The sequence below is a fragment of the Callorhinus ursinus genome, unplaced genomic scaffold, assembly GCF_003265705.2.
Source record: "Callorhinus ursinus isolate GAN/ISIS: 27379988/994484 unplaced genomic scaffold, GSC_fseal_2.0 scaffold46, whole genome shotgun sequence".
Lineage (NCBI taxonomy): Eukaryota > Metazoa > Chordata > Mammalia > Carnivora > Otariidae > Callorhinus > Callorhinus ursinus.
Genome location: NW_027397108.1, coordinates 4,765,090 through 4,978,146, shown reverse-complemented (window position 1 = coordinate 4,978,146; position 213,057 = coordinate 4,765,090). Strand labels below are relative to the sequence as shown.

General features: G+C 44.5%; 7 protein-coding genes across 17 annotated transcripts; 4 read left to right on the top strand and 3 right to left on the bottom strand.

The window, feature by feature from the left end:
* Positions 1-6,365: 6,365 nt before the first annotated feature.
* Positions 6,366-137,865, bottom strand: BCO1 (beta-carotene oxygenase 1). Its single transcript, XM_025860387.2, is given in 25 exon segments — positions 6,366-7,162; positions 9,083-9,163; positions 9,166-9,193; positions 10,385-10,479; positions 13,593-13,698; positions 21,400-21,657; positions 24,066-24,286; positions 26,668-26,833; positions 27,743-27,761; positions 28,411-28,557; positions 30,154-30,283; positions 39,074-39,121; positions 39,124-39,189; positions 43,080-43,345; positions 47,413-47,686; positions 49,681-49,989; positions 50,221-50,329; positions 57,152-57,351; positions 63,426-63,522; positions 67,707-67,875; positions 76,935-77,173; positions 78,339-78,484; positions 89,123-89,201; positions 119,500-119,771; positions 137,772-137,865. Coding segments are annotated over 14 exon segments (1,749 nt in total). The 5' UTR covers positions 43,144-43,345; positions 47,413-47,686; positions 49,681-49,989; positions 50,221-50,329; positions 57,152-57,351; positions 63,426-63,522; positions 67,707-67,875; positions 76,935-77,173; positions 78,339-78,484; positions 89,123-89,201; positions 119,500-119,771; positions 137,772-137,865; the 3' UTR covers positions 6,366-6,842.
* Positions 56,094-114,735, top strand: LOC112814720 (polycystin-1-like protein 2). The gene is given in 27 exon segments (XM_073882297.1): positions 56,094-56,394; positions 58,667-58,831; positions 61,278-61,457; positions 64,586-64,696; positions 67,093-67,236; positions 75,943-76,167; positions 77,956-78,360; positions 80,685-80,762; positions 85,910-85,959; positions 87,667-87,784; positions 89,340-89,547; positions 91,389-91,506; positions 92,195-92,336; positions 93,288-93,464; positions 95,802-95,871; positions 95,873-96,028; positions 96,452-96,661; positions 98,394-98,485; positions 101,429-101,566; positions 101,895-101,986; positions 102,894-103,041; positions 104,587-104,714; positions 107,023-107,183; positions 110,955-111,165; positions 112,690-112,791; positions 113,326-113,457; positions 114,625-114,735. Coding segments are annotated over 27 exon segments (4,173 nt in total).
* On the top strand, positions 119,141-133,090 carry GCSH (glycine cleavage system protein H). 2 transcript variants are annotated; one of them, XM_025860402.2, is made up of 5 exons: positions 119,141-119,413; positions 123,006-123,085; positions 124,292-124,355; positions 129,896-129,967; positions 132,217-133,090. In XM_025860402.2, the coding sequence occupies exons 1-5, from the start codon at positions 119,266-119,268 to the stop codon at positions 132,312-132,314; spliced, it is 462 nt and encodes a 153-aa protein (XP_025716187.1). In that variant the 5' UTR covers positions 119,141-119,265; the 3' UTR covers positions 132,315-133,090. The 2 variants fall into 2 exon arrangements, with proteins under 2 accessions (XP_025716187.1, XP_025716186.1); XM_025860401.2 differs by having other exon boundaries at positions 129,836-129,967.
* Positions 137,866-137,981: 116 nt separating the features above from the next.
* CUNH16orf46 (chromosome unknown C16orf46 homolog) lies at positions 137,982-149,619 on the top strand. Of its 4 annotated transcripts, none has more exons than XM_073882329.1 (6): positions 137,982-138,195; positions 140,487-140,659; positions 140,978-141,064; positions 141,690-141,759; positions 143,229-143,476; positions 147,339-149,619. In XM_073882329.1, exons 5-6 carry the CDS (start codon positions 143,267-143,269, stop codon positions 148,332-148,334), a joined length of 1,206 nt encoding a protein of 401 aa, XP_073738430.1. In that variant the 5' UTR covers positions 137,982-138,195; positions 140,487-140,659; positions 140,978-141,064; positions 141,690-141,759; positions 143,229-143,266; the 3' UTR covers positions 148,335-149,619. The 4 variants fall into 4 exon arrangements, with proteins under 4 accessions (XP_073738430.1, XP_025716130.1, XP_025716131.1 ...); XM_073882330.1 differs by lacking the exon at positions 137,982-138,195 and adding an exon at positions 138,320-138,380; XM_025860345.2 differs by lacking the exon at positions 140,487-140,659 and having other exon boundaries at positions 137,983-138,195.
* Positions 149,620-155,303: 5,684 nt separating this feature from the next.
* Positions 155,304-169,784, bottom strand: ATMIN (ATM interactor). Of its 2 annotated transcripts, none has more exons than XM_025860342.2 (4): positions 169,444-169,784; positions 160,650-160,775; positions 159,669-159,868; positions 155,304-159,007 (listed from the first exon to the last, which is right to left on the bottom strand). In XM_025860342.2, the coding sequence occupies exons 1-4, from the start codon at positions 169,771-169,773 to the stop codon at positions 157,195-157,197; spliced, it is 2,469 nt and encodes an 822-aa protein (XP_025716127.1). In that variant the 5' UTR covers positions 169,774-169,784; the 3' UTR covers positions 155,304-157,194. The 2 variants fall into 2 exon arrangements, with proteins under 2 accessions (XP_025716127.1, XP_073738428.1); XM_073882327.1 differs by lacking the exon at positions 169,444-169,784 and adding an exon at positions 161,857-165,152.
* A 2,754-nt stretch (positions 169,785-172,538) lies between these two features.
* Positions 172,539-194,383, bottom strand: CENPN (centromere protein N). Of its 3 annotated transcripts, none has more exons than XM_025860461.2 (11): positions 194,022-194,383; positions 190,138-190,318; positions 189,458-189,503; positions 187,019-187,078; positions 186,521-186,597; positions 179,519-179,695; positions 179,108-179,209; positions 177,788-177,851; positions 176,256-176,368; positions 173,427-173,553; positions 172,539-173,188 (listed from the first exon to the last, which is right to left on the bottom strand). In XM_025860461.2, exons 2-11 carry the CDS (start codon positions 190,306-190,308, stop codon positions 173,106-173,108), a joined length of 1,020 nt encoding a protein of 339 aa, XP_025716246.1. In that variant the 5' UTR covers positions 190,309-190,318; positions 194,022-194,383; the 3' UTR covers positions 172,539-173,105. The 3 variants fall into 3 exon arrangements, with proteins under 3 accessions (XP_025716246.1, XP_025716247.1, XP_025716248.1); XM_025860462.2 differs by having other exon boundaries at positions 194,135-194,383; XM_025860463.2 differs by lacking the exon at positions 187,019-187,078.
* Positions 194,384-194,504: 121 nt separating this feature from the next.
* On the top strand, positions 194,505-211,568 carry CMC2 (C-X9-C motif containing 2). Of its 4 annotated transcripts, XM_025860553.2 has the most exons (5): positions 194,505-194,669; positions 199,917-199,952; positions 201,592-201,704; positions 205,897-205,968; positions 210,058-211,568. In XM_025860553.2, the coding sequence occupies exons 3-5, from the start codon at positions 201,624-201,626 to the stop codon at positions 210,142-210,144; spliced, it is 240 nt and encodes a 79-aa protein (XP_025716338.1). In that variant the 5' UTR covers positions 194,505-194,669; positions 199,917-199,952; positions 201,592-201,623; the 3' UTR covers positions 210,145-211,568. The 4 variants fall into 4 exon arrangements, with proteins under 4 accessions (XP_025716338.1, XP_025716337.1, XP_025716336.1 ...); XM_025860552.2 differs by lacking the exon at positions 199,917-199,952 and having other exon boundaries at positions 194,508-194,669; XM_025860551.2 differs by lacking the exons at positions 194,505-194,669; positions 199,917-199,952 and adding an exon at positions 198,321-198,387.
* Positions 211,569-213,057: the final 1,489 nt, after the last annotated feature.

The following is a 213,057-nucleotide window of genomic DNA, read 5'->3' as shown; positions in this document are numbered from 1 at the left end:
TAGACTTACCTGGAACTTTGCCAGGGCCCAGTAATGAAGGTGGAGGAAGGCATTAAATTTCCACTGCAGAGAAGCCATGCACTACTGACTGAGTCTTCCATCCTGGTTTCCTTGTTGGTGAACCAAGGCCTTGCTGGGATCAGCCAAGAGCTGCCTACGGTTTCTTCTTGTTGATTGAAGGAAACATCTTCTAGGGAATGATGGAGGAAAAGTTGATACATTTTTTTTTCCTGCCTGGAAGATTTATCAACCCTAAAAAGTGACTTTTATGCTGGGACAACTGGATATCCATATGTAAGAGTGAAGGAGGACCCTTACCTCACACTGTAAGCAAAAATTAACCCAAAATGGATCATAGACCTAAATGTAAGTGCTAAAACCATAATATTCATAGAAGCAAACATAGGAGTAGATCTTTGGGACTGTAGATTAGTAATGGTTTCTTGGATATGACACCAAAAGTAGAAGAAATTAAAAAAATTACATAAGTTGGACTTCATCAAAATTTTAAAACCTTTGTACTTCAAAGGGCGCCATCAAGAAAATAAAGACTACCTACAAAATGAGAGAAGATATTATAAATCATATATTTGATAAGGGATTTACATCTATAATATATAAAAAACCCTTACAACTCAACGATAAAAAGACAAATACCCCAGTTTAAAAGTGGCAAAAGAGGGGTGTCGGTGGCTCAGTTGGGTAAGCATCCGACTCTTGATCTCAGCTCAAGTCTTGGTCTCAGGGTTGTGAGTTCAAGCCCCCGTTGGTCTCCATGCTGGACATGGAGCCTATTTTTAAAAAAAAAAAAAGGTGGCAAAAGATTGGAGTAGGTATTTCTCCAAAGAAGACATACACATGGCCAGTAAGCACATGGAAGGATGCTCAACATCATTAGTTATTAGGGAAATGTAAATGAAAACCACAAGATACCACTTCATTATATCTAGGATGGCTAATATAAAAACAGGAGACAATAACAGGTTAGGAAGGATGTGGACAGATGGAAAACCTCATATATTTCTGGTGGAATGTAAAATGGTGCAGCCACTTTGAAAAGCAGCTTGGCAGTTCCTCAAAATGTTAAACACAGAGTGATCATATGACACAACAATTTCACTCCTAGGAATATACTTAAGAGGAATGAAAACATATGTCCACATGATGTCCGTAGCAGCATTATTCACCATAGCGAAAGAGAAGAAACAACCCAGATGTCTATCACCTGATGAACAGATAGACAAAATGTGGGGTATTCATACAATGGAATATTATTTGGCCACAAAACGAATGAAGTGTTGATTCATGCAACAGCATAAACAAACCTTGAAAACATTATGCTATGTGAAAGAAGTCAGTCACAAAAACTCCAAACCTTGTGTTATTCAATTTATATGAAATATCCAGAAGAGGCAAATCCACAGAGATAGAAAACGGACTTGTGAGGGGCGCCTGGGTGGCTCAGTTGTTAAGTGTCTGCCTTCAGCTCAGGTCACGGTCCCAGGATCCTGGGATCGAGCCCCGCATGGGGCTCCCTCCTCAGCAGGAAGCCTGCTTCTCCCTCTCCCCATCCCCCTGTTTGTGTTCCCTCTCTCGCCGTGCCTCTCTCTGTCAAATAAATAAAATCTTAAAAAAAAAAGAAAAGAAAACGGACTTGTGGTTGTCTAGAATTGGGGGTGGGGGTGCAGAAGGAGAAACTGCTAATGGGGACAGGGTTTCTTTTGGGGGTGATGAAAATGTTCTAAAGCTAGTGGTGATTGTTACACCACACTGAATATACTAAAAACCATTGAATTGTATACTTTATATGGGTGAATTTTATGGTATGTGCATTAGATCTCAAAAAAGTATTATTGGGGTGCCTGGGTGGCTTAGTCAGTTAAGCGCCCGGCTCTTGATTTCGGTTCAGTCATGATCTCAGGGTCATGAAACTGAGCCCTGCATCAGGCTCTGTGCTGAGGGCAGAGTCTGCTAGAGATTCTCTCTCCCTCTGCCCCCACCCACCTCTTTCTAAATAAATAAAGTCTTAAAAAAAATAGAATAAAAAGAAGAATGACTATCAGTCCTTGATTGTCCTTGAAGAGGCCACTGGAGATTTCTCTTGATTTAGTGCCAATTCCACTTCTTACCTGAGTACAGATAAATTGGGGATCTGGCTGAAACTTGCCTTTCCCGCCCAGCTTCTACCTCACAGTTGAAGTTTTCTAAATTTCCCAATACCCTGATTCCAGGCCTCAGCAATGGAATCGCCCATTTTCCCTAGTTCCCTGCTGCCATCTTTCCCATAGCAGCCATCCCTGGTTTTCAAGACAGCACTGGGTGTCCCCTGGGGTGTTCCTGTTTCTTATCACCACTCCACTGAATGGTGTCGGTCCGTCTCCCCAATGCTGTGTCCTTCACGACACCGCACGTTCCCTGAGGACAGCTGAGGTGCTAACTGTGCTCACCATTAAATGCCAACACAGTCTTGGTTATCACTGAATGGATGAATGAGTGCCTGAAGTGAATGTATACCTGGAAAAGAGCATGTGTCCGCACGGAGTGGAAAGATGTGGAGGAGGTGGAATAGGGAAGAAGAGGAAGGGAGGATTTGGACGAAAGTTATATTACCATGTACCCCCTTCTTTTTCTGTGACCTCCAGCCACTTTGACCATGTGAGCCTCTTGGATTCTGTAATGGCTTCTCAGTTTCCTCTGAATCAAGCCAAAACCCTAGGCCTTTCAAAGAACACGCAAAACCTTGTTTATCTACTCTTTGGCTCCGAAATACCAAGTGGGGAATCTAGCCAAAGAAAATCGCAATAATAACCACTTAAATACAGAGCTGGGGGAGGGGTCAGCTCTAGAAACGTGTGTGCAGTTACTCATCTGGCATTATTTATAATAGTCAAAAATTGGAAACAGCCTAAATGTCCAGCAGTAGGATAGTGTACATCATGCCATGTCCCAAAGATGAAGTAACGTGCTCCCATTAGAAGAATTTAGTACTTTAAGAAAATACCTGTATTGTATGTTTGGTGAAAGAAGCAGGTTATAAACTAGTGGGTAGGTTACAAACCCATTGCTACTATATATGCTGTGCACAAAAATATTTTAAATACTGAAAAAAACCCCACACTAGAATGATTTCAGGGGTTTTCTCTTGATAGTGGGACTATGGGTGTCTTTCTCATTTCTTTTTTAATGTAACCAGGTGCTCTATGATGAACATACATGATTTTTATAATCAGACACACAAAAAAATTTGCCTAATTCTGTAACTCTTTCAACTGCTCTTTCCTGGGGAAGTCACTCTCCTCCTGCTTTGTTCAGTCAAACCACACCCATCCCCAAATGCTTTTCCTGAGCTACACTATCAGCCTGTAAGGACCAGCACTTTGCCAGGTGCTCCCTCCAAACACTCAGGCAGCTCCTGAAGGCACACGCTTCTGGGAAGCCTTTCCTGATCACCAAGAGGAAAGAAGACTGGCTCATGCCCACTCTGCTCAACACGGTGCTCGCCTTGTCCAAGAAAATCCCCAGCCTCTTTGCTGGTGCTTGACCTCAAGGGACTGTTTCCTGATGTGGCCCAGCAGCTGGTGCAGCCGACTGTGTGTGCGTGTGTGTCTGCACCTGGTGGCCGGGCCAAACACCTAGAAGGAAGTTGAGCTGTAGAGGCCACAGGTCTCATCCCTGTTGATGAGGAAGCTGGGAATGACTCTTCTGTCTGCGTGTCCTGATTTGCCACAGGAAAGACTTCTCTTGGCCATTTAAAAACCACCCAAACAGTCTTTAAACAACTTAAGAAGTGATCAAAGGTGTTTGTACTTAACCTGGACCAGCCACCTTCTTAATGGAGTCAGCCCGACGCTCCGTAATTTTGGGAGGAAGTGAGTGTGAACCAGTAATGCGGATGTAGCTCGAAAGCACTTAGATGTTTTGTGAGTTGATTTGTCCAAGAATACATCCAGCTTATTCCTGAACGGGAATCAAATGAGAAAGACCTTTGAAGGAAAAAGTTAGTGGGTCAGCAAACATTTGAGGGCTTACGGAGTAGCTGACACATCTCAGAGCACTTGTGAAATTCTTTGGCTTTATCAAAGCAATAAACAAATCTGAGTGATTGTTCCTGCAGAACTTCCTGGTCATGTGTTACACCCACATGAAGCAGAACAAGGAAGGCTCGGAGAGGAAGATGCACAGTCTTGTGGTGCCTTCAAGAAAGGCGCATGTGTCTTAGCTCCTGTGGCCTTTTGAGCTAATTACCCTGGCCTGTGTGTGATGAAACACGATGGCGTTAAGGATCAAGATAAATCGGGTATCCTGTCATCAACCTTTGGTGTTTTTGAAACCGAGAAAAAAAGATTTGGTGTGCCAGGCTTCCTCATCAGTCTGGTATCTCACCTGTCATCATAAACAAGGTAAACAAACCACAGGCATATTTTTCTTCCCCGCAGAACTGCACCCTTTCTCGTGAGTGGGTCTGGATACTGTTTGGCAATTGGAATTGAGTAGAATGGGGGTGGGGGAAGCATTTCTTAATTCTACCCTCTTCTCAAATGTCTGAAGCAGAATAATGAGTAGGCGAGTGTCACATTTGTTGCCTCTTTTCCACTCCTGCTCTCTGAATGCAGACCTCAGTCACGTTTTTCTTAAGCCACCGTAGCTGGCATTTCCTCCCAGTTGATCTCATGAAGGCCAGAGGTGCTGGGATCCCCAAAGGAAGCAGAGATGGTCTTCATTCTGCCATTTCCAGGGGTCAGGTTTTGTTTAATGTGATATAGAAGCCAAGGGTGAAATGGAAATGCTGGGACGGGAGAGGGGTTTTGAGGAACTGACAGGGAAAGAGAGAGAGGAGGGATCAGGGATGGCAGGGAGAGGAACCTGAGTGGGGAGTCTTGGGTGCTGTCATTGGGTTCCCTGTGAATTGTCTTCTTCGTCGTCCCAAGAGATCATTAGGAAAATATCCATTTCTTGTTGGTACACTATCAACCAACAACCTGTTTGTTGAAGGAATTCACTCATGCATTCACTCAACAAATATTTATTGAGAGGCTGTCATGCACCAAGCAGTGTTCTAGGTGCTGAGGATACAGTAGTGAACAAAAACATACCCAACACAGAACAACATGGATGAATCTTCAAGCAATTCTGCTAGGAAACGTCAATCCTCAAAGGTTAATACTGGTGATTCCATTTATATAACAGTTTTGAAAGGACAGAATTTTAGAAATGGTGCTTGCCAGGGGCTAGGGATGGGGTGGGAGGGTCATGGTGGGAGAAAGTTGGTATAGTGGTAAAAAAAAATCACCACATGAATCCTTGTGTTGATGTGCCATCCAACATCTTGACTGTGGTGGTGGATATAGGAATTTACACATATGATAAAATTGCATAGAGCTAAACACACATAGTAATGTGTACAAGTAAAACTGGGAGATCTGAAAAAGATCTGTGGATTGAATCAATGTCAGGATCCTCCTGGTTGCAATACTGTACTATAATGCTACTATTGGGAAAACCAGGTAAAGTCCATGCAGGATCTCTTTTGTATTATTTCTTAGAACTGTACATGAATCTACAATTATTCCAATAAAAATGTCCAAAAAAACACCCCCCAAACAAAACCCAACCTCCAGAGCTGATGGAGCCTCCATTTGAGTGGGAGCTAAGTGTGGCTTCATGGTGGCCAGAGGGCAAAAGTCAAGGCCATCCTTGAGAGGTCTGCCCTCTGGGGTACTCCATGCAGTGTCACCAGAGATTCCTTCCTGTCTTCGAGACATGTCATTGAATCCCTACCAATAACCGAATGAAATCCAGATTTAGGGCAGGAGGCAGGTGCGGAATGAGGGTGGACTCCCAGCTCCCCCGACCCTATGACATGGGCATGTTGGAATTATTCAGCCTGCCTTTGGGTTGCTAAATCAGGCACCCACTAGACTACAAAGGTGAGACTCAACTATCCATGGGGGTTCCCAGTGCTCATGTGGGACCCTTCTTGGCTTGTTCCCAGCTTCCACCATTGCCACCACCAACCTCCTTTCATCTCTGTGCAAACACCTATCCCATCCTGGCAGCACATTCATTTTGGGGAATCTACTTTCCTTGGGAAACCACAGATACTGGCATGGCTCACTCCCCCAGTTCTCAGCAAGAACTCCTCATACCAGCCCAGGCCTGGGCCTCAATCCTTGATTCTAGCCCCCTGACCATGGCTAGTTGGGTCAGCGTCCAGCCCCCCACCCCCTCATGCAAAGGGGGATGCCCACACCAATCTGCTGTCCCACTGGGTGTACAATGAGGCATCTAACAGGCTACAAACTGGCCAGCCCCTCTATTTTATTGCCATAGAAGAACTTGAGGAAAGAAGCCATGCAAAAATTAAATAACGTTGGAACAGACTTTGAAGTTTTTATTATTTTAAATTATGCCATGCCTTGCATGGAATGACCACAAAGCAACATGCCTTCCTGATCACACAATTTACTAACAGGGCATGGTGGAGAAAGTTAGAACTCCTAGATGCACAAGCTAGTTTACTGGAAAGAGGGAGAGAAGGGGTGGCAGGAAGGAGCAGCGATAAATATTTACTTGTCTCTTCTCTGAGATGTCAGTAGTTGCCCATTCTAAGAAGGATGATTATGTGACTTAATACAATTTCTGGTCACCATCGTTATAATAAAGGAAAAGGGCTTTCTTAGAAGTGCTTGAGCTAATCAATAAACATTTGATCCACTTTCAAATAAGGTTTTTATAGCCAAAGTAAGTTGAAAGAAAAGATACTGACAAGCACTATTTCCATACCTTTGTCTCAAAGCAGTCACACAAAGAATAAGTGCAAAGCGAAATGAAGGACCTCCCCTTCACTCAGAGAGGGAGCAAGCCTGGAGCCCTGTGGGAGCCTGCCAGTGGCGCCATTCTGCCCAGGGCCCAGGGCCCAGGCCCCAACCCAGTCGTCTCTGAGGGGCCACGAGGCAGTCTGGAGCCCCGTCCCGCTCTTCCTGGGAAGGGGCCTGCTTCCTCTTGTCCCAGTCTGTGTCCAGGATGAATAACCCATGGAGATCCAGGTGCATCTCTACATCAATGGATGCACGAGCCAATTCTGTAAAACTTTTGGCATCCAGAATAAGCAGAAAAGGCAGCCTTTGGGGATCGGTAGAGACGATGGCTGACAGGATAATCCCTTTGGGGAAACAAAAAGAGGCACTTTGTAAAAGTGCGGACTTGAACTTCCTGCAGCTGGAGGGATAGGTTTCTCAGCTATATCTCCCTGTCCTCTTTGAAGTAAGTATGGAATCAAAACAAAAGGAACACGACTTTGAGATTCTGTGGGAGCAGAAGGGAAAGGTCAGGGAAGTAGGAATCAGAAGACCTGGTTCCAGCCCTGCCGGGGCCAGTCCTTTTACCTCTCCGAACCTTAGTCTGTTCATCTGCAGAGTAAAGAGAATCCTCCCTGCCCTCCCAGGGTTGCTCAGAGAATCTCTTGCATGGTGAATAATGAAAGCATTTTGTAAAGTATTGCATGCATTGGAGAAAGGCTATTTGCCTACTATTTAGAAAGTCTGATTACAGAGAATCAGTTTTGATGCTGCATTTAGGCTAATCTATGGCACTTAGCTAAACTCAGACTAGCTGCATTCAACAACATTCGAATGAGCCCAACCCACTTTATGCACAGGCAGCACGTTGGTAGCCTCAGCCTTTCCCTCTGTAAAATGGACATACTCTAAGTACTCACTCTCAAGGGATATAGGATTAAATGAAATAATGCCCCTAAACTTCCAGCAACTACTTGTGATTCCTCCCAAGGTCTCCTGGGTCTCAGGGTGGTTGAGCGTAGTTGGAGTCAGATTGGCTTAGATTAAAATCCTAACTCTGTAGGCACTGGGTGTGTGGCCTTAGGTAAGTTGCATCATTCTCTCCTTTGGTGAAATGAAGACATTGCTACTCCCTGCCCACAAGAGAAAGTAGGGGAAGCCCTGGGCCTGCCCAGTAGGAGGCCAACTTTAGCAGGAGGTGCCACCAACAATCCCCCACCTCAGAGGTGACGGTAATGTGGGGTCCTGGTGTGCCATGCCATGCAGGATCAGTAGGAAGTCACGGCCCAGGCAGAAAACCACTCCTTCTCACCTAAGGGAAACAGTTGGCAGCTCAGGGGAGCAGCCCCACCCATGGTTCTGGTCGCCCTACTTAGCATCCCCAGGAGTACGGGCAGGGATTTCTGGGGCAAAGGCAGAGTCAAGGAGGGAAAGGACCATTTGGTCATATGGAAATCTAGAAAAGAGAGGTGGGCCACAAATACACACTTACAGGTGCTCCGTACAGAAGATACATGCTTAAATAGGGTTAAGAATTCTGTCCCAGCCATTGCAATGAATTTTAAAGTGGAAAAGAAGTGGGCTTTTGTGTAGTAAACAATTTAATGTCCCCCAAAAGGAGATCTGATCTTTGCTCCTGGGAGGTGACTCTAAGCCCTTGTAATGTCCTGCCTCATAAGAGTGTCTTTATTTATCTGGGGCCAGCCTGATGATCTATCCTAGCAAAGTGAATTAGATGTCAGCTTGACCTCCGGAGGGGCTGAAGGCTAAAGGTCAACCACATAACCAACCAACCATGTCTACATGACCAAGCCCCTAAAAAGCTCTGACACAAAGGCTTGGGTGAGCTTCCCTGGTTGGTGACATTCCATGGGTATTAGAGGAGTTGGGGTGGGCTGTGACCTCCTGGGACAACCAGATACTCCGGGAATGGAATTCTCCTGGATTCTGTCCCATGAGTGTGTTTTCTTTCAATCTGCAACCTTTTACTATGATAAAGCATAACCATGAATAGAACAGATTTCAGTGTATTCTGTGAGTCCTGTCGAAACAGAGGGTGGTCTTGGGGACCCCTCAACTTGCAGTTTGTGTCAGAAGTGAGGGTGTTTTGAGGGACTCCTTAACCTCACCGCTTTGGACTCAGACAGACCTGGGTTTCCAAGCCTGGTTCTACCAGCTCTGTCTTGTGGGGGTTGTAGAGGGAGGGTCGCTGCCCCCAAACAATGTCTCTGAGGGGTGATCACAAACAGAGTGCGGCAAGCGGGCTCCCCTTCCTGGAGTCTTACCATCGTCCTCGTCCTTGGCACCTGGCGTGGGTACCAACGGGGGTTCTGCTGGCCGGCAGTGCTCCTGTCCCCATTTAAGGATGACTTTGTGAGAACATCGTATTTCAGTATCTGTACATCCAAAGAGGAAAGACATGTGAGTGACTTGTTGGAGAGCATGCTCATTCCCTGGGAACCGAGGACATCAATGCCCACAGACAGAGGGGTTCAAGCCCCTCCAGCGTAGACTCCAAATGACATCTACCTGGGGTCAGTATAACAGCAGAAATGAAAGCAGCCAGCTTCCTCCTCCATCTTTAAGCAAAGGTCCTCCTGCCATCCAATAACTGACACTACATACTGAATTTTTAGAAATAAAAATCCTGACTGAGCCATCCAGGCACCCTAGCATGATTCCGACTTTTAAGGATGACTTCTTGACTTTAAATATCATAAGAAACACTCATTAAAAAGTGTTTTTATGTATTCTTTTATAAAATGTTTTGAATCTTATGGAATAAAAATGGTTGTTCAAAAAAAAATCTTGAATTTATCTGGCATTTGGCGCTACATTGCAATTTTTGTATGTGTTCAATGAATGTATTCAATGCAAACATTTAAAGTGTAATACGATCCTTTTGTTCTTTTAAAAGGGCAAGTCCCTGGATTTCTCTTAATCCCTAATAGACCTGTTTCCCCTTAGGGTGTGGGATTAGTGGGGAGTGTGTGTGTGTGTGTGTGTGTGTGTGTGTGACCCTTCATTTTTTGCTTTGTACATTTCTGCACTGCTTCCATTTTTTTGGAAAAGATATTCTATTTATTATTAAAAATGCAGATATTAAAGACAAGTTCTATCTGTACACTTAGCATAGTCCCCGGGATACAGTAAGTGTTCAACAAATAGTAACAAATAACAATAACTAAATGCTCCAAGTTTCGGCCCTCTGCTTGAAAGGGTGAGTTCCTTGAGGGCAGGGACTGGGATCGTCCTCTCACTTCCTTATCCTCATTGCCACCATGCTGTAGCACACGGTTGGTGCTCCATAAACATGTACTGAATAAAGAAATCAGTGGATGACCTACAGCTGTGACCTCTTTGCTGTGCTTCAGCCCATCAGATAGGGCTGCCTCTCTTGGAAGGCCCATCATTGCTTCCATGGTATTCTGTCCCAAACAGACTTCACTCTCTGATCTGCCCTCTGCCCCCAAAGGGACCTCCCTTTTCTGATCAAGGTCACCCAGCCCAAGAACCTAGAGTTGAGCTTTGCAGGCAGACACAATCATTGTAGGGAGCGCCAGCCCAAGTCACACAGGGATCAGTACCTTGGTTGGGATGGGACTCCACTGAACCTCAGCACCAAAGACATAGCGGTATGGCTTTCCGTTGTGAGCATAATTGATCCGAGGCAGTTCTAAGCCTGAAGAGAATGACATGGCCAATGAAGCCCCCATCACTGAGGGCTGGGAGCATCCACCCTTCATGCCAGGCTGGGCATCCTGTCCACAAAAACAGCTCCCAGTCCAGGATCCCTGAACTTGCTTCAGGCCCTGGATTAGATCAAGGTCAGTAACAGGGCAGGGGGAGGGAAACTCTGATAATTACCTTGGCTCTATTAGAAGGTTCAGGAGCAAGGAAAGAGAGACCTAGTTTTTTTTAAGTGTATAAGCATCTTTAATTATCCAAGATAGAAATCAAAAAGAATTGCATGATTAAAATCAGAGGCTACTGCAATTTTTTTAGAGCTCTTTAAAAAAATAAAGTACTCATGTGTGCATGCACATGTGTGGGGGTGTGGAAAAAACTTCTGAAGCTATGGAAAGGGATGTCCATGGGGAATAGTTAAATAAATCTGGCGAATTCACCTAATAACCCAAGTAAAACTAATGTTTACAAAGAATTTTAATAACATGGGAAAGTGTCCATATCATAAGACAAAGTGTAAAAGGCTGGTTATAGTATTATCTCCACTATGTTACAAAGGTAGAGAAAAGGTTTGGAAGCATTGCAGGGGTAATAACTTCCTTATAGTTTATATTTTATATTGTACACTGTAGGTTTCTCATTACATGAAATTTTTGTTATGCCTTTTACTTTTGTAATAAAAAAACTAAATATTTTGTCCATGTACATGCATACATATATGCCTGTTGTGTCAAATTAAATTTCTAAGTCTGAGGGCTGAAATGAAAATTCCCCCTCTTATGGAATATTCCAAGCAGTCAGAGCCAACTGCTGGTGAAAATATAATGTCCAAGAAAAGAGGAAGCAGGCATGGAAAATCTGCCACACAGAGCCCTCCTGAAAAAGACCCAGGGCATGAGTGGTTATCAGGCTTGGGGGGAGTGCAGGGGAATGGCCTGTTGAGGTGGGAAGATGTCCAGGCACACAGACAAGTAATCATGAAATTTTCAAGAGACAGGTCACAGTGACTGTGAGCTGGAAGGACCACCCACATACAGAAATCAGAAAAAAATGCCCACAGTTGCCCCCAGAGTAGGTCTGAGACTTCGCACGGTGCTCCTGGACCTGAAACCTGGTCTGGGGACCAACTCCCCCCCCCCCACCTCCACCCTGTCAATGACTAGCCTCAGGAACTTGGTTAAGTAAAATAGGATTTATCCCTGTAAATTCTGTGAGGCTATTGAAACCATGCTCTTGAAGAATCTTCAGGATGTGCAGAAATTCTCAGGTTATATTCATTCAGTGGAAGAAGCCATTTCAGAATATTCTAGATGGTACGGTATGCATTGTGTAAAACTATAAATGCAGAGGTTAAGGGTTTTTGAGTTTGAGAGACCTGGGTTCAGATCTTGGCTCTGCTGCCTATCTTTGGCCAAGTTATGGAATTATCTTCAGTTTTGCTGTCCTCAGTTCTAAAACAAGAAAGACATGTGCCAACACCTGCCTCCCAGAGTTGTTCTGATAACTTCTACCTTGTGCTGGACTCTCACTATGGGCCAGGCCCTTGGTGAAGCACTCTATATGTGTGAATTCACCTAATGTCAAGGATAATGGGATGAGACTGTTGGGGTGAGGTCTGGGAAGCTCTAGAAGAGGGCCTGGCACATGCCAAGCACCCTGTGCATGACAGAAAGACAATGGGTATTTCCAAAGGGTTGCCATGGGTGAAGGGATTATGAGGGATCTATCTATTTACATACTTTTCAGGATTGCCCAAGATTGCCACAGTAAGCGAGAAATCTCTTCCCCGATACAAAAAAGACCACAACGTTTTAACCCTCCATCTGCCCAATGTGGCAAGTGAGTGGAGATGCAAGTCAATGCCTTAAGAACTGGGAACAAGGGGCGCCTGGGTGCTCAGTCAGTTACGTGTCTGCCTTCAGCTCTGGTCGTAATCCCAGAGTCCTGGGATCAAGCCCCATGTGGGGCTCTCTGCTTGGCGGGGAGCCTGCTTCTCCCTCTCCCTCTGCCTGCCATTCTACCTGCTGGTGTGCGTTCTCGCTCTCTCTGCCAAATAAATAAATAAAATCTTAAAAAAAAAAAAAAAGGTCTATTACCAAGATCTATATATTCACTTCCAAAGACTCCCAGCGCCGGGGGTGCCACCCAGAACCTGTTTCAGGATCCTAGGATGCTATTTTAGAGCAGTGGTTCTTATGGGCAAATCTGGGGTTGTCCTAACAAAGTCCCCAAGACAGTGTCCTTCCAGATGTGTGCACCTGGCGGGAGCCAACGTGAGAGCAAAGCAGAGCCATGCCTGGCCACCCTCTAGCTGAGTGTCCTGGACAAGACCATTCATTCCACACCTGTGTTGAGGATGGACCCCTCTAAGCCACACTTCTGTCACATGCTGGGGATACACTGAGCACAGAAACATAGTCCCCACCTCACAGGCTTATATTCTAGGGCAGTGGTTCTCCATCAGCATGATGGTGCCCCCACCGGACATTGGCACTGTCTGGACATGTTTTTGGTTATTCCAATTCAGGGTGCTGGTGCTACAGGCATCTGGTGGGTCAAGGCCAGAGGTGTTGCTCAATATCCTACAGCCCCCCGCACAAAGCGCGACCCAGGCCCCCGCACAAAGTGCGACCCGGCCCCAAATATCAGGGGTGTCCAGATTCAGAAGCCCGGCTCTCATGGGCGTGACTCTTACTGGAGGGGTTTACACTCTGTGGAGCACAGCCTTTCTGAGCCATCTCCTCCTCTGTCAGATGGGGCTGATGGCCCCTGTTCTGCAGGGTATTCTGAAGGTGTAGAAGTGGCAGTGCAAACACACTGTCCCTGTTCAGTAAGTCAGCGTTCAATAAATCGGCGCATTTATAGAGGCCAGCTGTGAAAGTCATCTGGTCTAACACCCCCGCCCCAGTACCTTCCTGGGAGCTGTTTGAAGATATATGAAAGAGAACTGTCCCCAAATGTTTTCCACTGGGGCACCCCAAGAGTCTTCCTGTTTGTCCCTTGTCGGTGCATAGCTTCTCTGCATCAGAAGGAGGTACAGAGAAGTCTCACGGGAATTCACGAAAGGCTGCCCCTTCCCCAAGCGTCTGCAAAGAGGATGCATTTTACCTTCATAAAGCAACTCCGGCTGGCAGTAGACCTGGTCATCTTTTTCCTTCAGGGCTCTTGCTGTTGTAGATGCCAGTTTGATTAAATTTGAGCCCACTTCTGCATCCTGAATCAGTTTTCAAAAAAAAAAAAATTGAAAACTGGTTATCCAGAGCAAACACTTGCTTTACTGTGTACATTAAAAAAAAAAAAAAGTGCTTTAGTGGATGTCATCTTGTTCTGGCCTTATGTGAACCATAGGAAGCAGCTATCATATTGTTGGTATTTTTATTCTTATTCTCTGAGACCTCGTAGCTGGTAGGTAGTAGGACGGGGGTCCCAAAACTCCTGGCTCTTTTTTCCTACTGTGGGCTACCTTATCTTTCACAGGTGAAATTAATGTATTGGTAGGTTCTCACTTTTTCAATACTGGCTGATTCGCCTGTGTAAAGCTGCATCGGTCATTAAAAGGATGTTTATAAAGAGTTCATAATAACATGGGAAATGCTCATGATAGAATACCGAGAAAAGCAGTAGAGTAAATTGCGTACGCAGTCTGAGCTCAATAAGCTTAAAAAGAACTTCCGCTGAAAAGAGCCTGGGGGAAATATACCAATTATTAACAAGACAGCAGGCGGTGGGATTATGGGGACTTTCTTTTTCTACGCTTATCTGTATTTTCAGGATTTTCTCCTATGAAAATGTACCACTGCTGAAATGAAAACAAACAGGCAATAAGAATTGCTTGGGAGTGAAGGATCTATGGAGGGCATTCCTTGGTCTCAATTTATAATCAGACTTTATTCAGTGCCTTACCATCATCATGGTAACCCAGGAGAGGGATTTAAAACAATTGATTAAATATTTATTGAGCCTCTACTACTATCTCTGGAGTTCTATGTCCTTATCTGCATAATAAGGTACAGTAGATGCATCATGCAAAGAGTATACGCATCTCCAAGTTACTGTGCAGATTAAATAATCCATGCAAATGGTTTACAAGAGGGTCTGGTTAATAGTCTGCTAAATAAATGTTAGTTGCAGTTGATAATGTTGTTGTTGTTTTAAAGATTATTTACTTATTTATTTGAGAGAGAGCAAGCTCAAGCAGGGGAAGCAGCAGAGGGAGAAGGAGAAGCAGGCTCCCCACTGAGCTGGGAGCCCGACGTGGGGCTTGATCCAAGGACCCGGGGATCATGACCTGAGCCGAAGGCAGACATTTAACTGACTGAGCCACCCAGGCACCCTGGTTTATTTGTTTGTTTCTTTTTTTAAGATTTATTTATTTATTTTAGGGAGAGAGAGATCATGCACACGTGAGTGGGAGGGGCAGAGGGAGATGGAGAGAGAATCTCAAGCAGACTCTGCTCTGTGCGAGGAGCCCAATGAAGGGCTCAATCTCATGACCCTGAGATCAGGACCTGAGCCAAAACCAAAAGTCAGATGCTTAACCAAATGAGCCACCCAGCCTCCCCTACATTGTATATTATTATTATTATTATTATTACCACCACAGGGAGTGAGTGCAGTTTAGGCAATGAAGGAGGAGAAATAAGACCAAGCCCCTGCCTCCGTGGAGTTTACAGGTTGAGAATTATTGTTATGGCTGACTTCTCATTTAAACTTTTCTCTACTTTCCAAATTTTCCAAAACGGGATTTTATAATTAACAGAAACTTATTTGAATGATAGCAGCTTTTTGCTGGGAAGGGGGGTAAATTTGCTGCATCCTAGCAGTTGAACTGCAGGGGCCCTCTGAGATTTTAGTTCAATCCCTAGTTGACAGAAGAGGAAAACGAAGCCCAGAGAAGGAAAGTGAGTTGCCCAAGGCCACACAGAGGAAAGGAGAGTCTGGGCCCTTGGCAACGCAATTCTGCTCAGAAGCAAGGGCACTGTAGGCAGAGGGCAAAGCAGGTACAAAGGCCCTGAGGCTGGCCTATTCCCATCCTGTATGTCTCTGCTCAAATATCCCCTTCCTTAACATTTCCATCTGCAGTGTCGCCCAAGGCATTTGTCCTGAGCTGTAATTATCTCCTGTATGGAGCTGCTTCCTTCTTTTATGTTGTCTTCCCCTTGAAGACGGGACCAGATTTTGTTCAGTGCGTGGCACATAGCGCCCAGGAAGCAACTGCTCAATGAATGAGTGAATGCATGACTCAATAAACTTTCCTTCCACTGTCAAGGTGCAAAACATGTGCTGTACAGGGTAGTTGTAGGAATTAAATGAGATGAAATGCGTGGAAAAGTCGCCCGGCACTCAGTACATCCACCTGTACCACACCACAAAGCAGCGGAGACTACCTGGTGCCTTGCTAAGTCACCTGACAGCAACAGGCCTGCTGTGCATGCCCTGGGCCTGCATCGCAGGGAGTCCGTCTGCAGAGACGTCCTCTAATTCAAGCCTGAAACTGGTCAGACTGGTTGAGGGATAAACTGAATTTTTCCACACAGCAGTAATGAACATGACTTGGCTGCTTTTGGTGGCCAGTGTGCTCAGCTTTGAGAAGAAAGGGCTTTCCAGCCCAACATCACCAAAATCCTACAGGTTTGCTTTAAAACCCCTTAGCTGGAGGGAACTCCCGGGAGAAGTGGCCATCTCGGTCATTCCCCGAAACCCTGGCTTTGGGGTTCAGAAGCCCGCTGTGTGAAATCAGACTCTAAGGGCTTCTATGTGAGCTTGAGCAGCCTCCCCCCACCCTCAGCCCTCAGGCCTCCCCGACCCCATTTCCTGGTTTGTAAAATATGGGGGCAATTCATAACTTTTTGACGGGTGGTGACCATAAGGGGGGTTGCTTTGACTGCTGTCTGAAGACTACGGTTACAATTAAACAATGGTTATAAAAACACCTGGTCCAGGGCCAGGCACATCATAGTTAGTAACTCAGAGCCAGACAGACATGCATTCAAATCCCAACTCAACCCCCACAGGTGTTCCTGCAATGTTGGGCAAGTTACTTTTTCTCTCATCTGTAGTCACGGGGATAATAAACAACATAGAGGGGTGTCCTACTGATTAGGTGAGAAGCATGAAAACATTTAACAGTTCCTAAAATTTGCAGGACCCAGGACAAGAGTGGAGACCCACCACCCTAAGTCTAAATACACTGAGCAAATTGTTAAGTGAGATACCATTCTCTCCCCTACCTTGATACAGAGACCTTCATAATGTGGAACTGCACTGTCCAATATGGTAACCACTGACCACATGTGGTTATTTACATTTAACTTAAAATTAAGTACAATTAAACATCCAGTTCCTCAGCTGCACTGGTCACGGTTCAGTGGCCCACGTGGCTAGTGGCTACTGCATTAGACTGAGAATGCTTCATCATTGCAGTGGATTCTTTTGCACAGTGCTGGTCTGTAAGGATGTGTGAATTTGGAATTCTAGGACTCCTTGGAGTTTTGAGCCAGGTTAGGGTGGCAGAATGAGGGCCAGCCTCTGGGCTCAGGTTCTTTGTTTCCTGCCCCCTTTTCTTCTCACTGCACAGATTCCCCAGCCAAAATGACCAAGCCAATAGCCAACTCTGGCTACCTCGTGGGTCTGAGGCCACAACACCAGTGGTGCAGCCTGCTTTTAGGAAGAGACGAGCAGGCACCAGAAGCAGTCGTGGGGCTATCTGGGCAGAGAATTCAGGGATCCCGGGTAGATGGTTCATGGGGCAAGGGAGAGCACATCTCCAGATGGGCACAGCCTTTTGGCCCTATGAACTCCTCACTCTGTGAGGAAGGGAAACTGCCAGAGAAGGGCAGGATCAGGAATCCACGCCCCCCCAGATGCTCAGGCCAGAGCAGGGGCCCCTCCTGCTGGGGTCTAAGAGGAAAAAAAGCATCTAACACAGGGCCTGGCACATAATGAGCTCTCAGCAGCTTCTTTTATTATTGGATCTTTGTTTTTGCACTTGGGGTCAAGACAAAACCCAAATCTACTGAGCCAGGAGTCAAAACCACCCGTTGTAAGTCCACAGTGCCTTCTCCCATGATGGCCCCTCACGCACGGATAGCTGTTGGAAGGGAAGGCAAGTGCTGATGAACCCACCTGGAGGCAGCGCACTGAGCCCCGCAGGACGAGGGCAGGGCTGCTGCCCGAACTGTCTGTACACGTCCATGCCCCTCCCAGCCCAGCCCTGCCTTAGACAACCCTGTGCCACCCTGCATAAACAGGCCAAGGGTGCCAAGGGGCCCCACCTTCCTTTGACCCCAGCTGGCCCAAACACAAGAGAATCTGGGGCAGCTGGGAGGTCCCAGACTTTTAAATATACTTCACTATGACCATTCTATACGGAAAGCACTTTCCACTTAGGAAATGTTCCAAATGCTAGAGAGAGACCTGAGTCCTTTTAGAGACCCCCCCCCCTTCACATTTCTCACCCAATTGTCATTCGTTCATTGATTTAGAGTAGTCAGGAGCTTAATGAGAACCCTTTTGGGTGCCAGGCCCTGTGACGGGTGCAGGGGATAAACAGCTGACAAGACCAAGGGCTCTGGCCCTCCCAAAGCTTTCCCAGGGCAGGTGACTGAACAAGCTCATTTACCTGGGACAAATGTCCAGCAAGGAACTGCAGGTGCCATCAGAGCATACAAACTCCTCTAAAGGGCGTGATGATCCTGACACCCGAAGGCTGAGCAGGAATTTGCTAGACTCGCTGCAAACTAGAAGCCCCTGTGGGCTGAGACCATGCCCTGCCCTTCCCCGCCCCCAGGACCCAGCCCAGGTGCCTAACCCTCACCCCGTGAGTCCAACCTGAAGCCAAGACTGGAGCGGAGACCTGATGGGAAGAGGACAGGGTTGCAGGCAGAGGGACAGCGACAGTGCCATGGTCCCAGACTGATGGGTGACAGAGAAAGCTGGCGTCTCCCAAGGTCTGTCCTAAAAAACCTCTGGATAGGACGGAATTAGAGCTGCCAGATCTAGACATGTCTGCCATGTCCATCTGCTCAACTTTTTGATTTCAATATGCAGGCAGGGCAACTTGAAAGTGAAGCAAGAAGATGTTTAAGGGACAATAAATAGCAATTAAAAAGCGTGGCCAGAGCTACCCTTCCCAGGGCTCACACTTCTTTGTTAGTTTCAAAGCAGTAGATGGCTCACATGGCAGCTTTTCAAAATATACATGCTGAACTTCTTAGCCTAGTTCCAAGGAAGCAAATCATTTTTCAAGCATGATAAAAGGTTATAAAATCCCTCGGTGTGTGGGCAGTGGGAGGGAGCGTTTCCTTTCTCTGTTTCATCCCCGGGCCTAAGTTGATGTGAGGCATGGCCAAGCCTTGGGATTTGCCACCTGTGTGCTCTATGACACCCCCACTGCTTCCTGGAACCAGGAGATCAAGCATGGCACTGCGGTAGGGCCCGTGTGATGACTTTGTGGAAGGTGGCTGTTCATTCAATAGCCCTGAACCACGTGGGGAGAAAGTTCATTCCTTCTTCTCTTCCAGTCTTTCTGACTGGGTCAAGCAGAGAGTCTCAGTGAGGTGCCACTATGTCTTTAACACCTCATACTTTTAGAACTTTCTTTTTAACAAAGAGATTAAGTCTTGGCAAGCAATAGTATCTGGCTAGAGCTTCAGACCTCTGCTTTTCTCCCCACTGTTTTATGTCCATGCTTGTCTTCTATTTGCAGGAGGCAATGCTAGCTTTCCATTAGCCAGTGATAGTTTCCTTTCAAGAGCGAGTAGATTTAACAGATCTGTACCTCTGAAACAAATAATACATTATATGTTAAAAAAAAGAAGAAGAAGAAGAAGAAGATAGCAGGAAGGGAAAAATGAAGGGGGGGAAATCGGAGGAGGGGATGAACCATGAGAGACTATGGACTCTGAGAAACAAACTAAGGGTTCTAGAGGGGAGGGGGGTGGGGGGATAGGTTGGCCTGGTGATGGGTATTAAGGAGGGCATGTTCTGCATGGAGCACTGGGTGTTATATGCAAACAATGAATCATGAAACACTACATCAAAAACTAATGATGTAATGTATGGTGATTAACATAACATAATAAAATTTTTAAAAATGCCTTATCATTTCAAAAAAAAAGAGTGAGTAGATTTAAACAAAGCACGACTTTGTGAATGTTAAATCGAGGTGATAGGAGATATGGTGAAAATCGTGACAGAGATAGACCAATGATTACAGATGGGGAAATGCTGGAAAGATAGGAAAGAACCCCAACTCTGGAGCCAGACAAACTGGGGTGCCCTGCTGACTGGGAGGGAGCATGCCTGAGCTCCTGCATTGAGGAGCCCGGGCAGTGAGGGTACAAGAAGATTCTCTGGGTCTCTGTAGTAGTGTCCTCCATTTTCCAGGCCTGCAGAGCCCCGAGAGGGGTCAGGGTGACCTGTCTGGGCTCTTTTCCGGACTTAGGCCTGCTGGGGAGAATGGCAGAGTTGTACATTTACCAACTGCAAGCATATAGATTGGGTAAAAAGGGGGCAGGGGGAAAGCTGACCCCTGGGTGTGCCAGGGGTTGAGAGACAGGCTGCTGCAGGTGCTAATCATAGGCTCTGCCCCTGAGGGCTGTGTGACCTTGGGAATATTCCTTAACTTCTCTGAGCCTCAGTTTCTTCATCTGTAAAATGAGGCTAATATGAGGACCTCTCCCATAGGTTGTTTTGATCACTAAGTGAGGCAAGGAAAATAAAATGCTTAGCAAAGTACCTGGCACATAGAGTTCATTTAGTAAATAGGAGCCATCAAAATTGAGTTGAATTGAATTTGCTTTCATTTAAATTAATTAAGTCATGAAGTCAGTGAGTTCTGGAGCCAGGAATCTCTGTAGCCTCCGAAACCAAGCCCGGAGCCTTGGTAGCATCACCCTAATTGAGGATAATGTCTGGCTTAGTGGTCATTTTTAATGCAAGAAGGGGACTAATCAACAGCAGGGCATTGGGTAAGCGAATAGTGATGAATCCCAGCCTGGAATCGTCACACAAATATTTAAAATAATGTTGTAGAAGAATACTGAATGTCATGGAGAGATGTTTAGATATACACATTAAGCGGAAAAAAGCAGTGCACAAAACAGTATGTGCATATTCCACCATGAAAAGCAAGGAAGGGTTGGTGTGTGCTGAGGCAGAGACCAGGCCTCAGAAACACGGCACAGAGGGAGGGTGGCCACCGCGGGAGACCACCTGGCGTGTGTGTGATGTGTCTAGAACAGGCAGATCCTCAGAGACAGGAAGTGGATTAGTGCTCACCTGGGGCTGGGGGATGGAGGGGTGGAGCAGGGTAAGTGGAGGGGTTTCTTCCCAGGCTAATAAAAAGGTTTTAAAATCCAGCTGGTGGCACAACTCTGTGAAGTTACTAAAAGCAGCTGAATGGTCCACTTTAAATGTATGGTATGTGAAATTATCTCTCAATAAAGCTGTTAAAAATTCTCTGTGATTTCCTTCTCTAAAATTAAGCAATATAAAATATACATGTATATATTTCTAAGTTTTAGAGAAGTCCTACTACATAGAATTTTTCACAGCTTTATTGAGACATGTATCAATAGGCATGTGTATTATATATACATATACACAGATACATCAACATGTGTATTAATATGTCTGTTGGCCTATCTACTGAGAGAGAAAGAGAGAGTTGTGGGAGGCAATACAAATATATCCATAAGAGATTCATGTTTTTTTTTTCCTTTTTACCCAATCTATATTTTCTTAGGTTTCTACGATGAATATGCACCACTTTTGGAAAAACAATGAAAAAATGTTTTGTCTTTATGAACAGCTTGCTTTGGATTTCAACGTCAATCTAATGAGCGCCAAAGTCACTCCCCACTGGGGCTCACAACTCCCCAGGAATGAAATGGGTCCCCTTCCAAGCTGTTACCTTGTCCACATTGAGGGGCACGGTGAACCTCCTGAGGGTGGGGATGGAGGTGAGCCTGCAGTTCTCCTCAAAGTCCTGGTTCAGGTTGGCCAAGTAGAAGAGCTGGTAAAGGCTGCTGTCCTTGTAGGTGACGACGTCAAACAGAAGGCAGCCGTCCTCCTCGTAGGCGTTGACGTGATGAAAGACCACCATGGGGTCCGTGTAAAACTCAGTGGGCACAGGCTTCCTGGTCCTCTGGTCGATGATGTGAATGTAAGTCTGAAAGCAGAGGCACACCCAGGGGTCAGCTTTCCCCCTGCCGGCCCGGCACGATGGCAGTGGGTGCAGGACAAGACCCAGCCCTGCCCTCCACTAGCTCGTGACCCTGGAGCATCCCCTTCCCACAGAGCTCCCGGCTGTTGCTGGTCCCTGATCACCTCCTTCAGATGGAGCAGTTAGGGAAGCTTTGCTGCTGGGGCCTCTGCAGCACCAGGGCAGAGTCTGGGGGAAGCCCCTGAGGCTACACCCATCTCTCCCCTCCTTCAAGCAACTGTGACTCCAGGTGGGCCGTGACGAGCTAGCTCCCTGGCAATGGCCATGTTGGGGAGAACTGGCCAGTCTTCTAGCCCTCCTTGGGCTCTATCCATAGCTGGAGGCCCTAAAACCCTAAAACCACACCAGCCCTTTTGGGTTCCTTCTCCCGACGTCCACCTGCTGCCTGGTTGGCCAGGATGCAGTTGTCATGGTAATCTCCCTTATCCTGGGAGCTGTGGTGTGGAGCGACCTATTCTAGTTAAGGGGCCCACATGGGTATCTGCACACACCTCTGGGTATCATGAGGTGATATCACTCTGGATGGTAATTAGCCATATTTGCAACCCTAGTTGTCTAATCTGAAGTATGTGTGGGGTTCTTTCTTTTGGCAGCTCTGGCCTAACCACCCTCCTTCTGAAAGGCAGGGAGGGACTACTCCAGGCTGGTCTTTGGCCACCTCCTCCCAGCTCATGTGCCTCTTGCTCTCCTTCTTCAGAATCTAGGTTGAACATTGAGTGGGGGTGCAGAGGAGGAAGGCTTTGACAGCGTGGAGGGTGGGGGTGGTGGGCAGGTGAATATAGAATTATTTTAGCTCTTTTCTTCTCCGTGAACCCAATCCCTGGGTTGGGCACAGAAACTTTTCAGAGAGCTCTCAATGCATTCCAAAGCCCTTGCCCGGGCTTTCTGCCTGCACCTGGCAGCTCGGTCTTCTCTCTGTGGGATTCTCTGAGGGCCAAGGGATGTCCAGGGGCTGAAGAGCAATCCAATTACAGCTGGCTTCCCTGTTGGCCCCTAGCCCCAACATTTATTCCACAAATATAGACAGAGGGTCTAGGACACATCAGACACTTTTTCAGGAACATTTTTCCAGGAAAGACAGAACAAAACCAAGCCCTTGCTTTCATGGAGCTTATAGTCCAGTGGGGGAGAGGCCAGCAGTCAATGATCAAATAATGTGCCAAGGACAATGAGCATTACTGAGAAAAATGAAGCCAGGTAGGGGATGGAGAAGCCTGGGGTGGGGTCTGTTAGAGATTGGTTTATCACGAAAGGCTTCAGGGATCTGGACATTTAGCTGAGACCTGGATTAACTGAGGGAGGAAACCATCTGGGGAAGAACATTCCAGGTGGAAAGGACAGAAAATGTAAAGAACGTGTTAGGCTAGTTTGAGATACAGGAGGTCCAAGAGGAGGCTGAATAGATAGGGAGCCAGTGGTTGGAATGTGGGCCTGTGAAGATTTGCAGGCTTGGTCAGTGAAGCCTTTGGATCTTATTCTGAGGAAGATGGGAAATCACAAGAATGTTCTGAGCAGAGGAGGGACCTCACTCTCCTCCCTGAGAAGAAAGGACAGGTCTTAAAGACACATAGTGGTGGTTCCCTCTGGAGAGGGGACTGCCAGTGGCCAGGGGGAGGACAGGGGACTTGACATGTTACTTTCTCTCCTTGTGTATTGTTTGAATAGAGAATACTAAAAATTCCTTGATATTTATCACAAGTAAAAATTTACTCATTTCAAGAGGAAGTAAATATATACACACATATCCATGCACAGATATATTCATACACATATATATGTGCATGCACACACACACACACCCGTATATACAGGCAGGCATACACACGTATACACACATCCACACTTGGAGCACTCAGGTGTGCCTGCAGATGTTTGGTTGTACCATCTGGTGGAACGCTCTATCATTATGATGTCTAAATCATCTACGGCACCCTTCCCTGACATTACCCAGTGGCTGCCGGGACGCTGGAAGGGCCTTGTCCGTGGATGGTGGAAGCTGCAAGGAGTCCAGACATGGGTCAGGACTGAGGAGTAGCCCTTGGCCACCGGGCTGGTGCCGACTGCCTGGCTGATGAGAGCCGGCTTGCCCGAGGTCACATGCTTTTCTGACAGGTACCGTCTGCTCTACTGACTCATTGACTTGGGGCCCCGGCCCCCTCACCCCCACCTGGGACCACTCTGCAGAATCATCCAACTTCAGAACTCTCTGGAAGCTTGGCTGATGCTTCCGGGGAGACTGCACGGTGGCTCACACCCTCCCTCCCTAGCAAACCTCCTGCATGCCAAGCTCCATGTCAGTCTGCTTCCTCCCTCGGGCCATCCCTGTGGGGCTGGGGGTCCCAGCCAGGTCTTACCTTGTCCTCCTTGTGGAAAGCCAGGCAGGAGGCCCAGTTCACTCCCCGGATGTACGCAGTTGACATTTTGAGGATATCTAGCTTGAAAGGCTGCTTGAGGAAAACGATGCGGTTCTCAGTGACTCCGAAGCTGTGCTAATAGCTCGGGGAGAGGAGGGAGGGGGAGATGATGGAGCAGAACACCTCCATGTGCTTCACGGGGTTCTTCCCCTTCTTGTCCTCTGGAGAAAGGCAAGCCTCAGGAGCAGCACAGGACCTGCCACCCCCAGACAACGCCCCCATCACCTGCAGCGGAGCCTTTCAAACCGACCTCGTCGCTAAGAAGAGCCTTTAGATGAGAGCTGACAAGTAAACCGATGAAGGGGCTGTTGTCCGGCTGACGCAGGGGCTCCGAGTGTTCCCACTTAGGCCCTCCTGCCCTACAAGACCTGGTGCTACAATCTGAAAGCATGGAGCCCTGGAGCCAGACCTCGGGGCCAGGGGTCTGCACGACAGCCTGGGGGCTCAAACCAGCCTCCACCTGTGTTTGCATCAAGGTTTCTTCGAAACACAGCCACGCTCCCTCCTTTATGCGGGGTCCGTGGCTACCCCTGCTCTCGAGCCTCAGTGGCTTTGCTGAGGAGTTGCAACAGGGACTACAGGTCTGCAAAGATTTTCGCTCTTGGGCCCTTTCCAGAAAAAGCTTGTCGCCCCTGCTCTGGAGCAACACCTCTTCATGCATACGGATCATCAGGGTTCATGATCAAAGTGTGAAGTCTGACTCAGTATGTGGGGCTGGGGCCTGAGGTTCTGCATTTCTATCCAGCGCCCAGGGGATGGGCCAGCTTCCTAGGCTTCGACTTTGATATTTTGCTGAGGCCCATTATTTGAGATGTACCTCACAGGGTTTCCATGAATTTCTCTTCGCGCTGACCATTCAGAAACAGCTGGGGGTGAGACTAAGTGATAAGAGACTGTTATACATCTTGTGACAATGGAAGAAGACAGTATGATCCCCATTTTACAGATGGGAAACTGAGGCATGATGGAATATGGTCTATCATTATGGCCAAAGACACAAGGTTTAGGCCAAGAAGACACAGCCCTCTTAGCTGGGCCACCTCCTCTGTTATTAGGGATGATAACACTCACAGAGTGGAGAGAGACAACAGAATGAAATCATGAAGTAGTCCAAGTAGCTTGGCCTGTGTCCAGACAGCAGAGGTGCGCAATACACGTTCGTGCTCTTATTCCTCTGTCAGGATGAGTCACCACTGGCCAAAAGGCCTCCCCACCCAGGCCTGGGGCTGGCTTATAATGAGTTATCTGCAAGCGTCCCCGCCTTGCTTGTGGCCACCTGGGCACACCGTAAACAGCTGACTGGTGGGAGGGAGGCTGTGGGGTTGTGGGGTGGTTCTTTTCTTCACAAAACAAATGGAGCACAAAGCAAACTGAAATGGAAAGCACCCTGTCCTAGGAGGCAGGACATGGGCATGAATTCCAGGGAAGCCACCAGCATGCAGGAGGGGCTCAGTGGGGAGCTGCTAGCATGGTGCTGGAGGCTCCTGCTGCCACCTGATCCCCCTGGGCCTCATCACCCTCTTTTATAATATGACATGGCAAATTCAGATGCCTGGACCATCCACAGGTCTGACATTCTAGGAGTCTGGCTGGACGCTCTAATCCTTTATTAGCTTAATTCATGGGAGTTCCGTTTAAGAATACTCATTGTGCCTTCTGACCTTAGGGGCTCACATCTGCCAATAGAGCCTAGTAAGTAGCTCAGGAGCTTCTACAAGACTAGGAGGGAGGGGACCAGCTGGGATCACAGATGGAAGCCAGTTTTCCTAAACCAGCAGGTCAAGCCCGCACTCTCGTCATTCTGCCCTGTCTCCTGAGCCCTGTGCAACCACCCTCAGAGGCCTGGTCTCCTGGGTGTGGTTCCCCAGGAGGGTCCTGGACAAATAAGGGTCAGGAGCCTCCTCCCCTCAGGAACATGAAATCACAACTAGCCTGGGCTTTGCTCCAGGTTCCTGGCCTTAAATGGAGAAGGTCCAGAAGGCCCAGAGAATGGGGGGGGGGGGGGGGGGGGGGGGGGGGGGAGGCTGAAAGGTTGAAGGTCTGAAGCAGGGCTGAGCTCCCATAACAATACTAGGAACCTGGCTTCAGGGGCTGGGTTGAAAGTGGGCAGTACAGCTTTGGCATACAAAGTTATGTTAGAAAACTGAAAAAAAAATGGATGGAAGGAATGATGTTTGATGGGCGGAGGGATGGACAGACAGGTGGTTGGATGGATGACGGATGGATAGGTAGATGGATGGATGATGGATGGTTGGACAGACGGATGGATAGTTAAATGGTGGATGAATAATGGTTAAATTAATGAATCAATGAACTGGAGCCTAAAGAAAAGCAGGTTAGAATAGTAAAGGAATTCGTTCTTTCAAAAGGAAGCCTGGCAACATCTCTTTTCCCCTGAAGGAGAAAAGTGTGTTCATGGTCATCTGAATCACCCATGAGGGAAAGTGTCAGATTGAGTCTTATGTCATCAGTAAAAATCAGAACTCTTTAGAGGTAGCCACCCTTGGCATCTGTCCTTCAAGATACCCCCAGAATGACCTACCTGGTACAGTGGCAGGGATCTTAAAGATCACATATTTCGTCTTCCCCTTGTCCATGATGGATGTGCCCATATTAAGAACATTTCCGGCTGCATCATAATGAGGATGTGCTGTTGCCAGATTTACAGGCACGTATTTGCCATAATCAACCTGCAAAATGATAGCCACCTGCTTTTACAAATGGGGGGAGGGTGAAACTTGATGAAAAGCACCTACTTCTAGGTTGAGAGAGATGAGGGCTCCTTTTGCCTATCTCCTGATGTGAAAATAAGGCAGACTTCACCTTTAAAGAGAATGTTTACCCGTGTGACCTGATAGCACCTCATGGGTGGCCTCCTACAGCACAGAGGTTGCAGGGGAGTCGGTGAGCTGTGTGTCTTTTCTGTGACAGTTGTTGCAACCCTGCCCCCTGGCCCTGAGGGTGTCCTCAGCATGGCAGCAGGATTCCTCGACACAGACCAATGACCTGCACAGAGAGGCAGCCTTAGCACTAATCTTAACCGCTGCTTTGTGTCTTTCTGGTTACATCATTTAAATTCTCCCCTTTTGCATGCCACAGAGGCATAAATCTCCAGGGCTCTCTCACAGGATTATTCTGGGAACAGAGAGTTACAAAAACGCTTGGTCAAAGCGAAACTTGACTAACAAGCCCAGTAATGGCCCCCCCATCCCCAACAGGGCACAGCCACAGAATAATGCGTGCCTGAGGAAACAACTGTCCTCCTCTCTTCCCCCAGAAGAGCATGACCTCCGGCCAAAAGTCAGGCAAGGCTTCATTCTCTCTTAATATTTCCTCTCTGAGGCTTTGTGGAAAGCATACATCAGTTGGACCTATGCCACCCAGCTTAAAAGCTGCTGGACATAATTTCACAGCTAAGAAAAGTATTCCCTTTAACAGACCGTTAAAACGTATTGAGAAGACATTGAGGCTTTGGATAGCCAGCTGGAGAAAAAATGAGTGGGTCTATTGATTTTCATGAAAATGTTGGTTTGATTCTGCCCAGGAAAGGTATCTGCTTGGGTATTTATTTTTGTCCTCTTCCTCTCTGCCTAAGGTCTCCCTCTTCAGGTCAATACCAGGTAGGGCTGCTCCAGTCTGGGCAATCCAGTACAGTCATTCATTCAAACTCCCATTAAGCTCCCACTAGTGGACAATGTTATGGGTTGAATTGTGTCTTTCAAAATGATATGTTGAAGCCCCAACCCTTGGTATGTATATTTGGAAACAGGGCCTTTGTAGATGTAATCAAGTTAAAATGAGGTAATTCTGGATGGAGGTGCACCCTAATCCAATGATTTTTATCTCTAGAAGAGATTGGAGTGATGCATCTATAAGCCAAGGAACACTGAGGATTCCTGGCAGCCACCAAAGGCTGGAAGAGGGAAGCCAGCATCTTCCCCTGGAGCCTTCAGAGAGAGCATGGCTCCGAGGACACCCCGATTTCAGATTTCCAGCCTCCAGAATGTGAGAGAATAAATCTCTGTTGTTCTAACCCACCTAGTTTGTGGTACTTTGCTTCGGTAGCCCTAAGAATAAACACAGACACGGAGATGAAATGACACAGACCTCACCCCAAGAGAGCTTGGAATCTAGTGCTAAGTGCTGTGCTGGGGAAGCTCAGGATCCAATGGCATTAGAGGAGGGGCTGCCCCCGTGTGTTCCTGCAGGCCACATGGCCCAACGCAGGCGGTCTCTCTCTCATGAGCAGGAACTGATGCTGAGGTTGTAGTAGATTCACTGGTACCTTCTCCGGGTTTCCAGAGTCTGTGGGTTGATTTTCCTGATGTAACTGGTCTCTGTGGTCGCATAGACGTCTTCTCCACACTTCATGATGTTAATCAGGCAGTTGTCTGTGAAATCGGGGATGGTATGGGACAAGTATGTGAATGCTCTGTGGAGGAAAGCAGATCAAGAGCAAATCAATGGCTGTGTCTACCCAGCTGGAAAGTTCTGCTCAAGATGGCTTTAGTTTTCCTACCACTTAAAATGCTCTACAATTCAAGGGGGAAAAGTTCCAAGTCCCAAAGGATCACTTGAGGAATCTGGAGGACTTGGAGATCAAGTTGCCCAAAGATACCACTGTGTTGAATTAGCTAAGAAGTGAGTCATCTGGGACAAGATGGCCACCAACTGAACCCTCCTGGGCTCTGAAAAATCCAAAGGTCTCCCACACCAGAGACACCAAGAGCTGGTAGGTTGTTCTGAAGTATTTTAAGAATTTCTACAGAAATCTTATGTATCCATCCATAATGGCCCCCTAAGGCTAGCAAAACAGCTAATCCTTGCTTTTGGAAGAAATGAAAGTCCACAATGGACACTCTGAATTTGTCCAGGAAATTAGTTTTTTTTTTCTTTAAAGGAAAGTAAACAAATTATGAGAGAAAAACTCATCAGTTTGATCAGAAGATCCTGGATCCATATATTGGTTAGTGCTCCCCCTGCTGGTGAATGGTGAAGCAGCAAAGCCGCCCCACAAGGGGTGGTTTTGCGTTCCTTCCCTCCCCCCTCCATCCCCTCCCCACTTCCTGCGTGGCTCCTCCCCCGCCTGCAAATGCCAGTTCAGTGCTTGCTGTGTGCCAGCCCCAGCACTGGATACTGGAACTGGAAAGATGACGTCAGTTCCAGGAAAGCAGGAGCAATCTTCCATCTCTGGACCAGTCTACTGCTAGCACATTTCCTAACTCGTCTATATCCGAAGAGTATCAGGAAGGAGACACTGACAGTGGGTCTGATTCCCTGGCCAACAGTTTAATCATCAAGCCTGTACTACATTCATAGTCATCACAGCCCAGATGATTTGAAACATATCCAACTAAAAACCTTTCCCTGTCTCTTTCTCTCATTTGCCAGTTTCCCCACCTCACAGATCCTCCCACTTTCTCTACGCACATACAAGCAAAAATAAATCCAGATTTCTTGCTTTTTTACACAAAACATAGCATAGCATATGCTCTTTCTACACCTTATTCCGCCCTGTGCCCACCACTCAACAAGGTATCTGGGAAATCTTTCCATTCAGCACATAGGGAGCATCCTCATCACCCCCCACATTTTTTGCTCCTGCCTGGTATTTTCTTGTACAGCTTCACTCTTATTTATTTAACTACCCTTCTGTTGATGAGCATTTGGGTTATGTTCAGTTCTTCATTATAACAAATGATGCAGCCATGGATAACATTGTACGTTTGCCATTCCAGACGCGAGCAAGCCTCTCTCTAGACTGAAGAGAACGTGCGTTTATAATTTTTGAGATATAATTCCAAATTGCTCTCCTACCAGCCATATGGAAAAATACCTAATAATCTGTCAGATGCCCTTTGCCTCTTGCTATCAGTGATCAAGAACTGTGTGCCATAGACAGGCAAAGCCTGGCCAGGTGAAGGTTTTCATGTACTCTACAGAGGATTGTCAGAGGAGAGGACGCTGGTTGTTGTTTTGACCACCAAGGATATCAAAAAGCATGACCAGATTCAAAACAGACAGTTACTTGGAAAACATGTTTTTGCAGGGGTCTAGATAGGCCATCGTTCCAAACTCTGACACCACAATCCTGTTGGCCTTGATGTTGGCATTGTAGGTATCACTTCTCAGGTATTTGCTCCTGTAATAGACTTCACCTAAAAGAGAACATGCAGAATCATCCGGGCTGACACTTTTACAGTCAATTTTACGGTCAATTTCAGTCATTGTAGGGGTATTACAGAAGGAAAGGTGAGTTCAGTAGGATGGTGTCCTTTAGTGTGTGCTGGATACAAGGAGCATTTGCAGTGAGCTCTCACACACATTTCCTCACTTGAGACAACAATATGGTAAGGTAAGTATCCCTATGAGCTCCATTTTACATAGCAGGGGACTGAGGCTCAGACATGTTCATTCACCTTGCCAAGAGGTGCTGATCTGGCGCATGGACCATCTCTTCCACCATGCTAGTATCCCTCCAGGGAAGGTCCGAATTTGGAGGACTGGTCCAGAAGGCCTCATACTTGGCCTGGGTTTCCTCAGGACCTGGTTTAGCCCTAGAAACCTTCCACTGACCATTTCAGCCCCTGGAGTAATATTTGATACCTACTACAGCCAGAGGGTGACCTAGCACCTGATTCCATATATGGTAAAGTGTCAGTACCTGTGTGGAGGTCTCATTCACATAGACACTGGAGAAAATCTAACTCACTGCATAAAAGCAGGGACTCTTGACCAGTTCATCAAGACCAACCTGAAAATGTATATATGTTTCTAGACCTGTATTAGGTTCCTATGGCTGTTGTAACAAATTACCACAAACTTAGTGGCTTAAAATGACACAAATTTGTTATCTTACCATGTTGGAAGATGTAGCCTGAATGGGTCTTACAGGCCTAGAAAGCAAGGTGTCAGCAGGGAAATCTATTTCTGGCTTTTCTAGCTTCTAGAAGTTGCCTGCATTGCTTGGCTTATGGTCACATGACTCTGACCTCTGATGCTATTGTCACATCTTTTCTGACTCTGACCTCCCTCTTTCCCTTGTGATGACGCTTGTAATTACACTGAGCCCACCTGGATAATCTCCCCACCTCAAGTTCCTTAACTTAATCACATCTGCAAAGACCCTTTTACTTCGCAGAGTAATGTAATATATTCACAGTTTCCTTCTGGAAGAGAAAGGGGAACAGGGGTGGGGGAGAAGAGAGGAGAGAGCTGAGGAGGCCCATCTGGGAGTGGATGGATCAGGAAAGGCTTCCTGGAGGAGGTGGGACTTGAAATAGCCCTTGGAAGATGAATAAAATTATTTGCCCTCCATAGACTGGGGAAGTGGTAAGTAGGAGAGAGAGTAGTGCACTTCCATTCACTCTTCCTTGAAAGTCTGAAAGCGAAGGGCTGGAGGTGGGAAAGGCAGCCCACCTCCTGCAGGAGCTGAGTAACATGGGTTTTAGCATGAGGCAGGGGCTTGGGAGCAGCCCTATGGGATGAGGTTAAGGGGTGGGGGCTCTACTGGCATATATGAGACCTTCAAACCATTTGGTGGACAATTTGAAACCTCTAGGTTTTTAAATTTTTATTTAATTTTGCTGTTAATTAGCAAGTGACATGTTGATTTTTCCCTGCTATAGAATACATTCTTTGCTGTAATATAATATATGTTTCCAATGTTGGTTCAAATATAATATGCAAAAAGCCCAGGTCATACTGACATTTCATTCCCATAAAACAAGTTGATTAGAGAGATATCCATCATGTATCCACTGTCATGATGATGGGCTTAGGAGAGAACACCTTCCCAAGAAATTCTTGTCTGGTGACTTTTTATATCTAAGAAAGGAAACAGTGCTAAGAGCTGACATTTATTGTGCACATGTGTGCTAAGTACTGTGTGGACACTTTATGTGTATTTTTTCTGGTTTGATTCTAAAACATTGGAAGTGTATAGAATACATCAACCAGAAATGTGTTCTTAAGGGGGGGGGGGATCAACCTAATGTCATTTGCTAATCAACAAAATAAGAAAATTTAAGCACTTGAGGGTTTCAAATTTCTTACCAAATGAAGTACAAGGGGCTTAGGCACTCATGACCTTGCAGGCCCAGTTCCAGTGAGTAAAATTGAGGCACAGAGAGGCTAAGTACCTTGCCTTAAGCCACACAGCTAGGGAGGGGTAAGCTGGATTCAAAGCTGACACAGCCACCACCATGAGTTTGACCATTCTGTCTGATCCTCGTTATTAAAAATGCACCTCTGGAAAAGGGCTACCATAACTGCATGGCTTGCTGAAGCTTCACAAACTGAACCGACCCATATGAACTACAAACTAGTTAACAGACAGAACATGAGAACCCCCTGGAGGTCCCCCATAACTTGTCCAGTCACAAGCTTCTCCCCTCCCTGCCCCGCGAGCCACTATTTTGACCCCTAAAAGTCTCTATTAGTTTTGCCCTCGGGATTGCGTTTTCATGTCCATCTCCAAAGGACGTGAGTGTTCGTTTCAGTGGTAAGGACTCCAGCCTGTGCACCTAGATGGAAATAATAGCAATAATGGTGACGCTAGTCTTCATAAAATTGGAAGAGACCATGAAAGATCTTCTAGTTCTTTCTCTAGGCTTTGGGAGGTAAACTGTGTGTGCCCAGGGGCAGATCACCATCTATCCTCTTCTCAAACGTCTTTTCACAGGTGGCTGCTGTGAAAATAAGTATCACTGAGATACTTCAGGAGTGGAGGCTCTGTTCTGGGGCTGCAGGAAGAAATAGGGAGGAATGACTTCGGGTTAATCCAGCCCTGGGTTTGTGTATTCAACCAGTATCTATTAATCACCTTGGTGGGCCAGGAAGTGGGGGTGACCAGCATAGGCACATCTCTACCCCTGAGGGGATTCAGGTCTCCAAGTGGCTATGAATCCTACTCTGTCATCTACTGACCATGCACTTGACCTTGTGTCAGAGTCAAGACTTGACCTCTCTGCTCTGATGTGAAGATCATGATATGTTTCTTATGGAGTTGCTGTGATGCTTAAGGCCTGTAAAGCATTCAGCACATATTAGGTGCTCAATAAAAGCGACATATGCTATTGAGATGCAGTGGGTAGAGTGGGCAGGCTTTGGTTCCAGGGTTAGTCCTAATTCCAGCCATGTGACCCTGGGTGAGTCTCTTTATCTCATTGAACCTCAGTTTTCTCAACTGGAAATTAGGGATCACGCAGCCCTCCCCAGATAGGATTGGGAGTTTTAAATGAGATGGGATGATATAAGGAGTTAGGCCCATTGGCACATGGCATGCACTTGCCAAGTAATGACTGTGGAAATTTGGAATGGTCCAACAAAATCCTGGAGGCAGGAAGACTCAGCTGGGGGTTGGTGTGGCCACACACACTGGTCTTTGGTCACATGCTACATAGACCCTACTTCACGGCCACCATGGTCTCCCCCTGACTCAGCCTGTGCTTCGCTGGTCACTCTCTGAGGGTCACCACCTAAAAGCACTGGCTAAGGTGCTTTCCCTAAAATGCTGGATTAAGTTCACTTGAAATGTAAACACCCATCCCAGGCTAGCTGTCAGCAGGAGGCCCATTTCCTATAAACAACCAGCCTCAGAGCACGCATGGAGGGCTCAGGGGCCACAGGAAAACATGTCTCTGGAATTACTCAAGGCTGACACTCAACTCTGAGGCTGAGATTAAAGAAGGCCACCACACATTCCCCAGAACCCTGCTCCCTGGTGAGCCCCAATTAGCCACATTCCTTCTAAAGGGACACAAGTAAACAGATGTGCTCCTGCCTGGAATCTTCTAGAATTGGGTCAAGTTTGATATTCTGGGGGGACTGAGAGATTATATATATATATATATATATATATAATCTACCTCCATTTTAAGCAAACTTCCAAAAGGCTAGTTTAAAGCTATAATAATTGAAAAAGCTCCAGAAAAGGCTAAATTCTGGAGAGCTCTTTTTGTCTCTAAACCTTGGTGATGCTGGCTCTTGGAATTCACATGTTGAAATCCTCGTGGGACAATGACCTTGCCTCTAAATAAAAAATTATCGAAATGTACTGTTGAGGGAGACTTGAGTTTATTCATCTCTATGCCTGCTTTATAAAAATTTTTAATTTTGAAATAATTTTAAGGGCGCCTCGGTGGCTCATTTGGTTAAGTGTCTGACACTTGAACTCAGCTCAGGTCTTGATCTCAGGGTGATGAGTTCAAGCCCTGTGCTGGGCGTGAAGCCTACTTTAAAAAAAAAAACCACACACAAATTATTTTAGACTTACAAAAAAGAGCACTCCTATATACCCTTTGTCCGGCTTCTCCTCCGCTCCGCTCCTTTAGTTAAATCTTAGGTTTTTAAAACATTAACTTTCACTGGTTTCTGCTGAAGGCCACAGACCATTTTTCTATCTTTCTGCTTTCTTATTCCAGTCTTTTCTTACTGGTTTGGCACTGATTCAGGTTTTCCATGCTGGCTGTACACTCATCACCTGGTGCTCTGAAACAGTGGCAGAAGCCTGAGCCCCACCTCCACAGTGCGCTGATGAACTTGGTCTTGGGTGGGACAGGGCAGAGAGACTGGAGGTTCACTGCAGAAGTCTTCTTTTTTTTTTTTTATTAACACATAATGTATTATTTGTTTCAGGGGTACAGGTCTGTGATTCATCAGTCTTACACAATTCACAGCGTCCACCATAGCACATACCCTCCCCAATGTCCATCACCCAGCCACCCCATCCCTCCCACCCCCCCACTCCAGCAACCCTCAGTTTGTTTCCTGAGATTAAGAGTCTCTTATGGTTTGTCTCCCTCTCTGGTTTCATCTTGTTTCATTTTTCCCTCTCTTCCCCTATGATCCTGTCTTGTTTCTCAAATTCCTCATATCAGTGAGATCATATGATAATTGTCTTTCTCTGAGTGACTTATCTCGCTTAGCATAATACCCTCTAGTTCAATCAACGTCATTGCAAATGGCAAGATTTCATTTTTTGATGGCTGCATGATATTCCTGTGTGTGTGTGTGTGTGTGTGTGTGTGTGTGTGTGTGTGTGTACACCACATCTTCTTTATCCATTCATCTGTTGATGCATATCTAGGCTCTTTCCACAGTTTGGCTGTTGTGGACATTACTGCTATAAACATTGGGGCGCACATACCCCTTTGGATCACTACATTTGTATCTTTGGGGTAAATACCCAGTTGTGCAAGTGCTGGGTTGTAGGGTAGCTCTATTTTCAATTCTTTGAGGAACCTCCATAGTGTTTTCCAGAGCGGCTGCACCAGCTCACTGCAGAGGTTTTCTGAAACCTCAGTGTGCTCAGGGCCATCTAGGAAATGTGTTAGAAACACCGATGCCCTGACCGTACCCTTCAGGATTATGATTCACTCAGCCCTGGGTGGGGTCTCAGGGTTTAGAGCTTTAATCCTAGGGGATTCTGATGTTAAGAGGTACACAAACCACCTTTTGAGAAATATTGGCTTTGTGTTATCTGTAAATCAGAGGACCCTGCTCACCCTGTGCATGTCCTCTTGAATCATGTATAGTAGTACTTAACATTTTTGGTTTATGTTCCTACTCTTGGGGAGTAGAATGGGGAGCCATTGAGAGTTGTAGAGGAGAGATGAGGCCAGGCTGTGCCGCACTAATGTTGGCAATCTGACAGCCGCGAGAGGATTGGGCTGGAGAGATGAGGGGGGAGGGTAGCCAGCAAGAGGGGGAAGCAGAGCAGAACAGCGTAAGTCTTCGGTCATGAGATTCTAGATTTAGAGAGCATTGGGTTTATATCTGACATCCACCACTTCCTAGCTGTGTGCCTTTGGGCAAGTTACTTAGCCTCTCTGGGCATCAGGCTCATCTGTAAAATCAAGAGGTACCTTCCTCAGAAGCTGTAGTGAGGGCTGAGTTGTGGGTGGGCACAAAGCACTTGAGCCAGTGGCCAGCAAGCACTCCCTGTAGTGAGTGTTGAAGAGATCGACTGGGAACGTATTGCTTCCTTCTCCCAAAACAACCTTTACCTCGTTCATGCCATTTGGGCTCCATAAAGAGTTTCCTAGTGCCCCTCTGGGCCAGGCCCAGTGCCAGGTAATGAAGACACAACAATTTGAACAGAAACCCTGTGTTCTGGGGCCTCCCACCCTAGGCTGGAGAATGGCAAGCTGATCATTGCAAAGCAGAGTAGGGCATGTACCTTCAACACAGGCCAGGTTCAAGAGCAGGATGGGGGAGGACGAGTAATTGAGTGGACTCTCTGTACTTCCCATTTTCCAGCCAGTTCCAGATTATGCATAGAATCAAGTCTTTCATGCTATTGCATATTTTTTTTAATTTTCCTATATATTATGTTTTGATATCTTAAAAAACCGTTTTGGTTGGAGGAGACTGTCCTTCCCTGGACTAGCCAATTTTTAGAGGTAGCAAAGGGCCCAGCATATCTGTGAGATGAAAACTAACCTATCCAGAGCCAGATCTCCTCTCTCTGGTCCACGCACTCCAGGAAGCAATATTCCTCTGCCTTCATCACCCCAGGGCCAGGTGCCAGGCAACCAGAGACCACCCCCGAAGTCCAAAGCCTGCCAGCACTACTCACACCAGCTGATCCTAAGCTGTTTACTCTGCTCCATCTTGTCTTTCCCTCAGAAACCCCAGGACAGGCCATGGCCTATGTGCTTCCCCTGCTCCTGTGTTCTGCCTCTGGACCACCCTGTTGCCATCCACTGTGGACCGGTGTGACATGCCGTGCCTCCTAGGACCTGTGAGTATAAAAGGCTTTGCTCCCAAGCCTCTCTCTGTCTCCTTTCATGGTCACACCTAACTGACCATCCCATAAAAGACAATAAAACAGGTACTTACCTTTGACAATGAATTTTTAGTTTGAAAAATCTACTAGAAACTTTTAGAAAGTTTAGCCCACTCAAGGATTTTGGTGGATGGCAGCCATGCTTCTGAAAGACAGCCATGGATTGGTCATCCCCTACTGGTTCTCTGGTCCCCAGAGCCTCTATGGAAGGATGTGGAAACCACCATTCAGTAAGCTGTGAGGGCTCACTTAAGCTACCTGCCATTTCTCAGGGGGATGTGTGGCGGTGGGAGGAGGAGAGCAGGGATGGTTGCAAACTTGAACCCTAGACAAAACAAGTCAGATCCTAGCCCTACCTCAGTGACCTTGCTCGGATAAGTCACTCAACCTCTCTAAAGCTCCCATTTCTGTGTCTGCAAAGAGGGGACAAAGCACACCTCCCACGCAGTGCTAATGTGAGCACCTGAAATGGACCACAAGGGACCTGACAGCATGGCAAAGCAGGGCCTTCTGGAAAGGAAGCCAGTGTACTTTTACCTTTCATGCACGTCATCCAGAACAGCGTTGATTTCCCTAGGAATCATTGGTAACTTCTATCAGGAGAGGAGGGGACTGTTAAGGCTGAGAGCTGTCGGCAAATATGGAACCACCCACTCTGTAGCTGAGTCTCAGTAAAATCTGTTAAGTTTTTGCAAACTCAGAGCTCATGGTTTTCACACATGGGGTCTCTATTCATGAAATCTTAGAGCAAGCCACTGGCACCAAAAAAATAATTGCTGACTGGCTTAGATGAAATAGTAATTAAGCAAAAATAACACTAATGGTTATTGAGCACGTGTTCTGTGCCAGGTATTATACAAAGCTCCTTACACATATTAATGCCTTTAAATTCCTTAAATTCCACATTCCTGATATCTCCATTTTACAGATGGGGAGAGAGAGAAAGGGTCAGTAACTTGGCCAAGGTCACACAGCTTGGGTGCATGTTAGCTAGGATGAAGAAGGATCCAAACCCAGTGACAGTGATGGTGGTTTTCAATCTATTCTGCGCCTACCAGGTGTCAGGCCCCTGCTAGATACCTGGCCCTTCTAATGATCATGACAGCTCTCCAGAGGAGATCATCAAGCTCTTTTTACTGCGGTGGACACAGAGGCCAAGGGAGGTGAAGTGATCTGTTTGTCATGCTGGAATGCAGGGGTTAAAGAAAAATGTCACCAAGCTGAAGCATTAGGACACGAACTTCCCCAGCATGTGACTCTGAGCCTGCTAAAGCCTCATGTGACCCATCCCAGACCTCTTTAAGAACTCAGAGTGTGCTGTTGTGACATACAGCAGCTTCATGGCCAACAGCAAAGAGTTTACCATCCACCTCGTGAGCCAGTCACCTGAACCCAGAATTCTGCCTTATTCAGCCATTTCAGTCTCCCCTTTGGGAGAGCCACTGAACTTGTTGCTTGAGTGACTGGTCTCCCTTGCCTGGTGAGCAATCTACTCAGCTCTGTTCCTTTCAGCTCTGTTCTCTTCCTATTCTGATTTGAGGCATGTCTGACTCCAAAGCCAGTAATCTCCTCCTGCTCTCACCCATCTTAACGAGAATGCATATCATTTTGCAGGTTGGGCTCTCTGAAAGAGAAACTTGGCCGCCTTTCCAGGGAGGTTTGCGCTTGTGGTTGGCTGAATGATGGACTCTCCAAGATGTCCATGTTCTAATCCCTGAAACCTATGAAGTTGTTACCTTATAGGGCAATGCAGGCATGATTATATTAAAGGTTTTGAGAAGGGAGATGATCCTGGATTATCTGGGTGGGCCCAATGCCATCACAAAGGTCCTTATAAGAGGCAGACAGGAAGGTCAGAGAAGGAACTGACTATGGAAATGAGGGAGGTGGGGAGAGTGAGGGAGAGAGCAGGTGTGCAAGATGCTCTGCTGCTCTTTGCAGGTGCAGCTGGGGCCACAAGCTAAGGAATGCAGGCAGCATCTAGAAGCTGGAAAAGGCAAGGAAATGGGCTATCTCCCTGGAGCCTCCAACACCTTGATTTTAGCCCAGTTTTGACTTCTGACTTCCATAACTGTAAGAATAAATGAGTGCTGTTTTAAGCTACTAAATTTGTGGTTGTCTTTACAGCAGCAATGGCAAACCAACACAGTACTCTTACCATCTCTAATTGTGAAGCTGTGGAGCAAGGCCAGGCCATCAAACCAGTCTCCCCCACTGTGTGCATTCCAGGCCCGTTGCAGAGCAGGGTGCCCTGCAGCCATGTGGGAATCCTGCCTGTTAAGAGAAAGAATGTTTTGTTTCCAGTTTTCACATCCCAACCAAAAAGCTATGAGACGTGGCCATGGAAAGGAATTGAGGTCACAGTCCCAACACGACTCACTGCACCCACTCATTCCTTCAGCAGTCGTTTCCAGAAAGGGTAGGATATGCCTGGATTGTGCCAGCACTGAGGATACCGAGATGAACTGACGTCATCCCTGTCCTCAAGTTGCTCACCACCCACGGAGCAGATGGATGAACAGACACCCAAACCACACCACAATGAAGGAAGGCAATGTGACAGGCTCAGCAAGGAGGCTGTGTAGAATAGAACCTCACCTCCAGGTGGGGTGAGAGCAGGAGGGTTGGGCTTGCTTCCTGGAGGAGCCACTGGCTGAGTCTTGAAGGGGAGTAGGTAGTGGCCTCCCAAAGGTGGGGAAAGAACATTCTAGAACTGTGCTGCCCAATATGGTAGCCGCCGGTCTCATGTGGCCACTGAGGACTTGAAACCTGGCCAGTCTGAACAGAGATGTGCTGTAAAGTGTAAAATACACACTGAATTTCAAAGGCTAAATATAAAAAAAATGTAAAATATCTCAATAGCAATTTAAAAAATATTGATTACATGTTGAACGTATAATATTTTGGATATGTTGCCTTAAAAATATACAGTTAAAATTGACCTTTTTTTTTTCCTTTTTCAGTGTGGCTATTAGGAAATTTAAAACTATGCATGTGGCATCATTCTATCTCTGTTGAACAGCACAGCTCTGGAGGTAGGGTGCTGGAACAGACGCCGTTGGTGCCCCACACTTGTCCTCTTGGCACTGACCTCTCCCTGAAGGCTGCTTTCTGCCACTACCTGCAGCTCTCTGCCTGAGGGCTTTGTTTTCACTGAGGGAGATGATCTGCCCACACACTGGGCAAGCTGGAACACCTTGGAGTTAATGCCCCTGGAAGTGGTTGTCACCCAAAGATGGATGGGGAGTTGGGCATCACTTGTCACACCACTTCTTTGCCCTCAGCTGGGACAATATGAGGCATGTTTTACACTATGCCCAGAGGGCTCAGCTCTGAGGGCTCACAGTGGTCAGTGGCTTGACAATGCCCTTTTATTGGTTTCCCTCCCAGTGTTTCTTGGGATCACATCCCAAATTAAAATACTTACATCTGAATTCTTATCTCTGGGGGAACCTGAACGAAGAGATCAAAGACCAGGTCAAAGACCAGGAGATGTGCCAGTTGTATAGCAAGACTGGTCTGCAATTTTCAAGCGAGGAAGCCCAAGTATTGAGGCTGGAGAGCTAAGCAGGGACCATGTGATAAAGGTCAATGAGACCACACCAAGGGCTTTTACTAGACACTCAGAAGAATGGGACAGCTTGGCCAGTTAAAAGAGGGAATGAGAGGATCTGATTTTCGTGCGTGTGCAATTTTTTTCTTGAGATAAAATTCACATAACAACAACAACAACAAAAAATCCACCATTTTAAGGTGTACAATTCAGGGGTTTTTAATATAGTCACAATGTTATGCAATCATCATCGTCTAGTTCCAGAACATTCCATCACCCCAAAACAAAGTCCTGTCCTCCTGACAACCACTCATCTGCCTCTTCTGGACAGCTCATATGAATGGAATGTGCTCAGATTTGGGGTTTTAAAAGTTGTCTCTGTGGTGTAGAGTGTGGTGGGAGGAGGAGCCAAGAAGAGGTGGGACGACCAGAGAAAGGAAGAGAGAAACAACAGACAGAGAGTTGGAGGACGTGGAATGGACAGGACCTGGAGTCTGAGCCGTAGGGGGAGAGGGGAGGGAGCACCCCAAAGTGCCACCAAGTCTCCTGCCTTGGGCAGCTAAGTGAGCAGTGGGGCTATTCACAGAGACCCAGATGCAAGAGAAGGAGCAGGTGAGGCAGAGCAGAGAGAGATGAATCTGAGCACAGTCAAAGCTCTAGACAGAAGGACACATATTGAGCACCATGTGCCAGGCACTGGGGGGCAGGTGGCATTAAATCATATAGTCATGGCAGCAACCCCATGTGGTAGGTACACGCGGACCGTTTGACATAAGAGGGAACTGAGGCAGGAAATGCTTAAGTAACTGGCCAAGGAGGTCTCAGAGCTAACAATGCACATCCCGACATGAAGCCTGGACATGGCCTCTGTGGGCAGACATGGCCACATAGGCACAATCTTCAGTTAGCAGTTAGCCAATGATTAGACTTGACCCAGGACTGGAGGCCTGGAGTGAGGGTTGGGAGCCTGTCCTTCACTGGCCGCCCTGGCCTTGGGCAAGTTGCAGCCCCTCTCCAGCCCTTGGCTTCCCTCAAGGAGGGAGGCATGATTTACAGCAGTGGTTCTCACACTTGGAAGCCACCAGAGGGCTTGTAGAAACACAGATTGCTGGGCTCCAACCCCAGCATATCTGATTCCATGGGTCTGGAGTGGGCCCAGGAATTTGTGATTCTAACAAGCGCCCAGGTGATGGGGAGGCTGCAGGTGTAGGGTAGAGGTGGGGAGAACAGCTGATCTGGATCCAGGGGTCCACTCAGATCTGTAGGTTCTAGGATTCCGGCTTTCTAAAATTTCCAAGGATTTCCATGCAGTCATTAAACATAAGGCTTATGGGCAACATGTTCATGGCACCCCCGAACATAAAAAGATAGCTATTGGGGGCTCTCTTTTTTAAAATAAAAAATTAGGGGCGCCTGGGTGGCTCAGTCGTTAAGCGTCTGCCTTCGGCTCAGGTCATGATCCCGGGGTCCTGGGATCGAGCCCCGCGTCGAGCCCTGCGTCGAACCGCGTGTCGGGCTCCCTGCTCTGCGGGAAGCCTGCTTCTCCCTCTCCCACTCCCCCTGCTTGTGTTCCCTCTCTCACTATGTCTCTGTCAAATAAATAAATAAAATCTTAAAAAAAATAAAATAAAAAATTAATAGTAAATATACATTTGTTTTTGAAAAAAATATTTGTAGTCTATACAATCTCTATCTTTTAAAAACTTAAAATACTCCAATATTAGGAGTGCTTGAGATGAAAATACAGCTGATTTCCCTCTCTGTGTTCCCATTAGCACTTCCAAGTTTTTATATATGTACGTATACATAAAACACACACACATATAGATCCTATGTTACCTTCGTAATTAGAGAAAAACAAACATAAAAGCTACTCTTTGAAAAGCCTTCCAAGGCAACTCCTTGGTTGAAAAGCTCCAATCTGACTTTCCTCACAGAGAAATGCTCACTCGGGAAAAACCTCCAGATCCGAGTATCTGAAGATGAAACCACCTATGTGCCTGAGCCAGCTCACTCGCCCTTCTCAGGGACAGCACAGAAAGGGAGAGCCAGAGAAATAACAGATGAAGAAAACGAGACACAAAGCCCGATAAAGGAATTCTCCCTTGGAGGGTCCCACTCTGGGTCTGTTGGACTTATGGCTCTGCAGGTACTCGAGGGCCCAGATCACACCGTGGGCTCCTGCGAGGAAATCAAGACATGCTCTGCATGCCCTCCAGCTTGCACACGCAAAAGTGGGAGCCCACGTGCATGTCTCATGCCATTTTGCAACTAACTTAGGTTGCACATATTTGCACAAAGGTACCACCTGCTTGGAATGGGCCACATTTTGCCGAATAATTCCATTGTATCCGTGCCAGTCATAGTCTCCCCAGGCTCTTCCCCTGAAGTAGTGAGAATGACTCTCTCTCTCCCTGGAAACAGTTTCGGTGCATAAAAAGCACACCTAGATTTTCACAGAGAATACGTCTGGATTGTGGATCATTCCCCACTATATACTGTTTTCCAGATTTTCCAAAAATAATTTACAATAAATATTACTTTCATCAACAGAAAAAAAGTGTATGTCTAAACACATAAGAAGAGCCCGCCGTCTTTACGAAACGCTCACCTGTCACTTTGGCCCTCACAGGTTCCAGCTGCTCCTTCTTATTTCTGCCAAATATGATATCCATGGCGCTGAGCGGGAGTGATGTTGACACTCTGACACACAGACACTCTGCTCTGTTCAAGGCAACTGCTTGCTCTTCGGCTCCTCCTTTTCTTTCCTTTCCGCTCTCCTGCAGCTCCCTTCTCTTACATCTCCTTCCCTACGGATGCCCTGAGAGCCTGGTATCTATTCACACGCCAGGGGGAAGCTGCGCTGGCGTTATTTATCTGTGGTCAAAGGTCAATTCCGCAGCCTGAGTCCTGTCTAATCTTTAACCCTCTTATTGTATCCCCAAATCCCTTTCCAGTTCCACTCTGGCTTAAGCAAGGAAAGCTAGTCTTCTGCTGGGTTTAAATTGGCGGGATAATTCAGTGGGTGCATTCTGCGTAGGTATGCAGCCTGAAATAATCCAGCCCAGGAGGTGGAGAGGATTTATGATCCGAACAAGAAGAGAAACTATCAGGACCTGGGATTAGGGGAGCCAAGAGTGCGTCAATCGCTAGAATTCCCTCTGCACACGGTGGGAACTTCTTCAGCAGAGGGAGCGTTTTTGTTTTGTTTTGAATAAAGGTCCCTGAACCTCCCCCTCCTTAAAAAATTGTATTCAAAGAGCAACTTAATTTATTATATCTCTTTTTTAGAGAAGTAAACATAAAATGTTTACCCATTTAAACCATAAATATAGGGAACCAAAAACTCTACTTGAGAACAATGAGGAATTGTAACAAAACAAAAAAACAAATGTCAGTTCGACTTCCTGATCTAACAGGAACTAGAAAGGATGCCTATTTGTGATTTCAGAGTCCCCTGTATTTGTGCCTCTTGGTGTGATGCCATTGCCTAAAATCCATATTCAAGTGGCTTTGAATGTTGATGAGTTAGTGGACTCTTCTCTACTCCTCTTGCTTAAAGAAAGCAGCAGCTGTTTCCTCTCTGGGCAGAGGAAGACAGGGTGTGGTGCTGGTCTTTACGTAGCTGCTGAGTACAGTTCTTGTCAGGTCTGGGCTGAGACCGCATTCCTGGATCCAGGGGCCCAGTCGGGACAGCCGCCTGGTCTGGCTGCACGCCCACCCCTGGCTACACACTCCGATCACCTGGCTGCATGCGCTCAGGGTCCGGCGCTGAGCCTCACTACACACCCACTGATGCAGGATCTCTCAAGGGGGAGCCCAGCCCTGGGTGGTCTTAAACATGTCTTGGGTGATTCTGATTCTTGGTAGCTGTTGAGGAGCCCTGGTCCAGGGGAAGATGCTGCGTGTTTGGGTTGATACTAGATTCAGATTCTTCCCTTTTCTATGCGTCTGCCTTATCCTCTCTAAGCTTCCATTTCCTTAACCGTAAAATGGGGGTGTAATGATATCAAAGTCCCAAAGTATTGTAAATCAAGGGTCTAGCAAAAGCACCTGGGCCCAAACACTACCAACTATTATTGCCTTTTCTTCCCCATTTGCTCAGAAGGCATTCCCTTTAACCCACATTTTCCATTCAGTCCTGTAACTTGCCAGTTTATTCTTCTGTCTGGTCTAAACATGTGTATCCATGTCAGGGTTATTATTCCTAGGTTGTGAAAGGTGTGTCTTTGTGGGGGTTAAATGAGAATGTCTGGCATAAACTATGGGCTCAGGAAAAAAATTGCACCACCAGAGGCAGCAGCTCTGGTGCAGGGAAAAAAAAAAAAGAGCTACAGGCTTAGAAGTCAGAAGATCTACTGGCATTTCCGGGCTGCGATTTAAAAAGTGTGACTGTTGTGACAACCCCTCTGAACCTCACTTTACTCTGCGAGAGAGGGTGGCAATACCTGGGCCACATGGTTTGTGGGGAGGACAATATTGAAATTACAGAAGTGAAAACATGACCGTGTCTTTCTTGTGCATTTTGTATATCCAGCAAAGCAATGGCCCCCATCCATATCAAGCACCTTCTCTGAGTCAAGTGCTTTGCAAAGTATTCTACGTGCACTAGCTTGCTCTGACTTTATATAATCCTATGAGATGAGTATTCTTAGCATCATTCTAGAGATGTAAAAAGTCAGGAAAGATAACCAACTTGCCTTAGGTCACACAGCGACTAGGAGACAATTAGGAAGCCAAGCTGGGCAGCCTGACTCCAAAGTATACACTCCGTGACAATTCTACTCAGTGCCGATGCATGATGGATGTTGGCTAGATTTTTGTGGAATGAAGTAATGGGTAGATGTGTCGATGGGTGGAGGATGTAAGAGGGCCAGTCTTGGGTTGACATCATTGCCCTGTTATATAAAACTGAGAAACCAAGGCCAGCTTTCTTTATTCAGGCCCCAACCGTACCCCAGGGACAATTATATGTTGAGGTTAGGATTTTTGATAATGGGGATAATAAATTGATCATAACCATGGCTATCTGTATTAGTGTTCTAGGGCTACCATAACAAAGTACCACTTGGTGGCTTAAATAGCACAAGTTTGCTTTCTTACACTTCTGGAGGCTGGAAGCCCAAAATCAAAGTGTTGGCAGGGCTGGCTTTTTCTGAGGCCTCTCTCCCTGGTGTAGATGGCCATCTTTCTCACCATGTCCTTACATGGTCATTCCTCTGGGCATATGCATCCCTGGCTGTGTGTCCAAATTTCCTCTTTTTATAAGGACACCAGTCAGGGTGGATTAGGGCCCACCCTAATGGACTCATTTTAATTTAATCACCTCTTTAAAGACTCTATCTCCAAACACAGTTACATTCCAAGGTGCTCCAAAATGTGAATCTTAGGGTGGGGAAGAGGAAGACACAGTTCAGCCCATAATGATATCATGAAGGTTCAAAGAGTTAAGGGAAGATGCTTTGGCTGGAAGTAACAGAGTATCTGCAGAAACCCTGAGGATGTGACTTTGTCTCAGACAGCAAGTCATCTGGGGATCCTGGGTGGCCCAGAAGCTCATCCGGACCATCTCACCAGCCACCACAATGCCATCCTCAGGGGGATGGCTTCTCATCCTTGGGCTTGCTCAGTTTTGCTTATGAGTGATTGCCTTCAACCCAGGAATCATGTCCTTCCATAATAACGTGCTAAAGCAGAGACACATAGTGGGGGGGGGGAAGGAGGCATTTCCTTCTTATAGCTCCCTCTCTTTATGCCAAGGAAAACCTTTCCCAGAATCCCCTGAGCAGATTTTTCTCTTACTCTCATTGGTTAAATGGTGTCCCATGACCCCCCCTCAGACCAATTCCTGGCAAGGAGGAGTAGCTGTGCCCTGACTTTCTTAAACCCATCAGGAGTCTTCTTGGGCAGCATGTTGCCTCCAGACTCACACTGGGAATCCATTGGCAAGGAACAAGGAGGGAATGGCTTGCAAGAGGCAACCTGCAGTGTTGGCTACAGGCAGTGCAGCATTCATTCACCCCCACATTCATTTATTCATTCAACATATATTTATTAAGCACCTACTATGTGCTGGAAATACAGCAGTGAACTAAGCAGAAAAATAATTCTGTGCCTTCTTTCAACGCACACTGACTAGTTGCCAAGCTTTGGAGTTATAGAGGTGGTTAATGAGACTCAGTTCTGCCTTCTTCGCTCCCATTATGTTCTTTTTGTTGGGAGGCAGTGTCTTCATATCCCCAAGGACACACATTTCCCAAAGGGGTTAGGGTTCCTGCAGTGGTTCACGGGACAGCCTTCATGTTGAACGTTTATCTTCCCTCTTCGTAAACAGAGATAACAAGCAGCAGCTGCTCCTTCTCAAGAAGCTCTGGCATTGCTCTGGCCCCTTGAAAGCCTGACCCCTGCTTTCTAGGTCTTTGTTAATAAGGGAAGGGTGGGACGAGAGCCTTGTCACCAGTAGGAACTGTCTCCTGGCCTGTTCTCCAGCCTCTCACGAATGCCATTCACTGGATGCTTGACACGTGCCAAGTACCATGCTAGCTGTCTGATGAGCACCATGTTATTTAATTCCTACACAGTCCTGCAAGGGAGTCATAAGCAACCTTATTTTTACAGCCTCAGAGATGGGAAGGAACTTGATTCAGGTCTACAGCTTGTCAGTGCATATTCCTCCCCACTACACAGTAACGCTTACCACATGTTGAAGTCTTTGGTTGAGGAACAGAGGTAGATAGGAGAGCAAAGGTGGGTGTTCCAAAGACAGTTTTTAAAATGCATCTGCTGCCTTCAAGTGGACTGAAAACTGGCCAGTGCATAAGAGAGCAAGGCAACGGGAACATGAAGGGAAGTAGCTCATCTTAAACAAGAGGTTTGGTCATTCACTACCGTGAAACAAACCACTCCGAAACTTAGCAGCTTAAAGCAACTGTCATTGTTCTTACCTCTCGGGGCTCAGTTCTGTGGGCTGATTAGGCTCTGCTGGGAGTGTTTCTGCTTTCATCACGCGGGGTTCCTTATGTGGTTGCAAGTCAGCTGGCAGTTGACTGGCATGCTGGGAGGGCTGGGTCTGGGCTTCTCTCTCTCTCCATGTGGTCTCAGGGCCTGTCCTTGACCCTCTCCATGGGATCTCTCTGGCAGGATAGCTGTACTCCTTCGAGGGCGGCAAAAGCCTCCCAAAAGTATTTCAAGAGAGAGGAAGCAGAAGCTGCCAGCCTCCTGTAAGGGTGAACCCAGGACTGGCATAGTTTCAATTCACTGCCTTCTACTGGTTAGCACAAATCCCAGAACCAGCCCACATGCAGTGGGGAAGGAGACTAAGCAAGGGTGTGAACATGGTGTCTGGGTGGTGTGGCCTCTTGTTGGGCCATCTTTGGCCCTGGCAACGCCAATGGACCCATGTGCATTGGAGCCACAGCTCTTCTGCTTACTAGCTGAGCGCCTATGCTGCTTGCTTAAATCTCAGACCCTCCGCTGCCTGATCTTCTGATCTTGAAAAGAGGAATTATAATACCTGTCCTACCAGGTGGCTGTAAAGTTTAAATTAAACTATAAAAACTCTGATCATGCCCATGGTGGGGCTTAGAATAAAGTGGGAGCTTGTAGCGTGTTCCTTTCCTTTTCTTGGGCAAGAGAGAAAAATTGGAAAGGTCAGCCAACATGATAATCAGAAATATTAATTTTTTGACCAGTTACAATGCATACATCTCTGGCCTGTCCCTGAAAGGAAAAGAGACACCCATGACCTAGTCTAGGATTTTAAGTTTGCTCTAGTCTGGCTGTGAGGACATGTACACGGTAAGTAATAACTAGTTGTCTATTACAGTGGCTCTAGAAAAGGCAGAGATAGGAAGTGTTGTGGGAGTTCCGAGGGAGGAAAGTTTGCTTAGGTTAGGGAAGGTTGGGACAGAGAGCTTCCTGGAGGAGGAGGTGCACAGCTGAGCCCTTGAGAGTGGGAAGTGTTTGGATAGGCAAAGAGGAGGACCGGTGTGAATGATGGCACGGAGCTGGACAGCTCTGGTGGGGAGAGCGAGGACAAGCCTCTCTGCCAGGGACAGAGAGAAACGATGATATTTACAGGGGCCATTATTGAGAGCTTCCTGTGGGCCCGGCATTCTTCTAAGCCTTTGGCACATAAGAATGCATGTCCTCCTCACAGGAACCCTAAGGAGGTATTCAACCCCATTTTATAGATAATGAAAGTGACACACGGAGGAGTTAAGTAACTTGCCAGCACCCTGGAGCTGGGCTTCGAACCCAAGCAGCTCGACTCCAGAGGCCATACTTGCAATCACTGTTCGCCTCCACGATCACTGAGATGGGGGTGGAAAGTGGTTTAGGGATTGGACAGTGCAGGGATGTAAGAATTTGGGCTTCATACTACAGACAATGGCGTCCTAAGTCAAGAGATCATGTCCAGTGAAGGCATTAATGTGGGAGCTTAGCTGTGCTGTCCAGTACAGTAGCCCACTAGTAGCACGTGTCTGGCTATATAAATTTAAAGACATATTAATCACAGTGAAATTAAATTCCTCATTCATACTAACCACATTTCAAAGGCTCCACAGACATGTGTGGCTAATGGCTGCCATACTGGTATGTGCAGACAGAACATCTCCATCATCAGGGAAAGTTCTATTGACAGTGCTGAGCTAGCAGGAGAGGTGCTAAGATGGCATTTATATATGACCAAGGTGGACAGAGGCAGCTATGGCTGCATGACATTCCAGTTTAGATGGAACAAGTGTCAGAGAAGTCCATGGTTGGCAATGGGAAAAATGTGAATTAGCCCATGCGTTCATTCACTCACTTATTCATTTGTCTGTCCCTCAAATATGGAGTGCCACCCATCCAATGGGAGCAGTTGCACATCAGAGGTGACAGCCTGCTGTGGCACCAGAGAGCAAGTGGGGGAAATCCTCCAGGGCCAAAGGGCATGGTGAAGAGAAGGGATGTCCATGCTTTCTGAAAAATGGCAGTACTGAGCCTCGAAGCTTAAGGACAGCTGGGAGTTGGCCAAGCAGAGAAGCCGGGAAGAGTGATCCTGGAAAAGGTGCAGACCCAGAGGCATCACACCATGTGGCCACCCCACACCGCTCTGGATTGTTAGAGGGGTGGGGCTGGGGCAGGAGAGAGGCGGGAGAGGTGAGCAGGGGCCAGAGGAAGATGGCACACAGGTGACAGAGAGAGGGAAGAGGGGAATGTTCACAGACTCGGGACCTGGAGGCTGGGGTTGCTGAGAGGGAAACAGGAAGAAGCAGAGAGCCAGCAGAGGGCGGGAGTTCCATGGAGGTGCCACCTGGCAGGGCTCTTCCCCAAGTCGGGTCAGGTATTCCCAGGCTTCCTCCCAAGTCACATACACGTTTGCACAAGTTAGCCATGCTGCCTCCAGCATCTATGCAGAGATTGTAGAAGGGGATTCACTCCCAGAGGGTGCAGGACTTTGTACAAAATCACACACGGTCTGCCCTTCGAAGGGTCCGAGATGCTCACTGGGCAAGCAGGAAGCCTTTGACTCCTCCCTTTGGTGGGGAGAAGGGAGAGATGTTCATGGATATGTGCCCCCTCCTTTGTATTTTGCACACACCATATCTTCTAATTCTGGCACAGACCTGGCAGGTACTATTATTATCCACCCCCCCCCTTTTTTTTTTATCAAGGAAGCAACTGAAGTTCCATGAGGTTGTGCCCTTGGGCCACAGATCAAACAACACGCAGCAGAGGTGGGAGATTTGAACATGGGCTCCTCTTACCTTACAATTTGGGGAAGGAGCAAGGAAGAGGAGGCTGCCTTTCCAGCAACCACTTTTTCCATGGGATGTGTTGCATCCAGAAAGCAGTCATGGGCTGTAGAAGTAAAAACTGAATTCGAAAAGAAAAGTTTTTGTGCTATTAAAAAAAAAAAAAAGCCTTATTTTGCAATTCTGTATCTCCTATTACAAAGTCATTTCTAAAAATGAGTTAATATTTCCCTTTGTGGAGATAAGGTTATCATATCTAAGTTACTTTCCGGTTTTCCAATTAAGTTAGCTTCTAAATGGTGCCCTTAATTAGCCAGGATGATAAACTGAGCAGATATTGTGGAAATCTTGAATAACAGGGTTCAAGGTGACAGGCAAAGTGCCAGGAGAGGTGGCAGCTGCCTCCCCAAGGGAGAAGTGTCAGTGGTGAGCCCCAGAACGACACACTCTCCACAGGCCTGTACAGGAAGCGGCACGTAGGGAGTGGTGGGAGGGCTGCCCTAGGACTCCTGGAGTGCACGCTTCACCACTAAAACGAAATACTACAACATACCCCGTTAACACTTAGGAGGGTTCATCAATTCCACACAGTCCTACTAGATGCAGAGACTCGTGTTCTTTTGGGTTTTAGAGATAGAAGGATGGGAAATCGTAACTCCCATGAGCTCACAGCCTAACAGGGACGAAAGGAAAACAAATGATGATTAGTATAATAACATGCCATGCCTGTGAGGGTGGAAGGGACAAGATTGAAACGCAGAGGGCATTACTGGTAAAAAAGGAAATGCCTTCTAACGCCTGAGCTGAAACACTTTAATTTCTACCTCGTTGTGCTCAGGGCCCAGTCAGTGAAGCGTCACAAAAATAAAACTTACATAACAACTGTAGTCCCGATGTTTCTGCCTCCTAACTAATCTTTCCAATTATTCCTTTTTCCTCCAGCCCCCTAGCCACCATCCTCACTATTGCTCACCTCCTGGGAGTAGCCTCTTCCTGGCCTTCCTGTCGCCAGTCCCACCCACTCCAATCTACCCTCCCTGCCGCCACCAGGTGACCTGGCTGAAATGTGGACCTGATCGTGTCACCCTCCCATTTAAAACCCAGAGTTTAGCACAGTGCCTGGCACGTTGTAGGTGCTCAACAAATGTTTTTTGCATGAATGAATGACACATGGCCGCATTGTGCTATATCATCATCACGCTGGTTTGCTAGAGCTGCCATTACAAAAATCCACAAGCATCGTGGCTTGAACAGAAATTTATTCTGTTATGGTTCTGGAGGTCAGAAGTCCAAAATCGAAGTGTCAGTGGAGCCATGATCCTTCTGAAGTCGCTAGGGAAAAATCTCTCCTTGCTCCTTCTAACTTCTGGTGTGGTTGCCAGCAATCCTTGATGGTCCCTGGCTCCAGTCTCTGCCTCTGTTGTTCCGTGGCCTTCTCCCTCTGTGTCTGTTCGTCTCTGTGGTCAGATTCCCCTCTTTCTTATAAGGACCCCTGTCACTGGGTTTAGACCCACCTTACCCCAGCATGACCTCATCTCGATTACATCTGCAAAGTCCTTACTTCTTTTTCTTTTTTTTAAAGATTTTATTTATTTATTTGAGAGAGAGAGAATGAGAGAGAGAGAGAGCACATGAGAGGGGGGAGGGTCAGAGGGAGAAGCAGACTCCCTGCCGAGCAGCGAGCCCAATGCGGGACTCGATCCAGGGACTCCAGGATCATAACCTGAGCCGAAGGCAGTCGCTTAACCAACTGAACCACCCCAGCACCCTGCAAAGTCCCTACTTCTAAAGAAGGCACATTCACAGGTACCAATGGTTAGGACTCCCAACATGTCTTTTTGGAAGACACAATTGAACCCATAATAGTCATTAAGCAAAACAACTTAAAAGTAGAAATTTAAAAGGCTATATCCATGGGCTCATTTTTATAGCCAAGTTCTCGTAGTTTCTCTCTCATTGTCTCTTGCTATGTTTTTTTTAGGGCCAAATACTTTTAAACAGTGCTAACACAGAAGTAGATTAAACTGCTATGAGAACATGGAAGACATGGCAGTTAACTCCTGTAGACCATGAGAAAGCTTCAGAGAAGAGATTTATAGTTGAGCTATTCTGGAGAAAAGGATGCAGGCGTACAGACAAGTGTATAAGAAGAGGTGTTCTTTTTTTTCTTAAAGATTTATTTATTTTAGAGAGAGAGCGCGAGTGTGCAGGAACAGAGGCAGAGGGAGAAGGAGAGAAATCCTCAAGCAGTCTCCCCGCTGAGCACAGAGCCCAACGCGGGGCTCGATCTCAGGACCCAAGATCACAACATGTGCCAAAACCAAGAGTCAGAGGTTCAACTGACTGAGCTAGCCAGGCGCCCCAAGAAGAGGCACTCTTGGAAAGAAACTGCATACGCAAAACTGTGGTGGCAGAACACCCTGTGGGGGATAATGCAGGGGGCTTTAGTTTATGCTGGTTCTGGGATACTGCCAAGAAATAAGGATTTGGTATTATAGGGCCTCTCCCTGAGACACCCTTTCTACTAGCTCTCCCCCCACCCCTGCCTCCAACCCCACCTCTTTTTTCCTGGCTAGTCCTTCAAGATCCAGGTTACTAGCCACCTTATAGAAACAAACAACTTAGCATGGGTGAACAAACACGGAGGACTCACCTACATACACATCTAAAAAACCAAGAGAATACCACCCACCATCCCAATGCCTGAGGTCATTATTAGTTGCTCAGAGATGGTCCCCAAGTATAGAACTGAAACCATCAGGAAAGTGTGCAAGACACAGCTGAGCTGTGTGAGCATGTTTCCTGGGATTTGATCTGGCAGTCTGAGCCTTCAAGTGGGATCAGCAACATGAAAAACCCAAAGATAATTGATCTGGTTTAAATAAGCACTGAGTCCATAGCAAGAATCATGAAGATGTTCATGTCCTGTGGGCTAGGCAAGGATTCAACTGCAAGTGGCTTATTTGGGAGCTGAAGCCAGGAAATGCCAGCAAGGGCGTGGGGAAGTGAAACAGGGAGGGAAGATGTTAGCGGTACATCATCAAGGCTGTTACCATCGTGGGCAACTGAAGCTCAGTCTGGCTGTCGGGCTGTGAGATGGGGTGTGAGCATGCTTTAGAGTTATCTTGAAGGATCTAGGGGACTGATTCACCAACCCTGGCCAATCAAGGGTGAGAGTTTCTCCCCAAGAAGCACAAACTTCCGGGCACCTCCAACCTCTCCCTTGTGGGTAGAGGGAGGCCAAGAGCTACAGGGGCTTGCATTTAGAAGCCTTACGTGGTAAGTGTGAGGGGTTAAGATGGGTCCTTGATAATGCCTGCTACAACCCTCAGGAGAGAACTCAGCTCAGGCTAAACCGCAAGTGCAAGAAGATGTTCATAGCCGTGTTGACTAGCATTGCAAAACTGAACACGTAACAAACAGATGAGGAAAACCACACAAAGTATCCAGCACTGTGGGAATGGTGTAGTAAATGTCTGTTCAGGGAAAGGAAGCACAGCCCCCACCATGCCAATTCCAAAGCCCTTTAGCAACATGGAAAAGGCCTACCACCTAAAGCTAAGTGGGAAAGGTCCTAGGATGAATTATGTGCACACTATATTTGTGCCTGGCCAAACACCCATCTCCAAGGCAAAGAGCATTTGAAGGAACCACAAAGAAATGAAAATCTATGGGGGTGAGGGGACCATGAGGATTCTTTTGTTATGTTGTCTTTCAGCTGAATGGAGGGCAAAGATTCAACTCAGTTTATAGCCAATAAAAACACCAATTCATATAAAGCAATGTACAGTGCCCCCTCCCCTGCCACTGTTTCCTGCATGCCGTCCCAAATAAATTGCTTGCTCTTAAATTCTCATCTCAGTTAACTTCTGGGGGAACCCAAACTAAAATGGGTCCATTCCCAGGACCAGGATGGCTGGGCCATAGGGCGTGAACATCTTTATGGTTCTTTTCATGTACTTAAGGCCCCATTTAAACCAAATTCATTCTCTTTCTGTTTTCATTTGCTGGATCCAAAAATCAAGGTTTGGATCAGATCACTGGAAATAGGCTTACATGGGTCCAGCCATGCCCTCCTTCCTTTTTTCATGTACACAGATGCTAAGGCACATTGGGAGCTGACATCACCAAGACGAATTCCTTGCCCAGGAGTCTGCAATTTATCAGAATGTAAAGAATGCAAAAGTGGAATTTAGCCTGCAGATTTGCATTTGTTATCAAATGTTTCCAAGCATGTTCTGTGAGGGACAAAAATTAAGCCTTTTCCCAGGAGATACATTATCGCTGTATGAGGCCTTCCACATATTTTTCTAATAGAAGTCATTAGAAGCTTGGCCTCAGAGATAAGAGGACAGTGTTCTCTGTGTTCCAGCCTGTGACTCAGCAACAACATCGAGTCCTGCCCTGGGCTACTGGCAGGGCTACTCCAGAGGGCTTGGAAGGGCTTCTGGGAAAGGGATGGGGGCCAAGGGTCAGTCCCGGTGTTGGTTCGAAAACTGGCCTCTGTACACGTAGGGCAGGGAGAGACCAAAGAAAGAAGCAGATCACTCTAGACTGGTAGGTGGCAGGTCTAATGAGCAGGGGAACTTAACATAAAAGGCTTGTCCTGGGTGCTGCAAGACGAGTAAATCTCCATGCTCACCAGCCAAGTCTCAAAAGTTTATATAGAGGCTTTAACTGGGTTCAGTCATGTATACTATCCAGATGGTTTCAACACCATACCACTATCTCAAGGCTGTGTCCTTGGGACAGCTTCTGGAAGTGGGGAAGGCAAGCAGAATGCACATTCTAAGGACAGGGAGGGCGTGAGGAACTTCTAATTGCCTGGGTCCCATTCACGGGTCAACTAGCAGTCACATCCTCTCGACCTCTCCCAATACCCAAGGACCTGGGAGATGGAGCCAGATTGGCAAATGTTCATTGAGTCCTACTGTGTGCCAGTCATGGGATGTGTAGAGATTAAGAGATCATCCCTTTCCTGCAAGAATAACCCAAATGTCCATCAATGGATGAATGGATAAACAAAATGTAGTATATCCATACACAAGACATTATTTAGCTATAGAAAGGAATGAAGTACTAATACACCCTCCAATGTAGATGACCCTGGAAAAAAATTATGCTGAGTGAAAGAAGCGAGACACAAAAGGTCACATATTGTGCAATTCTATTTACATGAAATGTTCAGAATCCATAAATCCAGAGACAGAAAGTAGAGGTTGCCAGGGACTGGGGAGGAAAAATCGGTTGAATTATGTCAGAGCAAGGGAATAATTTAAAGCCAGATATTAGCTTGTTTTCATGATGATATCAAAACAATTGTGTAGAAAATCTGTTTTCCCCGATAGGCATGAGTAGTAATGTGATGAGTCAGAGAGGGAGACATATCCATTGGGATTTAAGCCATGCTGGGGGGAATGTGATTGTCGTTTGGGCCCGGCCACCACTCCAGACGATAGCACTGGAGATGAGTGCGGCTTGTTTGTTTTACCATCACTCTCACTTTCCTGCCATTTTTCTTTTATCACATACTTCCCACATGCTGATGGCTTCTTGTGAAAAGAACATAAAACCCATAGCAAGGAATTTTTATCAGAGGCTAACAGTTGATCGAATGACAAGCAGACAGGTGGGATAGCAGCTATATGTTTCTCTCGAAGACCGTTTTCCAAAATAATTGGACTTGGAACAGGAATTGAACAAAGAGCTGGGCAAAGCAAAAATGCAGACACATTCATCCTGAGCCTTTTGTTTCTTAAACAAGAGGTAGTAACTATTATTTGATGCAAAGAGAGAAGGAAGGATGGATGGCAGATGGTTGTGAGGTAACAGCATAAGAAGGACGTGAGTGCCAGCTCCATCCAGATGCTCCAGCAGGTTCAAGGATGAGCACAGCGGGCTTGGTGCTCTTGGGGCTTGCTCTGAGGTTTAGGGCCACGATCTCTAACCCAGAGGAGGGCAACTTTTGCTCAAAAAACCAAGTGGACTTCAGAGACTCTTGCTATGAATTTGTGCCTCTTGGTCGCACCTTTTATGGGGCCCAGAGCTGGTGTGAGGAGCAAGGGGGGCATTTGGTCTTTACTGACGATGAAGACACCCAACAGTTTCTGCAGAAGCACATCTCACAGGACAGGGAATGGTCGATTGGACTCATAGGGAACTCGGCTCAGAATGGAACCACAGAAGGTAGGTGCTGTAAAAGCTGTATTTCATGGGAAGCTTGTGGCTGTGATTGTCACCATTGCTTCTTACCCAGAGCCTCATGGAACAAATTAATATATCCTAATTCTCATGGTGAGGATACCCTCCTCTTTGGTTGTTTTGTGGACCAAACGAAATAACTCAGGTACAGTAACCAGCACAGAATCTGGCACATTGCTGACACTCTGGAAACGTTCATTTGTTTGAATGTGCCTAAAACTAAGACTAACTATGACTTCTTCAGTTCTTGCTGGGATAGTCCCGGGCACTATCCTTAGTACTTCTTGTCCATTATCGCCTTGAATCCCTACGATAACCAGTGAGATAATATTGTTGCTTCTATTTTACAGATGAGAAAACAGGGTCCCAGGAAATAATTACTAAGCTATTTTCAAAGCACTTCCAGGGACCCGTGGGTGGCACAGTCAGTTAAGCATCTGACTCTTGGTTTTGGCTCAGGTCGTGATCTCAGGGTTATGATCTCAGGGTCGTGAGATTGAGTCCCGTGTCAGGCTCTGCACTCAGCACAGAGTCTGTTTAAGTCTCTCTCTCTCTCTCTCTCTCTCCCTCTGCTCCTCCTCCCACCCCCTCTCTCTCAGATAAATAAATCTTTTTTTTTTTAAACACTTCCACATGGCTTTCCCCATTTCTTACGGGATTAAAGCAGGTTAAGAGCTTGGGATCGCTCCCCCTCACATTAGATAGTCTCATTTTAGTGGTCCTCCTAGAAACTCTTCCTTACCTTTTACTCTGTGAGGACTCCTTCCTCCAACCCCAGTACAGTCAGGTGAGTGCTTCTCTCTGCACCTGTAAGGCCTTGTCCACACCCCTGTAAGGGTACTTTCAGCATGACCTCAAGTTTTTAGGTGTCTGTCTTTCTTCCTAGACAATGAGCTCCTCAAGGGAAGGAAACACATTCTGGCCGTGTTGTTTTCTCAGTGCCTGTACATAGCAGAGAATGGACAAATGAACATTCATATTTAATCCTTGCACCTGCCCCACGAGGTACACATTGCTACTCCTCTTTTATGGGTGAGGAACATGAAGTCCAGGGGGAGGAAATGGTTTGCTCAAGATGATGCTACTGGTGAAGGGCAGTGAGGACTCTGCCAGTTCCCACCACATCACATTGCCCTGTCGAAGCTACTGAGTTTTAGAAATGAGGAACTCATTCTGGGCTAAGCACTTATATACCAGAGTGGATGGAAAGGCTTAATTAAGGGAGCAGTTGGAGAAGCTTGTTTTAGGAAATGCATAGCCTTCGGATTTGAATTCTAAAATGCATCTTCAGGCAGTGTCTATTGAATTGTTTCTTGATTTGTCCATATAGCAGTTGTGGATTTCTGTATATTGAACGTCCATTTATGTGCAGTTAAAGGAGTTGTGTCTTTTCAAAAATTACCAAGCGATACCACATGGCTGTTACAGAACATGAGGTAGATAGGTGTAGGCTGACATGAAACCACCTCCAATATTTAACGTTATTTAAGAAGCAAGGGACAGGGTGCCACGTGCAATATGATGACATTTGTGTAAACTGATTTCAGGCACTCATAGATGCTGATATGTGGATACAAACCAGTCTGGATCAATTCATAAGAAACACACCAGTAATGGGAGTAACCTGTAGGTTGGGAGAGGGGAGATGTCTTCATTTTATATCCTTTTCACTCTAAATTTTTTAACCATTTGTACGGATTTATTTAAAAAATAATACACTTTTGAGTCTTCAGAGTAAATATTTTATATTTAGTGTTTTCTAGATTTCTAGTGTCCTTGAAATGCCTTTGTACTCCACACACGTGCACAGGGCACTTCTTCAAGAGCACATTAGTGTGTTCCAGGGGCGGAAGAGTCCTGAAGTAAGGAATACTGCTTCCATTTTAATGCAGCACGGCCCAAATATATTTGACAAGGGCCCCTGCCTCTCTGTGGAACACCTTTGAACATCCCAAGCAGACTTCTGTGCTCTGTTTTAGATTATGGTAAGACAGAGCTAGAAGCATCATGTACTGAATCAAACCACTTTGGGCTCCCTGACTTGGTGCCCCGGTTTTTAGGTTGAGTTTTTCTGTTTGGGTATTGAGAGATAACAGCTAGCAAGGTCCCTTCACTGGCATGGGAAAGAGAGGCACTCAGCCTGCCAGCCTTGACTGAGTGCCTCCTGCATACCAGGACCTGAGCTGAGGCCAGCCCCGTCCATAAAAAGGGGTCAGAAGAATGTCTCCAAGTCCTGGCGGTTGTGTTCACATCCCAGGGCCAGGGAGCTGGCTGGATACCTCAAATGTGAGCTACAGCCCCTGGCACAGAGGACAGGCCTCTCCTGCACCAAACACCTGTGGTTACATCGGGAGAGATGCTTCCTTTGGGTGGGCGGCGTCAGACAACTGCACGCAGCCGTTTGCCTTCATCTGCAAGTTTGGCCTCTGTTGTGGGGTCTCCCTCCTTCTGTCTCTCTGGGTCCCTCTGGGTGTCTCTGTCTCTTTCTCTGTCTCTGTGTCTGTCTCTGTGTGTCTCTGTCTCTATCTCTGCCTCTGTGTCTCTGTCTTTTTCTGTGTGTCTCTATCTCTGTCTCTGTGTTTCTCTCTGTCTCTGTGTGTGTCTCTCTGTGTCTCTGTGTCTGTCTGTGTCTCTGTCTCTATCTCTGTGTCTCCCTAAATGCCCACCCATCTCTGTCTGTGTGGCACTCTGTGCCTGTCTCCTATTGTCTCCGCAGCTTACACCCCACCTCTCCCTGTCCACCTACCTGCCTCCCCGCCCACTAGTTTCATTCCTGTCCCTCTTTTCTCTCAGATATCTGCATCTAGGTGCAAATGCCCAGCCCTATTTACTCTTTTTCTAATCTTCCAGTGAAGGAGATGTGGTCCCAGGAGGCTATTCTCCCTCACCCTTGATTCCTGCTGCCCTGGCCAGCCTGGGTCTGAGTCCCCACCACCCATCTTTTCTGACTCCTGAATCCCCTGCACTCCGCTCTTGTGTCCTTTCTAGCTGCTGTCCATGGTTGACCCCCTTTGTACCCTGGGGACCCTTCCCTGATGACTCTGTGCAAGAACCCTGGCATGAGTGGCCCATGGCCCCATGCTGGGTCCTGCCTGTCATGGTCTAGGAGCCAAGCTGCCCCATGGTCCCCTCACTTTCAAGCCAGGCTTGACAAAAGCTTCCAGGCTTCCTGGGCTCAGCCCCCTCCTTCAAGCCCCTCAGTGAAGAATCCTAGCTCCCGGGACCCGTTCTGGGTTTGGGCATTTACAGAGGCCCCTGCCCCAATTCCCCCCCCTTGTCTGGGTTTAAATAGGTGTCAGAATTAGACTTGTAACCTCTGGTACCCGTGGGTCATACAACTTTCCTCTCTGCTTATCACAACCCTCCCAAAGCCTTACCCCCTTCTGCAACCCAATGTGAAGCCTGTCTCAGAATCTGCCAGCCCCCAGAGTCTTGGCGCCATGGTCTGAGGTCACACCATGAACAGCTAACATGTATCAAGCAGGACCTCCAGACACAGAGCTGTGCACTCTGTGTGTATTCATCAGAGGTACTCAGAAGTACCTCTGTTGTTCTGTTGTAGGTCCATTATAAAGCTAAGAATAGTGAGGCTCAGAAAGGGTAAGCTCCTTGTCCAAGGCCACACAGCTGGGAAGTGACCATGATGAGACCTGAACCTGGGTTTGCCTATGATCAGAGAGACTAGCAGATGCAGTGCTGCTGGCTTTGGAGATGGAAGAAGGGGTCACAATTCAACAAACTGGGTACCTCTGGAAGATGGAAAAGGCTAGGGAGCAGACCATCCCCTAGAAGCTCAAGAAGGAACCAGGCCTGCCCACACCTTGATACTAGCCCAGTAAGATGCATTTTGGACTTCTCACCTTCATAACTAGAGGATGATAGATTTGTACTGGCTTCAGCCATTAGTTTGGTGGTAATTTGTACAGCAGCCATAGGAAATGAACACAGATTTTGGTCTCATCCCTTACCCTGTGGCGTTCCCACTGGGCAGACAGGACTGAGTATGGATCCAGTTTCCTACTTTCTGGCTGTGCCCAGCTGAGCCAGATTGGTCTTTTCTAACAAATGTTTACCAAACGTGGACCACATGCCAGTAGCTGGTCTGTAGGAGGGTCTCAGCACAGTGCCCCACCCCCCCGAGCCTGATGTTCCTAGTGGGGAAGTCAGTAGCCCAGCTTCTAGGATTGGTATGAAGACTCATTCATTCAACAAAAGCTGGTTTAGCATCTATCATATGCCAGGCATTGCTTTCAGATAAAGCTCAAAGAAGGTACTCAAAACAGGAGAATATAGGGCACCTGGGTGGCTCAGGCAGTTAAGCGGCTGCCTTCGGCTCGGGTTGTGATCCCAGGGTCCTGGGATTGAGTCCTGCATTGGGCTTCTTGCTCAGCGGGGAGCCTGCTTCTCCCTCTGCCCCTTCCCCTGCTTGTGCTTGCTCTCCCCTGTCCCTGTGTCAAATAAATAAATAAAATCTTTAAAAAATAGGAGAATATAGTTGCCAGTTGTATAGCCCTTACTCTGCATGTATAAACTCATTTAATCCTCCTAAAGACCCTATGTGGTGTGGTGCTGTCACTCCTGGTGTGGTGCTGTCACTCCCCCGTGCTGAGGGGGCCCAGAGAAGCTAAGGAATTTGCAGAGGGTCACACAGGTAGTGCGTGGCTGGTGGCATCTGTGCCCAGGCAGTCTTGCTCCAGAGCCGTATTCATGCCCACCACGTTCTATTTCTCATCCCTGTGGAGCCAGCTCCTGATGTGTCCCTTCATCTCAGTCCCGACTCCTGACACCCTTCCACTTCCCATCAACCAGGCACTTGCCTAGCCGTGACCATGATCCCTCCCTAAGGTGTCCCCTTCCCTTTGTCACAGGTGCTCGCCAGAGTCTGGCCTGTGATGGCCTCAATGCCACCATGCACTGTGGCTCAGGGGAGGTCATCCAGATCCAGGATGCCTTCTATGGGTGCCAGATTCCCCATTATTGCACCTAGGGTGCTGCAGGCCCCTCAGAGGAGGAATGCAGCTGGGCCAGCGTCAAGGATGAAGTGGCAGGTAAGACCCAAGGACAGCTCTGGCTGTCGGGAAAGGGCAGTTCCTGGGGTCCTGAACCCAGCCAAGGGGTCTGGAAGGTTTGAACAACCTTCATATCTGGGCCTCCAACATTAGGAAAACGGGCCAGTCTCTGCCCACAGCACCATATAGGGAAGCAAGAAGGCCGTGGCTCACCCCCTCACCCAACAGCAAACCCACCTGGATGGGCCAGGGGGGCATTTTGCTCCCCACTCCACTTGGGTGCAAGAAATATTGCTTTCTTTTTTTAAATTTCTAAATACTCCAAACATATATTTTATATATTATATAAAAATATTTCAGTGAACTCCCATAGACTCACTACCCATCGTTGTTAAATCCTAACATTATGCCATATTTGCTTAACGTCCCCTCATTACAGCAGTGAGTATGGCTTTAAATTTCCTATTATCCACTTTGATACAGGTACCAGTTTATTCGTTTAATCTCTTGTATAACTATACCGTGATGTGTCTTTTTCTCTGTTGAGAGTTGAATGGATTGTGTCTTAATCCTCGCTGTCATGAATAATGCTGAAACACACATTCCTGGTGGCATCTCTTGTTCATGTGGGAGAGTTTCTCCATGGCTTTGTTTTTCTAAATCAGATTAAATCCGCCTCTGAGCTGCATTTGCCTGGTGACAGGGGTTGTTTCAGGGATGATGGGGGCTCCCTGCACCCTCCTGGGGGTCTACTGTCCAGGACACAGGGGGCCCCCTCCTCTCTGCTGTGGTTAGTAGTGTTGGGCCTACAAGGTGCCAGGAAGACAGGTGGTCTGTTACTTCTCGGCCAAAGGAGGACACAGCAGTCTATGCCCAAGCTGGAAGCTCTGGGGCCTCAGGCTGAATCTCCCTACATGTGCCTCTCGGCAATTCAATGAGGGGTTCTGCCTCCACCCAAAGGCCCCGTGAGGATTCAGGGAGGAATGCCCTGTACTCCCAGAACCTGCCAAGCAGCCTCATCCCCAGTTTGGGGAAGTGTGCTGCGTCTCCCTGGGAAAGTGATTTGTTCTTCTCCCCTCCACGTCTGGTCCACATTGTCCCTGGTGCCTTTAGAGCAGGTACGGGGGAAGGAAATACTAAAATCAGCCACTTGGCTCCCACCCACTCCCCTTGTTGCTCTGGCATCCCTGAGGCTGTGGTCCCTCCGAGGGGGAAAGGCCTGGGCTGGGTGGGCTGAAGGATGTGCCTCCTTCATGGTGACCTGAGTCCCCCTTCAGGGGACTGAGTGGGCTATTTCCTCAAGGGCCCAGGTGCAAGTTTCCAAACCTTGCAACCACACCCAGAGAGCACCTTGGAGAGGAGCCCTGCATCCCTCTGGGAAGGGTCAGAGGAACAGAGTTGGGCAGGATTCCAGGGGAATCTGTTTGTATGTAAGTGCCACACTCACTCATTCATTGTCAGTTGGTCAATAAACATTCATTGAGCCCAACATTGTGCCAGGCTCTAACCTGGGATCTGTTGATAAAGGGATGGATCAAACAGTCTGTTTTTCAAAGAGCTGTCAGTCTAATGGGGAGACAGATATGGATACAAGCAATCACCTAGCACTGTGCTCAATGCCACAACAGAAGGGAGCAATGGTGCTATGTATTTACTCATGTAAAACTTATTTTTCACCTGCTATGTGCTGGGTATTGTTCTATGTACTGGAGTGGAGATACAGCAGTGAACAAAAACAAAACAAAACACTCCCCCTCTCTTGGAGATTGTAGTCTAGTGCTGGGGTACAGAACTCTGATTGAGGAGTGTATCAAGCTAGGTCCCATTAGGAAAACAGAAACCAAGCCAGGTCTTTCAGCAGAGGAAACTGAATGCAAGGAACTGATTACCCAGCATGGAAATGCTGAGAAGTCAAACGGGATAATGATACAAACCTGAGATTAGCATCAATGGAAAGCCAGTGCCACCCCTAAGGGCTGGAGGGACAACTGGAGGGGATGGTCTTACCAAAATCAGAAGTCAGGGCCATCCAGCGGGTGCTGGAATCATGGTGGAGGCTGCCCTTGGAAGCGAGGACCACGAGGGAGGGCCTGTCCAGAGGAAGCTGCAGTCAGAGAGAGGATGAAAAGACAGGATGAAAAGCACTCTGCCTTCTTATGTCTTCCTATCTGGGATAGGCAGAGGTATGGCCCCCAAGATTTGCCACCCTAATCCCTGGAACTCTGGGTATGATGAGATACCATGCCTGTGAGTATGTTAATTTACATGGCAAAGGGACTTTGCAGATGCCATTGTGGCTCCTAATCTGGATTATCCAAGTGGGCACAATTTAACCACATGATCCCTTAAAAACAAAGAAGTTTCTTTGGCTAGAAGCCAGAGATGGGGCTGATGGAGAAATCAGAGTTCAAATGTCAGACAGATCCAATACCCCATTGCTGGCTCTGAGATAACAGAGGGCCATGCACAAGGACTAGAGAATGGCCTCTAGGAGCTAAGGGTGGGTCCCAGCTGACATCCAGCATGGAAATGGGTCCTACAACCAGGCAGCACTTGCCTGTCCTTCTAGGCTTCTCTGTAGGGATGTAACTCATCTGCTTGGGCAGGAGGGAGAGGTGCTGGGATGACATGAGCCTGGGCGCTCCATGCTTCTCCTTCCTATGGGCACCTGGACAGGATTCCCGATCTTTCCCCTCCTTGACAGTTCTCCAAATGTAAGTTCCCACTTCAGGCCATCTGACTGGATGCTACTGGACCAGTGCTTCCCAAAGTGGGGTGTTTGGGCCAGCAGCATCAGCATCATCTGGACGCTTGTTAGAAAAGTAAATTCTTACACTGCCCACCCCCCCATGGCAACTGACTCAGAAGCACTGGGGGTGGGGTCTGGAAATCTGTGTCTTCCAGAGCCCTCCAGGAGATTCTGGTGTATTCTAAGATTTGAGAACCCTTGTGCTGGACCCTGAGCTGCTTGAGGGAAAGAATCCTACTTCTCTCCCTAGTACCTAGGTCAGTGTCTGGTCTTCAGTGGATACCAGCAGATATTCACTGGGTGGAGGGTGGGTGAATGGATGAATGAATGAATGAGAGATCATTCACCTCTGTCTGAACCTGTCCCTTTTCGTCCTTCACACTGTTCCTGCTCCTGCTGGTATTCGGGCACTTCCCAGGCCAGTGCCAGGGGCTGCAAGTATGCCAGGTGGCAGCAGATGGGACCTACTTTGGAGACCTGTGCCCCACCCAGGGCAGCTACCTGTGGGTGCATTACCAGTGCCAAGAAGGTGAGTCCCCAGCTTGCCTGGACATGGGAATTCCCTCATTTCCACACCAGGTCCAGCCCCACTTGGAGCAGAGGGAGCAGCCTCTCATGGGGGCCGATTTGTGCGCTAAGAGACTTCCTCACTCACAGCTGATTCCCTGCAGCCTGACCTCCCCACCTGACCTAGCCTCATGCGGTAAAGGGTTTGAGGCTCCTGTTGCAGAAATGAGCTGTCAAGCCAGAAGTTAAAAATATATTTATTTTTTAACTCCTAGGACCCTTCAAATTAAGTTTCATGGTGTGACCCAATAAACACATCAGACAAGACCAACATTGCTTGGCTGAAAGAAGTCAAAAGATGTCTTGCTACCATACCCCATACCCACTCAACCACCACCCTGCCCGTAGGCTGCATTTTAGAACACACAGCGACTTTTAAAAACTACAAATTTTGAAAGCCATAAAAATAACCCACATTAGTACACTTTATAAAAGTTTTATAAATCAAGAAGGAAGAATTCCTCCCTTCAATTCTACAGTCCTATTCTCCTTAAGGAAATCACTGTTAAATGTTTAGAATAAGTTCTCTGCTTTTCAAACTGTTTTCATAGACATGACTGTGTATGAATGTATATATGTAAAATATAATCACGTTAAATATGTTAGTTTACAGCTCAACTTTTTTTTACTTAATAATATATCCTAGACATCTGTCCCAGTCACTACCTTATTCTTTTAATGGCTGCATAGTATCCCATCATAAGATTATGTCAAAATTTATTGGACCAGTCCCCTGCTGATGGACATTTAGGTTTCTTCTGACTTTTTGTTGTTAAGTATCACTGCAGTGCTCATTCTTGTGCATATATCTTGACATACGCCTGATTCTTTTTAGAGGAGAGATCCCTAGTAGAGGGAATGCTGGATCATAGGGTATATGCTTTTTCACACTCCAAAATGGCTGCATCGATTTACATTCCCACTAGCAGCATACATGAGCGCCACTTTCCCCTATGCCATTGTCCAGGGAATTAGTCACAACGGCACCTTCTATTGAGAGCATGAGAGATGGTGCAAGGAGCTCTAAAGTGAAGCAGTGAGTCAGGGGACGTTGGGGTCCCCGGGGGCCATCCAAGAGAGCAGAGTCCATATAGGAGGGAGGACCGCACAGAGACGAGGAGAGGACAGGTTTCCCCAGCGCCATCAGTTTGCTAGACACCCTTGGGCGGAGTAAGAGTGAGCAGGGTGTCTTCATTCTGTTTTCTGGGAAGAAGAGGCCATGTGTTTTGGCAGTGCTTTCCATTTGGTGGTTTTGCTAAAGGACGAAGGGTGCCCTTTGGAGATCTGCCAGTCACAGTGTGGCTGTCATTGGACCAATGCATTGCTTAGGCCAGCGGGTGTACTGGATCTGGAGACCCCAGACAAAATTTTCTGCTCCAACTTTGATTTCAAATATCCTGCCCCCTTGTGAACCCGTGTGTTCTGATCACACTGTTTCTGATTTGTAAAAGGAGAGACTTTATCCAGCATCCCCTCCCACCCCGTGCCCCCCGCCACAGTGCCCAGAGGGGCCTAGCCACAGTCCGTGTTTCCTCAGGTTGCTGCGAATCAGGACGGCGACAATGTTCTGAGCAGCTCAGGAAAGTCCTTTTTGTTTGTATTCATCTCCTTCGATCTTTTCCCTCCTTGTTTGTGCTTGGAAACTGAAAGATTATGCTGCACAATTAGCCCAGGGCTGCATGAAGCCCCAGCAAATTCTACTCCCCTCCCCATCCTCCATGCTAACTTTGAAAGCTCAGGTTTTATAAAATTTAATGTGCACTAAATGGCTTACAATGAATCATTGCCCACCTTAGCCAAGTAGATTTTCCTAAAGGTGCTTTGCCTTTTGTCTTTTTAAACATGATAAAATACATTTAGACAATCAATAGAATCCTGGTTAAATAAATTAGGGTACATTGTACAGCTATTACAAAGAACAAGGCAGCTCTAACTGAATTCATACAGAACAATCTCCAGGATACAGTAAGTGAAAAAAATGGAAGGTATCAAATAGTGAATATACATCATGCACCATTTGTACAAATAGGAAAGTATGTATGTGCTTGGGAATGTGTAGATATCCCTGGAAGGTGACCCTGGATACTGGTAACAATGATTGCCTCTGAAGGAGGGAAGGGAGGCTTTCTTTTCACTCTGTACCCTTTATACATTTCAAATTCTGTACCTTGGTCACCTATTACCTATGAATTAAAAATAAAATTCAAAAGAACTTTAAAAAGTAAAAATAAAATTTAAAAAACTTTAAAAGCCCCATCTGATGATGACGGACAGGTGGATATAAGAGAGTAGGTTTTAAACAGAAGCATGCAATTTTGCTTTCTGATGGCACACAGCATTTGCCTTTTTGATCTGCAGGCCTGCAGCTGATGGTGTCCAACGAGAGTTTCATCTTTGAAAATGTCACCATCTCCCTCACATGGCTCCTCTCTCCCTTCATTGGAAATCTGTCATGTATAATTAGTACAGGAGATGGCCACACTTTCGATCCCTACTACCCCCCCCAGGTAAGAGGAATCTCTGAGACTTAAGTCAGGATGTATCTGTCAGTTTCTGCTGCATAACAAAACATCCCAAAATTTAGTAGGTTACAATAATATTGTTTCTCTTGGTTCTTTGGATCAGCTAAGTGGCTTTGCTTATCTGGGCCAGCTTAGCTGGGGGTGAATGGTCTCAGAAGTCCTCACTTGCATGTCTGGTGGTTAGCAGAATGTTGGCTAGCAGTGTGTGTTGCTCATAACCCAAGAGGCTAGCCTAGCCTCACAGGCATGGTGCCTGAGGGTTTCTAGTAGCAAGTGAGAACAAGGCCTAATGGGCAAGCATTTCTCAAATCTCTACTTGTGTCACATTTTCTAATGTCTCATTGGCCAAAGCAAGTTCTATGGCCAAGCCCAGCTTCAAGAGGTGGAGAAATGGACTCCACCTGTTGATGGAAGGAATGGCAGAGCCACAATACCAAGGGGCATACATACAGGAACGGGAGGAAGTGGCATTCACAGGTTTTCTCATGATGGAGTCCACATGAAGTCATGAAGAGCTGGGTCCTTATGGTTTGGCTCTGGGTAGAATCTCTCCTGGGTCACTGCCCAAGGAGTCGGTAATGAGGTGAAGAAGATGCTCACCTGGGTGTGGGAATGTTTTCTGTTGGCAAGCATAATAAAAAATGAAAGTAGTAACATTAAAAACAGTCCAGCCAAGCAGCTTTCACATATAATCTCACATATAATCTCATTTAATCCTCACTGCAACCCTATCCAATAGAATAGCCACCCGCCACATGAGCTACTGAACACCTGAAATGTGGCAGGTCTTAAGATATGCTGTAAATGTAAAATACACTTGGGATTTTGAAGATTTAGCTCCCCTCTCCAACCTCCCATAAAAAATGTAAAATATCTCACTAATATTTTTGTATTGATTACATGTTGAAATGAAAGTATTTTTTATATATTGGGTTAAAGAAAATTATTAAAATTAATTTTACTTATTCTTACTTTTTCATTGTGGCTATCAAAACATACACACATGTGGCTCACACTGTATTTCTATTGGACAGTGCTGAGCTAGGTAATTATTATCTTGTTTTTATAGACAAAGCAACTGAGGCTCAGAGGGTTATAGCGGCATTGCCCAAGCCATGCAGCTAGAGAATGGCAGCATGGTGATGCAAACCAGGACTGTCTGGCATCAAAGCTGAAGCTCTGAAGCCCCAGTGGATTATACAGCATGTGGCATCAGGGCCTGAAGGCCCTACTCTGAATCCTCTAGGGGAGCAGAGCCTTCCCAATCTGATAGAGGCTGGACCCAGTTCATAATATTTCAAAGTCCTACTGGGGCCTGGGGTAAGCTCCATTCTGCTCTGCTGGGTACCCGAGAATGTTCCAGAATTTTCAGGTCGTCATTGGGTTTGGAGGCTTCTTATAGTGGTCCTCAGTTCAACATGAATCCCCAGGGAAATCATGGAGGCCATAGCCCCTCTCCTCACTCCACAACATCTGCAGCTCTAGCTTGTTGGAGCTAGAGGTTCTGAATCCAGCCCTGTGCATGCTCGACATTGAGGGAAGCCCTGGGTGGGGTGGGACCAAGAGGGGGCCAGCCCTGTCCATGGCCCAAATCTGCTCCAGTCAGTGCTGGTTTCAAACCCAACGGTCTTCTGAGGTCTCACGCATCCTGCAGTGCCGTCAAAATAAAATGGCATGTCCAGAAGCTAAGGTTCTAATCCCAGCTGATGCTAACATGTGCGAGACAATCCCTGGTCTTGGGTTTCCATCTCCTTCTCTCTTGCATTTATATTGATGACTGCCTTGATTGTTTCATGGAGTAAAACGAGACATTACATGTGTAGATGCTTTGGGGAAGAAAATGTTTTAGTGACATACCCATGGCCTTGTTCTGCAGGTTTCTTCCTTGCTTGCTACCATTTCATCGGTAAAACAACAAATGCTCAGCTACACAATCTTCCGGCCCCCAAATTTTAAACAACTTGCATTTGGCATTAGTCAAAATTGACTGTTGGTAGCCCTGCTAAGACCTTTAGTTAAACAAGGACATTCCAGTAATAAACAAACAGTAGCTAAAAACTGGAGAAAATGGGACAAAATGCTAGTATTTGTCAACTCTGGATGGTGAGGTGAAGTGTGTTTGTTATCTTGCTCTCTGGAGACTCTGTGATTAAAGTTTTTGATAATTGAAGAGAAACAATAATCAGTGTTTTACATTTGCAATCCCTCTGGGCATTAGCTCGAAGCCAAAGCCACTGGAATTTTCTTTTTCCAAAAGAAGTAGTGGCAATACCCTCTGCCATCACTCCTCTCAAACAATCCAATTTCATCTATTTTAAAAACTTGGACTTTGAAACTACCTGCCCACCTTCTTCTATCATTTTTGTTAACTTTGGGAGATATATTTCTGATGCTTTCTTATCAGCACTAGCAGCCTCAGCCAGAATTTTAGAAATGGCATGAATTTTAAGTATACAGAAGTCACATATCTTGTGTGAACATCACTGTGCTTTTCTTTCATGTGTTTGTACAGAACCCTGCTTTTGCTTAACTCCTTGTTAAGCTAAAACGTAAATCAGACACTTGAGCTCTGTGGTAGACAAATAGCATGAGCTGACTGGGGAGAATCCAATCTCAAACAGAAACAGCATAATAAAAGTCAAAGGCTTTCTCCTTGAGAAGTTCCTGCTCGCCTTGCATTCTCCATGTCTTGTGTTCATTTGAACGTCAGGTTGTTTTGCTTTACTGTTTGCTGTGGGAAACTGTCTATGTTTCTGAAACTGATTACGTGCCTTATGGAACAATTTGCTAAGGTGAAACTTGTCCTTGTCCCGCGTTGGGTAACTCAGCGCCACCTACAGACATATCCGGGGATTGCCGTCATTCTTGGGTCTATTCAGAGCTGCCCCTACACACAACTGAGTCTGCAAGGGGGACTTCCCAGGAAATCAGTAATTCTCAAGACAACACAAAATTTAGGGTGACCTAGATGTACAGAATTTTGGGAGGCTCAGAGGAATTATGTGGGAGGTGATGGTCACAAAGGACTGAAGTCTTTCAGGGGAACCAGGCAGGAGGAGTGGAGGTAGAGAAAAGGAGGTCATGGATGTGAAGGGGAGTGGCCTCCTCATGTAACTTTGAGTACCTTATTACAACAGGAGTTCGGGAGTGTGTGGGAAAAATGAAAGATGATGCTGGAAAACTCAAAAGAGGTCTGCTGATGAAGAGCCTTGATGCCAGCCAGTTTAGAGAAATTGTTTTTAGAATATGTTATTTGGATACCAGGAAACTGATTTGTGAGGCAGCAGGTTTCCTGGGGGGTACAAGGATGGAGCAGGGGCAGAAGTTTGACTGGGATGCACTAGCAACACAGGCCCCTCCAATCCCCACAGAGAACTCTAGAGCTGGGACCTGTCTTGATTGAGGCAAGAGAGTGGAAGCTTTGTACCCTGGCACTGGGCAGCCCTTGGAGGCAAGATGGCATCTTGGGGGAGGCAGCTCCCTTTGGCTAAGGGGAATTCCTGGAGATGGAGTCAGGTGTGAGCTCTTGGGCACTAACACGCCAGAGTGTTGGGGGGATGCAGACTTCGGTCTCGAAGGACAGACTCTCGGTGACGTGCATCCACTACAGAGGATATATAAAAATCTTCAGGCCTTTCAGGTACATGACCCGTGATTGTTAATATTATTGCAAGTATTGCTAATAGTCGCTTGGTAATTTAAGGACTAAATGGGACTACAAAGAAGAAAAGAACTGGCACAGAGTTGATTCTCAAAAATGGGTAACTGTTGCCATTATTCATATTATATAGAAGTAGGCACTACTTTTATTTTTAAGAGGCTAAGTGGCATAAACGTCATCCTATTATAAAAATAAAACTACAATATTTGAGTCTATTACATGCCAGGTACTTACTCAGCCATGGTCTCATGTAAACCTTAGAACGACCCAGCCAGGAATGGCTCTTGCCTCATTGTATGGACAAGGGCACTGAGACATTAGGTTATACAGGTGACTGATGGAGTCCTGGAGACCTCATTTCTAGCTTCCTACCCTCTCCATTCCACCACACTGCCTTATCTAGTCAGAGGGCCTTGTCCACCAAGCTGGCTAGCACCCGGTGAGTGACATTAACAAAATGACAGAGACCTTGGTATTCTTAACAATTGTACATTATGAGCAAAGCTAAAAAATGTGAGCTTCCTTCTCCATTTTCTTTCTTTTTAAAGAAAAGCTGCATCCCATTAATGTCAACTACCAAGCAGCATGTACAAATCAGTGAATGGCAGTATCTTAAACTAATTTTTGTATTTTTTATTGAAGCATAAGACACAAGCAAAAAATGCACAAAAAGACACAGCTCAGTTAATTTTTACACAGTGAACACACCCATGTAACCAGCACTCAGATCAAGAAATAAAACATGACCTGTCTCTCAGGAAACCTCCTCAGGCCCCCAAGGGTACTGATTCCTAGCACTATCAATCAGTGCGACCTGTTTGAAACTTCTATAAATGGAATCATAAAGTGTATTCTCTTTTGTGTTTGACATCTGTTCAATAGTGCCTTTTTGAGATTTATTCATATGGTTGTGTATAATTATGATTTCTTTTTTGTCATTCCTGTATACCATTCCATTGTTTGGACATTTCTCAGTTTACTTATCCATTCTAGTGTTGATAGGCCTTTTCGGTGGTTTCCCATTTGGGCAATTACAAATTGTGCAGCTGTGAACATTTGAGCACAAGTCTTTTGTGCACACATGTACACATTTCTGTTGGGTTTGCACCCAGGGGTGGAATTGCTGGCTCACAGCATCATAACAAAATGTATAGTTGTTGCCTCTGTTGCTTTGTACTCTGAGCGTATCGTCCCTTTGTTGGCAGCCGTTTCTAAAATGACTTTGTTGTCTTCTCCCCTGGGTGGGCTCACTGGGAGACAATCAGGAAAAATCCATTTCTCTGCCTTTTAGTCCTGGGCAATTTCAGTTGGCAGCAGAGTTCAGAGAATGGAATGAGTTGCTTCTTCCAGGCAGATCCCTGAAAAATAGCCCAGATTTTGCTATTCAAAACCATCCTTCACATTTCTCTATAATGTTTTCTTGTTCTGAAATCGACATAGTCTGATATTAATAAAGCCTTATCAAGCATTTTTTTCATTAGTGTTTGCTGGTGTAGCTTCTATACTTGTACTTTTTTTTTTTAAGATTTTATTTATTTATTCATGAGAGACAGAGGGAGAGAGAGAAGTAGAGGGAGAAGCAGGCTCCCAAGGAGCAGGGAGCCTGATGCGGGACTCAATCCCAGGACCCTGGGATCATGACCTGAGCCGAAGGCAAATGCTTAACCATCTGAGCCACCCAGGTGCCCCTATACTTGTACTTTTAACATATCTTTATCATTATATTTAAGGTAGCCTTCTTGTAGACAATCTTTGGTTGAGTCTTGTTTTTTAAAATTCCATCTGGCACAATAATTTTTGCATTTAGACCATTTATAAGTAATGTAATTATTGATATAGTTAGATTTAGGTCTACTATATTTTGTTAATTTGTTTTCTCTTTGCCCTTCTGTTTATTTTCCCTCTGTTCCTCTCCTTTCTTGTCTTCTTTTGGAGTATTTGAATATTTTTAGTATCCCATTTTAACATATCTATCAGCTTTTTTGGTTCTCTTTATTACTTTTTTAGTAGTTGCTTCAGGGATTACAACACACATATCCAACCTTTCATTGTCTATTTGGAGTTAATATCTGACTTCAGTAAAATGTTGAAGCCTTCCTGGCATATAGGTCCCTTTGCCCAACCTCCTTTATAATTATCCTATGTAGGACAGTTACATACATTGAAAACCCCTTTCAACAGTCATACACATTTAAAGAACTGAAGAGGAGAAAAGTAGCCTATGCATTTACCAAAATAATTAACCATTACTTGTGCTCTCCCTTCATCCCTGAAATTCCAAGTTCCCCTCTGATACCATTTCCCATCAACTGGAAAAACTCCCTTAACCATTTCTTCTATAGCAGATTTTCTGGCAACAAACTCTCTTAGAGGATTTCTTTATTCATGAGAATGTCTTTATTTTGCTTCACTTCCTGGAGGACATTTCTGCTGGGTATAGAATTAAGTGTTGAAAGTTCTTTTCTTTCAACACTTGAAGATGTTGCCGCTGTCTTCTGACCACCATGGGTTTCTGAGGGGAAATCTACAGTCACTCACAACTCTATGTGTAATGTGCCATTTTTTTCAGCAGTTTGATTTTTTGATTTATCTCATTTATCTTTGATTTTCAGCAGTTTGATTACTATATGTGTGGGCATGGTTTTCTTTAACTTTTTTCCTTTTGGGGGTTCATGGAGCTTCTTGAATCTTCAAATGTATGTGTTTTGCCAAACTGGGGAAGTTTTCATCCATTATTCCTTGAGTATACTTTTCTGCACCAATCTCACTCTTCTTATTGATACTCCAATGACACAAATATTTTATCTTTCGATATTGTCACACAGATTGATGATGCTCATTTTTAAAAATTTAATATTTTATTAATATTTACATTTATTTAATATCTGTTCTTCAACTTGGATGCTTTCTCTTGCTCTGTGTTCAAGTTCACTGACTTTCCTCTGTCGTCATTATTCTGCTATTGAATCCAGGGAATTTTTTATTTCAGATATTGTGTTTTTTATTTCTAAAACTTCCATTCTTAAAAAAAATAGTTTCTGTTTCTTTGTTCAGAATGTCTAGCTTTCCGTTCATTTAAAGAGGGTTTACTTTTATGTCATGGAGCATGGCTATAATGGCGGATTTCAAGTCTGTCTGATAATTCTAACCCCTGAGTCATCTACAGGCTGACATCTATTATGTTTTCACTTGAGACTGGATCAAATTTTCCTCATTCTTTGTATATCAAGCCATTTTGGATTGTATTCTGGACACTTTGATAGTAGGTTCTGAGACTCTGGATCCTGTTAAAATCCTCTGGAAAATGGATTTTTGTTTATTTTCTTTTAGCAGGCAACCCCACCCGCCCCCGGTTAGATTCAGACCACATTTTATGACTTGCCTTCTGTGAGTGGTGGTTCCCATGTCCATTCAGTTTCCAAAACTGTTTGGGTCTGCCTCACTCATGTGCCACTCAGGGTGGTATTTATGTTGTAGTTTGACTTCAACAAAGCCATGGCTGTGTGTCTTTGGGTCTGTTTTACAGTATAATTTGTGGTGGAGGTCATGGTTTGTGCTGGGTTGTTCAAAGAAGTGGGGGATCCTCCTCTCCACATCTCTCCTTTTCAGGGTTTCCCCTACAATCTCCAGCTCCCACAGGTCTTTCTTCATTGCTCCTCTGGCTAGTAAGATGGGTTTTCTCTTGGGGATTTGGTGTTTGCATCACCCTACACAGTCAATACAGCTCTGAGGGAGGACAGCCTGGGTCAGGGCCAAGAGAAAAAAAAAGAGAACACAAAACAAAAACAGATATTTTCCCTGTGTTCTTGAGCTCACTGGGTCCCTTTTCCTGGTTCTCTGGCTAAATAGAGGGAATTTCTCTTGGGGTTTTTGTTTTCTTCATTCATTGCACAGTTTCGTGACTCAGGCTACCCTAGGGACAAAGCCAACAGATAAAGGAGGTTTAAAAAAAAAGACAAAACAGGAAAATGCCATCTTTATGGATAATTCTTAAAGTTTTAAATTTCTTCCCCAACTGTCTGCTGTTGTTTACTTTTCAGAATCCTTGGGAAGTTTTTTTGAAATCTGCCCAGGTTTTTCATTGTAATCAATGGAAGAAATGGGCTGTGGTAGGCTTACACTGTGGTGGCCAGCACTAAAAGTCAGGTTACTGTTTTCCAAACTTTTTCACAAATACGTTTATTTGTCAAATATTTCTCAGCATCCACTCTGTGCGGGGCACTGTGCTAGGTGCCAGGTTTATAACCAAGAATTAGACAGACACTGTGTTGACGACCTAGCAGAGAAGAATCAGAAGAAGCTACAGCATTTCCTTTATGGGGACCTAAGGAAGGCTTCCTTGAGGTGGTGATGTTTAAGCTGAGAATGGAAGGAGCAGTATGAGTGTGAGCTGAGATGGGTAAGAGCCTTCCCAGCAAAGAATAGCACACCTGCAGGCCTTGACGCAGACAGGAGGTGGCACATTCCAGGAACTGAAAAGAGGTCTGAGTGGATATAGAGTTAGAGGGGTGTGGCAGGAGATGGGGGTGAGGTCAGGAAGGCAGGTCATGTGGGTCTTTACAGGCCATGTTAGAGATTTTTAACTAGTTCCCTTGGAAAAATGAGAAGCAAAACATACCCATAATTCTGATACATTTGGAATAGGATCCCATTTTACACATGGGGAAAATATGACTCAGAAAGGTAGGCTGGGGCGTAGTATTTTACAGATAAAGCAAGAAGACCCAGAGAGGGGATTTATGTGAGTGACAGAAGGAATAAATAGCAGAAAAAGAACTTGTAACCAAATATTCAAGTGACCCTGGCTGGTCACTGCTCTTTCTTCCACTCCCACCTGTTCCAGATATCTCAATGTAACCTTCATGAACACCAACAGCTTGGTTGCATAGCATCTCTTTCTTCATCTGTTTGTCTTTGCAGAACAGGGGAGCATGAGGTGGGTGAGTGCATGTGTGCACACATGTGTGAATGCATGTGTTTGTGTGTCCACAACACTGCTAACACCGACTATTGCCTGCAGTTCATCCAGCAACGTGACCCACCAGTTCAGAGCCCCTGGGGAATTCACTGTGTTTGCTGAGTGCACAACCACTGAGTGGCATGTGATGGCTCAGAAGCACGTGATCATCCGAGACAAGATGGAGAGGCTCCATGTGACCGGGTGCTCCAGCCTGTCCAAGTCAGGAGCCAGCCCTCTCTGCCTCACTGTCTTTGGGGACCTGCTGTGGATTCAGGTGGTACTTGATGGAGGTGAGTCTACAGAAATGATCAAGGTCAAGGCGACCTTGATTTTCCCCAAATCTATCCACCCAACTCCCAGGCTTTAGTGAATACTAACAGCACTCATATATTGAGTCAGTTTTTTAGCTCAATAGCACCTAGTATGTGCCCGGAACTGGTCTAAGTGCTTTACGTGTACTAGCCCACCCAGTACGTACTACTATTATCTCCATTTTACATATGAAGAAATGCAGGGAAGGTTCAGAAATTGGCTCAAAGTCACAAGCCCAGTAAGCTAGTGAAGCTCTCAGCCTTCCGAATGTCCTTTTGTGCATGCCCACGGTCTCATCAGAAGAACTGAATTTCCAAGTCACTCCTTGTTGGGGAACTTGAATAGGACCGGGAGAGCTACGAGCTGGGCCAGAGGTCATCTCAGCGTGGCCAGCACTGACCAGCTTGGCACAGTGATGCTGCCGCCAATCAGGACTGCTATTCGGTGACATATACTGCTACACCCACAGCAGCTGCTATGGCTGGTGTCTGCTCTGATTGGCCAGTTTCTTTTCTGATTGGTCACAGAGGCCATTCTTGTTGGTCATCATGTCCATTTTGATTAGGCAAGGTATCCCTTCTGATCAGTCAAAGCATCTATTCTGATTGGTCACAGTGTCCATTATGATTTATCAGAACACCCATCCTATTTGGTCAGGAGGGACCCACGCAGTTTCAGTTGTTGAATACTCTGAATATCATCCCTTTTCTCAATAGAGACCCTACCAACTATGACCCATCCTCACCAAAGGCAGCATCTTTCCTTCAGGCACAGGTCCAATTTGAGATCTGGACAGAAGCCTGTTGAGGTAAACTGTGTGCTGCAGAGCTGCAGAGGGGAGGACATGACTCAGTCAGACCTCGCAGCTCCTGGAGCCTCACTCAGCAGTGACTTAACGGAGCCACCGTGGGTCCTTAAACATGGTACTCGGGGCTCCTCTCTGTTCCAGTGTGCTTGTTGGCTGAAGATGGTGGCTTTGTGCACCTGGGAAACCCAAAATAATCCTTCATTTATTTTTTCATTCTACAAATATAATTAAGTGCCTGCTCTTCGCCAAGTGTGGGGAGAGGGAGCAGTAAACATAAAAGTCAGAGGGCTAACATTACTCTTGGCAGCATTAGCTGTATCATCATTGTTCAAACAAGAAATATATTTGCTTGGTTTCTATTGGAAAGAATCCTAATTTGGTGGTTTAAATCAGATTTTTAAGAGTCAACCACAGTATTCAGCATCCATTTAGGATAGCCAGCACCAACCTGCAAGGGAGCACCTCTTAATGTGGACAGGCTGAGTGCTCCTGTAGAGCAGGGTTCCAGGCAGTCTGCCATGGAGGTGGAAGGAAACAGCTTCACCTGCTCCTGCCTAGAACAAGACTGGAGGCTAATTGTCATGCATAAAAATCAGCCATGCCTCGGGAGATGCTCCCTTTTTAGCCTTCCTCCCTCCAAGGCCAAACCTGTCAACAAAATGTTCTCAAATCTTTATTACAAACCTTTAAGTTTATGGGTAACACATGCATAGTATAAATTAGAATGTGCAGATGAGCAGAGAGGACCCAAAAAGAAAAATCATTCATGTATCCATTACTCAGAAATAATCACAGTTAATACTTGGGGTTGGGACTTATCCTTTCATATGTCTTTATGGCTATATCATGCCCCTAGCTATATCCAGAATCTGACCTCAGAGCTTGAGTCTTAACTAACTCGGTACAATCTACAGCATGGTTGTTGCCAACACTGTTAAATATTTCTTACCCCACATAGGAACTGGGGTGACTTACACTGCACTGTTTGGTAACATAACCCTGGCTGAGTTCACCACACCGAGGGGCCTGCTACCGTACAATCTGACCCTGGACAGAGCAGCTCAGCAGAGGATGGGCCCCGGGATGCACCACCTGGAGATCCGAGCCACCAGCAACACTGCCACCTCTGCACCCTCTAGAAACATCACAGTCCACTTCATGGAACTTCTGTCAGGGCTACAGGCCTCCTGGGGTTCTGACCACTTGGAGCTTGGACAAGACCTACTGGTCAACATCTCAGTGGCTCATGGCATCCCAGAGGGGCTGACCTTTGAAGTGGCAGGACTCAATGCAACCTTCACCCATCAAGAAGAAAGCCTCAAGGGGCCATTTGGGATTTACCATGTGGCAGTTCTTCTTGAAGGTACTTGGGGTTGGTGGGCCCCCTTCCAAACTTCCCTCCTCTTTCCTTCCCAACTTGGGTATCCAGCATTCCGCCAGCCAGTTTTGGTGTGTCCTGGTCACAAACCTGGTTCACAGCATCCAGCCTAGGTCACAAAATAAGGAAGAGACATATTATCTGCCCTCATAGAGCTCAGAGTCACAGGGGTTCTCAATTCTGGCACTTCTGACATTTGGGAATGGATCATACTTTCTTGTGGGGACTGTCCTGCACATTGTAGGATGTTTAGCGGCATCCCTGGCTTCTATCCACTAGATGCCAGTAGCACCAGGCCCCTAAGTCATGACAACCAAAAATGCCTCCAGACATTGCCAACTGTCCCCTGGACAGCAAAATCTCCCCCACTGAGAACCACTGAAGGATAACTGGAGTATTCCAATTTTTCCATCATTTCTAGAGGAGAGTGTGGTTCAGGAAACTAGTCCATGCCCTTGGGGGAGAGAGAGAGGTAAAAACAAGGGTGGGAGAGGGAGGGAGAAGAGAGGAAGTGTCACGATGGGGGCTGGAACAGAGACAGGGTGACAGACTGGCTGGCACCACCAGGGGAGGTGACCACAGCTGACATTTGCATTTAATCTGGAGAGAACAGACAGTCCTTCAGGGCAGTGCGGTGAGGTCAGCAGGCAGGAATGTGATGAGGGTCACAGAGTCTCCAGCCCACCAGAACTCTGTACCCTGGGTCCCTGGCCCTGGGTCTCAGAGGTATGTAATAAAGAGGGGAACACTATGCAGGTGTGGGGCTACCATGCCCTCAGCTGCAGAGCTGGCAAAAGAAATAGCAGGTTAAATGACAGATTTGAGAAGAAAAACACTGGAATTTGGCCAGGTATCAGAGGTCCAGCTTGAAACAGAGAATCCAGAATGAAATAAAATGACAATGGAAAATAAGCACAATATGTAGGCTATAATTCAAATGCAAATTAATTTTTGTCTTCTATAAAAGTTGCCTGGCAGGGCATGATAGATAAAATCTCTGCAGGCCCTGTGAGGTTTTAGCTCACTCTTAGATGATAAGTAGTCTTCTCCCCTCAAGAAAAACAGATTTGGATGACTCTAGGGATGAAGGAGGTGAGGAGGAAGGAGACAGACAGAACCAGATAGGACAGGAAGGCCCTCACTTGGTGGCGCTGGCCCAGTCTTTGCTTTCAGGGCCCAGCAGATGTTTGCAGCTACCTCTTGTGGGAGCTTCTATGGGCTTTTGAGGCCCCTGTTGTGTCCCTCAGCTCCCAGGATGGGCGTGATGCCTCTCCCTCAGCTGGCCACATCTGCCCAGCTGCTGCTTCTTCTGGATCACCAACAAGGTCACTCCTTGTTCTCATTGTTGCTACCCTTTCCAGCACACCCTATCCCCAAGACAAGCACCTGGTCTGTAGAAAATTCTCACCTTTTCCTTGGCCTGCTACCAGCGACTGCTGGTGTTTCCAAAGGCAGGAATGCAGACCTTTCCTCCCTCCCTCTCTCCCTCTCACTCCACCCCCTGTCATAGACCATCCTTCAAGGGCATAAGTAAGGAACCCTTCCATGGGGGTACTCAACTGCAAAGAGCACATATCCACCTTTCCAAGGGCCCCCTCTGATGAGTTTCCCTCTAGACTTGCGAAGGTAGCACCCACCACTCTTCCCCATGAGGGAGGAGGAAAAGGGATACACAATTACCCCAAATAAGTCTTACAAATCCTTCTCTCCCTTTTCTACCCCTCAATCTTTTAAAAGTCCTGTCATGTCTTTCCTTCTGCTGGAATCTCCTCTCTAATCTGACTAATGAGCACTACTCGTCCTTTGAACTTTAGCTTTAGCCCCACCATGAACAAACTGAGGGTTCTAGAGGGGAGGGGGGTGGGAGGATGGGTTAGCCTGGTGATGGGTATTAAGGAGGGCACGTTCTGTGTGGAGCACTGGGTGTTATGCACAAACAATGAATCATGGAACACTACATCAAGAACTAATGATGTAATGTATGGTGATTAACATAACAATAAAAACAGACCCCCTGCTCTGTGTCCACAATGCCCCCATGCCAATTTCTACCATGGTTTGGCACTTGGTCTCCTGCACGTCTACTAGACTATAAGGACCTTGAAGACAAAGACCACATTTCATTCATCTGTGTCCCCAGAGCCTTACACCATACCTGGTATACAAGAGGGGTTCATTAAATGCTCAGAGGATGAAAGATTCAAATGCTGCTGTCAGTGGACCTGAGAAGCACATGGTGGGAGAGCTGTGTCAGCATAAGTTACACAATTCATTGCAACACCTATTATTCTCTACTCTTTGCATTGCAGGCACCTTTCTGGTCACTGTGACGGTGAGGAATGCCTTCTCAAACTTAAGTTTGGAAGTCGGAAGCATCACTGTCACAGGCAAGGAATTTATTTTTTTTTTAATTTTTTATTGTTATGTTAATCACCATACATTACATCATTAGTTCTTGATGTAGTGTTCCATGATTCATTGTTTGTGCATAACACCCAGTGCTCCACACAGAACGTGCCCTCCTTAATACCCATCACCAGGCTAACCCATCCTCCCACCCCCCTCCCCTCTAGAACCCTCAGTTTGTTTTTCAGAGTCCATCGTCTCTCATGGTTCGTCTCCCCCTCCGACTACTCCCCTTCATTCTTCCCCTCCTGCTATCTTCTTCTTTTTCTTTTTTCTTAACATGTGTTGCATTATTTGTTTCAGAGGTACAGATCTGTGATTCAACAGTCTTGCACAATTCACAGCGCTCACCATAGCACATACCCTACCCAATGTCTATCAACCAGCCACCCCATCCCTCCCACCCCCCACCACTCAGCAACACTCAGTTTGTTTCCTGAGATTAAGAATTCCTCATATCAGTGATGTCATATGATACATGTCTTTCTCTGATTGACTTATTTCACTCAGCATAACACCCTCCAGTTCCATCCACGTCATTGCAAATGGCAAGATCTCATTCCTTTTGATGGCTGCATAATATTCCATTGTGTATATATACCACATCTTCTTTATCCATCCATCTGTCGATGGACATCTTGGCTCTTTCCACAGTTTGGCTATTGTGGACATTGCTGCTATAAACATCGGGGTGCATGTAACCCTTCGGATCCCTACATTTGTATCTTTGGGGTAAATACCCAGTAGTGCAATTGCTGGATTGTACGGTAGCTCTATTTTCAACTGTTTGAGGAACCTCCATACTGTTTTCCAGAGTGGCTGCACCAGCTTGCATTCCCACCAACAGTGTAGGAGGGTTCCCCTTTCTCCACATCCCCGCCAACAGTCGTTTCCTGACTTGTTCATTTTAGCCATTCTGACGGGTGTGAGGTGGTATCTCATTGAGGTTTTGATGTGGATTTCCCTGATGCTGAGCGATGTTGAGCACTTTTTCATGTGTCTGTTGGCCATTTGGATGTCTTCTTTGGAAAAATGTCTGTTCATGTCTGCTGCCCATTTCTTGATTGGATTATTTGTTCTTTGGGTGTTGAGTTTGATAAGTTCTTTATAGATTTTGGATACTAGCCCTTTATCTGATATGTCATTTGCAAATATTTTCTCCCATTCTGTCGGTTGTCTTTTGGTTTTGTGGACTGTTTCTTTTGCTGTGCAAAAGCTTTTTATCTTGATGAAATCCCAATAGTTCATTTTTGCCCTTGCTTCCCTTGCTTTTGGAGATGTTTCTAGGAAGAAGTTGCTGTGGCTGAGGTCGAAGAGGTTCCTGCCTGTGTTCTCCTTTAGGATTTTAATGGACTCCTGTCTCACGTTTAGGTCTTTCAACCATTTGGAGTCTATTTTTGTGTGTGGTGTAAGGAAATGGTCCAGTTTCATTCTTCTGCATGTGGCTGTCCAATTTTCCCAACACCATTTGTGGAAGAGACTGTCTTTTTTCCATTGGACATTCTTTCCTGCTTTGTCAAAGATGAGTTGACCATAGAGTTGAGGGTCCATTTCTGGGCTCTCGATTCTGTTCCATTGATCTATGTGTCTGTTTTTGTGCCAGTCCCATACTGTCTTGATGATGACAGCTTTGTAATAGAGCTGGAAGTCCGGAATTGTGATGCCGCCAGCTTTGCTTTTCTTTTTCAACATTCCTCTGGCTATTCGGGGTCTCTTCTGGTTCCATACAAATTTTAGGATTATTTGTTCCATTTCTTTGAAAAAAGTGGATGGTATTTTGATGGGGATTGCATTGAATGTGTAGATTGCTCTAGGTAGCATTGACATCTTCACAATGTTTGTTCTTCCAATCCATGAGCATGGAACGTTTTTCCATTTCTTTGTGTCTTCTTCAATTTCTTTCATGAGTATTTTATAGTTTTCTGAGTACAGATCCTTTGCCTCTTTGGTTAAATTTATTCCTAGGTATCTAATGGTTTTGGATGCAATTGTAAATGGGATCGACTCCTTGATTTGTCTCTCTTCTGTCTTGTTGTTGGTGTATAGGAATGCCACTGATTTCTGTGCATTGATTTTATATCCTGCTACTTTACTGAATTCCTGTATGAGTTCTAGCAGTTTTGGGGTGGAGTCTTTTGGGTTTTCCACATACAGTATCGTATCATCTGCAAAGAGTGAGAGTTTGACTTCCTCTTTGCCGATTTGGATGCCTTTGATTTCTTTTTGTTGTCTGATTGCTGTGGCTAGGACTTCTAATACTATGTTGAATAGCAGTGGTGAGAGTGGACATCCCTGACAGGCAAGGAATTTCTGCAAGGGAGTATAGAACTCATGACCAGGAGTCTGGGGCATTGTATTTGCTTGGGATCCAGTGAGGAACTCTTCAAAACAAAGCTCTGAATATTTACCTTGCTCTACAGATGTTAAGGGGCAGTGACATATGCAGTAAAACATTCAACCATTGTTACAGAATTCTAAAACATCAGAGTTTGTATTCGTTATGTTGCTTTAAGCTCCAAGCAACACAAAGCCCAACCAAGGTGGCTTTAGGTTCAAGGCTTTATTATCCCACATACTAAGAAGTTAGGAGGTAAGTAGTTCCAGGGTTGGTTCAGTGGCTCAGTGTCACCAGCAAGGATCCAGGCTCACTCTGTTGTCCTGTTCTGCCATCCTCAGAGCTTCTGCTTTGTCCTTAGGCTTGCGTCTCATCAACACAGCTGCTGCAGTTCCAGACATCACATATCAGCCCAGCATTATCCAGCAGCTGCACAACCCCGCTTCCCTCTCTGTAGCTCTTGTTACTAGGGGGGACGTTTTTCCCCTCGTCCCCAGCAATCTTCCCCTCAGATACCATCAGCTGGGGTCATGTACCCCAGCTGTAAGGGATGCTAGGAAGCAGGTATCCAGCACCTCCAGCTTTGTGGGAGAAGGTGGATTCTAGCAACCAGGAAGAAGGGTGGAGTACTGGCTGCTGGGTAGGCAACCAACAGTAACAGTCACAGAGCTGAAAGTTCATCGCAAATGTCTTTGCCAGGACTCTTTGAGTAGCAAGGGACAGAAAAGCAGTTCAGACTGGCTCATGTCAAAGGGAAATTCTATCAACTCAGGAAAGGAAAAGTCCAGGGTTTAGGCACAGCTGGATCAATCACTCAATGTCATCAGAAGTCTATCTCTCCCCATCTCTTGGTTCTACTTAGGCTTCATTCTGATTCCCTCTTCCCAAGCAGTAGCAGGATGGCCCCAGGCCTCAATCTTTAACCCTAGAGAAGGAGCGCCTCTTTGTGGATATTTCCAGAAGTCTTGAGGTTGCCTCTACTGGTCCAAGCTTGGTTCATGTTCCCTCCAGGAGCCAGTGCCGAGGCCAGCGGAAAGTGGTATTCAGTTTGGGCAGACCAGAATCACATGTCCACCTGGAACATGATGCAGGCAGGGTCAACTTTCCCAAACCAAGGACTGAGAGTGGGGAAAGGATGGTTCCTCAGGGAAAATGTTACCTGTAAGTGCTCTTACCAAAAGAAGGGGGCCCGGATGCCAGGATGGGGGGAAAAAAAACCATAAGATGTCTTCGCTACTGTCCACAGCCCTCCTTTTCCACATATGGAATTTGAGGCCCAGAGAGCTTAAATGACTTTCTAAAAGTCTCTAGAAGTCTCTCTAGAAGTCACTCAGCTAATTCATGGCAGGATCAGAGGCAGCAACTATTTTTCTTGATTTCTTCATTCAGGGTTACTGGACCATCTTCCTTCTTAAGATTTAGAAGGGCCTCTATGTCTGGCATCTTAGCTTTGCTTTGTATAATTTTATAGCCCTTTAAAGTTAGAGTTCTCTGAATGAGAATTCACTGGGAGAGAATTTTTTAAAGATTGGTGGTAGATCTTTTTTTTTTTTTAAAGATTTTATTTATTTATTCATGAGAGACAGAGAGAGAGAAAGAGAGAAGCAGAGGGAGAAGCAGGCTCCCCGCTGAGCAGGGAGCCCGATGTGGGACTCGATCCCAGGACCCTGGGATCATGACCTGAGCCGAAGGCAGACGCTTAACCATCTGAGCCACCCAGGTGCCCGATTGGTGGTAGATCTTAAAATAACTAGGTCACTGGGGCCTAGAGACTCACATGGATCTACCAGTGCAGATAAAACACATTCCTATCTTAATCACTACACTTTAGTTAGACATTAACATATTCACAGTTCAGTATTTTCAGAGCATATCCACTGCATGTACACTTTCCATTTTTTTCACTTGATATACTAATACTCTTTACAGATATATATATAGATATAGATTACAAAGCAATGGTACAGAATCACAGCATTCAGCCCTCCTGGAGCCTTGAGAAATGGGGATTGCCTTTCTATAACAAACAGGTCAGGAACCTAAGACTCAGAAAGAATAACTAAACTTCAAAGGTTCACATAGCCAGTAAGAGACCAATAGAAGGACCCAGAAATGCACCATGGTGTGCTGAAGCTGGCTCCTAGCAGCTTGTCAGAGCTCGTTCTGTCCATCTCTTGCTCTACATTCACTGAGGTCAGCTTGGTAGCTTGAAATCTGCCTTAGTGGGAATAGTGACACCACAGAAAGTAGCAACACTACAAATCAGAGTTCCCCACTTCCTCCCTCAACTGGTAGTTAAACATTAACAGCATACAGCCACATGTCTGTCTCCAAATCTTGTGTGTTATCTGCATTGGCAAGTGCCTGCCTTTCTTAACAACAAAAGAGGTGTCTTTAGCCCAATGGTGGACATGATGGTTTGGGTTTTTACCCATTTCTATGGTCTGAGTGTTTGCTAAATTTCCCTAACCCATTTCCAAGACAGGTGGATCCCCTAGGGCATCTTGAGCATACCCTGAAGGACCACGGGTTTTATTCTCAGGCCATGGGAGACCACTAGGGGTTGAGTTCTGCCATGTAGCCTCCTGTTACACCAGGCTAAGCCCTCTAGGCCTAGCCATTTATTAGGTCCTACCAGAACTTACTCCAGGAGCACACCTTATACCTGTCGATCTCTCCTCCTAGAACCCACAGGCTCACTCCTTCATGGTATGCTCAAGGACCTTCAAAGGGCCCTTTGGCAACCTTATAAACACTATCAAAGTCTGATGCCTGTTCCCATTGTGTTTATAGCTCCTTCCAGTCTACAAGAACCATCTGGAACAAATGCCAAGGAAAAGAATGTGAGTGTTTTTTAAACACTTAACCTCACAAGAAAAAGATGTCTAAGCACTCTGCTTTAGTTTTGAATTTGGGTCTATTGGTGCTAATATCCAGAATACTAGGAAGCACAGAGGTTTGTTCCATTTGAAAAGAGATCCAGAAGGAATGAAATCAAACCAAGCATGTTCTCCAACCAGAACAGTGTTATATTACAAATCAGTAATAAGATATTTGGGATATGTATATACCTTTTAGACATCTTGGAAATTAAACAGCACACTTGAAAAAAAATCAACAGGTCAAAGAAAAAATTCACAAGGAAAATTTAAAAATATTTCTGAGTGATGATAGTACAACCTATCCAAATTTGTGGGATGCAGCTAAAGCAGTGTTCAGAGGGAAATTTATAGCTGTTAATGCTTAACTTAGAAAACAGGTCCAGGTTCCTTTGTTTTTACAGCATGACTGAGTCCTCAGCTCCTTGCTGTTGACATTGCCCATGCATGCACTTGTTCAGTAACAAAGACTGTGCATCTACAATGTCCAAGGCTTGGTGTTAGGGACTATGGATACAAAGGTGAATAAACAGCGCCTTCCTGGAGCCTAGTGGGTGAAACTACCGAACAAATTAGCGTCACGTTAGGAGTTGTGATAAATATCTAACTAGAAGCAACAGGGTACAATGACAGCAACCAAACAGGGTGGCCTAGCAAATGCGATCAGATGAGGCCTCTTGGAAGGTGATATTCAGGTGACATTCAAGTGTGAACCTGAAGCTAAGACAGTCAGTCATGCTGGAAAGCAGAATAAGAGCTTCAGAGATATGAAGGCCCTGGGGCTAAAAGTTAGCCTTAGGCCTATGGTGGGGGGACTATGTAGGAGATTACAGAGAGATGGACAGAGACCAGATCATATGAGGTCTTGGGTACCAAGACAGGGGTTTGGGTTTTATTCTCAGGCCATGGGAGACCACTAGGGGTTGAGTTCTGCCATGTAGCCTCCTGTTACACCAGGCTAAGCCCTCTAGGCCTAGCCGTTTATTAGGTCCTACCAGAACTTACTCCAGGAGCACACCTTATACCTGCAGATCTCTCCTCCTAGAACCCACAGGCTCACTCCTTCACAATAACTCTGTGGTCCTGTCCTCTGGGGAAGCTTGCCCTGACACCAGCTATCCACTTTGCAGAGGTCACAGCTCTGTGCCTTCCTCTGCACCAGACACAATAGAAAGCATGTCAGTAGCTTCTCTCATTTAATCTACAGCAACCCAGGAATCGAATGTTATCAAACCTTCATAGGAACAGATGTTCTCAATCTACTGCTTCCCTTTTACACATTCTCATAATCCTCTGGGCCCCTATCTCTATAGCAGTTAGCACTCTGTGTTTTAATGGCCTGTTTTCTTGTCTGTATTCCCTCCCAAACTTAAGGGCAAGGCCCAGGTCTCTATTCCCATATCTCTGGGCATCAAGCACGGGCCCTGTCCCAGAGCAGGCTCTGTTAACAGTTGGATGCACGGTGGACCCTTAGCACTGAGCCCACATTCAGACTAAAGTTACTTACCCTGTGATTCATCCCCAGAGGGCAGCCAGGTGGATCATACAGGGTCTGTTTCCATTCTACGTCCTATGCTGTGGCTCCCCTTGGCATAGATTGCTGTGGGTGGGAGGTGGGATACCAAGTGGAGGTGGAGGGGTTATCTCACCAACTAGTTGCTTTTTCTGCAGAGAGAGAAAGGGAATGTGCGGGTGTATGTGGAACCTGGTCAGTATGTGGATCCTTTCACGACTGTGACTCTGGGCTGGCCAGACAGTGACAAGGATTTACGCTTCCAGTGGTCATGTGGTAGGTGGCTGCAGAGCTCTGGAACTGTCCTAGCTCACCACACAGTAATGGATAGAGGTCAGGTTTGCTGTTTTTTAGCCTTCACACAGGCATTACTTATGCCTGCCATTTTGTGCACCTTGCATGTGCCAGAGATTGAGAATTCCATGGAAATGGGAGGCTGGGGGGAAGCAGTGGCAAACCAAGGCAGAGGTAGCCCTGAAGGCAGGCAACAAGGAGATGCATTATCTGTAAAGAATCTGAGAAAAGTAATTGATCCTAAAAGTCAATCTGCTTTATTTTCACCACAAACAACTTCAGTGATAAAATAAAAAAAACCTCCACCCGCTGAGTGGATCCCTCCTTTCACTTCCTCGTGCTTGATATGTCACTGGGAAGAGAGTCTGGAAGTGAGGAGGCATTTTCAGACAAACCAAGAGAGTAGCTAGCACCAGTACCCATTATTTAGAAACAGTTGTGCTCCTTTCTGTAGGGATATATCCTAGCTAGGCAGACATTCTTTTGGAAATGAATGCCATCTCTAATGTACAAATTATTTTTATTAGTGATTTTTTCTTTGAACAATATATCCTGCATATTTTAATGTCATGATATCTTCTCCATCTTGATTTCATAATAAGTACATAATAGCCTGTTTAGTTGATGTATGATCGTTTATTTACTGGTGCCCTATTTTTGGACATTTAGGTTGTTTTGAATTATTTGCCCTTATAAACAATGTTGTAACGAACATCCTTGTAGTTCTATCTTTATTTGCCTCTGTGGTAACTTTCATAAATAAGTTTTGAGAAAGTAAATAAATTTCAAGAAATGGAATAGCTGGGTCAAAAGTCATGGAAAATTTGAAGCCTTTCAATATCCCTTGGTAAGTGCTCAGGACATCCTTTTGAATGTTAATTCTCATTATCAGAATTCATAAAGGATGCACGTATAGAGTTTGGGTGGTTGAGTTAATGGCCCAACCCTAGATCATGTGTCCTGTGAGTGACTACTATACTGGGGGGCAGAGGAAGCAAGGTGACTGATGGGTAAACATCGATCAAGAGAGATGAAGGGCAAAGGATACAGGGACTTACCCAGCTGGTATCATAAAGCTGGAGATGACATGCAGCCTCTCAGATGGAGATACAGCCCCCCAGGTCCCCAGTGTACCCACAGGGACATACAGCTGAGGACAATCGTTTCCAAGTGGAGTGAGAGTTGCACCAGGGATAAGAAACTGCCCTGGATGCTCTCCCAGGCAGAGCGGTCTATCCTCCTGGCCTCTCTCCTGCTATATGCCTGCCCATTCATTCATCAGTGCCAAGTGCCTAGTACAAACAAAAGAAGCTGACATACCCTGCAGGTCTGCTTGGAGTCAGGGTGAAGCGCCGCTCGTTTCCCCAGAAGCATCCTTCCGCAGCACCATTCCTGCACCCTGCAAATGACAGTGTTTTTAAAAACCAAACTCTCTCTTTGGAGCTGCTTTTCCTATCTATATATGACTCTTTTCTTCTAAAAATCCCAAACCAGAAGGGTCCCTGGATGGATAACAGTGTTTGCCCCCCTCTCTCAGGACATTGCTGGGCCCAGCGGAGCTACTGTGTTGAGAGGCAGCTGCTCTGCACAGACCAAAGGGAGCTGGTGCTTCCTCCGTCCTGCCTGCCACCACCCAACTCCGCCATCACCCTGCGCCTGGCCACCTGGAGAGGCAGGGAGCTGGAGAACCGGGAGGAGCAGTGCCTCTATGTGTCCGCCCCCCTGGAACTCAGGCCTTGAGTCAGGTGGGGGCGAGAGAGCAAACTCCTGTGGTGTTGCCACCCCTTCAGCCACCGTTTACTGAAGAGCTAGCTCCAGCTGGCACTGACGTAGGGGCAGGTCTTACAGGGGTGGCCCAAAAGCCCCGGTCATAGTTCTAACAGGTAGTGCTCCCTGGTGGTCAGCAATGATTTGCCCCAACAAATGCAGGGAGATAGCGCACCCCAAAGACAACTTCCCAGACTCGGGACCAGGGAAGGCTTCCCTCAGGAGAGATGTGAAGAAGGAAGAGGAACCAGCTTGGCAGGAAAAGGGGGCTGGAGAGGAAATTGGATGGCAAAGGGAGAGAGCATAGAATAAGCTGGAAGTGAAGGAGACTGATGTGGCTCAAGTATGGAAGGAGAGAGAGGGGCAAGAAGAAACCGGGAGAAAAGGTAGGGCCTGGCTCTGGTGCAACCTTGTGGGTTATGTCACAGACATGATTTGAAGAGTTCTGGAAAGTCACCCAAGAGTTGCAAGCAGGCTGGGGACATGATTATGTCTTACTTCAAAATGCTGTGGTAGCAGGGTGGAGAGCAGGTTGCAGGAGGGCAAGAGAGGGCTCCAGGAGATTGCTTGAGTTCTTGCAGGAGTCAAGGTGAAAGTTCAAGGTAGCCTGGTCTATCAACTGAATCCCAGCAAGAAGTAGATGTCTCCCTCAAACTGGGAATTGATGAGAGTTGGACAAAGGGTCTATTTACAGATGTGGGCAAACAAAGGGATGACAGTGCAGGACTACAATAGGAAGAAGCCACTCTTCTTAGGACTGCAGAAAGAAGGAGTGGGGGATGGCGTTGCTGGAACCCCCCCGGGAGCTGTGGTCTTGGTTAGGGGAGGAACACAGCCACTGCCAACTGTTGCCCACCTGCTAAGGAGCAGGGACAGTGGTGAATAAATACCCACCTCCCTCCCTCACCCTCTGATTCCCAAGCCAATGCCTCCCATTGCCAACCAGAAGCCAAAGGGCATGGGAACTCAGGTGACCCAGTCTATGGAGATTAGTCTCCTAGTGCCCAGAGCCACAAAGAGTTTTTAGAGAATGTCTGGTACACCTGTGCTAGGAAAGACATGAAGACAGAAGTAGGAGATTGAGAGCTGCTAAGGAGTTAAAACTGAAAGGTCCTGCGGATGGGCTAGACACACGGCAGATGCCAGAGTGATTTCTCACTGGCTCTAGGGAGGGATTGGGACGCTAGAGAGAAGACCCAGGATCTGAATGTAGATGTGCTGGTGCGTGTTCCTTTCTCCCACTCAAGAGTCGTGTCACCTGGTACAAATCACATTGGCTCCCTGAGCCTGGTTTGCTTGTCTGTGATAGGGGATTCTAATATGTTGCTCCTAGGGTCGTGGTAAGCACTGGATAAGCAAATAATGATGCAAATTATTTATAACCTGTGGCATGCAGGCAATAAAACCATAGCATTCCTTTATTATTGTTAGAGCCAGAAGGACTCATGAAAATATTGTCTGCTTTTATCCCCCCCCCCCACTTTGCAGGAGAAAATGAGGCTCAGAGAGTTTAAGTGACTCATGCAAGGTGACCATTCTTACGAGGCAGGGACAGGATCCGAGGACCCTGGGCTTCATGCACTTTCCAAACCATTGTCTTTCGTCGGGAATGAGGTGGGAATTTGGTCAGGCACAAATCACTCCATCTCATGACCAACACTATGTGTGGTTTTGGTTGGGGCATGGGTTACTTTTATTCCATCTTTCACTTGAAAAAAGGCCCTCTGCCACCTTTGCAAACGACCTGAGAAGAACCAGACAAAAGACGAGGTCACGAGGCCTGAGCGAGCTTCCTCACTCCTTTCTGTCTCCCTCTCAGTTGTGAGAACTGCAGACCAGCGAATGCCAGTGAAGATGTCGTGCTCAGAGTCACCATGGGGGACAACTCCTCAGTGGCCATGTTCAACTGGTATTTAGAGGACACCTGTCTGGAGAAGGTGAGGACACTGGCAGACACTCCCACTTCGACTGACCAGAACCTGGGTCACATGCCCAGGACTGAGCTGGGGGCAGGCAAGAGCCCAAAAGGTGAGGGGGCGGGGTGGTGGTATTCCCAGCGAAAAACCAGGGCATTGGTCAGAAGGGAGAACAGATGCAAGGGAGCAGAAGCAATGGGGAAACATCACAGCAGATGCTGCAGGTGCCCCAGCCCAGTCCCTCTTCCCAGGCTGATGCACCCATCCCAGCCGCTGTGGAGTGACTGCCGGCCAGTAACTGATGGAGGTGGGGGTCTAATGGTTCAGCCTCCCTGCCTCTGAGTAAGAGAACTTCTGTGGTGCAGCTCACACTCCCTGTGGGATCAGGCTGAGGCTGACTGGACACCTCCTGAAACCACTTCTCTGCCCTACTCTGCTTCCCTCTCCACTCTGGTTTTCCCAAGAGCCCTCCCTCAGTAAATGACCTGCACACGAATCCTCGTCTCAGGCTCTTCTTCAAGGGAACCTGATCTCGGACAAACACCTACACCAGACTGGAAATTGGGTATGTGGGCTGACTTGGGGAAGCAGGTGGTGTCTTTGCAGCAGAGACAGATCTGGAAGGCTTCCTAGGGGTGAGAAGCCACTGTACTGCTGAGGTCCAGCAGCCTGGCTGAAGCTTCAAGGGCTCTGGTTGGTGCTCTTTCAGGCTGAGCCTCTCCCGGCTGCCTGCAGATTCCAGGAATTTTGGCTGAGTCCTTTAATCCTCCTTCAGAGCAACACCTCCATGCTGCGGTTGAACAGCTCCTTCCTGCAGACCTGGGGCCAGGCCATCCGGATCAGAGCCACAGGTGTGGAGGCCTCCCCTAAATCTCTTGTCACGGGTCCCGTCTGCTGCAGAAAGTGAACCAAGACAAACCCAGAAGCCCTGAAATGTGGGACTTCAGTGCAGGGTCAGGGGCCAGACGCAGGCTCTGGTGTTAATCCCATCACCAGCACTTAAACTGTGCCTCAGTTTCCTCAATTCCTCTGAATTGCATTATGCAGGGTGGATGAGACATATTATTCTGGGGTGGTGCAGCCTGCATGTCCTGCCAGGAAGATTCTCATTTTAAACAAGCCCAGTGCGGTGGGAAATGTAGACTCTCAAAAAGACAAACGATGGGTGATTATTCTTTTCTGGATGGACTCATTTGATTCAGTTTTTCTCAAAATGGCCCATAGGCCTCCCACACTGGGACAACCTGGGGTATTGGTTTAAAATGAACACTCCCAGACTTGCCCCAAACTTTCTGGATTAGGTCTACACTAATCATTTTTAATTGGTTAAAATTCTCTTTATGCCCAGCTCTTCCAGGTACATACTCTTTTTGAAATACCAGGCTGTGTGGGATGCTGGTGCAGGTGGAAGCCTGGAAAGAGTAAGGCCTTGGGCAGGATCAGCCTGTTTCTAGATTCTGACCATGGACCTTCTGAGCTTGGTGATCTTGAGCAAGTCATTTTGTTTCCCAATAGACTTCCTCCTCACCAAAGCTGCAAGGAAGCTACTAATATTAGCCCTGTTTTACAGATGAAGGACTGACTCTCAAAATGTGAGGCCCCAGGATACCCTGCAATAGGGGTAGCTGTTAGATATGCAGATTTCTGGACCCCATCCCAGAACCTCCAGAGAGGTCTGAGGCTCGGGTCAGAACATGGGCCTGGGAATCTGCATGCTTAACAAGGTCCCAGGGCAATCCTGAAGCATGGTACTTTGTGTGACCCACAGAGCCCCTCAAGCACCCTCTGTCTTCACTCCCCAGCAGTGACCGGGCATGCCTATGGGGAGGACACCTATGTGATCAGCTCTCTGCCTCCCCCTGAGGTGCCCATCTGCACCATCACCCCAGAGGAGGGTACCATTCTGACACGCTTCACCATCTTCTGCAACACATCCTTGGCCCTGGGCCCCCTGGAGTACTGCTTCTGTCTGGAGTCAGGTACCGGCCCAGGGCTATTGCTCTCCCTTCAGCTGCTAGGCTCCATTTCTCCCAGAACAGGGACCTGTCTCTCTGTGAGAGCTGCAAAAAGTATGTTCCATGTGAGAGAGGTTTGCAGAATGAAGAACCTCCTACACCTTAACCCCAGCCCCAGGCACAGTGACCCAGCCACATGCCTGCGGGAGGGGGATGCTCTTCAGATCAACCAGCCTAGGAAGGCCTTTGTACAGGAAGTGACTTTTGAGTGAACTTGGATGTGTTTTGAGCTAATTTTTAAGATCTCCTACTCCCCGCTTCCTCTTCCTCCTTCTCCTTTTTGTAATTTGGTTTACTACCTTGAATTTTTTTAAGTCTGTAAAGAGAGAAAAATTTTTTTGAATTTTTCATGGATTCCAGTAAAATTATTCCAAAGTCCTAGCAGCATGTGATTACCTAGAGAGGCCAGTGGATCAGTATAGATGGCTGTCTTCTCTCTGAAAGCATGGAGTCCCTGAGTGCCTGCCATGCCTTCATGAGCTGTGGCTTTGGTGTTCATAGCAGAGGCCTTAGGACATGGACTCTCGAGTCAGCCAGGCCCTGGGGCTCTCCCAGCTGCAAGAGTAGCTGTGCGACTTTGGACAAGTTGCTCAGCCTATGACTTAGCTTCCTCTCCAGTAAAATGGAGTATTGATCCACTTTGCCTCTTGACTCATTCCGAGGACTGAATGAGGTCATAAGACACATGAAACCTTAGACCCAGCCTGATACAAAGCAGGTATTCAGTAAGTGGTATTACAATTGATTGGGAGTGATGGAATCTTCCAGAAACATTGCCAGAGGGGTTGCAACATGAAGGCTGTTGATGTCAGAACCTGCAGCTGTGGCTTCAGCAAGGAGGGTGAGGGAGGAGGCCTGAGTCAGCGGGAGGCAAAGTTGATGTTGTCCCAGACCTTCACCGTCATCGAGCCCAAGCCCAGCGACACCCTTCTCCACATTGCTGGTTACCTTCCCACTCATTCACTTCTCACTGGTGACTGCAGAGGGGCCGTGGGGGGGGGGGGGTGCTCTCTCCTGCCATCTCCCATATCTGGCTTCCTGTTCCTCTTGGCAAAGACAAACACTGATCCAATCAACCTGCGCCCTTACTGCTCTGGGAGAAGGTGCCCCGGGGCACCAGCCTCTCAGCTCAGGGACAGAGTCCTAGGCCTGGTTCTGCCTGGAGAGGCCAAGCCCAAGCTTCCCCTAGAACACATGGGGAAGAGTGGAAATGTTCAGGTTTGTTTTTTTCCTTGCAGTGAGTAATTTAAAACAAAAAAACCCTTTGTTTGTTTGTTTTAAAACTTTTTAGGAAGCTGAAATTTGAACAAACCAACTGTAGGAAAACACTCATGAGATAACGGGGGAAAACTTGACTACTCACTGGGTATTTCATGCTATTAAGGGATTATCATTACTCATTTTAAAGGTTGATAATGACATCATGGTTTTCTTTTTAAAAAAGAGTCCCTATCTTCTGTAGAAGCATATAAAAATCGAAACATTTAGTGACATGACCTGGGCGTTGGAATTTGCTGCAAAATCATCCACGTGGAGAGAGCAGGCTGGGTGCCAGGGAAACACGACTGGCCACGAGTTGATAACTTTGAGTAGTGGGTGTGTGCAGGTTCATCTCATTACTCTACTTTTGTAAGTTTAACATTTTTCATAATAAAAATAAGTTGAAAACAAAAGATTAAGGCTAACACTATCTTTGGCACCAGGCAAATCTTGTATATATTGAAATATTTGCTGGGACGCCTGGGTGGCTCAGGTTAAGCGCCTGCCTTTGGCTCAGGTCATGATCCCTGGGATCAAGCCCCACATCGGGCTCCCTGCTCTCCAGGGAGCCTGCATCTCCCTCTGCTGCTGCTCCCCCTGGTTGTGTTCTCTCTCTTTCTGACACATAAATAATAAAAATCTTTAAAATAACATTTGCTGATGAGATTATACCATGTCTAGGATTTGCTTTAAGGTATTCCAGAAAGAGAAGAAACTGGGGGGAGAGGACAGAGACAAAACAAGATTGGCAAAAGGTTGGCACTTACAGCAGCAGGTGATAGGTATTTATTCTGTTCTCTTCTGTCGATGTGTAAGGAAATTTTGAGAGTGCCCTTGATAAAAGGTTGAAGAGGAACATATGAATTCTAACTGGCCATTGGAGCCTGGTACCTTTCCCCATCTTTCTGAGTCTAGATCTCTCATGGCAAAGCACATAGTAAGTGCTCGATGCAAGAAAGCTGTTACTAACACTGTTTTTATGGCAGGCAGTCTGCTCTGTCATTCGGCACCAGCTGATGCTCTCTGTCCCTTGTCCTCCAGAACAAATGCGATGCCTTATGCCAGAGGTGGGCCCAAGTGACCCTCAGAAGGACAATGCCTACAAGCAGTGTCTACCTTCAGCTGGAACACATGGAGCAAGAGCTTCAGCTGGTGGGGCCCCGTGGCTTCCCCCAGAGCCAGAGCCACGCCTGGGCCCTCAGCCAGGTGCAGATGCTGAAGGGCTGCCTGGGGGGACAGCTGGGCACCCCACCCCCAGGGTACACCAGGTAATCCCCTCCCCTGGGTGCTTAGTGGGCACCTGCCCCCAGTGGGGGGCCTGCAGAGAGAGTATATCCCAGGCCACCTTAAGGATGTTCACCCAGATCACATGTATAATATGAATAATACCATATTTCCTCAATTCTAAAGATCTTTTTGTGAGAAAGGCCAGCAATTTACAGGAACTTTCCCTTCAGAAAAAAAAAAAAAAAACCAAGTCATTAAAGGTGCCCTTTGAGGTGGGTACCAGATAAAGAGGTGGTGGTACGAGATGCCAGATAGAATACAGAATAGCCCTTTGAGATGGGTATGAGATACAGGGTCTGAGAGGTCAAGGAGTTTGGCCACAGTCACGCAGCTGGTAAGGGTGAAGTGGGATTTGAACTTGACCAGGCGGGTGCCACTCTGATCACACCCATCCTGCATTTCAGCTTCTTGACGGCGAGCAAGCATCCTCAGGGCCTGCCCTGGTGGTGCGTCCTGGTGGGCTGGCTCCTGGTGGCAGCCACCAGCAGCGTGGCAGCCTTTTTCACCATGCTCTACGGCCTGCACTATGGGCGGGGCAGCTCCCTCAAGTGGCTCATCTCCATGGCCGTCTCCTTCGTGCAGAGCGTGTTTGTCACCCAGTCCCTGAAGGTCAGGTTGCCCTGGACCCCTCTGCCCACACTTTCCATCCTGCCAGCTGCCTTGTCCTTAGGCTCAGCCATTCCTTTGTCTATTGATTACAAACCTACACAGCATCTTGTCGGTGAGGTGGGGCTGGTGCCGGGTGGGGAATTACAATGAACATAATCTCTGTGATAATCCAAGTTCTGGGACAGGGGTTCTGGGACAGAGACTCTAGGCCAGGCCGAATGGCTTACCAAGATGTGGCAAGTCACCATCAGTGACCCTCAGGAGGGTCCTCGCCTCCATTCTATAAATGACAACCCAAGGTTAGGAAGGTAAGGTCACAAACATCTTGCCCTAGGTCACATGTATAAATATGAATAATACCACATTTCTTCAATTCTAAAGATCGTTTTAATTGTGAGATAGGCCAGCAATTTACAGGAACTTTACCTTCAGAAAACAAAACAAAACAAAACAAAACACCAAGTCATTAAATCTGTGCATCATTTGAAAGATGCACTCCTATTTCTGAAATGTAAAGTTACTGTCAGAGTTGGAGAAATACTGAGCCCCAGCCTGGAGTTTGGAGCCACAGCTCCCCCTGGAAGGAGTCAGGTGGTAGGAATATACTGTTTGTGTTGGGGTGGGGGGTGGGACTGCAGAAAGGAAGGGACATTTACAGTGAATCTTTATGCCTATGAGACTCTCCAAATCCCTAACCCCCATTTTACCTGATAGTCCCCAGTTCTGCCCTGAATAGCCTTTATCAGAAGGTATAAACAACTCCCGACATCTCCTCCAATCTAGTCTGAGAATAGTAAGAATGGAGTTGTGAGCCATTTTGCTCCCAACCAAAGCACAGAATCCTACGAAGCACAAGCTTAGGTGCAGAGATGAAGGCATGGATGGAATGAATTACTTAATACAGGAAGAAAGGGGGCAGGATGGAGGGAGGAAGGAGATGTATTTCAGCACTAGAGTTAGTATAACAGATAAGAGGGAGCTCTACCAGCAGGGGAGCGCAGGTGGGAAAGCTCTGGTATGAGAAGCAGGCTGAGCTCAGGATTCAGTCTCTGCTTGGTGGCCAGGTGCCCTGGCCCTCTCCCTTCACAGCCACGTCCCCTCTTGGCACAGGATGGCCTTGGTTCCCACCTGACTTCCTCAGAGCATGGCTTCTGTGCCCAGGACACAGATGTGGCCTTGATCCTGACCCCTCTCAGATCCCAGGAGTTGACAGTTTCCAACCCAGGCCTGGGGTTCACAGTGGGTGTTTTCCAGGTGCTGGGCTTTGCAGCCTTCTTTTTTTTTTTTTTTTAATAATTTTTATTGTTATGTTAATCACCATACATTACATCATTAGTTTTTGATGTAGTGTTCCATGATTCCTTGTTTGTGCATAACACCCAGTGCTCCACGCAGAATGTGCCCTCTTTAATACCCATCACCAGGCTAACCCATCCCCCCACCCTCCTCCCCTCTAGAACCCTCAGTTTGTTTTTCAGAGTCCATCGTCTCTCATGGTTCGTCTCCCCCTCCGACTTACTCCCCTTCATTCTTCCCCTCCTGCTATCTTCTTCTTCTTCTTTCTTTTTTCTTAACATATATTGCATTATTTGTTTCAGAAATACAGGTCCGTGATTCATCAGTCCTGCACAATTCACAGTGCTCACCATAGCACATACCCTCCCCAATGTCTATCACCCAGCCACCCCATCCCTCCCACCCCCCACCACTCCAGCAACCCTCAGTTTGTTTCCTGAGATGCTTTGCAGCCTTCTTTGCACTGGTCTTGAAGAGAGTGGAAGATGAGGAGGAGCCTGTGACCTCCCTCCCAGGACGTCTGTCTGGCCCAGGTAATGGTGCATAGGTGGAGGAAGGGGCCTGGAAACCGATGAAGCTGAGACAGCCCTACAGAGCCCAGCTGCTGACCTTCTTGCCCCATCATTCCTTCACCCCTGATTGGGAAAGCAGCCCCAAACCATCCAAAACCAAATGACTCCTTCACTCTCTCGAGCAACCTTGCTCCTTCTCTACCCTAGCCTTTCTCTCTGGACCCAAGCACAACCCCTTGGCCAGAAGAGGCCCCTTGGGGTCCACACTCTGCCTGGCCATCATTCTCTGTGAAATCCCAAGCAAGCAACTTTCTCCTCCTAGGCTCAGGGCCCTGGTCTTTAGAATGAAAACCAAAACAGAACATGCTTGCAGGTGGGTTCCAGGACAAGGGTCTGCAAACCACAGCCATGAGGCCAAATCTAGCCCACTGCTTGTTTTTGTAAACGAAGTTTTATTAGAACAGAGCCATGCTGACCCCTGTTGGAGGAGGCCACTGAGCAGCCCCCTGCCCCCCAACCTGATTTCTCACTTCCCAACCTAAACTCTTGAGAATGCCTACAATAAGATAATCACAAAAACAAATATGTGAACAGAACAGAATCAACACTCTAATAGTCACTGCAGAGATTTTGATGTTTGGGGAAAATAAAACAGGAGCAAATAAACAAAAGGCATACCTATATTATTGTACGAACATTATTATATAGTGTGGTTTCCTCCTCATGGGCCTGTATTCTTCCACTCTAGGATAGGGTTTGGATTTGTTTTTGTTTTGGCTTTGCAGATCCGTTAAAACCTTCCCAAGACAAAAGAGTAATTTTTGTCCAAAGAGACGCCAGCTTCCAGAACAATTAAATATTCATTCATTCTTTTGGCAGCCACTCAGGGAGTACATCGAACACACAGTTCGATGACTTAGGCACATGATTTACATGAAATCCACTCATTGTGAGTGTGTAATTCATTGATTTTAGTAAATTTCTAGAGCTGTGCAACCATCCTCTTAACTCGTCGTACTCAAAGGTTCCCTCTTGACCATTTGAAGCCAATCCCTGCTCTCACTCCCGGCAATGCAACGCAGCACTGGATGGAACGGGTTGCCCTTGAAAAGCACAGCCCACAGGGGGAGACACATTAAACAAGTAAACAATGCTAGCGTGAAATGTGAGGAGAACTTGGGGAGAGAAGGGGAAAGTGCAGGCCTGTCTGCTGAGGTAGTACCTACGTTGGCTCCTGGAGCCTGGCGAAGGGAGGAAATGCACACTGGGCCCTTGAAAAGGCCCTGAGGTGGGACAGAGCTTGTCATTTTACAGTGATTACTGACAGTGTGGCCCAAGCATGGGGAATTAGGGGAAGAATGGTTCAAAATGAGGGCCGAGAGGTGGGTGGGGAGCAGAACCTTGTAGCACCCAGGTCAGTGCTGGAGTTCTGGAGTGCTACATAGGAGAGAGGCATGATCTACCTTGTGATTTGGGAAAGATTACTGTGGTTGCTCTTAGGAAATGAGAAGTATTGGGTCAAAAGTACAAGTGGGGAAAAGACTGTTGGAATGGTCCAGACAAGAGGTGACATGTCCTGGCAGTGGGGGTGGAAAGAAAGGCATGGATTCAAAAGACAGTTTGGACAATACACCCCTATCAGAATGGCTAAAGTTAAAAGTAGTGATAATACCGGGGCACCTGGGTGGCTCAGTCGTTAAGAGTCTGCCTTCGGCTCAGGTCATGATCCCAGGGTCCTGGGATCGAGCCCCGCATCGGGCTCCCTGCTCAGCGGGGACCTGGTTCTCCCTCTCCCACTCCCCCTGCTTGTGTTCCCTCTCTTGCTGTGTCTCTCTGTCAAATAAATAAATAAAATCTTTAAAAAAAAAAAAGTAGTGATAATACCAAATGCTGACAAGGATGCTGAGGAACTGGAGCATTCACACACTGCTGGTGGGAATGTAAAATGTTGCAGTCACTCTGGACAAGTTTGGCAGTTCCTTTCAAAACTAAAAATGGATTCACCATATGCTGCAGCAATTGCATTCTTGGGCATTTATCCCAGAGACTTGAAGACTTATTTCCATGCAAGAACTTGTATATACATGTTCAGAGCAGGTTCATCTGAAATAGCCAAATGGCCGCTCCTAGGAATCTACCCAAAAGAAATGAACATATATGTCTATACACACATCTGTATGTAAATGTTCCTAGCAGCATTATTCCTAATAGCCAACACTAGTAACAATCTAGATGTGAATGCATAAACAAACAGGAGTGTATCCATACCAAAAAAGAAACTAAATACTAATTACACAACAATATGGATGGACTCCAAACCATTATGCTAAGTGAAAAAAGCCAGACACAAGAAACGATGCACTGTAGGATTCCATTTATACGTAATATCCAGAAAAAACCTACAGACACAGAAAGCAGATTAATGAGGCTGAGGGTGGGACAGACTGGGAGTGGGGACTAACTTCATGGGGATGTGAGAGGACTTTCTGGGCTAATGAAAATGTTCTAAAATGGTTGTGGTGATGGTTGCACAACTCTATAAATGTCCTAAAATCATTGAATTGTAGACTTCCAATGGGAAAATTTATGAAAATTATAGCTCAATAAAGTGGCTTGAAAAAGATATACTTAGACATGACAGGAATTTGAAATATTAGTGACCCCCCTTCTTCCATCTGTTACAGTTTCGGGAACACAGGGATCCATCTTAGGGTCCAGGAGCACAGGAAGGGAGGGCGTTGTGCTTTCAGTATGAGAAGAATCCCCCAGCTGAAGTAGGGACAGAATTCTGAGCACAGGGATGGCAGGGGCAGGGGCGTGGAGGGCAGCATTGGGAAATGGCTCCTGAGGAAGAGGAATGGTGGATCCTGTTGTTCCTGGTGAGGGAGGAGGCTTCTGGCTGCAAAAGTAGAGGCTGGGTCCGTTGCCCTTTGGGGGACTGTCCTCGTGTCTTTGCTTTCACAGGCCCTTCTGCCTTGTTTCGAGCACAAAGATGCAGCAGAAAGGACATTTACCAGTCGCCTTTGGCCATTGACATCGAGAAGATGAAAACCACCCATCTCAAGGAACAGAAGGCATTTGCCTTCATCAGAGAAATCTTGGGTAGGCAACCAAGGTCACCCACAGCAGCCTCCCCACTCATTGCTTGTCAGCACAGACTTGAACAGACAATGGTGCAATCTTTGACAGACCCATGCTGCCTCTGGGCCTGTTTTCCAAATACCAACTCACCTCAGCTTCTCCCCTACACTTAAAATCCCTTGATGGCCCCACATGGCCCTTGATAAAATCCATACTTCCTACTGTTGCTCCACCTTACCCCTCGAGGCTGCTCACTACAAACATAGCCTTAAGAAATGGCTTGGGCAAAGCCCAGCCAGGACCTTGCATTCCTGGAATACCCAACATGATTGTGCATGGACATCCACAGCCCATGCAGACCGCCTCTCCCAGTACACTCTAGAGTTAGAGAGCCCTGAGTGTGAAACCCTGGCACTGCTCCTGTTAGCTGTGTGGCCCCAGGCAAGTTAGTGAACCCATGTGCACCTCAGTCTTCTCTAGGAACACAGGTAACAAACCCCCAAGGAGAACAACTGGCGGGGGTCCCCTGGGATTAAGGACAGGACAGGAATAGTCAATTTCAGCACAAGACGGGTCTTCCTGCCACTGCGACAACTGATATTCTCTCTTCTATACACCAGGCAGGACACAGACCCAGTGGGCACAGGGCATATTTTAAAATATGCCCATTACTATTGCTGCCAGTTACTATTACACACACACACACACACACACACACACACACACACACACACACACAGACATGCTATTGCATTTTCTCTTCACAATGTTCCCGAAGCACTGGTGGTAACACTATCATAGATGAGGAGGCTGAGTCCTGGAGAGGTTATCAGCTTGCCTACGAGGCAGTCAGGATTTGAACCCCAATCCCTCCAGCACATGCTCTTTCCACAACACCAGTGGACAGACCTCCAGAAACTGGTTTCATGTGAAATGCCAACCCAAGAGAGGTCTCTACTGCTGCTATTGCTGCCTGCTTAAGCCCCTGATTTTCTATGCGGTTCCTCTCACATGGTGGTCCTTAAACTTTAAAAAGTGTCACAATCCCCTGGAAGGCTCAGCAAAACACAGATCCCCCAAACACAGATCCCCCAGAGGACTTTGTTTCGAGAGATCTGAGGTAGGGACTGAGAATCTGCATTTCTACTGAGTTTTCAGATGATGTGGATGCCGGCAGTATGGGGACCACACTTTGAGGACCTCTTCTCTAACATCCAGGAGACCATGGGTGCAAAGACACTGCACCATTGGTGGGAAACTGTGATCACTCCCAGGAGCAGCTCCAAGGCCCTATGGCCCCGGGCATAGAGGGCAGAGAGCCACTGTAGTTGGAAATGTTCCTAATTAGCCCTCTTCCTACAGAATTCTCCAGTACCTCTTTGACAACACCTGGCTGGACAGACTGACCAGAGCCGTTTTTGTGGAGTTCATTGTTTACAACGCCAACGTCAACCCGTTCTGCATCATCCCTCTGACCCTGGAGACTAGCGCCCTGGGTGGGCAGCCTTGCCTGTGACCCCGTCTAGAATGTTCTGAAGACAGACTCCCCTCCCTCTGGGTCAGGCCTCCTGACCAGGCTGGGCCTCGCTGCCCCGGGGCCAGAGTTCTGGAGCCAGTGGTTGTTTGGGAGATTTGGGGGTGGGTCTTGGTTCTCCCTGGGCACCCAAAGGCCAGGTTCCAGGGCTGCTCCAGCTTTATTCCTAGTTGCCTCTACTTCTCTCTGGCCTGTCTCCCAAGATACCCTGAGGGAACCCAGTTGGAGTCTGAAGGCAGCTCATCACCCTGAGCTTCCTGCTCTGGGGAAGGCAGGCTGGGGAGAGGGTGACCTGGTAACAAATAATTTCACCTAAAACAACATTTTACAACTTGTACCTCAACCTACAGGACAAAGTACATTTTACATTATTTTCCAACATACACACACAAAGATACATAACTGAGACAAAAGCTTCAAAAATATATTCCTTCACTATATGCAATATACTCTGATAGTTTGTGTTCTGTTCCATTTCTTTCTCCCCAATTCCCGCCTTCCTCCCCTTTTAACGCTATCAAAATCTATTGAAAACACTGACCCAAAGCTTCCTCAGCTGATAACGAATTTTCCTAAAATTCAACCACCTCTCCTTTAAAAATTAAGCCATTTTTAGTATCAAATTACATTTTTAATAGAGCTAATACATGCCTGTAGTTCTTTAAATTTCAGAATAGTGGAAAGAAAAGAAAAAGGCCTTCAACTTTCATGATCACTGGCCATTGTCAAGTGCTTCTTTTAAATCCTTTTGTGTGTGGGGGGGTATTTGTATCCTTGTGTTCTACTTCTTTTTGCCACCTTTGTGGTTCTTAGGGACCAATTAAGCAGCCTGTCCCCAAACATATCTGACTAAATTATGTGTTTCTACAAATGAGAAATGAGGATTGGGTTTCAGGTCTGGTTGGTTCAAGCAGTCCACTGATATTGGCAAGGACTCAGGTTGTTTGTGTCTCTCCATTCTGACCTTCTCGGGGATGGCTTTGTCTTCAGAGGCGGTAGCCTTATCAAACTATTTTTTTTAATCATTACTAAAATATCATTACAATACTCCCCCCCAAAATAAGACACATAAATGGATGAAAGAGGATTCAAAAGAAGGCTGAATTTTAGGCATACGGGTCAATAGATGAATTGATCTTCAGTGAACTCTCTTTAGGTGAACCAGCTTTAAGTGAGCCAGCCTGGAGTAAATGAATGTTCAGTGAGTGGTGTGATTTGGCTGGAGGTGACTGAGGGCACAAATGGCTGACACCAGATGCAGAGGATAGGGAGTGGCTCTTCCAGTTCAGCTTCCTGGGTCCCCTCTGATATGTCCATTATCTTTGACATCCACTATGTGTCCAGTCTCTTGGGTCTGTGGGTCTGAAGGACCTTTATCTTCTCTTCTGCCCTGGCCAGCCCTCAAAATGCCTGAGTTTTCATCATGCCACTGATGACTTCTGGTCAGAAGTGGTGGCTCTGAGCGGGTGGGTGACCAGGAGTAAGCAGAACATGTTTTACTTCCCAGGAACCTTCTTTGCACATATGAGCCTGCAGAGCCTGCGCCTGTACCCCTTCACTGATGGCTGGCACCCCTTCGTGCTAGCAGCAGAGGCCATCTACCTCCTGTTCCTCCTCTACTACATGATTTTGCAGGTGAGGTGTAGGCTATGGCTCCATGGGATAGAAGCAGCAGTGTGCCTGTCCCCTCTCACACACGTTCCCCAGAGTGAAGCCTCAAGAAAGGAGAGGGGAGTGTTCTGCTAACCTGTTTGCCATGGCACCCTTTTGGTCCTTCTGCAGTCCTGAGGGCTGACCCAGATCAGGGACCAGCTTTCAGCACCTCTCAGGAACTGAGACTCAGAGGGTAGTCCTTCCTGGGTGGGGAAGGGAGAGGAACTGAGACCTTCCAAAAATTTCAAAGGTAGCTGGCAGTTCACCTGTGGTCCCTGGGAATTAGGAAAAAAATCCCCTCTGCCAACTTTAAATAGCACCATGTTGCAAAACGAAGGTGCCGATGTTGATAATGACGGTGGTTTGAGGAAGCTGGGAACTCATTTGAAGCTTGGTACATACCCCCGCCCCTGCCCCACCAAAAATGCAAATCAGACATCTTGAAAGGGCCTCCCCATCCCCTGCTCAAGAGCCACAACAACCACTTTGAAGTAAGGATGATACTTTGATTGTTTACCACGTGACAGACATTGTGCGAAGAACCTTGAATGGATTTTCTCCTTTAACACCAGGAGAAAGTTTCTATTGGCTCCACTTCACAGAGTAGGAAGCTGAAGCCCTTCACAGAGTAGGAAGCTGAAACCTAAAGAGACATTAAGTAATTTATCCAAGGCCAAAATTGAATCCAGAAAGTGTGACCCCTGAACTCGACACTCAACCCCTCTGTCGTACCTCAGACTCATAAACCTCGATCCCATGGGGCCTCTGAGCATCACCATTGCAAATCCAACAGGGAACAGTCATCAAGTAGCAACCTAAGAACATCAAAGGAGGTCCATCCACCACCCACCCCCCGGAGCTCACTCCTCCCCTCCGGATTGCCCTCACCCTCTGCCTGCAGCTGCCACACAACGCTTCTCTCCAAAGCCCTTACATCTTTCTCAAAATGCCACTTAAGCAGTTCTTAAAATCTTCCGCCATCTCCATCCCTTTATAATGGAGGCAAACTTTAGCCTCTTAGCAGCCAAACACAAATCCATTCTCCATAAGAGTAGTGAGGAGGAGGGAAATAGAACAGAACAGTAGGAAGATTCTCTTTAGCGAGAGGGAAAAACAGGAGGGAGGCCTAGAACTCGCACAGCGTAATTCCTTTCGACGTGTGACACCCAATGGGGAAAGAGGATTAAAAACAGTCTCCTGCCAATCTAGAAAACCTCTCCACAAAGGTAGGAAAAAAAAACTACTTTAACAAAATTACTCATTTTTAATTGTGGTAGATAAATATATATAACATAAAATTACCACTTTAAACATCTTTAAATGTACAGCTCAGTGGCATTACGTACATTCACATTGTCGTGCAACCATCACTACCATCCATCTCCAGATTTTTTTCCCTCTTACAAAACGGAAACCGTACCTGTTAAACGGTAACTCTCCACTTCCCCCTAAAAAAACAACTTTTCTTATTGAATAAGCATGACACTAGACTGTGATGCACATCCCAGGCAATCCACTAACAGATTCCAAAGACAGAAAGGAGTCTCACCCTTGCATTGCCAGTCAAATAGGACCCATTTTATATACATCCTTAAGATAAACAGTAATTAATCCTCAAGAGGATTTATGGAATCATCTGTCCCACTAGTCCACCCTAAATTCATCCGGTAATTGGGGTGGCCACTTGTGTTTGCTAACTGCCTTTATCAAAAGGAAAAATAAATGTACATGTTCACACTAGGAGGTAATTTTGCAACCTGGAGCCAGGGGCCTACCATTTGGCTTTTACCATCCCAGGGAAACTGGGAGTGAAGGGCACTACCTTCTTTCCTTTGTGTTCCCACTTCAAAGAGAAAGCTCCCAGGTCCTTTAGAAAAACATTCCTGAGGCTAGTTTAACTTTCAAAAAGATTTATATATGTCTCAAAGAGGCAGAGAAAGATTTCACAAAGTTTTCTAAAGTAAATGCTCTATGAAAGGTGGGGGGTTCTTTCCCATTCCCCAATTTTTTGCATCGGAGATAAATGTTTTTCTTGTTAGATGCTGTATTTACTCTTATGTACCCCCAAATTCTGCAGCCCAAGTTGGTAATGAAAGCAGAGCGGGGGCTGTGCACAAGACAGGGGAGAGGCCCCAGGCACTCTATGGCTTCTTTATTGAGAAGCCTCTCCAGGATACAGTAGGCCCCTGCTGGAGGGTCATCTTGAGGGGTTTGGAGAGCCATGGTGGAAGGGGTAGGGAGGCACAGTTCTGGCTACAGCATTTGGTAGAACCTCCAGCTCCTTTCCTAGGGCAAGCTCATGAGGAAACAGAGGTGGTGCTATTTCCATAGCAAGTGAAATCTTCTGGAGCTGACCATCATCCTGGCCAGCTGGAGTGCCCTGGCGATGTTTGTGAAGAGGGCCATCCTGGCAGAACGTGAAATCCAGTGCTACCGGAACCATGGGGAGGAGTAAGTGGTTCTGCCTTGGCCCCCAACTCCCACACTAGACCTGCTTCCTCCAGCTCTGTGGCCCCAGGGTTGGGGGGGGGAGAACCCCCCCCTAAGGTGTGGGTTGAAATCTTGTTGACCTTCAGATCACCAGGGTCACTCTTTAAAAACATAACTATAGGGCACCTGGGTGGCTCAGTTGGTTAAGCGACTGCCTTCAGCTCAGGTCATGATCCTGGAGTCCTGGGATTGAGCCCTGCGTCGGGCTCCCTGCTCAGCGGGGAGTCTGCTTCTCCCTCTGACCCTCCCCCTCTCATGTGCTCTCTCTATCTCATTCTTTCTCTCAAATAAATAAAATCTTAAAAAAAAAAAACAAAAAACATAACTATAGCTACCACTTAGATTCAGGTTTGCGGCCTGACACATCTGCAGTTGAGAGGGCTCTTTAATACAAAATAGAACAATATCTTACTTTTGCAAATCTTACCAAAAAATAAGACCATGTGACACCCTGTGAAGGTCCCTTCCCCAAAGATGTAGTAGCACACCAGTCTGCCTACATCTGCTACTGTTTACATAAAGTGTCCACTCTGCTAGACCAAATGCACTAGCCCACCAGATGCTTGCAAGAATCCACCGCGGTAGATGTTGTTACTACCCGGACATGGGTTTGCCTCTTGGTGGGTGTCGAGCCAAAAGACAAAAGACAAAAGACCAAGCCAAGAGAGTAGGAAAAGGAAGAATTTTACTTGCAACAAGTAAAGGAGAACACCGAGGATCTTTCCCAAAGCAGTGTCTCCCCAAACCACAAAATTGGGGAAGTTTTAAGGTAAGGGTGAATACATACTCAAAAGGGCTTGTGTGCACAATGGGGAATACAGCATGACATTGGGGCAGAAGTCATCTAAGGGTAACTGAGTCCAGGTGGAAGTCACTAGGGCTGGCAAAGTTCAGCATTATCATTTCCCTGGCTTTAGCTGGTCTGGTATCTGAGTACTCAAGGGGGTTTAGATCCTGCAACGAGAACTTAAGAATGTACATCAGGTCAATCTTGGCTTTGTTTTAGCACAGATTGTCCCTGATATGATCAGACTATCTCCTGGCCTGATAATGGCTGTTTTATTCTTACATTCATTCACAAGATGGCTGGGGGCCTAAAATGACTTCCTATGTCAAGAAAGCTAGGTCTTTCTGTTTCTGGGGACCCCTAACTCTTTCTGCTTACATTAACAATATTCCATTTTACAAATAAAGGAATTGAAGGGATGCTTGGGTAGCTCAGTGGGTTAAGCATCCGCCTTCGGCTCAGGTCATGATCCCGGGATCCTGGGATCGAGTCCCACATCTGGCTCCTTGCTCAGTGGGGAGCCTGCTTCTCCCTCTGCCTGCTGCTCTCCCTGCTTGTTCTCTCTGACAAATAAAAACATACATACATATATACAATCTTTTAAAAAAAAAAAAGGAAAGAAATTAAAGCTCACAGAGGTAACTTCCCCAAGCCACAGAGCTAAAAGGTGGCAGAGACGTAATTTAAACCTAGCTTATGTGAGGGGCTCAGTCAGTACAGCATGCAACTCTTGATCTTGGGATTGTAAATTCAAGCCTCATGTTGGGTGTAGAGATTACCTAAAATAAAATCCTTAAGGGGTAACTGGCTGGCTCAGTCAGTAGAACATGCGACTCTTAATCTCAAGATCATGAGTTTGAGCCCTATGTTGGGTGTAGAGATTACTTAAAATCTTAAAATTTGTTTAAAAACCCCAAAAACCTAGCTTGTGTGTCTCTAGGATCGCAATCCTTACTTCAAACCATTGTGTTTCTTGACTCACCCACTAATTTTATTGATATGGATAATATTTATTCATTCTTGGATGCTGTACACTGTTATAAAAACATCACTTTAAAAGCATTATTTCATCTACTTTAATCTTCCCCAAATTTCTGAAAGATAGAATTATGAACATCTTTTTTTTTTTTTTTACAGATAAGGAGTTGAGGCTCAGAAAGGATGTCTGTCCAAGGTCAGAGAATTTGGAAATGGAAATGCAGGGCCTGTAATTTGAACTCTGCATTCCTAACCTATACCCTAGGCTGGGTCATTTAGCTCACAGACCTTCACTGAGCTCTAAATGGCATGAGAGAGGGTTAGGTATTTTAAAAGAGGCAGGAAAAAGGTGCTGCAGGGGCCAAAGGAGGAAGCAGCCATCCATACCAGCAGCCCCAGTCTGCTCAAAGGGAAGGAAGATTCTGGAAGGCAGGAGATTAGGTAGAAGGGTAGCTTTCATTCAGGCATTATAAATGTATATTAAATGCTTTTACAAACTTGAGATCGTGTAATTTTTTTCCATAATGATGAAGGAGAGTTGGAAGAAAGGCAGGCAGGGACAAGGGGCCCCACCCTAAGAGGAAATCACCTTTAAAAGGATTTTACACCACCCTGGAAGGAGCCCTCCACCCTTTCCCACTGATGGATGACAAAAACCTGATTGGATGACAGGAACATGGAGGGTTCCTCAGATTAAAACAGCTGACAACAAGCCCATAAAGACCCCTAGACTTAGAAACTCCAGTGGCAAGCCTCTCAGGGCCCCTCCCTCTTCAGGAGCTTTGTATTATCACTTTACTATTGCTTAATAAACTTTGCTTTGCTGCCCACCACTCTTCGTCTGGTCTACCTCTTCATTCTTCTAAGTGGTGTGGTCAAGAATCACAGGCACCAAGGGAAAAAGGAAATCCTTTAACAATAACCTCTTCTCCATCTATGTCACCAGATATAGGTCTACTCCATTTTACTTTTTTCTTTTTTTTTTTTTATGTAGGCTCCATGCTCAGCATGGAGCCCAACATGGGGCTTGAACACATAAGCCTGAGATCAAGACCTGAGCTGAGATCAAGAGGGGGACGCTTAGCCGACTGAGCTGCTCAGGCACCCTTAGTTCTATGTCATTTTAACAATACACCAATATTAAGACTGAATTAAAAGTGCAAATACAGGAAGTGAAGGGAATGAAGGGCAGGGTGGGAGGGCAGGAAGGACCCAGACTTTGGAATCAGACATGCCTGGATTCCAACTCTCATCCTTTCACCACTAGGTAGGTCACTAGCTCTGTGACCTTGTGCCAACTCTTCGTCCTTATCGGTAAAACAGAGACAGCAATACTTACCTCATCCAGTGGTCTTGAAGGTCAGTTGAGACAATGCAGTTGAGGTTTATTAGGTCCTTACTTAGCACAGAAAGTGAGTGATACTTCCATCCTTCCTTCAAATGCAAGAGCAGTGCAGACATACACTCAAGACAAGTGTGAGGGACGATGTGGCATCTAGGGAACCCAAGCCAGGAGAGGAGGCTCACAGAATGCCCTCACTTCCATCCTCTTGACACTGGGAGGATTTCCATAGCTCTGCAGCCATTAACCAAAAATGCTAGGAAATGGTCCCATGACTACCATCAACATCATCATCCCTATCATAGGCATCATCTTCACCATCATTCTTACCACCATCACCATCAGCCCTATCATTATCACCATCATCACCACCACCATCACCTCCATCATCATTATCGTCATCCATATCATAACCATCATCACCACCATCACCATCATCACCAGCTCATCATTACCTAGCTGGGGAGATTGGACCAGTTCTATCTCCCAGACCTACTGTGGGAAGTGATGGCCTCTGAGATCATAATAAATCTAATCCTGCATCCTGGGCTGAACTGAGGCCAAATGAGCTCTGGCTGAGCTTCTCATAGTCTCTGAGGCCCAGTCTCCCGTTTTGGTCCCACAGGGGTATCAGTTTCAGTGAGACAGCAGCGGCTGATGCTGCCCTTGGCTACATTATTGCCTTCCTGGTGTTGCTGTCCACAGTGAAGCTTTGGCATCTGCTCAGGTTGAACCCCAAAATGAATATGATCACTTCAGCCCTACGCCGTGCTTGGGGGGACATTTCAGGCTTTATCATCATCATCCTTATCATGCTTCTGGCTTACTCCATTGCAGTGAGTGGCTCCTTCGGTGAAACCTTCAGGGCTGGTCTCCTTGGAAGCACAGGCTTCTCAGTGGTGGGGGGCTGAGGGTTAGGGTAAGAAGACTTTGGTACCTGAGGGAGATGGTGGAGCTTCTGAGTCCAGGGCTTTTTAGATGGGAGCTCATAAACTGGCCACCCCAAATGGCAAAGGCTGGAGACCTCAGTTGGGTAAGAGTGAGGGGGTATAGTCTCTAAGGCAGAAAGGGCTGACTACCTCCAATAAAGGATTCCTTTCTGTATCCAGACCCTGCCTGGATGTGTCAGTTCTCCTAAGATCCCAATTGCGCAGACATGCACAGAACATTCCCTCTGTGTTGGGGGATGTGGAGATGAATTGGGCAGAGAAGGGGAAGTGAGGACAGACACATCTGTAGACTATGTCACTGCTCGATGCCTTACACATGAGGCATGAACTTAATAGGGCCAAAAATCATTTCATTCAGTCCCTTGACACTGAGAGCTTTTTGGCAATCACATCTCTTTTGTGAATGAAAAAAATATTGCGTTATCAACTCTTTTATTATCAATTAATGTGGGAAACAAAGACCCTCTGCCAAATTTTGATCTCCATCTAAATACGCCCCCATCCTCTCCAAGTCCACATTCCCCAGAATACCATGGCTCCCACTCCTCTGTGACCCTTCACCCAGTCCTGACCCACTCCCTACCCCAATCCCTCTCCCAGTTCTTGCCTTGGCCCATCCAGCCTCATATTCCATCATCCCTGACCTCCATAGCACCCAGTGGTCCCTCTTATCCCAGTCCCACTCCCTCTCTAACCCTTTCCACATTCCTCCTCCTCTTCCTGTGCCTATCACCTCAACCCTGACTCCCTACTCTCTGACCCTACTCCATCTTCTTCTCTCCCCCTGAGAAATCGGGTGAGGTGAGTTGATGCAGTGATGGAGGGCATATGCTAAAAAGCTGAAGTCTGATTTTATAAAAAATTCTCCACCCGACCCCTCAATTCAAATGGATTTATTCAGTCCTCCATCTGCAGTGCAGGAGCTGCAGGGATACTGCAGTGTCCTCTGGGACCAGAAGTCACCAACTCAGAGCCAAGGGAGTGCTGGGCCTGCCTGACACAATAGTGGAAATCTTTGGGGGGAAGGGTGCTGTGGTGAGGAGGAACTCATCAATGGTGGGGGGCGGGTAAGGCCCTGTCCAGGCAGAAGCCTGATGTTATCCAACCCAACTCCCCCAGAGCAAAGGTTAGGGCCTCAAAGAGCCCAGTTTCATCACTGAGTCTTAGAGCAGTCATCTGAGTGAACACAATAGTGCCTGAGCCCCCAAAGTGCGTATGCATCCCTTACAGAACTGGGTATGTACATACACCCACTTGCAAGCCCCTGTAGGTACCAAAAGTAGGTACAGCCAGGCCAAGGATGTGGCTGACCCAGAACACTGTCTCTGCTGTCAAACAATAGGCATTGGGCGTGGGGCGGGGAGGTCACTTGGTTTCTTTCTCTGTTCACGAGGACTCTTTCCATAACAGTCAAACTTAATATTTGGTTGGAAACTCCATTCCTACAAAACCCTCTTTGATGCAGCAGAAACGATGATCAGCCTTCAGCTAGGAATCTTTAACTATGAGGAGGTAATGGGGTGTGGTGTGGTGGGGGTGGGGGACATAGACACTGCCATCTACACCAAGCCTTTATGAAAATTAGAAAAAGCACCCTCCTGAAATGCCTCCTCCTGGGTGAATGTTACCCCTTGGGTCCATGGCTTGGTAAGCACAGGGCAACTTTGGACAAATAAAATTGTTTCCCTTCCTCTAGGCAGACAGCCCCATACTAGGGCCCATAGCTTGCCCTGGGGACCCCAGCTTATGGGAGAACAACAGGCACTGGCTACTCAGGAGAGGGCTGTGCTGGGAGGTCTCTAGAAGGGAATGCTCCTGGCCCTAGCCAGGAATGGTAGCCATATTTGGAAATGGTGGCAGTAGGGAGTAGGGGATGCGGTCCTTTTTCTCTCCTAGCAGCTCTTGAGAGCACTGCCCGGCAGAAGGGGACCTTCCTGGTCCCAGGCTCTGCCTAGTCTGGGAACCAGTTTTCCCTCAAAGGGTGCCTAGGGGAAGTGGCCATTAGGGCACAGGACTCCTGGGGGTGACTGGCTTTCTTCCCCACAGGTCCTAGACTACAGCCCAGTGCTTGGCTCCTTCCTGATTGGGTCTTGCATCATTTTCATGACATTTGTGGTGCTGAATCTATTTATCTCTGTCATCCTGGTGGCCTTCAATGAGGAGCAAAAATATGATCAGGTGAGTCCCTTTAGCCTATTTTTCAACAGTCACTGACCTTGAACTAGGAAGAGACTGAGCAGCATTAGACATTAAGGGGATGTGAGAGACCACTGTAGCCCAAAGCCCTCATTTCATGGCGGGGGGGGGGGGACAGGTGCAGAAGGAGGAAATTACTTCCCTAAGATGCCAAGCAAATGAAGAGCAGACTAGAATCAGGTCTCCTGATTCCCAAGGTGGCACTCCCACTCATGACCACAGTAATTCTCAGCCTTACTTCTACATTAGAATCATGTGGGGGCTTTTGGGACGTCTGCTGCTGCACTGAGACCAATAAACACAAAACCCCTGGGGGGAATGAGTCAAACACCGTTATTTTTGAAATCTTCCCACGTGATTTTTATACACAACCAAGTCTGAGAACCTGTTAAAAAATTATTAAAGCAGATAACTTAGGTGATATAAACTTTAACACTTCATGAAGTGGACACTCTCCATTCAGAGAAGTACAAAGGGGGTGGAAGGCAGGAAGCTTTTACAGGATAAATAATAAAGAACAAGGAAGAGGAAAAAAATATATATATCTGATTGGCTAGGGCTGCACAGTCAACCTTGTTTGGGGAGAGACAGAAAAGAAAGTAAGTATAGAGCCCAGAGGTCACTTGGTGTCTGGGGACCGGCTGAACTGATATACTGAATTTTGGGCAAGGAAGCATTTACAGGGACACAAAAGTTCTGTAAGCTTCGGTTTGCTGTCATGGCATGCCAGGCAGGAGCAGCTCCATCTTGGGCCTGGAAATTTATTTCAACAAGTCATATGGTAACTAGTTTAAATTTTGAGAAGCCAGCAAACGATTTCCCAAAGTGGCTGCACCATTTCGCTTTCCCAGCAGCAATGCACAAGGGTCTTTGCACATAAATTCCTAAGAGCCTCCGTTGGGGGTGGTAGAGGGAATTTTATTCTCATCACAGGGGAAGAAGGGACCTCCCGGGGATAAAGGTGGGAGCATACACCCTTGGGATGCCCAGAAGAAGGGGACTCCCAACACAAAATTGGCTCTAAATACTCAAGTGACTTTGGCAGAGACCAAATTGGACAATAAAACCATGGTTTCCCCTTAGAAAGAAAGAGCAGCCCCCAAAGAGGATGGTTCTATGTACATCACATGGTTCTTTTTCCCTCTTCAGCTGTCGGAGGAAGGAGAGATTGTTGATTTGTTGCTGATGAAAATACTCGGTTTCCTGGGTATTAAATGTAAAAAAGAGGAGCCTGGAAACAGCAGTGAGCAGCCCAAGTAGCGGTCAGAGGCCTGGTCCCCTCCACCTGTACCAGCTGCACCCAAGGGTTAAGGTCTTCATCTACACATAAGCATCTGTAGAGGGGGGAAGGCCAGAGCCTCAGACCTATGTTTATTGGTGATTCTACAGTCTCTCTGTATGTTTTCCTGTGTGCATAGAAAAGTCACCAAGCCTGGCAAGTGAAAAAGTAAGAAAAATATATATACAGATATGTGCGATTGCCACTACTGTAATAGACTGTTTGTTCAAATGTATTTCGTTCTAGAAATAAAACAAATATTGTCTGGAGTTTGGGAAAAATAATCTCTATGGACTATTTCATCTTCTTGGTTGGTGAGGGGTTGCTTCTGAATGATTCTAGTTCAGGGTTTCTCAAACTGTGTCCAAGAGATATTAATGGCTACAGTTGCCAGAACAAAGTACCACAAACTAGGTGGCTTAAAATACCATATATTTATGGCCTGCATTCTGGAGGACAGAAGCCCAAAATCAAGGTGTCAAGGGGGGCACGTTCTCACCAAGACTCTGGAGAAGAGTCTTCTCTTCCAGCTTCTGGTGTCCTTTGGTGTTCCTTGGCTTGAAGATGCGTCATTCTAATCTCTGTGTCGTCACATGGCCTTCTTCCTTGTGTCTGTCCCTGTGTTTCTCTTCCTCTTATAAGTTGTCTAGTCATACTGGGTTGAGGGCCCAACCTACTCCATTATGACCTCATCTTAACTAGTTACATCTGCAACAACCCTATTTCCAATTTTGATCACATTTTCAGTATTGGGGGTTAGGACTTCAACATATCTCTTTAGAAAACAAAATTCAACGTAACAGGTGTCATTCCCTCAGAAATGTTTCTGAATCAAATAAATGTGAGAAACACATTTGTATAAAAGATTATACAATTCTTTGGTATGGGAATTTTTAATATGCTAAACGGGCACTGTAGTCTCCTGGGATGAGATGAGCACAAGAGATAAAGTGTATAATGACTCCCAAACCTTTCTGCCCCAGGCATCCAATACTGCAGCACCTCAGTCAGAGCTAGTGTTCCTTAGATGATACTTTGGGAATTGCTGATCTACACCAGTGGTTCACAACCTTGGCTGCATGCTAGCATCCCCGGACTTCATTCCAATACATCAGAACCTCTGGGCTAGGACCCAGGCAACAATAGTTTTAAAGCCTCCCCAGGTGATTCCAATGCACAGTCAGACTTGATAACCATGCTCTAAATTCTGAGAACCACAGATCTAGATTATAAAAGGCTTTCAGGTGTCTGTGTGGATAAGGGCACATTTCCCCTCCCCCATGCAGGGGACACACCTCCCATATCCTCTCCAGCTCACCCGTCTGGTCCCTCCTCCTCACATACCTTCGGAAACATCCTCTAGGCTGCCTGCCTGGTTCCATCCCATATTTTCTTCCTTGCTGTCAGAACTCAACTTCATTCAGGTAGACCTCTACCCCTTTCCCACATGACTCATGGGAAGGTTACCCTGTAGCTACCTAAGGTAAATACTGATTTGTCTTAGTAATAATAATCCATTTCCCTTGATGTGAGGATTTTAGGGTAGTCACATGACCCAGTTCCGGCCAATGAAAACTGAAGTCCCCAGGACACTTCCTGGAAAGGTCTACTTGCTAATAAAAAGAGACACATAGACATGGGGTCTTATGCTGCTAGATATTGTCTGGTCTGAACAAGACTTCTGGAACTTTGGCAGCTACCTTGAGACCATGGGGAGCAATCCGAAGCAGAGCAGAAAGATGAGAGGAACATGAATGCTTGATGACTGACTTAATCAACCCTGGAGCTGAACTACTGTCTTCTATCTGGATGAGAGCCTCAATGTTTTTTTATGACAGGTGAATCCGCATCCCGCCCTGACCAAAAAAACAAAAAAACAAACAAACAAACAAAAAACCACACCCAGGATCCTTTATAAAGAGCCACACAACATTGAACATACACAAAACCTTGGGGATTTCATCATCTTCTATCCAACCAAAAGCCCATCATCTATTCTTTATTGTGTCATGTATGAACAGGAGTTACATGTGCAGAGATGTTCATCAAATAACCCATGGCAAGGTGTACACACATGTCCCAATAAACTGGTACAGAGACCTACCCAGATATGTACAGTCTGGGTTTTTTTTTTTAAGATTTTATTTATTTATGAGGGAGAGGTGGAAGGGGAGGGGGAGAGCGAGGGAGAGAGAATGAGCCAGGGTATAGGCAGAGGGAGAAGCAGACTCCTTGCTGAGCAGGGAGCCTGACTCAGGGCTCAATCCCATGACCCCAGGATCATGACCTGAGCCGAAGGCAGACGCTTAACCAACTGAGCCACCCAGGTGCCCCCATACAGTCTCTTTTAAATAGGAAAAGTTCTAAGATCTGGAGAAGTTGTAAGTTCTTCATCTCTCTCATCTTTCCCATCTACTCTCCACTCCTTTACTGACTGTAAATACCAAATTGGCAACTCCTTCAATTATAGTTATGAGAGAAAAAAAAAGTTTAACAAGATGAGTGCGCCCCTTCTGAGACACCTGAAAGAAAACACCACATGCAATTTTCAGGTGTCTGTACCAAATGTGCTATGAGATGACCTTTCAAATCTCAAGCCATGGATGTTACAAAGATTATCAGTTATGAAAAAAAAATTTTTTTATTATCCTAATGCTTATTAGATTAAAAAAAATGACACATTTCCTATTGTTTTGGTGGAAGGGCATGTGATATGGTCCACAGACTGATATGTGACCTTGTTCTTCCCACCAAATGCATTAGTCGAGCTGGAAACAAATATTTTAGGGAATGGTTTGCAGTATGCTATGTTGGCTTATAATGAAACAACAATAAAACAGCACATTGACATTGAAGCTAGCCAAGATCTGGAGTTTGGAAAAGACCACTGTGAGCCAGTCAGCTTCCCAAATGGAGGCACAAAGAACAGAACTTAAGAGAAGTTGACTGTGAATCCGATTAGAGGTCAAGTCCTGCTACTGCCACCTAATAGCTGCTTAAGTTATAAATGCTTTCCTCATTCTACTCTTGGGCAAGTCATTTAACCTTTCTGAGCCTCTAGTTCCTCACCTATGAAATGAAAGTAATACCTATCAGAAAGCGGTTTGGAGATTAAAAAGGTAATGTTTGGGGCACCTGGGTGGCTCAGTTGTTAAGTGTCTGCCTTCCTCTCAGGTCATGATCCCAGCCTGCCTTCTCCCTCTCCAGCTCCCCCTGTTGGTGTTTCCTCTTTTGCTGTCTCTGTCAAATAAATAAATAAAATACATAAAAAGGTAATGTTTGCACAGACCCTGGCACATACCAAGGGAAAGGAAAATGGAGCATGACAGCCCTTGCAAGCCACTGCACAGATGTGCTGACAGTGCCCCTTTTATGAGTGGGGTGGAAGATCACTGTAACAACATGAATCTCCCAAACATCCCTGCACACACTCACATCACTTTAAGTTGCCCACCCTGTAATAACGAGGATGTGGAGCTTGATGTGTTTTTCACTCTGGTGTTTCTTTGCTGATTCCTGCCCACTCCATAAAATTTGTGTTGAAGGTGAGGTCTTTCCCAGAACTTAATTATTTTCTGTCTCCTTGGATGGGAAACATGATTTCTGCTTTTCTCAAAAGGCCTTGGTCATGGGCTGGCTACTTAAACAAGGAAGTGACCATGCTGGGCTTCATCTTTGCCTTTTGATTACTCCTGCATCAGCCGACTGGCTCCCACCCAGTGTCCAAGGAGACATTCCCGATCCTCAGACAAGTCCTTGCACCCTCTACGAGGTTCATGATTCTGTCTGTCCCGTTTGGTGTACCCAGGCCTCTTGGGATCTGTAAAGTAATAAAGTGGGTTCCTGGATTGTTTCCAGTATTTTGAAATATCAAAGAGAAACTGTGTCAGAGCTCCTATGGCCAATGCCCAACAACCCGCTTTGTTTGGAATGACTCAGTTTAGATCTGGCTATGAACCCTGCTCTGGGTGACCTTGATCCTCTGTAGAAGGAGGGGAAGAGTATCCTTTAACAGGACTAGGGGCACTACCTTCCCGGGGACCGCAGGGACCCAACGGCACAGGAACGCGCTCCCGCGAAGCCATCTCTGCCGGGAACCCCCTCAATACCCCGGGGCGTCTCCCACACTAGCAAAGCTGGAGCTGCTGACCTTGCACTTTCACTAGCCGTAAAGCGACTCCGGGGAACGAGGTCCTGCCCCGCCCCGCGCCGCACCGCAGCCCCCGACTCCTACCAGCTACTGCGCTAGGCCCCGCCCCTCACCGCCTGCTCCTACCGGGCCGCAATTCGGCCGCATATCCCCGCCCCTCTCGCTCGCGTCGCCCTATCCGAGGCCGCGCCCGGCCTGGAGTCCCCGCCCCCGCCCCACAAAGCCCCTCCCCCATGGCCCGGACCAGCCGGCTCGCTCCGGCTCGCTCCGGTCTGGGGCCGCCTCCGCCCCGCCCCTGCCCCGCCCCTGCCGGCTGGGGTTCCCGAGTCCCTTGTACCGCGACCCCCGCACGTTTGTGAACATGGCGCTGCGAGCGGTGCGGAGCGTGCGGGCTGCGGCCTGCAGTCTGCGCGTCGCCTCCGCGCCCGCCGCACCGTGCCTGACGCGGCCCTGGGGGCTGAGGGCGGGCGCCGTCCGGACACTGCGCACGGGCTCCGCTCTGCTCTCCGGTAAGCGCGCGGGCGGGCACGTGGGGGAGAGCCGGGCTGCTTGGGGCAACAGGGCTGGGCGCCTCCCTCCCCGGGTCGCTGCTTACCTCGAGTCCCCAGTGCTGACACCCGGGTCAGGCGAGGCGACCCCTGCCCACGCTTCTTTCTACTGCTGGGATCCCTAGTTGCGTGGCCGACACCGCAGCCTTTGTCCTGAGGGTTGGGGAGCCAGGAGGAGGAAGCCTGGACTACACGCGCGACTGCCAAGTGCGAGCTCGTTCCACGGGAGCGCCGGCCGCTCGCTGCTGGAGAACCGTGCAAGCGTCGCTAAGCTCCTTCGCGACCTTAGGTTATCCCGCGTGTGTGTGCATCGTGGGCCCTAAAATTGGAGACATGGTAGGCTTTAGTTTGCTACATGGACTGTCACTGAGAACTCTAAAGTAAAATTATAGAGCGCTTAATGTAATTAAAGCACTGGGGCTAGATTTTTACTAGCAAAAGTGAGCATAACTTGGAACATTTGGCTGTTTCCTACAAACAGTGAGATAAAGTCTTTGGGACTCTTACATTCTACTAAAACCTATATTGAGTCATGGATGTGTTGGGACAGAAATGAGGCCTCATACGGACATGCAATTAAAATAACTGGGGGCCCTGCCCACAAATGTCTTGGTCATCTGTGCTACCATACTTCAGCACAGTTATCACCTCAGAAAAAGTTTTCTTACTGCGTGCACAAATGATTGAGATGCTAATGCACCTCCAAGAACTCAGGCTTCTTTCTTAGGGGTGCATAAGCCTGTGATGGCTGTTGTCGCGTTAAGTTCACTGTCTTAGAAACCTGTTTGGGAATGGAACACTTGACATTTATTCCAGTCTGAAACATAAAGATGCTTCTCTTCCGTTGCCAATATATTCCTTTAGTTCTGTTGGTGACACCTATCAGTAAGCACCAATTTGAATACAAAGGGGAAAGCATATCTCAGAGAAGAAATGAATTTCAAGTCTGGTGGGTTTTTTTGGTTATTCAGTGTGACGCTTACTGCTGGCTTTTTGCAGTTTCCAGTTAGCTAGTTAAATATTGTCCAAAATAGTAATAACCCATGATCTGGTTGAACACCAAGGTTTTTAAGAACAGAGAGATCCAAGTTCCAGTTTTGATCCTACCTCTTACTAGATCTGTGATCTTGGGCAGAGTCACTTAACTTCTGAGTCTGTTCCCCTCATCAGAAAAATGTAAATGATAATACCTCTACCACGCAGAGTTGTTGGGAGGATGAAATGAAATAATGTAACTGCTGTACATATAGCCTAACACATAGTAAGTACTTGGCAAATGTTACTCGTTATTAAATATTATAGAATCAAGTAGGTAAAAATTGGCCAATATTTGTTATCTGGCTAGTGACTTTGGAACACTTTTTTTTAGTAAGCTCCATGCTCCACGTGTGGCTTGAACTCATGACCCTGAGATCAAGTCACATGCTCCACCTACTGAGCCAGCCAGGTGCCCCTTGACTTGTGACTTTGAAAGGAGGAAAATGCAGACTTTTCATAAATTACTGAAATGCCTCATTTTGAGGCCAAAAATGATGTTCTTAAAGACTCAGTAAGAAAGTAATTTTTACCTAATCTGTCCACTTTTTTCCTATTAGGCTGAGGGTTAAAGGAGAATTAAACTAATCATTGTCTTTAGCCTAAACAGCTTGGCCTTGTAAAAAGTCTCCCGGACTTTGAAATTAAGTGGACTTAACATGCATTTACCTTACTAATGTTGCTGTCTTTTCTCCAAATTTGTGGTTCAATTGTTAAACTGAGTGTATGTGAGCAACCTTACTCCTAAGATTATCTTTACAATAAGGCAAGATGCCAAGGCCAAAATTGAGACAGTAGTCTCAGAGAAGTCATATTTATTATTTCATAATTTGTATTATAATCGACCAGTTCTAGAGTTGTAACAGTGATAGGGAGAATTGAGTGTAGCCAAATATGTACAGAGATATTTTGCTCAGAATCTGCTTAATTAAAACTAAAGAATTACTTCACTCCTTAAACTTCTGAGTGCTTACTGTTTGGTAAGCTGTGTTAGAACTGGGAATACAAATGAAAATGAGATAATGAGATAAACCATGCTCTTGCTTGCTTTGTACTTCATCTCCTTGCTGGGAAGAATGGACAAAAGGGTTATATGTGTAGCTCCTTAAGTGCTGTGTATTGTAGGGTCAGGATCTGAAGAGAGTGGTACAGAGTGCTGTAGGAGTCAGTTGGATGGCCTAGGAACCTTGGAGGGCTACAGAAGGCTTCTGGCAGGAAAGAAATTCTAACTTGAAGTACTCAAGAAAAGGCAGTGGGGGAGAGAGTTGCAGTCAGAACACCAAGTTAGAAACTTTACGGAAAGATCAGATTGACCTGAAGCATTTAGTTATTTGAAGTGGAATGAAGCAAAGCAAGTTCCTTTGTGACAGATTTTACAACTTCTTACAGTGAAGAATATGAAATTAAAGTTTTTTAATGATTAAGGGAAAAAGAAAGCAGTAAGTTACATTCTGCTGTGTATCAGAGCTGTGTAATCAAAGCATTTCAATGCTGTTTTAAGTACAACTCTCTTGTGGGTAAGGGGTAAGAGTGAACCAGAAAGGCTTACTCAAATACAGCATGTGAATTGATGAATCATTGTCCTATTAACTTCTGAGGCATTGTTTTTGGAAAAATACTTGGCCTCAGAATGTGGTAACATAATATTTAAGAAGGTAGCATTATGCTTTTTTAAAAAAATTATTTATTCTTTAAAGCAAGTACTACTAACATTAAATTCTAAATAGCTTTTTTCACATGTCTTGAACTTTGGTCAGTCTTTTTTCTAGGAATCCTTGAATAGTTCGGCCATGTCTTTGAAGAAAAGAAGCTCATAAAGCCAAGGGCTAACCTGTCCATTGAATGTTGAGCAGAACTTGACTTTCCACCAGTTAATGCCTTAGCTCTGAGGTGACTGTTGAGTTCTGATCTTATAGTTTGTTTCTTTAAATGATAGTAGCCACTTTCTTCAAGGGCAGGCTTGAATTCAATGAAAATGGAATTTTAAGAACTTAGTCAAGTTGTAATTGTTGCAGGTCAATTTCATTCATGTAAGATTCCACTTTATAACCACGATGCAGTGAAGCCCTCTTAGGTCAACTCTACCTAAAGAGGCACATTTTTTTTTCTTCAGGTTAAATCATTTATAAGCATTATGAGCATTTATGCTCCCTCACCCCAAGTCTACAGAGGGACAGACTACCTTCTGTAAGACAGACCAGTAATAGATGAGTATACATTTTGAAGTACGCTCCAAAATAGTTTGTATGTGTAATTTAGACTAATGTTGGAATAACCAAATCTCCAAAAGATGCACAAGGTGTTATTCACATCAAGCCATCTTTGCCTAAATGATACTACTCTTGAGATGTTCCGTCTTTTCATGTGATCTGGTTTTTTCTGGGCAGTGTATTATTGAAATGCAGTGTTAAGTCAAACACATACTGGGAAAGTCTTGCCTTTTGACAGTATTGATATGAAAAGTGCTTTTTAAGAAGTGATACCACTGCTTTTCTGAAATATTGATCTTCTATTTTAGTGCGTAAATTCACAGACAAACATGAATGGATAACAACAGAAAATGGTATTGGAACAGTGGGAATCAGCAATTTTGCACAGGTATTGGATTGTCTTGAAATAACTTAAAACAGTGTGCTCTTGCCTAAATTGGATTGCTCTACCTTTTAAAGATTGTTTATTCTGCCCCTTATTATTTTGGGCCCTTTAAAGAACATCAATGAAGTAAACAAGTAAAAATATAAATTTAGTTAGAGCAGTATATAGTGCTTTAAGAGATTATTAAAAGGTTAACACTTAGAAGTAAACACCTTATTCAAGAAAGAAATGTTTCATCTTTGGGCAGTTAAGGAAAAAATAAGAGCAAGCAGAAGGCGTTGGGAGTGTTGACAGTGTGGATACTGTGATACATGCACAACCCCAAGGGATAAAGAAGGAAAACCTAGACTGGCACAGATTAGACAAAGGCAAACCTTTTATGTAGCCAATCTTTTTCTTTAATTTCACTATCCCCACTGATCCCATAATGAGAAATTATTCAGAAGAAAATGAGAAGCCAAATAGCAAGTATGAGTCAGTGATTTTCAGCTGGGGCTGTGGGGGGCGGTGGGGCAAGAAGGGGAAACTGTTAACTGATAGGAGTATATAGTAGTCTTCAGAAGTGTTGGGATCTCAGGTATTGAGCATCAATGACAATTGTTATCATCACTGGCCTGTGTACATACTGAGGCCCAGTACAGGGTACTGTGTACAACACTGTACAAGTGTCTTCACCTCCTGGAGTTTTATCTATGAGGGGAATCACCTACATGGAAAATGACACGCAAAACATATGATGGATAACGTGCATAGTACAAAGGTTGTAACTCACCTGATGGAGAGCTCACTTCTTAACTTGGAATCAAGATCTTCAGGGAGTACAAGGTATGAGGACTATGATTTACAGATCAGTGGGTAGGATTTTAGCAAATACAGCAGGGGAAATGGCCTAAGCAAAACTGCAAAGGTAGAAAAGCACAAGGTGTTTGTTCTCAGAGGAGCTAGTATATGGGGGGGATGAGGGGGATATGGTTTATGACAGGAGTCACTGCTGCTTGTGGGCCAGGCTAGCTGGTGGCCTGTTTTCTTACAGGTCCTGAGCTAAGAATGTTTTGCATTTTTGAAGAGTTGTAAGAAAAACTAAAGAATGTGGCCCCTGGAGTGTAAAATATGTACTATCTGAATTATAGAAGGTTAGTGTTTGACTTGTTTCTATTCACTAGGAGGTTTAATTTGATTTCTTAAAGGTTTGTGTTTTGTTTGTTTTAGGAAGCTCTGGGAGATGTTGTTTACTGTAGTCTGCCTGAAGTTGGGACAAAACTGAACAAACAAGGTATTTTTCTCATCTTGGTATATTATCCATGCCGTAAGTTTTCTTTACCTTGAATAATAACTTGTTTGCACCTAGGACCAGTTAGAGTGCTTTTTACTCAAGTAATAGAAAACTCATCTAAAAGATTAAAGTTGGGGTTTTTCTCCCTCAAGGAGTCTGGAGATAGGTGGATACAGGGGATTGGCTTAGTGGCACAGTGAAGGCTCATCAAGGACATGACCTCTTTTCATACTTTTTCTGCCTCAGTGTGTCAGAGGTCACAAAATGGCAGCAAAATCTTCAAGCATCACTTTCTCAAATGGCCATATCCAAAAGTAGGATGAGAAGGTAAAATCTGTTTTCCTTTGGAGACAGTAAAGAATCTTTTTCTAGGTATCTTTGACAATATTGGCCATGTTTTTTTTTTTCTGCTTAAACTTTCCCCATCATTTATCTTTTTTTTTTAAGATTTATTTATTTATTTATTTGAGAGAGAGAGAATGAGAGGGAAGAGGGTCAGAGGGAGAAGCAGACTCCCTGCTGAGCAGGAAGCCCGATGTGGGACTCAATCTCAGGACTCCAGGATCATGACCTGAGCCGAAGGCAGTCGCTTAACCGACTGAGCCACCCAGGCGCCCTCCCCATCATTTATCTTGTTTGAACTTTTTCTGCTTCCTGGCTCTCATATAATATTAGGTCATATCCCTCTTTTTTGAAGGTCTTCATAGGAACCTTTTCCGATGCCATAACAAGATCCTGTTGTGATTAATAATCTTTGTCCATTTTCCTGTGTTCTCTACATCAGAGAACAGTTGTTCTTGTTTTCTCATGATATTTTGTACCCACTCTGCTGCTCTCAAGCAAGAGATCCTGTTTCTGAACATCTCTTTATAGCAAGTGAGCAGCATGAACCTGGTTTCTATGCTTAAAAAACTTACGTTAACATAAATATCCCTAGTGAATACTGTCTTTAAACTTTTCTGCTAAAGGCTTTTAGAAAATTGATGAAAAATTTACATACAGTGAATGCATGAAGTCTACAATCCAGTGAGTTCTGACAAACGTAAACACTGTGTAAGCCTTGCCAATTAAAACCCTTCTCAAGACAACCTGTTCTCTGATTTCTGACACCATAGGTTAGTTTTGTCTATTATTTAAACTTCATTCAAAAGGAACCACACAGTTTTTATATTATGTCTGGCTTCTTTTGTCCAGTGTCATGATTTTGAGATTTATGTTGAGTGACCAGTAGTTTATTTTTTTTATTGCTGAGTAGCGTACCATTAGGTAACATTTTAATCTTTTCTCCTGTTGATGGATTTCCGTGTTTCTAGTTTTTAGCTATTAGAAATAAAGCTACTATAAACTTTTTTGTTGAAGTCTTGTTTGTAGATGTGTTCATTTCTCTTGGGTATATATATGTGTGTGTATATGTGTATATATATGCATATATATATGAGTGGAATTTGTGGCTTGTAGTATAGTAGTTGTATGTTTTAACTTTTTAAGAAATTGCCAAACAGGGTCCCAAAGTGGTTGTACCATTTTACATTCTCACCAGCAATATGAGAGAGTTCTAGGTACTGCAGATCTCACTGTGAGATGACAAATTATTTTTGAGTACCCCCTTCCATGTGCTTTTTGCCACTCACATCTGTTTGTAGTCTCTAGTCAAGCCTTTTCCAATTTATTTGTGTTGTCTTTTTACCATTGATTTTTAGGCATTCTATATATTCTAGGTACAAATCCTTTTTCAGATCTATATTTTGTGAAATTTTGTCATAGTTTGTTATTTTGTCTTTTCATTTTAACTGTTCTTTTGATAAGCTTTTAATTTTTAACAAGTCCAAGTTATTAATGTTTTTATTTATGTACAGAACATTGCATCTTTTCTAAGAAATCTTTGTCTCCATGGTTCCCATCCTATATGCCCTAGAGCTATGGGATAGTTAAAATTTTCAGTCTCTTTTGGACACCACACACTGATAGCTCAATAGAGTTAAGTTATCCAATATTAGATCTGTGTTATCTTGGGTAATGTGTCTTTGAAGCAAATATTGCATGAGAGTAAGCAAGGATCATCAGTAAGACAGTGTGGTGTTCAGTCTGATTCCCTGATAGAGAACTTGTATAGTATGCAACAGACACACATTATCAGTAAATACTTGTAGTTAAAAATGAAAAATATATTACTAAGATACTTAGGGCACTATGAACCAAGAAAGTTTGAGCAACTTTGGCCTATACCAAGTTTGCAAAGGTATTCTCCGTGTTTTCTTCTTGAAACTTTATATAGTTTTTGCTTCCATTTTCAAGCATTATTAAATTGACTGTTTCTTAACAGTTTTATAGATTCCTTTGAATCTTCTATGTAAACAATAATGTAATCTGTAAATAAAGAACTTTATTTCTTTTCAATATTTATGCATTTTCTTTCTTTTTCTTGCCTTATATACTGAGCCCTCGGTATAATGTGGTATAGAAGCAGTGAGGTAGACATCATTGCTTTGGCCTTGTTCCTGATCTTGAGAATGCATTAAGATTTCATCATTTAGGCATGATAGTTAGCTGGGGGTTTTTGATAGAATCTCATTATCAGATGAGGAGGTTCCTTTCCATCTAGTTTGCTGACAGTTTTTATCGTTTATAGATGTTGAATTTTGTCACATTTGTTTTATCCATCTTACTGACATGATCATAAGCGTTTTCTCCTTTATTCTGTTAATGTGATGAATAAGGTTATTTTTAAATGTTTAACCAGATTTGCACTCCTGGTAGTTATGATGTAAAAATTACCTTTAAAAATATACTGTGGGATTTGATTTGCTAATTAATCATTTTTGTATTAATATTTGTTAGAGAGATTGGTCTTTTACAATGGCTTTGTCAGATTTTGGAATTAGTTATATTGACCTCTTGCTTTTTTTTGTTTTTGTTTTTTTAAGATTTTTATTTATTTATTTGCCAGAGTGAGAGAGAGCACAAGCAGGGGGGTACCATCAAACAGAGGGAGAAGCAGGCTCCCTGCAGAGCAAGGAGCCCGATCTGGGACTCAATTCCAGGACCCTGGGATCATGACCTGAGCCGAAGGCAGACACTTAACCAACTGAGCCACCCAGGCATCCCTGTATAGGCCTCTTAGACTAAGTTTGGAAATGTTCTCACCTTCTCTCTTTTTCTGAAAGAATGTGCAAGATTGGTATTATTTCTTCCTTAAATGTTTGATAGAATTAATCAGTTAAATCTTGAGTCAGATGATTTCTTTCTGGTAAGGTTTTTGATACAAACTTAATTTCTTTAATAGATATAAGGCTGTTCATATTTTCTACATTATCTTTGATTTCCTTATATTTTGGGGGGAATTTTTCCAGGTTGTCAAATTCAGTAGTAAAGATGTGGTAATTTGTGTGTTTTCTCTCTTTTTTTTCATCAGTCTTGTTAGCTATTAATCATATTAATCCTGAAAGAAGCAAATTTTTACCGTTAATTTTTTTATAGTCCATTTATTTCATGCTCCTAGCTTTGTTTTCTTCCTTCAAATTAGACTTAATTTCTCTATCTAATTTTTCCTTAGGTAGAAAATTGGGGCTTTGTTTTAGTAAGTACTTTTTTACCCATACTATAAAACGCTGTCTCCCTTGTGATCGGTAGCAGCTAAAATCTAAGTTTAATTCTTTTAGCCTTAGGTGGGACACCAGCTGTGCATGCATGGCTCAGGCATCATTCAGAGACCTGGACAGAGTTTATACACAGGATTTGGGGCTCTCCCTTTTAGTCTCTCTCCTTGGGCTTTCCCACCTCACTTTCCAGTAGTTATGGCGGCCTCAACTTGTCTTCTGGTCCCTTATGCCAATTCAGACTGAGATTTTCTCTCAGAATTTTGTCTGCCCCAAATGGCAAAGATTGGTGCCTGTCTTCAGGCCAAAAGTCATTTGGCTCAGTCGTTAAGCGTCTGCCTTCGGCTCAGGTCATGATCCCAGGGTCCTGGGATCGAGCCCCGCATCAGGCTCTCTGCTCCGCGGGAAGCATGCTTCTCCTTCTCCCTCTCCCTCTCCCTCTCCCCCTGCTTGTGTTCCCTCTCTCACTGTGTCTCTCTCTCTCTGGCAAATAAATAAATAATCTTTAAAAAAAAAATCAAAAATCACTATTGTCCCTTCTTTCAAGTGTTGTCTCCTTTCCATGAACTGACTGCTATTGTTCATTTTCTAGTGTCTCTAGAACCCAGGTCATTGATTTTTAAGATGTTCTTTGTAAATGAGACCTAAAGATAATTGCCTTCTAAGCACTATTTTAGCTATATCCCACACATTTGGGTATATTTTATTCTCAGTATCATTCAGTTCAGATCACTCAGTGTTGTCCCAGAGGTGACCAAGGCTCTGTTAATTTTTCAGTCTTTTTTCATTCAAAAGACTGAAATATGGTTAATTTCACGTGCTCTTTCTTCACATTCACTGACCCCTTCTGCTGTTACTGCCACCCAGTGAATTTTATTTTAGATATTATACTTCAGTTGTAGAATGTCCGTTTTTAAAATTTCAATTTCTTTGCAGGTATTCCCCCATGTGTTCACACATGATGATCTTTTTAAAAATCTGAACATATTTGTAATAGTTACTTTTAGGTTCTCTGCTTATTCCAGTATGTGGGTCTATGGGTCCTTTTAGCATCTGTTGACTACTTTTTCTCTTGACCATGGCTCCCTTCTTTATAGGATTTCAACCCTCAGTTTCCAGCCACCTTCGCTGGCCCACGTTCCATCCTCTGACCTCTCAAGCAAATAAGACTGGTTTTCTCTGTGTTCTGGTGAAACTGTGTGCTTTGAATGGGGCAGTGTTATCAGTACAAATTATATAAAAGAAGATCTCACTCAGTTTGGGCCCCTTTTAAGGATTGACTCCTTTGGTCACCCTTCAGAGCCTTCATATAATTGTTTTTTGTTTTGTTCAGAGTTTATAATTGTTATCTGTAAGAAGGCTGGTCTGATGAGGTACTTCACCATTACTGGAATCTCCTAAAATTTCATTTTCATTGAGTTTTACTGGGTTTAAGTACATCTGGTATTTAGATACATCACCATTTGTTGTTGATTCCGTCTAAAAACAGGTCCACTTAACTGAGGATATTTATACCCTTCACACAGGTGATATGAGCATGACAAAACTTTTTTTTTTTTTTTTTTTTTTTTTTAGTTAAAGATATTAAGAATGCTTTGGGGGCACCTGGGTGGCTCAGTCAGTTAAGTGTCTGCCTTTGGCTCAGGTCATGATCCCAGGGTCCTGGGATCAAGCCCTGTGTCAGGCTCCCTGCTCAGCAGAGAGTCTGCTTCTCCTTCTCCCTGCTTGTGCTCTCTCTTGTATCTCTCTCAAATAAATAAGTAAAATCTTTAAAGATATTTAGAATGTTTTATCGTGCCTGTATTAAAGGTGACCACTTATCCCTATTTTATATTTTCAGGTCACTGACTTTTGATATTTAATATCTTAATTTTCTCAATTTAGATGAGTTTGGTGCTTTGGAAAGTGTGAAAGCTGCTAGTGAACTGTATTCTCCTCTGTCAGGAGAAGTAACTGAAATTAATGAAGCTCTTGCAGAAAATCCAGGACTTGTCAACAAATCTTGTTATGAAGATGGTAAGTTGTTGCTAGAAATGTTTTCAAAGGATTATTGCTGCAGTTAACATTTAGAGTTTAAAGCAAGCTTTAGCAGATTTAGCTATCTTTTTGTACTTTTTTTTTTTTAAGATTTTATTTATTTGACAGAGAGACACAGCGAGAGAGGGAACACCAGCAGGGGGAGTGGGAGAGGGAGAAGCAGGCTTCCCGCAGAGCAAGGAGCTGGACGCGGGGCTTGATCCCAGGACCCTGGGATCATGACCTGAGCTGAAGGCAGACGCTTAACGACTGAGCCACCCAGGCGCCCCTCTTTTTGATACGAGATAGGGATATTTTGCTTTAAAAAAGGGAAACACAGATTAGCTGAATATATAAGGTTAGCTTTAAGGGGCGCCTGGGTGGCTCAGTTGGTTAAGTGACTGCCTTCGGCTCAGGTCATGATCCTGGAGTCCTGGGATCGAGTCCTGCGTTGGGCTCCCTGCTTGGCGGGGAGTCTGCTTCTCCCTCTGACCCTCTTCCCTCTCGTGCTGTCTCTCATTCTCTCTCTCTTAAATAAATAAAATCTTTGAAAAAAAAAAGGTTAGCTTTAAGATCTCTGTCAATAAAAGCATTGCCTTCTTTTACAGAGTTCTTAGTATTACAGGTATAGACTTTTTATGAACACTTTTCAAAGTATTTAACTCTTCAGACATAAAGGTGGTAATAGAATAATACGTATTGCATCAGTTTTGTCACATTTTCATCTTCTTAATAACCCAGTGAAGTATGGTAGCAGCAGTTTTCTCCATTTTGTACATGAATTACAAAATTAAGATTAGCTTGTAGTTCTCTGTTGCCTGTCACCTAGCCCTTCTAACTCTAGTAGTGCTTTCTGCTCCCTCCTCCCCTTCACCTCAGCAGTTACAGTGTTGGTGTTCCTTCTGTTAAAGAAAGATATCCCTGGTCTTGTATATTTGGATCCCTCAATGTTGTTGATGGTTGCGACAACTTGAGGTTTTTTTGTTGTTTTTAATTTTTAAAAATTTAATTCTAGTATTGTTAACATAGTGTTTATATTAGTTTCAGGTGTACAATATAGTGATTCAGCAATTCTACACATTACTCATAGCTTATCATGATAAATGTACTTTTTTTAAAAGATTTTATTTATTTATTTGCGAGAGAGAGAGAATGAGAGATAGAGAGCACGAGAGGGAAGAGGGTCAGAGGGAGAAGCAGACTCCCCACTGAGCAGGGAGCCCAATGCAGGACTCGATCCCGGGACTCCAGGATCATGACCTGAGCCGAAGGCAGTCGCTTAAGCAACTGAGCCACCCAGGCGCCCAATAAATGTACTCTTTAATCCCCATGCCATATTTCATCCATCCTTCCACCTACCTTGCCCTGATAATTATCAGTTTGTTCTCTATACTGAAGAGTCTCTTTTTTTTTTTCCTTTGTTTGTTTTGTTTCATAAATTCCACATATGAGGGGTTTCTGGGTGGCTCAGTCAGTTAAGTATCCAACTCTTGACCTCAGCTCAGGTCTTGATTGGGGTCATGAGTTCAAGCCCCATGTTGGGCTCCATGCTGGGTGTGCAGCCTACTTTAAAAAAATTCCACATATGATTGAAATCCTGTGTTGTCTTTCTCCGACTGACTTATTTTGCTTAACATTATACTATCTAGCACCATCCATGTTGTTGCAAATGGCAAGATTTCATATTTTTCTTAATGGCTGAGTAATTATCCATTTTATACACAAACGCACAAATATATACACCACATCTTCATCTATTCATCTGTTGATGGACACTTGGGCTGCTCCATAGTTTGGCTATTTTAAATAATGCTTCAGTAAACATAGGGATGCATATAGCCTTTTGAATTAGTTTTTGCATTCTTTGGATAAATACTCAGTAGTGCAAATATTGGATCATAGGGTTTAACTTTTGGGGGCACCTCCATACTGTCTTCCAGTGGCTGCACCAGTTTGCATTCCCACCAACAGTGCACAGAGGTTTCTTTTTCTCCACATCTAGTCAACATTTTTTGTTTTTTGTGTTTTTTTATTATAGCCATTCTGACAGGTTTGAGGTTAAGAGTTCTTAATCCATTATAGTAGAATCTATTCTGGCTTTAATTCTTTTCAGTTGTGATATGCAAGGATATTAACTGAATTCTTAGGGCTAAAATATAAAGCTCCTTGAATAATGAGTGATTTATGTAAAGAATACTAGATCAATTTAAAAAGGTAATTTGGAATATGATACTTTTTTTCGGTTGCAGGTTGGCTGATCAAGATAGCACTCAGTGATCCTTCAGAACTGGATGAATTAATGAGTGAAGAAGCATATGAGAAATACATAAAATCTATTGAGGAGTGAAAATGGAACCCCTAAATAAAACTAGTATGAAACAACTTAATCTAGCATAGTTGTCTTAAATTAGTGGTACACAGAGGATTTAAAATAGCAACTATTAGCAATACCAGTGGAGAAAGAAACTACTTGCAACAATGCTAATGGAAGAAAATACCCCTTAACTTTATAATGATTGCAGAAAAACACAACATGCATCTGTTTTGCAACACCCTCTGATTTTTATGCTCCAGTTATAATATTCAGAATCCTGAAATTATCTTTGGTTAAAAACTAGTTATAAAAATTATGTAATTCAAGGATGACATTGTTGCCTTAAGCCTTAAGCTTACATCTATCCCTGGATGGGGGTCAAAATGCTTAAATAATCTTTCCATTGGACATAACTGGCAGTAGAGAAAGGTTTGTTAGTTGTATGTGTCAGATAAAGAACAATACTACCTTAATTTTGCAATATACTGCACTTGCTGGTGCTATTTTTATACAATGAAGCAACAGCCTTGCAGGAAGATAGTTTAATAATAAAACATTCAACTTCTTCGTTATTCATGTTTTTTGTTTTAATACTTCATTTAGTGACTCTGCTAGTATTTGTGAAAATGCTAATTTTAACTTATGGAAAGTTTTTTTTTTTAAAAGGAAATTTAAGCCATAGCAATGAAAGGTTCCAAGAAAATGTTTCCTTTTAGTCACAAATCTGGTTTTTCTTAAAGACCTAATTGCCTGATAGCATTAAGTACCATTTTTGGTCATCTTTAATATAATCACAAAGAAAGCACTGACCGGTGGTTTTTGTTTTGTGGTGTTTTGTTTTGTTTTTTGTAATGCTTCTAGGTTAGAAGACAGAAGAGGAAAACAAGGAAAGGTAAAAGTTGGATAAGCACAACACTTGGCATCCTTAAGAAAGTAAACCACATTCAGGTTTCCACTTTAGTGGGAACAGAAATGGACATAGTGAAACTTTTTATGAGCTCGCACATTGACTTAGTGAATATTCTTCGCAGCTTAAGCAAATTTACAGTGCCCACTGGTGTTTTTAAGTAGCTAAATAGCATATTTTCTAAGCCAAGTATAATATGCTGATATTTTGAAGGGGATATTATATATACACACAAAACTGTAAATATATATAAATATACACATACACATAGCAAGAGCAGACAAACCTCTATCATTTTTCCCAGTTAATGCAGGAAAAGGGATGTATTCAAATACTACCACCTTCTGACGGTGAATAAACTGCAAATGTGAAAACCGAGATGAAATAGGTAGGTAAATAACAAATATTTCCTGCTCCTCAGGAGAGAGAAACCATCCTTTAAGGGCCATGTCACTGCTGAGCTATATCTTTGCATCCTTATCAAGAAAGTATTGAAAATATTTTGGATGACTGTTTTCCTTGTTTGTATAATTAGTCAATTTTTAGTTATTAAAAATTAATTTACTCTGCTTTAGAAACAGAATGAGTAATAATTACATAGATTTACTCTTTTGTTTTGAAGTACTCTCATACATTACCTTCTTTGATGATTAAAGCAATATCCAGAGCTAGGTAGGACAGATCCATAAATACCACCATTTCACAGGAAAGAAAGGTAGTAGAGAGGGTAAGACACTTAAAGAGCTGGACACTTAAAAATCCATGGTTAGGATTTTCACATTTCCTGGTCCATTCTTTATCAGTTCTTTAGCTAGTGTTACTATAAAAATACTTATACTGGAATAGGGATTGTAGGGAGGGAGAATGAATGTTCTAAAGGAGGGAAGTATGCAAAAATGGCAATTCCAGAGTGAAAGGACATCAGTGATTATAATCTGAAAGAGATGGGCAGTTTTTATTCTCCCATCCTTTCCCAAAGACACATGCTTGCTTTGTTAGGCTCCCTTTGAGCTTTTTCAAAGAGCTGAACAGTATGGCAACTTGCTCTCTTGCTATTTAGAATACAGAACCATTTCAACCCTCATTTGTATCGTAGTGCTGCCAAAAATAACAGGCGTTGAATGGCCTTCCAAACAGTAAATCAAGAGAGAATTTAATTTCCTTGACCTCATAATTCCTTTTGAATGGTTTTGGTCTTAATAGAGCATTTTAATAAAGGTTTTGAGTAATGCTTGCTAATAATTAAAACTCAAGAAACAGAACAGGTTACCCTAGAGGTATTACAAAAATCTTTTTATCACCTTAAAAATTTTATCACCTCTCCAAGTTTAAAGAAGTTGACAATGTTAAGTTTTAAGAAAGAAACTACTAGGGGCGGGCGCCTGGGTGGCTCAGTTGGTTAAGCGACTGCCTTCGGCTCAGGTCATGATCCTGGAGTCCCGGGATCAAGTCCCACATCGGGCTCCCTGCTCAGCAGGGAGTCTGCTTCTCCCTCTGACCCTCCCCCCTCTCATGTGCGCTCTCTCTCTCATTCTCGCTCTCTCAAATAAATAAAATCTTAAAAAAAAAAAAAACTACTAGGGGTGCCTGGGTGGCTCAGCTGGTTGAGCATCTGATTCTTGGTTTCAGTGGGGTCATGATCTTAGGGTTCTGGGATCTGCCTGCATCAGGCTCTGACCTCAGCAGAGAGTCTGCTTGAAATTCTCCCTCTACCCCTCCCCCTGCTTCTGTGTTCTCTCTAAAATAAATAAATCTTGGGGCACCTGGGTGGCTCAGTTGGTTAAGCATCTATCTGCCTTCGGCTCAGGTCATGATCCCAGGGTCCTGGGATGAAGCCCCACATGGGGCTCCCTGCTCCGCAGGGAGGCTTTTTTCTCCCTCTGCCACTCCCACTGCTTGTGTTCCCTCTCCCTCTCCCATGTAACTGTCCTTATTACTGCTTAACAATCACTATTCTTTCAGACCCAGTCACACATATGCCTTCCTCAGAAAGGGCCCTCACTTTACAAGGAGATTAAATTCTTCCCTGCAAATGGCTTTACTACTATCTATCCCCATCAATATTTTCCCTTTCTAGGCCAGGTTTAGGTTCACAGAAAAATTAAATAGAAAATACAGTTTTCATCTATCTCTTGCCTCCATCTTTCTGTTGTTGAAACATTCCTTGGCCAATTCTAGGACCTTATTCTACTAGAGCTCCTGATATCTTGATTCAGTCTGTAATTACAAAACAATTGTCCCTTCATGTTTCTGCTCAGTCATGCTATCAGGTTTTTACCTGCTAAACTTCAACAGTGATTACCACTAGCCCATTTAAAAGCAAGGTGTGCAGGCACAGTTACTGTAAAGGAAATCAGTTACCATCTTCCAACTTTCCACATGTGCTTCATGAGAACATGCTTACAGTCATGTTAATTAAGAGTCATTTAGTAAAATACTTCGTTAAAATTTTTGGTATACTTCCCAGAAACAGAAAGTAGCTTTAATGAGTGGGTAACAAAGCCTTCTGCTAGTCAGGAGATTTCAAATTTTGTTAACTGATTTCTCTGTGGAAAGGAGTTCTTAAAAACTTGAGAAACTGCTATAACAAAACCTCTTCCGTGTGCATCTTCATATGAACAAGGTATCTCATTATATATGTTTAAAAAATGAATAAAATTGGGGCTGAATCTGTCTCATTCTAGCAGTATGTGACGTTTATCCAGATACAAGAATTGCAGAGGGGAGGAACAGTGCCACCCATTTCATTCCGATATACTTCCAGCAACATTAATATTTATCAACACATTTAATATATTCCTACTGTTTGTCAACTGAGTAGGGATAAAGCCAATTCTCGATCTGGAAAAACAATGGACTGTTTTCGCCTTATGGTGTTTTAAGTTTCACTTTCAAATTTGTTTCTTTTTGCACATCAAATTGACAAGACTACTCAATTAAGTCTTGACCATTTGACCATAAATGTTAGAATAAAGTTGTGTAGGAAGTAGAATTAAGAATACAATAACGAAGGCGCCTGGGTGGCTCAGTTGGTTAAGTGACTGCCTTCGGCCCAGGTCATGATCCTGGAGTCCCGGGATCGAATCCCGCATAGGGCTCCCTGCTCTGCAGGGAGTCTGCTTCTCCCTCTGACCCTCCCCCCTCTCATGTGCTCTCTCTCTCTCATTCTCTCTCTCTCAAATAAAAAATATTTAAAAAAAATAAAATTATGAATTTAAGAAAAAAAATTCTATCTTTTTAATTAGTTTATATTTTTAAATAGATGTTGATGGGTATCAAACTTACTAGATTTCTTTCAGTACCTTTCAAAGGGTTGTAACATTTTTATTTTTAAGATTTTACTTATTGGAAAGGGAGAGTGCACGAGTGGGGTAAGGGGCGGAGGGAGAGAATATCCAAGCAGACTCCCCAGTGAGCGCAGAGCCTGATGCAGGGCTCAATCTCATAACCATGAGATCAGGACCTGAGCCAAGTAGAGACTGGGACACTTAACTGCCTAAGCCACCCAGGTGGCCTGGGGTGTGACATTTTTAAATGCCAACATTTATGATACTTTCCTACCATTTAAATTTATGAACGTTTTATGTTTTAAAAATGTGCAATGAAGTAATGCAGTTTTGTACAATTGTTTTTACAAGTATGAAGGCCTACCATTTCTTCCTGGTTGTGAGATACAAGACCCAAATATGCATATTTTAGGCAAAGAAATTACACCTAAAAAAGTAGTAATATCTAGAAAAGTACTTTGTTCTAACATCCCAGAATAATTACACAATAGTCTTTCCGTAGACTTTCCAGGCATTCTAATTACTACTGTGGGTTCTGTTTAAAAAAAAAAAAAAGTAGTAATACACAGCTATCTTCCAAATGCCTCTTTATCACAGTGCTATAAGAGACATTCTAATGCTTTTACACAACAGAATTATTCACACACACACACACACACACACACACACAACTAGAAAGCAGGCCGGCGTTGGAATCAGACGTGAGTTGGGTCCAGGCTCCACCACTGAACAACCTGGCCTGAGCCATAGGTTCCCACCGCTGGCTGAACCTCGAGGTGTTCAAAAGTGCGAGGACCAAAGGGGGGGAGCAGTGGGTAGCTGTGCCCACTTCGTCGTCTGACTTAAGGGCGTGAGGCTACGTCCCTTCAGGGTTGTACCGCAACATGACACAAGTTCGACGAGCGCGACGTGGTGTCGCCGGCGGATTCAAACTAGTACTGCCCCGTCAGGCAGGCGGGGCCCGAAAGTTAAAGAGCAGATTCCACTCGGAAGTTTCTGGCCCGCACTCGGTCTCCTGGGGGAGGGGCAGTTTGGGAACAGCTGGCAAAGCTGGGGACCTTTTTGGTTGCCGGGCATCTAAAGGGAGAGGCCACGGATGCTGCCCAGCATCCTACAACGCGCAGAGGAGCCCCCCCCCTTAGCCCCCGCCGGCCCGACGACAGCAGTGCCGGGCGTGAGATCCTGGGTTTCTGAGGGGAAGCCGGTCCTACGGCCCTCTCTTTCTAACTCCACCGTCCGCGGGGCATCCGGCCGCTGCGTCCATCTCCCGGACTCGCGCTTGGTCTTGCACCTTACCTCAAACGCGTCCTCAGGCGCTCACAGCCGGCCGCCGCTCCTCAGGCGCGGTTGGGGCGGGGAAGGTGCGCAGCTGCGCAGAGCCTGCTGGGAGCACGTGCCCACAGCCGTCAGCCAGAGGCGTCTCCCGCGCTCAAGCTTTGTTACGCAAGGCGGGCCCTGCATCACTTCCGCGACAACCCCCCGCGGGCCCCGCCCCCAGCGCGTCCGTAACCCAGGGCAACTGTCGCGCTCGCCTGCCGGCGGGGACTTACCTGTCCCGGGGACTTCCATCCCGTGGGGCCCACAGAAGGGTGTGAGCGGCCGCGGCCGCTTCCCCCGCCTCCGGGGCAAGGCCCCAGACAACTCCACAGGCGGCAGAGCGACAGGCCCTGCCCGGTTCTAAAGGAAGCTGCCCTCCGAGGCGGGGAGGCAAAAGCGAGAGGTAGTGTGGGCCGGGGCTGGAATAAGAGTGGGCGGGTCCTGGGAGGAGCGGAGAGGAATGGGTGGGGCAGTGGGAGGAGCTGTTGAAAGGGCGGAGCCTTGTGAGGGAGGAGCCAAAGGAGGAAGAGGAGGGGCTCGTGGGCAAGTGGGGACGTTTCGCTGGAGAGGACAGCTCTTGAAAGAAGGGTAGGCATCTTTTGTGGCACGGCAGGAACTGCTGGATGAAGAGGAGGAAGAAGGATCTTGGAAGAAGGGAAGGAGCCTGGGGGAAGGGGAGGGCCTATTCTAGGAAAGGGAAGAGCCAGGTGTGAAAGGCCGGGGCTTTTGGAGCAACAGGTGGAGTGTGTGTCTTTGATGACTTGTGCTTTCATGTAGACTTGTAAGCTGTGTGACAGCTGAGAAGACACGCGTGGCTTTACTATTTTATTACCAGAGCTAGCTATCTAATAGGCATGTAGTGAGTGAATGGGTGTGAGTGGAAAGAGCGGAAGGGTTGGAGACTGGGACTGCAGTAATAAAGAACTGATCCGGAGGGATGGTTGTATAAACCACGCCCTTAGGATTCCTTCTATGGGTCATCAAAGCTGCTGTGCTCTATGGGCACGTAATAAGCATAAGGCACAGATAAGTAACTTGGAGAGATAAGATTTATACTCCCGAAAATGTGAACAAACTGTGCAAGTTGAGTGGCGCATGTGCTTAACTTTGAGGCAAAGATTTAACTCCCTGCCGAGCTGTGTTCCAAAATTGTAAATTAGATTGAAGTCTTCGTATCATTTTCCTTTAGAAACTATATTACCAGTGATCAGCATGCCCAAGACAATCTTCAAGACTTATTTAACCACTTCATATGCCTGAAGCTCATACATATGAGCTTCACATATAGGAGCTCAACTAAATACAGTTCTGTATTCAGAAACTTCGCTTCCACCATAGCTAACAGTGTTTCTATTCATTGATTTCTTCACGCAACACACGTTAAGGATCCACAGGACCATCCATTCAGAATTCCAGTTGAGACTGCCAGAAGCCCATCTGAAATTCTGACATAGATTCAAGATTCCTTTAAACCTGAAACTTCCAGGAAGATGGGGGGAGGGTGTAGGGCACAGTGTAGGGCCAGGGAGGTGGCAGGGAGTTTTAATGGATCATAGCTTGCTTTTGACTTAAATGTCCTGGGCTTTTTACCTCTCCTGGCCCATCAACATCCCCCCCCCCCATTAATTACCTGGGAATGTGTCAACCAGGTGTAGGAGTCTAGAGCAAGGCATTTGGAATCTGACTTTTTTTTATAAGCAATGGCAATTAGGTGGCATGTATGTTACCACTCTTTAGTCTTTGGCAGACATCATTAATCAACCACAGAACTCTTCCCTGCAGTGGCCAAGTTTTAACATCCTTCTCAACACAACACTCTAGCTGTGTTGGGACTGTTTGGAACCGACAGTTTGGAACCTATTCTTCATCCCTAATATAGACAGTAAATATTTAAAAAAATTAATAGACATAGATGTAAATTTCTATAAATCTTGGTAGGAGTCTTTTTTTTTTAAAAAATGAAGTTTACCTAAATCGATGGAATCAAGAATCCTGTAGATGAGATTTATACACATAGGCCTGACAATTGTATAGTGAGGTGAATTTGCAGCCAGTTGGTAATTAGTAAATGCCCCAGTACAAGGCATATCCACATGGCATTGTCCTTTACCCTCTCCTCGCCAACATTTTATCAGTGACTTAGATGAAGTTACAGGAGGTATGCCTATCAAATGCAAGTCTTAAATTGGGAAGGAATGGCCAAGGAATGGCCAAACTCTGTCAGAGTCAGATTTGCAAGTATCTAAGCAGGTTGGAATAATGGTCCAAAACCAACAAGAGGAAATTTTAGAAAGATCTGATCCATTCAGAGGTCTATATCTAGTGGAAAAAAAGAGGAAAAAATTTTTAAAAGAAAATTAACGGCATGTAAATGGAGTGAGGAAGACAGGGATTATTAACAATTCATGGGGAAAAATGTAGAAGTTATAATTGACCTCATGCTGAGTGTTAATCAAGATTGGGATATAGCTTTTTAAACATGTAGCAATCTTTGTCCAATTAATAGGTGTAGATTTCAGATCAAAGGGAGTCAGATTTCAAAATAGACATTTCTAGCCAGACGACATTTGAAATATTACCCTCATTTCCAGGTACTACATTTTAAAGACATTGACAGGCAATTGTGCATTCTCAAGGTGAGGAAATTTGAGATTCTCTTCTGAAGAAATAATAGCCATCTTCACTTATTTTCAGGATTATCATGTTGCTTTTGGGAGGAACACCAGGAACTGAGGAGCATAAGTTTCAGGGTTGCAGATATCACCCTATTCTTTAGAGCCACCAGCGGAATGAAACAAGATGCTTGTAAAGTAATGAGCTCTCAGTTATATGATGGCAAAACTCCATGGAAGTCAAGAAGTGGAATAGTATGACCTATTGATTTACTTCAACTGTGTAAACTAGGCATATTTTTACTATCGGAAAATATGGCTATTATACCCATGCAGATGTCTGCATTTCAACATAAAAGTTAGAATGCATACCATTTGTAGGAAATCACATATCCACTCTTTTAGTTGATCTTTGATTGCTTCTTGTATACTTCTATTTCTCATCTCTTACATGAGCCCGAAGACAAGAATGGGCAATACAACTTGAAGGCATGGTTATTGGAGAAAAATTTTAAATTAAGACTGTTCTTTCCACTAACTGAATTCGTTTGTTTTTTTTTTTTTTCTAATTAGGAAAAGACCACCAACATTCCATTTTAGTAGTGGAGCATCTTGATCCAGCTTGAACACCAGTGTTCCAGAGAAGCACCTAGCAATCTGGTATGCGGTAATCTGGCCATTTGACTAAGAATACTATGTTTACTGACTTCAGAGATGATTCTTACTTTTGGTCATAAGGAGTCAATATTGTTCCCACAATCTTCCATTAAATAAGTACTTATAAAATGCAGTATTTATAACAAATATGTAAAGTGCTCATAATAATGCCTGGCACATAGTAAGAGCTATTATGCAGCTCTTACTTTTATTATTTAATATTATCATTACCTGGGTTTCTTTTGGCACTTTGGAATATAATGTGACTAGAACTTCTGGTGCCCTCACTGGGTCCAACCTCTATTGACTCTAAAATAGGGGCTTCCCCAATATCGCATCTTTGGCCTCCACTGTTTGTTTGTCTCGATATAGAGATAATATCGTCTTCCTCTCAGATTTCACATATTCTCATGACATGTGAGAAATAGTTGAAGTTGCTGGAGATGGTTAACCTGACAGAGAGAAGAGTACATGGAACCTTTTCATCCTTTTCATAGGGCCGTTGGGGAGCTGAGGCAATGGGCCATCTTCGGATCAATGATTCTTCAATCCTTTGCAGTTACAGTGTTTGTAAATAGAATAGCACTTCTGGTTTTTAGCCACTCCTAATATCGTTTTTTCCTTTCAGATTTCATTCATTTCCTCTGATGTCATATTGGAAAAGATTAAGATGTCCAAAGATATTTGACCTTCCATAGGTAAATGGAACTTTATTAGCATCAAAATACCACTTTAAGCCTATGTGAAAAAGCCAAAATGGTAATTAAACAGATATTGTTATAAAAAGTTATTGATCTCTCCCTCAACAGAAAATTTAACACGTGGCTTTCTGGCAGGGATCAGGTTAGGGTGAGAGAAAGCAAAGTGTGTGGTCCCCAGTGGCCTCTGTGTCATTACAAGCAGGGAATCCTCAAGAAGGCACTGGCTGTTCATCAGCATGCAGCTGGACCACTGGAGGTCACTGCCTGGGCCCAGGGATTCATCTCTGAAGCTTGTGGGTTGCCCAGGAGGAACCTCTGTCTGTAGGAAGATACTATAATCATGCCCAACTTAGAGATGAGCAAACGGACCCAGAAAAGTAACTTGCCCAAGGTCGTATACGTACTAATAGGATTGGAACCCTGGCTGTTTGGCAATCAAGTCTGTGCTCCTGATTAGGATGATAACTTTCCATGGGTGATTCAGTTGGTTAAGAATCTGAGTCTTGATTTCAGCTCAGGTCTTGATCTCGGGGTCGTGAGTTCAAGCACTGCGTTAGGCTCCATGCTGGGTGTAGAGTCTACTCAAAAAAACAAAAAACAAAAAACAACAAAACCCAGAAACAAAAAAAGGATGACAACTTTCCTGACTCTTTGACTGATTATAAATGCCAAGTTCCATTTTTCAACCTGGAAAAACATCATTTAAGGATGGATGGTATCACCCTCATCATCACTGCCACTGCTACCGTTACCACGACATGTGGTCCTAGTGTGCTAGGGCTGCTTTGATACAGGACCACAGACTGGGTGGCTTAAACAACAGAAATGTACTGCTTCACAGTTCTGGAAGCAGCAAGTCTGAAATCAAGGCATTGGCCAATGTTGGTTTCTTCCAAGGGCCGTGAGGGAAGGATCTGCTCTAGGCCCCTCTCTGTGGCTTGCAGTCTTCTCCCTGGGCCTCGTCACATGGCCTCCCTCTCTGCATGTCTGTGTCCACTTTCATAAGGACTTAGTCATCCAGGGTGGATTAGGTTGAGCAGACCGACCTAGCCTAGAACACATGCTCCCCAGCCTCGACCGGTATCCAGAGTTGCCAGGAAGGAAAAGAAGGGAAAGTGGCCAGGTCACACGTGCCCACCACAGTAGCATCTGGACTTCTTTGGAATGGACAGCAGGGGTGTTTAGACCTACATTCCTTGCCGCACTCTACCCCATGATGAGGGCCAGAGCCTCTGTCAGCCTCCCCCTGTCATCTTCTCTTCAATCCCAACTCTGCTCTTTAATTAAATCCACTAGTCTTTCCAATTAGCCGTATCTTTTATTATATCAATATCCGGCAATAGATGGTTTTGTAATATTCCAGTCTATTCTGGAATGTGTCTGGATGTTATTTTGCCTGAGTTACTGATTCAGTTTTTAAGAAATGAATATTACAAACTAAGTTCAGCCCGCATTTCATGCTACAGGAAGAAGATGTTAAAAACCTTCAGCCACAATCACAGTAATGGATCTCTGTCAGAAAAATGAGACTGAGTTAGAAAATAGTGAAAATAACAAAATTCAAAGCCCAGAAGAAACAGAATTAACCTCTACTTGCCCAGATGAAAGAAGTGAAAAGTATCATGTTTGTTGTCTTCTCAGTATCAGTGACATTACGCTTGAACAAGATAAAAGGGCCGGCGAATTTGTCATCGGAACTGGATGGGAAGAAGCTGTGAGTATCTCCTTGGCTGAGGTGCCTCGTGTGTCTGTGTTTTGATGTGAGCCTTTCCTTTTACTTTTGCCAAAAATAATTATTACTAAAAAATGTATAAACAATGAAATACAGAAACCTTAGGAATAGAGGTAAAATATAAGTAATGGTAAGAGCGGTACCTTTCATTGGGTATTTGTGGCCAGTGAGTGTTGGCAAGCACAGGACTAAATGCTTCACATACATCAATTCATCCAACCCCTCAACAGCCCTATGAGGTAGGTATTATGAACAGCCTCAGTTTTCAAACAAGGAAAACGAGGCACCCAAAAGGTGAAAGAGTGTGCCGAACATCACCCGGCCGGAGGCCAAGGCAGAGCTCGAATCCAGCTCTTCCGGGCTCCAGAACCCAAGCTCCTTAGCTGCTGTGCTAAGCTCCCTGGAGGCCTGGGATTTCTGTCCTAATGGCTCACTCAGAACCCCAGGGGTTTATTCTTAAACGATTCTTGGAATCGACAATAGAATCCTAAATTTAGAACCGTAAGGAAATTTGGTCTAATACAGTGATTCTTAGGTGATGCTTGGCACTGTCACAGAACTGAGGGTGAGGGGAAGAGGGTGCTACTGGCATCTACTGGATGGAGCCCAGAGGTGCTGCTCCACATCCCACAGCGCCCAGGATGGCCCCCACCACAAGGAATGAGCCAGCCCCGTCTTAGTTCGGGGCTGCTATAACAGAATACCATAGACTGGGAGCATACGCAACAGACATTTATTTCTTGCAGTCTGGAGGGTGGATATCTGAGATCAGGGTGCCAGCATGGTTGGCTTCTGGTGGGGGAACCTCCTCCTGTTTTGTGCTCACAAGGCCCTCCTTCGTGGTGCAAGTAGATCTCTTATATCCTCTTGTAAGGGCACTGATCCCATCTTGACTTCATTAACCCTAATAACCTCCAAAGGCCCCACCTCCAAATACTATCACCTTGGGGATTTGGGCTTCAACAGAGGAATCTGGGGGAACACAGTCATGCAATCCATAACATGCCCTAAATGTCAGTAGTGTTGAGGTTGAGGAATCCTGATCTAATTGGTTTATTTTATAAATATGGAAACTGAGGCTAAGACATGGCAGAGCCACTCCCCTAAGTCCACTTGACAGTTGAAGGGGTCATGTCGTCAGGACCCTCCTCTTGTACTCTCTCTGGGGCACCGCCCCTCCCCCACCTGGTGTACACACAGGCTCATGCCCGCTAAGGCAGGGTTACAGACAGTTCTATTTGAGGATTTGAAACTTTCCAATTTAGAAGGTTCAGTTTACTATTGAAAGTAATGACTTTGAAATGTATCTATCCAAGGGCTGTTGGAAAAGAATTTTCTATTAATTGGAAGAAATGCCACATGTGCCCCATGCTGAGAGTATGTTTGCCGCTCACAGTCTGTCGAGGATGATCGTGCCGTGCCACCTCCTCCTTCCTGCTGCCCATTGCTCTTCACTCTCTGCCCACTAGCCCTCCCTGGCTTCTCAGGCAGCCTTGTCCCAGGAGGGGTGTCAGAGGCCTGTCCCACCAAAGCCAGCTTCCGGCCCTGGCTTGTGGCCCTTTGATACTTCCTGTACTGGTGCCAGGGACCCATGGGCCAGCATTTAAATGAGGACAGAGAACACTTTGCTGGCAGCAGTTAGTGAGAGTTGCCTATAGTTTGCAGAGCCAAGAGACCTCTCAGGATGGGGTGCCTCAGGGCTGTACACTTTTGACCCAGACCAACGCAACCAACATTTAGCTTACCTGTGACAGCCCATCTGTGAGAATCAAAAGAGCCAGGTGTCATTGACCCCCGTCTCTGGACTTGGATCCCCTGCCAGGCCACCAGAACACCCTGGAGACGTAGATCCTCTATAGCAGCTTCAACCCAAGGCTCACCTGGGGTGTTTTTAAAACCACCCGCCCAGGTCCATCTTGTGAGTATTGGCTTAGTAGGTTGTGGTGGGGCTCAGGAATCTGGATTTTTAGGCAGCAGCTTAGATGACTCTTAGGGTCAAGCAAGTAGAGAACATTTGCTGACTCATCAAATGCACCTGTTTAATAGAACATCTGTAAACATCTGTAGAAAGATTAAAGCCCCAGAATTTAGGTTTCCCTCAATAATTATCCAGCTAAGTAAATGTTGGCATGCTACATAAGCATGGCCAGGAGACAAATCCCCCCTTGTCTGGAGGGAGCAGGGTGGTGGGGAGGGTGCAGGAGGGCGTATGGGAGTGTGGGACTTGTCTCATTGCAGCTGAAGCCACCTTCGGTAGAGAGGCCAGTTAGCCTGAGGATCTGTTAGCTAATGTGCTGGGACCCTTCTCTGCAAAAGCTGGGAAGTCACCTGGGAAGTCAGGGTTGAGAGCAGTGAGGTCTGAAGCAAGCAATATGGTCCTCTTGAAGACCCGGTGCCAACTCAGCAGCACATGAAGGGACAAGGTTCCAGAACAGAAGCCAGAAGAGTAGGCTGGGAGAGTTGTCCGTAGGCTGTCTCAAGAGTGCAGCTCAGGGCAGCGACCTTAGAGCCCCCATATATAATTGCCATCTAAGAATTAGGACTTAACTATGCAAAAGAAAATGGGGTTTTTTGGTTGGAATATATTTGAGGTATCAGCACGGCTTTGGTAAGGGCTAGGACTTTGGAATAAGAAAGCTCAGGTTCAAATTCACCACTTACAGGCAGCTAACCTTGGGGAGGGCTCCTGTGCTGTTGCTCCAAGTTCCTCATCCGTAAATGCTGGCCAGAGGGCTGTACGAGGAGGACAGGAACACCTGATTCAGTGTCGGGCACTTACTAGACTTTTTGAAAAAGTGATGCTTCACACTTTGGAATTTGGGGAGCTGAGCACATGCAGTGAGAGGGTGCAGAGGTCAGGAGGGAAGGATGATAAAGGGATGTTTTTGTGCAAGATGACCAGAGGCTGGCTCCTCACAGCCTCTCCTTGTCCCCTGCGTGGGAATGCACAGACCTTCTGAATGTGGCAGAACTTGCCATTGGCTGTAATAGCGTTTGGAACGGCAGTTTCCACCTCTGTATACTGGGCATCAGAATACCTGAATTATAGTGCTGTGGTGTGGGTTAAATGAACCAATGCCAATACCAATGGATCCTTAGCTCAGTGCCTGGAACATAGTAAAAGCATGGAAACTATGTTTGCTTTTTTTTTTTTTTTACACATAAGTTTGCCAGATTTAGCAAATGAAGATACGGGATGCCCAGTTAAATTTGAATTTTGGTCAACGGTACCTAATATGTTCAGTGTTAAGTATGTCTCAGATGTGGTCCTGATTTTTATCTGGCAACTCTATTTAACGGTGACATTTGTGGCAAATTCAGCCAGGGAACTCTGGGCATGGACGGATTGCGGGGGTGGGGGGAGGCAGGTGGCGCAGGGTGCTGGGGAGTACCCTGACTCAGGGACCTGCCTCTGTTCATTGTCTCTCCCTCCAGCCCCTCCACACAGCAGTCTCCTGGGGTTTGGTAACAGAGCCTGGTGGTCTGAGAGAGCCTGGTAGGGAGACAAGTACAAACAGTTCTGATTTTATTTTAAGAGTCCTGACTTTATTTTGATGTGCATCTAAAAACATATAGTCAGCACATCAAGATGGCCATGTACAGATATTTTTGCTTAGTATTTTAGTATTAAATCCAGTTGCTATATTTCAGATTAACAAATACTGTTACAGATGTTATTACTTAGTATGAGGCTAAAATAGTGTTAAGATTAAAAAAAAAAAAGTGAGTCAATTTTAAGAAAAATATTGGTTCAGATAGGATGGCCAAAATGGGGGTGTGGCCCCAGCTGGCCAGCTAGAGTTTGAGCAGCTCTGCCGGGAGTAACGTGCTGCTTTATTTGCAGGTCCAAGGCTGGGGAAGGACTTGTCCAACTGCCTGCATCTGGCCCAGGAAGAAGCTTAAAAAGGCGAAGGTGGGAGAAAGTACCAGCAGCTGCTTACTCTGTGGCAGTCTCTCCCAAGGGAGCGCTGAGGCCAGGCCTCAGGCCGAGGCGGAGAAGTTGGGGTTGGGGGCTCTGGCTGAGGTGGGTCCAGAGAAGGATCAAGGCAGCCCCTCCCAGACTCAGGGGACCCCTCCGGGCCCCACCGCTGCCTCCAAGGAGATTAGCAAGATCTGCTTTCCCCCCTACGGTCAGGGAGAGAAAAAAAGTCTGCAAATAAAGGAGTTTATTTGGTGCAAGGAAGACTGGGCCACCCCCGAGGCTCTTAGGGGCAAGGACCCGAGAAGCCCCAGCAGAGGTCCCTCCGTCTCAGACTCCTTGACTTCCAGGGCCCTTTTAGTTTTACCTCCCCTGAAGGCTTCACCCGCAAACGGCTTGGATGTTCTGGGTAAGAAGAGTAAGAACTTTTTCTTGCAGCCGGAAGAGAAGGTGCTGAGTGTGGAAAAGGATGAGTGTGTGGCTTGTGCATATGGATTGAAAACAGTTGATGGGAAAGGTGAAAAGAGACCCATTGAGCTGGCCAAGCACCCCAAGGGCAATGACACACTGCCTTTCCCTCCCCGGGTGGCCCCCACATCCCTGCTGGCCAATCCGGAGCGGTGCTGCCTGCACTGGTCCCTCCTGCCTGAGAAAAACCCGATGTGCCCTCCCAACCCCAGCAACGTGCGCTATCTCGCCACCGTGCAGCTTTTGCAGAAACACGGAGTGCAAAACTACAAAGCCAAATTCAAAGCCAGGGAGCCAAGACCTCCCGTCAGCACCCAAAAGCACTTTCTCACGGAGGCCAAGCAGGAACACAGGCCCCAAACGGTGGAGACCAAAATGTTCCCGAGAACTCTCTTGCCGTCCCTCACCGTGAGCAGAGTTGTTATTCCTGTCTCCACTCACAGACTGCTCTGAGTTGCTATAATAGAATTGCCTGGGAATAAGCACTGTTTGAATTCATTCATCCTCTCCCTGTCTCTCTCTCCCACCCCATCCCAGCTTTTCTTCCTTTCTTCTCTTCTGCCATACTCTTCCCGCCCACCCGCCCTTCCCTTGTCCTTTTTTTGCAGTCGAACCAGAGGAAACTGAACCTCATGGTATGGGTTTTGATGTATTCTCAAAACCCCCACATTTATGTGTCACCTGCTTCTGTTGCTCAGCCATTTACAAAATGCAAACTGGTAATGCCAGTCTCAGCCTCTGCCTGCCTTATCTCTCTACTCCCCCTAGAAGCCAAGTGGATGGTGGGGACTCTGAAGGGCCTCCCTCAGTGATGCCCACGGCAGCCCCGAGCCAACTGGCAGGGGCTCTTTCCGCCCCACCCCCATGCCTTAAGCTGAGTGTAAGGGCTTGTTTAGACCAAATTGTTTCCTGATCTTTTGAACCAGGCAAGTATCTATCTCTTGATTTATTTTCTCTTGCAACAAAGATCTGGAACATTGCTTTAATAGGTAACTCCAGCCTGTGTCCAAATAAATATCCTTGTGTCCAAGGTGTCATATCCTTAAATCCACGGATAGATCATACCCACTCCATGCTGCATATCCCAGGGTTTTCATGTACTTATGTTATAGCCTCGTGCTAGTCTCCATGTCTGCAAAAGTTTTAGCCACAGATCTATAAAGTCCATCTTGAGAAGCAGGTTAAGAATAATTATTTGGAAAAAAATGTCACTGTGATTATAATTGTCACCCCACATGCTTCCTCCAGCCTTACCTTGCATCTAATATTTGGGAACTCACAACCTCAGGCCGACTCTTACAGAATAGGAATGTTACTTTCTCCCTTCTGTCCGCCTTCTTCCCTCATTTTACCCCAATGCGTATTTCCTGAAGTTGTATATAAATGAAACATTTGTAAATCAGTTATATTTTAAGTGCCAAGTGACAATGCTATGTAGAGAAATGCTCTGAAAAACCATTTTGTAATATGAATAACCGTTTAGCTGCTCTGTAATTACATAGTTTGCATTTGCTTAAGGTAGGTTGTACTTGAACTCTGGACTTTCTGTCCCCTAAATGATGGGTAGACAGATTATATGACTGTATTTGTAAACATCTGCTTTTCACAATTGGTCTTTGTAATGTCTTTTCTCTTAGTTTAGGTTTTTTATTGTTTTGTGATTTCTATTTACAAAACACCAGAAATGCAGGAATGATTATAGTACAACTGTCATTAAAAGGTGTATTTTGCCTACTGAGGTTGGACGCTTTTTCATAGTCTAGAAACAATTCTGCCCACCTCTTCTCTGAATGAACAAACCATCTGGATTTTGCCCCCAAGAAACTCTGATTTCCCACTGTGTCTGGACCATGAGGTGTTGGATCCTGTGCTCTGTGAGGACCCTCCAGCTCTAGCCTGCCCACCTAAGTCAGTGGTTCTTCAAGCCCTGTCTAATAAACAGCAAGATCATGACTAAGCTCAGTATGTAAAACAGGCAAGAGTGCTGAAACACGGAGTGAAGCGCATCTACCAGCACGAGCCAGGGACAGAGCCCACCAACTCAGTCCAGGGTGCTTACGTTTTGAGATCTTGAGGCAATCTGAAAACACTTGTTAAAACAAAATTTTTTTCTAAAGATTTTATTTATTTGACAGAGAGAGAGAGAAATAGCACGAACAGGACGAGGGAGGCAGAGGCAGAGGCAGAGGGAGAGGGAGAGGGAGTGGGAGAGGGAGAAGCAGACTCCCCGCTGAGCAGGGAGCCCGATGTGGGGCTTTATCCCAGGACCCTGGGATCATGACCTGAGCCAAAGGCAGACACTTAACCGACTGAGCCACACAGGCATCCCCAAAATATTTCTTTCTTAAGAAAAACTCTTTTGTTGAGATAAGGGTTATAAATTCTATAGATTTTGGGGCAAACATAATGATTTAGAATTAAGAGGAGGGCCGGTCTGAACAAAGGAAGGGCCCAAATTTAAAGATGTGTAGTATTCTTCTTTTTGACCAAAACATTAGTTTGGCCAGCAAAATATTGACTAAGAGGTTTGTCTATGAAGAAATTCGTCTATGAGTGTTTTGCATTTGGCATCTCTTTAGGTAATTTTTCAATTAACCTGATTAAGCCCTTCTGGGATCTTATTTGCATTAGCCTGGGTTTAGCTTGTTTTCTGTGGATAAAATCACTCCAGGTTTTGCCCCTTTCCATTCAGATTCAATCAGGATGTCCAGACTGGTCTTTGATGTCCAAGTCTAGATAAAGGAAAAATGTCTAATAGAATGCAGTCCCCATTAGGGTTCTAGGTCATCAACAAAACTTTCAGAGGAAATCATGCCACTTAAGGGTGTTAAGCATGTTCTAATGATGGCAACAGCCCTCTTCCTATCTCAGGGTAATGGTCTTAGTTGGGTTTTGGATCCTCTACTCCTCTCTAAACCAAGCATGGAGGGCTGTGTTTCACCCCTCATGCTATTAGTTTTGGATGTCTCATTAATCAAACTTTCCAAACTCCTATTTTTCTCAAAACTTTAAAAATCACCACGTGGAACTGTGGCAGCACTAGACACGGCTCCTGCAGGGCCCGAGGTCACCTTCTGGGTGAGGCTGGGTTGAGGCCTGGGGACGCTGCCGAGGGTCTGGGTGAGGCAAGGAAGGGGCTGGAGGGGCAGGGAACCTGGACAGACAGAATGTTTTCTGACAGAGATGAAGGGGTGGCACTTTCAAAGGGCAAGGGGAAGATTTTAATTAATTCAGAATAAGGCCAGGCTACATTTGGACAAGTACATAGGATTTTGGTTACTCAGGGAGACTTTCCCTAATTTTTAGCATCTTTTTATTCTGGACGTGGCCCCCTTTTGTGAAATTTACCTGTATTTCAAGGACCATGCTATAAAATGATTGGAACCCAGAATCAAATTGCCTTTCACTCTCCCTCCCTCCACACTTAAGAGCTTCAGGACCCAGAGAGACCACAGAATCCTACCCCATCTCTCTGGGTATCCCCAGCTGGCCAAGGCCAAGCTGCATGACTGGAGGCCTCATATCTGGGGCTTTTTGGGGTGTCTGGGTTTGGGTCCAGCGCAACTTCAGTGCTGCAGTTTAGGGGCTACTGAAGATCAAGGTGGGAAATAAACAGGGGCTCCTGTGGCTATGACCAAGGGCGTATCAGGGCAGTCGCTGGTACCCCAGGGAATACTCTACCACTGTCTGCCAAGCTCACTGGGACGCTGGTGCCAGGAGACTCAGTGCCATGCTTTTGGTGTCCAGACTAAGCTCTGCCCCAAGCTCTACTACCAGCCACACAATACAGTAATTCCTTTGAATTTACAAGGCACTGTTCTAAGAGTTCTAAGTCCCTTCTGGGTATTATTCTCTTTATCCTGAGCAAATGCATGAGTGTCAAGGATCATTTTCTCCTTCCTTTGTTCCAGGCCTGGATAATTCTTTGTAGAGATTGTTTTGTACAGACTAGGATATTTAGCAGCATCCCTGGCCTCTATCCACTCGATGCCAATAGTATCCCTCAGTTGCGAGAATCGAGAATGCCTCCAGACGTTACCAAGTGCCACAAGGCCAAATCTGCCCAGTGAAGAACCAATGCTTTAGGGAATCCAATGCCTGTGTTCGCAGCTTCTCTGACAGTTTTACTTACAAAGCACAAGCCTTGGCACAGGGACAAAGGAAAAGTGGGCGAAGTCTGGCTTGCTGCATCCTGCAAAGCACAGGTGCTCTGGATCTAAAGCCCCCTGGTGCTCTCAGTTTTGTCTTGGTCCTTCAAGGTCTTCTGGTGGTACCTGCCCAGGTTACCCCCACAAGGAAGTGTTCACAAGCCTGCTTCTTCTCTGAGACCATCTCATAATGACAGTAGGCCCACTTAGCCAGAGCCCAGAAAAGCTGTCAATATTCCCATATTTGTCTTTTGAGAGTGTGCATTATTGCTTTGGCAAGGTTTTCAAGAAAATTCTATGATGTTAAGTTGATGTATTTACATGTAATGGCATTGTTCAGAATTCCTTACTCTCAACATTCACTGCTTATGCCAAATCAACGTGAATATTAAGAGGTGGCCAAGACCGTGTATATCACTCCTTAGTAGCCACTGGCAAATTGATACATCACACATATATATGAAAATAGTCCTTGTTCCCGATTTAGCTCAAACTACAAACCTTTCTTCCCTGTGTATTTTTTTTTAAATGAAACAATTTCTCTGCTTATGACTGTTCACTCGAAAACATACCATGAACTAGTCATATTTTTAGTACCACAGGACTGTTAGCAATTTTATTTTAGTCTGCATGTATTCTGAAGGAAACCAGAAATCAAACATTTAATTCGGGATACATACCACCAGTTCTGATACTGTTCATGGCTCTATGAATGTTTAGTTTCAATCCTCATGACTGATTTCTCTCATGTAATTTCAGGAAAATGGAAAGTCAGAGAGATCCTTATTATGGTAGCTAGAGAACATTAAATCTGAAGACTTACTATTTAGGCACATATCTCGTTAGAAAACAGTGATTTAAATGGTTTTAAAATAGAACACATCTTGCCAAAAAGGTAAAAAAGAATAGACAGCAATTTCAATTAATAGCACTAGACTCTCAAATACAGCTGAAAAAAAATTGTTCCCATGAACTGAAATAAGCCAATATAAATAATTCCGAAAGCATAGTTGGCTTAAGTTTGGATGGTTTCTTAAAAGTGTACTTTAAGGGGCGCCTGGGTGGTTCAGTGTCTGACTCTTGATTTTGGCTTGGGGTCATGACCTCGGGGTCCCGGGATCAAACCTTGCGTAGGGCTCAGCGGAGTCTGCTTGTCTCTCTCTCCCTCTGTGTCCTCCTTCCCCCCACGCTAGCGCACGCTCTCTAAGTAAATAAATAAATCTTTAAAAAAATGTACTATAAAATCTTAATTTCTGAAAGCTCACTTTAAATAGGGAGATGTTAACGCGGTGCATCGGAAGGTTAAATACCCTTTGTGATTAATTAAGATGCATTTGACTTCTGCCAAGTTTTTATTGCAGCACAAGCTCTACATTTTCTGAAGTCACTAAATTTCTCGTTACAGCACAGGAAAAGAAGATAAAGTAGGAAGGGGATGACTTTCAAATTCAATCCTAAACAGCAACATGTTTGAGAGGCAATCATAAAACCAAACAAGGATATGGAAAAAGCAATGGGTCACCAGAAAGCAAAGAGTAAAAAAGCTGCAAGCAAAAACAGTAAAAGATGCCATGCTTGGAACAAGGTCTTACTGACAGATATCAGGCGAAGAAGCTCATGCCTTTATGACAAACAAAACAAAACAAAACAAAGCTTTGTTCACATTGAAATGGCATATATAGTTTTGAGAATAACAAAGTCACCATGGAGAAATATTTTTTCAAAAAAATTTCATTTTCTCAAATATTTTTTACAATTATTTTGTTTCTTTTTTGTAGCATTCTGTCCCCTAACATTAACTTTCTTGACAGTCACATACCAAAAGTCTGTGGCAGGGCCTCGGCAGTAAGTTTCTGCTATGCCAACGGTCACTATTTTGACTTTGTGGACTTAGAACAAAGTTACAAGTGTGTGCATTTTGTTATTAGTAAGGCAGTATAAAATTTGGAGTTTTTTTCTGAAGTTTGTCGAAAGTAATATTGGTACTCTTCCAGTGTTACAGACAATGCTTGAATTTATTCACGTGGTTTGGGCATTTGCTCCTTTCACACACACGTTATTAAATGTAGTGCCACAGCTGTTAGTTTGAGAACACTGACAACCTGGGAATCCCCTTCATCTTTAGCCTACCTCTCCTGATATGTAAGCTAATACCTCAGGGTCAATCGACACTGACGGCACAACTGAGAGAACCCTTTGGATTGGAACACTGCAACACAAGCGTATTTACTTGACTACCTTCTCGGCAGTAACAACATTATACTAGCCAACATCTTGATGAAGAAACTAGATGAAAATCCATGTCATTTAACAGTTTTTTAGATGTTGGGAATATGAAGCCAGAAGACAGACATGCTCTCTCCCAGAGCCAAATCTGATTGGCGATACTTAACGCACTCCGATGTGAACACACACATCTGTTGTGAAATATAAGGAAAATTAAACTGCGTGAATACTTGAGACTTCAAAGCTTTCATCCCTAAATCCCCAAAGGTACACGTTTCTCTTTCTCTTTTAAGAGCCTTCCGACGACCCGAGTGAGGAGCCCTGCTTGAAATAAAGCAGAGTAAATGCTCCTTAGAGTCAATATCAGATGGCAGGTTTTGGGGAGGTTTGGACTGGAATTAAGGTAAACCTTCTAAAACTGAGGCCATAAAGGATTACTTCAAAGTATCACCCTGTCCATTCGCCACTACTAATAAAACAACTTCACAACTAGACTGACATGGATACATTTTCTTCTGATCAAAAGAAGCTTCAAACCTTACTGAGCATCTTTCAGGTAAGTCTACAGAAATTTTGTTTTTATTTCCTCTTTATATCAGGGAATCAGAAATACAGTGATGGACTTTTTGCAAATTAGTGACTGAGCAAAGAACTACTCATATTCTAACCCCTCTTATTTTTGCTCGTAAGCTAGAATTACATTATTTACAAAGATAAAAGGGACCCCATTATAAAATGATGCATGTCACCTTTGGCAAATGCATGAGTTGGAGTAACTGCCTTTGAAATTCTTCAAAAACTCAAAACCGTAAGGTGAATAGTTTTTATCAAAAACTTCACATCAAAGTACAAAATTTAGTAATGGAGTGTCTTTTCATTTTCTTCTACTAGGAAAATTATTAGTAGAGTTTCATGAACAAAGGTAAAACAGTAATGAAAATAACTAGGTACAACCATTCCATCCTGTGACTACCAGAAGATGACGGGTTTGTGAAAAGTCAAGGCAACAAAATAGGTCACATTATGTCAAAGAATTCACAAAAAAAGGTAGAATTCTCACTTCTCTTTAATCACTGAATTTCAGTTTTTACGAATAATCTTAGGACAATTCAGGTAACTAAGGTTTTGAGAGGGAACAGTTCTTGTACATGAAGAACTATGACATGCTCAACTGTTCTGTAAATAACTCTATTGGCTGGATTATCAAACATTTTCACAGAAACAAATTTTTTTAAAGCCAAAGATCACTGCATTTATATTTACAAAAAAGCCATAAACAAACATGCACTTCTCCTTTACTGGGAGAACTGAAATCAATGTTTGAACATTAAGGCAGTGACAATTCTAAAACAATGAAATTCTAAGTTAAGGCTTTATGTTTGTTTTGAAACCCATAGTCATAGGCCACTGTGACCAAAGCAAACCCTTATGTACCAGGTTGGGTTCATCTCTCCAGGATATGTTATTTATTCACTACCAACTATTCTTCTACGTGATAGGAATTAGTAGTAACATCATCTATGTACTTGGGGTTATTAGTCCACTCCTTAGGTTTTATTTTGAGGATTTTGCCTTCAGCAGCATAAGCATGTGCCACAGAAGGAACTTTTTCTTAATAAACTTAGAAAATGTACAGGTTGCACCGATTTTTCCTTGACTGAAAGTTGGACAACAATCCTAAATACAGTAAACCTCCAAAGCACATATGACCATGCTCCCATCTAAAAACATGGATGTTCTTGATTACTGAAATAACTGGTCTTCACCTCTTTTTTTGAACACTGGTATTGCCATCTAAACAAATAAAGCAACAAAATGCAGAATACCTTATTTTAGGTGGATCTGTTCTATACTTGCTATCCTCAAGGCACAAATAACATCCTTGCTAGGCCAATGTCTTTCCTTATTCAAGGAAAAGATGAGAAGTGGATGAGAAGATTCACTTTAGGATAATTGTTGATTGCACACTTGCCCTAACAACTTACACTGAAATTTAGCAGGTGGGGATGTCCTTTTCTCTCCCCACCCCCTTTTTTTTTTTTTAACATGTAGAGAGACAAAACTCAGATCCAGCCTACGGGTACACTTTGAGAAGCAGCTGTGGGAGCATGACCCTCGCCTACTGGGGAGAGCAGGAGGGATGTTCCCAGAGCACACTCCAGTATGAGTGTCCACGGCTGGAATGACATACGGTTACTCAGACTATTTACATTAAGTGCTTGCCGCTACTTCTTGAAGCAGTAATTTTACAGCAACATGTCTTGTGACAAAAGTACTGTACACATGGGTTGGTATCAGCAATAGTTCATGTAGAGGAAGAATGGCATTGACTACATGAAGATGGTCTCAAAAGCTAGACAGCTGTAGTTCTCATTTGTCATCAAGGGAGAAAAAAGTGAGATGTCAAAGCAGATGAAGCCGCAGGCAGCATGAGTCCCACGCCATTGAAGCGCTGGAGCTTACATCTGATGTGTGGCATCCGATTTCTTTAGATTTACTATTAGGAAACAGGAATTTCTAACAAACACTGTCAAATATTGTCGGTGCAATTTAAGTTAAGCAAGACACATTTCCACTGAAATGTTTTGAAGATCTGAAAAGTCTGTACCCTAGTACCTGGTAAGCTTGGCTTCGGCTAATTGCTAGATGGGCTTGAAAGGTGTGAAATACACTTTTGTTTTTAAGATGGGAAGACTCACTGTGACAGGGCAAATGTAGGCAACAGAAACAATATTTTTAGATCAACATCTTACACTTTATAATACACTCACATTTATACACAAATTTCATGTTTACAAGTACAAAAGGCAAAGACCCTCCAAGAATTGAAGTAAATGCATCAGTAACTACATTCAATAGTGTTAACACTGTTGTCCCACTCTCCATTTTCGAAACCCAGAAGAAAATCATAAACGCCGGTGCACGCTCGGACTTCATTTTTAGAAGTTGGAGACCGTGTGTAGTTCCGCACATGTCTGGGTTTCCACAGAGCTGAACTGAGATTCCATTGTGTTCCAGGCCAAATCAGCCAGAAGAAAGTCATCCATGGCTGTTTGAGTTTCGTTGCTGGTGAAGAACAAGCTCCCCAAGGTTTCAAAGCCAGAATTCATGGTCTGTGTTTCCGTACTGTTCAACTGAACTTTGCTCTCTACGGCAGGTATGTTTTTAGCACTGGACATTCCTTCAGTTTGGGTCTCTGTGTCAGATGAATCAGTACTCATGGAAAAGCTGGAGTGTTTCAGAATACTTCCCAGAGGCAGGTGGGGGCTACTGTCTAAAAAGAAGTTTAAGTCTGTCTGTGTCTGCGTGTCAAACATTTCAAGGCCTAAGAAATTAGAATTTCCCCTACAACTATAGGACTGAGCAGATGTATCTGCAAGGAAGAAGTCCGTTTGGGTCTCTATGTCCAGTGATTCCAAGACAGGCTCGGTGGTCATGGTGTTAAGCTCACTCTCTTCAGTTTGAGTCTGGATATTTGAGGCGGACAAAAACTCTTCAATATCAAAATCGATTGCGGGATTCTGGGTTGGGCCAGATGGGAGCTGGGGGTCAGGTCCCGTATTCGTGTCAGACAAAAGACTACGATTGTCCAGTGTCTGACTGGGCAGATTACTTGACAAGATGTTTTCTAAATCGCTTAATAAGTCTATAGTTTGGGTCTGGTTATCTGTCATGTTCTGTGAAGGAAGCATACTGTGCTGTGCACTGAAGTTTATAATTGGTGCAGATTTCTCAAGATCTTGATGTAAAGTCTTAGGGTGGTTCTGAGGTAACAAATCATGAGCGACGGTCTCTGCTACTAAGCTGCTGCTTATAATGCTGTCTGCAGAAACACCGTAGGATGAATGGACGCTCCCAAAAATGTCTCCACCCATAACAGCCTGGTCCATCTGTACTCGGTCATCTGTCAGACCTTGCATTCCACTGGTCTGGGTTTCTCTGGAGATCCCGCCTGACTGGTAACAGGCATCTATAAACGCATCAGTCTGAGCAGCTATGGATGAGGTCACCTTAGAACTGGGCAAAAATGTTTGAGTATGAACACTGATGGGAAGGGAGACTTGAGAACCAAACGTCAAATCTGTTTGAGAACAAGACGATACAGAGGAATCAGGCCCAGCCCACTGTGTGGAAGGTATGAAGTGTTGTGTGGTGTAAGACAGGTCTGTCTGTACGTTGATTGAAGAAATGCTGTTCTTCTGGTATGTGTTCCCTAGTTCTTGTAAAGGATTAGACAGGCTCTTCCCCAAGTTCACTTGAACACCTGTACTAACTGGTTCCATAGCAACAGGACTTACAATTTTTGAAAGAGGGAGACTTTCCTTAAGACAGCCAGCCTCTGAATCTAGGCCGAGGATCAGGGTTCCGATTGACAAGGGCAGTATGTGCACAGCGCCCGGGGCAGAACCCTGATGATCGACACCCAACACCACAGGCTGGGCGGAGGAGTCGGCTGTAGGCACAAAGACAGGCATGGGAGAAAACTGCATAACAGGAAGTTTCACCACAGCCACTTTGGGCTTGGGTAAAAGCAACTTCTGAGGGTATCTCGGAGGTGTTGTAAGAGTCTGCTTTCCAGCATTAGAGCTGCAAGAGTCTTCAAAAGAAGCGACCAGCTTTATATCTGAAGTTTCCAGTTCTTGAGTGTCTGATCTTGGAACTGGTTGGGTGCTCAAGGACTCAGTGGGCTTACTGGACAACTTCTGGCTGGGCAGGCAGCTCTCCATTTTCCTTTTCTTACGAGGTGGATCCCTGAAACCAAGGACAGAGTAAAAAGAGAAAAACGAGTTTAGGCTGCAGCTTTCTTCAACCCTGGTGCGGTCTCTTCAATTACTTACAAATGCTGCTCCCCATACCTAGAGCAGAGGTCAGACTCCACCAGGTGAGGAGAGATCGATCCTTCTGTGCCTCTCTGAGAACTGGGCCTACTATATGGTGGGGAGAAGTGCAGGAACATGCGAGTAGGTAAGGAGGAAGCACATCTTTTTTGGGGGCATACCTCTAAGTACTCTAGCACTCAGCTCTGTAAGCACGAGGAAGCGAACAGATTATTTAATGCAACTTTTACCGTTCCTAAAGTAGGAAGCTATTACTCCAAATATAAATTTGACCTTTTTAAGATGAGGTACAGTTTCACGATAAAACTTAACTCTTCAACAATCTAACATCCCTTTGATGGAAAATGCTGGAAGCTGGGATTTTCAATTGGGAAGAAATAAGGAAGAACAACTGAGTTAGACAGATGTGGATCATTTGCTAGTACTGCTCGCTTTTCCGAAAGCTCCCCTCCTCCACGTCATGTTTTTTTCTCCGTTATTCCTCCTTTCTCTCTGCACTAACGGCTTTCCAGAAGTTTCATTTGAAATTCTTCCCACACCAACGGACTCCTGGGCCACCGTTTCTTCCCCTTTACCTGTGCTCTGCCGGGATCTCATGGCCAGTGCGGTAGACGTGGGACTGTAACGCAGTTCTGCTGGCATAGGGACAGCCGCACGTGCACTGGAAGGTCTTGCCGCAGTCCTCGGCATGCCTTTTCAAGTCCCACTCCGTGCCGTAGGAATTGCTGCACTTACTGCACTTATGCTTCTTTTCAGCATGCATCTTCATAAAGTGCTAGGAAGAACACAGAAGGGACGAAAGTGGAAAACCGCATCTGCTCAAAACATTTCAAAAACCAGCCCCGTACCTGCATTAACAATGAGTTCGCATGACAAACTAGAGCAGTCTACATCAAAAGAAGGAAAAGCAGGCAAACTGCAGTTTATCACATGCCCCTTCTCCCTGTCTCTGCTGCTTTGGGAAAAGTGAAGACCCTCTTTGGAAGCAATTCATAGTACCCGCCATTTAGGTTTTATAAATGAGTGCTGCAGGCAGGAAAAAGTCCTCCCTGCTTTTCTCAGGACCCCTCCAGCCAACCCTCTGGGAAGTGCTTCAGCTGTTGGTCTCTGCCAGTCCTATGTGACCTCTTTCCCCACTCACTGGGACCCTCCCTCCTCCTCAGGCAGCTACTTCTGGAACTCTTCCTGACTTCGGCAGCTTCATGCTTCCTTAGGAGAACTTTTCCTTTGTGCTTTGCTCCTCTGGCCTTGGAGGCACACAGAGTCATGCAAGAGATGTGGAGTACACATTTCTCATTTGCTGCTGAACCGGTCTTCTTGTCTTTCTCTCTAAACCCTCTTGTGGACATCTCCTCCTCCAGAACAAGCCACGTCTCCTTCACTTCGTTACACTCCATTCATGTCTTCCCCAACAGGGAGACTCCTCGGTGGCTATTCTCACAGGCAGCTTTCTTGGAGAGTTCTCCAGTTATGTTTGGTGAGTGACAGAATGCACGTTAGGTTTATATCACCTGCATTTCATCCTCAGAGAAGTATACTTAAGACAAATAAAATACCTGTTTTACGAGAGAAAATTGAGAAAATGGTCTGTCAGGGCCTCTAGGGCATCCTTCAATTGGACAACAGTAGAATTTCGGTACAGTTTTCAAATCTTTTCTTATTGTTGGATTTACTATGCCATCCTGCAAAAGAAAAAATTACTTAATAATTATTAAAAAACAAATAAACAAACAAAAACCCAATGGAACTGGCTGGGACCAGAAACAAGGAATGACTAAAGATGGGCACAAGGGATCTTTTAAGGGAGATAAAAATGTTCTAAAATTAGATTGTGGTACTGGTGGCACAACTATGTGACTCTACTAAATAATTAAATTATCCACTTGACATGGGTAAATGTTATGGTGAGCTAAATTATATCTCAATAAATCTGTAAAAATTTTTCAAAACAAAAAAACCCCCATGTTGCTAAAAAATCTATACATTCCTTTAAAACTCCTCCTTCTAAACTTAAAATCTCTGACCTCAAAGCCAGCTTTCTCTGTTTGTAAGTGGTATACTCACAGTTTCTCAGGTTCAAGATTTTGGTACCACCCTAATTCTTCCCTTCCCTTTCATCCCACCCTCCCTGAAAAAAACCTCCTTTGACTATGGTCTAGGCCTTCCTCCTAGCATCATGACCTTCTCTGATCCTTAAACCCCTAAAGTAGCTGAAGCTAGTCGACACAACTTTTTATACAGGAACTTGAATATAGTCACCATGCTAGGTTTGAAATTTAATAATCATTAGAGTAACCAGTACTTATATAGCTTTTATTACTGTGTCAGGCATTTATATATACTAACTCATATAATCCTCATCATCCTTTGTTATTAAGTATGTGACTGAATTTTTGGCTGGGAGTTTAAAGTAACTGGTGACTTAATTTAGCTTGCAGTTTTGGTGCCCTTGATGAGTTCACATACTGCAGGTGTGAGACATCTATGACCTCCGGTGTAATTCCTGTCTGGCCCTAAAGGAAGGTAGTGGCGGTGACGGGGGTTGGGGGGTGGGGATAGACCTCTCGACAGGTCACTGGGAACAACAGGACATGTACTCATGTAACCAGGGCTCAAGGGTAAAAGAGCACCTGGCTCCGGGGGTCCCAAAACAGACCAAGTTTGGCCACTCACCGCTGACACAAAGGCAGTGAGACAAGTGGCGGGGAAACAAGAAAGGGATTTATTTCAGTGAGTCCAGCACCATGAAGACAGTGGACTCACATCTCAAAGACTGTCTCCAAAGTGCTGAAAATACTTTCAGGTTTACGTAAGGAAAATGTGGGATAAAGGTTGGTGGGTACGTGCAGGCAGGCAGTAAAGGTCAGGTCAGTCGCTCTCTTGCTGGTGTAAAGGCAGTCCCTGTTGCTTGAGGGAATAGTTTTGGGTCCTCATCAAGGGATGCTTTGCCCCTGGGTCTTTTGCCTGAGTCAAGAGATAAGCTGGAAAGAAGAATGTAATCAATTAGAAAGTACAGACTGAGGTCAAAGTGGAGGGAGTAGAAGTCCCTGTTCATGCAGGCCACAGCTGCTGCTGCAGCACTTAGGTATTTTGGTCATCTCGTGTTCTGATGAGAAAGGATTCATTACTGTTGGAACATGTCCACTTCCTTCTCTACCATTAATGTTTCTGGAGAAGTGAGAAATGAATGGTCATGTGGCTAAGACTCCTTCCCAGTGGATCTCAAGAGGAACATGTTGATCTTGTTGAGTCTGTGTCCATTCGTGGAGGGGAAAAGAAGCTGTTCTTGTTTTATTTTTACACAGCACAATTTATCTTTCCATATCAAACTCAATTAGTCCTCCATGTCTTCCACACTGGTCTATCCTTTTACAATCCTACTGCACTATACTGTTTAGATATTCATATTCATTTGGGTTATTTAAATGGTCTCTTACATAATTTTCCTTCCTCTTCTAATGTTCTACCAAATTTGACATTCTGAAAACTTATTTGTATGTATCACTTATCAGTGTGTTATGCCTCCAATCTCCCATTATAACCGTATCTCTTTCTGTTCCCTTTTCATACACCACCCTACTCAGCCTCACATTCTTCCCACTTCCAGTTGCACCATCTATTAAGGCTCAATTTGTCCTACATTCTTCTGGTTCTCTTACGGCAGACTGTGATGGTGGAAGAAGCACTTGGCACTGAAAGACCTATACACCACTTCTACCACCAATTAGGGGTGTGGCCTTAACTTCTCTGAGCCAGTTTATTCATTTCTGAGACAGATACAACAGGTAACTCTCAGGATTATCTTGTATTGGATTAGCATAAAGCGAGCCCAGATCATATTCTCAATAAACACTCCCTTGTTCTGCTTACCACCATCCAGATGTAGAGATCTATTTCCTGTTTGAATTCCAAGAAAATAAAACTTAAGCTATTTTAAATATTATCATTTTTTTCTAGAGTTCCTGTCTCTCCAACTAAATTTCGTAAGGGCAGAAACTATTTTGTACACCTCTTGGTATTATCTTAATGCTTAAAGAAGAGAGCAATTGCCTGCTAAATGTAGAGCATTTTTTTGAAAGGCAGTCCTGCATAGAGTAGTGGTTTTCAGCCCTGGGGCCTGTGAAAAATCACATGAGACACTTAAAATCTCTGTCTGGTTTCAACTCCAGGTATTTTGATATCATTAGTTTGGGGTGGGGACTAGGGATCCATATTTGGTTGTTAAATCTCCCCAGATGATCCCAAAGTACAGTCTAGCTTTCGAACCTCTCGTATAGTGGTTAAATCCTTGGGTTCTGGAATGTGGACTGGCATAGTTTGAATTCTCTACCTTGCCACTTTCTTGTGAAGTATCTTGGTTTCCTTATCTATAAAGTAGGCAAAACAGGATCTATTTTAGGGCTGTTGTGGGGATTTAGTCAATAATGTATAGAGTTTGGAACAGTGCTTATCACATAATCACTCAGTTATTATTGCTGACTTATTTTCTTTGGAGAGTTTTGTTTCTTCTTTTGCTTTTTGCCAACCAACTTTATGCCAATGATCTAATCTAAACCAGTACTTTACATTAAATACTGTCCTTGTGGAAGTCGGACTGAAAGGCTCTTCTGTTAAAACACTGGCAGCTGCTAGCTTTAATGACAAGTGACGTGGTCTCTTATCACCAAACTCATCCTATTCACCAATTCATCTAGCGTTTGTTCGTTTTTTAATGAAATACTTTCAGTTAACTTATTATTTTTCCATCTAGTGTTATCAGCAAGAGAAAACGAAATGTGGGGAGAATATTAAGGAAGACTCAGAAATCACTTCATTCACCGAATAATTATCAAATTCCTCTTAGTGATATGCCAGGGAGATGGCCCCTTCTGTTCAAATGTTCCACAAAATTCCTACAAGGTCACTACAAAATTCATGCTCACTTCTAATACCCTCTCAACTCTGCTTAGCATGCCTTTTATTTATTTTTTAATTTTTATTTATTTTTAAAGATTTTATTTATTCATGAGAGAAAGAGAGGCAGAGGGAGATGCAAGCTCCCTGCAGAGCAGGGAGCCAGATGTGGGACTTGACCCCAGGACCCCGGGATCACGACCTGAGCCAAAGGCAGACACTTAACCAACTGAGCCACCCAGGTGCCCTAGCATGCCTTTTATTATCCCTTTTTAAACTCCCAATCATGTTCTCAAATACCCGTTCACTTCACTTTTTAAAAGTTAATGCATTTTTTTTTTTTTGGAGATGTTTTAGGTTCACAGCATAATTAAGTAGAAAGCACCGAGAGTTCTCACATTATCTCTCCCTCCCCAAACATGAACAGCCTGTTCCACTATTAACAATTATCCCCCACCAGAGTGGTACATTTGTTACAATCAAGGAACCCACACTGGCACATCATTATAACCAAAAGTCTTATATTAGAGTTCATTGTTGCTGTTGTACATTCTATGGCTTTTGACAAATGTGTAATGACACATATCCACTGTTATACTATCACACAGTATTTTCACTGCCCTAAAAATCCTCTGTGCTACACCTATTCCTAACATTCTTTCCCTTAAACTCACCCTGGCAACCACTAATCTTTTTTGCCTTTTCCAGAATGTCATATAGTTGGAATGATACAGTATGTACCCTTTTCAGATTGGCTTCTTTGATTGAGTATCCACCTGACCTAAATTTCCTCCATGTCATTTCATGGCTCGAGAGCTCATTTCTTTTTAGTGCTGAGTAATATGCCATTCTCTGGAGGTACCACAGTTCATCTATCCATTCACCTACTGGTGAACATCTTGCTAGCTTCTGAGTTTTGGCAATTATTCACTTCTCTTTGTGTCTTCTACCACCTCCCTCAGCTTTCCTTTTTCACTGTTACATCATTAGTTCAAGTCATCCTGACTCTGGACTTTTATCATTAACCTCTTAACTCATTTCTATAACTTCAATCTCTTTTTCATTCACTTTGCCAGATTCCTTTTTCTAAAGTATAGCTCTCATCATGTCATTGCCTCACTCAAACATTTTTAGTGGCACCCCAAATCTACTCGAGTCCAAATTTCTCTAGCTTGAGACATTCAAGTCCCTCACTATATATATATATATATATATATATATAGCTTTGAATTGTCTTTCTCTTCTGTTACTTACCCGTTTTGTCTAATGGAACTACTTAAAATCCCCCAAACGTTTTCAAGGAGAGGAATGTATTTGTATCTTCTCTTGCATTTGGGAATGTCTGGACAGAATAAATGTTCAAAAAAAAACCTGGGAGCATTATACTGAACATGTTCATGTAGCCATTAAAGCCAAAACTGTATCATGCACCAGGATGAACCACTAAAGACAGCTGTAAAGGACATCAACAACCCCCCTGTGGCCTTTATTATAGGCATGGCACCAACCTGAGAGTGTTCACTTTCCTGCTTTCTGAGGGCCAACTCCTCACCCTCCCCATCACCATCTCCCCGTCCCAGTTCCAGGGCCTTCCTGTCCTGAGACAACAAACTCAAAACATAGGACTTGGCTGAGATGAGGGTGGGGGAGATAAGAAACGGGGATGGCACAATACCACATGAGCCACAGTGAGAAAGTCACGTTCTATTCTGGCATCCTATATATCTGCTCAAAAACAAAATTCATCAGACTTTTTGTACTTTATCTTTTGTATGCATGACTAAAAAGATAACGCAAAAAATACTTCATGTTTTGCATTCCTTTTTTGGGTACCTGTTACATACAAAACATTTTAAAGTAAAACACATTTCAAAAATATTTATGAAACATTTTAAGTAAAAGAATTTGGAAAAAAAAATCTGTGAGAGGAAACAATAAAAAAAACAAGATGGAAAAAAGTAAAGTATACAGAAGAAGAGAAAAACAGGAGTAAGGACACACTTTAAGGAGAAAGGGTAAAAGGAAAGGATTTTAAGAATAGTGGGGGTGAAAAAAAGGCATTATAACTACACCAGCACCTGACTGCCTTCACAGAAAGCATCCAAGAAGAAAACCAGTTCGCTCTGTTGTCTTCTTATTGTAAATTTAAACTTGGAGGTCTTTGTACAATATGGCCTATAGAATGACTTGGAACCTTTCTTTTCCTTTTTTTTTTTAAGATTTTATTTATTTATTTGACATAGCGAGAAAGAGCACAAGCAAGAGGAGCAGAAGAGGGAGAAGCAGACTCCCTGCTGAGCAAGGAGCCCGATGCGGGACTCGATCCCAGGACCGTGGGATCATGACCTGAGCCGAAGGCAGACGCTTAACTGACTGAGCTCCCCCAGGCATCCCTTTTTTTTTTTTTTTTTCTTAAACAACAACAACAACAACAAAACAACTTCCTTGCTAATCATTAAAAGCAAACCCGGGACCAAACATAATACAAAATCCTTTAAGCCAGGTTTTAAAAACATAAATGCTGCTGGGTTAAGAGGTTCTTTAAGGGCCCTCCTGTCCCCTTCACTGCTTTCAAATAAGGAATAAAAGAATCTCTGAGAAATATCCATTTACTCTTACTCTTCCTTTCTCTTAAATCCCCAGCTTTCATTTCCCCAGGGATCCCCCTGCAGGCAAGGCTAGACAGGGCATTTCCAATTTCCTAACAGGAGATGAAATATAAGAACCTATATAAAACCAAATGGCTGCATGTCCTTACACCCTACAATTTAATCCCCATTCTTACCCACCATCCTTTAGAAGGGTTTGTTAATTATTTACATCAAGAAGGGAGTATTTGTTTGTGGGCAGGGTACCTTGTGAAGAAAGTCTAGAATAAAATAAGGACCATATAGCAACTAATGGGGAAGGGGATAAAAGATTATCATAACCTAGAAAAAATAAAAACTAGGAAAGAAACTATAAAAATTTGCAAGTAGCTGTAACCAAGAGAACCAGTAGGAAAAATTCCCACTGAATATTATGCAAATCTGCCAAGCAGCTATACTCAGACCACCTTCAGGGCAGAAAGTAGGCAGGCACTCGATTGATACTGGATTCTCTCCAAACAGCTTTCAAAACCACAAGGAGCTCCCAGTCAGCTCTGGTCCCCAGGCCTCCTCCTTCTCCCTCACTCCTTCTAATACTTTGAAAACAAGTGTCACGAGTAATGTTTGAACTCAAGGGCCTTCTCCTCAGAATGCAGACGGAGAGTAGAGATTCACCACACTGGTACGGCTATTTTGTCACAGAGGTCATGCTCGCGAAAGGAAATGTACCCCTTTCCTCTAATACAGCAGATGCTCAGGGGTGGCTGGGTGCTGGCTGTGGTTAGAAAGCCACAGCAAGGCAGGAAAGTGAACCTCTTTGACAGGAAAAAAAACCAAAAGCAATGATGGTTCTGGGTGAGATTTCTTTAATTCCTCCTGACACAGGTCTCCCTAGTGCTCTATGAAGGAAAATCAGGACAGTCCACTTTTCCCTTCAGCACCTTTAGTTCAGAAAGGGATCTTGAGTGCACTGTGCTGTCTTCAGACAAGAGATCAGTATCTGAAAACCAGCTTAGGAATGGGAGAATGACTTCACACAGGTTCTAAGCGGGGGAGGATACTGCTGCTTTGAAAAGTCCAGTAAAGATCTGATTATCAATTTGTGTTTGCTTCAACTACTCCTCCTTCTTAAGCCTATTATATTTTATATTTTGTATGTGCCCTGTATACTGCATGTGTCTGTATACTTTGTATATATGTATGGGTATCTTCAGATATTCGTAAACTTAACATATTTTAAGAACATCATTAGAAATAAACCTATTGTATGCTATCACACTAGTCCTGAAGAGTAAATGGTATCTTTGTGCTTAACAGATGCTTCACAAAGTCTTGGGAGCGAGCGCGCTGCAGATCGCAATTCCAGAGAAAAGGACCATAAACCTGTTAAAAAGCGCTTGTTAGAGTGATCTCTGGGCCCATACAGTCCTGGTCAGACTGGCAGCCTCTCTTGTGCTCAGAGACGTAGAGTGTCCTGGCTGTTTCTCAGTGAGGACATGATACTAAAAGAGGGTGATGGCCGTTGTAGACGAGCTGAGAGAACCAAGGGGCGTAGAATTCCTACAAACCACCTAGTTCACCCACTGAAATTAAAATATAAGGAAAAGGAAGGATTTCGTTAAAATTTAGTATGACAGAGAAAACACAAGATCGAAGACCATTCGTTCCCAAAGACCACTGAAGAGTTACCGCACTTGGGTCCTGGAAGAAACGGAATCTGTTCTGAGGAAAAGTGCAGCCCCACCTGGCGGGTCCTCCTCAGCACATTTCCGGACTGGCCTCCCTAATCTTCACAGGAACGACCTTGCGTCTGTTCAGCTGGGGCGCGAAGGGGATTCCCTCTCCTGGGCAACATGTCTGCCCTACTATGCCCTCGAACCTCCTGGTAAATTAAATTCTTATCAGAAGCCTGATTCTAAGGAAGTCTCCAAGGAGGACCTACCTGAAGGGCAGACAGAACATGCAACATGCTAGGTAATTCACCCTTAGTCCTGAATCAGTTCAGACCATCAAAAGCTACATTCACAAAACTGCTCTGAGTATCATGCTTTGGAATTCTGTCACTGTTGACTGAGCGAGGAGCAAGAAGCGGTGGAAGGAAACTTCCTACCGTAATGCCTGGGAAATTGTAACTTAACAGCTCTAAGGTGGGGCCGGACATCGGATTTTCAGGGAGCTTTCCACAGATGTCCACGAAAAGTTAAAAAATCACTGCCCCGTTTTACAGAGGGTGGAAGGGATGTTCACACCGTTGTCATGTTAACATACGGGTGGCCTTTTGAAAGAAGACCTGCAGGAGAAATTTCCCGTACGTCTCCTTCCCGAGCAAACCCGAGTCTATCAATACTGTGAAAACGTGTAACTGAAGGTGCTTCGAGGCACATTTGCAGCTCCCCTTTAAAAACCGGGCAGGACCTAAAGGCCTCAAGGAGGTATTGTGGGTGTGGCGGAAAGCACTCGGGCTTTAGAAGCAGAGACCAGGTTTAAATCCCAGCTCTAGTCCGGCTGCGCAATCGGCTTCTCATCAGTAGCGTTGAGGGGGAGGAGGAAACGGACCTCACGAAGTTGCTGGAACTCCCAAGGTCCATGTGTCGAACGCCCGGGCCGCGAAGCCGGAGGCCAGCAGTCCCGGCTCGTCCGAGCCCCACAGCCGAGTGGCATGACACAGTGTTTTCCTACTGCGCGTTCCTGCGCGCTAGCTCCCACTCTGCCCCGCCGGGACTCCCCGGCCGGTTTGGCCCGTTTTGTGGTTGGACGCCGGCCGGCGTGGCTGCACACACACGGCGCAATCCCGGCCGCGCCGCCCCGCATGCCCCAGCCCGCGCCCGAGCCCCAGGCCCGGGGAGCAGCCGTTCCGCGGCGGGCTCACCTGCAGGCGGTGGCTCTTGACCAGGTGCATGTTGAGCGCCGGGCTGTTGGGCAGAATTTTGCCGCAGCCGCGCACGGTGCACAGGATGTTGGTTCGCACGGCCCGGGACAGCTCGCTCACCGACGGCTGGATCAGCTCCCGGGCCGGAGGCGCCGGAGCCGCGGGCTGCTGCCTGGCCGCCGCGGGCCGCGGCCGGCTGCCCCTCAGCCGTCCGGGGGGCCCCCACGGGCCCGAGGCGGCGGCGGCGGCTCCCCTCGCGGCCGTCGGGACGGTCGGGGCGCCCGAAGCCAGAGCCGCGGACCCCGCCGCCGCCGCCTCAGAGGCCGCCATGGCTCCCGCACGACAGAAGGACCGAGCGAGTAGGCCCCGCCTCCCGCCGCAGCCACTTCCGGCAGGGGGCGGGGCCTCCAGGCTCATTAGCATCCGGCGGGGCCGGGACGGCCGCGGCGCCCCCTGCCGGCCATAGAAGGAGCGTCCGCGGGAAGCCGCCGCCGGGTGAGGCAGGAGGGTTACAAAACTTAACGGGGGTTCTTGCGGACAGGTCGAAGGTATTGGTCCCACTAATGCATTGCATTCTTCATCTTCCCACAAACCTTAACCTTGGGCAATAATTGGATAGAACAAAAAGCAGTACGTTCAGGAACTTTATTTCCCCAAAGATTAGAAACAACCCAAATATTCAATAGCAGGAGAGGCAATAGTATGTTAATTACATCTATTGTTTATTGAGGGCCTACCAAGTGCTAGACATTGGGGAAAGCACTTTTCATTTCCTATCTCATTTTGTCCTCAAAACAAGTGTAGCGGGTACGTACTATAAGTTTTCCCTCATTTTGCAGAGAAGAAACTAGCCCTAGGTTGCATTGTACAAACGAATGAGTTGCTGTGATTGTGTTAATCATTTTAAGGGAGGCTGCTGGATTTACTTGCCTGCATCTTTTTTGTTTTGCCTTTTTTGTTTTTGCCTGTCTCTTAACTGCTGAAATCCAATTACTATTTAGGGGACAGTATGACTCAGGGCAGGGTTCCAAAACCTAAGTAGTTAGAAGGACTAGCTAGACCAAGTAAATGAGCAGAGGAGGCCAGGTGTAGACAAAAGGGAGAAGTGAGGATTGTAGTGAAATGGAAAATCTATCCTTTGTTTAAAGGGGGGCAGCTGCTACTCATCTTTGGTATCGTTAGATTTATTTTTCAAGGTTTTTATGTGAAAACTTCCAACTTATATATCAGCAGCTGTACTAGTTTTCTTTTGCTGCAGTTACAAATTACCACAATCTTGGCTTAAAACAATACAGATTGTGTCAGAGGTCTGACACAAGTACTAGGCTAAGATAAAAGCGTGGGCAGGGCTGCATTTCTTCTGGAGGCTCTACAGAAGAATCTTGCTTACTTGCCTTTTCCAATTTCTCAAAGTCAGTAATGGTGAGTTGAGTCTTCATCCCATTACGGACTTCTTCTCCCTCCGCTCTCTCCTATTCCTGTTCCACTTTTTTTTCCCCCTGTTCCACTTTTGAAGATCATTGTGATTACAGTGGCTCCATTCAGGTAGTCCAGGATAATCTCCCCTTTGCAAAGCCCCTTGGCCTTGTAAGGTAATGTATTTACAGATTCCAGGGGTTAGGATGTGGACATCTTTGAGTAAGGGGCATTATTCTGCCCATCACAGAAGCTAATTCTGATTTTAAAAGTACTGTGGGACAAACAAACAAACCCTACAACTATGTGTGTGGGGGATAGCATCTACAGGCTATTGTTTCTTTTGGCATGGTGTCTAAGAATACAGGCTCTGGAATCTGACTGCCTGGGGTCAATGTGGGCTCAGCCACCTACTAGCGTGGCTTCGGTATTCACTGGAGTAGAAATAGACTAGTAATGCTGCCTGTGTTACAGGATTGTGAAAATACGATAATGCACATAAAATACTTAGCACTGACATAGTACGTACTCCATAAATGTTAGCTAATCATTTTTGGAGACCCTACCTAATGTACAATAAATTCCTTTGGCTGTAGAGGTCCTTGGGTCTGCACTTATTGATCCATCTGTTGCCAAGACGGCATCTGAATGCAGTATGTCTCTGGATCATCAAGTACGTAATAGAAGTTCCAGTGCAAGACAGCGACATAGGAAGAAACTGAACTCACTTCCTCCATGGAATACACCAAATTATACCTATTTAAAGAATAATTCCTCCTAAAGAAGAACTGAGGGCCGACTGAACATCAAGTACAAAAGAGATAAAGAGTTCCATGTACTCTCATTTCCTTAAGTAGGTGCCTCTGTCTGGGAGGGCCGTAGGGTACAACCTCAAGTGATTCCACTATAGGCTGGATAATATGATTAGTGTCTTCCTTGCTCAGGCTCTGATTGCACATCACTGCCAAGCACCCAGGAGGGCTGTGAGCCTGTTAGAATCCATCTGGGGACCTGCAGGGCCTCTGTCCAGACCTAACAGAGGCATTCAGGCACCGAGCAAAAGTGCCTACCACATGCGCGCACAGAGGGACAGATGCTCGATACCACGTCTATGTCTTCAAGGAAATTAGCATTATTGAGCCCCTGCAGACTCAGGGCCTCGCTGTGAGATAATGGAAGTGTCTATGCCATTTGCTAATTATATCTAAAAACATATATTTCACGTTTCTGTAATCTGTAGACATTACCATTACATTATAAAGCATTGTTCAGCCCTGCTTCTCTGATGGTATTTACATATCTGTATATTAAGCCTGTTTTTGATTTTCATCAAAAGTAGCCAATGTACCAGTTTTTAAATATCTTCATTCACAAATTGGTGTCTTCATCTCTGCTTTGACCACTGGCTGACTTCATTCTAATTGTTCAACCTTCTAGCAGCTGGAGGCACCTGTCTGTTGTTACATGGCTGTTTTATCTCTGGCTTTATTCTGTCCTTCTTGCTTTTTGTTTGCTTTCCTATTTGCCCAGAGTGCCTCACCTTTTCATTTCATCATCATTGTAATATACGTTTTTATATCCCAAATCCTGTGTGGAACAAAATAGGGACTATATTTTGAAATGTTATTAAGAAAGTACATGCTGTTTAGTGATGATCACTGAAAAATTTCCGTCAAAAGTAATTGATATACCAGTTTTTCAATCTTTATTCACAAATCAGTGTAGTATGGTGAGTCTGCATGTATGATAAGACAGATTGTGAAAAGTATCATATTTACAATGAAACTATTATATTACTGAATCATCTGATATGCTACCTCCCACAATCACATCATGGACACAACTCTACCCTCCGAATGGACCAATTTTATGATTTTCCTAGAAAGTTTTGAGTTGAGGATAGTTTCCTGCTGCTTCTTTCCAGGATCCAAGGCTTCAGGCAAAATCCTTGGAAACAAGCAATTAGAACCTGATCTCTCCAGGATGGAGGAAATGAGTGAGAAAAAGGACATGTCACTTTTTAAAGGCCCACAATTGCTATGCTTTGCAGGATATGGGGGAGAGGGGTACACAGTGGAGGAGGAAAGAATCAGTCCCAACAATTATATTGAATGTTTCTGAACTGTCAATATCAAGAATTAATTTCTAAAACACAAGTTCATAAACAGAAGCTATCTGGCTAGCTGTTGAATGAAATGCATAGGCAATAATCAAAGAGATGCTGTGCTTCCAAAACCATATACATCTTATTTATCTCTAATTTTAAAATAATTCATTCCCTTATTGGGTATGCAAGTAAGCAATGGAGAAAGTGGTGCATCTGCAATACCTGAAATTAAAAGAAAAGAAAAGAAAATGAGTCAGTTAAACAATGGCTGAGATTCGAGGTGGATCATGGATCCCCATGAGGTGCAGAAACAGAACATGCAAAATAGGGCATGAGGGGATAGTGGACCCGAACCAGGAGAAAGCTCAGAGGTGATTAGCCAGTAAAAAGAGAGGATACATACTACCTGAATGTAGTGTGTTGTTAATTCTTCCCGCTGTAAGATAAGCTGACTACTTACCAGCTGGTGCTAAGGCTTTCAATGCTTCCAGGAGATGCGGGCTGGAGAACTTTATTAGGCACCGGAGGGGCTCTTTTCTCTCTGCCAAGATGTCTCCATTGAAGTCACTTTTGAATTTCGTTTCAAGCTGTCAACAAATACATTTACAAATAATTACTAAATAAATCAGCTGGAATGGTAAACTATAATGAGATCAGGTTTGCATTTCATTAATTCTTGTCATCAAGAAATACAGGGATTAAGGGGGGTGTGAGCCATTTAATTTGCTAACTACAAATGTAGAGGGCAACCAGTGTGTCAAATGATATCACACACAAAACACCTTGGTGTCTGACACACAGGGACCTGGGAGGTGAGTTCAACCTTCTGGTGACCTTTACCTGGGCATTTAGTTTGCATTCCCTTAAAAAAAAAAAAAAGATTTTATTCATTTATTTGAGAGAGAGTGCGCAAACATGAATGGGGGGAGGGGTAAAGGGCGAGGGAGAAGCAGACTTCCTGCTGAGCAGGGAGCCTGACGCACACCAGGTGCACGTGGGGCTTATCACAGGACCCTGAGCCAAAGACAGATGCCTAACCGACTGAGCCACCCAGGCCCCCTGCCCCGGTTTGCATTCCTTTCTTAAATTAAATTAAATTAGCCAAATATAGTACATACTTAGTTTCAGATGTACTGTTCAACAATTTATCAGTTGCGCCTAACACCCAGTGCTCATCACATCGCATTCTTAATGGCAAATTAGCACTATCTGTTGTAATTGGTCCTTTTGATGTAAACATGTCATGTTTTTTAAGTCACTATCACGATTTCTTTTTACCTTATTATGGAAGATTTCAAAAATACACAAAAGTAAGGAGCACAGTATAATGAGTGCCCGTGTGCACATCCCCCAGTTTTCAGCTGAAAACATTATCAATTCACGGTTAGTCTTGTTTCATCAATGACCCCACCTCCCTGTTCCTTGCTGACCACTGTCACTGCATTATTCTGAAGTAAATCCAAGACACCATACTATTCCAACTGTGAATATTTCAATATGTATCTAAAAACGACCTAAGAAGGACTCTTTTTTAAAAACTTCACCTCCATAACCTTACCACACCTAAAAAAATTAGTAACAATCTACCAATCCTTTAATATCATCAAATATCCAAGTACTGCTGCTTCAATAGGTACCTGAGTCTTAGATTCTAATTTCAATTTTTTTTTTAACTTAAAGTGACTCTTAAAATTAAGAGACAGTATGCTGAAATATTTAGAGGGTGAGTAATGTCTGTGACTGCCTCAAATGGTTCAGAATAAATCAACAAAAAGAAAGTAAATGTGACAATATGTTAACAATTAGTGAATTGAAGCAAAGGGGAAATGAGTGTTCATTGTAATATCCTTGCAAGTGTTCTGAAGGTTTGACATTTTTCAAAATAGAAAAGGTAGGGAAAATTAATAGAAGGTATGAAGCAATGTGTACCTTGACTTAACATATTCTGAACTGTATATACAGGGAGATTTGTGGAGTCTTACTTATTCCCGATCAGTGGTTCTCTTTAGTGGGCAGAATCAGCAGAAGGCTTGTAAGAACAGGTGGTTGGGCCCCACCTCTAGAGTCCCTGATCCAGTAGGACCACAGTAGGGGCATTCCATTCTCAATTGATGCTGATATGGTGGGTCCAGAGACCACATTCGGGAACCAGTGTCTTAGAGTATGGGGTGTTCAAAGGAACTGGGTTAAAACTGCCATGTAGGGAGCCCAAAGTGAAAGATATTAATCAGCTTTTCCCACTAAAAAAACAAATCAAAGAAAACAGGTGTTGGGCCTGAGTGATCAGATCAATGGCAGATTTAAAGCATTGCCCGTGGCTGCATGGGGTGCTAAGCAGAAAGGATTTTAATAGAGGGGAGAAGGGTGTTAGGAGTATGAGCGCAAGTATTAGATTAGGGCAATCATAACCTTGAATTCTTCTAATGGGGGCAGTGGGCTTGCCCCCAAGCTGGCCTTCCTGATGGGCAGTGGCATGCTTCTGGAATGAGCTAGGTTTGCAGTATTAACAAAGCTACTAGTTTTTCTCCTGTGCTGCCAACTGGGCTATGTCATGACTTACTTATTCATTCACTCTTTTATTCAACGAGTATTTATGACCACGGACTACATGTAAGTGTTGCTCCAGGTGTGGATGGGCTAGAAAGGTATAGCTTACAATTTTCTGCCCTCAAAAATACAGATCGAGGCCAGTTCTGCATAACTAAATTAATATGTAAGAGGAAATAAAAAGGCAAAGTCATAATTTCTAAGTCTCCTTTGCTAACAGAGGCACTTAATAAATATGATAAAGAAGTCTATTCTAACTCATAAATTCATCATACAAAATTAAAGTGATACTGACTATGCTTATGGTGGTGAGCACTGAGTCATGTATAGAATTGCTGTACGTCCAAAACTGCTGTTAACATCGTGTGTCAACTCTATTCAATAATTAGAAAAGGAATTAAAAAAAGAAAAAAGTGATAAAGGAAAAGAAAGTTTCTTATAACTGTTTTCCACTTAAAGTTTCTGTTCTTTTATTTATTTATTTATTATTTTTTAAAATTTATTTATTCGACAGAGAGAGATACAGTGAGAGAGGGAACACAAGCAGGGGGAGTGGGAGAGGGAGAAGCAGGCTTCCCGCTGAGCAGGGAGCCCAACATGGGGCTCGATCCCAGGACCCCGGGATCATGACCTGAGCCAAAGGCAGATGCCCAACGACTGAGCCACCCAGGCGCCCTTAAAGTTTCTGTTCTTTTAAAAATGTATGGATACCTTGTAATTCATGTTTATAGCAATGTCCCACCTTATATTGTGCGAATTCTAGTCTTGGTTGAGGATAGTCTCCAAAAGTTTCTTGAGTCACTCTCTGGACTCTCTCTTTTTCTATTCTGTTTTCATGAATGATCCGCGAATCCACTATATATGGAAGATTTCAAAAGAAAACAGATATTAGAAATATACTTCATCCATAAAGTATCTTCCTTTCATTCCTAACCTTTCAACTTGCTTGAAAATTTAAAAATTATGTTTACTGTTTCTTCTCTTGATTGCAATTATTCCTTGTTATAGGAAAGTTGCAAAGTGCAGGCTGGTAAATAAAATAAAAATCCCCCATAATTCTACCAAGGCAGAGAAAGCACTGTTAACATTTTAATATATTTCTTTTTTTTTTTTAATCTATTTATTTGACAGAGAGAGACACAGCGAGAGAGGGAACACAAGCAGGGGAAGTGGGAGGGGGAGAAGCAGGCTTCCCGCTGACCAGGGAGCCCCATGCGGGGCTCGATCCCAGGACCCTGGGATTATGACCTGAGCCAACCAGGCGCCCCTGTCTTGCCTTTTTCTTAATGAATAGAAAGATCTGTGTTTTTTAAACTGGAATTATAAAATATACACAATTTTGTATTCTGCTTTCTTTACTTAATGTGAAATCAATGGCAGTTCTTATGCCATTGGAAAGTCATAAAAATGTTTGTTCATAATTGCTGTACCATTTCATTGGATTGCCAAATCACTGCCGAGATAGGAAACTGTTCATTTCTAGAAATCTAGATTGTACCCCACCACTCTTCTCAACTTTCTGGTCCACCATAGTAGTTTCTTACTCTCCTGGGTTTCCACGGAGAGACTCCTGCTATCTGCGAGTAGCAACATAGTCACAACTCTGATTATTCAAGAAGCAGTTTATCCAGCATGCACTCGGAGCCAGGGCTCCAGACTGGACAGATGTGGATTTCATGCCTGGCTTTGGCGATTCCTTGCTGTGTAATTTTGCTTAGCGAGTTACTAAACCCTTCTGAAACCCAGCTGCCTGATGAATAGGGATTGTTCAGGGGACTACTATGAAGATGAGGGAAGTGACACCTATAAGCATCTGAGTGTGGTGCTTGGCACAAAGAAATGCTTGACTATTAGTTAATTTTTGTTTTTAAGTGTTATTATTTGATGTTCTAGCAAATTATAAAAGGAACCTATGGTAGCTCAGTTTCCCTTAAAAAAAATTTTTTTTTTAAAGATTTTATTTTAGAGAGAGACAGTGAAAGAGCGAGCATGAGTGGGAGCAGGCAGAGGAAGAGGGAGAAGCAGGCTCCGATGTGGGGCTCGATCCCAGGACCCTGACATCATGACATTGGCCGAAGGCAGATGCTTAATTGTCTGAGCCACCCAGGTGCCCCTTAGTTTCTCTTTTCAAGAGAAAGTTACTTTTCAATTTTTCTGAAATCAGTAGATAGTTCTGAATCCGGCTCCTAGGGATTAAATGTTTTACTGAGTGACAGAAATCTAAAAAGGAATGACGTGCTTCCAAAGTTTGGTTTTATTTTAAAACACACATACTGTGTATATCCAGCTCCAGGGTTCTTTCCTGCAGAGGTACAGTGGTGTTGTGGGTTTCAAAGTTCTTAGGAAAAAAAAAAAAAGGAAAGAAAGAAAAAAAGTGAATCTTCTAATTTTAACATCTTGAAATATAAATAGTAAATGGTTTTAGTACATAACAGTGTATCACATCTTTATTTATTTATTTTTTTCAACAAAAAGAGATTTGAGGCCACATCCAGGCTGAGTTAAGCATTTCCCCCAGAGCAGGAGACTGGCAGAGACTGCTGGGCCAGCAACATGTCTGTTTTGAATGAGGAGCTCTGTACTTTGTTAGCATAAAAATGGATCTGGATGAAGCACAGCTGGTGAGTGCAAAAGCTAGAGGAATCCCAGGCCGGGTCTGCAACGTGATACTTCAGCTTTAGAGCTATGTCTTCACTGTAAAATACTCGCTGACGCTCCTTTTGGAAAAATTACTTTCCTACTGAAGTGAGTCTCTCAATCAATCCTTTTTCCCTTTGCAGGTGATGTTTTTATAATTAAGTGTTTGACAGTGTGAATATCCTAGGGATGCAGTTGTCATAGCAGGACAGGTGGAAGGTGGTGGATAAGAGGGCCTCTAACTAACTAATCTAACTAACAACGTTAGATTTTTTTCCTTAGAGAGTGACTTGTAGGGAGCCATCACTTCTTTCTACTTAGAACAGATGAAAATATGTAAGTATAATGTATCTAAGGGCTCGAAGATATACACAGAGCATTAACAGTCCACCTCAGGAGTCTGAACATATGAGCACACTTGTTGCCATGCAGAGGAAAAAATAACCCTGAGTCTGTGAGTAAGGCCAGATCCCTTCTTATCATTAAAGGAAACAATGCATTCAAATAATTTTAACAAATAAATTGTGGGACTTAATAATAAAACAATGCTTTCTCCTTTCCTTCTAACTCCCGTATCACCTGCTTGACTAATGGGACAAAAATGAATTCTACTTCTCTCTTGCATAATAGAATAATTAGCTTCCAAAGACAGTGTCAAGTTACTCTAGAGCTAAAATAAATTCTAATTGGAATAGCTGATTTGGAAACTGGGATCTGTAACATAAACTCTAATGACTACTGCACAGTATAGAACAAATTGCAATTGCAACAAGAGGGTACTGAGGCACTGCGGTCTCCTTTCATGTTAACTAACTGAAAGCTCTCTCCACTTCAGTAATATCTGAAATGACCTCCTTCTGTTCGAGGTGGACTCTCCCACCTGCTCAGACACTACTAAGTCAAGTGTGAAGGAGAAAACGGAGATGTAACTTGAAAGAGAGTCACTGATGGGCTCACCCGATTATACTGTTTAAAAACAATAGCCTTCAGAGAGTCCAGATACCGGCTTCTGAGGTCCATTTTCACAATCTTATGGTGATTGCTAGCAACTGTCAGTGCCTGGAAGTGAAAATTAGCAAGACTATTAGGATTACCGTGTTTATCGCCCAATATTTATAATATCTATAATATTGGTTGAATTTTTGCATTAGGCACACATTACTTCTAGATGAAAGGACAATTAACAGAGAGCTCCAAACCAATGCTTGTGCCATGCTTCCACTTGTAGAACACTTTCTGCTCCTTATTTTAGGAAATCAAGAATACATGTGGCATTTTATATAAAATGCTTATTGAGCAGTTTAACCCTATGCAGACCTCTAAGATTAAGAGTAATAAAAATATAGCTTATAGTAATTGGTACCCTACCTGACCCAGAAGGGGTATATTGCTCTTCAGCTGGCAGGAGGAAGTGAAGACGTAGGGAGTCTGGGAGTAATACACCACATAAACAGGTTTGTACTGGTTTGGCTTTCTATACTGTGTTCCCCAGGCAATTCGAATCCATACTGAATTCTCCTCAGCATCTCTGAAGCTGACCGTCACCTTAAAAAAAGAAAAAAAAGAGTTAAGTTTCCTAATTAAAATCTGTGGCACTAGGGCACCCGGCTGGCTCAGTCTATAGAGCACGTTACTCTTGATCTTAGGGTCGGGAGTTCGAGCTCCACATTGCGTGTAGAGAGTACTTAAAAAAAAAAAAAAAAGTCATATTAAAAACAAATCTGTGGCACCAGCAAGTGCTCTTTCAGGGTGAAAGATGTCACTAACCTTGCACACGGGCTGAGATCCAGCAGTCTTTTCTACTTTTCATTACAGTGTTTGGGGGATCTTGGGGAAAAGATTTTGTGGTTGCTTTGGAAAGATACATTTATGCCTTGCAAATTCTTTTGGAAGGAAAACAGATTTTAAATCCTACAAGCAAGGTACCACAATTTTTCAACAATTTCTGGGCTTGTCTCTAAAAAACTGTTCCCTGACATGTAAGAATTTATGAAATAAGGCAGCCTAACAAATGACATACCTGTTAAATAATGAGGCATTTTCAGCATCGAGCACAGACCTAGTATGCACTATAAAGTTTAATAGTAAAATTTCTATGTAGTAATGGATTCAAATATATTAATCCTAATGCTCATATGCATTTAGCTCAGATGCTAACAATTACTCTAAAGTAAAATTATGTGGCAAGAATATAGAAAATTCTATTTCATTTCCAGTTCATGGATAAAACACAGATCTTTCTCAACTTCTAAATGTAATTGCCAGTTGGTGTGGAATTTAATAGGCTGTTCCTAGATTTTTTTTTTTTTAAGATTTTATTTATTTATTTGACAGAGAGAGACACAGCGCGAGAGGGAACACAAGCAGGGGGAGTGGGAGAGGGAGAAGCAGACTCCCTGCTGAGCAGGGAGCCCGATGCGGGGCTCGATCCCAGGACCCTGGGATCATGACGTGAGCCGAAGGCAGAAGCTGAACGACTGAGCCACCCAGGCGCCCCTGTTCCAAGATTCTCGCTCCTCCTTGATTCAGCTTCCCCTGGGAGGTCAGACCCCGGACAGGAGGCATCCAAGACAGGTGCACTTGGCTTGCCCGCATCTCTGCGCTTCCTCCCCCTTGTATCCTACTCCAGAAAAAACAGGCTGCAATGTGGCTGCTGGCATTAGCAAAGAAGACCATTCTTCCGACTCTGCCCACTCTTTATCTGGTTGCTTTCCCATATGCCCTCGGTGTATGAGACAAGGAACCCTCCCCAGTCTGGGGTGCAGACTGTGTGGAGCGTGTGGAGTGCGCGGAGCTGTCTGACCTTCCCAAGGGAGCAGCACAGCATTTGGCCCCAACAGGCGCTCAGTGGACCTTTGCTGGCTTGAATGGAAGAGGGCAGGGTCTGATTCTGAATAGCCTCTTTGTGTCACATTACAAAAGCAAAGCCTGTAAAATCAAGATTGAATGCAGTAGATGGAGGGCACATTTTTACCAGAGGGAGAAAATTGGTTGCAGTCAACATATTCAGGTAATCTCTCTAGCCCAGAATGAGGATAACTGAATTAAAGCCTCATGGAGAAGCTTAAAGAGCTCTGTGTCCTCCCTATATTGGATGCAGAGTTGGGCACACATGTGTAAGTGTACCCGTTCCTGAGAGAGGTGCTGTGTCACTTATCAACATTTTCGTAAGGGTCTATGATCCAAAAAAGGTTAAAGAAAAATCAACAGACTAAGAGAAAAGGATATTCACAGAGTCAGTATAATCTCGGCCTAGGTGGCTTTCAGACGTTCTGTCTCACTTTCTTCCAGTAAAGATGATATTCAGCTACCTGAAGAGGTAGGGCCCAAATGCAGACCTGTACTATTTTCCCAAGAAACTACCTTAATAGACATCATCCTTCAGTAGCCAGGAGAAAGCATTTTTCACTGACGATAGCTCAAATACTGTTCAAGCTTAACTGGGACACTGATCCAGCCAAGGGTCCTAAGTGGTTTGGCTAACCCGGGACTATCCTGCTAGCCAGGGTACTCTGGCCATAAACTGGTTATAACTGGCCACAACCCACAAGCTACCGAACATATCAAAAACAATTTTAGCATGGGAATCAAATGAAGCTTACAACACACAGAATTGCTACATGTTTAACTATATTCATATATTTAGTACAGACTATCATTATTATACTACATGATACATGGGTATAAAAAGGAGAGTAAATGTACTACCTTTTTACAATTGAAACATATTTTTTAGTTTGTCTTTTCTTTCTCTGTAAGTTTTCCAAGAACATTTTATTTTGAATAGTTTTACCTGGTAAGATATACAGTTAATCTCTCTCTTTCTTTCTCTTTCTTGTATACAGAGACACACACACACACTCTCAAAGGCTCTGGATCGGATCCCCTGTAGCACAGGCTCCTCCCATCGCTCCCCAGTTAGGCTCTCAGCTCCCTCTCAAAACAGCTTCTCTACCCAATTGGTTCAGGGGCAGGAAGTTCTTAACCTGAAGCCCCTGGTTAGAATTCAGGTGTCTACGAACTAACTGAAATTGAGCATCTCCTTCAATTGTGAAGGTAGGCAACGAAACACGGTAGACTGTTAGCACCCGTTAGTTTGTTGTGTAGAAATCCCAAATATTTTCTTAACACATTACAATTGTTGCACCTGCCTCAAAAATATCATTTATGCCCATCACTACTTTGAAACTAGTTGTTTTTAGACCTACTGTGAGATTATTTACTGTGTTACTAAAGAAGCACATGATATAGCACAACTTAGTATTTTAATACCTTAATAATGGTATTCTAACATAGTTGGTTTTCCTTATAATTCTATGTATTTTATTGTAGCATTTAAAAACAATCTTCTAAGAAGTGGCCCGTAAGTTTCACTAACAGCAAAAGGGGTCCTTGGCACAGAAAGGTTAAGACCTGTCCTATAGCAGCAGGCAAGTCACTTTTCAGTCCAGGAGACTCTACGTGGCACCATCATCAGCCTTTGGGAAAGTGGGGTTATCCAGCTGCTAGTTATGAGGAAAGTGAAGTTGAGCTGGGAGTCCTTGGTCAATTGAGAAATGGGGTTAGCACATGTGGGCCAGCTCAGAGCAGGGGAAACAGAGAAGACACAGGGTGGTGGGCATCTGCCGGCCTTTCAAGCAGGAAGATGTGACTGATGAAAAAAGCTCCTCTGTTCTCCCAGCTTTTCCCACTAGTCTGCCTGAAATTCATTCAGGAGGCAAAAGCTTCTGGAACACAGCGGTGATAAAAGGAAATCTCACAACTGAAATACGAGGCCACTGATGTAGGAGGATATGGGAGCATTTCACTCTTCTCCTAGAACGGTTGGGGCAGGAGGCGTGGAGTTCAGACAACAGAAGTTCCCGGAGGAGAGAAGGGCAAGAGAGACTGTCACAGGGAAAGGGCACTGAAGGGGAAAGACGCAGACAAGCTCTGAAGTGCAGCTGAGAACAGCTCTCCCTCGGCGTCTGGTGTGGGGTGAACAGGGAGGGAACATGGTTGTGAGCGTTTCTCAAGAGGAGTTAGCCAGTCACGTTCGGCTTCATAAGAAAGCTGCTTCCAGAAGGGTCCACACCATATAACCCCATTTATGGATAGGTGGCTCGGGATTCTGTGCCAGTGAGGCTCTTTGTTTAAAGAAAAGCAGGTGCACATGCCATACCCACAGTTCAGATGGGACTCTCCTTTAATCTCCAAAAAGTGTATAATTTCATGGTAAGAATATTTTTCAAATAATAAAAGATAACAACTTAGGAACAGAGGACCAAAGAGTGCTTATTCACAAAAGAGAAAAAAAACCCCAAAACAACCCAAAAAGGAGAGACATTCCTTCTCTTGGCTCACAATTACCCTTGAACTGATTTATAGATTAAAGTGGACCCCCACTCAAAATGATGAAGATTTCCTTTTGTTTTGTAAACCTGATAAAATGATTCTAAGATTCATCAGGAAGAATAGCAACTGGGGTAAAGAAGAGTAACTGGGGGTAGGGACAGGTTTGCCTTGCCTTAATGGTTAATAAAATATTTTACAAACTACAGCAATTAAAGGAATGAGGAGTTTGCAAAGAATGTGCCCAATCCATTCATCCCCAGCATCTGTTCAGCCCTTGCTCATGTCAGAGGGGAGCAGGATGGTGGGTTTCTTCTCAGGGAGACTATAGGTCGGGAGGAGTATAGTGACTGGGGAACAGCCATGGCGGGGGGGATTGGTCAGGGAGACTCCTAGAGGGAGCACTTCGTAAGTGGAGGCAGAAGGACAGGGAGGAATGAGCTGTGCAAAGGCCAGGTGGTGGAGGATGTTCCAAGGAGAGGGAACAGCCTATGGCAAGTTCAAGAACTCAACGAATGGCTCAGTTTGGCTGGAGTGTGGAGTACAGGTAGTTAACGCCCAAGAGGCAGGCAGTGGATCCAGGAGTGCACAAAGAGAAACAGCTCAAGAGTAAAACACAGACTCTAAAAGCACAAACGAATCTGAAGAATCCAAGGATGATAAACCAGTAGAAAAAGCTAAATTAGTCAACAAATGGTGTTGGGACGACTCATTCGCTTCCGAAAGGGAAGTGGTGAACGACTCTGTCTCTGCCTCCCTCCTCTGTCCCGCTAAAGTAAGTTCCCATAGCCAAAACTCACTGGGGGGAGGGCTGAGTGCAGAACTTTGGGGGACGCTCCAGCGAAGGGCAGAAGGAAAGGAAAGGAGTTAGCCATGGAGACGATGAAGACCAGTTTAGGATGGGCAGAAGACAACCAGGGGAAGACAGAGATTCAGGATCAAGAGGGTCAGACTGCCAATTCTCTGACAGCATGACCTTCCTGAGCACGAAAAATGGATGTTGTGCGTCTCGCACACGGCAGAGGCTGAGCCGTGAGAGCCTGTGTGGATGTGAAGAGCACGAGCTCAAAGCCACCTGCCTGGGTTTTGACGCTGGCTCTGACGTTAACCACTGTGGGAACCCACCTTGCATCACCAGGAGGGTACAGTGAGTTAGTGACTGGCAAGGGCTTAGCCCAGGGCCTGGCACACACAGGTGTTTGTAATCGGCATTACTGGTGACAGAGAACCAGCCGTGGGATTTTGTGGTATTACTGGTGCCCCTGAACAGGGAGGTTCTCACACTTGACTGGGCATTAGCATCACCTGGAGGGGTGTGGCCTACCCCTACTGTATCTGAGGGAGCCCAAGTATTTGCTTGTCTAATATGTTCCCAGCTGATGTTGAAGCTGCTGGTCTGGGGATCACAGGAGAACCACTGCTTTTCAAAACTCAGTTTCAATATGGAGGTGAGAGCAGTAGCCTGAATGCAAGAGGCTTAAGCATGAAGCTGGCAAGGATGGATTACCCTTTCAAAGGGTCTTTTTCAAAAGCTTTTTGAGGGAGCCAATAAATACCACCCCTCCTTCCTGTCCTTCTGGACCAGCTGAGAAATAAGGGAAAAAGAGGTGGTAGGCAGAGGCCAACACATATTACTAAGAAACTGATGACTGGCTCATATCTGCAGGCAAGTGGCCCTCCAGATAAAAAATCCAGAGTCAGGCAGAGTTGCCCACATGGTCACTGGCAGAATGACTCTGGGTAGCCTCCCTTGCGTGGGCAGAGCTGGCCCTGGAGGAACAGAGCAGGATAGGTGCCCTGTGGGCATCGCTGCTCTTATTCAGGCTAAGTCAGTGCTCCTGCCAGAGAAAGGCGAAGGGGATGGTGAAGGGGGGCCAGCACCATTGAGCTAATGGACATATCAGGAGCAAGAAAAGAATATTTCCCTCCAAGATTGTTGTGGTAGAAAGGACAGAGCTTGAGGATGAGCATGGGGAGTGGATGTCCTTCCACTGAGACCTGAGCATGTTTATAAGCAGTAGAGAAGAGGCTACGAACGTGAAATAGAACAGAGAACAGCAAAGTGGGGGCCTTACGAGGATGCAGGGAATGGATTCCAACCTCACACAGAAGGGGCACTGGGAGAAAGGAGATGAGAGAATACACTCCGGTAGAAGTATGGCAGAAGTCACAGGGGTGAGCTGAGGAGACGGAAAGACCAGGTGAGGGAATTTGTGTAAGGAGAGGAAACACTAGTATTCTGGAGAGGACAGCCAGAGAACGGTGACTGTGACAGGATTTTGGGAACGTCTTGCTGTGCAAGGAGGACTAAGGCAGACCAGGGTGGGAAGAGAATGAAGTAAGGGAGGCTGCTAAAAAAATGAATGTCTGAACCTACGATAAGATATTTGGTGGTGGGGCGCCTGGGTGGCTCAGTCAGGTAAGTGGCTGACTCTTGATCTCAGCTCACGTCATGTCTCAGGTTGTGAGATCGAGCCCTGCATCGGGCTCTGTGCTGGGTGTGGAGCCTGCTTAAGATTCCCTCTCTCCCTCTGCTCCTCCCCTCGCCCTGTCTCTTTCAAAAGGAAAACAAAAAAGATACTCGGTGGTACTTGTCAAAGCGGAATGGCAGCTAAAGACTCTAGGGGTGCTCTAGAACAGTGCTGACCAATCCTGGAGCCACCTGCCACCGGGGCTACTGCACTAAAATTCACTAGTTACAGAAGATTAACATTCTAGTTCCTTGGCCACACTGGGCACATTTCAAGTGCTCTGTAGCCATGTGCAGTTACTAGCTAGTGTACCAGACAGCGTGGATCTAGAACATTTCCATTACTGCGGAGAGTTCTACTGCCTGGCACTCCTCTTGAGAAAGAAGCATTTGGCTCTGAGTTGACAGGTGAGGGGAGAGTAAAGTTTTCATAATTAAGTAGGAGTTGACTTTGATCTGGCCTAGAATAGTATGGAATATTACTAATTAAAATTCATACAAATAAAAAAACCCTGCACAGATGCCTTGAAATTGAATTTCATGGAAATTCAGATAAGTTTTGTTCTTACATTTCTTAATGCTCTCCGAAGAATTTTCACAAATGAACTTTTGAATTGTTCCATATCAAAAAGATCAATGTCTTCACCTGTCAAAGTGAAAAGAAAATAAGGGCAAATCAAGGGAGTATAATGTTCAAGAAATACATCCGCAAAGACTCTGAAGGTAAGCATTTTGCGTAATTTCAAAGATCTACAACGATCAAATCATACCAGTCGGTACCTGAGATACAGAGCAGCACCAAATATATTTCTCTTTTTTCCCCACAAAAGAGTAATTTTGAAATTACTCATTTGAAAGAAGAGACATTTAAGAGGAACATATTGCTATTCATTTCAAAATTTCCAAAATATCAAATATAAATGTTCAATTTAAAATAGAGAACACTGGGGTGCCTGGCTGGCTCAGTGGGAAAAGCATGTGACTCTTCATCTCGGGGTTGTGAGTTTGAGCTCCATTGTGGGTATAGGGATTACTAAAAAATTTTTAAAAAAAATGGAAAACGTTACCTGGTTCCTTACTCATCTGAAAAACATCCCAAACTTTCTGGTGTCTATGAAATTGAGTATCTGAGAGAGGGAGGAAGAGCTTATTACTATTATATCCAAGAACTCCCAAGTAATGTGCTTATAAATACATATTTTAAATGCCTTTAATGCAATATGATACCAGAAAAAATAACGGTAATTTACAAATTAGGTCATACACACTTTTATTCAAAATGTAACTTTTATATGGATTAAATTTTCTCCAGACAACTAAATCATGAAGAATTAGTGATATAGTAGAGATTTGGCATTTACTCGTACTTTGATCACTTCTTCTCTTTCCACGTGAGTCTACTCCACAGAAAGTGGCACTCGCCCAGCAGACAGGGATGCCGTGCTCCCCACGACTGGCCTTGGCACTGGCTGTTCCCCTTGGCGGGAGCCCTCTTCTAGCTGCTGGTGCACTTCATTCTGGTCTCTACTGAGAGGCCACCTATGCAGAGCAGCCTATCCCGATCCCCTGCCCAAACCCACCTGCCCTCCACCCTGCTTTGCTTTCCTTTGTAGCACTTACCACCACCCTGAAGCCATGTGTGTTCCTCCCACTCACTCCACCATGACCAAGCCAGGAGCAAGTCAGGTCCACTTTAATCCTTGTATTTCCTGGCCTCACCCACTTCGTTCCATCCCCTCCCACTACCGTCTCATCCAGGCTACATTCCTCTCTGGCTTGGATGCTCCAACAGGCTCCTTTAGGTCTCTCCCATCCTCCCTGCTCTCTGTCTCTGCACTGTGAGCTTTGAAAAAACAAGAACCTGATTCTTTCTTGCTCATAATCTTCAGAAGGCTTTGCATTATTCTTAGAATAAAGACTGAAATCCTTCGAGTGGACTCTAAGGGTCTGTATCATCTGCCTACCTATGTCTCATGTGGTTTGACCCCTCCTGCATCACTGAGCTCCCATTTCCCGCCTTCTCTCCCTCCTGCTCCAAGACTTCCAGCGCTGTGCCCTTTGCCCTCCCCCTCCTTAACCTCCCTTCTCCCCTATGCCTAGTTAATGTCACTCATCCTTTGGCTCTCAGCTCACGTCTCAAGGAAGTCTTCCCTAAACCCTCAGTGTGGCAGATCCCACTCTGCTCTCACAGACCCCTTCTATGTTCTCCTTCACGGCACCTGCTACAGTCCACAAGAAGGCATTTGTGTGATTAAGTAACCTGTCTCCTCCATAAGACTGTGACCTCTTAAGAGAGAATGAATCAACCTGTTTGAGCCACCAGCACCTAGCATACAGGCTGCCACATAGGGGTACTCAATGAACATTTGAACAAACTCGTGAGAAATGGGAATTACGTGGATCCACCTTTTATGGTCTAGATATAATCCAGTCACCGAAAATTAGACAGACTTAATTAGAGGCAGATGCGTAAATGAATTCAGCTATTTCGTAGTTGGAGTAGAATATACAGCTGATTTTTGTTACACACCAGGTCATAGAAAGCAGTTAATATAAATTGATAATAATTAATTAGTAAATACCAGGCTTTGTTCTAAGAACTTGACAAGGACTCTTATTTCATCCTCATAATAACCTTATGCGATATCATCAATATGATACGGTTTGTCAGATGATAATACTGAGGCACAGAGAGGTCAACGGCCTCCCCCCAGGACTCACAGGGAGACAGTGATAGAGCCATGAACTGAACCTAAGAAATCTAGCCTTGGGGCCTGTGTTCTTAGACCCTAGACTCTGTTGCCTCCTGACAAGGAGAAGAGATGTCTTAAAAAAAAAAAATACAGAGAAGAAAACTAGGGCACAAAGGGAAAAACCCCAAGAAAGGGAAGTGGAGGGGAGATAACAAGCTACAGTGTAATAAGAACAAGTTCTTGTAAATGTATTTTCAAATTCTGTTAATAACAAAACAAAGCCTAACAAATACCTACTATGTGCTTCCGGTAGCCAGTGACCGTGCTAAGAGCTTTCCAAGCATTATCTTATTTAACCCTCCGAGCCACCCTATGAAGTAGGTACTACTGGCCTCTCTGTTTTACTTAGCAGGAATCTAGGCTTAGCAAGGTGATGGGACTCGGCCAAGGACATGGGACTGGTAAGTGACAGAGGAGGGACTGAAACTAGGTCCGCCAGACTGAAGAAATCTGAGCCCTTACATACAAAATGGCCTCTCTGATGAAACAGGACTGGGGCCTGTAGGGGCGCCTGGGTGGCTCAGTTGCTTAAGCGTCTGCCTTCGGTTCAGCTCATGATCCCAGGGTCCCGGGATCGAGTCCCATGTCAGGCTCCCTGCTCAGTGGGGAGTCTGCTTCTCCCTCTCCCTCTGCTCCTTCCTCTGTTCCTCCCCCTGCTCGTGCTCTCTCGCTCGCTCACTCTCTCAAATAAATAAAGTCTTAAAAAAAAAAAAGCGGGACTGGGAAGTGTAAATACAAAGCACCGACACTCACAAATGATGTCTAAAAGGGCTGCGTCATGGACACTTGCACGCTTCTCCTGAAAGAGAAAATCACATATTTAGTGAACATGGAACAGTTTGGTTCGGCTCCATTTATAGCACATTTTAGGGTTGCTTAGAGCAACTGTGTCCAGTCTATGTTCTCCTGCCAAGTGTCTTGGTTCAGGCACTCCCCACCCTCCTCTCACAGTCTATTCCTCGTTCGTCTCTTTCAGACTCCTGTTTTGTTCTTAAGTCAGCTGTATCCTTCTAAACTTCCTCTACATCAGGATCTCCCAACTGGGCATGACTGACATTTAGTCGGATAATTCTGTGTGTGGAGGGCTGTCCTTGGATGTTAAGGAACATTCTGGCCTCTACCCACTGCAAGACAGTAGCATTCCCACAGGTCTGACCACAAGAAACATCTCCAGACATTTCTAGGCAAAACCGTCTTAGTTGAGAACCACTGCCCTACAACATACATTTTTATGTATGCACATTACATAGTGTTTCTCAATGTTGTACATAAAGATCTAGTTTATCCTTTTTAACGGATGAGGAATACATAGCCCACATTCCTTCATGGCTTAGCAGCTGCCTTAAATCTCTTTTGGACTCAAAAAGGGAAGAAAGAAAAAAACCAAAGGGGTAGTAGTATGATGCTTAAGTTTCAACATTTGGAACACTTACCTCACAGAGCAGAACCAAGTCATGAACAAGAGATTCCTTTCTCTGCCGGAAGTTTACAGTCTGCAGTTGCTTTTCAGACAAAAAATCCCAGGCTTTGAGGACTGTCATCATTTCAGTCATTGGGATTTTCAAGATGGTCCTCTTGATAAACTCGGCAAGAGTTTCATCCATCTCTTTGGCACTTTAATAAAAACAAAAACAGTACAACGAAGTATTAACCAAATACAAAAGTTTAACTTCACTGAATTTTTCAGCATATTTTTAGCCAGGATTTTGATTGGTAGGTCAAACACCCAGATGTTTAACTTTTTTCAGGCACTCTGCAAAGAGTGTTTCAACAGGAGGATTTAATTATTTTCTCCTTAAGCTGTATACTTATTTTTATTTAAAAAAATGTTTTTTTAAAGATTTTATTTATTTGACAGAGAGCGAGCACAAGCAGGTGGAGAGGCAGGCAGAGGGTGAAGCAGGCTCCCCGCTGAGCAGGGAGCCAGATGTAGGACTCGATCCCAGGACCCTGGGATCATGACCTGAGCCAAAGGCAGACGCTTAACTGACTAAGCCAACCAGGCGCCCCTAAGCTGTATATTTAAATATGCTTTGGAGGTTTTAAAAATTAGTGTTCTCTCTCCTTGACTGGCTAGAGTATTTTGATCTTTTGATGGTAATGATAAGTGAATCATTCATTCATGGGCTGATTCATGTAAAAAATCCGAGCACCTGTGTGTCAGGCCCTTCTGTGGGCAATGGGGATAGTTACATCTTTAACCATAAAGACAAAAGTTCCTGGTGGTATGGAGCATCCATTCTAGTGGGGAGAGAGAGGCAACAGGAAAATCACAAAATGTGTTAAAAGTGGTAAATCCTGCAGAGGGAATGGAACAGAGCTAGGAAACTAACAGTAGTTAAAATGGAGCAGGGGATTATGTGGGGGTGGAGTAAGCAGGCGTCATAGGGAAGGGGACATTTGAGCCAACACGTGGAGGACAGAGTGAGCCATGTGGCTAGCTGGTGGAAGAACTTGCTAGGCAGAGGGAACGGCAAGTGCAAAAGCCCTGGGGCTTTCAAGGAACAGGGTGAAGGACGCCTCCAGTGAGGCCAGAGTGGAGAGAGAGTGAAAAGGCACAGAGGAGGGAATAAGGTCAGAGAACATGGAGGCCCAGGGGGTCACTGCAAGGATGATGGCTTCTACTCTGACAGAAACTGGCCACTGGAAGGTTTTGAGAAGAGGTGGATCAGTCTGGCTACTGCCCTGGGGCAGGGGCGGAAGCAGGAGGCCAGCCAGAAAGCTGCTGCAAGGCAGGTAAGAGATGAGGGTGGACCGAAGTAGAGGTGGTGGGAAGGGGTCAGATGCTGGATATGCTCTTAAGGGTGAGCCCACAGGATTTCCTGATGGACTAGATGTGGGGTACGAGAGAAAGAGGAATCAGAGGTGATACCAATGTTTGTACCAGGCAGCGGGAAGAACGGAGTTGCTATTACCTGAGTTGGGGGAGACTAGAGGTGTGGGCAGAAGAAAGCTCAAGAATTCCAGTTTGAATATGTACATTTTAAGGTTAATTGTTGGACGCCAAGAGTAGATACTGAGTAAACAGCGGGATGTATTAGTCTAGAGGACACAGTAAGAGATAGAGGTGAAGAGGATTGCAGTCTCTTTCTCCTTTAAGGTGTCACCAATTAAAAGACCGCTGCTACCTCACTCTTCCTGCCTGGTGCCCGAAGAGGAGATTCTTCAACTGTCCAAAAGGTCTTGAGCCCCAAATCTGGTATGGCTCCCTTAGCAACCAACAAAGGCAATGATCTTCAGAGGCATGGCTTAGTGGCTATCTCACAGCTGTGGCACTGGGAAGGGGGTTTCTGAGCCCTTTGATTACTTTTCTCAGCGGGGGAGCTATGGGCTGAGGATGACAGTTGATCTCATTTGGGGACCCTAAATATGCATCTTCCCCCTGCCCCTTTTAAAATATGGCACATAAAAAGCAAGTAAGTGTGTTTTCTAAACAAAGATTAAGCAGCATAGCTGCAGAATTTCAATTTAAATTCTCTGCCTATCTTGCAAGAAGAGCATACAGACAGGGCGCCTGGGTGGCTCAGATGGTTAAGCGTCTGCTTTCGGCTCAGGTCATGATCCCAGGGTCCTGGGATCGAGTCCCGCATCAGGCTCCCTGCTCCTTGGGAGCCTGCTTCTCCCTCTGCCTCTCTCTCTCTCTGTCTCTCATGAATAAATAAATAAAATCTTTAAAAAAAAAAAAAAAGAGCATACAGACATTGGTGTCCATGTTTAAGAAAAGAGGCGTCAGTCAGCCCGTCAATCACATCTGCTTACACCAGGCCTATGAGATTTGCAAGGACAAAGAGAGAAGTATCCCTCTACAAGAATCCAGGCTATGACTTATTTTTACCATTTGAGTGTTTGTTGAACATTGCATATAATCTATTACCATTGCCCACTTGCAAAAAAGATACTGACAGTCAACAAGATTTTACGAACTGAAAACAGCAGTTAGAACAAAAATAAAGCAAACTATTAGGAGTTGTGTAGAAGGAGAAAAACAACTGAATTAAGAACATGAGAACAGAATCAACATCACGAAAATTGAGCCTGATTTATTTTCTTTTCCAGATACAGGACCAACCTCCCCTAATGTCAAAACTAAAATCCTTACCATGGTCTACAAGGCCCTGTTTGCTTCTTGCGTCCCTCCCCATCACCTTCCACTCTCTCCCTGGCTTTCTGAGCTCCAGCTACATTGGCCTTGAGTTCCTCTAGTACAAAAGGATCCTTCCAGAGAAGGGCCATTGTACCTGCAGTTACCCCCGGCCTAGAAGGTTCTTCTTGCACATTCACATGTGTGGCTCTTGTAATTGAGGTCTTAGCTTAGATGGGATCTGGTCTGAGACTTGTTCTGACCACCCATTCTAAAGGTATCTCCCTATCTTCCATTGCTTATTGTCTTTATAGAACTATCTAAAATTATCTTTCTTATTGATTACTGTATTGTTTTACAATATTGAGCCATAGGGTAAGAACTATGTTTGCCTTATTCATGGCTACATTTAGGGAAATGATAAATACATGTGGAATGAAATATTAGATACTCTCCGTAAGCAGTGTGCCTGGGGAGAATTAGGGTCCAACAGTGATATATCAAACCAACGTCTCCCATCGAAAACACTGGATTTCGGGGTAACCTTGTAAAAATGCAGATTCCCGGGCCCCAACGATTTGAACTGGTAGGTGGGTGGGCACTGAGCAGGGCGTTAGAGCTTGACTTTTTTTTTTTTTTTTTTTAGAACCTGCACTTTTAGAATGCCTCAGAAGATTCTTAATTCTGGGTAAAGTTTGCAAAATGTCTTTCTACAGACTTGTGGTAGAAAGAGCACTCAATCTCACCAATAAGGCTGGTAAACCCCTGCGTAAACTCTTCTGATTCCTCGTGACTCTCTAATTTCTTTTTACTTCTGGCTCTTAGTAGCACAGTGCTTGGCATATATCATGTGCTCAAGAATGAACGCAGGACAAAAAAGAACCCTTTTAGGTAACTTTTCTGTAGATCTCCGCCTCTTACATTGAGGAGCTGCCACTGGAGCATAAGGAAAAACACGAGAGGCGCATGGACGGAAAAAAAAAAACGGAAGCCAAGCCAGATTAAAAAAAAAAAATCAAAACACCCAACTCCCCGCAGAGGTTCAGCCCAAGCCCCGGCTGGCACAGAAGCCCGTCACACATCTGGCGGCGGCTCCGGAGCTGACGTACGTCCGGGTAAGGCCCCGCCCCACTGTGGGCGGAAGTGACATCACGCCCAAGCGTCGCTGCCCTCTCTCATCCCAGCCCCAACCGTAGTTCCCCACCTCTGACCCGAGGCCAAGCGCCAAGCCCGTACCGTGGGACGTGTGGCAGTCGCGGAAAAGTCGCCCCACAGGCCTGGGATGTGGCTTTCTCAAGGCTCCCGCCACATTCAAGGGCCCGATCCCACGCCGCGCGCGAGTCTCTTACAGTCTGTCATCGCCAGCAGTGTCTCTTCTCAGCAGCTCTTCCCGCCCGCTGCGCCTTCAAAGCCACCAATTGCAGTTCCCGCCGTCCTCCGGTCCCGCCCCCCCCGGAGCTCTCTCTTTGGACTGTACCGTGGGCACAGGGGGCCGCGTGGGGGAGCGGCAGAAGTGAAACTCGCCGAGTCCCCGCATCACTCTTGTTAGCGGAGAACATTAGTTAAATGCAGTTAATCTCAGCCCCCTAAATCTGGCTTGTTCGTTCGGCTTGTTGTTTTTAGGCTCCGCCCGGCCTCCCTGCGATCGCTCTCCCTCCCCGACAGCGTCAGGAAATGGGCTAGTCCAGGCCGGGTGGCGCATGCGCCTCAGGCCAGGAGCTGCGGGGGCTGGGCTAGCGCTGCGTGCGGGGTCAGCTGTGGAGGGCGTGGGAATCTTCGCCACCGGGAGCTGGCCCAGCTCCGGCGTCCTGACTGCCGGTCTTTGAATGGGGAGTCTTCGCTGGTGACTGTCGCTTCAGCCCTCCTGGTGTGGCCGCGAGTCGGGTGAGTCTCGGCAGTCCGGGCCGTTCCGAGGAACGCTCTCTTCCTGCCCGCGGTGTCTGGGGAGGCCGTGGGACACCCACCTGCCCCTCCTCTCGACCCCTGCTCGCGCGCGCCCCGCAGTGTCCGGTCCCCACACCCCCCTGCCGCTCTCGGAGGTTGGGACCTGGAAGGTCCGGCCGCTGGTCTTCAGGGTGGCCTTGGCTCTCAGCTCGCAGGCAGTCCACAGAGTAGTCCACCGCGCGGGGGGCTGGAGGTCTGTCCCGGGCTCTCCGCCCACAGGCACTTGCTGAGGATGCGCTGGTACTTTAGAGCATGCCTTGGGCTAGACCTTTCACTCTCTGCGGCAGGCTATACCGCCGCTCGCGAGCCTAGTGATCTGGGGCGGGCTCCTCCCGTCCTTGAGCCTAGGCTTCCACGCCTGTAAAATGAGTATAACCCAGGGCCTCGATGGTGAGAAGGGAAGCCCTTCACAGTGTTTGACACGGTGAGCACTCAATGAATTGTATGATTATTATTGGTATCATCTAGGAGTTTAGGATCTGCAGGTAGAAGGTGGGGGCCTTGTTAGGGCACATCTCAGCTGCAGTGGAAGTTGCCACCAGTCCGTCTTGCGAAGTGGGAATCCAGTGAGATCCTCGTCAGTACACTTTTCAAGGAAAGGACACATTCAGATCCCTTTTACTGGGTTTAAAAATTGCCGTGCTTGTAGGTTTACAATAGGTGCTTTATGAAGAGTCAAGTAAATCCGAGTTCTGGAAACCTTCATTTTAAATTTTAAGTGCATAAAGAAGTTTGCACTGTCAAACTTGTGTTGTGATGCCCCCTGTATCTCCTTTCCTATACATACAGATTTCTGCACTTGTTTAGTTTATTTCAGATGAGCCTTATTTTCGTCTTTTTTTTTTTTTAAACTGTTGAGGTGTGAACCAATTCTCAGATCTATAATCCTAAATTCAATATTTGGTAAACATTTATTGGATATTTACTATGCGCATTTACAAGAATATTCCCTCCCTAGCCTGTAGGTTCTTTGGGGTATATGGACTGATTTTTTTCCTCTGAAATTCAGGTGATTTGGCAGAATGCCCAGCATCTACTGAGCGCTGATACATGTTTGTTCAGGAAAAGCTACAGCTTGGCCCATTCCTTAAAAACTGTGTAGTGGAACTTAAGAGCCCTATAGTCCTTTTGCCCAGGCAGCCTAGGGGTTGCTCTCAGTAACAGTGGGGCATGGTCTGTATTTGGGAGCACTAGTCACTCAATAGCATATGTTTAGATTTGGTTACTTTGCAACTGCAAAGAAAAGGGTAGGGTAGGTAATATACCCTGCTATGTCTGTTACCTCTGCTGAATATGTTGCATAGTTTGAAATAGTTGCAGAAATATTAATTTAACTCATTCCAGTGCTTTCTGAAAAGTAGACTTTAGAAAAGATATGTTTTAGAAAGCATTAAGTTTACAGTTCTTCCTAGAGAACAACTTCCTCAAACTTTGCCCAAGAGACTTTTCTGGACTTGTTTTTTGTTTGTTTTAAAATGACGTTGTTTGTTTTAAAATGACGTTTTAAAATGACGCTGTAGTATAAATGTCTTTCTGGTGCAGCCACCGAACAGCAGAATCTTTTGAAAGGAAACCCAAGTGGCATTAAAATAAGGGGTTTCCTCCTTGTGACTATATATTTGCTGAAATGTTACTTAGAATGGTTACTTTTCTTTACTAGAGTTAATGCATTGGTTACTCTTGGTTTATTTTCTAAAATTGTGCCACCTGGTGGTTGAAACCTGTCTATCATGGAATACTCATTTGGAAAATTTTACCTCAGTCTTGGTCGACTAAGGTGGAGTGACTAAAATAAGCCTATAATTTTTACATTTTTATTGAGAGTACCATACTGCTTCTATCCTCCCAGCTTACTCCCAAGTAAAAGTTAAAATTGCTTTGCAGGGGCCTGTCCCCCAGTTATTGAAACATCAGCTTGTCACAGCTGAACATTTTTAAGAGTTTCAGTGGCTGTTGTGCTTAAGGCAGTTGGGGAGTTGAGGTGGGGAGGGAAGCATTGTAACTGTGACAAGTTAACCCTTCTGATGTTTTCTAAATGCCAAAGTAAAGGTGGGACTGAAGTTTTGTGTTTAAATGATAACAGTTTGAATGGAATTTATTCCTCTTTCTTAGTACAAACACCCATGCATGAAGTCTTATCACAAATGAATGTTCCCTTCATCTTTGTTCGGCAGTGCGGCTGATGTTAATGATTTTGGCACTACCCTTTTGAAATTGTTTCGTGTATTTTTAGTGGTGACAAGTTTTTTATTCATTGACTGTGAATTTTATTTTTGGAAATAGGTTAAAATCATTTAATTGTGAACTTAGATTTGAGAACAAACTTAAGAATGCAGTGCAAGAATGAGCTGTGGCGTCCATAATTGATGTAGCCAGTCTCCTTGGGGTACATGAGGACGGATAACTGAGAACTTCACATAGCAGCCTGTTTCATTGTTGAACAGTCCAGGAAGAGGACATCTGCCTTTGTTAACATCCACCCTTTGGTTTCCAATCCTATTCTGGGAAGCGCTTTGGTAACACCACTGTAAATTCAGTTCAGCCTTTCCCATCCTGTGACAGAGTATTTCAGATATACAAATAATACGTTACATATATCACACTTACTGCTCACTATTTCAGATGCTTCCACATATGTTATTTTAAACCTTATGACCACCCAGAGATACAGATCAAGAGCTAATTCCAATTTACGGAAGAGACTTAGGTGTCAGATTAAGTAACCAAAGTGTTAGAACTTATGGACAGATAAGTCCACAACTTTTGATTGTCAATCCATGTTGTTTCTTTTATCTATCTCCTCTGATGTGAGCTTCCCTAAATTGGTAAATATTCCCAGTTTTCATTAATGGCTTCCTGTTTAAACCTAGAGTCAAAGCCATCTTCATCCTGAGCACTCTCCCCAGATTTTTACATTGTCAATTATTTTGGACTTGATTGATCAGGACAAAAACAGTACTGTTCTTTTTCTTGAGGGAGACAGACTATTTCTAATTATATGGGATAATACTACATTGACTTCTTTGGAAGCTAGGCCAAGAATTAGTGTCTGTTGAACTTGTAGCCAACCAGGGGCTCTTTGGGAAATAGCTTTTACTCTCTGTATTTATTTCTTCCACAAACTGCTGGGAAGGCATGTCTTTCCTGTTTTGAACATGGGAATGATCTGTCCTGGTGAGAGATTGCATTGGGTAGTAACTCTGCCACTTACTATGTGACCTGGGGCTTAGTTTTACTATGAAAATGTGAGTAATGCATATTTGAACTACAAAAAGGCAATTTCTTATGGTTCCACTGAATTTATAAAGGTACCTGCTTGCTATAGTCATTGGAAGGATTCTAATACTTGTGCCTAGCACGTGGTAAATGTTTCAACAAATTACTTTCTACACTAATAGTATAGATATGGCTTTGAAGGAATCTTAAAAGAATATGGAATATACATTTAGTTTTCTTCAGTTCATAAATTACTTTGAGTTACAATAATTCTGATTAGAATAGGCTTTTAAAGATGACTGCTGGAAGATACCAGCACTCACATCAGCGTGTTCTAAGAACAATGCCATTGTTTTATAGCTGTGCTTTGTGGATTACACCCAGCAGTCTGGCAGTACACCTGCGTGTGCACCAGTGGTTACATGAAGCCAGATGACACCAGGTGCTGGAAGGAAGTGTGGGTACAGGGTGGATCGAGGGAAAGAAGAAAAAGAGGGTATCTCACGAAAAAGATAGGGTGGAGGAAAGAGGGGAATGACTGGTAAAGCAAGGAATTCGTTAGGTAAGGGATTTGGTCAGTGTTTAGAACTGTAAGTTAAGTAGTAGCTTAGCTTTTTACCAAGAAGACTAGGAAAGGGAAACCGTATGAAACCATTTTCTTCTTGGATATAGTTACGTAGGATAAGTAAGTAGAAGGGAAGATGTCTTATTGGCACCCTGGCTGGGCCTACAATGGCCTAAACTTTTGTAATAGAGGGAGGAAAAATATACATTGTGATATGTATGCATTTATACTTGTATACAACATGCATGTATTTATCTCAGCAGCCAAAGTGTCTTCTAAAGTATTTAATTTGTCTATTAATGAGGTCATTTCAGTACATTGTGAGCTTGTTTCCGAACTGTGAAAGCATGCATCTGAGGGCTGGTTGATAGAAATATGTAAAAATTTTTTGTCAAATATATTTACAAAATAAAAAGACATTTTCTAGGTGGCTAAGACAGTATACATCTTCCTTCAGAAGAAAGTGAGGCTGAAATCAGATAACCAGATAACTAATAGGCGTAGATGCATAATATTGGTATAATATTAGATGATTTAAACTGCTAGACTATATGAGATCTTGTCTTTCTGAGGCAAAAAGATTATGTCATTAAAAAGACTTTGTAGTCAGTCGCAGGCAAACCAGACTTGAACTTGGCTGCATTTCCAGTTTCCATTTCAAACACTTACCTGTCCATAATGGCCTGATATGAGATCTTCAGCTGTTGCATGCTATGTGTGTGCATGTGTGTGCACGCACTTAATTGAAGTCACTCAGTGGAACAATGATCTACTGATATTTTTATAAGTTGAGTTCTGCAATAGTAGGAATACTATAATTCTCTGGAATTATTTGTTTAGATATTTTTAAGGATTATACTTGTGAGTGGAAGGTAGATAGTTTGAATTTCTTGAACTTTTTGGTATTAGCTCTATTAAGGTACAATTTACATATAAAATTCATCCAATTGTAAGTGAGTTCAGTGATTTTAGTGAACTGCAGTTGTGTATCCACTACCTCAATCCTATTTTAAAACATTTTTATCACATAAAAATATTCCTTTGTGCCCAATGGCAAATAATCCTCACTCTGACTTTCAGGCCCAGGCAATCCATCAGCTTTTTTTCTCTACAATTTTGCCTTTTCTAGACATTGCACATAAATTGAATTATACAGTCTTTTGAATCTGGTTTCTTTCATTTAGCTTGGTGCTTTTGAGGTGGTTCATCCATGTTGGTGTCTGTATCAGTGCGTTCCTTTTCATTGCCAAATAGTATTCCATTGTCTAGATATACCACATTTGTGTGTCCACTTACCAGGTTATTGGATATTTGGATTGTTTCCAGTATTGGCTATAATGAATAATGCTGTGAACATTCACATACATGTCTTTGTGTACATATGTATTTTCATTTCTTTTGGGTAGATTCTTAGGAGTGCGGTTTCTGGTCCGGGTCCTTTGGTAAGTTTGTGTGTAACTCCTTAAGACACCGACAAATTGTTTTCCTAAGTGTGTACTATTTTACCTTTCCACTAGCAATGCATGAGGTCTGTTTTCTCTGCATCCTAACTAATGCTTGTTATTGTCTGACTTTTTGATTATAGCTATTTGGGCAGATGTGTAGTTACCATCTCATTGTGGTTTTAGTTTGCATTTCCCTGTGACTAATGGTGTTCAGCATTTTTTCATGTGCTTAATTAACCATTCCTCAGTCATCTTTAATGAAGTATTTGTTCCCATTTTTGGGGTTCATTTTAAATGCTGGATTGTTTGTGAGCATTGCTTATATATTTTAGATAACATCCTTTTTCATATATGATTTGCAAATATTTTCTCCTAGTCTGTAGCTTGTAGGGTATTTATTTTTTAGAGCAGTTTTAGGTTCACAGCACAATTGAACAGAAAGTACAGAGATCCCATTTGCCCCCTGCACTACACATGCACAGCCTTCCCACCATTAACATCCCCCACCAGAGTCGTATGTTTTTACGGCTGATGAACCTGCATTAACATGTCATTATCACCCAAAGTGTGGCTTGTCTTTTTCTTTTCTTTTTTTATTATATGCATTATGAAATGCTCACCATGGTAAATATATTACAATATTATTGACGACATTCCCTATGTTGTACTTTTCATCCCTCTGTCTTTTCATTTTCTTAATGGTGTATTTTGAAGTGAGAAAGTTTTTTAAGTTTGATAAGATTTTACCAATTTTTTCTTTTGTGAATTGTGCTTTTGACCTATCTAAGAACTCTTTGCCCAACTAAGGTCATTATTTTCTTCTAGGTTTTCTTTCTTGAAACTTGTAAAAGATTAAAACATTAATTGGTTCTTTTTTTTTTTGGTAATGTTTTCCAAGTCAAAAAGAATAGGTTAAAAAAAAGGAATAGGTAAATAGTGCTTCATAACTGTGGCAAACACTTCAAAATAATGCTTTTCCTTTGACGTTGGCTGCTAATTTTCTACTTTGTGAAAGAACCAATTAAATTTAAGTTCTGAGATTTCAGCTTCTTCCTTTCATTGTAATAATTACATTTTATGGATATATCTGCTAAATTGAGAAACTTTTTTCCCATCTGCTTTTTGTTTCTCTTCATTGTTTAGTGGGATTTTCTCAGCCAGATGTTAGGAATAAGAAAGCAGTCCATATGAATTGACACTAAAGTGAGACTGGCTAACGAGGCTTTAACCCTCTCAGAGGAATATACATTTTAAAAGGATTAATAAACCAATTCTCTTATTTTATAGAATTTCAACTGGACAAAATGAATTGTAGTCAATTTCAGGAATGTGGGGAAAATAATTGAAATCAGGCTTATTAATATAGGCTAGCTGTTTCTGTTGGAGCACTTATTTCCAGGATTGGGTCTCTTGAGGAATTCTGCTTTTTTCTGAACCTGCAGGTTCTCCAGACAGCACCTGATGACTTGTTGAATCTGTTAAATTGCTGGATAAGGAAGCTGAGACTCAGGTTTAATAATTTGCCTAAGGTCAACATTCTTTTCTGATAAAGCTCACTGCACGTTTGTACTGAAATAGTTTTAGGTCGCATTAACAAATACAGTCACACATATTCAAGACACTCTTGTATCCACAGGTTGCTCTGCTGTGCTCCGTCACCTCCTAAAGATGCATCCTGACTTATCTCCACACTTGCACACTGAAGAATGCAACGTCTTGATTAACTTGCTTAAGGAATGTCACAAAAATGTAAGAGTTCAGAAAAATGACCATAAAGCAAAAATGAAACTTAGGTACAACACACTGATGTAAAATGTTACCTCCACTAATGGAAACGAATGATAATACAGTGGATCTTGGCTTACTAAAGATTAGTAACTGATGGCTTGTGATTTTTCAGACACCATCTCCTTTCATGATTAGTAAAAATCAAGCGTGGTAGTTTGTTAGGGAACTTCTGAAATGATATGTAATAGAATCCACGTTCTTACAATAAAATACTTTCCTTTTTTAAATTACAGGGCACTAGAACACTTATGTTAAATTCTGACTCTTCTGATCATAATGGAATTATTTTAAGATTTTTCTAAGATTTTCCTTGATGTCTACTATTCTGTGTTTAAAGGAGATTGAAACATTTTTTATAATAGATGTTAGCTAGATTTAAATTATGATTGTCCTAATTTGTCAGATTTGCTTACTTGTTAGTGGAATGAAAGTAAAATTCCATGGTTTAGACCAAAATAGGAAGCCAATTTTTGAAAATCATTAAATTAAGCTGATATTTTTACAGATGTCAGATATTTAGCTTTTTCCATATACTTCACACGTGAAACAGTTATAAGGAGCATTTCTGTATTTCTTTAACTTTGCATGGTGTGTTATTTTTCTCATGATATTCATAAACTGTAGATATATCAAATTATAATAATAGTAAATACCATTTAAATGAGTAAAATTTAAAGACTAATGGTAAGGTAGTAAGTAATACCTGTGACCTGTGAAGTTAGATATTTTTGTTGGTTCAAAGAATGTTGTTTGACAATATACCTTAGGCAGACTCTTTTCAGCATACATCTAGATCAAGAATTGATACTGTCTTTTTAACGTTAATCATTTTATGGGTATGCACTAGTGTCTCATTTGGTTTTAGATTTATTTCCCTGGTGGCTGGTTTTTGAGCATCTTCATGTGCTTATTGGCCACTCATATAAAGTCTTTTGCCCATATTTTATTTTATTTTTTTAATTTAAATTTTATCTATTTATTATTAATTTTTCTTTTGCCCATGTTTTAAAATTGGGTTGTTTGCTTTATTTAATTTTAAGAATTCTTTTTTTTTCATTCGACACACAAGTCCTTTGATGAGTGTATTGTGAATATGTTCTCCTAGTGTGTAGCATCCTTTTTCATTTTCTTAAGGTTGTGTTTCAAAGAGCAGTTTCTAAGTTTGCTGAGGTCTAATTACCAGGTTTTTTTCTCTTATTGTTTGTGGGAGGTTTTGTTGTTGTTGTGTTTTTTTTTTCTTTCCAAGTATTTTTGTATGTTTCCCGGTCACAAAGATTTTTCTCCTGTTTTTTTTTCTTCTGGAAGTTGTAGAGTTTTAGCTTTTACATCTAGGGCTCTGATTCATTTCAGGTTAATTTTTGTGTATTGTGTGAGGTATGGGCCAGTGTTTCTTTCTCTGTGGATATTGTTGTTCCAGGACCATTTGTTGCAGAGACCATCCTTTCCCTACTGAATTATCTTGACCATACGTGGCTGGGTCTACTTCTGGGCTCTCTAGTCTGTTCCACTGATTTATGTGTCTGTTCTTAACACCAGTCAAGTCCAGTGTTATCTTAGTGGGGCCACCCCGGTCCCTTGACTGTTTTGTCCTCTTCTCTGTCCCCGTTCACTTGCACTGGAGTGATCATTCAAACGTAAGTTGAATCATTGTTCCCCTCTAATGGCTCTCTTTGCCTGCGGTTATCAGATCTAAACTTCTTACTCTGTGTTGTTTCAGGGCCTTCATGAACCTGTCCCCTGCTTACCCTTGCGCCTCACCACCCTCCTGCCCGTCTTCTGCTTGCTCCTGTGTGCGGTTGTGCCGGAACGCACTTCCCTCTTCTAAGCCCTTGTGCTTGCTTTCTCCTTGCTCGGCTTAGAGCCCTCCCCACCCTCTCCACTTCCTGTGTGCTAGACCAGGTTTCACCATCCTCCAGGTTTTATTCAGCGTCATTTGTTATTTCCTTTTCCTTTTCTCCTTTCCTGGCCTACATTCTCTTGGTGTAGTCGCTCTGTACTCCAGTAACCCCACACATAATACAGTTGCTACTTTTAGTTCTCACACTTTTTGGTCTCACGACTCCTTTATGCTCTTAAAAATTACTGAGGACCCCACATAACTTTTGTGTATGTGGGCTATAGCTACCAATATTTATTGAATTAGAAATTAAAACTGAGAAATTAAAAAAATACTAATTTACATAAAAATACAGTAATAAATCCAATACATGTTAACATAGTGATTTTTCATAAAAAAGATCTTATTTTCCAAAACAAGAGGGTGAAAAGAATGACATTGCTTTTGCAGTTTTGCAGTTCTCTTTAATGCCTGGCTTAATAGGACATAGCCAGATCCTCCTATCTGCCTCATGTTCAGTCTTGGGTGATATTGCTCTTTGTGCAGCCTCTGGAAAATTCTATGGTAGCCTTGTGAGAGAATGAAAATGAACAAAAGAAGATCTTTGATTTTCAGGGAAATAGTTTTTATCGTGTACATGCTCTGGAAAGGTTTTGGGAACTCGTGGGTGTCCCTGGACTACACTTGGAAAACTACTGCTTTATAGCAATCACTTTGTTAGCTGGCTCTTCCCTCTGACCATGTACTGAGAGTAAGGCCCAGGTCCACCTTCCTCACTGCTGTATCCCTAGTACTTGGGACATTGTCTTCAAGGTATCAATCGATTGATTCATTTATTCAATCAATTTCTCAGTTGGTTTGATACTCTAGAAATAGACATCGCACACTAGAGGTTTATGCCATGTGTATATAAGAGAATTGTAGACCCCGGGCATTTCATAAACCAATTCCAATGGAGCACTTTGGTTTTGTTTTTCATGTAATGTCACAAGAGTATAATTCTTCTTTAGGTTTAAATGTTGGAAAAGCAAAAAAAAAAAAAAAGCTTCTGTCTTGGATTTAAAAATAAGATGTGTGTCTATGGGATGATATGAGTCAGTGTAAACCAAACTATGAAATATTGCCTTATGTTCCGAAAGTCTAATCCTTTCTGTTAGTTCTGCTTCACCAGAAGGTGTGTGAAAATGCATGGTTCCTGTTCATTTGTTGTCAAGGAAGTAGTTTAGGAAAAATACACAAGAGATACTTATTCTGAAAAGGTCCTTAGGTGACCAGTAGGAGATCTTAGTTTACCTTAAATGCTTGCCAGAAAAAAATGACCCATTCTGGTCCCCACTGTGGACCAGAAAAGGACATTTGCAGTGGCTGTGAAGTAGGAAAAGGACAGACCAGCATGAGGCACAGTTTATTAATTACGTGTTGTCTGGTTTCCATGAAAGCCTTAATTAGGAAGAAAAGGAAAAGGTGCTTATTATTACAAGTTCAGCACTTATGGCATGTCATTATAGGACATCACCAGGCTGTCCTACCCTTTCCTTAAAAATCGTGATATGCAAATGCACTAATTAGAGCCCGACTAAAATTTGTGTTCTTGACTTCAGTCTTCATCTTAATCTGCTTCAGAGCATTCATACTTTTTGCCATGAAAATCGTCATAGGCCTGGAAACCACGAGGAGATTTTTATTTTTGCTTCACAAAGAAAACAGACTTTGTATTTTAGATAGAGGTTTTCTTACATCGTGGATTAGTGGCTTACTTATGCGGCCCATATAGGCCATTTAATAGTAGTGTTACGTGTTTCTGATGTATTTTGATGACATTTTGGATGGAGGCAAATGAGAAAATTAGTGTTGGCCCCCAGCATTTATCAGGTAATTCTTCAATGGGACAGAATGGTTGCTAGTGAAGAAGTCAGTGGTCCTGTTAATACGGCCACACTACACTTGGTATCGCTCCCTGTGGTGGAGATGGCTGTGCTGTGATTTTCACATGCCCGTAAAGAAAGGCCTATTAGAAAACAGAATTGTTTACACTCTGTCGTCGTGAGGTTTGGGCAGGTTAATAGGCTTCCCTTTTATCAAGGAAAAGTCTTTTTAGTTTTCATTTCTACCTATACAGCGTTTATCCCTCCTTTTAGGAAGGCCAGGAGAAGTCCGTTTATTTGTATATTTTATACCTGTGATTTAACTGTTTGCTTATTAACAGGGTGGTGACACATTAAACCCATTTCTCTAGGAATAAGTATTTAAATTCTGTGTGCCAGAGACCTTAGCATATTATGGGATGAAATATTTTACCCCTCTTCTTCCTTTTAGCACAGCATTCTGAAATTTTTTGGTCATTGCAATGATCTCGATCGGGAGATGAGAAAATGCTTGAAGAATGAGGTAAGAAAAGTGTTAGAGGATGAAAGTGGTTGAACAGTAGAATAGAACATTTCTGAGCAGCATTTAGAATACCATTACTAATTTTTATTCCAAATTTTAGTATAACAGAGAGAATTGACACTTTATATGTATGTCCTCCCGTAAAACCAAGAGGAGAAATGAAAGGACATTGCTGGGGTGTTTTTTGTTTTTTTTTTTTTGCATGCACATAAATGAAAACGACTTCCTTATTATAATCATCGTAACTCCTCTGGATGAATTGTAAGGGCTGGGAAACTGAGTTTGTTTAGTAGAAAGACTGGTCAGTCAGCTATTAGCCATAGCAGGTAACTAACACTTTGTGGGCCTCCGCTTCCTCATAGAACGTGGCAGGAGCTAGGCTTGGGCTCCTCATAGGTTTAAAATTGTGAATTTCTTCATAACCATGGCATATACGAGCCACACGGATCTAGTTTGACTTGGCTGGAAAGACTCATTTCCTGAACCCGGTTTTAGGCCATGACTTGGACTTGGGCATATACCAGACTGCTTTTGAAATCTTTAAATTTAACTCCATTTCTGTTTTGTACATCAGTTGTTTTATGTCCCAGACCTTAAAAAATCTATAACTAAATACCTGCCATCCAGTTTTCTTTCCTTTTCTATATTTTTGAAATTTTTTCCTATTAGTTTCATATTGAAAGGTATTAGTTATATTTGAGCTGTCCAGCATCTATCTTCAACTTTTGTATTTTTCAGTCTGAAGCTTTTTTTTTTCCTTCCCTGAACCTCTTTCCAGTGTCTTTACTGTTTTGAAGAACTTTCTGGAGTTCTCAGTTCAGGGTGATAATTTTCTTTGCACAGATGTGTACATATGGAAATGTTTTAAATTGATTTTCAAAGAGTTTTCCTTCATATTTACATGTAAAGCTAGTTTATATGAAAACTGAACCTAAGGCTTTGTTCCCGTTTTAGTAAGATGATGGGAAAATGAAGCCCACACTACTTTATTCAGTACAACTGTTTATTTCTCACATGCTTTCAGTTGTGTCAGATCACTTTTTCCCTAAGTTTAGATTTTTTTTTCTTCTTACAGTTCAGTAATTTTGCCATTGGTTTGGTGATTAGATATTTATTCGAAATTTTCTTCCCAGGTGGTCCTGAGCTGTTAGTGACTATTAGGTAGAATGTTGTAGATATTTTCCTTACTTTGAGTCTGTTTTCATACAAATTCTGGATTTTCTCCTTGACTTATTTTCTAAGTCCTAGGTGTGGTTTTTATGTCAGTAAATTACCTGATTTATAGAAGTTTTTGTCTGTTCTTTCCTCCTTCAGTCCTCTGAACCTGCACTCATTTATTTCCTCTCTGCCTTTAATGCTTTCTAGTTGACCATTTCCTGCCTTTCACGTGCTCCTCTAACCATCTCCTTCATGTACCATTTGAGTACTTCATTCCTTGATGCTTTCAACTAGAAAAAGGGTCTGGCCAGTTCCCTTAGCCTCTATTTGCTGCTGTGTTGCTGCTTTTGTTCTTTCTATCGAAATAATCACTAATATTACTTTTGCAGCATCCTGTTTTGTCCCTCTTAATTTTTTGATTCGGTTTGGTTTGGTTGTGTTGTTCACTGAAGTTTTGTGAATAACATCATGTTCATTCTTTTTTTTTTCTTTTATTCAAAGGCCGTCTGGACTCCCTTTGGGGATATCTTAACATACGTTTTAACATAGATTATATTTTTAATTTGCTCTTTAATTTATTATTTTGGCTGCCTATAAAGTATTACCTTCTGAAGATTTACCCTTACAACCCTCTTCCCAACCTGATTGCTGGAGGAAGTCCAGTATATGTGATTAAAGATAGATACCAAATATTTTTCTCAGAGTAGGTATCCCTCCATGTTCTAGAACAGTGCCTTTTTTTAAAATAGTTTTTAAAGTGATTAAATGCTCTTTCCCCCTGACAATCTTAGGAGGAAAATTAATGTGTGACAAATAAAAGGAATGATTTTGGTTAAAGGGACCGGGTGTTTCATCAGTAATTTGAAGTGGCCCTTTGATGAAGAAGAAAAAAAAGTTTGAAAACTATCATTCCAGAGGCTATGTTAGAACTCTTCAATCAAAACTTTAGATCTAGAAAACTTCTCAGAGATGATCTAGCCTAGCTCCGCTTATTTGAGGTTATGGGACCCGAAGATGCAGTAAGCATGCACCTTCCCAGCACTGGCTCAGGGGTCTGGGGCAGGGGACCCAGTCGAGTCCCTACTCAGCTCTCTATCATTGATTTTCATTTCTGCGGCCTTTTCCCATATCTCTGGCTCCTAAAAGATTTTGTTCACTTATACTTCGTTTTTTCAACTTGAATTTACTTTTACTTTTTTTCCTTTTTCCATAGGGACCCTTCAATCACCTTTAAAATATGTCTATCGGTGTATATAAGCCTGTACATATATCCATACAAAAACACTTTTATTCACGTTTCTCTGCTTTAAACAAGTGCTTTTTCAAAGTGCCAGGCTGTGTATTTCCTGTTACTTAGAACCTACTGGCCAGATCCAAATACTAGCCTGAAAACCTTCAAGGTGAAAACTGCATTTAGATCCAACTGAGTACAGAAATGTAGGATTTGGAGAGAATCAGGTTAGATGACTATTCGTAATGAAAAGATCCTGGGAGTTTCAGCTGAATATAGGTTTCCATGTGAACTAATAGGGTAATATGGTTGCCAAGAGCCAATTACTCTTTTTTTTTCTTTAAATTTTTTAATTGTTATGTTAATCACCATACACTACATCATTAGTTTTTGATGTAGTGTTCCATGATTCATTGTTTGTGCATAACACCCAGTGCTCCACGCAGAACGTGCCCTCTTTAATACCCATTACCAGGCTAACCCATCCCCCCACCCCCCTCCCCTCTAGAACCCTCAGTTTGTTTTTCAGAGTCCATCATCTCTCATGGTTCGTCTCCCCCTCCGATTTCCCCCCCTTCATTCTTCCCCTCCTGCTATCTTCTTTTTTTTTTTTCTTAACATATATTGCATTGTTTCTGAGGTACAGATCTGTGATTCAACAGTCTTGCACAATTCACAGCGCTCACCATAGCACATACCCTCCCCAATGTCTATCACCCAGCCACTCCATCCCTCCCACCCCCCACCACTCCAGCAACCCTCAGTTTGTTTCCTGAGATTAAGAATTCCTGATATCAGTGAGGTCATAGGATACATGTCTTTCTCTGATTGACTTATTTCACTCAGCATAACACCCTCCAGTTCCATCCACGTCGTTGTAAATGGCAAGATCTCATTCCTTTTGATGGCTGCATAATATTCCATTGTATATATATTCCACATCTTCTTTATCCATTCATCTGTTGATGGACATCTTAAGAGCCAATTACTCTTGATAATATTTATAGAAATAAAATGTCTAGGTCATAAGAACTAGTAGGTCCTCTGTAGCCCACATCTGTCAGACTGTGTGGAACACTGCATTTAATTCTGGTTGTGATGTTTTTTATAAGGGATATTGATATTAAAGCACCTTATAAAAGGTAGCTATTAGAAGGCAGAAGCCATGTTCTATGAGCCTTTGTAGAAACCAGCAATGTTCAGCCTAAAAAAGAGGTAGTAAGTGGATTTTCTGTAATCGGATATTTGCAAGAAGAAATAGAGGGCAGTAGGAGAACTTACAGGGAAACACTTATTGGTTCAACATTAAAAAAAAAAAACCTTTGGAACAAGTAGAAGGGTCCAACAATTAAACAGACTACCTCTCAGGTGGTTAGCTGCTCCTAGCTAGAAGTGTGCAAGCAGAGGTTAGATGACTTCAATAGATTGTGAGTTCCTGCAGACCAGGACAGGACTCACTTATCTTAAATATTTACTGAATTCATATTTTGGGAGAAAATTAATTCAGTAAATATTTGTGCACCTGTTAGGATGTAGGTGCTGTCCTGTGTTTGCAATTTCAGATTCAGTGAAATAAAAGACAAGTAAGAATTTTATCAGCAAAAACTATTTTGCAAATATTTTAAAATATTTAACTCAGCTGATATAAATGGTAATATAATCTGCTGTCTCTTTTCTCCCCCCTTCCTTTTATTTTCCAGTACATGGAAAAGAGGACCAAGAGCAGGGAGCATGGCAATGCGATGCGAAAAAGACTTTTTAATCCTGCAGAGGAATCTGAAAAATAAATTAGAGGCACACCTCGTTTTATTGTGCTTCGTTTTATTGAGCTTCGCAGATAATGCATTTTTTTCAAATTGAAGGTTTGTGGCAACCCTGCGTGGAGCAAGTCTATTGGTGCCATTTTTCCAACATCATTTCTCACCTCGTGTCTCTGTATCACATTTTGGTAATTCTCACAATATTTCACACTTTATAATTACTATCCTATTTCTTACGGTAATCTGTGATGTTACTGTTATAATTATTTTGGGGTGCCACGAAGCATGCCTGTATAAGACAGTGAACTTAATCGATGTTGTGTGTATTCTGACTGCTCACCAACCAGCCATTCCCTCGTCTCTCCCTGTCCTTGGGCCTTCCTGTCCCCTGAGAGGCAACATATTGAAATTAGGCCAGTTAGTAATCCTACAATGGCCTCTCAGTGTTCAAGTGAAAGGAAGAGTCCCCCATCTCTCACTCTAAGTCAAAAGCTAGAAGTGATTAAGCTCAGTGAGAAAGGCATGTTGAAAGCCGAGATAGGCTGGAGCCAGGCCTCTTAAACCAGTTAGCCAAGTTGTGAATGCAAAGGGAAAGTTCTTGAAGGAAATTAAAAGTGCTGAATGTGTGTGCCAGTGAACACACAAATGTTAAGAGAGCGAAACAGCCTTGTTTCGAAAATTGGTCTGGACGGAAGATCAAACATCCCCTTAAGCCAAAGCTTAATCTAGAGCAAAGTCCTAACTCTTCAATTCTGTGAGGGCTAAGAGGTGAGGAAGCTGCAGATGAAATGTTTGGAGCTTGGAGACATTGGTTTGTGAGGTTTAAAGGAAAGAAGCCATCTCTATAACCTAAAAGTGCATGGTGAAGCAGCCAAGGGCTGATGTAGAAGCTGCATCAACATCGAGACAAGACCCTCCACTGGCAAAAAGATTATGACTTGCTGAAAGCTCAGATGATATGGTTAGCACTTTTTAGCAATAAAATATTTTTAAATTAAGGCATGTATGTTGTTCTTTAACATAATGCTATTATACACTTAATAGACTACAATATTGTGTAAGCATAACTTTTATACGTGTTGAGAAACCAAAAAATTGATTTGACTTGCTTTGTTGTGATATTTGCTTTATCTTGGTGGTCTGGAACGAAACCTGTGGTATCTCTGAGGTTTGCCTGTATACTTTCCTGGATGCCTTGGCTGAGAGAAGACCTAAAGACTCTTGGTTAATAACCAAAAGAATCTTACCTCATTTTGTCTCCAGAATCCTTTGAATGGAAAGTGACCCATGGAGAAATATGGAAACCCTGATGCTGAATATTTTGTGGGTGGAACCTTAGGTACTCTCTCTTGTCTGCCAATATACCTGACTTCCAACATGTTTCTTCCCTTGGCCAACAATCAGTTAACATTTGCATAACTTATCTCCTCCAATGAAATAATTGACTTTAATGATATTTTCTCTGTTCTCTTAGACTTTCCTGGAATTAGGGCAAAATGGTCCCATTAGACTTTCCTTTTTGACAATGTGGTGATTCTGGAGCTTAAACATTGAAGACACAAGCTAGGGCAAAAAGAGTTTGGGAAACCCTAGCTGTGTTAACAATATGAAAACGACCCCAACTTTATCATTCCCAGATTCATTTCCAGCAGGCACCCCCACCCCTACCCCCCAGTGCTCTTTCTGCCAGGTATTTCTGAAACCGGCAACAATCAATGTCACCAGCTTCCTGCCACAGCCACAGCAAGGGCTTGATCTTGTCAGATGAGGTGACAACAGACTGTGAGCTGTGAGCTCCTTCTAGTGAATTCTGTGTGTATGTCCAGAATGAGGCCTTGCTGACATCCGTGTTTAATAAGCGACTTCTCCATCATCACAGGTGTTCAAGAGGCTGGACATTCACTTAGCAGGATGGTTACACAGGATAACAGGCATTTGATGAAGGGATGGAGGAAGAAGTAGAATTAATTCTGAGGACCCTTTTGAGACTGAGATTTATGAATATTTATTCAGCCCCTTCCTCCACGTCAGTAGTACAGGTACAGAAATGAGACGTTTTGCCTTTAGAAGCTTGTAGTAAACTGACGAGTTGACTATTACAATAGTGTTGTAGCGCCATGATGAGGTAGCTGTCGTAGAGAACACAGAAAGGGCATCTATGCCCGGCCTTCAGGAAGAAGGAGCCATTCCAAGAAAGCTACTTAGCAAGGTAACCTTTGACAAAAAGTGAAAATGGAATACATTCTGGGGAGCTTCAAGTTGTCTAGCATGACTGGAATGTGAGGGCTCATGGTGGAGGAAGATGAGAAATGGCTTTGAATTCAGTTGGAGTTTTTCTTCAGTGCTGTGTGACCAGTTGCAGATTTTAATATGGTCATTAGTGATTTGTGGAGGGGCCTTAGTTGGAAGGATTATATGTTTTGATTTGTATTTTAGTAAGATTTTTCTGATTATAGTTTGGGGGATAGATTGGAGAAGGGAAATTAAACCCAGGGAGTCCCATTTGATTTTTGCCCTAACTTCGGTGGTAAATGAAGACCTGAAATAAAGAAGTGGCTTGAGGATCCAGATGAGTGGCTAGATTTGAGGGGAATTTGAACACAGAATCAGCATGGCTGACTAGGAGGTCTCGGGCACTTGTGTCTGCATGCTGCTGGGGCCCTGCCCTGAATGGGAGGGGGTGTAGCGGAGGTACGGGGTCAAGTGCTGGGTTTGAAGTGTGTGCAGAAGACCCTGGGTGGAGGGGGCTTTCCAGCTTCTGAGGATGCACATCTGGAACGTCGTAGTCATCTGGACGAGAACAGAATTGGGAGACAGCAGCTTGCATGTGGCCACTAGCACCCTGTGGGCCAGCGTTGATTGTGGGCCACCAGGGGTGGTTTTTGTTTTAAGGTTTTTTATTTATTTGTCAGAGAGAGAGCGAGAGACCACAAGCAGGAG

Excerpts from the sequence above, each read along its gene's own strand:
- GCSH (XM_025860401.2), top strand. The coding sequence starts at position 119,266 with ATGGCGCTGCGAGCGGTGCGGAGCGTGCGGGCTGCGGCCTGCAGTCTG. Across the intron at positions 119,414-123,005 it reads GGGCTCCGCTCTGCTCTCCG|TGCGTAAATTCACAGACAAA; the intron begins GTAAGCGCGCGG and ends CTTCTATTTTAG. Across the intron at positions 123,086-124,291 it reads GAATCAGCAATTTTGCACAG|GAAGCTCTGGGAGATGTTGT; the intron begins GTATTGGATTGT and ends TGTTTGTTTTAG.
- CUNH16orf46 (XM_073882329.1), top strand. The coding sequence starts at position 143,267 with ATGGATCTCTGTCAGAAAAATGAGACTGAGTTAGAAAATAGTGAAAAT. Across the intron at positions 143,477-147,338 it reads GAACTGGATGGGAAGAAGCT|GTCCAAGGCTGGGGAAGGAC; the intron begins GTGAGTATCTCC and ends CTTTATTTGCAG.
- ATMIN (XM_025860342.2), bottom strand. The coding sequence starts at position 169,773 with ATGGCGGCCTCTGAGGCGGCGGCGGCGGGGTCCGCGGCTCTGGCTTCG. Across the intron at positions 160,776-169,443 it reads TCAAGAGCCACCGCCTGCAG|GATGGCATAGTAAATCCAAC; the intron begins GTGAGCCCGCCG and ends TTTCTTTTGCAG. Across the intron at positions 159,008-159,668 it reads GAGATCCCGGCAGAGCACAG|GGATCCACCTCGTAAGAAAA; the intron begins GTAAAGGGGAAG and ends CCTTGGTTTCAG.
- CENPN (XM_025860461.2), bottom strand. The coding sequence starts at position 190,308 with ATGGATGAAACTCTTGCCGAGTTTATCAAGAGGACCATCTTGAAAATC. Across the intron at positions 189,504-190,137 it reads ACTTGGTTCTGCTCTGTGAG|GAGAAGCGTGCAAGTGTCCA; the intron begins GTAAGTGTTCCA and ends TTTCTCTTTCAG. Across the intron at positions 173,189-173,426 it reads GAAAGCCTTAGCACCAGCTG|GTATTGCAGATGCACCACTT; the intron begins GTAAGTAGTCAG and ends TTTTAATTTCAG.
- CMC2 (XM_073882326.1), top strand. The coding sequence starts at position 198,480 with ATGACTGGTAAAGCAAGGAATTCGTTAG. Across the intron at positions 198,508-201,591 it reads TAAAGCAAGGAATTCGTTAG|GTTGCTCTGCTGTGCTCCGT; the intron begins GTAAGGGATTTG and ends TTGTATCCACAG. Across the intron at positions 205,969-210,057 it reads GAAAATGCTTGAAGAATGAG|TACATGGAAAAGAGGACCAA; the intron begins GTAAGAAAAGTG and ends TTTATTTTCCAG.